The sequence below is a fragment of the Schistocerca americana genome, chromosome 6 (genome assembly GCF_021461395.2).
Source record: "Schistocerca americana isolate TAMUIC-IGC-003095 chromosome 6, iqSchAmer2.1, whole genome shotgun sequence".
Taxonomy (NCBI): Eukaryota; Metazoa; Arthropoda; class Insecta; order Orthoptera; family Acrididae; genus Schistocerca; species Schistocerca americana.
In genome coordinates, this window is record NC_060124.1 from 36,027,032 (window position 1) to 36,315,389 (window position 288,358).

Consider the following 288,358-nt stretch of genomic DNA (forward strand, 5'->3'; position numbering starts at 1 on the left):
CAACGGAGCAGGAAGTGCACCGAAGCGCCAAAGAAACTGGTATAGGCATGCATATTAAAATGCACAGATATGAAACTCGGCAGAATACGGCGCTGCCACCGGCCGCGCTTATATAAGACAACAAGTGTCTGGCGCAATTGTTAGATCGGTTGTTGCTGCTACAAAGGCAAGTTATCAAGATTTAAGTGAGTTTGAACGTGGTGTTATAGTCGGCGCGAGAGCGACGGGACACAGCATCTCCGAGGTAGCAATGAAGTGCGGATTTTCCCGTATGACCGTTTCATGAGTGTACCGTGAATACCAGGAGTCCGGTAAATCATCAAATCTCCGACATCGCTGCAGCATGAAAAAGGTCCTGCAAGAACGGGACCGACGATGACTTAAGAGAATCGTTCAACTTGACAGAAGTGCAACCCTTCCGCAAATTGCTGTAGAATTCTATGTTGGGCCATCAGCCGGCCGCTGTGGCCGAGCAGTTCTAGGCGCTTCAGTCCACAACTGCGCTGTTGCTACGGTCGCAGGTTCGAATCCTGCCTCGGGCATGGATGTGTGTGATGTCCTTAGGTTAGTTAGGTTTAAGAAGTTCTAAGTTAGGGGACTGATGACCTCAGATGTTAAGTCCCACAGTGCTTAGATCCACTTTTGAGCTGGGCCATCAACAAGTATCAGGGTGCGAACCGTTCAACGAAACATCATCGATAAGGGCTTTCGGAGCCAAAGACTCACTCGTGTACGCTTGATGACTGCACACCACAAAGCTTTACGCCTCGCCTGCGCCCTTCTACTGGGCTATCGATAGCTGGTAACATGTTGCCTGATCAGACAAGTCTCGTTTCAAATGGTATCGAGCGGATGGAAGTGCATGGGTATGGAGACACCCTCATGAATACATGGACCCTGCATATCAGCAGGAGACTGTTCAAGCTGGTGGAGGCTATGTAATGTCGTGGGGCGTGTGTAGTTGGAGTGATATGGGACCCCGGATACGTCTAGATACGACTCTGGCAACTGACACGTACATAAGCATCCTGTCTGATTACCTGCATTCCTTCATGTCCATTGTACATTCCGATGGACTTGGGAAATTCCAGCAGTACAGTACGACACGCCACACGTCCAGAATTACTACAGAGTGGCTCGAGGAACACTCTTCAGAGTTTAAACACTTCCACTGGCCACCAAACATAGTTAAGTCCATGCCACGTCGTGTTGCGGCACTTCTGCGTGTTCGCGGGCAGCCTACACGATTTTAGGCAGGTGTACCAATTTCTTTGCCTCTTCAGTGTAGAATGAAAGAATGAAATACTGTCTGCGCTGATTTGTCCGTCGTGCGGCCTGAAGTTTCTATGGTCCTTGGTGGTGCAATAAATATTATCTTTTAAGACAATGCTGTCAAGATATACGGCCATGGAAGTCACATATTTTTAAACTCGCAAACTCACTCATCAAAACCTGTAGGGTGCTTCCGGCTGGTCTAGATTCATGAAATTTGACAAGAAGAAAGATTTTACAGTACGAGTAAGCGTAAAATAAAAAGTTGTTAATTTATAACTATATCACATGAAATAAAATTTTCACTTGTTTTCGGACCGTCCGTCTGTTAAGACAGCTTTTTCTTAGGAAGGGATAGACGTATCACGTTAAAATTTTTGTCACCTACTAAGGTCCATAGTTTGTTGGCAGTGTGGTGTCACCGCCAGACACCACACTTGCTAGGTGGTAGCCTTTAAATCGGCCGCGGTCCGTTAGTATACGTCGGACCCGCGTGTCGCCACTGTCAGTGATTGCAGACCGAGCGCCGCCACACGGCAGGTCTAGAGAGACTTCCTAGCACTCGCCCCAGTTGTACAGCCGACTTTGCTAGTGATGGTTCACTGACAAATTACGCTCTCATTTGCCGAGACGATAGTTAGCATAGCCTTCAGCTACGTCATTTGCTACGACCCAGCAAGACGCCATGTTCAGTTACTACTGATATTGTAAATAATGTACAGACAAGAGATACGTTCAACATTAATGGATTAAAGTTAAGTATTCCACCAGTTACCTCCTTTTTTTCTGAAGTCTAAATTCCTTGTCCTGTTCCAGACCTCACGCCAGCCTGCGTGAGCTAAAACGCGTGCCTTTCGGCTTCCTCTAAAAATCCTGTGGGCTCTCCTGCCAGCCCACAACAGGCAGTATAATACAGTCATGATCATAAATTAAGGATAATGCTGATACATGGTGAAACAACGCTCTGGTAAGCGGTTTGCGGGTTTAAATCACCTCGGGGTATGATTATGCGGTGCATTTGACCTGCGGTCGTCGCACGGTGGCGCTGGCAGCAGTCCACATACGCAGAGGTGTGTTGGAGCATGTCAGAGTACGGTGCTGTAAGTGTGCAGACGTTTGGAGAAGTGCTACTGGTGACTGTGTGTTGAAAATGGCTCAAAGAACACATATTGATGACGTTATGAGGGGTAAAATACTACGGCGATTGGAGACTTGTCAAACACAGCAGGTCGTAGCACGGGCCCTCCGTGTACCACAAAGTGTGATCTCAAGATTATGGCAACGATTCCCGCAGACAGGAAACGTGTCCAGGCGCTACAGTACAGAGTGTACAACAGCATAAGAAGACCGATATCTCACCATCAGTGCCTGTGGGCGGCCACGGAGTACTGCAGGTAGCCTTGCTCGGGACCTTACTGCAGCCACAGGAACAGTTGTCTCCAGACACACAGTCTACGGACAACTGAACAGACATGGTTTATTCGCCCGGAGACCTGCAAGGTGCGTCCCACTGACCCCTGGTCACAAGAGAGCAAGTAAAGCCTGGTGTCAAGAACACAGTACATGGTCATTGGAACAGTGGTCCCAGGTTATGTTCACGGACGAGTCCAGGTATAGTCTAAAAAGTGAGTCTCGCCGGATTTTCATCTGGCGTGAACCAGGAACCAGATACCAAACGCTTAATGTCCTTGAAAGGGACATGTATGGAGATCGTGGTTTGATGGTGTGGGGTGGGATTACGATTGGTGCACGTACACCCCTGCATGTCTTTGACAGAGGAACTGTAACAGGTCAGGTGTATCAGGACGTCGTTATGAATCAGTATGTCCGCCTTTCCAGGGGTGCAGTGGGTCCTACCTCCCTCCTGATGGATGCTAACGCACGGCCCCACCGAGCTGCCATCGTGGAGCAGTACCTTGAAACAGAAGATGTCAGGCGAATGGAGTGGCCTGCCCGTTCTGCAGACCTAAACCCCCTCGAGCACGTCTGGGCTGTTCTCGGTCGACGTATCGCTGCACGTCTTCAAACCCCTACGACACTTCAGGAGCTCCGACAGGCACTGGTGCAAGAATGGGAGGCTATACCCCAGCAGCTGCTCAAACAACTGATCCAGAGTATGCCAACCCGTTGTGCGGCCTGTGTAAGTGCGCATGGTGATCATATCCCATATTGATGTCGGGGTACATGCGCAGGAAACAGCGGCGTTTTGTAGCACGTCTGTTTCGGGACGGCTTTCTCAACTTATCACCAGTACCGTGGACTTGTCGTGTGTGTTCCCTATGTGCCTATGCTATTAGCGCCAGTTTTGTGTAGTGCCACGTTGTGTGGCACCACTTTCTGCAGTTATCCTTAATTTATGAGCATGAGTATAGATGTAAGGTTCTAAGCCAAGGCAGCCAAAAGATACGACCATTTATGCCGCACATTTTGATACTCGCAAACTCACTCATCAAAGGCAACATGGTGCTTCCTATTGACGTAGAATCATGTTTGCCGAGAAACAAGGTTTACACTACAACCGCAGGAAAAATAATCCGAAAAATAGTTAAATTGAAATTATATCATAGGAAAACATTTTTTGTTGTTTGCTGACGGTCTCTCTTTCGTCCACCTGTTAAGACGTCTATTTTTCATGAACTGGTAGACGTATCAAATTGAAATTTATGTGACATACTAAAGCCTGTGGTGCCTTGGCGGTATAATAAACGTTAGGTACTAAATCAATTCAATCAAAATATACGGCCATTTATGTCACTTATTTTGAAACTCGCTAACTCACTCATTAAAACCTATAAACTACTTCCCCTTGGTCTAGAATCATGCATTTTGGCGAGAAGAAAACTTTCATAGTAAAAATAAGGGAAAAATCTAAAATTGTAAATTTGTAATTATATCACACGAAAAAAATATTTCTTTCGTCATTTGTTATTCGCTTTAAACCTGAAAGTAAAACATTCTCGAAAGTTTTGGAATCCCTGGGACCGTAGCAATGTCGATAACAGGCAAAAATCGTCTGGATTCTCGATTCTCGGGATGGATGAACTGTCCATATACGTAATTAAGTTTGTACGGAACCCTTAGTGCGCGATTGCTATTCGCACCTGTCTTGTTTTTTTTTTTTTTCAATTTCTTCAACAATTTAAACCCTTTGCAGTGCTCTGTAACGAATCGCAGTTATATGCCTAGAGCAGTATACATATAGGAAAACAGCACATTTCTAAGGAAGGCAAACAGTTTGCAGCACTGTTGTCACCAACGCTCACTGGCTTTGAAAGCGGCCACATTTACTGAATTAAAGAATTAATACTATTGTGCTACAATTTAAATAGTCCGAAATACGCAAAGGAAAGCATGGAGTCATTTGAAACAGATTACCAGCAATATTGTACGTAGATATCATGATATCGTAGAGAAAAGACATGACATGTTCGTTGAATTTCACACGCCGAAGATAATAATGTTATGTTTCGAAGAAAAAGATACTTAGTAAACATGAAGCTAAAAAGAGAACCGACCTGTAGCGGATCTAGAGGTAAGGCTTTGAGTAAGACATAAGTTATCACGTGACGACAGAAAAATAGTTAATCAGTTTCCCCGTAAGCCCGCCAATTAATACAAATTAATTTCCAAGCGAATCTGAATGCAAGTAGTAGCTGTGATCAGAATGCCATATAACGATTTTTCAAATGTTTATCGTGGCTGCCAATCCATTACGTAAGAAAACAGAGGAAAAAGAAACATGAAAACAGAGGAGAAACTATATATGTAAATGATGTCACCACCACCACCACCACCGTCATCATCATCATCATCATTATCATCTTCGTCATCACCATTATCATAAACGAAATGAAATCTAAAGGAATCACAGTAGTATGCGATGCGATAATAACGACATAACGCGACCTCACTCCAGTCTTCACTGTTGATAATTTTTGTGAATAAAGCTTTTTCAAATAATCTTATTTCACTTACACGTTAGCGATTTCAAAGTAACAGTAAAATACTATCGCAGTACTGGAGTATGGCAGACAAGAAATCGATAGATAAAGTTACAAAAGCACATAAAATTAAGTAGTACAACTGGGTAAGAACAAACTACGATAACCCACCAGATTCAATGATTTCAACAGTTATTTTAAATACTCATTTCAAAACTTAGTTGTTATTGTTGCAGCTCAAAAATGTTTGATTAATTAGCAATGACACAAACTTCAAACTTAAGAAAAATTTGGTTTTATTTTCTAGCAAAGTTATTGCCCTTTACATTAATAAATTTTTTCATTCACAATATGACACTCGGAACATTACATGACTCCTGTTTCGGGCAATAATGACTTGCTAATGTCACTCAGAAAAAAATGAGCAAGTCAATACCGCGTTGGTACCTCTCTGGCACTGTTTGACAGAGTGGTTGGTTGTCCTTCTGAGGAACATCGTGACAAATTCGGTCCAATTGGCGGATTAGATCGTCGAAATCCCGAGATGATTAGAGGGCCCCGCCCATAATGCTCCAACCGTTCCCAACTGGGAAGACACCCGGCGACCTCGCCGGCCAAGATGGAGATTGCAATCTCAAAGACAAGCGGTAGACACTTTTGTCGTGTGCGGACGGGCATGATATTGCAGAAATGTAAGACCAGCGTTAAGGGCAAGTAAACATGGCGTAGAATATCGTCGACGTACCGATGTGCTACAAGGGTGCCACATGTAGCAACCAAAGGGGTCTTGCTATGAAAAGACATGGTACCCCAGGCCATCAAGACATAGCACCCCAGGCCATCAGCCCTGATAGATGGTTGATAGCCCACTGCTGGCTGGGGCCTCTCCACACACGTCTCCTTTGGAATCTCGTTGGCTGGAGTAGAACTGTCTTCAGAGATAATTACCGCTATGAACACGCCCCGATGACCAGCGCAGACCTCTCCGGAGACGCCCTGCAGGGTGGTGGGATACCAACCCAACTATCACCCGCCATACGGCCCGACAACCATGAATGATGGTCTCGGCGCCATTGGTTTCCATAGCAAGACCCCTTTGGTTGCCCACCAAGGTAATGGCTGCCCGAAAATGACGAGAGTTTCTACAAATGACGGGAGTTTCTACAAATGACGAGAGTTTCTACACCTTTGGCCAGCAAGGTCGCCGAGTCTGAACCCAAATGAGAACTTTTGGATCATTGTGGACAGGGCCCTCCAAACAGCTCGTGATTTTGACAGTGTTGTTGTTGTGGTCTTCAGTCCCGACACTGGTTTGATGCGGTTCTCCATGCTACTCTATCCTGTGCAAGCTTCTTCATCTCCCAGTACTTACTACAACCCACAGCCTTCTGAATCTGCTTAGTGTATTCATCTCTTCGTCTCCCTCTACGATTTTTACCCTCCACGCTGCCCTCCAATGCTAAATTTGTGATCCCTTGTTGCCTCAGAACTTGTCCTACCAACCGGTCCCGTCTTCTTGTCAAATTGTGCCTCAAACTCCTCTTCTCCCCAATTCTATTCAATACCTCCTCATTACTTATGTGATCTATCCATAAAATCTTCAGCATTCTTCTGTAGCACCACATTTCGAAAACTTCTATTCTCTTCTCGTCCAAACTATTTATCGTCCATGTTTCACTTCCATACATGGCTACACTCCATACAAATACTTTCAGAAACGACTTCCTGACACTTAAATCTATACTCGATGTTAATAAATTCCTCTTCTTCAGAAACGCTTTTCTTGCCATTGGCAATCCACATTTGATATCCTCCCTACCTCGACCATCATCAGGTATTTCGATCCCCAAATAGCAAGACTCATCTACTACTTTAATTATCTCATTTCATAATATAATTCCTTCAGAATCACCTGATTTAATTAGACTGCATTCCTTTATCCTCGTTTTTCTTTTTTGACGTTCATCTTACAGCCTCCTTTCAAGACACTGTCCACACCGTTCAACTGTTCTTCCAGGTCCTTTGCTGTCTCTGACAGAATTACAATGTCATCAGTGAATCCCAAAGTTTTCATTTCCATGGATTTTAATACCCACTCCGCATTTTTCTTTTGTTTCCTTTACTGCTTGCTCAATAAACGGACTGAATAACATCGGGAAGAGGCTACAATCCTGTCTCACTCCCTTCCCAACCACTGCTTCCCTTTCATGCCCCTCGACTCTTATAACTGCCATCTGGTTTCTGTACAAATTGCAAATAGCCTTCCGCTCCCTGTATTTTACCCCTGCCACCTTTAGAATTTGATAGAGTATTCCAGTCAACATTGTCAAAAGCTTTCTCTAAGTCTATAAATGCTACAAACGTAGGTTTGCCTTTCTTTAATCTTTCTTCTAAGATAAGTCGTAAGGTCAGTACTGCCTCACGTGTGCCAACATTTCTACGGAATCCAAACTGATCTTCCACGAGGTCAGCTTCTACCAGTTTTTCCAATCTTGTGTAAAGTATTCGCGTTAGTATTTTGCAGCTGTGACTTATTAAACTGATAGTTCGGTAATTTTCACATCTGTGAACACCTGCTTTCTTTGGGATTGGAATTATTGTATTTGTGGTGTCACCGCCAGAAACCACACTTGCTAGGTGGTAGCTTTAAATCGACCGCGGTCCATTAGTACATGTCGGACCTGCGTGTCGCCACTGTGTGATCGCAGACCGAGCGCCACCACAAGGCAGGTCTCGAGATACGGACTAGCACTCGCCCCAGTTGTACGGACGACGTAGCTAGCGACTACACTGACGAAGCCTCGCTCCTTTGCCGAGCAGATAGTTAGAATAGCCTTCAGCTAAGTCAATGGCTACGACCTAGCAAGGCGCCATTAGCCTTACATAGCTTGTATCTAAAGAGTCTCACTTGTATCGTCAAGAGCGATGTATACAACAAGGATGGATTAAAGTTAAGTATTCCAGAAGCTACGTACTTTTCTTTATAGCATTCATTAAGTATCCTGTTTCAGACCATCAAGTCCGCCTGCTTGCTTAATGGCCGCCTCCCTTAAATAATGTGCGTAGTGTTGGCAATCTGTAAACACTACAGTATTCTTCTTGAAGTCTGAGGGTATTTCGCCTGTCTCATACATCTTGCTCACCAGATGGTAGAGTTTTGTCAGGACTGGCTCTCCCAAGGCCGTCAGCAGTTCTAATGGAATGTTGTCTACTCCCGGGGCCTTATTTCGACTTAGGTCTGACAAACTCTTCACGCAGTATCTTGTCTCCCATTCCATCTTCACCTACATGCTCTTCCATTTCTATAATATTGTCCTCACGTACATCGCCTTTGTATGGAACCTCTATATACTCCTTCCACCTTTCTGCTTTCCCTTCTTTGCTTAGAACTGGGTTTCCAGCTGAGCTCTTGATATTCATCCCAGTGGCTCTTTTCTCCAGCAATAGTATCGAAGGAAATTGACGGAGATCCGAAATGTGAAATAATTTGGGTGAAGGTCACGGTTAAAGCAGGCCCAGACATGGTAATTGGATGTCTCAATAGGCCCCCTGGCTCAGCAGCTGTTGTGCCTGAGCACCTGAAGGATCATTTGGATAATATTTCGAGTAGATTTCCCCACCATGTTATGGTTCTGTTTGGAGATTTTAATTTGCCAGACATAGACTGAATGACTCAAACGTTCATAACGGGTGGCAGGGACAAAGAATCCAGTGAAATTTTTTTAAGTGCTTTATGTGAAAACTACCTTGAGCAGTTAAACAGAGAACCGACACGTGGCAATAACATATTAGACCTTCTGGTGACAAACAGACCCGAACTATTTGAAACAGTTAACTCAGAACAGGGAATCAGCGATCATAAAGCTGTTACTGCATCGATGATTTCATCTACATCCATACCCCGCAAGCCACCTGACGGTGTGTGGCGGAGGGTACCTTGAGTACCGCTATCGGTTCTCCCTTCTATTCCAGTCTCGTATTGTTCGTGGAAAGAAGGATTGTCGGTATGCCTCTGTGTGGGCTCTAATCTCTCTGATTTTAACCTCATGGTCTCTTCGCGAGATATACGTAGGAGGGAGCAATATACTGCTTGACTCTTCGGTGAAGGTATGTTCTCGAAACTTTGACAAAAGCCCGTACCGAGCCACTGAGCGTCTCTCCTGCAGAGTCTTCCACTGGAGTTTATTTATCATCTCCGTAACGCTTTCGCGATTACTAAATGATCCTGTAACGAAGCGCGTTGCTCTCCGTTGGATCTTCTCTATCTCTTCTATCAACCCTACTTGGTACGGATCCCACACTGCTGAGCAGTATTCAAGCAGTGGGCGAACAAGCGTACTGTAACCTACTTCCTTTGTTTTCGGATTGCATTTCCTTAGGATTCTTCCAATGAATCTCAGTCTGGCATCTGCCTTACCGACGATCAACATTATATGATCATTCCATTTTAAATCACTCCTAATGCGTACTCCCAGATAATTTATGGTATTAACTGCTTCCAGTTGCTGACCTGCTATTTTGTAGTTAAATGATAAGGAAACTATCTTTCTATGTATTCGCAGCACGTTACACTTGTCTACATTGAGATTCAATTGCCATTCCCTGCACCATGCGTCTACTCACTGTAGGTCCTCCTGCATTTCAGTACAATTTTCCATTGTTACAACCTCTCGATATACCACAGCATCATCTGCAAAAAGCCTCAGTGAACTTCCGATGTCATCCACAAGGTCATTTATGTATATTGTGAATAGCAACGGTCCTATGACATTCCCCTGCGGCGCACCTGAAATCACTCTTCCTTCGGAAGACTTCTCTCCATTGAGAATGACATGCTACGTTCTGTTATCTAGGAACTCTTCAATCAAATCACACAAATGGTCTGATAGTCCATATGCTCTTACTTTGTTCATTAAACGACTGTGGGGAACTGTATCGAACGCCTTGCGGAAGTCAAGAAACACGGCATCTACCTGTGAACCCGTGTCTATGGCTCTCTGAGTCTCGTGGACGAATAGCGCGAGCTGTGTTTCACACGACCGTCTTTTTCGAAACCCATGCTGATTCCTACAGAGTAGATTTCTTGTCTCCAGAAAAGTCTTTATACTCGAACACAATACGTGTTCCAAAATTCTACAACTGATCGACGTTGGAGATATACGTCTATAGTTCTGCACATCTGCTCTACGTCCCTTCTTGAAAACGGGGATGACCTGTGCCCTTTTCCAATCCTTTCGAACGCTACACTCTTCTAGAGACCTACGATACACCGCTGCAAGAAGGGTGGCAAGTTCCTTCGCGTGCTCTGTGTAAAATTGAACTGGTATCCCATCAGGTCCAGCGGCCTTTCCCCTTCTGGGCGATTTTAATTGTTTCTCTATCCCTCTGTCGTCTATTTCGATATCTACCATTTTGTCATCCGTGCGACAATCTAGAGAAGGAACTACAGTGAAATCTTCCTGTATGAAACAACTTTGGAAAAAGACATTTAGTATTTCGGCCTTTAGTCTGTCATCCTCTGTTTCAGTACCATTTTGGTCACAGAGTGTCTGGACATTTTGTTTTGACCCACCTACCGCTTTGACATAAGACCAAAATTTATTTGGATTTTCTGCCAAGTCAGTACATAGAACTTTACTTTCGAATTCTTTGAACGCCTCTCGCATAGCCCTCCTCACACTACATTTCGCTTCGCGTAATTTTTGTTTGTCTGCAAGGCTTTGGCTATGTTTATGTTTGCTGTGAAGTTCCCTTTGCTTCCGCAGCAGTTTTCTAACTCGGTTGTTGCACCACGGTGGCTCTTTTCCATCTCTTACGATCTTGCTTGGCACATACTCATCTAACGCATATTGTACGATGGTTTTGAACTTTGTCCACTGATCCTCAACACTATCTGTACTTGAGACAAAACTTTTGTGTTGAGCCGTCAGGTACTCTGTAATCCGCCTTTTGTCACTTTTGCTAAACAGAAAAATCTTCCTACCCTTTTTAATATTCCTATTTACGGCTGAAATCATCGATGCCGTAACCGCTTTATGATCGCTGATTCCCTGTTCTGCGTTAACTTTTTCAAATAGTTCGGGTCTGTTTGTCACCAGAAGGTCTAATATGTTATCGCCACGAGTCGGTTCACTGTTTAACTGCTCAAGGTAGTTTTCAGATAAAGCACTTAAAAAAATTTCACTGGATTCTTTGTCCCTGCCACCCGTTATGAACGTCTGAGTCTCCCAGTCTATATCCGGCAAATTAAAATCTCCACCCAGAACTATAACATGGTGGGGAAATCTACTCGAAATATTTTCCAAATTATCCTTCAGGTGCTCAGGCACAACAGCTGCTGAGCCAGGGGGCTTATAGAGACATCCAATTACCATGTCTGAGCCTGCTTTAACCGTGACCTTAACCCAAATCATTTCACATTTCGGATCTCCGTCAATTTCTTTCGATACTATTGCACTTCTTATCGCTATAAACACGCCTCCGCCTTCACTGTCCAGCCTGTCTCTGCGGTAAACATTCCAATCTGAGTTTAGGATTTCATTACTGTTTACGTCTGGTTTCAACCAGCTTTCTGTCCCTAGTACTATATGGGCGTTGTGACCGTTTATTAATGAGAGCAGTTCTGGGACCTTTCTGTAGACGCTCCTGCTGTTTACTATTAGCACATTAATATTGTTATTCCCTGTTGCATTTTGCCTACTCCTACCTTGCCGCGTCTCAGGAGGCGTCTTGTCGGGCCTAGGGAGTGGATTCTCTAACCTAAAAAACCCCCATGTGCAATCCACACGTACTCCGCTATCCTTGTAGCCGCTTCCGGTGTGTAGTGCACGCCTGACCTATTCAGGGGGACCCTACATTTCTCCACCCGATACCGGAGGTCGAGAAATTTGCACCCCAGATCTCCGCAGAATCGTCTGAGCCTCTGATTTAAGCCTTCGACTCGGCTCCAAACCAGAGGACTGCGATCGGTTCTGGGAACGATACTACAAATAGTTAGCTCTGATTTCACCCCGCGAGCGAGGCTTTCCGCCTTCACCAATTCCGCCAACCGCCTGTACGAACTGAGGATGACCTCTGAACCCAGACGGGAGGAGTCATTGGTGCCGACATGAGCAACAATTTGCAGTCGGGTGCACCCAGTGCTCTCTATCGCCGCCGGTAGGGCCTCCTCCACATCTCGGATGAGACCCCTCGGCAAGCAGACAGAGTGAACACTGGCCTTCTTCCCCGACCTTCCCGCTATTTCCCTAAGGGGCTCGATCACCCGCCTAACGTTGGAGCTCCCAATAACTAATAAACCCCTCCCCCCGTGTGCCTGCTCGGACCTTGCTGAAGGAGCAGCCACATACATGTCCACTCACAGGCAGAGCGGGCGATGCCACACGGCCAGCCTCCACATTGACCCTCCGCCTCGTGCGCCGCGAACGCCGCTGAACCCGCCACTCCCCTTGGGGAGAGGGTGGCCCAACCGCGCCCGGTACCGGCGAAGATGTCTCGACAGCAGGGACAGTGGGTGAAGGAAGTAACACCTGGGGTGTACCTTGGGACGCACCAGACTCCCCACTGCCGCTACACTCCGAGGCAGCAGCCTGAAGACGGCTGACCGCGACCATCAACACGCTCAGCTGTTCGCGAACAGTGGCCAGCTCCTCCTGCGTCCGTACACAGCAGTCACACATCCTATCCATCCTAAGGAATCAATTTACTGAAGAGAGTTAATCAACCTTTAACTAGACTGCTAATTCACTAAAGGCGGCTGTTTATTCACTAAACTGTGGTTGCTAGGCACTTCTTGTAGAAAACAATGAAAATAGCACTACCTGTCTCTGGACTGTATTGAAAACAAACACTAGCACTAATGGCACTATGGTTGACTAAAGGGACTCTCTGAAGGTGTTCAAAACAAACACGAAATCTATGGAACTATTAATAGCACTCGACAATTAAAGCTTCCTAAAAGCAAATACACACGGAAGAAGAAGTGACAAGTAAGAAAAACAAGTTAATACTTAAATTAAGGTAGCTCGCTGCACAGCAGACGTGAAGCAGACGGCAGTTACGACGACACTAAATAGAAATATTAAAAAAGGTAGGAAGATTTTTCTGTTTAGCAAAAGTGACAAAAGGCGGATTACAGAGTACCTGACGGCTCAACACAAAAGTTTTGTCTCAAGTACAGACAGTGTTGAGGATCAGTGGACAAAGTTCAAAACCATCGTACAATATGCGTTAGATGAGTATGTGCCAAGCAAGATCGTAAGAGATGGAAAAGAGCCACCGTGGTGCAACAACCGAGTTAGAAAACTGCTGCGGAAGCAAAGGGAACTTCACAGCAAACATAAACATAGCCAAAGCCTTGCAGACAAACAAAAATTACGCGAAGCGAAATGTAGTGTGAGGAGGGCTATGCGAGAGGCGTTCAAAGAATTCGAAAGTAAAGTTCTATGTACTGACTTGGCAGAAAATCCTAATAAATTTTGGTCTTATGTCAAAGCGGTAGGTGGGTCAAAACAAAATGTCCAGACACTCTGTGACCAAAATGGTACTGAAACAGAGGATGACAGACTAAAGGCCGAAATACTAAATGTCTTTTTCCAAAGTTGTTTCATACAGGAAGATTTCACTGTAGTTCCTTCTCTAGATTGTCGCACGGATGACAAAATGGTAGATATCGAAATAGACGACAGAGGGATAGAGAAACAATTAAAATCGCCCAGAAGGGGAAAGGCCGCTGGACCTGATGGGATACCAGTTCAATTTTACACAGAGTACGCGAAGGAACTTGCCTCCCTTCTTGCAGCGGTGTATCGTAGGTCTCTAGAAGAGTGTAGCGTTCGAAAGGATTGGAAAAGGGCACAGGTCATCCCCGTTTTCAAGAAGGGACGTAGAGCAGATGTGCAGAACTATAGACGTATATCTCCAACGTCGATCAGTTGTAGAATTTTGGAACACGTATTGTGTTCGAGTATAAAGACTTTTCTGGAGACAAGAAATCTACTCTGTAGGAATCAGCATGGGTTTCGAAAAAGACGGTCGTGTGAAACACAGCTCGCGCTATTCGTCCACGAGACTCAGAGAGCCATAGACACGGGTTCACAGGTAGATGCCGTGTTTCTTGACTTCCGCAAGGCGTTCGATACAGTTCCCCACAGTCGTTTAATGAACAAAGTAAGAGCATATGGACTATCAGACCATTTGTGTGATTTGATTGAAGAGTTCCTAGATAACAGAACGCAGCATGTCATTCTCAATGGAGAGAAGTCTTCCGAAGGAAGAGTGATTTCAGGTGCGCCGCAGGGGAATGTCATAGGACCGTTGCTGTTCACAATATACATAAATGACCTTGTGGATGACATCGGAAGTTCACTGAGGCTTTTTGCAGATGATGCTGTGGTGTATCGAGAGGTTGTAACAATGGAAAATTGTACTGAAATGCAGGAGGACCTGCAGCGAATAGACGCATGGTGCAGGGAACGGCAACCGAATCTCAATGTAGACAAGTGTAATGTGCTGCGAATACACAGAAAGATAGATCCTTTATCATTTAGCTACAAAATAGCAGGTCAGCAACTGGAAGCAGTTAATACCATAAATTATCTGGGAGTACGCATTAGGAGTGATTTAAAATGGATTGATCATATAAAGTTGATCGTCGGTAAGGCAGATGCCAGACTGAGATTCATTGGAAGAATCCTAAGGAAATGCAATCCGAAAACAAAGGAAGTAGGTTACAGTACGCTTGTTCGCCCACTGCTTGAATACTGCTCAACAGTGTGGGATACGTACCAGATAGGATTGATAGAAGAGATAGAGAAGATCCAACGGAGAGCAGCGCGCTTCGTTACAGGATCATTTAATAATCGCGAAAGCGTTACGGAGATGATAGATAAACTCCAGTGGAAGACTCTGCAGGAGAGACGCTCAGTAGCTCGGTACGGGCTTTTGATAAAGTCTCGAGAACATACCTTCACCGAAGAGTCAAGCAGTATATTGCTCCCTCCTACGTATATCTCGCGAGGAGACCATGAGGATAAAATTAGAGAGATTAGAGCCCACACAGAAGCATACCGACAATCCTTCCTTCCACTAACAATACGAGACTGGAATGGAAGGGAGAACCGATAGAGGTACTCAGGGTACCCTCCGCCATACACCGTCAGGTGGCTTGCGGAGTATGGATGTAGATGTAGATGTAGATGAAAAGTCTCTTTAATTTTGCTGTAGGCAGTATCTATCTTACCCCTAGTGACATAAGCCTCTACATCCTTACATTTGTCCTCTAGCCATCCCTGCTTAGTCACTTCGCACTTCCAGTCGATCTCGTTTTGACACGTTTGTATTCCTTTTTGCCTGCTTTATTTACTGCATTTTTATATTTCCTCCTTTCATCAATTAAATTCAATATTTCTTCTGTTACCCAAGGACAGTACAACACGCCAATTGGAAGAATTTGGACGATATCGCTGAGGAGGACATCGTACAACTCTGTCAATCAATGTCAGGCAGAATATCTGCTCGTACAGGGGCCAGAGGTGGACCAACGCGTTACTGACCTGCTTAATTTGTGAATATCCGTGTCGTAGGTAAAGCACCCTAGTTTTCTGGAATTATAATCATTTGCTTTTTCTCTGCATGTGTGTGACATCTACCGATATCCGTCACACTCGGACAATTCATTCGTGGTGCGTAGGTTTTTTTTTCCCTTTGAGAGTGTACTTGCTGTGGCTGGATAGTACTCTTCGTTTTCATCCTCTCGGAGAACCATTTAAAATAACCTTTGCAACTTGTGTGCCTCTCGCAACCACAAGAAATTGCTGCACGCGTATTCGCTGCGTCACAGCCACACATTCTTCCATCCTTCGTCACTCGCATTTCCACCGCGTTTATTTACTGCCCACTGCTCTCGTCAGAAAGCTCGTCCGCACTCCAAAGAGTTTCTGTTAATCACTTAGACTGTTTCAGTGACTCCATATAACACAGAGTCTTTGATACTGGCAGTATTAAGTATAGATTATTGTTAACTGTTTCAGAACATATACCATTTATGGCAAACATATTTCTCATTTTTAATTTGCGGCGTTTACTCAGTCCTCAGAGAAAAAGGCATAGACCAAAAGACCCGAAGACTAATCGAACAGACACTAACCAATACAAAATCCAAAGTCAAATTCATGGGCGAAATCTCGGACCCCTTTGAAATCCACACTGGCCTAAGACAAGGAGATGGACTATCCCCGCTATTGTTCAACATCGTCCTGGACAAAGTAATGAGCGAATGGGAAGCTGAAGTCAGGAGACAAAACACCTGGAGACCAGTCACATTAGGAAGGAAAAGACTGGAAATCCCTTACCTAGCATTCGCAGACGACCTAGCGATACTGACCTATGACCCAACATCAGCAAAAACACAGATCGAAATCCTGAAAGAATGCGCCGAGAAAGTCGGCCTACAAATCTCTTTTGAAAAAACGCAAGTCCTAACAAGAGAAGGCGACGACATCACAACTAAGTACGGCAAAATTAAAGGGGTCACACACTTCAGATACCTAGGCGAAATCATCGAACCGACCGGAACAGAGAAACTGGCTTACGAAGACAGACAACAGAAGACACGGAAATCACTAGGCATGGTACGAAACGTCTACAACAAACAATGCATTTCCAGAAACACCAAGATCAGACACTATAACACAGTGATCAAACCCGCCGTACTGTATGCCAGCGAAACACTAGCACTCAACAGGAAAGTCAAAATTGAAGAAATCAAAAAAGAAGAACGCAAAATCATGAGGAAAATTTTAGGAGGAAGACCCACACCAGATGGCTACAGACTACAGAAGAACTCAACAGTAGAAGCATATTCGAACATCGAGAACGATATGAGAAAAAGGCGCCTTAAATTCTACGGACATTTAGATAGACTCCCTGAAACAAGACTCACCAAGAAAATTCTAGAACACATCAAGACACTTAAAGTCTCGACACCCTGGGTGGAAGGAGTCCGAAAAGACCTACAAGCAATTGGCACCACAAACACCACAGACAGAAGCACCTTCCGAAAACACATAGACAATTGGGAAGTAAAGTCATAAGCGCTAAAACAGCGGACCAAACAAGAATGGTCTGAGGAGAGAAAAGAGGCCCTCTCCAAGAGAATGAAGGAGTACTGGAAGGACAAGAAGAACAAGCCTTCAAAGTCATAAGCTTAACGATTTCCTTTTAGGGAAAATTCACCAACAATAATAATAATAATAATAAAGAAGTGAAACCACGACATTCGTGAAAAAGAACAAATATTTCGAAAGGAATGCTGTGTTATAGTGTCAAATAGTGTGTTGTAGTTATGAAAGTGTGTTATGAAAGTCTCATACAGGCATTGAACCGATACCGCTTGTGATATTGTCTGATATACAGACTGGATTTGAGTGTCGAATTCATGTGCTGATGGCTATCAACAACGCTTGTGGTGTTATTTAGTGCTGAGCACAACTGTTGTTCATTAAACCTGGTTGGCTATAGAATACTTCGATAGCAGTCTGACACCATGGAAGAGCGACATATGCAAACTGGCATTGTGTTGCATTATCCAGTCTTCTCTGGAGGGTCAACACGTATTGTAACCTCCCCACCGCAATTTTTTTAAAGAAAATAATAGCAATACTTAATAGAAATGGGAGCCAAGTGAAACCTCCCCACCGCAATTTTTTTAAAGAAAATAATAGCAATACTTAATAGAAATGGGAGCCAAGTGAAACCTCCCCACAAATTTGAAAGAAAAAGAAATGACAATATTTAATTATGAATGCTAATGGACATCGCTCTATGCGTAACCTGCCCACAATGAAATGTACTGACAATGGCAACAAAAATGTGAAATTCGCAATCTGACTCAAATATAAATCCCTGATGAAAAATTAAAGTCCATTCAGTGGTAAGAAAATTCAATTAAACCGAAACATCGGTCTTTGGCCCTGTGTAAAAAAATCAAAATTAAATTCTTACCTCAGAATAAATGGATGTCACATATCTGCTCTTGTTGTTGCGCACCGCTTGGAGGAACTGCATTGCAAATAATAATATTCTCTCTTTTTTTTTGATTCTAGTGAAATTTTTCTTCAAAAAAAAGTGGAATGAAATGGGAAGTGCAACGAAATCTTGAGTTCAATAAAAAATTAAATTTTTGAGAAAATGGTTTTGAAATAAAAAAATTATTATTGGGAGACTTGTTGGAGAATAATTACAATAAATAAAATTTTTCATTATCTAATGATTATATTAACTAACAGTATACCTTATTCCTCATCTTGACCAGTGTTGCCGACCGCCTACATCACACAACCGCACTGGGCTGCTACTACTGACCGACCGCTCTGCATGACGACTACAGACTGAGTACTGCTCTCAACTAGACAGAGCTACAGACTCGCAACGACTGAACTGACAGACTCGCAACGACTGACTGAGAACCGCTCGCAACACTCGCGCGGTCAAGCGCATACTCTCTGGTCACAGATGCTACAATGCCTCGCCATCGCTGCTATGTTACATACGTGTTTCATAACCCTCCACTGGGGGGGCAAAAATTTGGCAGCGATGGTGAGTCATTTGGACTTGCCAAGCGCGGCAAAATTTTTCTGTAATTAACAAAATTCTATAACTTACAGAGTATTTAAATGTTGTGCACACGCACTAAGTACAAAATATATCAGACAAAGACAAGATGTGAGTACAAAACATAGTAGCAAATCAGAAAAGTATATACAAATTATTTGACAGATAAAGTGCACAGGCACTGAAAAAATTCTTTAGCATATTCAGAACAAATAAACAGACTGGCAAGAATAATTAGATGTAGTACATAAAGTATATGTTGTGCACACGCACTAAGTACAAAATATATCAGACAAAGACAAAATGTGAGTACAAAACATAGTAGCAAATCAGAAAAGTATATACAAATTATTTGACAGATAAAGTGCACAGGCACTGAAAAAATTCTTTAGCATATTCAGAACAAATAAACAGACTGGCAAAAAATATTATGTTGACAAGTGTCATAAGTGTACTCGCATTGGAGTTTAGCGAATCGAAAAATGTATAACCTATGAACATAAATGATGTTACCAAAAAATTTTTTCTTTATGTGACAAGAATCAGGATAGGAAAGGGAAGGATTGCATCATGGTTGTAGCACTTTAGATTGCACACAGCTGCTCTGAAAGTCCATATCTTTCCACAGAAGTACAACACCAAGTGACACAACTTGAAGTTCTTTTCCCATCAGAATTTATCAGTGTAGCCAAGACACTGAACTGTCGTAGTAATGTTCCATGTTTTCATTTTGGCAGTACATTAGGTACACCAAACAGTGGGACCATAATAATGTCTTCATCGCTCATGGTGGTGGACAGCATGTCGTGTCAACACCACACTCTTACAAGGCACACCAACGTAGAATTAGTGCAAAACCAAAGATAGTGCTCCATGATCACTAGGATAAACAGGACAAATGGACATAGCAGTAATTCAGGGTAGTCAGCTTATGAGGTGAAGGACATCAAGTCACATAATATTGATAATTACAGACTTAATTAGTAGTTTGTGGCATTCATAGCCCAGTTATTGAACATTTCTGTACCAAGTATGTAGTATTACAGAAAAATGTTCATTGATTGTTTTACATAGAATCAGTAGCCTTCTTTTCCTGGTTACAAAGCATTATGAAATAATCGCATTCCTTTCAGTTACAGAGTATAATTAAGAATCATTAACCTTCTCCTAATTACAGTTAATTAATCATTTGTCATTCCAATAATCATTAGCCTTTTCCTAATTACAGTTAATTAATCATTTGTCATTAATTAATCATTTGTCTAATTACAGTTAATTAATCATTTGTCTAATTCCAGTTAATTAATCATTTGTCGTTAATTAATCATTTGTCTAATTACAGTTAATTAATTAATCATTTGTCATTTCAATATAGTAAGAATTATTAGCCTTAATTAATTACAAAGCATTATTAAACAGTACCATAGTTAATTAATTATGTGTCATTCCAATCTATTAAGAATCACTAGTCTTTTCCTAATTACAAAGCATTATGAAACAGTCACATTCATTTCCAATAACAAAGTATGGCATCGTTAATTAATCATTTGAAATAGTAAGAATTATGAGCCTTCTCCTAATTACAAAGCATTATTAAACTGTCACATTCATTTCAAATTACAAAGTATCAACATTGGAAACAAGAGCTAATCAATGGCATAATTAATCACAATTCTTCAAGTGACAATTATTGGCACTCAGTGGCCAGCAAGTATTGAATAGAATCATCATTCAGTATTATGCAGCTTATTACAAAGTCATTATTAAAAATCAGGTAATTATAGTCATAGCATTAATAATCATGGGCATTACAAGTACTCATTACAATAAACAGTGTTCCTCATTCAGTAGTATTCAGATCATTACAAAGTCATTATTAAAATCAGTTAATTACAGTCAAATCATTAGTAATCACAAGCATTATAAGTAGTATCATTATAATAAACAGTGGCAGTTATTAGCTAGTGACAAAGCATCATTTTGAATATAGTCTCATTAAGAGGTCATGAATCAAGTGACTATTAAACAGTCACATTCATTTCAAATTACAAAGTATCAACATTGGAAACAAGAGCTAATCAATGGCATAATTAATAACAATTCGTGGAGTGACATTAATTATTGGCACTCAGTGGCCAGCAAGTATTGAATAAAATCATCATTCAGTATTATTCAGATTATTACGAAGTCATTATTAAAAATCAGTTAATAATCATGGGCATTACAAGTACTCATTACAATAAACAGTGTTCCTCATTCAGTAGTATTCAGATCATTACAAAGGCATTATTAAAATCAGTTAATTACAGTCAAATCATTAGTAATCACAAGCATTATAAGTGGTAACATTACAATAAACAGTGTTCCTCCTTCAGTAGTATTCAGACCATTACAAAGTCATTATTAAAATCAGTCAATTACAGTCAAATCATTAGTAATCACAAGCATTATAAGTGGTAACATTACAATAAACAGTGTTCCTCCTTCAGTAGTATTCAGACCATTACAAAGTCATTATTAAAATCAGTCAATTACAGGCAAATCATTAGTAATCACAGGCATTATAAGTGGTATCATTACAATAAACAGTGGCAGTTATTAGCTAGTGACAAAGCATTATTTTGAATATAGTCTCATTAAGAGGTCATTACTCAAGTGACATGCTATTCATAGTTGATCAGTATTATTCAGAATTATCATAAACTAGTGACATCATGTGGGACTGGTACTACATTTTTTTGGTAGCAATGCATTGCGTTGGGATCGATAATTAATTGCTGAAACATAACACTATTTGCTTTTGACCTATTGCAGCAAATGAGGATAGGTAACGTCATTCGTCATGAGTCAGCTGTAGCAAGATTATGTAACAAGGCAGTACATGTGATCACATTTATAAACGATAGACACAAATGGGTAAAAATATAAAAATGCAAGTACTAGAACAGGTATAATAAGTAACAGGTTTAGTAAGTATCATGAAAAGCTTCTCCTGGAAAAATTACAAAAACGGATTATTGACCTGAAAGAAGAAACGCACACTATGCTGAAAAGTAGTGAACTTCGAATTAACAGGTAGTGAAATGTGTATAAAATGTGTTCCATAGCTGTCCTTTCCAAAACTTTCAGTCATCCTACTATGTAATGTAACACCTGCTGTCAAAGCAAACTGCAACAAATACTTAAATAACTACATAACATAAATACATAACTTCAACATTATCCTCATCTGTAAAGAAAACTTCATTATCCATATCATCATAACTTCACTATTATCATCATCTGTAAAGAAAAACTTCATTATTCATAATACCATATCCTTCATCATTATTCATCAGTATTCATTATCATCTGCAAAAAATCACTTCATTACTCATTACATAACTATTCCTTATCTCTAGCATATTTCATCACTAAAACTAAGATGTGTAGTTCTCTCTGACAGCCTGCATCAATCACCTTGTATTCTGAAAGAAAAAATTAGTTAAGACTGCTATTCTGTGATGAGTATAGTATATTCTTGTTAATGTTTGTTAATCCTGATCCATTTACTCTTCCTCATAAAGTTATTGCATCTCCTTTCGTTTATTCCGTAGGTGAAATTCCATTTATGTTAAATTTATTTCTTAGAATCATCATTCCTTTCTGAAATTGATGAACAAAGATTAATGTCCTGCATTTAAATCATATACCCACTAGATAATGACTGGTTTATGGTAACATAATTAACCCTACAGCATAACATGACAGAAAACGTAATATGTCAAAAACATTGACAGTGTTCAAAAACAAAGATATACACAGAATAATACAATGCAGCAGCAAAAAAAAAAAATGTGAAACAGTCACGATGTTGAGATGTCATAAGGCAAAAAAATGTCAAAGTCGACTGGTCTGTGTTATATCTTAACTATTTCATACTCCATACAAACAAAACTGGAGTACAGTCATATACACAAAAAAATGGAAAATGTGCACGGTCTGATGTGTAACGACAAGAAAAGCGACCTGCTAACCTTACCTTGCCGGGCACTTGCCAAGAAAAAATACGATAATCATCAGTAATTAGTCACGTGAAATAATTGCATTAGTAAATGGCATCATAGTGTGTTGAATCATACAGTGGTTTCACTCAATAAACGGTTTAATGTTTGATATATGGTGATTGCCTTTCGATTTTCTGGTTCTCAAAGTTTCGACGTGTACAACATTGGGGTGAGGGATGCTGCGAATCCGATATGGACCTGCGTATAGAAGTTCAAATTTACTGCACTTACCTTTTAATTTGCTGGATAAATAGTGTGTACGCACTAATATTTTCTGTCCAACGTGAAAGTCGCGGCGTGTACAAACCTGTTTTTGCTGTCTTCTCCGGCGCTCTGCGGCACGTTTGAGGTTGTTCAGCGCAATGTCAATTATTTCGTGGTGTCGTAGGCGACGACTTTTGGGAAATTCTATTAATTCTTTAATTTTGTTCGGTGGTTCAACGTTTTTCAGTATAACAGTCGGAGATAGCATAGTGGATTCATTTGGAATGGAATTAATTACATCTTGGAATGAGAGTATGTGTGTATCCCAATCAATATGTCTTTTGTGGCAGTATATTCGGCACAGTTTACCAATTTCCTTCATTAATCTTTCACAAGGGTTCGAAGAAGCGTGGTACTTGGATATATAAATCGGAGAAATGTTTCTGGCTCGTAACATGCGTGTCCATACGCTACTACGAAATTGAGATCCATTGTCAGAAATTACTCTCATCACATGCCCTACATGAGATAGAAAATGTTTTACAAATGCTTTCGAAACAGTTTTAGCAGTAGCTTTGCGTAATGGGGTGAAAGTAACAAATTTTGAAGTGAGCTCAACAGCGACAAAGATGTAGCAAAAACCTCTGTTAGTTCTGGGAATCGGACCAAAAATATCTACTGCGGCCATGTGTCTTAACTTAACAGGTATAATGGGATATAATGGAGGAATATGTGAAGTGGTGTCTGATTTAGCTTTCTGGCAAATTTTACAAGACGCTAAAACTCGTCGAATACGTTTCTCCATGTTGGTAAAATAACAGTTCTGTCTCAGTATAAGAAAACATTTTCGTGCTCCGTAATGTGCGTAACTTAAATGAGTGTACCAAATTAATTTGTTGACCAGTTCGTCAGGTATGCATAATAACCAATTGTTGCTGTCAGGATGAGAGCGGCGAAACAAAATGTCATTGCGTACAGTGTAGTGGTTCCTAATCGTAACATTATTCTTATCTAGCCAAAGCTGTTTAATTTCTTTCCACACGTTGTCTTTATTTTGTTCTTGTGCTATGTCCTGTAATGACGATGAAATAAAGTTTTCAAATGCGACTTGCTGAATGTACATGACACTGAAATTTGTTTTGCAGAAGTTGGTTGCTACGTCTTGCTGATTGTTGCCGAGAGAACGCGATAGTGCGTCTGCTATAACATTTTGTGTACCGGGAATGTGAACTATTATAAAATTAAATTCTTGTAAATACAGTTTCCATCTGCTTAATCTGTCGTGAGTAAATTTAGCTGAAAGTAAAAATTGTATCGCTCTGTGATCTGTGTAAACGGTAGTATGTCTGCCATAAAAAAAAAATGCCTAAATCTCGTGAAAGCCCATACAACACATAATGTTTCAAGTTCTGTAACAGAATAATTTCGTTCAGCAGGTGACAAAATGCGACTTGCAAATGCGATGTTTTTAATTATAGTAGAACCATCTTCTTCAATTTCCTGAAAAATGTGTACACCCAAAGCGGTATTGGAACTGTCGGTGGCAATGGAAAAATTTCTAGTAAGATCTGGGTGCGATAAAAGTGGAGCATTCAACAAAGCATGTTTCAAATAACATTCTCGTGAACAAAATTCTGCGTGTCAAAAGTAATGTTTGCGTTACTGTAATATGCAATCTGTGCTGTATCTGGTTAAATTCTATCGTACGTGTTATTATTTACGGGAGAATGTTGTGGCATATCAACTATACGAACTGTTCTTTTATTTCTTATTGACGTGTTACGCTATGGATGACACATATTGTCTGTTTCATTCATCATAATATGTTGTTGCTGATGTTGTTGCTGCTCATAAGATCGACTGTTATTAAATGTACGCTGAAAATTGTGCTCGTTATTTTTACGTCTGTCATGATAGTAATTTCTATACGGCGCATTGCAATACAAATTGAAATGGTGTGTTGTCTGTACGTAGTTATTTCTTTGCTGCCATGCGTCACTATTTGTTGTAACTGGCTTTCTTACTGACATGTTACGCTATGGATGACACCTATTGTCTGTTTCATTCATGATCATTCGTTGTTGCTGATGTTGTTGCTGCTGAAAAGATCGACTGTTATTAAATGTACGCTGAAAATTGTCCTGATCATTTTTACGTCTGTCAAGATAGTAATTTCTATACGGCGTATTGCGATGCGAGTTGAAATAGTGTGTTGTCTGTACGTAGTTATTTCTTTGCTGCCATGCGTTACTATTTGTTGGAGCTGGGACTATACGTGCACGCGGCGAAACATTAAAGTTTGGTTGACCTTGTACACTGCATTGTTGGTTACGTATGCTAAGCGGCTGACTTTCATGCTGTTGTGGTGAAAAACGTCTATTGTTACAAAAAATGCGTTTGCGACTACTCAAAATTTTATACATACTGATGATTACGATTTTATCTGTAATGAAAATTACGACGGTAGTTGTCATTATGGGAGTGCCTACTGAAAATTGTCACATTCGGTAAAAGTTTGTCACATCGGATATTCATTACATGTTTCTTAATACTAGATAGAGCAATAGTCAAAGAGCAGTTTTGATAGATATAAAGGATAGTAGAAGAAAAGGCAGCAGTGCAGAAAACTAAAGATGAAACAGCACTACTCCAGCTCGGGGCCCTATGCTCGCTACGGCACATATTCATTAAAGCGTAATGAATCCCCTGAGGTCATTTACGCACTGCAAATAAATTTTAGCTTTTGCGTTGCAAGCAATAGCGGTAAAATTCCAAAAGTAAATCGCTGTATTCTTGCTAATTCCAGTTTCTGCATAATACGTAATGCTGATAAAAATACAATAGCAAATTGTCGCATCTGGTTCAAAGCTAGCTTCTGCATTACAGGTAATAGCGGTGAATGTACAAAGATAAATTGTCGTATACAGTGCAAAGCGTGTACCTGCACGCTGTCATTATTAAATTCTTTACATTTTCTGGCGGATAAAATTTGCTCGTAATCTACATTCTCGTCATTGAATTTGAAAACACGTTCGGGTTTGTGTGTGAATCTGTTTGTCTGTGTCATTTCGGATTTCAAGTTGCGTAGCTTTTCAGATTTTAATTCGCGTAGTCTCTGTAAATTGCTCACATTATACACGCTGCGTGACTCTGATAAATGCTCGCAACGTGGCGGATTCTGTGACGTATTGGTGACTGAAATAATTGTTAATTCTGTTACTTTAATACTTTCGTCAATCTGGTTATTGTGTCGTTCACTTTTCTCGTCAACTTCCGTATTCGGAGTGTATGAAACTTCCACTGACTCTAAATTAACTTCGTCGCGAATCTGTACTTCGTTTTTAGGACATTCTTCAGTGACTGCATTAATTTCGTGTATCAGTGTTTCGTTTGCTGAACATTGTTCAGTGACTGCAATAATCTCGTCTTTATGTGATTCGGTTGTGCCTACACGTGTGCTACTGAATTCTTGTGCAACAGTGCCAACCTTTTCATTACTGTTATTAGCACAAGTCTTAGTATCATCACGTAGTTGTTCCTTACTGGCCTGACATTGCACGGTAACAGCTGTAATCTGCTCACTAACTTGTTTGTTCTGTTCTTTACGGTCGTCTTGTTTTTTGTTTGTGAGATCGACACTTTTATCAATTGTTTCGCTAAGTTGTTTGTAATGGTTGTCAAAAATTTCATCAAGTTGTTGTCTGAGTTTTTTGTTATCTTGTTTGATATCTTCCCTAAGTTGTCTAAAATTTTCATTTTGTTGTTTGAACATTTTATTTAGTTCTTCACTGAGTTGTAGTAAAAATGCGATAGCTTGAGCCTCAGTAACATTACCCATTTGTTGTGCCAATACTCTAATTTCATTCTTAGTAACATCACCTACTATATTCTCTGTGCTGTTTAGTGGTGGATCTGGAACTTTCTCGCTTACTGTAACCATTTGGTCATTTTGAGATTTACAAAAAGGTTTGTCAGTCAAATGTATACTATCAGTCATTGTTTCGGAATTAAATAAATCTGTCCTACTTTGTGTGATCTGTTCATTTTCATTAGACAAATTTGTCTGCTCGTCACGTGAATTTAGTAAATCGGTTGTGTTAAGCTCGGCAGCGCTCATTACTATAGACCGCTCCGCGTCATCAATTGTCGTCAAGTTAACAGACGAGACAATTGAGTTCATTTGTTCATCATTAAGGTGAAAGTCATCATTAGTGGTTGGAATGCACTGATTGTTAGTGAACGCAGGATTGTCACAATTACTATCGGTCACGCTGTTTAAGTCGGTAATTTCATTCACAATACTTCGCGATACACTATTCACAGTCTTTCGCGGCATTTTTGCAATAGTCACAATTATTCACAAAACAAATAAGCACAATGCAAAAGCAACACACAAATACAACAAAGCAGCAAATTGCCGTTGACCTGTAGAAAGAAAGTCACAATATTATTAAAAGCGTAGCGCCAAATCCTAATTATACTTAAGCAAACAAGAGCAGATATCTGACTGTTGCTCAAAAGACTCTCAACGAAATACGATCCTGGCAGGGTCGCCAAGTGTAACCTCCCCACCGCAATTTTTTTAAAGAAAATAATAGCAATACTTAATAGAAATGGGAGCCAAGTGAAACCTCCCCACCGCAATTTTTTTAAAGAAAATAATAGCAATACTTAATAGAAATGGGAGCCAAGTGAAACCTCCCCACAAATTTGAAAGAAAAAGAAATGACAATATTTAATTATGAATGCTAATGGACATCGCTCTATGCGTAACCTGCCCACAATGAAATGTACTGACAATGGCAACAAAAATGTGAAATTCGCAATCTGACTCAAATATAAATCCCTGATGAAAAATTAAAGTCCATTCAGTGGTAAGAAAATTCAATTAAACCGAAACATCGGTCTTTGGCCCTGTGTAAAAAAATCAAAATTAAATTCTTACCTCAGAATAAATGGATGTCACATATCTGCTCTTGTTGTTGCGCACCGCTTGGAGGAACTGCATTGCAAATAATAATATTCTCTCTTTTTTTTTTGATTCTAGTGAAATTTTTCTTCAAAAAAAAGTGGAATGAAATGGGAAGTGCAACGAAATCTTGAGTTCAATAAAAAATTAAATTTTTGAGAAAATGGTTTTGAAATAAAAAAATTATTATTGGGAGACTTGTTGGAGAATAATTACAATAAATAAAATTTTTCATTATCTAATGATTATATTAACTAACAGTATACCTTATTCCTCATCTTGACCAGTGTTGCCGACCGCCTACATCACACAACCGCACTGGGCTGCTACTACTGACCGACCGCTCTGCATGACGACTACAGACTGAGTACTGCTCTCAACTAGACAGAGCTACAGACTCGCAACGACTGAACTGACAGACTCGCAACGACTGACTGAGAACCGCTCGCAACACTCGCGCGGTCAAGCGCATACTCTCTGGTCACAGATGCTACAATGCCTCGCCATCGCTGCTATGTTACATACGTGTTTCAATATTTATCACGTGCTAGACAGTTCACTTGAACATCTTTGGAAGTTTATCTGGCTGTTTGAAATGTTCTTGTTCCACCTTGTGTGCTTCAAAATCAACCAATATCGGCTTTTGTAGACGAGCTTACTGAAACACCTGTACTTCGTGTACTCTGATTTTTCACATTCCTTACATGGCCTTTCTTTAGGTAATGACTTATTATCGGTGTTGGCTTAATGGGATCAGTATTTGTTGAATGTCCTGGTTCTTAATGTCCTGGTTCTTCATTTTGATCTACCTTACGTTCACCAGGAGATTCATTTCGAGTTTCTGTGACTCGGCCCACGGATACCAGAATATACAGCAAGGATCACTAGTAGCAAGCCGTGCTGCTGACGTCAGAGTGAACCCAACCAGCAGTCAGTAGCTCGCAATTGCCAGAATGTACTGTGATGTAATTGCGTTTACGAGCGAAAACAAGGATGTTTACAGAAATTTGAATTTTTATATATGGGCGATTGGGTTCAGAGTTCTGCCGTAATTATCAGCATATTGAGGGATTTTTTAGAGTAAGTTTTAAAGTGAAAAACAATGATTTGTGGCGCAATCACCTGTTGTACTAACCAAAGCAGGCAGTTCACTAAGTTAAGATGTAAGTTTCATTTGTTTCCTAAAAACAAGGAGACAAAATGAAAATATGACTTGCTATTCTATATTCGTGAAGATGCAAAGCTAGTTCTTTTTGCTGACGATACTAGTAATCACACCCAACAAGCAAGAATAAGCAGAAGAAATTGTAAGTAAGCTCTTTCAGAAAATTATTAAGTGGTTCTCTGCAAATGGACTCTCACTAAATTTGAGAAAACACAGTTTATACAATTCTGTACAGTAAACAGCATAACACCATTGATAAATATAGACTATGAAAAGAAGTCTGTTGCTAAGACAGAATATTAAAAATTCCTGGGTGTGTGCATTGATGAGAAATTGAATTGGAAGAAACACATCGATGATCAACTGAAACGATTAGGTTCAGCTAGTCATGCTATAAGGGTTATTGCAAATTTTGGTGATAAACATATCAGTAAATTAGCCTACTATGCCCATTTCCATTCACTGCTTTCCTACGGCATCATATTTTGGGGCAATTCGTCATTAAGAGAGAAAGTATCCATTGCACAAACGCGTGTAATCAGAATAATAGCTGGAGCCCACCCATGGTCATCTTGCAGACATTTATTTAAGGAACTCGGGATATTCACAGTACCTTGGCAATACACATATTCACTTATGAAATTCGTTATTAATAACCCATCCCAATTAAAAAATAACAGCGAAGTGCATAGCTACAACACTAGAAGAAAGGATGATCTACACTATTCTGGATTAAATCTCACTTTGGCACAGAAAGGGGTGAATTACGCTGCCACAAAAATTTTTGGCCATTTGCCAATAGCATTAAAAGTCCGACAAATAACCAACGAACATTTAAAAGCAAATTAAAAGAATTTCTGAATGACAAATCCTTCTGCTCAATAGAAGAATTTTTAGATGTGAAGGAGTAACTGAAAATAAATTAATTAATTCATTTGTGCAAAGAGAACTTATGTTAAAGTGACACATTCCACATCATTACGAATGTTCAAATGTGTATGAATTCCTAAGGGACAAATCTGCTGAGGTCATCGGTCGCTAGACTTACAAAGCACTTAAACTAACTAACTAAGAACAACACACACTCACACATGCCAGAGGGAAGATTCGAACCTCCGGAGGGAGTGGCCGCGCAATTCGTGACATGGCACCTCTAACCTTGCGGCCACTTCGCGCCGTACATCATTACGAAATGTATTCATGACCTATGGAAAAAGGATTAATGTGCGTATGGACACATTAAATGCTCGTGAACATGCAGATTCGTTTTCAATTGAAAATGCTCGTATCTGCTCAATACATTTCTCTGATTCGAATATGAAAGGGATTTGAAAAGTGAAATGCTGATTAAATGTTGAATATTCTTTAGAAACGCAAGTAGAAGACTGATGCTGTTCCAACTGTAAATCTACCATCCTCCAGTGCTGTTTTTGGCCGTAGTAATAAGCCTAATAATGAAAGAATTCTAAGTGCACGAAAACGAAGTTACGTAAAGAAGATATTTTACAGGTAAACATATAACCAACTATCGAAGAATTTACTGCTAAACAAAGCATTAACCGTGAAAACAAACACTGGTGTAAATGCAACAATGCGTGCTGACACCAGCAATTAGAAATTCTGGAAAAAGAAATAAAAGACCATAGACAAAAGAATGCAGATTTACAGGATCGTCTCTCTCGATTTACATGAAATTAAAACATTTAGAAAACAAAATGATATTGTTCCAATATAGCCAGCCCTCATCTCTCTTAAATTTATTCTTTTCACTTGTCGTGTGAATATCACTGAGATTATATTCATTATCAATTTTTATTATCTGATACTGTTTTACAGTGAAAAATGAAACGCATAAAGTGATGCTTAATCACGCACACAGATCTACTGCAATCCTCTGAACACGAGCAAAGGTTTCGATGTTGAGAGTGGCAATAAGCAATAAAAGTATTTGAACATCTCACCAGTTTAGTAGATTGGCAGATGTTGACAAGTGACTTGTGAACAAAAATCAGTGGCATTTGTTATCAAGGGAGGTCTTATCGTACACAATTTGTGTAAAAGTCTATTGAAAATAAAAACAATAATAATGAACAAAATGTGACGCTGGTTGTAAGCTCTGGGCGGAAGTGCTCTGCTATGAGAAGAAGCGCTGGAAGAAACAAAACCGTAAAGGAATTCGTCATTTGTCAATGTTGGAAGAAGACTACGTCCACGAAGTTTTCAATTGGTTCCCTACCCGATCAATAGCTTGCAGCTCTATGGTCGCATGGTGTCTGAGTTATTATACATCTATATCTATATTCTGCATGACGCCTTATGGTGTTTGGCAGAGAGAATTTCTCTTGCCAATGTGTTTTTCCCCTTCTATGTTCCATTCGACAATGGTGCAAGGGGAAAATGACTACCGGGAAACATCCGAATGAGCTCTGATTCGTCTGCCTTTTCTCGACGTGGTCAGTTCGCACGACGTATCTAGGAGAAACTAATATGATGCTCGTCCCTTTCTGGAACGTACGCTCTCCGTAGTTTTAAAAGTAGACCTCTCCATGATGCACAATGCTTCTGTTGTAGCGTATGCCACTGGAGTTCGTTGATGGTCACCGTAGCTCTCTCGTGCCGATTAAACGACCCCGTGAAGAAACGCGCCGCTCTTTTTTGGATCGTCACTACCCCTTCTCTTAACCCATGGGGGTAAGGGTCTCAAGCTAACGAGCAGTGCTCATCACATTGTCTTACAAGTTACAATTACTTCTTTCACTGATGAGTTATATTTCTTCAAGATTCTCCAATTGACCTCAGTCTAGCATCTGCTTCTCCTACACGTTTTGTATATGTGCTCATTCCACTTCGTCACTCCGTATGGTTACCCCGAGATATTTTACGGTAATTATTGTTTCCAGTGATTTGCCTTCAATACTACATCTCCATCTACTTGACTACTCTGCGATTCACAGTTAAGTGCCTGGCAGAGGGTTCATAGAACCCAAATTCAAGCTATTTCTCTACCGTTGGGTTGGGTTGGGTTGTTTGGGGGAAGAGGCCAAACAGCGAGGTCATCAGTCTCATCGGATAAGGGAAGGATGGGGAAGGAAGTCGGCCGTGCCCTTTCAAAGGAACCATCCCAGCATTTGCCTGGACCGATTTAGGGAAATAACGGAAAACCTAAATCAGGATGGCCGGACGCGGGATTGAACCGTCGTCCTCCTGAGTGCGAGTCCAGTGTGCTACCACTGCGCCACCTCGCTCGCTCTCTACCGTTCAGCTCTCGAATAGCGCGCGGGAAAAACCAACACTTAAATCTTCCTGTGCGAGCTCTGATTTCTACTATTTTGTTACGATGATCCTTCCTCCCTATGGAGGAGGGCTCCAACAAAATAATTTCGCATTCAGAGGAAAAAGTTGGTGACTTAGATTTCGTGAAAAGATCCTGCCGAAGCGAGAAATGCCTCTGTTTTGGTGATTGCCACCCCAACTCGCATATGGTATCCGTGACACCCTCTCCCCTACTTCACGATAATACGAAACGAACTGCCCTTCCTTGAACTCTTTCGATGTTCTCCGTCTGTCCCGATGCGGATCCCACACCGTGCAGCAGTATTCTAGCAGAGGACGGACAAGTAGCCATTGTCTTTAGTGAATTTATAAGTGTTTTTTTTTCAGTAAAACACAGTCTCTAGCTCGCGTTCCCCGCAGCATTATCTAAGTGATAGTTCCAGTTCAAACGCTAAGTATTTAGCTGAACTGGTCACCTTTAGAACTGTCGTGTAAATGAAATTCAGCAGGTTCCCTTTTAGCGCTCATGTGAATGGCCTAACGCTTTTCATTAATTAGTCAATTCACATTTTTAGCACCACATAGATACGTTAGGTTTTGATCATTTGATGACTTCACAAGACGGCATCGTCTGCAAACTTTCTACGAGTGCTGCGCAGGTTATCACCTAAATCGTTTATATAGATCAGGAACAGCTGAGTTCCTGTTAACACTTATTTGGGAAATCCCAGTTATTACTTCTGTATTACTTGATGACTCTCTGTTAGTTACTACGACCCGTGACCTTTCTGACAGGAAAAACGCGAATCCAGTCGCACGACTGAGACAGCGCTCCATAGCCACACAATCTGATCAGAAGTCGCTTGTGGGGAACGGTGATAAAAGCCTTCTGGAAATCCAGAAATACTGAATCAATGTGATAGCACCAGTTACTTCGTCTGAATAAAGAGCTACTTGTGTTTCACAAGAATCATGTTTTATGAATCCGTGCCAGCTATCTGTCAATAAACCGTTTTTTCTAGGAAATTCATAATGTTAGAACACCGTCTATTTTCCAAAATCATACTGCAAGTCAAACTTAGTCATATGGGTCTGTAATCTAGGGAAGTACTTCTGTTCTTCGGTTAGTATGAACTGAGCAACCTTTCCATCCTTAGGTACGGATCTTCCGCCGATTACTAGGTATGGAGCTACTGTAGCAGCAAACTCTGAAATGAACGTAATGAGTATACAGTATCAAGCTGCTCTGCTACGCCGAGGATATCTACTTGTAATTTGCGCATGCTGGCAGCTGTTCTCTGTAATCGAACAGCAGTCGATTTCTTCGCCTGTTGTTGTTGTTGTTGTGGTCTTCAGTCCTAAGGCTAGTTTGATGCAGCTCTCCATGCTACTCTATCCTGTGCAAGCCTCCCCCCCCCTCCCCTCACCCCCACACACACTTCCCTCCAATAATAACCTGGTGATCGCTTGGTGTCTGAAAGTGTGTCCTATCAGCCGGTTCCTTCTTTTGCCGAAGTTGAGCCACAAATTTCTTGTGTCCCCAATTATATTCAGTACCTCCTCAGTATTTACGCGATCGACCTATCTAGTCTTCAACATTCTTCTGTAGCACCACATTTCGAAAATTTCTATTTTCTTTATCTCTAAACTGTTTATCGTCCACGTTTCACTTCCATACATGGATACTCTCCAGACGAATACTACAGACAAATATTTTCAGGAAAGACTTCCTAGCAATTAAATCTATAATCTATGTCGACAAATGTCTCTTCTTCAGAAATACTTTCCTTGCCATAATCAGTCTACATTTTATACCCTCTTCACTTCGGCCATCATCAGTTATTTTTCTGCCTAAACGGCAAAACTCATCTACTACTTTAAGTGTCTCGTTTTCTTTCCTAATTCACTTAGCGTCACCCGATTTAATTAGACTAAATTCCATTATCCTTGTTCTGCTTTTGTTGCTGCTCTTCTTATATCCTCCTTTCGGGACACTATCCCTTCCGTTCAACTGCTCTTCCAAGTTCTTTTCTGTCTCTTACAGAATTACAATGTCATCTGAAAACCTCAAAGTTTTTATTTCTTCTCCATGGACTTTAGCTTCTTCCCAGAATTTCTCTTTGGTTGCCTTTACTGCTAGTTCAATCTACGGATTGAATAACGTCGCGGACAGGCTACAGATTCGTTTCGTTAAGAACAAGTTGTCTATTTCTGTCTGTAGGGGAGTCCTGAAGCTAACCACAAATCAGATCCTTCAATCGATAAGATCGTATTTCACTCTTTGAACATAGCTGCATTTACTATGAACGTATGAATGTGATCCAAGTCCTGTGACGTAATTGAGACTCCTTGTTCCGTTTCCGAGAGTAATGTGGTTCAACTTGGCAACAGCGAGATGTTGTTGCTCCTTATCTCTGCATTCATCAGGAAGACGACAAAGGAAAGACACTCCGTAAACAAGTTAGGCGAGTCATAGCGGCGTGTAATTAATGCAGCGGGCTCGGCCATTAGGTGGGTGCGTGCACGCTTATTGCACGTCTCCCTGGTTGCTGACAAGCTGTCGTCTAATTGAGAGGAGCACGGTTAACAAGCAGAGGAGGTGGCAGACGTATTAGACGGGGAAGCGGTAATCAGGCGTGCTCCTTTGGCAGCAGTCCTGGAAACGTGTTTTGCTTCCTGGAGCAGTAATCGCCTTAGCGAAGGCAGTATTTTTCACGCGTTCCCCAAACGCGGAACCAGTTCTGCCTTTATGACTTATTTATTTCGTGGTCTGAGGAAGGCCTAGCAGCAGCGTGTGATCTTGGAGCAGTCGGATCGCTGTGGGAAGAATACAGTGTTTCGTGACTTCCGAAATTTAGTATAGTGATAAAGAACGACAATATTTATTGCAGTAATAACGTAGCTCCATGTATTACTAATTCAGAGAACTTTTCCAAAGAGTTTAAATTATACTATTATTAAACCCGCTTGCAAGAAAGGTGATGGAAGTGAGGACGGTTATCATACTGTTCATTGTTAACAATATTCTCTATTCTTTTGCTTTCGAGAATAGTTTCCTACATTAGTAATAATTGTATCTTTAATAAATCATAATTTCGTTTTCTCGGTAGAATTTCAACAGATAGTGCCCAACTTACAGTAAGATATATAAGGCATTTGATTATCTAATTCATATCTTTTTTACTGGAAAATAAGGTTGCAGTTAGTAAATAGTTACGTCACACATAGCGGAAAGACTGCAGGAGGATTTTCTGTGAAATTAAAAACCTCGAGATGCAGGACATATTTTTCGACTGCGAATAAGTCATTAACGGGATTCCATCAAATTTTATCTTTGTCCCACTATTCTTTCTAAAATATGCGGATTTGCAGACTCACATTTAAAATGATGTTCTTTATAACAAATGCTCAATGTGTCACTATCAATTGTCAACAACACCTATAGTAGAGAGATACACGTCGTGAACAGCTCTGTACAGCGTATCAGTAGCTATGGTGAGAAACTGAAGTCACACGTTGTCCTTTAGCATCCCTAGCAAGGTCGGACGATCGAGGTAGACTTGCGACTTCAGGTAACCCCACAACAATAGTCACACAGATTGAGATCTGGGGACCTGGGAGGCTAATCATGACGGAAAGTGGCGGCTCAGCACGCGATCCTCACCAGACGATGCAAGAAATCTTTCACTCGTGTAGTGATATGGGTTGGAGCGCCGTCCGCCATAAAAGTCGTATCTTCCAGCGGATGTTTATTAGCCATGTTACGATTGATACGATTCTGTAAAATATCGGCGTACTTCGCACCCATCACACTGACAGTTTGAAGTGCAGCACCGTGCATTTTCTCGAAGAAAAAGGATCCGATCATGGTTGACGCAGTAAATCCACACCACAACGTGACTATCCCGTCACTTAATGAGTTTCCATGACAGTTATAGGATTTTCTTAGTCCAGATTCTGCAGCTGAGTGAGTTGACAGTTCCTCGGAGTGTGAAATGAGCTTGGTCGGTCCAACGCCATCTATTGACTTGTTTTTGCTCTCCCGATTTCAGGCATGTGTGTCAGTTTTTACTTCTCTGTCTGTATCATTCCGTGAATTATGCATTCTCAAACGTTAACGGGCTTTTGGGTCACTCTGTATTAAGATGTAACCCATAGAAACCAGAATTCTTACTCCAGATGACACAAATTCAGTAATTAATACCATTGAGCTTGGAGTAAAAGAAGGATTTCAAATGTCAAATTTTCAGCAAATGATTTAAAAGTTTATTTAAAGGCACAGATTTATTGAATTTGCTTTTCCCTTATCATCTGCGCCCGTCCTGTCCACCTCTTTCCCACCCTCACCTACATTTGACTCACCTAGATCCTTCATCTCCGCTCTATCCAATCAAAAGCCCACAACCGCCTCTGACTCCTTAAACTCCTCTCTAGCTGGATGCGGGGGTTGAACCCCTCTACCACCCTCCACACCTACAAATCCTTAATCTGTCCCATCCTCTGTTATGCCACCCCCCCCCCCCCCCCCCCCAAATTCTATAAGTCCCTCCAGATCCTCGAGCACCATGCACTCCACCTCGCCTTCCGTATGTGCATCCAGTCCCACAAGCGGATTCTCCATGATTTCTTTCCGCCATCTGCTCCTTTTCCTTGAACATATCCGCGTCCTCTACACTTCCCTCCGACTTGATCGCCCTCATCCCCCGATTGCTCCTCTCCTCTCCAACCCCTGCCCTCTGCCACGCCTTCACTGTTGTGTCCCCCCTACCCTCCACCTTTACACCCTTTCATCCCCTTTCTCAAGGTGGCTTCCATCAACTCCCCCTCCCAGATGATGCCCTCTCTCCCTCCATTTATCCCTCCTATCAACTCTGATCCTCACCTCCCCCTCCATCCCTCTGTCCTTTTCCCAGGCTCCCTCTCCCCCTCCTTCCATCCCGTTTTTTCCCCACCTACCCTCTCTGTGACTGCCTTCTCACTCCCGAGTCCTTTTGCTTTCCCCTCCACTGCCTTCCCCACTCCCCACATACGCCCTGCCCCATTTTTCTACGTCCTCTCCCTCCATCGGCTCCCCCCTTTTTTTTCTTTTCCTCAACTCCCTCCCCTTTTCCCCCCTCATCAGTCCGGGTCCTCCTCCCACCTACATCTGCCGCCATGTCACCTCTATAGTGCTGTTTAAAGTGAATGTTCAGTGTTGTGTGTCTCCCCCCCCCCCCCCCCATCAGTGTTGCAAACAGCCACCATATTGTCACTAGTTGTGTTTTTTATCTCGTGCGAACTGAAACCAGACTGTCGCTGTATTTCTTTAATTGTGCCTGTCCACTTACCGTGTGTCTTCATTGGCATTGTCAACGCCAATTTTTTATATTTTAAATTCCACAACATTCATCCATTTTACAGTTTTTTAAAATGTCACCTTTTTATCACATGTTTTTATTGTTTGTTTGTATTCTCATTATGTTTTTCAACTTTTCTGTCAGCTGTAAAGCGGCCTATTACAGTGCTGCCGCCCCCCCCCCCCAAGGGGGGGATGTGAGGGGGGCAATCTAAATGCAATAAGAAAAAAATCGAATCTTCTCACTAAGGAATTAATTTCGTACAAGAATGTACGCTGAAGTAACAGAAGTCATGGGATGCCCCCAAATATCTTGCTGCACCTCCTTTTGCCCGGCGTACTGCAGCAACTTGATGTAGTATGGACTCAGCAACTCGTTGCAAGTCACCTGCAGAACACTGGGCCACACTGCTTCTACAGCCGTCCATAACTGCGAAAGTGTTGCCGGCGCAGCATTTTGTGCACGAACTATCCTCTCGATTATCTCTCATAAAGGTTTGATGAGATTCATGTATGGGGATGTGGGTGGCCAAATCGTTCGCTCGAACTGTCCAGAATGTTCTTCGAACCAGTCGCGAAGAATTGTGACCCAGTGGTGTGGGGCACTGTCATCCATTTTAAATTCCATCATTGTTTGGTAACGTGAAGTCCGTGAATACAAATGGTCTACAAGTAGGCGAACATAACCATTTCCAGTCAACGATGGATTCAGTTGGAGCGGAGGACCGAGTCCTTTCCATATTAACACAGCCCACACCATTATAGAGCCACCATCAACATCTGTAGTGCCTTGTTGACAACTTGGATCCATGGCTTCGCGGGGTCTGCTTTACACTCCGACCGTACCATCGGCTCTAGAAAAACTGAAATCGGGACTCATATGACTAGTGCACGGTTTTCCAGACGTCAAAGATCCAACCGATATGGTCACGAACTCGGGAGAGGTGCTGCAAGCGATATACAGGGCTATTACAAATGATTGAAGCGATTTCATAAATTCACTGTAGCTCCATTCACGACACACTACAGATACGTAGAAAAACCCATAAAAGTTTTGTTCGGCTGAAGCCGCACTTCAGGTTTCTGCCGCCAGAGCGCTCGAGAGCGCAGTGAGACAAAATGGCGACAGGAGCCGAGAAAGCGTATGTCGTGCTTGAAATGCACTCACATCAGTCAGTCGTAACAGTGCAACGACACTTCAGGACGAAGTTCAACAAAGATCCACCAACTGCTAATTCCATTCGGCGATGGTATGCACAGTTTAAAGTTTCTGGATGCCTCTGTAAGGGGAAATCAACGGGTCGGCCTGCAGTGAGCGAAGAAACGGTTGAACGCGTGCGGGCAAGTTTCACGCGTAGCCCGCAGAAGTCGACGAATAAAGGAAGCAGGGAGCTAAACGTACCACAGCCGACGATTTGGAAAATCTTACGGAAAAGGCTAAAGCGGAAGCCTTACCGTTTACAATTGCTACAAGCCCTGACACCCGATGACAGAGTCAAACGCTTTGAATTTTCGGCGCGGTTGCAACAGCTCATGGAAGAGGATGCGTTCAGTGCGGAACTTGTTTTCAGTGATGAAGCAACATTTTTTCTTAATGGTGAAGTGAACAGACACAATGTGCGAATCTGGGAGGTAGAGAATCCTCACGCATTCGTGCAGCAAATTCGCAATTCACCAAAAGTTAACGTGTTTTGTGCAATCTCACGGTTTAAAGTTTACGGCCCCTTTTTGTTCTGCGAAAAAAACGTTACAGGACATGTGTATCTGGAAATGCTGGAAAATTGGCTCATGCCACAACTGGAGACCGACAGCGCCTACTTCATCTTTCAACAGGATGGTGCTCCACCGCACTTCCATCATGATGTTCGGCATTTCTTAAACAGGAGATTGGAAAACCGATGGATCGGTCGTGGTGGAGATCATGATCAGCAATTCATACCATGGCCTCCACGCTCTCCCGACTTAACCCCATGCGATTTCTTTCTGTGGGGTTATGTGAAAGATTCAGTGTTTAAACCTCCTCTACCAAGAAACGTGCTAGAACTGCGATCTCGCATCAACGATGCTTTCGAACTCGTTGATGGGGACATGCTGCGCCGAGTGTAGGAGAAACTTGATTATCGGCTTGATGTCTGCCGAATCACTAAAGGGGCACATATCGAACATTTGTGAATGCCTAAAAAAAACTTTTTTGAGTTTTTGTATGTGTGTGCAAAGCATTGTGAAAATACCTCAAATAATAAAGTTATTGTAGAGCTGTGAAATCGCTTCAATCGTTTGTAATAACCCTGTATTGCTGTTAGCAAAACTCGCGTCAGTCATCTACTGCCATTCCTCTACAAACGCCAAACTTCTCCGAGCTGTCCTAACGGATACCCTCGTCGCACGCGCAACTCTGATTTCTGCGGTTATTTCACTCACTAAGTGTTGCCTGTACAGCGCCAATGCAAACGCTGCTGCTCTCGGGAGTTAAGTGAAGGTCGTCACCCACTGGGTTGTCCGTGGTGTGAGGTAATGTCTGGAACGTGGTACTCTGGGCACACTGTGGATCTCGGAATACTGAATTACCTAACGATTTCCGAAATCGAATGCCCCAGCGTTTACCTCCACCTATCATTCCGCTTTGAAAGTCTACTACTTCCCGTCGTGCGGTCATAAACACGTTGGAAATATTTTCAGATGAACCACCCGAGTACGAATGACAGCTACGCCAATGCACTGGCCTTTCACATCTCAGGTACGCGATACTACCGCCATCTGCATACGTGCTTATCGCTGTCCCATGACTTTTGCCACCTCAGCGTATATTTATATCAGCATCGGCAGAGTCGCTCGGCGAGATTTCAAACTGGAAAAAGACGTGTTTTGTTGGAGAGTGTTAACCAACTCTTTTTGCACTTCATTTCTGAGCCATGCTCGGATAATATCAAATAAAGAGGTTAACATGAGGATGAATTATTAGTGAGATGAGATACGCTGATTGTACAGTAGCTACTTTTGTGGACTGGCAAGACAGCCAATCCACTAGGACGGGAAGCCGATAGGCACGCGTTTAAGCTCACGCAGGCTGGCGTGAGGTCTGGAACAGGACACGGAAATGAGACCAGTAAAAAACGTACGTAGCTTCTGGAATACTTAACTTTAATCCATAATTGGTGAACATCGGTCTGACGGTACATGCATCACAAGATAAATAGCAATTGATAATGGCGCCTTGCTAGGTCGTAGCAAATAACGTAGCTGAAGGCTATGCTAACTATCGTCTCGGCAAACGAGAGCGTAATTTGTCAGTGAACCATCGCTAGGAAAGTCGGCTGTACAACTGGGGCGAGTGCTAGGACGTCTCTCTAGACCTGCCGTGTGGCGGCGCTCGGTCTGCAATCACTGGTAGTGGCGACACGCGGGTCCGACGTATACTACCGGACCGCGGCCGATTTAAAGGCTACCACCTAGCAAGTGTGGTGTCTGGCGGTGACACCACAGCTACAACCAAAATCGAGAAGAAGACAAGGATTAAAAGATACGAAGTAGTGAATAGCTGACACAGGGAGAGAACACAGCGTGGAAACTAATATGGAAAAAGCAAAGATCGTGGGGATGTTTCGTAAAAATATGCCTATACATACATAAGTGAGGTTTGGATTTAATGTCTCGTGTCATACATACTACATATTTAAATGGTACAACCCTTCCCACGATTTTTGACCGTTTAGTTTTAAGGTAAAAAAGCTACTAGTCCAGTGGTTGTTATAGGTGATTTACAGGTAAATTTTGGAAATTTGTGCTAAGTGTGGTGTCACCGCCAGACACTACACTTGCTAGGTGGTAGCCTTTAAATCGGCAGCGGTCCGTTAGTATACGCCGGACTCGCGTGTCGCCACTGTCAGTGATTGCAGACCGAGCGCCGACACACGGCAGGTCTAGAGAGACTTCCTAGCACTCGCCCCAGTTGTACAGCCGACTTTGCTAGCGATGGTTGACTGACAAATTACGCTCTCATTTGCCGAGACGATAGTTAGCATAGCCTTCAGCTACGTCATTTGCTATGACCTAGCAAGGCGCCATTATCATTTGCTATTTATCTTGTGATGCATGTACCGTCAGACCGATGTTCACCAATTATGGATTAAAGTTAAGTATTCCCGCAGCTACGTACGTTCTTTGCTACTATAACTTCCTTTACCTGTTCCAGACCTCACGCCAGCCTGCGTGAGCTTAAACGCGTGCCTTTCGGCTACCCGTCACTGTGGATTGGCTGTCTTGCCAGTCCACAACACTAAGCTCCTATGGGACCAAACTGTTGAGGTCATCGGCCCCTAGGCTTACACAGTACTTAATCTAACTTACGCTATGGACAACACACACACCCATGACCGAGGGATTACTCGAACCTCCGACGGGGGTGATTTACAGGTGACTGTTTCTACGTCTCGTCCCGAGTACCTTACAGCATGCTGCGTGGGGTAGCCGCTCGGTCCTGGCCGCCTTGTCACGGTCCGCGCGGCTCCTCCCGTCGGAGGTTCGAGTCCTACCCCGGGCATGGGTGTGAGTGTTGTCCTTAGCGTAATTTAGTTTAAGTAGTGTGTACGCTTAGGGACCGATGATCTCAGCAGTTTGGTCCCACAGGCTCTTACCACAAATTTCCAATTTCCTTACTGCATGTTTGAGATAGTGCCGCTGTGACTATTTCAAGGACTGCGTACTTCAGTCGGGATTACTTTGTAAGCCTATCTGTCCTCCTATTAAGACCTCTGTTTTCTCAGGAACGGTTAGAGCTATCAAGTTGAAATTTACATAAGATACTAAGGTCTTTAGTCTCTTAGCAGTGTAACAAATTTAAGGTTCTAAGTCGACGCCGCCAGAAGATACAACCATTTATGTGATACATTTTGATATTCGAAAACTCAAAACCTATAGAGTACTTAAGGTTGAACTAGAGTCATGAAGTTTGGCAAGATAGAAGTTTCACAGTGTAAGTAGAGGAAAAAATCTGGACATCGTTAATCTGTAATTCAATCGCACGAATATTATTTTGTCATTTGTTGTCCGCTTGTCTCTCCGTCTTAATTAAGATCCATTTTTTCTCAGGCATGGGTAGAAGTATGAAGTTGAACTTTATGTCATGTGCTCAAATACTACGGTCTACCGTCCCTTGGTTGCATAAAAAGTTAAAAACTATAACCTTATATGTCAGTGCAAACAGCAGATCTGGCCATTAACATCGGTTAAGCATGTGTGGAACACTCACTTCACACGTCCACCCGCACTTTCCGTTTCTCTCTTCTTTTTTTTTTTTGTCCTTTCCTCTTTTTATCTTTTTTCCCCGTCTCAGAGAAGCATTTGCACATGACGTCTTTAGTTATTTGTTGAATATTTTCCGTCTTCTCATACAGTTTTTATCCTCTATAGCTCCTCAACTACCATGGAAGTTACTCCTTGACGTCTTAACAGATGTCCCATTATCCTGTCTCTTTTTCTTGTACGTCTTTTCCATAAATTCCTATCCTCGCCTATTCTGCACAGAACCTCCTCGTTTCTGACCTTATCAGTCCACCTAACTTTCAACATTATTCTGTAGTACCACATCTCAAATGCTTCGATTATCTTGTGTTCCGGTTTATCCACAGTCCATGTTTCACTACCATACAATGTTGTGCTCCAAACGCACATTCTCAGAAATTTCTTCCTCAAATTGGGGCGTATGTTTGATACTAGTAGACTTCTCTTGGCTTGGAACGCCCTCTTTGCCAGTGATAGTCCGCTTTTTATGCCCCCCTCGCTCCGTTCGTCATAGGTTATTTTGCTGCCTAGGTAGCAGAATTCCTTAACTTCGTCTGCTTTGTAATCCCCAATCCTGACATTAAGTTTATCGCTGTTTCTTCGTGTTAGTCTCAATCCATAGTGCGTTCTCATTATACCATTCGTTCAATACAACGGATCCTGCAATTCTTCCTCCCTTTCACTGCGAACAGCAATGAGTTCATAGAATTATTAACACCATAACACATCCTTGTAAGTTATATGTTTCTGCGCCAAAAACTTTCCTCGTACTACGTCAAACTGACACATCGATTACGAATCTTTAGAAGCACATTCTGAGTGCGAACGATATTTCCTTACCTCCAAATGCTTATCATATTTTATGTTTGCAACGGTGAGTATTCAACATTTTATCTAAATTTCATTACATCTGTATTTAAGGTTTTATCTTTGGTTTGTGAGTACCAGCGTAGTTGATATATCTAAACTTTATCTGATGGGAAATGAAGTCAAATAAATTGAAGTGTGAAGCAGCCGATATACGGGGTTAACCCGAACTACGACAGAATTTTGCATTGTTTCTCAGGGATATTTTCTGAGTATTTTGGTACAAAGAAGCGGCGGTAGGTGTTCGCTTGCTGCAGAGTAAATGCATTTTGTTTGATTTCTTGCACCCTATTACACTTATATTTGCATCTTTGTTGCATTGTAAATGGTTGGTTGTTTAGTTAGTTGGGTTGTTGTTTAAAGAGAAATGATTTTGAAAGTAAAACGTTGTCAACCGACCAAAGTAAAAATCCTAAGAGATTTTGGTCGAATGTAAAATCAGTAAATGGGTCAAAATCATTTATTCATTCTCTCAGCGACCACAACGGCACCGAAAGTCAAGATAACAGAGAGAAGGCCGGATACTGAATTCGGTCTTCCGAAGTTCTTTCACCGCGGAAGATCACAACGCTGTCCCTACTTTCCACTGTCGTGCGAACGCTGAAATGACAGATATTGAGATAACCGATCGCGGAATTGGAAAAGCAGCTACAATCGCTTAGTAGTGAAAAGGTGTCAGGACCAGATGAAATACCTGTAAGATTCAATAAAGATTATGCGAAAGAACTTGCTCACCTTCTAGCAGCAATTTATCGTAGATCGCCTGAGTACCTAATGACTAGAAGAAAACGCAAGTCTTTCCCGTTTTTAAGGAAGGCCCTAACGCAGATCCGCTCAATTATAGACCTATATGGTTGACGTCAATCTGTTGTAGAACTGTGGAATATGTTTTATGTCCAAGAACTATGACGTTTTTAGAAAATGAACATCACCTCTATAAAAACCAACACGGATTCCGCAAACAGAGATCCTGCGAAACTCAGCTCGCTTTGTTCCTCCATGAGATCCACAGCGCATTGGACAACGGCGCTCGGTTTGATGCCGTGTTCCTTGACTTCAGTAAGGCACTTGACACCGTCCCGCATTGACGTTTAATGAAAAAAATACGATCTTACGAAGTATCGGAGCAGACTTGCGATTGGATTCAAGACTTCCTAGCAGACAGAACTCATCACGTCGCTCTTAACGGAATAAAATCGACAGATGTAAAGGTAATATCCGTAGTACCACAGGGTAGTGTGCTGCTTATAATACACTCCTGGAAATTGAAATAAGAACACCGTGAATTTATTGTCCCAGGAAGGGGAAACTTTATTGACACATTCCTGGGGTCAGATACATCACATGATCACACTGACAGAACCACAGGCACATAGACACAGGCAACAGAGCATGCACAATGTCGGCACTAGTACAGTGTATATCCACCTTTCGCAGCAATGCAGTCTGCTATTCTCCCATGGAGACGATCGTAGAGATGCTGGATGTAGTCCTGTGGAACGGCTTGCCATGCCATTTCCACCTGGCGCCTCATTGGACCAGCGTTCGTGCTGGACGTGCAGACCGCGTGAGACGACGCTTCATCCAGTCCCAAACATGCTCAATGGGGGACAGATCCGGAGATCTTGCTGGCTAGGGTAGTTGACTTACACCTTCTAGAGCACGTTGGGTGGCACGGGATACACGCGGACGTGCATTGTCCTGCTGGAACAGCAAGTTCCCTTGCCGGTCTACGAATGGTAGAACGATGGGTTCGATGACGGTTTGGATGTACCGTGCACTATTCAGTGTCCCCTCGACGATCACCAGTGGTGTACGGCCAGTGTAGGAGATCGCTCCCCACACCATGATGCCGGGTGTTGGCCCTGTGTGCCTCGGTCGTATGCAGTCCTGATTGTGGCGCTCACCTGCACGGCGCCAAACACGCATACGACCATCATTGGCACCAAGGCAGAAGCGACTCTCATCGCTGAAGACGACACGTCTCCATTCGTCCCTCCATTCACGCCTGTCGCGACACCACTGGAGGCGGGCTGCACGATGTTGGGGCGTGAGCGGAAAACTGCCTAACGGTGTGCGGGACCGTAGCCCAGCTTCATGGAGACGGTTGCGAATGGTCCTCGCCGATACCCCAGGAGCAACAGTGTCCCTAATTTGCTGGGAAGTGGCGGTGCGGTCCCCTACGGCACTGCGTAGGATCCTACGGTCTTGGCGTGCATCCGTGCGTCGCTGCGGTCCGGTCCCAGGTCGACGGGCACGTGCACCTTCCGCCGACCACTGGCGACAACATCGATGTACTGTGGAGACCTCACGCCCCACGTGTTGAGCAATTCGGCGGTACGTCCACCCGGCCTCCCGCATGCCCACTATACGCCCTCGCTCAAAGTCCGTCAACTGCACATACGGTTCACGTCCACGCTGTCGCGGCATGCTACCAGTGTTAAAGACTGCGATGGAGCTCCGTATGCCACGGCAAACTGGCTGACACTGACGGCGGCGGTGCACAAATGCTGCGCAGCTAGCGCCATTCGACGGCCAACACCGCGGTTCCTGGTGTGTCCGCTGTGCCGTGCGTGTGATCATTGCTTGTACAGCCCTCTCGCAGTGTCCGGAGCAAGTATGGTGGGTCTGATACACCGGTGTCAATGTGTTCTTTTTTCCATTTCCAGGAGTGTATATACAAATGATGTAGTAGAAAGCGTCGGATGCTTTTTATGGCTATTCACAGATGATGAAGTTGTCTATACCGAAGTAGCAACGCCAAAAGATGGTAAGAATTTGCAGAACGCCCTGCAGAGAATTGACGATTGGTGCAGGCTCTGGCAGTTGACCCAGAAAGTAAACATATTGCGCATACATAGGAAAAGAAATCCACTACTGTGCAGCTACATTATTGATGACAAACAGCTGGAGACAGCGTCTGCCGTAAAATATCTGTGCGTAGCTATCCAGAGCGACTTTAAGTGGGATGACCGTATAAAACAGTTAGCGGGAAAAGCAGACACCAGACTCAGATTCATCGGAAGATTCTTACGGAAATGTAACTCATCCACGAAAGAAGTGGCCTACAAGGCGCTTGTTCGCCCGATTCTTTTGTTCATCTGTACAGGATCCCTATTAAGTAGAGCTGATCGAGGAGATAGAGAAGATCGAAGGAAAAGCGGCACGTTATGTCACGGGATCGTTTAGCAGGCGAGAGAGCGATGCGGAAATGCTAAACAAACTACGCTGCCAGACATTACAAGAGAGGTGTTATTCACCACGGAGAGAGTTACCATTGAAATTTCGGCATAGCACTTTTCAGGAGGAGTTGGACAACATATTACTTAACCCCCCCCCCCCCCCCCCCACATACATCTCCCGTATTGGCCACGAGGAGAAAATAGGAGAAATTAGACCCAATACACTTACCTACGATCATTCTTCCCACGCACTATTCGCGAGTGGAACAGGGTTGGAGGGATCAGATAGTGGTACCGAAAGTACCCTCCGCTACACACCATTAGGTGGCTTCGGAGTGTGATGTAGATGTAGACTAAACTACTAAGGTCTTCAGTCCCTACTGTAAATGTCACACAACAGTAAAAATGTCGACGTTATGCGATACGTGTCTGTCAGGTAAAAAGGTTATTCCATTCACTTGTGGTAGTTATTTTTGACAGCAGCAACGCCCATTTTACCCCTTGTCCTGAAACTTGCATCCAACACTCCCCGGTTCTTTCTCAGGTTGCACTTCCGGCAGTATTAGCTGTACGTTACAGTGATACAAAACAGTGTGGACAGGTTTGGTGATGAGAGTTGGGCGATATGCATCTCATGAGTACAGGATTTGGAGACAGATATGGAGACACTTTGAGAAATGCTTGCTTTAACATAAATGCAAGCGTGCGGGTTGAACTGTTGTATTTGGCCACGACCGGTGTGGTGTCACCGCCAGACACCACACTTGCTAGGTGGTAGCCTTTAAATCGGCCGCGGTCCGGTAGTATACGTCGGACCCGCGTGTAACCACTATCAGTGATTGCAGACCGAGCGCCGCCACACGGCAGGTCTAGAGAGACGTCCTAGCACTCGCCCCAGTTGTACAGCCGACTTTCCTAGCGATGGTTCACTGACAAATTACGCTCTCATTTGCCGAGACGATAGTTAGCATAGCCGTCAGCTACGTCATTTGCTACGACCTAGCAAGGCGCCATTATCAATTGCTATTTATCTTGTGATGCATGTACCGTCAGACCGATGTTCACCAGTTATGGATTAAAGTTAAGTATTCCAGAAGCTACGTACCTTTTTTTTACTAGACTCAACTCCTTTAACTGTTCCAGACCTCACGTCAGCCTGCGTGAGCTTAAACGCGTGCCTTTCGGCTTCCTCTCATAGTGGCTTGGCTGTCTTGCCAAGTCACAACAACCGGCATCTGCGCAGCGCCCTCATGATGTTGCAGTATTCTATGTACTTGTGAGTGCACTACGTCACAAGTGAATTAGAACTTGGGAAAATTGTCGGTGCTAGCATGGTGGGTGCTTCCGTAAACAAGGCAGCTGAACTAATTGGTGTTTCAGGCTTTATACTGCACACAAGAAAAGCTAAGTCACAATGTCGATGTCGTGTGATCGTGACAGTCATTAAAGAGAATCTGTGACGGGAAAGGAGGCTACGACAGTTGCAAGATTCACTGCAGAACTGAATGTCGTACTCGCGAACCTTGTCAGTACCAAACAACATGGAAGGAGTTCCATAAGCAGAGAACTGCAGGACCAGCAGGAATACGAAAACCACTCATCACTGATAGAATGCCCTTAACGGGAACGCGTGGTGCTGAAGCTGCAAAGCATGGACTGTGGAGCAATGGGAGAATACCATTTGGTCGAATGAGCCTTGTTTTACTTGTTTTACACTGTTTCCAACTTCTGGTAGATTTTACGTGCGAAGAGTGAAACTTGGTGATGGTTCGATGAACTTTTGCGCAGCCATGTGGTGGTTTTCCATGAGCCTCGATGGTAACTCTGCAAGTTCGCATCACTGCCAAGGGTTATGTGGCGATTTTGAGTTGTCATTTCCGTCCCATGGTACACTGTCTATTCTATAATGGTGATGCTGTGTTCCAAGACTATAGCGCAAATGTTTGCACAGCTCGCATAGTCTAGGATGTTTGTTCTCCAGTGATGATGCTGTGTTCTAAGACGACAGGGGCCCTGACACACAGGACATCGTCCAGGACTGGCTTTATGAGAACGATGACGGAATGTTGCGTCTCTTCCAAGGGTGAAACACGGCAGGAATTCGGTGAGTTTTTGGGCAGCCATATCGTGGCACTCCGTGGGCACCATGGTTAGTTTGCAATTTCGCTTTACTGCCAAGGGTTATGTGAACGTTTTAACTGATCAGGTTCATCCAATGGTACAATGTTTGTTCTCCAGTGGTGATATTGTGTTCCAAGGCTACAAAAGACCTGTTCACGCAGCTCGCATCGTCCAAGATTGATTTTGAGAAAACGAAGACCAATTGTCGCATCTCCTCCGTCACCACAGTCACCAGACCATATTCAAATTAAGCTTTTGTGGTCTAGTTTGGGGACAAGGGTGCGTCATCGCTCTCCACCTTCACTATCGTGAACTGAATTTGCCGCTACGCTGCAGTAGCGGTGATACAACACTGCATTGAAAACCATAGACGACCTGTATTTATCCATTTCGGGACGACTGCAAGCTGTTATGGAGATACACCGACCACATTACACTTGTTTGGCCTATACACATACAGTAAGAGCATACGAGAAATGGGATCGTTTCTTGGTTGAATGTATTGCATATTACACGATTCTTCACTGTTGTGGAGATATTCACAGAAAAAAAGTAGCTGGCGCAACAAATCGAATAAAGTTTAATTGCCTGATTAATTTGTAATGAGCCACCATGGCTCCCCTATACCAGAATACTCAGAAAACATTCTTGGGCGATATCAGAAATTTCGTTGATAAGTTCGAGTTCAAACAAGTGCTTGCATTTCGTTACTAATGCTGAGTAATATCATTCGTTAATACTGAAATTCATTACGACACTCAGTTGCGCCTAGTCGAGAGAGGCGTACTGAAAGCACTGTCGAACTGTCACATACTTCCAGAATGAGATTTTCACTCTGCAGCGGAGTGTGCGCTGATATGAAACTTCCTGGCAGATTAAAACTGTGTCCCCGATCGAGACTCGAACTCGGGATCTTTGCCTCTCGCGGGCAAGTGCTCTACCAACTGAGCTACCGAAGCACGACTCACGCCCGGTACTCACAGCTTTACTTCTGCCAGTCTCTCGTCTCCTACCTTCCAAACTTTACAGAAGCTCTCCTGCGAACCATGCAGAACTAGCACTCCTGAAAGAAAGGATACAGCAGAGACATGGCTCAGCCACAGCCTGGGGGATATTTCCAGAATGAGATTTTCACTCTGCACCGGAGTGTGCGCTGATATGAAACATCCTGGCAGATTAAAACTGTGTGCCCGACCGAGACTCGAACTCGGGACCTTTGCCTTTCGCGGGCAAGTGCTATACCAACTGAGCTACCGAAGCACGACTCACGCCCGGTACTCACAGCTTTACTTCTGCCAGTCTCTCGTCTCCTACCTTCCAAACTTTACAGAAGCTCTCCTGCGAACCATGCAGAACTAGCACTCCTGAAAGAAAGGATACAGCAGAGACATGGCTTAGCCACAGCCTGGGGGATATTTCCAGAATGAGATTTTCACTCTGCAGCGGTGTGTGCGCTGATATGAAACTTCCTGGCAGATTAAGACTGTGTGCCCGATCGAGACTCGAACTCGGGATCTTTGCCTCTCGCGGGCAAGTGCTCTACCAACTGAGCTACCGAAGCACGACTCACGCCCGGTACTCACAGCTTTACTTCTGCCAGTACCTCGTCTCCTACCTTCCAAACTTTACAGAAGCTCTCCTGCGAACCTTGCAGAACCAGCACTCCTGAAAGAAAGGATATTGCGGAGACATGGCTTAGCCACAGCCTGGGGGATGTTTCCAGAATGAGATTTTCACTCTGCAGCGGAGTGTGCGCTGATATGAAACTTCCTGGCAGATTAAAACTGTGTGCCCGATCGAGACTCGAACTCGGGATCTTTGCCTCTCGCGGGCAAGTGCTCTACCAACTGAGCTACCGAAGCACGACTCACGCCCGGTACTCAACAGCTTTACTTCTGCCAGTATCTCAGACGAGCTCAGTTGGTAGAGCACTTGCTCGCGAAAGGCAAAGGTCTCGAGTTCGAGTCTCGGTCGGGCACACAGTTTTAATCTGCCAGGAAGTTTCATGTCACATGCTTGTTTTACGCATTCAGTGTCTCACTTTAGTTCTTTTACTATCAGTTTTACTCAAATACAGAAGGTAACCGCATCCCATCTATACCACCGATTTATATGCGACTGTAAAGTCTGCTATTGGACGTCAGCAGCTTCTGTACCGCGGTACGTTATTCACACATATACTCTCTGCCGTACTGATCTAGTAACGATGCCCTCGAGGAAGAAACATTCTGCGCGTCACTTCTCGTGAACGATGCTGTTTTGTTGCGAAGTTCCGGTTCCTACAGTCTCATTTGCTGCGAAACTGCGATGTCACCGAATCTGCCTCGTACGCTGCCGGCTTATCATACGCCCAGACAGCGGAAGTTTGACGGATCGTAGCAGGAAACCAGCATATGCGACTGGAGAGTTGCGTTGACATCGCTAACTGCTGGCAGCGTTTCGATTGGTCGGGCTTGCAGGAAACTGAGGCAGCTTCCTGGGGATGGGCTCTGCAGGCTGCAGCAGCGGCTGGAAAAACGCCAGCTTCCCTGCGAGTGAATATATCGTGGTCGGCAGTATTAACAGCAGCAACACACAGGGAAGGTACGTCGTTTGACAGAACCAGGGCTTATTACTTGTGGCATACCTTAGTATAACATGGCGGAGAAGTGGGAAAACGGAAAGGAAGAAATTCGTAGGGTATTGCGGAAGTTTGTCAAAAATTAACAACATGAAGGAAGATTTGAACATGGCTGCGTGGTCAGCGACCGTTTACAAAGTAAAATTAAAGCAATAGCAGCCCTCGGTCGCAAAAAAGAAGTATTTTGTCCTAGGTTTCGGTACTGGTATGAGTGCCTTCATCAGAAGTAAAACACTCAAACTGGCATGTCACGTATAAAACAAAATACCAAGCGACAAAGCTTTAGTCACAAAATTCATAGCAGTGCCGAAACCTAGGTAAAAAAGACGTGCCGGCCGGAGTGGCCGTGCGGTTCTAGGCGCTACAGTCTGGAGCCGGGCAACCGCTACGGTCGCATGTTCGAATCCTGCCTCGGCCATGGATGTGTGTGATGTCCTTAGGTTAGTTAGGTTTAATTAGTTCTAAGTTCTAGGCGACTGAAGACCTCAGAAGTTAAGTCGCATAGTGCTCAGAGCCATTTGAACCATTTTTTGAACCAAAAAAGACGTCTTTTTTGTGACCGAGGACTGCTATTGCTTTAATTTTCACGTGAAGGAAGTGCGTGGAGAGGTTGGTGGTACTGAAATAAAAAAAAGCAAGACTCTAGGAGATACACAGAGTGAAGCTAGAGCACACGTTTTTTGGGGGTTGATTGTGTCGCATAGCCGGCCGGTGTGGCCGTGCGGTTAAAGGCGCTTCAGTCTGGAACCGCGTGACCGCTGCGGTCGCAGGTTCGACTCCTGCCTTGGGCATGGATGTGTGTGATGTCCTTAGGTTAGTTAGGTTTAATTAGTTCTAAGTTCTAGGCGACTGAAGACCTCAGAAGTTAAGTCGCATAGTGCTCAGAGCCATTTGAAGCCATTTTTTGAACCAAAAAAGACGTCTTTTTTGCGACCGAGGACTGCTATTGCTTTAATTTTCACGTGAAGGAAGTGTGTGGAGAGGTTGGAGGTACTGATATATAAAAAAAAAAAACAAGACTCTAGGATATACACAGAGTGAAGCTAGAGCACACATTTTTTGGGGGTTGATTGTGTCGCATAGCCGGCCAGTGTGGCCGTGCGGTTAAAGGCGCTTCAGTCTGGAACCGCGTGACCGCTGCGGTCGCAGGTTCGACTCCTGCCTTGGGCATGGAAGTGTGTGATGTCCTTAGGTTAGTTAGGTTTAATTAGTTCTAAGTTCTAGACGACTGATGACCTTAGAAGTTAAGTCGCATAGTGCTCAGAGCCATTTGAAGCCATTTTGTGTCGCATATTGAGCAATCTAGAGATTGAGTTGTCGTATCTCTTCACTTTGCAACACACGGTCCTGCGTAACGATTTGGCTATCAGAAATTGTGTGCTTCTGTATTTCCATCTGTCACTGAACAGTACCAATGATGGTCTTTCAACGCTGACGATGCCTTTCTCGTGTGTGGAGAGAGGTATATTGTCGAAATATACGTTTTACAGCGTTCTCCTGAGACCCTGCAGATGGTTGAGGATATTACGGAAGTTTCTTGATTCGCTTCATAAAGAAATATGTGTGTTGCTATCGTATACACTGCAGGATGTGATCTGTAAGATGTCTCGAATTTCATCATCTTGCGGTTGAAGATCTTTTCTTGTCCGCGTTTGCTTCCTCATATGTAATAAGGAAATGAGGTTCTGCCTTGAGCAAACGCAATTTTTCTTGTTTTAGTGCCCAAATATGTTTCGAAGAAGTTTCCCCACCTTCAGTGGGTTCATTTATTCTTTTAGTATTACATTCTGATATTTGCAGCACAATTATAATTCATTATAGCCACCATATTCATCTCGAGAGAATTAGAAACCATACAGATATTTAAGGTAATTCTCATTTATTGGTCAGCCTTAGTTGCACATGTTTCGATCACTCTGGATCTGCGTCAGCAACCCGCCTTGTCTACTCAGAACCACAGTACAGTACTCCAGTAAGTGGTTCTGAATAGAAAAGACAGGTTGCTTATGCAGCTGCTAAGATCTGAATGACCGAAACATGTAATCTAATTAAAACTGTGCATCTGAGACTGAACAAAAATGAGATCTTAAACAGCTGTAATTATTGCCTTCCAGCTTACCATTTTTTATAGACGTCGCGTTTTCATGATTCTACAGGGAGGTGGAGAGGAGCTTCCTACCCCACACTTTTTCATTATGAAACAGTATGTGTTAGGAAGCTTCGATCGGTTATTCTGTAGCAGCATAAAAACGTAACATCTACGAAATATAACATACTCGAAGGCAATAATTATAGCTGGGCTGAAAATATCAGAAAGCCACGTGGATGCCAACATGTTTTCATTTATTTATTTATCGTATGGCAGTACATATACAAATGTTACAAAACTACTACATGTCAACATTTAAGCACAGTTCTCCAACATAAAATAATACAAATGACAACAACTATATATTGAAATCAAGGTCTTTTATGCCAACAGACTTGCCGCAGTGGTAACACCGGTCTCCGTCAGATCACCGAAGTTAAGCGCTGTCGGGCTGGGCTGGCACTTGGATGGGTGACCATCCGGTCTGCCGAGCGCTGTTGGCAAAGGGGGTGCACTCAGCCCTTGCGAGGCAAACTGAGGAGCTACTTGATTGAGAAGTAGCGGCTCCGGTCTCTGACGTACGGCCGAGAGAGCGGTGTGCTGGCCACATGCCCCTCCATATCCGCATCCGGTGACGCCTGTGGGCTGAGGATGACACGGCGGCCGGTCGGTACCTTCGGGCCTTCATGGCCTGTGCGGGAGGAGTTAAGGTCTTCTACGTATTTTATAACATCACTCGTGGCTCTCAGGAAATTTTTGAAAGGATTCTTGTAGGCACGTGCGGGACATATCGATATAACATGAGCAACTGCCTGTCGTCCCGTACCAGCCACACGATGCTGAAGAAGATGTGCCCCATTTGTAGAGAGTGTCTGCGCATCGGCCGTGGCCCGTTTGGATTTGGTTCAAGGTACTGCAAATTTCCCGAAGCTGATCGAATTTAGGGGATTTCTTCTGGAAGCAGGGCAGACTCAGGCATTGTGGAGAACAGTTCTGTTGCCAGTGAATTCATTTTCCATGAGAGTCCTGGCTGTGATGAGAGTGAGATATCTTGATATTAGTCTGTTTCACTCCACAGGAAACACGCCATCCATTATTGTAAGGTCGGTGTTATTTGCAGTCTTCTTGCGTTTAGGCAGTAGCACGCTCTGGCGTCTGATATCAGGAGGTGGAATGTGGCTCAAGGCAGGTAGCCAGTATGTGGAAGTAGATTGTATTGACTCACTAACAATACACATGGCTTCATTAAGTTGTACGTCTTTGTTTTTTACGTGTGAACTATTAAGCCAGACAGGCGCACGATAATCTGCTGTTGAGTATACCAATCTGAGTGTTGATATTCGAAGAGTGTCTGCTGACGATGACGAACGAGGGCCACAGAGTTTATGGAGAATGTTGTTTCTAGTTTTGCACTTAGCAGATGTTCACGTCAAAAGCTCCTTAAAAGAAAGTGTCCCATCTAACGAGATCCCAAGATATTTTGGAGGGATGTTACGATGAAGTTTTTCTCCCTCAAATAGGTGACAAGGTCTCTGTGTGCCAATCTACTGGACAGATGAAAATGTTTATTTGAGTTTGGCTGTAACCCCCACGACGACAATAGTGGCTTAAGATGTTTAGGTCAGAAGTTAGGATTTCTTCAGTTGTTTCACAGGTTTTGTGTTGGGTAGCTATTGCCCAGTCTTCTGCATAGCCAAACGTTCTGGGCTGTGTTGGAGGAATATCAGCTATTAAATTAAACAAGAGAGGTGAGACGTTATTCAATACTATTGGGCGGCTAGTGTCTTTATCTGTAGTTACTGCAAATGTCCTTCCAGCTAACAGTATGTCAATTACTTTTGTTGTCCGTTTGCATGGGAGCAATTGTAATAATTTATAAAGCAGTTCAAATGGTTCAAATGGCCCTGAGCACTATGGGACTCAACTGCTGTGGTCATAAGTCCCCTAGAACTTAGAACTACTTAAACCTAACTAACCTAAGGACATCACACACATCCACGCCCGAGGCAGGATTCGAACCTGCGACCGTAGCGGTCGTGCGGTTCCAGACTGTAGCGCCTTTAACCGCTCGGCAACTCTGGCCGGCTTATAAAGCAGTCCATACCTCCAAATCTGCCATATGCTTCACTTAGATCAACGACAGTAACTGACGTTTTCGGCTTTACTTGGTATCCTGCTCCAATAAATGGTGTTAAAGATAAGACTTGATCAGCACAGGCCGTCCTGGTCGGACTCCAGCTTACTGAATAGGAAGGTTCTGAAAGATTACTGGACTCATGGACTGTGCAGCTGGTCCCAGCAGAGGTTTGAGTCCTCCATCGGGCATGGGTGTGTGTGTTTGTCCTTAGGCTAATTTAGGTTAAGAAGCGTGTAAGCAAAGGGACTGATGGCCTTAGCAGTTAAGTTCCATAAGATGTCACATACCATTTGAACATTTTGATTACTGGACTAATCTGGTTGTGTAGAATTCTGTCAAGGAACTTAAAAATATTGCTCAGTAGTGTGATTGGGAGATAATTCTTAGGCTGGTCTAATGCGCTGCTGAGCTTGAGTATTGCTATGATTTTTGACTGCTTCACTTTTTGTGAGACTGAACCAGATGGCAGAATGTCAGAGAAAAAATCCGCCAGCCATGTTTATACGTAGTTCCCACCACGAAGAAGAAATTCGGGGTAGATCCCATAATTTTCCGGTGCCTTTCCCGGTTTTAGTGTGTTAAGGGCAGCAGAAATTTCATATATAAAGTTCTTGAGAAGTCAGTTTGTTCATTAATGTTCTTTTTCAGTAATGTAAGTTTGCGTCTGATGTATCTTGTATGAGGTTTATCCCTTGGTCCTCTTGACGTGGACAGTAAATGTGATGCAGTCCTATTAGCTGATGTATGAGTGTTGTTCCTTACTTTAATTTTGTTTCCATCCAACTTTCTAAGTAATGACTACGTTTTTCTACTTGATGTTTGAAAAGTGAGTGACTCAACAGTCTCTCTCCACCTAATACGTCTGGCTGTATCGAGCCTATGAGGTAGGTTATCCGCTATTTAAGGATCCCGCGTCCCGCTTTTTAGAAATTCATCATATTGTTTCTCAGTAGTTTCATTCCAGCCCCTAGTAATTCAGAGCCAGGAATTTTTTCTCTCTCATTCATTTGCTGTCCATTTTCAGTACGTGTTTCCTGAACAGCAACAACATCAATGTTATATTTTGATAAAGTCTTCTTTAAGACTCGGTCTTTGGATTTACTTATGTCTTTAATTTTGATGTAACTGCAAAAATGTGGGAATTTAAGGAGATGGGACCTGGATAAACTGAAAGAACAAGAGGTTGTAGAGAGTTTCAGGGAGAGCATAAGGGAACAATTGACAGGAATGGGGGAAAGAAATACAGTAGAAGAAGAATGGGTAGCTCTGAGGGATGAAGTAGTGAAGGCAGCAGACGATCAAGTAGGTAAAAAGACGAGGGCTAATAGAAATCCTTGGGTAACAGAAGAAATATTGAATTTAATTGATGAAAGAAGAAAATATAAAAATGCAGTAAATGAAGAAGGCAAAAAGGAATACAAACGTTTCAAAAATGAGATCGACAGGAAGTGCAAAATGGCTAAGCAGGGATGGCTAGAGGACAAATGTAAGGATGTAGAGGCCTATCTCACTAGTGGTAAGATAGATACTGCCTACAGAAAAATACAAGAGACCTTTGGAGAGATGAGAACCACTTGTATGAATATCAAGAGCTCAGATGGCAACCCAGTTCTAAGCAAAGAAGGGAAGGCAGAAAGGTTGAAGGAGTATATAGAGAGTTTATACAAGTGCGATGTACTTGAGGACAATATTATGGAAATGGAAGAGGATGTAAATGAAGACGAAATGGGAGATAAGATACTGCGTGAAGATTTTGACAGAGCACTGAAAGACCTGAGTCGAAACAAGGCCCCGGGAATAGACAACATTCCATTAGAACTACTGATGGCCTTGGGAGAGCCAGTCATGACAAAACTCTACCATCTGGTAAGCAAGATGTATGAGACAGGCGAAATACCCCCACACTTCAAGAAGAATATAATAATTGCAATCCCAAAGAAAGCAGGTGTTGACAAATGTGAAAATTATCAATCTATCAGTTTAATAAGTCACAGCTGCAAAATACTAACGCGAATTCTTTACAGACGAATGGAAAAACTGGTAGAAGCAGACCTCGGGGAAGATCAGTTTGGATTCCGTAGAAATGTTGGAACACGTGAGGCAATACTAACCTTACGACTTATCTTAAAAGAAAGATTAAGAAAAGGCAAACCTACGTTTCTAGCATTTGTAGACTTAGAGAAAGCTTTTGACAATGTTGACTGGAATACTCTCTTTCAAATTCTGAAGGTGGCAGGGGTAAAATACAGGGAGCGAAAGGCTATTTACAATTTGTACAGAAACCAGTTGGCACTTATAAGAGTCGAGGGGCATGAAAGGGAAGCAGTGGTTGGGAAAGGAGTGAGACAGGGTTGTAGCCTCTCCCCGATCTTATTCAATCTGTATATTGAGCAAGCAGTAAAGGAAACAAAAGAAAAGTTCGGAGTAGGTATTAAAATTCATGGAGAAGAAGTAAAAACTTTGAGTTACGCCGATGACATTGTAATTCTGTCAGAGACAGCAAAGGACTTGGAAGAGCAGTTAAACGGAATGAACAGTGTCTTGAAAGGAGGATATAAGATGAACATCAACAAAAGCAAAACAAGGATAATGGAATGTAGTCAAATTAAATCGGGTGATGCTGAGGGAACTAGATTAGGAAATGAGACACTTAAAGTAGTAAAGGAGTTTTGCTATTTAGGGAGTAAAATAACTGATGATGGTCGAAGTAGAGAGGAAATAAAATGTAGACTGGCAATGGCAAGGAAATCGTTTCTGAAGAAGAGAAATTTGTTAACATCGAGTATAGATTTAAGTGTCAGGAGGTCGTTTCTGAAAGTATTTGTATGGAGTGTAGCCATGTATGGAAGTGAGACATGGACGATAACTAGTTTGGACAAGAAGAGAATAGAAGCTTTTGAAATGTGGTGCTACAGAAGAATGCTGGAGATAAGGTGGGTAGATCACGAAACTAATGAGGAGGTATTGAATAGGATTGGGGAGAAGAGAAGTTTGTAGCACAACTTGACTAGAAGAAGGGATTGGTTCGTAGGACATGTTTTGAGGCATCAAGGGATCACAAATGTAGCATTGGAGGGCAGCGTGGAGGGTAAAAATCGTAGAGGGAGACCAAGAGATGAATACACTAAGCAGATTCAGAAGGATGTAGGTTGCAGTAGGTACTGGGAGATGAAGAAGCTTGCACAGGATAGAGTAGCATGGAGAGCTGCATCAAACCAGTCTCAGGACTGAAGACCACAACAACAACAACAACATGTTTTGATAACAGGTCCAAAGTTTATAACTGGAGGCTCATGAGAAGAACCGTGAGAGCCGAGGTCTTGTGACAAATTCATCTTAGCCACGAGATCTGTGAGGTTCTCTGTTGCCTCTGCACCCTGGCTTTAGATATTTGTCTTGAAGTGTCTGTTCTTTAGCACCACTCAGTGGACACCTATGACTAAGTCACAGACGTGAACAGTCATTGTGCCCCACCCACATGCAATACTAAGAGAGTAAATGAACTCGTTGAAATGGAGAAATATGTTTGGGCACCAAAACAAGAATAATTTTGTTCACTCAAGGCAGAACCACACATCCTTATTACGTGTTTCGAGCATATTTTCTCTCAGCTGCTTTTCAAGGAGTCGAAACGAAGTAGTAATGGTTGTCGCCAAGATCTGGATTGTAAGTGGGATGGTGCACTGGCTCTCAGTCCAAGACTACCAAACATTTAATTTAACGTCGGAGAGAAGGGAACGGAGGACAGTCAGTGTAATGAATAAATCAATTAGCTCTAAGACAGAGAGGTACAAGCGCCACTTAGGCACGGCTTGGCTACCTTTGATTAACGGAAACGACGTTGGGACATGGCTGCCTTTGCGAGTGGAGAGTTCAGCGTTACTGGATGCTCCGTGTGTTACTAGAACCCTGTTGTTAATATATATGTTGCCGGCAAGTAGTCAAATCAAGGCACTATATAGATTGCTTAGGCAACGTAATGTAGAACGCCTAGAAATTTTTGGGAAGGAGATTAATTTGTTATTTTAACACTTTTCCCAGGAAATGTAATATATAAAGTGTCTAGGTACTTTATAAAATACGAAAGAATAAAATTACAATAAAATAATAAGTTCAAATTATATATATATATATATATATATATATATATATATATATATATATATATAATGAAGGTTAATCAAAAGATGAAAATTATCACAACTGTGTTTGCCCGAAAATTGATTTATTCTGAAGCAGATGTGTTTTAATAGTTTTTTAACAATTATTAAATACGTAAAAAGCAATTAAAAACAATTTCAACCATCATTACAAATACATATTAAACAATAATTGAAACTAAACTTCGAATTTTTATATATTTCGAAGCAGCACTTTTATATGCTTTATTTATTGCTGTAAGTAGAACTGAAATAGCATTTGGGATTTGCAAATAACTTTTTAAATAAACAGACCTGAAGTTCTGGCATTTATTTTTGCACTTGCACTTCACAAATCCTTGTCCTATCCCGGTAGACTGCTGAGCTGCAGCTGACCTGAGAGATACTTCTTTAAGCTTATTACGGATATTTTAGAACCCGTGACTGTCAATTGAATGTAATTACATAAAACTGCAACCAGTCACGTTTTTGAATAATTATTTATTATTCCACAGCTATTGTATAGCACATGCTGAATGATGGCAAAATTTCGCTGTTACAGTGGAAATTAATGTTCATTGTGTAAAAGTGTGTGAAGTGATACACCAACAGGCCATCAAAATGGCATTATGCTAGAAATAATGATGTAGCTTCCAGAAACCGTCTGAAGATGAACCTGGAAAGGTTCGAAAACTGTTTCATGGAATAATAAATGATTATTCAAAAGAGTGACTGGTTGCCGTCTTGTGTATTTACAGATACTTCTTTGTCCATCATAACACCTTCAGACTTCACGAGAGCTTTCTTGAGTGCTGTAAACTGCGACCTTGCGTACAACTGCTTTATAACACTCTGACAACTGAACTACAACCAAACCGGACCGAAACTGTTACAACAGTGATTACTATGGATCTTGTAGCTGCCAAGATATTTAAATTATCTTTCTCTCATACACCGCGTTAAACGTAACCGGCAGTTGATTAAATGCCTAGACAAAGTATTAAATAAGATGCAATTCATACCCTGTGTAATGATTTTTAGTTTCTTATATATTGCCCACGCATACCATTAAACGCCGGTTTCACAGTTTGTCTGTAACAACATATCGCATCCCGCCGCGTGAAGAAAAGTGACACAAGTCTAAAAACGGCGATTATTTGTTTATGAAATTACAGTGAAATCCAGACCATTAGGTGCTTACAGGGACTGTTGAAAATGTGTGGCCCGAGCGGGACTCGAACCCGGGATCTCCTGCTTACATGGCAGACACTCTGTCCGACGGAGCCATCGAGGAAACGGAGAACTGTGCGACTGTAGGGACGTATCTCTGACACGCTTCCCGTGAGACCTACATTTCACAAAAAAAAAAAAAAAAAAAAAAAAAAAAAAAAAAAAAAAAAAAAAAAAAAAAAAAAAAAAAAAAAAAAAAAGGGTTCAAATGGCTCTAAGCACTATGGGACTTAACATCTGGGGTCATCAGCCCCCTAGACTTAGAAATACTTAAACCTATCTAACCTAAGGACATCACACACATCCATGCCCAAGACAGGATGCGAACCTGCGACCGCAGCAGCAGCACGGTTCCGGACTGAAGCGCCTACAATCGCTCAGCCACTGCGGCCGGCCCACATTTCCAACTTACTTTCCACACACTACATTTGTAGTGCTCCTGCCCACTATACCCATTACTCGCGGCAGTCAGTCTGCCGATTCCGGTAAGAGTTTGAGCAATGTGAGTGCATCCGCACTGAAGAAGACAACAAACGTCAAATCTCTATCTCAAAATTTGTCAACTTGAGGACATTTGAGTCAGTTTTGATGTAGGTTGCTTCATGTTTCGCCGGGACAAGAGCTCAAAGAGAAAATAACTGAACATTTCTGCAATGCAGTAAGCTGCAGTGTACAATAAAGAAAAAAAACATGAATTTGTGCCATAAAGAAAGCTCATATGGAATCCCTTTTCTCGGCGAAATGTATTCGTATATTATATAACCCCATTAATGATTTTGTATTTTGGTTAATTGCGTTCCATAAATTGTACCTAATTGAAGTTTCTCACTAAATTCTATTAATCTCCATAAACTATAGTTTTGTGTTTTCTATTTTTCTAACTGAACGACTTCAAGTTTTTTCATTTTATTCCAAGTTACGTATACTAATTACGCTTGATGGAGGTTTGAATGTCGTACTATGTTAAAGTAAAAAAAAAAAAAAAAAATGAAAAAATTTGGGAGGAAAAGAGCCAAAATTTTAATACTAGGGGCAATAACAAAAACAAAAAAGATTTTTGAGCGAAGCAAGAAAAGTGATTTAACTCAGAGAAATAATTAATAACTACGTCATAATACTTCACATTCGACGAGAACAGAACTACATGTCCATATTACTGTTGTATAGAGTGTAATGGAATTTACTGCCAAAAATACTTACTCGAAATCTGTAGGAAGTTTATACTATTTCAGTACAAGTTTTATAGAATTCTTTAAGCCGACTTTTCTCAAGGATTGCATTTTTGTGCCGTGTTACTGTTCTTGCCGAGGTGCTATATATAGGCTAGGAAAGAAATACATAATTTCGACACAGCTGAATTATTGCTCCGCTCTGCCTGAGATGTATGAGACGTCACGAGCTTTTCGAGAACATTTCCGTAACATATGATTGCATATGGAGCGACGATCGATAATGATTACTTATAATTTTAACGTGATGTGTTGGCTGATGTCTCCTAGGGTTACTAATTGTTCTCCGGTGTACTTAATACTTTTTAACACCGTGTAGTATCTCGCGTAATGACCACAACGTTGAAATGAGGGAATTTGCGCCCTTACTGAGATGTATCGTCAGTCTTCCCGCGTGTAAAAAAATGGTTCAAATGGCTCTGAGCACTATGGGACTCAACTTCTGAAGTCATTAGTCCCCTAGAACTTAGAACTAGTTAAAAATAACTAACCTAAGAACATCACACGCATCCATGCCCGAGGTAGGATTCGAACCTGCGACCGTAGCGTTCTCGCGGTTCCAGACTGCAGCGCATAGAACCGCACGGCCACTTCGACCGGGTCCCGCGTGTAACTCAAAAATAAAATAGGTGGGTGGTGTTGGGGGGAATGACTTGCAGAGTTGTTGTTGTTGTTGTGGTCTTCAGTCCTGAGACTGGTTTGATGCAGCTCTCCATGCTACTCTATCCTGTGCAAGCTTCTTCATCTCCCAGTACCTACTGCAACCTACATCCTTCTGAATCTGCTTAGTGTATTCATCTCTTGGTCTCCCCCTACGATTTTTACCCTCCACGCTGCCCTCCAATACTAAATTGTTGATCCCTTGATGCCTCAGAACATGTCCTACCAACCGATCCCTTCTTCTGGTCAAGTTGTGCCACAAACTCCTCTTCTCCCCAATCCTATTCAGTACCTCCTCATTAGTTATGTGATCTACCCATCTAATCTTCAGCATTCTTCTGTAGCACCACATTTCGAAAGCTTCTATTCTCTTCTTGTCCAAACTATTTACCGTCCATGTTTCACTTCCATACATGGCTACACTCCATACAAATACTTTCAGAAATGACTTCCTGACACTTAAATCTATACTCGATGTTAACAAATTTCTCTTCTTCAGAAACGTTTGCCTTGCTATAGCCAGTCTACATTTTATATCCTCTCTACTTCGACCATCATCAGTTATTTTGCTCCCCAAATAGCAAAACTCCTTTACTACTTTAAGTGTCTCATTTCCTCATCTAATACCCTTAACATCACCCAACTTAATTCGACTACATTCCATTATCCTTGTTTTGCTTTTGTTGATGTTCATCTTATATCCTTCCTTCAAGACACCATCCATTCCGTTCAACTGCTCTTCCAAGTCCTTTGCTGTCTCTGACAGAATTACAATGTCATCGGCGAACCTCAAAGGTTTTATTTCTCCTCCATGGATTTTAATACCTACTCCAAATTTTTCTTTTGTTTCCTTTACTGCTTGCTCAATATACAGATTGAATAACATCGGGGAGAGGCTACAACCCTGTCTTACTCCCTTCCCAACCACTGCTTCCCTTTCATGTCCCTCGACTCTTATAACTGCCATCTGGTTTCTGTACAAATTGTAAATAGCCTTTCGCTCCCTGTATTTTACCCCAGCCACCTTTAGAATTTGAAAGAGAGTATTCCAGTCAACATTGTCAAAAGCTTTCTCTAAGTCAACAAATGCTAGAAACGTAGGTTTCCCTTCCTTAGTCTTTCTTCTAAGATAAGTCGTACGGTCAGTATTGCCTCACGTGTTCCAGTATTTCTACGGAATCCAAACTGATCTTCCCCGAGATCGGCTTCTACTAGTTTTTCCATTCGTCTGTAAAGAATTCGTGTTAGTATTTTGCAGCTGTGGCTTATTAAACTGATTGTTCGGTAATTCTCACGTCTGTCAACACCTGCTTTCTTTGGGATTGAAATTATTATATTCTTCTTGAAGTCTGAGGAAATTTCGCCTGTTTCATACATCTTGCTCACCAGGCCGTCAGTAGTTCCAATGGAATGTTGTCTACTCCGGGGGCCTTGTTTCGACTCAGGTCTTTCAGTGCTCTGTCAAACTCTTCACGCAGTATCATATCTCCCATTTCACCTTCATCTACACCCTCTTCCATTTCCATAATTTTGTCCTCAAGTACATCGCCCTTGTATAGACCCTCTATATACTCCTTCCACCTTTCTGCTTTCCCTTCTTTGCTTAGAACTGGGTTTCCATCTGAGCTCTTTATGTTCATACAAGTGGTTCTCTTATCTCCAAAGGTATCTTTAATTTTCCTGTAGGCAGTATCTATCTTACCCCTAGTGAGATAAGCCTCTACATCCTTACATTTGTGCTCTAGCCATCCCTGCTTAGCCATTTTGCACTTCCTGTCGATGCAGAGTTCACGTGTAAAAATTCAACCTTCCCGTTGCCCTCAGCGACCACCAATATGGAGACTGCGATTGTTGTACCACGGACTGATAAACTTTCTTGACAGAGCTGAATGCCTACTACGTAATAGCCGTGACATTATGCGGATCAACAGCGTCGGAAGAAGAGGCGATAGCGGCCTTTGAGCCCGTCCCACTGACCCGGTTGTCCCCAATTCCTGGGAAGGCGGGCAACTGCGTCGCCCATTGACGCCCGCGTATCCGCCGGGAAGGCCCGCTCGCGACGCCGCATCCACGTCAAGGGGCCCGGCCTCCGTGAGCGGCAAACAGGGTCGCGTTTCCGAAGTCGTGGACACGTTGCACAATCCCAGAGCCGGCCGCGTCCTGGGATCGTAATACAGCTTTCCCTTTCGTCAGCCAAACGGTAAAACTTGCCGTCGTGGGTAGTGCGTGGTCTGGCAACTACGCAGCTACATTGTAGAAACTATGCACTGACGTGACAGAAGTCATGGGATACCTCCCAACATCGTATCGGACCTCATTTTGCCCGGCGTAGGTCAGCAGCTGTACGTAACGTAGGTTCAACACGTCGTTAGAGGTCCATTGCAGAGATGTTGACATATGCTACCTCTACAGCCGTCCATAACTGCGAAAGTGTCACCAGTAAGCTGCGCAGGGTAGACGTACGGTCTGAGGCGCCTTGTCACGGTTCGCGAGGCTCCCGCCGTCGGAGGTTCGAGTCCTCCCTCGGGCATGGGTGTGTGTGTTGTCCTTAGCGTTAGATACTTTAAGTTAGATTAAGTAATGTGTAAGCCTAGGGACCAATGACCTCAGCAGTTTGGTCCCATAGGAACTTACCACAAAATAAAAAAAAATAAAATAAAAAAAACAAAAAAAATAAGAAAAAAAAATTGTCGCCAGTGCAGGATTTTGTGCGGGAAATAACTTGTCGATCATGTCCCACAAATGTTCGATGGGATTCACGTCGGGGGATCCGCGTTGCCAAATCGATGGCTCGAACTGTCCAGAATGTTTGGCAAACCAATCACAGCCGGCCGCGGTGGTCTCGCGGTTCTAGGCGTTCAGTCCGGAACCGCGAGACTGCTACGGTCGCAGGTTCGAATCCTGCCTCGGGCATGGATGTGTGTGTTGTCCTTAGGTTAGTTAGGTTTAAGTAGTTCTAAGTTCTAGGGGAGTGATGACCACAGATGTTAAGTCCCATAGTCCTCAGAGCCATTTGAACCATTTGAACCAAACCAATTACAAACAATTGGGGCCGGGTAACATGCGAGACTGTCATCCATAAGAATTCCATCGTTGTCTGGGAACATAAACCCGTGATTGGCTACAAATGGTCTCCAGGTAAGTAAGCACTCCGTCTTCGGGACCATCCGACCGCCGTGTCATCCTCAAATAGTGTCGGATGTTCCAAGCGGCTTTTCGCGGATGATGCTGTAGTATACAGAGAAGTTGCAGCAATAGAAAATTGCAGCTAAATGCAGGAAGATCTGCAGCGGATAGGCACTTGGTGCAGGGAGTGGCAACTAACCCTTAACATAGACAAATGTAATGTATTGCGAATACATAGAAAGAAGGATCCTTTATTGTATGATTGTATGATGGCGGAACAAACACTGGTAGCAGTTACTTCTGTAAAATATCTGGGAGTATGCGTGCGGAACGATTTGAAGTGGAATGATCATACAAAATTAATTGTTGGTAAGGCGGGTACCAGGTTGAGATTCATTGGGAGAGTCCTTAGAAAATGTAGTCTATCAACAAAGGAGGTGGCTTACAAAACACTCGTTCGACCTATAATTGAGTATTGCTCATTAGTGTGGGATCCGTACCAGGTCGGGTTGACAGAGGAGATAGAGAAGATCCAAAGAAGAGCGGCGCGTTTCGTGACAGGGTTATTTGTTAAACGTGATAGCGTTACGGAGATGTTTAGTAAACTCAAGTGGCAGACTCTGCAAGAGAGGCGCTCTGCATCGCGGTGTAGCTTGCTGTCCAGGTTTCGAGAGGGTACGTTTCTGGATGAGGTATCGAATATATTGTTTCCCTTCCTTATACCTCCCGAGGAGATCACGAATGTAAAATTAGAGAGGTTCGAGCGCGAACGGAGGCCTTCCGGTAGTCGTTCTTCTCGCAAACCATACGCGCCACACACCGAGGGGTGGCTTGCGGAGTATAAATGTAGATGTAGATGTAGCTCAGGATCCGGATAGGAGAGAGTGTGGTCAGCACACCGCTCTCCCGGTCGGTACGATGGTTTTCTGTGACCGGAGCCTCTATTACCCGGTCGAGTAGCTCCTCAATTGGCATCACAAGGCTGAGTGGACCCCGTAAAACGGCAACAGCGCTCGGTGGCCCGGATGGTCACCCATCCAAGTGCCAGCCACACCTGACAGCGCTCAATTTCGGAGATCTGACGGGAACCGGTGTATGCACTGCGGCAAAAGGCCGGTGCCCTATGGTCTCCAAGTAGCCGAACATTACCATTTTCAGTCAATGGTCGATTCAGTTGAACCAGAGGATACAGTCCATTCCGAGTACACTTGGAAACACAACCCACATCATGGAGTCACCAACAGCTTGCCCAGTGCGGTATTGACAATTGGGGTCCGTGGCTTCGTGGGGTCTGCGCCACACTCGAACCCTATCATCAGCTCTTACCATGAGAAGTCGGGACTTATTTGGCCAGGCCATGCTTTCCTAATTGTCTAGAGTCAAACCAGTATGGTCAGGAGGCGAAGAGAGGCGCTGCAGGCGACGTCGTGCTGTGACCAAAGGCAGCCGCGTCGGCCGTCTACTGCCATAGCCCATTAACGCCAGATTTCTCCGCACTGACCTAATGGATACGTTCGTACGTCCCACATTAATTTCAGCAGTTATTTTAGGTACTGTTGCTTGTCTGTTAGCACTGACAGTGTTGTGGCTTGGCGAGACAGCCAAGCCACTATGAGGTAGCCGAAAGGACACGCTTTTAAGCTCACGCAGGCTGGCGTGAGGTCTGGAACAGTTAAAGGAGTTGAGTCTAGTAAAAAAAGTACGTAGCTTCTGGAATACTTAACTTTAATCCATAATTGGTGAACATCGGTCTGACGGTACATGTATCACAAGATAAATAGCAATTGATAATGGCGCCTTGCTAGGTCGTAGCAAATGATGTAGCTGAAGGCTATGCTAACTATCGTCTCAGCAAATGAGAGCGTAATTTGTCAGTGAGCCATCGCTAGCAAAGTCGGCTGTACAACTGGGGCGAGTGCTAGGAAGTCTCTCTAGACCTGCCGTGTGGCGGCGCTCGGTCTGCAATCACTGACAGTGGCGACACGCGGGTCTGACGTATACTAACGGACCGCGGCCGATTTAAAGGCTACCACCTGGCACAGGGCCGGCCAAACGCTGCACAGTGTGCAGACGTGCGGAAGTGCTGCACATGTGCGCACGTGTGCGACAGCGAGCGACAGCCACATCTGTTATTAGACATGTGTCCTAAATGAACGGCGGCGGCTCCACTTCCCTGTTTATTTGGTACAAGCAAGAGGAAAATTGGTCATTAAACCGATTGTTTCAATGTATACTTACATTTAGGTTTTTTTTTAATGTGTGAAGGGCTACGCTCAGCTGAAGTCGATAAAACATAACATTCATCTAACTGTCGGTTATTATGCAGATTTCAGACGGAACTGATGAAAGATATAGCAATAATGTATCGAAATAACAGGTGATCAGCGAGAGGGCTGCGGTTATCATTCTGTTCAGAGGTCAGTGAGACAGAAATTATGTGGGTGTAACTGAGAGCACCGAGAATTAGTTATAGAAAACCTTGCATTAGTTTAATGTTATTTGAAATCGTGAATAAGGTTCGTTAGAAGTCGCTAAGTGCTCTCTTTCTTAAATACTAGCTCAAAAACATTACGCGTATTTACGTGCCGTCACTGCATTAATAAAAACCCACGTTTGTTAACTGTATTACATGTCTTGCTGGGTTAAACTGTTAACATAAAAGTAAATGTCTCAATGAGTAGACTGTGACAGTATTTTAAATGTTTAATACGCGAAATACCTTCCCATGGTTGTCAGTCAAGCTGGCTCAATAAAAACCCACGGTTGTTAACTGTATTACTTGTTTTACTGGGTTAAACTGTTAACATAAAAGTAGACGTCTCAATGAGTAGACTGCGACAGTATTTTAAATGTTTAATACGCGAAATACCTTCCCATGGTTGGCTTGCAAGCTGTGGAAAGAGCACTATAATGCGCCGGTACAATCCCAGCAAGTGGATAAAGCGACATCTGTGTGTAGAAACATGCACTACATGAACACTGACGGCTGCGGCGTGCTCGCTGTGACCCGGAAGTTGCACACGTGCAGGAGCACCGCACGCGTGCAGAATTTCTGGCCGGCCCTGACCTAGCAAGTGTGGTGTCTGGCGGTGACACCACAGACAACACGCAGATGCCGCTGCTTTCGGTCGTTAAGTAAAGGTCGTCGGCCATTGAGTTGTCTGTGGTGAGAGGTAATGCCTGGAATTTGGTATTCTCGGCACACTCTTGAGACTGTGGATCTGGGAATATTGATTTCTCTAACGATTTCCGAAATGGTATGTCCGATTTCAAAGTCTGTTAATTCACGACGTGCTGCCATAATCACGTCGCAGACCTTTTCACACGAATCCCACAATACAAATGACAGCTCCGCCAGTGCACTGTCCTTGTATATACCTTGTGTACACAAAACGACCAGCATCTGTACATGTGCATATCGTTAACTCGTGACTGTTGTCAGCTCAGCATATTTCAGACGTTGGTTCCAAATACAACTTTGGTCGTCCACACGGCTGACATTAAAATAAAACACCGTGAAGGCGGAAGGCACCAAACGGCAAATTTAAGAGTGCTGCTTGCTTGAATATGCAAACGATTAACATTCCAGCGCAACTGCTCAAAGAAAGAGTACGGCCATACGCATCATGTAAGGGAAAAATGAAATGAGCGTGTGGGAAGTTCGGCCGCCGAGTGTAAGTCTTGTTTCAGTCGACACCACATTGGGCGACTTGAGCGCCGGTGATGAGGATGAAATGGTGATGAGGGCAGCAGAACACCCAGTCCACGACACGAGCGGAGAAAAATCTACAGCCCGGCAGGGAAACGAACCGGGGCCAGCTGCATGGGGGGGGGGGGGGGGGGGGGAGGGGGGGAGGGGGAAGAACGGTACCACTCACGTAAGCGGGCGGACTCATATAAGGAGAGTTAACGCAACGCGACCCTCGTTTAGAAATCGCTTTTGAATAGAGGAAAGTGCCATAAAGTGGACCCCCTGGTTCTTGGCTCTGTATTCTCCTGAACTTTGGTGGAACCGTGTCTAAACAGTAATTTAGGCACCTACTGCCCTATAGCAGATTGCACAAGTCGGCCGCTTCACTTGCTACTTATCAGTTCGCCATTTCATGTTTTGACAATGTAAAAAGTTTTTACATTGTGCTACATATTTCTTTATTTGTCCTAGACATTCGCAGCTAAGCCATTCATAATGTATAGGGAGTCACAAACCTTTTGGTTCAGATTGAAACAGGTGCTAGTGGGTCCACAACCGAATATACTGAGATAGGGAACCAATGGTCGGAAATGCATATTTATTATGTTACCAAATGGTTCAAATGGCTCTGAGCACTATGGGACTTAACTTCTGTGGTCATCAGTCCCCTAGAACTTAGAACTAGTTAAACCTAACTAACCTAAGGACATCACACACATCCATGCCCGAGGCAGGATTCGAACCCGCGACCGTAGCGGTCACGCGGTTCCAGACTGAAGCGCCTAGAACCGCACGGCCACACCGGCCGGCATTATGTTATCGACATACACAGCGTACACTACACAACAACAACGTAGATCATAATAATTGTTCAAAGTGACGACGTCCAGTCCTCCACAAGTGGCAACGGTGCATGAAGTTCTGCTACATTCTCTCGAAGATCTCTGGTGTCTGTTGTACCAAGAGACAGGCAGTTTGCACCCTAGCAAACAAGTCTGCATCCGTTTCTACTGGGGTGTAGTACTTGTTCCACCAGTATTTACCGCACTGTATCTTTCTAAGAGTGTGTTTCGCGGAGAAGTTGACGGGTCCTTATTCGTGGGCGGTCAGTCATACGTCTCGTCGTATCCCCAGAGGAAAAGACAAGAAGTGTGAGATCCAGCGATTACGCTCCTCTTCCAAACCAACGATGAGAGTAGCTGTTGTTTAGATGCTCGCAGGCATCAACATTGAAGTGGTCTGGTGCACGTCGCATTTAAACCACATGCTTTCGCGGATAACAAGGGGCGCAGTGTCCAAGAACTGTGGTAGCATATCTCGCAGAAACACAAGGTAATGTGGACCAGTCAAACGGGGAAACAGACAATAATGTCGTATTAGATGACCTTGGACAGTGCCCGACCATACGTTGACAGAGAACCATTGTTGCAGGCCTTAGATGTGGGTGGCGTGGGGATTGTCCTCACTCCAAACATGGCCGTTGAGACTATTGGAAATACCATCACGGGTGAATGAGGCCACATCCGTTAACAATACAAACTGTACCGAGTTTTGCACTGCAGCTCTGTGGTGGGTAATCCATTTACAGAAGTGACCGCGGGGCTCAGAATCTGTTGGTCCCAGTGCTCACGCACGTTCTTTATGATACGGGTGTAATACTTGTTCCACCAGTATTCACCACACTGTACCCTTCGAAGTGTGTGCTTCGCGGGCTAGTTCACGGATGCTTATTGCTGGGCGTTCGGCCATACGATCCAACACAAGTCTGGTGTTTGGACAAGTCTTTGGCACCAACCCCGGCCGACTCTCTGAGGCGTGAGCGACCCCGTCTCTCGGAAGTTGATATCCACGGAGAAAAACTTATTCCAATTAGGATGACGCCTGTTGGGAAATCGTTCTCCGTACGCGCATGCTGCTTTATGGCCACTACACACTACCGCACCGTAATTTACACTCCTGGAAATGGAAAAAAGAACACATTGACACCGGTGTGTCAGACCCACCATACTTGCTCCGGACACTGCGAGAGGGCTGTACAAGCAATGATCACACGCACGGCACAGCGGACACACCAGGAACCGCGGTGTTGGCCGTCGAATGGCGCTAGCTGCGCAGCATTTGTGCACCGCCGCCGTCAGTGTCAGCCAGTTTGCCGTGGCATACGGAGCTCCATCGCAGTCTTTAACACTGGTAGCATGCCCCGACACCGTGGACGTGAACCGTTTGTGCAGTTGACGGACTTTGAGCGAGGGCGTATAGTGGGCATGCGGGAGGCCGGGTGGACGTACCGCCGAATTGCTCAATACGTGGGGCGTGAGGTCTCCACAGTACATCGATGTTGTCGCCAGTGGTCGGCGGAAGGTGCACGTACCCGTCGACCTGGGACCGGACCGCAGCGACGCACGGATGCACGCCAAGACCGTAGGATCCTACACAGTGCCGTAGGGGACCGCACCGCCACTTCCCAGCAAATTAGGGACACTGTTGCTCCTGGGGTATCGGCGAGGACCATTCGCAACCGTCTCCATGAAGCTGGGCTACGGTCCCGCACACCGTTAGGCCGTCTTCCGCTCACGCCCCAACATCGTGCAGCCCGCCTTCAGTGGTGTCGCGACAGGCGTGAATGGAGGGACGAATGGAGACGTGTCGTCTTCAGCGATGAGAGTCGCTTCTGCCTTGGTGCCAATGATGGTCGTATGCGTGTTTGGCGCCGTGCAGGTGAGCGCCACAATCAGGACTGCATACGACCGAGGCACACAGGGCCAACGCCCGGCATCATGGTGTGGGGAGCGATCTCCTACACTGGCCGTACACCACTGGTGATCGTCGAGGGGACACTGAATAGTGCACGGTACATCCAAACCGTCATCAAACCCATCGTTCTACCATTCCTAGACCGGCAAGGGAACTTGCTGTTCCAACAGGACAATGCACGTCAGTATGTATCCCGTGCCACCCAACGTGCTCTAGAAGGTGTAAGTCAACTACCCCGGCCAGCAAGATCTCCGGATCTGTCCCCCATTGAGCATGTTTGGGACTGGATGAAGCGTCGTCTCTCGCGGTCTGCACGTCCAGCACGAACGCTGGTCCAACTGAGGCGCCAGGTGGAAATGGCATGGCAAGCCGTTCCACAGGACTACATCCAGCATCTCTACGATCGTCTCCATGGGAGAATAGCAGCCTGCATTGCTGCGAAAGGTGGATATACACTGTACTAGTGCCGACATTGTGCATGCTCTGTTGCCTGTGTCTATGTGCCTGTGGTTCTGTCAGTGTGATCATGTGATGTATCTGACCCCAGGAATGTGTCAATAAAGTTTCCCCTTCCTGGGACAATGAATTCACGGTGTTCTTATTTCAATTTCCAGGAGTGTAGATGCATGTCGGCCACCTCTCGTGACGAATAACATTCCATCTCTGACTACGCGTCATGCATTGTACACAGTAACACACCACACCATGGACACATCACAAGCTGTCTAATGCAATGGAGAACTCACACCAGAGATGTGCGTGCGGCACATGTTAATGCGCCGGTGCGATGCATACGGCCGTCTTTTGACGCACGTGCTGTGAGATAAGATGTGTACATTACGTCTGTGGTGGTCAGGGGTGTACGCTGCTCATACCCGCTGTCTGTTTCAGTGTACAACAGACACCCGGGTTCTCTGTGAGAGGGCGGCAGAACTGCATGCGACGTTGCAATACATGCAGTGGGACTGGCGGTCTTCGCTTCGAAGAATTACTGTGAACTACGCTGTTGCTATACAGTGTACGCTGTGTATGTCCCTAACACAGTAAATACGATATTCTGACCATTGCTTCCCATCTCAATATAATCAGTTGTGGACCCACTACCAACTGTTTCAATTAAACCCAAAAGGTTTGAGACACCCTGTAAGTGTTCTTGAATAGTAAGGTTAAAGGTTAACAAAATGTAGGCAGTAATTGCGCAATTCTCAGTTGCTTGATCCAGATCACTTGCTTTTTCGAGTTTAAAGTCTGCCTGTATTAAGACACACCCTTATTCTGTTGGACTTCTACAGCAGATTCGAAGAAGATAATTGGGAAGCTTCATCAAAGAATGTGCAGTGCTTCTAAAGTAACTATAGCTATTGATGCAGTTCAGAAAAAGAAGGTGGGTTGGAACAAGGGCAGTAAACAATTTGATGTCCCAAGAACAACACTTCTGAGGTTGTCCTACATGAAGTACAGTACAGGGCGGACCTAGATTTTTGGGTAAAGGTCTTGAAGAAGAGCTGGCTTAGTGTTGTCTTGTTATGGAAGCTTCTTTTTTTGGCTTTCTCCTCCTAATAACTTGTGAAGAATGGCCTTACACTGAATACGATTCAGAGACGAAAATGCTGGTGAAAAACGGGTTAGTCTTTTTCCTAAACGTCACATGACCAAACTGTCGGAAAGAAAACCTACAAAAACATTCTATAGCAGGGCTGTCAGCAACGGAAACACAGGGAAAATCTATAATCTTCTGGAAGATGATGTATTGTACATACTATAAAACTAGATTATGTTTTCTCTAATTTAATACTTTTTTCAAATTTGTTTCGTGCTGTTTTGCTTATTTCTTTTAGAAGGAGTCGGAGTTTGGCAACTAGCTTTGAAGATCATTAAGTGTACGTTTTTTGAAAATAATTCTTTTTCATAATAACTTTTAATTATTTTTCTAAGAGTAAGATGTAAATGGTGCATAGCTTTGTAGAGCAATATTAGATGCTTTTAAAACATACCGCAATTTTTTATTATTTCCTATTCTTTATAATCAAAACAGAATGGGAGCCCGGTTTTGGCGTTCTACGGATCGGAGCGTGGAATGTCAGATCCCTTAATCGGGCAGGTAGGTTAGAAAATTTAAAAAGGGAAATGGAGAGGTTAAACTTAGATATAGTAGCAATTAGTGAAGTTCGGTGGTAGGAGGAACAAGACTTTTGATCAGGTGAATACAGGGTTATAAATACAAAATCAAATAGGGGTAATGCAGGAGTAGATTTAATAATTAATGCAAGAGTAGGAATGCGGGTAAGCTACTACAAACAACATAGTGAACGCATTATTGTGGCCAAGATAGACACGAAGCCCACGCCTACTACAGTAGTACAAGTCTATATGTCTACTAGCTCTGCAGATGACGAAGAAATTGAAGAAATGTATGATGAGATAAAAGAAATTATTCAGATAGTGAAGGTAGACGAAACTTTAATAGTCATGGGTGACTGAAATTCGATGGTAGGAAAAGGAAGAGAAGGAAACGTAGTAGGTGAATATGGATTGGGGGTAAGGAATGAAAGAGGAAGCCGCCTGGTGGAATTTTGCACAGAGCATAACTTAATCATAGTTAACACTTGGTTCAAGAATCATAAAAGAAGGTTGTATACATGGAAGAAGCCTGGAAATACTAACAGGTTTCAGATAGACTATATAATGGTAAGACAGAGATTTAAGAACCAGGTTTTAAATTGTAAGACATTTCCAGGGGCAGATGTGGACTCTGACCACAATCTATTTGTTATGAACTGCAGATTAAAACAGAAGAAACTGCAAAAAGGTGGGAATCTAAGGAGATGGGTCCTGGATAAACTGACTAAAACAGAGGTTGTACAGAGTTTCAGGGAGAGCATAAGGGAACAATCGACAAGAATGGGGGAAAGAAATACCGTAGAAGAAGAATGAGTAGCTTTGAGGGTTGAAGTAGTGAAGGCAGCAGACGATCAAGTAGGTAAAAAGACGAGGGCTAGTAGAAATCCTTGGGTGACAGAAGAAATATTGAATTTAATTGATGAAAGGAGAAAATTTAAAAATGCAGTAAAAGAAACAAGCAAAAAGGAATACAAACGTCTCAAAAATGAGATCGACAGGAAGTGCAAAATGGCTAAGTAGGGATGGCTAGAGGACAAATGTAAGGATGCAGAGGCTTATCTCACTAGGGGTAAGATAGATACTGCCTACAGGAAAATTAAAGAGACCTTTGGAGAAAAGAGAACCACTTGTATGAATATCAAGAGCTCAGATGGCAACCCAGTTCTAAGCAAAGAAGGGAAAGCAGAAAGGTGGAAGCAGTAAATAGAGGGTCTACACAAGGGCAATGTACTTGAGGGCAATGTTATAGAAATGGAAGAGGATGTAGATGAAGATGAAATGGGAGATATGATACTGCGTGAAGAGTTTGATAGAGCACTGAAAGATGTAAGTCGAAACAAAGCCCCAGGAGTAGACAACATTCCATTAGAACTACTGACAGCCTTGGGAGAGCCAGTCCTGACAAAACTCTACCATCTGGTGATCAAAATGTATGAGACAGGCGAAATACCCTCAGACTTTAAGAAGAATATAATAATTCCAATCCCAAAGAAAGCAGGCGTTGACAGATGTGAAAATTACCGAACTCTCAGTTTAATAAGTCACGCCTGCAAAATACTAACGCGAATTCTTTACAGACGAATGGATAAACTGGTAGAAGCCGACGTCGGGGAAGATCAGTTTGGATTCCGTAGAAATGTTGGAACACGTGAGGCAATACTGACCCTACGACTTATTTTAGAAGCTAGGTTAAGAAAAGGCAAACCTACGTTTCTAGTATTTTTAGACTTAGAGAAAGCTTTTGACAATGTTGACTGGAAAACTCTCTTTCAAATTCTGAAGGTGGCAGGAGTAAAATACAGGGAGCGAAAGGTTATTTACAATTTGTCCAAAAACCAGATGGCAGTTATAAGAGTCGAGGGAAATGAAACGGAAGCAGTGGTTGGGAAGGGAGTGAGACAGGGTTGTACCCTTTCCCCGATGTTGTTCAATCTGCATATTGAGCAAGCAGTAAAGGAAACAAAAGAAAAATTCGGAGTAGGAATTAAAGTCCATGGAGAAAAAATATAAACTTTGAGGTTTGCCGATGACATTGTAATTCTGTCAGAGACAGCATAGGACTTGGAAGAGCAGTTGAACGGAATGGACAGTGTCTTGAAAGGAGGATATAAGATGAACATCAACAAAAGCAAAACGAGGATAATGGAATGTAGTCGAATTAAGTCGGGTGATGCTGAGGGAATTAGGTTCAGAAATGAGACACTTAAAGTAGTAGATGAGTTTTGCTATTTGGGGGGCAAAATAACTGATGATGGTCGGAGTAGAGAGGATATAAAATGTAGACTGGCAATGGCAAGGAAAGCGTTTCTGAAGAAGAGAAATTTGTTAACATCGAGTATAGACGTAAGTGCCAGGAAGTCATTTCTGAAAGTATTTGTATGGAGTGTAGCCATGTATGGAAGTGAAACATGGACGGTAAATAGTTTGGACAAGAAGAGAATAGAAGCTTTCGAAATGTGGTGCTACAGAAGAATGCTGAAGATTAGATGGGTAGATCATATAACTAATGAGGAGGTATTGAATAGGATTGGGGAGAAGAGAAGTTTGTGGCACAACTTGACTAGAAGAAGGGATAGGTTGGTAGGACATGTTCTGAGGCATCGAGGGATCACCAATTTAGTATTGGAGGGAAGCGTAGAGGTTAAAAATGTAGAGGGAGACCAAGAGATGAATATACTAAACAGATTCAGAAGGATGTAGGTTGCAGTAGGTACTGGGAGATGAAGAGGCTTGCACAGGATAGAGTAGCATGGAGAGCTGCATCAAACCAGTATCAGGACTGAAGACCACAACAACAACACCAGAGGGACCAATCTTCTGGAATAGATTGCAGCCAGTTTAATTCATTAATTTAACGATGAAATTCATAGTGTGCATTTTTGGCGTGAATTTAGGAGGCTCAGAATTTCACTACTCTTAGACGTCGAGTGGTATGAAACGACACAGAGACGCTATAATTGGGCCGAATGGCGCGGGGTAGCCGCGAGGTCAAGGGTGCCTCGTAACAATCCGCGCGGCTGCCTCCGACGGAGGTTCGAGTCCTCCCTCGGGCTTGTGCGTGTGTGTAGTCCTCAAAGTAAGGTAGTTTAAGTTAAATTAAATAGTGTGTAAGCTTAGGGACCGATGACCTCCGGAGTTTGGTCCCTTAGGATCTTACCACAAACTTCCAAAACATGGGCCGAATGTTCGCGACTAATCTTGAAATCCGATGTTATCGCGTTCTTTCTCTGTGTAACAGGCATAATGTTTCATATACTCACATTTAAAGAGTGCTGTCATTCATTGTACCAAGTGGATATTATTCTGCGTTTTCTGTAAACATAAACTTTACTGAGAAGAGTACTTCATATAACAGTTAAGTCATATGTGAGGCTTCCGCTTTGCTTCGGTAATGGATTAGGTGCACTGGTATCTGTCACAGTTGCGGTCCCAGTCTTAACAGTGGGAGAGTCTGCATTTGGCCCCCCAGCCAAAATGGTTAAGATATTGAAAATCAACATATTGTTACATCACATAAAAAAACTAAGAAAAGATGAGCTGTATGTAGTACTTCAGAATGACAAACGAAGAATATTGAACCCATTAACAGTGACCGTGAAATATTCGTGCCTAAAATACATAAGTTTACGTCGAAAGTTCAGAAGATTTTCGTCTCTGAAGACATCGTAGAGTTAATTGCAAACGAAAGAAATCACTATTGGGTTCGGAAAAATAAGGGTACCATACACAATTCAGAAGGAACTGGAGTAGCCGAACTACATTGTGTTTTTTTTTTTTTTTTTTTTTTTTTGCCGTACCATTTTAATGACGCGCAATAAGTAGTTGTCTTTAGCAGAGAAATGGAGTGGAGAAAAACTGTTTGGTAGCAATATTTTTGGAGAAGTAATGGCTAGAGGTAGCTATTTCAAATTATTACCAATGCTAAATTTCAGCCATGATGTCGGTTCAACCAAAGACCGTTTGTACAAAATACAGAATGTCATCGACTTATTACGAAAAAAATTTAGTCAGTCATTTCATCCATTCCAAAAGCTGTGCATAGACGAAAGTTTACTGAGAAAAAGCTTGAATAATCAACGGAAAATTAACGTTCTACGAGTCGGGGCGTGAACGTGGTAGGGAAACTAGAAAATATGAAAAGGCAAATGCAAAGGCTCAATCTTGATATAGTAGGGGTCAGTGAAGTGAAGTGGAAAGAAGACAAGGATTTCTGGTCAGAGGATTATAGGGCAATATCAACACCAGCAGAAAATGGTGTAACAGTAGTAGGGTTCGTTATGAATAGGCAGGCAAGGTACGGAGTGCACTTTTGTGAACAGTTCAGTGACAGGGTCATTCTCATCAGACTTGACAGCAAACGAACACCAATAACGATAGTTCAGGTATACATGTTGACATCGCAAGCTAAAGATGAAGAGATAGAGAAAGTGTATGAGGATATTGAAAGAGTAATACAGTATGTAAAGGGGGATGAAAATCAAATAGTCATGGGGGACTGGAATGCAGTTGTAGGGGAAGGAGTAGAAGAAAAGGTTACAGGAGAATGTGGGTTTGGGACATGCAGTGAGAGAGGAGAAAGACTAATTAAGTTCTGTAACAAGTTTCAGCCAGTAATAGCGAATACGCTTTCCAAGAATCACAAGAGGAGGAGGTATACTTGGAAAAGGCCGGGTGATACGGGAAGATTTCAGTTAGATTACATCATGGTTAGACAGAGATCCCGAAACCAGATACTGGATTGTGAGGCGTACCCAGGAGCAGATAAGTTTCAGATCACAATATAGTAGTAATGAAGGGTACGGTTAAGTTTAAGACATTAGTCAGGAAGAATCAATACGCAAAGAAGTGGGATATGGAAGAACTGACGAGATACGCTTGACGTTCTCTATGGCTATAGATACAGCAATAAGGAATAGCTCAGTAGGCAGTACAGTTGAAGAGGAATGGACGACCCTAAAAAGGGCCATCACAGAAGCTGGGAAGGAAAACGTAGGTACAAAGAAGGTAACTGCGAAGAAACCATGGGTAACTGAAGAAATACTTCAGTTGATTGATGACAGGAGGAAGTACAAAAATGTTTCGGGGAAACTCAGGAATACAGAAATATAAGTCGCTATGGAATGAAACAAATAGGAAGTGCAGGGAAGCTAAGACGAAATGGCTCCAGGAAAAATGCGAAGACATTGAAAAAGAAATGATTGTCGGAAGAACAGGCTCAGTATAGAGGAAAGTCAAAACAACCTTTGGTGAAATTAAAAGCAGGGGTGGTAACATTAAGAGTGCAACTGGAATTCCACTATTAAATGCAGAGGAGAGAGAAGATAGGTGGAAAGAATACATTGCAAGCCACTATGATGAGAAAGATTTGTCTGATGTGATAGAAGAAGAAACAGGAGTCGATTTAGAATAGATAGGGGATCCACTGTTAGAATCAGAATTTAAAAGAGCTTTGGAGGACTTAAGATCAAATAAGGCAGAAGGGATCGATAACATTCCATCAGAATTTCTATAATCATTGGGGGAAGTGGCAACAAAACGACTATTGACGTTGGTGTGTAGAATGTCTGGTGACAGACCATCTGACTTTCAGAAAAGCAGCATCTACACAATTCCGAAGATGGCAAGAGCTGACAAGTGCGAGAATTATTGCACAATCAGATTAACAGCTGATGCATCCAAGTTGCTTACGAGTACAAGACTAATATACAGAAGAATCAAAAAGAAGATTTACGATGCACTAGATGATGATCAGTTTGGATTTAGAAAAAGTAAAGGCACGAGAAAGGCAATTCTGACGTTGCAGTTAATAATGGAAACAAGACTAAAGAAAAATCAAGATACGTTCATAGGATCTGTAGACCTGGAAAAAGCGTTCGACAATGTAAAATGGTGCAAGATATTCGAAATTCTGAAAAAAGTAGGGGTAAGCTATAGGGAGAGACGGGTCATATACAATACGTAGAACAGCCAAGAACGAATAATAAGAGTGGGCGACCAAGAACGAAGAGCTCGCATTAAAAAGGGTGTAAGACAAGGAAATAGCATTTCGTCCCTACTGTTCAATCTGCACAGTGAGGAAGCAATGTTGGAAACAAAAGAAAGGTTCGGGAGTGGAATTAAAATCCAAGGTGAAAGGATATCAATGATACGATTCGCTGATGACATTGCTATCCTGAGTGAAAGTGAAGAAGAATTACATGAGCTGCTGAATGGAGTGAACCGTCTAATCAGTACACAGTATGGACTGAGAGTAAATCGAATAAAGACGAAGGTAATGAGAAGTAGTAGAATTGAGGACAGCGTGAAACTTAACATCGGGACTGATAGTGACGAAGTAAATGAAGTTAAGGAATTCTGCTACCTAGGCAGTAAAATAACCGATGACGGACGGAGCAAGGAGGGCATCAAAAGCAGACTCGCTATGGCATTTCTGGCCAAGAGAAGTCTACTAATATCAGATATCGGCCTTAGTTTGAGGAAGAAATTTCTGAGAATGTACGTCTGGAGTGCAGCTTTGTATGGTAGTGAAACATGGACTGTGGGAAAACCGGAACAGAAGAGAATCGAAGCATTTGAGATGTGGTGCTGTAGACGAATGTTGAAAATTACGTGGACTGATAAGGTAAGGAATGAGGAGGTTCTACGCAGAATCGGAGAGGACAGGAATATGTGGAAAACACTGATAAGGAGAAGGGACAGGATGATAGCACATCTGTTAAGACATGAGGGAATGACTTCCGTGGTACTAGAGGGAGCTGTAGAGGGCAAAAACTGTAGAGGAAGACAGAGACTGGAATACATCCAGCAAATAATTGAGGACGTAGGTTGCAAGTGCTACTCTGAGATGAAATAAGGATATTGGAAAGTCGGAAGCAATAGCTGAAGCACTTATGAAGTCCTATTTAGGAAAGAGCCATACCGTTTACGTAGATAATTGGTATTTCAGCCCAGATTTATTTAGAATACTACACAATTATCACACAAATGTGTGCGTAACCGTAAGAAGGAGAAGGAAAGGAATGCCTAAAATTGATGAACAATTAAAAAGAGGTCAGGTAACCTATCGATCACGCAAAATTTAATACTCATAATGTGGATGGATAAGAAAGAAGTCTATGTGCTTTCTACCATGCACTCGGATGAATCTTATACAGTAATCAAGCACGGTGGGAAAAAAGTTATTCAAAAACCTGTATGCGTATTGGATTATAATAATTCAGTGGGTGCAGTTGATAAAGCTGACATGAATATAAGCACTGTGGAATCAACACGCATTTCTTTAAAATGGCATCGCAAATATTTCTTTCACATGTTGGACATTTGTGTGTGGAATGCCTATTGCCTTTATGAAAACAAGAGGAAAGAACCGATATCCATGGCAAAATTTCAGTTGCTGTTAATTAGGGAAATACTGGAAGAGTATCATCTAAGTATTTCGCCAACATCCAACAGGCAATAATCATCCACTGATATTAACAGAAAGACATTTTCCTCCGGTTTACAAATCGGTAGGAAGAAACCGAAATAGAAGGTGTGTTGCTTGAAGTGCAAACGACAGAAGACGAGAATCTGAGTGTGAGTGTAAAAACTGTAATGTGGGTTTCTGTGTTGACCCTTATTTTCAAATTTATCATACTGAATTACATTATTAAGAATCTTCTGGATGATCCTAAATTGCATTTTTATTTATAATACTTGTAAAATCTCCGAATATATTATTATGTAACACTTAAGTAACGCAACCTGCACACCAGCTTACTGGCGTGCAACGTGCGCAGTTCGCGGCACGCTGCACCGATCAGTGGCGCCACTGCAGCAGAGCAGACTGCCGTAACGAAAGAGTTAATTTGACTACTTTCCGTTATCCTCATTGTGCTTTTTTATTGTTCATCTTATATCGTCCTTTCAAGACACTGTTTGTACCGCTGAACTGCTCTTCTAAGTCCTTTGATCTCTCTGACAGAATTCATTATCATCGGCAAATCACAAAGTTTTTATTTCTTCTCCGTGAACTTTAATTCCTACTCCAGATTTTTCTTTGGTTTTCTTTACCACTTGTTCAACGCACAGATTTCATAACATCAGGGACAGGATACAACCCTGTCTACTCCCTTCTCAATGACTGCCTCCTTTTCATGCCCCTCGACTCTTATAATTGCCGTCTGGTTTCTGTAAAAATTGCAAAAATTGTAAATAGCCTTTCGCTTCCTGTGTTTTATCCCTGCCGCCTTTAGAATTTGAAAGAGAGCATTGCAGTCAACATTGTCAAAAGCTTTCTCTAGATCTGAAAATACTATAAATGTAGGTTTGTCTTTCCTTACCTTCTGCGAGAAGTCGTATTGCCTCGAGTGTTCCTACATTTCTCTGGAATCCAAACTGATCTTTCCCGATGTCAGTTTCTACTACTTTTTCAATTCTTATGTAAATAATTCGTGTCAGTATTTTGCAACAGTGACTTCTTAAACTGATAATTCGGTAATTTTCACACCTGTCAGCACCTGCTTTCTTTAGGATTGGAATTATTGCTTTCTTCTTGACGTCTGAGGGTATTCCGCCTGTGTCATACATCTTGCTCACAATATGGAAGAGTTTTGTCATGGCTGGCTCTCTCAAGGCTGTCAGTAGTTCTAACAAAATGTTGTCTACTCCCGGGGCCTTGTTTCGACTTAGGTGTTTAAGTGCTCTCTCAAATTCTTCACACAGATCATCTCTCCCATCTCATCTTCATATACGTCCTCTTCTATTTCTATAGTATCTCCCTCACGTTCATCTCACTTGTATAGACCTTCCAAACACTCCTTCCACCTTTTGTCTTTCCCGTCTTTGCTTACAACTGGTTTAGCATCTGAGTGCTTGATATTCATACCGGTGGTTCTCTTTTCTCCAAAGGTCTCCTTAATTTTCCTGTAGACGGCATCTATCTTTCCCCTTGTGATACATGCATCTAAATCCTTAATTTGTCCTCTAGCCCTTTTTGCTTAGCGATTTAGCACTTCCTGTCTCGTAAATTGCATTCGCTATATACTGTGAGGCTTAACTACGATTGTTTGCACTTAGCCACTGAGGGTCTTTTTGTGTTATATTATAAGCAGTGTCGCAGACTTCATTTTTTCAACAAGTCTCAGTGATGAGTAAACCTTTTTAACTCTTTTATGTGACTTTGTTACTAATTTGTTACCTGACCCTGGGGCGTAGCTGCGTAATAGTGGCAGGGAGAAATTGTCTTAACGGTGTATTGCACCAGAAGCCGCTTCACGAACTCACAAACTTGGCCTACTGTAAAAAACAGTGCCAATTCGGTCTTCGCAGAAGCGACGAGATCTTCACAAAACTGGTGACGTGGATTTACAAAAAACAGGCCATTACATGTAAGGGAAATCGAGGTATGTTCCTTTTCCTTTGTCTTCGTCCTCACAGAATCGGTGTCTTATTGTCAAGTAACGTATGAATCACCTCGCTTAGCTAGGAAACTACTTTCAAAAATACCTTGCAAGTTCATGACTGCTTTGAGTTATTTTGTTCTGTAATTTGGCATGCAGTGTTCTTGCATAAAAGTGGACAGTGAGCATACATTATTACTTCCCATCATAATACATGTACTTCTACACTGAAATAGCTGTGAAGTGATTTAGTTCCCGGTATGGTGATAAGGCGTTTCAGAGAAGTCCCAGAGATGTCTGTTTTACAGTTATTTTCGATCTCTTAGCATTTTAAACCTGTTTTAGGAGTGGTATTAATATTAAATGTCTCTTAAACTGAAATTCTTACTAGTAGACAGTAAAGATTAGAACGATGAAAGGAGCAACCATTTCTGACGCGGACAAGGTTAACGATGTGATTGATGTGAATAACAAGGAGCGATGGATTTGCAGCCAAAGCAACTAATATATAGTCGTAGTCGAAGCAATATATATATATATATATATATATATATATATATATATATATATGTTGTTCAGACTAGATAAACACATAATAAGCATGTAAGTGCTACTTGTTTGAATGACTAGTGACATTTTTCTTAAATTGTAGATTGGCAACCTGTCCGTAAAATCTGCTTACTGGTTTTATACTGATGTTGCTGATTGACTGATGTACCACATCGTTTGATGTCCTGTCCCTTAGCTCTGCGAAACTCAGCATCTCCTTGAGAAGACACAATACATTTGTCCTGCAAATAAGAGTCTGCAAAGGTAGCTGCGATGTATTGGTCGGGAGACAATAGAAAGCCAAACGATGGGAAAGACCTGTGGCGGACTTTTCCCTAAGCGTTTAAATAACACAGCTGACTGGGGTTTACCCAGGGTGAAGAGTACGTTTAAAGTTTCTCCTAGGTGAGTCAAACGGAAAGGCTACTGACGGTCGGAATTTCTCCGACACTTATAAGCAGGAAAAGTGTAGAGAGTTTTGGGTCACGCACTTACAAGAAGAAAGGGGAAATTCTATTCTATTCTAGCCCATATTCGAATGTTTACGTTGTGCAATATTTTAAGCGATTTCCCGACCTGCGCAAGCAAGAGCTACTAGGACACAAAATCTGCATCAGGAAAGAGAAACACGATTAAAATTTTAGTAGTTAACAACGGACGATTCAGACCCTCATAAGGTAACGTTAATATTGTGCAGGACAGGTCGTGTCATACCTAAATACTTGTCGGTTGTTCAATGCTGTACGACAGTGTTCACTGGAGAACGGATTTAACTTTTTCTAAAGTTACTGAGCATATAACTCAGTATGGCTGATTTGTCACACATTTAGGGTGAACTTACAATCGCGAGAATCTGAAAAACCTGTTTGTATTTAAATGAAATTTGCTTATTTTATATCGGCTCAGACAGAGAATGTGTATGTTAAATAAGCACAGATAAGTGTATAATTAGTAATAATTGGTAATTACATCAATTAAGACAAATATGAAACGAGATAAACAACGCTACACTGAGAAATCCGTATGTTTGAGAAATAATTACACGACGTCTCTCCAAAGACGGTCATACCATACCAAGCACATTAAACTCAAAAGCTATTGCCGGCCGCTGTGACCGAGCGGTTCTAGGCACTTCAGTCTGGAACCGCGCGACCGCTACGGTCACAGGTTCGAATCCTGCCTCGGGCATGGATGTGTGCGATGTCCTTAGGTTAGTTAGGTTTGAGTAGTTCAAGTTCTAGGGGACTGATGACCTCAGATGTTAAGTCTCATAGTGCTCAGAGCCATTTGAACCACCAAAAGCTATTACATATCAAATAAACATGATGTAACTTTGTGTGGGTCACCAAACTGAGTAATAGTAAGAAAACTTGAATTTTTATGGAAATTTAGAAATATTTTGAAATTATAATACGTATAAGGAGTAACGGGAGTACGATTCTTTATAGATAGGAAGTAGGGCACAGAGCGATAGGCGTGTTCTTAGTAGAGTGGAGAGGAACTCATGTCACCAACAATAGCTCAAGAACTCATACCGACGCTGAACATTGAGAAATAGAGAAAACATGTGGCTAACTCAGTACGTAATAAGTAGCCGGTAATCTAATAACCATACGGCATTGGAACGTGGTGGTAGGGGAAATAATTTGTGGATGGTGTTATGGGAGCATGTCGGCTTGGTAGTAAAAATGAGAGATGACAAAGAGTAATATTCTGTAGTTAAGTTCAGCTAGTAACAGAGAATACACTATTCAAAATTTACAACTTTAATAAGGCATGGAGACGAAGGAGATGTCAGCTAGTATAGTCACAGGAATTCTGAACACGGATACTGGATTGTAAGACGTACCCAGGAAAAGATACTACAGACGAGTAGAAACACGAGAAAGACATCACTGTTTAGTAATGATGAAGAGTAGGCTGAAGTTTTAGAGAATCTTCCAGAAGAATTAATACGTAAAGAAGTGAAGAGGTCGCCAAAGAAATGGAAGGACTGATTCAGCATAGAGAAAAGTAAAACCAACCTTCGGCGAAATTAAATGCACTGCCGTTAACCTTAGGTTCAAAAATGGTTCAAATGGCTCTGAGAACTATGGGACTTAACATCTATGGTCATCAGTCCCCTAGAACTTAGAACTACTTAAACCTAACTAACCTAAGGACATCACACAACACCCAGTCATCACGAGGCAGAGAAAATCCCTGACCCCGCCGGGAATCGAACCCGGGAACCCGGTAACCTTAGGATTGCAATAGGAATTCTGCTGTTAAACGCAGAGGAGAGAGCAGATAGATGGGAAGAATAGACTGATGGCCTCTCCTTGGGAAAGGACATGTCTGACGACGTGACCGAGAAAGAAATATGAGTCGTTAGGGAACCCTCAAAGTTCAACAGCGCTTTGGAAGACTGGGTATGAAAAAGCCAGAAGGGGAACACGACATCCCTTCTGAATATCTGAAATCATTGGCCGGCCCGTGTAGCCGAGCGGTTCTAGGTGCTTCAGTCTGGAATCGCGCGACCGCTACTGTCGCAGGTTCGAATCCTGCCTCGGGCATGGATGTGTGTGATGTCCTTAGGTTAGTTAGGTTTAAGTAGTTCTAAGTTCTAGGGGACTGATGACCTCAGAAGTTAAGTCCCACAGTGCTCAGAGCCATTTTTTGAAATCATTGGGGGAACTGGTAGCCAAAAGACTATTGAAGTTGGGGAGTAGAATCTATGAGACTGCCGACATGCCATCAGACTTTCGGAAAAATATCATCAACACAATTTCGAAGCTAGCAAGTACAGATAAGGGAAAGAACTGTGCACAATCATCTTAACAGCTGAAGCATCCAAGTTGCTGACAAGAATAATATACAGAAGAAAGGCAAAAAATCAAGATGTTAGATGGTAATCTGATCGGATTTAGGAGAGGTAAGGGCAACAGACAGTGATTCCGACATTGCCGATAATGGAAGTAAGGCAGAAGAAAAATCAAGAGACGTTCGTAGGATTTTTTAAACGGATAGAAGCGTTAGACAATGAAAAATGCCACAAGTTGTTCAAAATTCTGGGGAAAACAGGAGTAAGTTACAGATAAAGACGGGTAATATACAATATGTACAAGACTCAAGAGGGAACAATGAAAATGGAATATAAACATCGAAGTATTCGGATTAAAAAGACGTCTGCGCAGCGAAGAAGCGAGGATAGAAACAGAAGGAAGGTTCAGGAGAGGGCTTAAAATTCGGGATGGAAGGATATCAGTGACAAGATTCGCTAGTGGCTTTGCTACCCTCAGTGAACGTGAAGAATTACAGGATCTGTACAGAAAATGGATGTAAGGTAATCTATGGGAGGAAAAAGTAATTAGAAATACTAGAAGTGAGATTAACGACGAACTTAACATCAAAACTGGTGGTGAAGTAAAGGGATTCTGCTACCTTGGAATCAAAATAACATATGGCGTAAAAAACAAGGACATAAAAACCAGACCAGCGCAGGCAAAGAGGATATTCCTGGGTGAGAGGAGTCTGCTAGTATCACACACCGGCCTTAATTAAAGAAAGAAATTTCTGAGAATGGTCCGTTCGGAGCACAGAATTGTATGGTAGTGAAACATGGACTGTGGGAAAACCGAAAAAGAAGAAATCTGAAGCGGTTTGGAGGTGGTACCATGGAAGGATGTTGAAAATTAGGTGGGCTGATACGGTAAAGAATTAAGAGTTTCTCCGCAGAATCGGTAAAGACAGGAATACATGGAAAACACTGAAAAGAATAAGGGACAGGATAACAGGAGAAGTGTTAAGACGTTAATGAGAAATATCTGTGGTACTAGAGCGTGCTGTAGAGGATAAAAACTGTAGAGATAGACAGAGATTGAAAAACATCCAACAAATAATTAAGGACGTAGGGTGTAAGTGCTACTCTGAGATGAAGAGAGGAACTTACTGTGATTGCACCTAAAACAAACTCAAATGAATCTCGGTAATTCTGGACTTCACAGGAGACTTTATTTCCGTTAATGATTATAGTGACCATTTACTTCATAAAATGAACGTAGTTTTACACGGGAATTTTCTGGAATTTTAGCATGGAAATATTTGTAAACTCTAGGCCTTCAAATCTCAATCACATCGTATTTTAGTTACCTCAATTTGCACTTGACTGGACACACATTCTTACTGTTTTACAAAAAAAAGGGAAGCATAAAGAAAAGTTGTCTTTTAAAATGTTTAAAATCTGTAAACCTTGTTTCAAATTCATCCTCATGCTCACAATTTTCCCGCATATTTCTGGTGAGATACAAAGTCGCCTGAAATTGATGCACCGCGTTGCTCATCGGAACTTGATTCTTTGACTATTTCCTCAACAAATTTTTTTGCCTTAACTTAGCCACCACATCCGTAACGATGGATCTTCTCCTTGCATTCTAAATTTAAATTCTGCAAATGTTTTTATATCATTAATGAAGGATAAATCCTGAAGCCACATGGATAAAAAAACCGTGCTTATGTCTTAACTTTGGACTATCAAGAACTGGCATTACGTTTCTTTCAATTCCCTTGCTTATGAATTTTGGAGCTGGATAGTCAATGTGCCTCTTTGTATAGAAAAAAAGCTGGAATACTCGCTTTCTAATCCACTTACGAAAGTAAAGAACTGTGGTTGGACGAAACGGCGATATTTATTGAATTTAATTTTTTTGGCAGGTGGCAAAACATTTTTCATGCGATTTTCTTTGTCGCGCAATACTTCTGTGCATATGACGATATTTTGCTTCATCATATATCAAATTTATTTGTTTTCCAGTAATGAAACATAAGTATTATTTATTCGAGCCACAGGACCACAATCTGGAGGTACCGAAACTAATTCTGATATAAACAGAATGAAATTTTGCAGATATTCGTAAATACAGTTAAATATATCTTCTCCTGTATTGGTGTTTTTCGTTACCGGGCGATACAGTGTTTAGCTTTCGGGACGACGACGGTTCAAACTCGCGTCCGGCCGTACAGACGTAGGTTTTCCATGATTAAAGCAATTGCCGGGATGGTACTTTTGATAGGGCACTGCCGAATTCCTTCTTCATCCTTCCCTAGCCCGAGCCTATGGTCCGTCTCTAATGACCCCGTTGTCAACGGGACATTCAACAGTAATCTCCTCCCCCTCCTCGCTCCTCTGGTGTTATACAATGGTAAAATTTCGAATAATTCCTAAAAATTTTAGGTTTGTAAATTCGTAATTCGTCAAAAGTGTTGATCTGTTAATGTCACCAGCACGAATAGAAATATAGTTAATGAATTTAGCCGCCAGTGTCCGCACTCTCCACGAGCACTAGAAAAAGCTTCCAAACCTTATTCCCCGATTTGAACTCTTAAATTGTGAGCTAAATCGTCAATTCTTTTGCGACTGCATTTAGAGACAAATACATCGTCAGAAAAGTCTTGAGATTCGCCGTGCAAATAATATCCGCAGATTTAGTTACACATTCCTCAACAAAATCATCTCCAGTAAAAAATTTCGAAAATTTCAAATGTCTGCGAGTCGTGTAACTGAGGCGGAACGTGGGGACCAGCCCAGTATTCATCTAGTGGGATGTGGAAAACCGCCTAAAACCCACATCCAGTCTGGTCGGCATACCGGACGTCGTCGTTAATTAGATTAGATCCGGGGCCGGCGCGCCTACCCGAGTCCAGGAAGCAGCGCAATAGCGCTCTCGGCTACCGTGGCGGGTCAGACGAAACTAATAGTCCACTTGCTTAAAATCGATTAGTCACACGCTCACGGTATAAAGCCAGAATAAGGATAACACTAACTTGCTATTATAATAGAGTAATAAAAGGGTTGCTGTAAAGTGTTTATCAGCTGACGGCCCCATCTTCCAGCAGCGTTGAAGCCGCAAGACTGCTGGCGCGCAAGTCGCGCTACGCGGAAGTTGCCGCTTTGGCGGAGAGTGCGGGCTTTCCGGACCGCGTACGGCGTACGGTGATCGCCGGCGTGGCCCGCCGCACGTACGCAGAGCGTATCTGGCCAGCGTCAGCGCGCGTGCACTGCCGGAGGCTGGCCGGCGTGGGCGCAGGTGTGCGGGAGACAGCAGACCGGTTTAAAGCCCCGTACAGGAAAAGTACGTACAGTTGGCTGCCATTCGCCATTTTCGGCACTACCCACTGCTACTCATACATAATTTTTTTACTCGTTTTACAGGCCAACAAAGGACCATGTCACATTCATAGTCGTTTCAGGAACACATACACTTACACAGTTAACAAACATCCGTGCATGTCAGGTTACCTTCCATTAGGATCGTGGGTTTGCTCAAGGACTGTGATATGACTTTCAAATGATGGAGCACAGCAATCAGTCGTCCTTCTCTTGCAGGTTTTATTCGGCAAATCAAGATTTCGGCTAGAGCGTAGCCATTATCAATGCACCATTTCATTTTAGTCTTGAACGAACTGTGACAGAAGTCCGAACAACAGGGCACCGACATACTAGAGCATCCAATGATACCATGAAATGGGTGCATTGATAATGGCTAGGCACTAGGCGAAATCTAGATTTTCCGAATAATACATGCAAGGAAAGGACGACTGATTGCACTGTTCTATCATTTGAAAATCGATGCATGCTACAAAAATGTATGTATCTGTGTGCGTGAGTGTGTGTGTGTGTGTGTGTCTGTCTGTGTGTGTGTGTGTGTGTGTGTGTGTGTGTGTGTGTGTGTGTGTGCGTGTGGCCGGCCGGAGTGGCCAAGCGGTTCTAGGCGCTACAGTTTGGAACCGAGCGACCGCTACGGTCGCAGGTTCGAATCCTGCCTCGGGCATGGGTGTGTGTGATGTCCTTAGGTTAGTTAGGTTTAAGTAGTTCTAAGTTCTAGGGGACAGATGACCTCTGAATTTAAGCCCCATAGTGCTCAGAGACATTTGTGTGTGTGTGCGCTCCAAATCTCATCCTAAACCACTGTATCTATTTCAACCAAACTTGGCACACATATCACTTATTCTGAGGCAAAAACCACTATGGGGGTAAAAACCACATACATATCATAGTTCGCGAGATATGACGTCATAAACAAGGAGACCCGTGAAAAACTGCCACATCGTACACGACACGTAGTTCAGTGGTAGCCTAGGTGTAAAAGTTGTAACGTCCCCTTAGAAAAATTATAAATGACTATGCTGGTAAACTTCTACGTTATTTGATTTTCAAACAGCTGAGCAAAACTGTACTCAGTCTCTGAGCAAAACTGTTCTCAGACTTTTCTCTCTTTACTTATTCTGATCATCACTAATCTGACACACAATATTTTTTTGGCGCAACGCAATCTGACTTTCAATAATCCGTACAAAAGAATGGCCCTGACTAACAATAACCTATACTTTTCATGAATCACTTACCTCACAAAAATCTTCGTTACTCGAACTACTGTAATACAGCGAGCACCAATACTGCCAGCTAAATAAAAGATTCTAACTACCGAAGGCACTAACTACTGATAGGCATAGTTAGCAAATGAAAGAGTTTGATAGATAACAAGCAATGTATTTACCCTAATAGTGTTCAAAAATCATCATATATATGACATCCATCTTTAGAAATTTCGCCCGCATCTCGTGGTCGTGCGGTAGCATTCTCGCTTCCCACGCCCGGGTTCCCGGGTTCGATTCCCGGCGGGGTCAGGGATTTTCTCTGCCTCGTGATGGCTGGGTGTTGTGTGCTGTCCTTAGGTTAGTTAGGTTTAATTAGTTCTAAGTTCTAGGCGACTGATGACCTCAGCAGTTGAGTCGCATAGTGCTCAGAGCCATTTTTTAGAAATTTCCTTTTTCTGTCGGACACACGTCCAGATCCCCCGCTTACAGTAACCTCTCAAAACTCTGGCATCTCTCTCTTCACATCCACCCCTGCTGGCGGCTCACCTCCAACTGCACAACGCTACGCGCTGTTCACATCCAACTGCCCAACACTACACAAGCGAATATTCCAACAATGAGTCCAACCAGCCACAGACTGAACACAGCGCAGTCAGTGATTTTCATACAGAGCGCTACGTGGCGCTAGCAACATAAAATCCTAAACAGCCTACTTACAAAGTGACTTTGATTTTTGACACAGTGGTAAACAAACATTGATGAAACGATTAAATCTGTTGTCAAACAATAATCAAATAAAATCTTGTCTCATTATAATCTTACTGTTTCACCCTGAAAGGCTTTCACACCGTCGCAAAGTGTCCCGTTTCTAGCACAAAACTGCAAAACGCGCTGCAGACAAAGCTGAAGCCGAACGCCACAGACAAGCTGCCAAATGATCTGAGGGAGGGGCACGTGATTTTACAGACTAAGATGATTTAAGTTTTTGGTAAAACTTAACAACGGAGGTAACGGTGATTGTGGCCTCAGGGAACTTGCGATAGGACAAGTCACTACTTCGCTACCGCATTACAAGTCGATCTGCGTACTTCCCTATAATTTATGGACGCTTTTGTTCTTGTTCATTTTTTGTGTAGAGCTGTATTTATTTCATAGCTTCCACCACCTCCTGGTCGTGAGACAGATTATTCTGCTTTGTTAGTTTACCGATTTTATTTCCTCTCTCCTCGTCTTTCATTATATTTTCCTGTTTTTAAATGTATTCGTTGCATACGCAACACGCCGTTGGACAGATCGCGAGTGATTAGACACTGTGGTGTGTTCTGGGAGAATGAGACGGGTGCGGGATAATGTAAGCGACGCCCATAATACCGAGACAGATGTTTACTCCATCTGTGTAAACAACATCCATTGAGCGAGCTGTAGTGCATGTTTTGTTTGCGATTTAGGACTCGTTAATAGCGGCATTAACCACTGTCATCTTTAGGACGGGACATCAGTTTACGTTTACTGGACTGTAATGCTATGGAATCTTGTCAGACCGACGCAACGCCATCCCGTACTGTACTGTAATAAAAGGTACGAATTACCTCGTGTATCTTTGCACGGCAAGAAATATTGTTTGCAATTATTGCTATATATCATAATTCACCTGCTGCTTCTGAGAACTGTGCATACGTAGGCACATACATAATAAAATTCACTCATAAAGCTAAAAACTAAATGCTAAAGTAGGAAAGTAGGAAACAGAATTCAAACAAAAATTATCGCAGTTATGTGATCGACACTTTACAACAAAGTAATACGATTTTTGAAACACTAATTTCTGAAGTGCTCTAAGGACGTGGAGGAGATGTGGCAGTCCGTCGACGCTGGTGTAGGTTCGTCGCTGTTTCTCTTAAACTGCTACAGTTGTCCTTCGGAGGTCCACGCACGCGTCGAAGGTTCCAGCTGTCGGACGCCAGACGTCACAGTGATTGAGTATGCTAACAACCAGCTGTAAACAGGCGCGCGGCCCGTCGAGAAAACGAGAACAAAACGCAGTCAGCGAGGTCGTCGGAGACATAACATTACGCTTGTATTTGGGAGAGCACTCCTGCAGGTGTCCGCTCTTAGCAACGGCGAGAGGTCTTGACCGAACTGGCGCACGTAGGTGCTATGATATTTCGAGAAACTCCTGTCTTAAATAATCCTCTACATACGTGAATTGTTGGTTTTGGACTACTGAAGTGTGTGGCATCGAAAGCGTGGCAGTCCAGCTCTGGAATGCATTGCAGCAGCGAGTCAACGTGGATGGATTCTACAAGTCCTTGATAACATTCGACAAGTTCGGACGTCTTTGGCACCCGAGTAGTGGCTCAAAATGGTTCAAATGGCTCTGAGCAGTATGGGACTTAACATCTATGGTCATCAGTCCCCTAGAACTTAGAACTACTTAAACCTAACTAACCTAAGGACAGCACACAACACCCAGTCATCACGGGGCAGAGAAAATCGCTGAACCCGCCGGGAATCGAACCCGGCAACCCGGGCGCGGGAAGCGAGAACGCTACCGCATGACCACGAGCTGCGTACACCCGAGTAGTGAAGCAGCTCAAATCACTTAATTAAAGCAAGTCTTCTGGTCCAGAATGTATACCAATTAGGTCCTTTCGGAGTATGCTGATGCATTAGCTCAATACTTAACAATCATATACAACCGTTCGCTCCACGAAAGATCCGTACCCAAAGTTTGGAAAGTTGCACAGGTTACACCAATATTCAAGGAAGGTAGTAGGAGTAATCCACTAAATTACAGGCCCATATCGTTAACGTCGATATGCAGGTGGATTTTAGAACATATATTGTGTTCGAACATTATGAATTACCTCGAAGTAAACGGTCTATTGACACACAGTCAACATGGGTTTAGAAAAAAACATCGTTCCTGTGAAACACAACTAGCTCTTTATTCACATGAAGTGTTGAGTGCTATTGACAAGGGATTTTAGATCGATTCCGTATTCCTGGATTTCCGCAAGCCTTTGACACTGTACCACACAAGCGGCTCGTAGTAAAATTGCGTGCTTATGGAATATCGTCTCACTTATGTGACTGGATTTGCGATTGCCTGTCAGACAGGTCACAGTTCGTAGTAACTGACGGAAAGTCATCGAGTAAAACAGAAATGATTTCAGGCGTTCCCCAAGGTAGTGTTATAGGCCCTTTGCTGTTCCTTATCTATATAAACGATTTGGGAGACAATATGAGCAGCCGTCTTAGGTTGTTTGCAGATGGCGCTGTCGTTTATTGCCTAATAAAGTCATCAGAAGATCCAAACAAACTGCAAAACGATTTAGTAAAAATATCTGAGTGGTGCGAAAAGTGGCAGTTGACCCTAAATAACCAAAAGTGTGAGGTCATCCACATGAGTACTAAAAGGAACTCGTTAAACTTCGGTTGCACGATAAATCAGTCTAATCTAAAAGCCGTAAATTCAACTAAATACCTAGGTATTACAATTACAAACAACTTAAATTGGGAAGAACACATAGAAAATGTTGTGGGGAAGGCTAACCAAAGGCTGCGTTTTATTGGCAGGACACTTACAAGGGAACGTCCCCATCGCACCCCCCTCAGATTTAGTTATAAGTTGGCACAGTGGATAGACCTTGAAAAATCGAACACAGATCAATCGATAAAACAGGAAGAAGTTGTGTGGAACTATGAAAAAAATAAGCAAAATATACAAACTGAGTAATCCATTCGAAACATAGGCAATATCAGGGACACTGGGAGTTCAGCAGCGCCGTCGTCCTGTGGTTAGCGTGAGCAGCTGCGGAATGAGAGGTCCTTGGTTCAAGTCTTCTCTCGAGTGAAAAATTTAATTTTTAATTTTCAGTTTATGTGACAAACTCTTATGTTTTCATCACTTTTTTGGGAGTGATCATCACATCCACAAGAAAACCTAAATAGGGCAAGGTAGAAGAATCTTTTTACCCATTCGCCAAGTGTACAAGTTACGTGGGTGGACAACATATTCCTGTCATGTGACGCACATGCCGTCACCAGTGTCGTATAGAATATATCAGACGTGTTTTCCTGTGGAGGAATCGGTTGACCTATGGTTCAAATGGCTCTGAGCACTATGGGACTTAACATCTATGGTCATCAGTCCCCTAGAACTTAGAACTACTTAAACCTAATTAACCTAAGGACATCACACAACACCCAGTCATCACGAGGCAGAGAAAATCCCTGACCCCGCCGGGAATCGAACCCGGGAACCCGGGCGTGGGAAGCGAGAACGCTACCGCACGACCACGAGCTGCGGACGGTTGACCTATGACCTTGGGATCAAATGTTTTCGGTTCCCATAGGAGAGGCACGTCCTTTCGTCTACTAATCGCACGGTTTTGCCGTGCAATCACAAAACACAGACGCTAAACTTATTACAGTGAACCGAGACGTCAATGAAGGAGCGGACAGATCATAACTTTGCGAAAATAAAGAAGGTAAATATTTCACTCGAGGGAAGGCTTGAACCAAGGACCTCAAGTTTCGTAGCTGCTCACGCTAACCACGGGACCACGGCACTCCTGAGCTCAACTTCTCCTTGACGTTGCCTATCTTGCGCATGGTCTACTCAGTTTGCATATTTTGCTTATTTTTTCTCATAGTTCCACAAAACTTCTTCCTGTTTTCTCGATTGATCTGTGTTCAGTTTCTCAAGGCCTATTCACTGCGCCAACTTATAACTAAATCTGAGGGGGGTGCGATGGGGAGGTTCCCTTGTTAGAAAATGTAACAGACCTACGAAGGAGACTGCCTACACTACGTTTGTCCGTCCTCTTTTAGAATACTGCTGCACGGTGTGGGATCCTTACCAGGTAGAACTGACTGAGTACATCGAAAAAGTTCAAAGAGAGGCAGCATGTTTTGTATTATCGCGAACTATGGAAGAGAGTGTCACAGAAATGATGCAGGATTTGGGCTGGAAATCATTAAAAGAAAGGCGGTTTTCGTTGCAACGGAATCTTTTCATAAAATTCCAGTCACCAACTTTCTCCTCGGAATGCGAAAATACTTTGTTCGCACCGACCTACATAGGGCGGAACGATCACCACGATAAAATAAGGGAAATCAGAGATCGTACGGAAAGATACAGGTGTTCATTCTTTCCGCGCCCTGTAAGAGAGTGGAATAATAGAGAATTGTGAAGGTGGTTCGATGAACCCTCTGCTAGGCACTTAAATGTGATTTGCAGAGTATCCATGTAGTTGTAGATGTAGATACAGCTCAGGGAATTCCTGTAAATTACGCGCTGCTGGGTTGTGGCGCGGAGCTGGCAAACGATAGCGACCCAGATGTTCCCCATCGGATTCGGATCAAGCGAATTTGTTGGTCAAGACATCAACGTGAGATCAGTATCGTCATCCTCAAACCACTCACCACGACTCTGGCCATGCGACGCTGACAGTTATGCTGCTTGAAGGTGCCCTCGCTGTTGGGGATACAAGTATGAATGGATGCGTGTGCCCCGCACTGATGTTCACGTAACCCACAGCTGTCATGTCGCCTTCGATTATGGAACAGGTCCCGTGGGAGCCTACGTCAATATTCCTCATAACCCAATGCTGCACCCTGCTGGCCTGCATCCGTGGTGTGGTACATGTCTCGAGCAGCAGTTCGCCAGATTGACAAAGCTCCTAGATACGACCATCGACCTGGTATAACAAAACGTGATTCATCCGACCAGGCAACACGTTTAGAGTGAACAGATCTCGACGATCACGTGCCCCTGAAGTCGTAATTGGGTCAACATGGGGTACGTATGATGCGGAGGCCCATCTTCAACTGAGAGGGGAATTCAATTATTAATCACAAAGGAGTTATAAAATTTAATTGTAATCAAATAGGAAACTTACAAGAACATCATTTTTCGAGATAGTCTCCTTGTGCTTCAACGGTCTTGGTCCATCGTTGTACAAGCTTCCTGATGCCCTACTAAAAGAAGGTTCTCGGTTGAGCTGCGAGCTAGGAATGCACCGCTTCTTTCACTGCTTCGTCCGAGGCAAATCGACGGCCCCTTAATGTCTGTTTGAATGGACCAAGCAAGTGATAGTCAGAAGGGGCAAGATCGGAACTTGGTTCAAATGGCTCTGAGCACTATGGAACTTAACATCTGAGGTCATCAGTCCCCTAGAACTTAGAACTACACTACTGGCCATTAAAATTGCTACACCACGAAGATGACGTGCTACAGACGCGAAATTTAACCAAGAAAATGCTGTGATATGCAAACGATTAGCTTTTCAGAGCATTCACACAAGGTTGGCGTCAGTGGCGACACCTACAACGTGCTGACATGAGGAAAGTTGCCAACCGATTTCTCATACACAAACAGTAGTTGCCTGGTGAAACGTTGTTGTGATGCCTCGTGTAAGGAGGATAAATGCGTACCATCACGTTTCCGACTTTGATACAGGTCGGATTGCGGCCTATCGCGATTGCGGTTTAACGTATCGCGACATTGCTGCTCGTGTTGGTCGAGATCCAATGACTGTTGGCAGAATATGGAATCGGTGGGTTCAGGAGGGTAATACGGAATGCCGTGCTGGATCCCAACGGCCTCGTATCACTAGCAGTCGAGATGACACGCATTTTATCCACATGGCTGTAACGGATCGTGCAGCCACGTCTCGATCCCAGAGTCAACAGACGGGGACGTTTGCAAGACAATAACCATCTGCACGAACAGTTCGACGACGTTTGCAGCAGCATGGACTATCAGCTCGGTGACCGTGGCTGCGGTTACCCCTGACGCTACATCACAGACAGGAGCGCCTGCGATGGTGTACTCAACGACGGACCTGGGTGTACGAATGGCAAAACGTCATTTTTCGGATGAATCCAGGTTCTGTTTACAGCGTTATGTCGGTCGCGTCCGTGTTTGGCGACATCGCGGTGAACGCACATTGGAAGCGTGTATTCGTCATCGCCATACTGGCGTATCACCCGGCGTGATGGTATGGGGTGCCATTAGTTACACGTCTCGGTCACCTCTTGTTCGCACTGACGGCATTTTGAACAGTGGACGTTACATTTCAGATGTGTTACGACCCGTAGCTCTACTCTTCATTCGATCCCTTCGAAACCCTACATTTCAGCAAGATAATGCACGACCGCATGTTGCAGGCCTTTCTGCATACAGAAAATGTTCGACTGCTGCCCTGGCCAGCACATTCTCCAGATCTTTCACCAATTGAAAACGTCTGGTCATTGGTGGTCGAGCAACTGGCACGTCACAATACGCCAGTCACTACTCTTGATCAACTGTGGTATCGTGTTGAAGCTGTACGGGCAGCTGTACCTGTACACGCCATCCAAGCTCTGTTTGACTCAATACCCAGGCGTATCAACGCCGTTATTGCGGCCAGAGGTGGTCGTTCTGGGTACTGATTTCTCAGGATCGATGGACCCAAATTGCGTGAAAATGTAATCACATGTCAGGTCTAGTATAATGTATTTGTCCAACGAATACCCGTTTATCATCTGCATTTCTTCTTGGTGTAGCAATTTCAATGGTGAGTAGTGCACTTAAACCTAACTAACCTAAGGACATCACACACATCCATGGCCGAGGCAAGATTCGAACCTGCGACCGTAGTGGTCGTGCGGTTCCAGACTGAAGCGGCTAGAACCGATCGGCCACATCGGCCGGCCAAGATCGGGGCTATATGGAAGATGATCCAGTACTTCAAATTTGAGTTTCTGGAGCGTTTCAGCAGTGTGGGCAGCAGTATGCGGACGGTCATTGTGTGCGGTCATAGAAATCTTCGGCGTTTGCTTCGAATTATAGGCTTTAGCTTGGCAGTAAACATCTCACTGTAACGTACACTGTTTATTGTTGTGCACATTTCCCCATGATGTTCCAGTACTTGTCCTTGTGCACCCCAAAAACCCGGCGGGGTCAGGGATTTTCTCTGCCTCGTGATGACTGGGTGTTGTGTGATGTCCTTAGGTTAGTTAGGTTTAAGTAGTTCTAAGTTCTAGGGAACTGATGACCATAGATGTTAAGTCCCATAGTGCTCAGAGCCATTTGAACCATTTTTTTGAACCCAAAAACCCGTAAGCATCAGTTTTCCTGCGGACGGTTGGGTCTTGAGCTTTTTCTTGCACGGCGAATTTGAATGTTTCCATTCCATACTCTGCCCTTTACTCTCAGACTCGTAACGATGGATCCATGTTTTGTCTCCAGTAATGATCCTGTCTAAGAAGTTGTCCACTTCGTTACCTTAGTGATCCAAATGCTTTTTGCAGATGTACAAGCGCATTTGTTTATGCAACTGTGTGATTTGTTTTCGGGCCCACCTTGCACAAACTTTATGAAAACCAAGTCTGTTATGTATGGTTTCGTAGGCAGAAGCGTGACTAATTTAGCAGACGATGAGCCACTTGGTTAATAGTTAATCGTCTGTCTAAGAGAATCATTTCACGTGACGCTCAATGGTTTCTTCTTTGGGCCGGCCGCAGTGCACGAGCGGTCCTAGGTGCTTCAGTCTGAAAGCGCGCGACCGCTATGGTCACAGGTTCGAATCCTGCCTCGGGCATGGATGTATGTGATGTCCTTAGGTTAGTTAGGTATAAGTAGTTGTAAGTTATAGGGGACTGATGACCTCCGATGTTAAGTCCCATAGTGCTCAGAGCCATTGGTTTCTTCTTTTGTGGCGGTAAACGGTCGTCCGGCTCCTTCATCGTGCGTAAGACTTGTGTAACCATTTCGGAATTTTTCAATCCATTCGTAGACACTCCGTTGTGGCAAAACACAGCTTCTGTACTCTACCGAAAGTCTTCGATGAATTTCAGGCCCTGATACGAATTCCGACCAAAAAACGGATCACTGAAAGTTGCTCTTCTTTGGTGCAAATAGACAGCGGAGCAGCCACGATTAACAGCAACTGCAGCGCCAACGAAACTAACCTAGGAGCTTGAAAATTGCAGAGATAGAACAACAAATAAACAAAGCATGCGTCATCAACGTAAAACGACAGTACTACCAAAATAAACAAAAATATAACTAAATTGCGGATGATAATTGACTTGCCTTCGTATGTGCGGTGAACAGAGGGCTCCGAAACACTCGTGTCTGCATCAACAGCTGTGTCGTCAGACCTGTCACAGGTCGCGGCCTATCCTGTCATGCTTTACAGAATGCGGAAGCCTCTGACAAAATTCTGTGATTAGCGTTAGACCTGACAAAATTCTGTGATTAGAGTTAGACATCCAGCATCTTGTCGCCTAGTCGTGGTTTCACAATCCTTCAAGGACTTTCCATAGATATTACGACAGTAGCACGCAGACAGCCTACTAGGTTCCACGTTTCTTAGATAATGACTCCTAGGAGCCGGGCCATAACAATTTGCTGTTTGTCACAGTCACTTATGTCAGCGTATTTTCCAATTTTAGAACAGTTTCGTCGCCAAATACCTATTCATCTCTGCTCTGCTGAAGGTAACGGCTGGAAAAACAGTAAGATTTTCATAAAGTTTATGAGGGACTAACTAGATAATGTGAACTCTAAATACAAAGAAATTTTAGGAAAATGAAAATGTTTTAGGGATGAAGGATTTGGTATAGAATAATCAGAATAGCTTTGATATAAACTTTATTATATAAACAGTTACGTCGGTCAGTAATTTAAAATTTTTCCTGCCAGTCTAAGTTTGAAGTCTATAGACTTATTAACTACTTTTCTTAGATGTCTAAAACTTTTTGCACACATTTATGACATTGTTCACTAAAAAGTAGACTACAATCAAATGATTTAAATCAATAGTTTTATACTATAAATACACAAATTAGACAATCAAAACTAAGGTAATTTTTTTATAATTAATAAGGCTATATTTTTCCTCCTGGTGGTAGTAAGTTGGTGTCTGTAGTCTACATTTCTCCAAATGGTAGCCTGAAATATCACAAAAAATTTCAGACCTCTAGCTCAAATAGTTTTTTTTTTGCATAAAATAAACATCTCAGAAAATTTGATTCTTGGGAAATTCAGTTTTAAGGTACATTTCATCTGTTACTCACCTCTGTTGTTCTTATAACCCTCCAGCTGCATAATATTCTTGGTTTGTGTATGCCTCATCTTCTCGCTCCCTTTTCTTGCTCCTCTTTGCTATTCTGGCCTCTTTAGTTGCCTTCGGCCAGTATCAAGCAATCAATTGCCACCAGTGCTTATCTCATATTGACACCAGGAGCTAGTGCCAACAACTCTAAAACGTCACATCTGCTAACTGCCCCGTCATTAAAGCAAATAACTGCATCTAATACACCTAATCGCATGGTATTGAAACCAACAAACACAGTTTTAGGCAGGTGTTCCCATATCACATGGTTGAAACATTCATTAACATTTTGTGTCTTTGTATGTAAGCACCGTGACAATAGTTTAGTGTCACTTACGTCCCTATATATGGGCTTCATTGCTTCCAATACCTCAAATGGCAGGGAGTGATGACGTGCGTAAGTCTCACCCTTCGCTATTGCTTTTTTGTATCCACACCATGTGTATGCACCATTGTCGCAGAGAGCATGCTGTGGATGGTCATCGGTAGAAGGTGTATGGAAAAAGGTAGCCCATACTGCTTTTTTCATGGCCTCAGTACTGTCTCGATTCCTTCTTATGGCTAAACCATAATAGTGCTGCAGTTTGTCCACCTCTTCCTTAGTTAGACGACCCCGACCAACCAATTGGTTTGCCATCACTGAGCTTTTTCCCCTTCATATCTTTTATTACCTTACGTAAACGTGTGCCCATCCTCTTTTGGACATGACCAACACACTCTAACTTTTCAATTTTTACAGTTCTTCCATAACGCATATTTTCAGACACATTTGCAAAAGCGTTTGGAGTCTCCGTCTCCAAGGTAATTCACATACCGTACACCATAATTCTCTTCTGACCTTTGAAATATTGTGAGAACTCCCTCTGATTCCATTCCACCACTGTACCCAGAAAAATTCTGAACGCAAACATGATCCTGGTTATTTCCATTGCAATCATGGCAGTACTTTGTCATACATTCTATGTCAATCACCTTTCCGTTTTCTAGGGATGTTACGGTGACAACATATCCTATCAAAGGCTGCAGCTATATCAGTGTCATCTTTATTGCATAACATAGTTTCTTCTACTGCGTTCTTCATTGACACAGCACTCACTTGACCACGGCTTTCAGGAAGTAACTGGGTGTACTTCTCAAATCTTGTAGGTGGGGGCAAATTCATGATAGCACATAATGTTTGAGCTGCCTTTCTACCCTTCTCAATACACCTCATTCCATATGCAAGTCTGATATTTGTGTTATAAACTCTTCCTTTGCACAATCCAGAAGCATACCCCAAAGAAATCACAAAACTCTTGTAATTTACTAGCCACACCTTTCCTGGCTTCAAAATCTTCGACGATTTTAATACCATCTTTTCCACAAAGCGCACACACAGTAGCATTCTCTGGAAGCGAACATAAAGTACTCAATTCAGCAGTTATGGAAACACATTCTGTTAGTGCTTTGATCGTATTTTATAGAAATGTCACTCTGGGTACTCAAATATTTTAGCTTCTGTCTTGAAGCACTTGGCGGAGTCGACATAACATCCATTTGATTTGTGGATGTAATTACACAGTCTCTACTTTCCAACGAAGTAAACAGATTACCATACGTTTTCCCGTTCCAAAACACTTTTTTGGAGGCATAACTACTTCCGAGAATGACACAGCACTAAAAACTCAACAATGTACAGAAGACAAACAACTCTCAAAAACCACAGATATACAAAGGAAAACAAAGGAGCATCGGAAAGCGTGTATGCTAACAGGGCTGCCAACTCAAAGAGCGATTACACAGTGTATATTTTCGAAGTGGCAAAATAATAATGACGTCATTTGACACCCGACCGCAGCGGAAACACGGACGTGGCCGCATACTGACATATATTTAAATTCGTTTTTAAAGTTGTTCCCGATGTCCGAATCGATTCATTTAACTACCATTTTGTTCACAAAACTCTAAATATTGATTTAAGACGGGACAAAATTGAATTTTTGAACCAGATTCACTAGCAAGTGACCTTAAATACTCTCTTAAAGCCACCAGCCAGCATTCAATCCCGTGGTGGGCGCTGGTCATAATTTCTTGCTTCATCAGTGTAGTATCTGCACGAAGGCCATTTTCGGTAGTAGTTGGAACAATTTGCGACATGACGTGGTCCATACCTACAAGAGAGTAATAGAAATCGACAACAGAATCAGAACCCTACGCTCGAATGCTACTGGAGATTTAAATTATTGCCAAAGTCCTCAGATGGTCTGAATCGCACTCTCTTTTTTGTCATGAACTTCAAAGAGGCAATATGAGTCCAAGGTGGGATGAAGAGTAATTTTTCGGCATGAAATCTCGTTCCTTATCCAAGAAACAAGATCAAAAATGTCGTGGTTTGATACGGAAGCTGTAAATTGCTTTTTATGGTGGCTGGAGTGTTATCAGTGTTTTGGTTGGTTTCATGCGACCCGCCACGAATTCATTTCAGCGTAGCGCTTACACTCACCGCCTTTTGTTGGAAATATTTCAATATCTGTCTTCCCTTAAAATTTTTACTCTCTGTGGCTTTCTCTCCTACCATAGTACCATGATGTCATTTTCTAATGTCATAACACATGTCCTATCATCCTGTACCTTCTTGTTGTCAATGTTTTCCTCATATTCCCGTCCACGTCGATTCCGCAGAGAAGCTCTCATTTGTTGTCTTCACTTACTTTTCAATATCCTACACTAAGTCCACACTTCAAACGCTTCGATTCTCTTCTTTTACGACTTCACATGATTCACTTCCAAACAATGCTGTGTACCAGACGTACACACTCAGAAAGTTCCGTCTCAGGTTTAGATTTACGTTTTATAGTAGTAGAATTATTTAACCTAGAAATGCCCTCTCTACTTACACTAATATCTTTATTTACTTGTAAGTAAGAGATTTTGAAGCTGACTCCAATGTATGTTTAACGTTTTTTAACACACTGTAATTTTTTTGGTAGTATTCAAAAACTACGCATCTATCTTCCGATATCATCTGTGGAACATTAAATTCTGTACCTGACCTATGATATAAGGCTTAACAGTGCAGGGAATAGGTAGATAGCTCCCAAGAAGGAAAGCGCGCATCTCTAAGTCCTCACACCCAACATTACAAGGTCGTGACGATAATCAAGCTATTCGTCCAAACAGGGGGACCCGGTGATTAGCCGTTGTGATTGCTTTGCCTACGACAATTTCCAGGGGCCTTTCTTAAACGCAAAATCATGTTAGTGATGTATCCGTTACATGTTAGAACTAGAAAATGGTCGGAAATGCCTTCTTATTTCAAACTGTTCGTACTGTGGATGTACACGTACTCGTCAATAATAATTTCGACTGTGACAGAGATGTGTACGACTTATGTTACCCTGGCCCACCTAGAACAGCACTGGATTACGACTCTTCATTTTGTATAATCTCTATCGTATACCACAGTAATTAGAATTAATCTTAATGTGATGGCATCACAGATGAATAAAAAAGTGTAAACATTCATTCTCTTTTTTGTTTACATAATCCTTTTCATTTTTAATGATGAGTTTATCAAGCGATAACATAGATATTTATTTTCTCCCAGTATATTCAGAACCCATAATTGAACTAGAAACTTTTATTTTAAAGTTTTCAAGGACTAAAACTTAAACTTCCTATTTTTATTGATGTAAGTATATAATCTTCGGAACAATGTAATTTTTAGTTGTAAATTCTAAACTCCTGAATATTTCCTTTTGTGGACTGGCAAGACAGCCAATCCACGAGGACGGGAGGCCGAAGGGCACGCGTTTAAGCTCACGCAGGATGGCGTGAGGTCTGGAAAATGACAAGGTCTTTATAGTAGCAGAAATAGTACGTAGCTTCTGGAATACTTAACTTTAATCCATAATTGGTGAACATCGGACTGACGGTACATGCATCACAAGATAAATAGCAGTTGATAATGGCGCCTTGCTAGGTCGTAGCAAATGACGTAGCTGAAGGCTATGCTAACTATCGTCTCGGCAAATGAGAGCGTAATTTGTCAGTGAACCATCGCTAGCAAAGTCGGCTGTACAACTGGGGCGAGTGCTAGGAATTCTCTCTAGACCTGCCGTGTGGCGGCGCTCGGTCTGCAATCACTGACAGTGGCGGCACGCGGGTCCGACGTATACTAACGGACCGCGGCCGATTTAAAGGCTACCACCTAGCAAGTGTGGTGTCTGGCGGTGACACCACATTTCCTACAGTGCAATCACTATAATTATCCTCAAACGTAAAATTTCATGTGTAGCTACATTCTCTCAATCGACATTTTTCCCAGAATATAATTAATAAATCCACACATGATTCTAACAAAAAAAAAAAAGAGAAACATTTTGGTCTTCTTTCTACAGCATCAAGTAAATTTTGATGGTTCAGATCCTGATTATAGGAACAATTTTATACTCTACAATTTGTAGTGAAGTATCTTTTTGTGTGATTCGTAGATTTTCAGTAATTGCAAAAAATGTCCAAAAATTCCCAAGTTTTTATGATACCTTGGTTTTGGAACGCGCGAAAAATTGATATATGTTGCGAATAAAGCGTTTAAAACGATTTTTAGTTCTTTTCTCTACTTTGTTTCCAACCATGGTTCGCATGTTCCATAAATTAAGAAAGGGTGTGAGGTAGAAGCAATATTGGCCTTGTAGAAGCATCTGTTCTAACATTCACTGCAAGTTCAGGGCCCCCACGAAGAAATTCCGAAGTCCATTGACTTAACGAATGTGTTATCTCGTTTTGTAAAAGCGAGCACTTCTGTCAACAACAACGATAAAGCATCATTTTACGTAAGTAGGAACCATTACGATAAAAAGTCGTGCATTCTTAGAAATATATTTTCGCCGATAGAGACCATTATCATAAAACGAAATTAAAACATTTAAGAGAGTTTGCATGGTAACATAATTAATAATTATGCTGTCCAAGGCGGCCCTCCAGCCATATGCCCCATCTATTCTACAACAGTGATACCTGCCGTATGTGTAACGTGTTCCTTTGGTCGACTTGCTGTGGTCTACCTTACAGACACTCACCTGGCGAAACAAAGAAGCCAAGTGAGACTTTTGATCACAGGTCCAGGTGATTCGCTCTGTGAGTCAAAGCACGTCATTCTCACGTGTTTTCATTCGTTGGCGGTATCTCCACCTACGTCTGAAACCGCATGTATGTGGTAAGTGGAACGTCATCATCTACTCACATTCCATTGTTGGAAGTCAAAGATTTCAGGATTTTCTAGGAAACTGTCCAACTTAGTATCCAGGAAGTTTCTCGTTCCTTAGCTTTTGCTAACGTATGCGAACTGTTCGTTGGAACGGAATTATTAGTAGTATATGTAAAAATGTAGAATAGGAAATGTGCTTTACCAATCCTAGTCAGATGAGAGCTCTAGTTCAACTCGGAAGAAAAAATATATAGCCTACTGTATTCTTCAAATGTACGGACAGTTAAACCGTGCCGGTTGAGTAATAACAACACTGGAAAGGTGACAAAGAGGAGGCGGCTAGATAGAGAAATTGACAGGCCATGAATAGATAGCAGTGGAACATTTTACCAGATTCCAAAGAGGCAGCGTGGTTGAAGTTGAAGCATGATCATCCATTCGTACAACCATCAGCAGATGTGGTACCACAACTCACGAGTAATGAAAGTAACGAATTACACTGAAGAGCCAAAAAAATTGTGATCACCTACTTAACAGCTTGTTTGTCCGTCTATGGAACGAAATACGCCACTGATTCTGCGTATCAGGGATCCGACAGTTTATTAGTAGTAAGAATGAAGGCTTTCACGGCAGGTGTTGTCATCACTTAACACTTCCGGGCTGAGATGCCGTGGACCATACATAAAACTCTCCCCTGACGTTTCGCCTTCGACTGCGGAAGGCATCCTCCGAGTTCGCCGCTTGTCCCCGGAGGACGCAGGGGAGAATTTCATGTATGGATCACGGCATCTCAGCCCGGAAGTGTTAAGTGATGAGTTTATTAGTAGTTTTGTGGAGGTATGTGGCATTAGATGTCTACACACAAGTCATGTAATTCGCGTACGCGGTGATGGCGTTCGATAGCGACCTAAATGGGTTCAATAGGACTTACATCAGGCGAATTTGGTTGCCGAGGCATCAACGTGAGTTCACTATAATGCTCCACAAATCACTGAAGCACGGGTCTGCGAGGGGCCAGGGCAAGCAGTGTATTTAACAATAAATTCTTCTAGCATCTTCATATGGAAATGATGCTGTAAGCCCCCCCTTTTGTAACTCCGACTTTTGCTGTTGCACATGGATTAAGAAGAAACGCGAACTGACTGTAATTGACCCTGCGAGTGGATTAGAAACGAGTTTGGCACCTGCAATAATTTAATTTGATAAAAATTAATTTTATAAAGGGAAGTTTCATTAACGTAGTGAGAAATGAAAGGGTTGCTCTACCGATCTACAGAACGAAAGTTCTGTCCAAAATAACAATCTGATTTATTATGTCTAAACTCAAAATAATAAACAAAACACATGAAACATTTTAAAAAATTGTTCAAATGGCTCTGAGCACTATGGGGCTTAACTTCTAAGGTCATCAGTACCCTAGAACTTAGAACTACTTAAACCTAACTAAGCTAAGGACATCACACACATCCATGCCCGTGGCAGGATTCGAACCTGCAACCGTTGCGGTCTTGCTGTTCCAGACTGTAGCATGAAATATTTACAATACGTCAAATTGGATACTCAAATAAATGCTGTGAAAGCGAAGTTGTCCATAAACTAGCTTGTGACATTTATGACCAAGTGGTATGTGGAGCCAATTCCTTGCAACTCAAATCTTAAGAGAAACATCCAGCCAGCCCAACATTAATTGCTGCTACAGTAGTGAGAACTCAGACAATGAACACCCAAGACAGAACCACGTTAGAAAAGACGGGAACAGGCGCGCTCTGCTGAGCTCTGATTGTCAGGAACAAAATTCCCTAATTTGCCGTTGCTGCGGACATACATTACCAAGCTGTCTTCTTAACTGCAAGGACACGATCTGGCGTACCGGAGGCGATGGCTGGTTGCTTCGACGTCCCGTCGTGCTGATGATAATGTCGCGAGTATAGCCCGAAACAAATTATCCTGGTCTGGTTGTTCCAGACTAAAGACTTCATAGCAATACAAATGCGCCTCTGAGGGAGACGAAGAAGACTCGCCACACAATCACTGATGGTACAGTGATTGATTTTAACAAGCGAAGTCACACAGTAACTCCGATACAGTCAACTTTAGCCAGAACTGCTCAAGACGGACAACATAGGCCGCGTGTACGCAGAACGCTCAATTACCAACTTGAAGTCGAAACTTCAGCAACTTCGTCAAACAGTTACAAGTAAATGAAAGTAAATTAGACAGCCAACGGAAGGCAGGTTGTCCAGAGCAGCGAGAGCTCAGTCTTGTAACTTACTCCGACCGAAAGGAGAGACTCGGCTCAACCAGGAGCACCCGTACAAGCTGAACACAGAACATTACCGCCCCCACGAGAGTGGCCATGGTTAGACGTGCCAATCAGCAACTCGAAAACCGGCGGAAAATTCCACTCTATTGCCGAAGCACTACTATTCCACCAATGGAGGTACTTGGCGCCGATTTCTGCGCCGATTTTGCTACGTCACGGAGCTATACCCTGAGCAAGCCAATCACAGTCATGATTTTGCAGCAAACGCGGGAATTTGCCCGCCAAGACTGCCTGGGGGCACAAGTCATTCCCGCGCCTCGCTCGTAACCCGTCAAAAAGCGTTTTCACCAAGTTTCTACAAAGTAATGGAATCTCTAACCTCAGCCGCTCCTTCAGGCCCATGTGGACGTGTCGCCCCTGCTCTTATGACAATGTCGGCGTCTGGACAGCATCCACTCGGCTCCCTCACACCTGTCGGCATAACCCTTTCAAGATCAGCAGAACCCACCTGACACCGGACCACCCGGATGACGATAGATGCTGCGTGGCAAGTCCGTGTGTCAAGGAATAGCGACTTTTCACTGTATGCACTTAGAGAGGAAAATATTCATATCTTCTGAGTTCTCAATACTAGCCTTGTAATGACCATACTCGGCTATATTTCCCCAAATCGAATTACTCAGAGTAAGATATAAATATGAGAGGGGGCAAGTCACTGTGTGCATCGTAAAGGCATGCCAACTCTCAAATGGTTCAAATGGCTCTGAGCACTATGGGACTTAACAGCTGAGGTCATCAGTCCCCTAGAACTTAGAACTACTTAAACCTAACTAACCTAAGGACATCACACCCATCCATGCCCGAGGCAGGATTCGAACCTGCGACCGTAGCGGTCGCGCGGTTCCAGACTGCAGCGCCTAGAAACTCTCGGTCACATCGGCCGGACCACGCCGCCTCTCAACACGAACAGTTATACTGCGGAAAGATGACATCGTCATCGGGGAAGACATCAAGCATGAAGGGATGCAGGTGGTTCGCAGCTGTCAGCGTGTCTTCGGTTGATACTACACGTCCCATGCAAGCGCAGGACAATCTTTCCTATAGCATAACACTGCTCCCACCAGCTTGCGTCCGCGGCGCGCTTGCGTGTTTCGAGTTGCCGTTCACCTCGATGATGGCGTTTGTAGAGACGACCAGCGACCTAGTGTAGCAGAAATGTCGTTCATCTGAAGAGCCGACACGTTTCCATTGATCGACTGTAGAATCCCAATGATCCTGTGACCACTGCAATCGTAATTGACGATGTCGCTGGGTCAACAGTGAACACGAAGGGGCTGACAGCTGCGGAGTTCGATATTCTTCACTGTATGATGAACGGTGTGCTCAGAAAAGTTGCGTGTGCACGAGCATTGCACTCTTTCAGCAGAGATGCCACAGATCATCAACTATCCTACTTTACAGAGCAGACAAGTTTACGAATCTCATGTTCTGTGAAGAGTCGTGGACGTCGAACCATTTATCGCCTAATGGTAGTTTCAGTCTCCTACCTCATTCCATTGATTTTCACGACAGTAGCACGTGAACATTCGATCAGCTTCTCTGTTTCCAAGATACTTGTTCACAGGCATTGCGTGCCCTTTGTCACATTAGCTTATCTCGATGGATTTCCCCATTTGCAGCCCGTATCTTCGCTAGGGTGATTCCCCATCCGTTTCTGCCTCGCTTACATACTTTTGCTACCGCTTCAGAAGCCCACAATGAATCCAGGTGGCATCCTACATCGCGATGGGCAGTGGTCATTATGTTCGGCTTATCAGTGAAGATAATCATCGATTTAGTTTCTTTCCCTATCTTTGGGCTTCGGCTCTCCTTGATTACTTTAAGCGACGTGACACCTAAACTGTAGGTCGATGTGGTTGGCGGCAGACCATTCCGATAGCTGAAGTCAAGCTGACTGCTCTTTCTAGTCCCTAATTATAAACTGTCTAGACAACAAACCTGTTAATAAACGAAAGTGTGAATATTTTCTTGATCAATCTGAACTGGTCTTTTTGCAAATAGTTCAGAAGGAATCGCCTTATGATGTGATTTCTTTCACCGCCAATTTCACCTTACAGGGGGATCGCTTTTGGGTGATGCTGGCCCCTCGAAACGGGCTTCGTTTTAACGGAAATCGCTGTCTTGGCGCTAATTGGTAGCTTATTATTGCCAATAGGTACTGAGCCGCAAAAATCGGAGGAACAAACCTGTATACCTGAGGAGCACCATTACATTATCATCATCACCTGGAAAACAAACAAAAAATTAAAACTTGAATTTCAAGTACTAAATAAATAATTTTTCTTATATTAATTTTTAGCTTCGTTCGCTTCTTATACTTGTTTCTACTTGGTTATTAAAAACAAGCGTAACATCGGTACATCTTCTGGGAGTGGCTTCACACGCCTTGAACAATTTAATGTATGACGCGTGAAACCTATTTACGAGTATATGGAAGTGATGTAATTGGAACAGGAAAGTTTGTTATTACCAACGCCGCCTCTGATTACAGAAGGAAAAATAACCATAGCGAGTGTAGCACGGGAGTTTGGATAAGGAAACCTGTCGGCTGACAGAGCGCAGAGAAATTACGTGTCATTTACGATAGCTGTAACATCCACTTTCACTTAAGTCATTTATGAAGCGGAGTGCATGTAGACTATTGCGCAATCATACAGCTTTCGTTCAGTGCTTTGTGCAGTATTTGTGTATTCTTCATCATTAAGTTTTGCTTCGACTAAAGTAACATCAGGCCTACCAGTTACATTTTCCATGTAATGAACACCGCCACTAGATATTATCGTTGAAACTGTCACATAGTACGTTGACGCATCTCGATTTTTTAGCCTCCGAAAAAGTTTCATCTGAATGACGTGAACTATCTGTGACTAATGCTGTTGCTGTTTTGAGCAGGTCACAGTAAATATTCTGCCTTCAATAATCTTACCGAATATTGTAGTATCTCTGTTTTTCGTTTCAGCCTCCATAGTTAACAAAATTCTTATCGATATACAAGGAGATTCAGCTGCCCCTACTGCTGGGTTTTATGCAACCCACAGCACCTTCAAATACCACATGCAAGATTTTCACATTCTCGTGCTTGCTACTTGCAAACTACTAGTCCTACAATTGAAATGAACAGGACCTTTTCGTAGGAAATTTAATGTAGTTAAATTTTGTACTGCGATACATTTTCGCCAAAGGCTACAGTTTTCGAATTATTCGAGAATAACATAAAAAAGTGATCGTCAAACACGTTTTTCTTGAATAACTCGAATACCATGGCCTCCAGCGAAAACATATCCCAGTACAAATTCTAACTACATTAAATTTCCTTCGAAAGGATCTTGTTCATTCTTTTGTAGGACTAATAGTTTGGACACAACGAGCGAGAGAATACGTAAATCTTGTGCATGGTATTTGAAAGTGTTGCAGGCTGTATAAAACCCAGTGGTAGGGGCAGCTGAATTACTCTGTGTAATATTCAGCAGAGTTTATCACCTACCCTAAAGTGGGATAATGATCTGCAAAACTCTCTACACATTATTTTTTATCCCTCTTTTAGATGATGGAGACGATTCTAGAGAAGTTATTTATCGTTCGTCATTCACACCAGGAAAACGCTTTTTGTAATGAGTTCCACCCATTATCTGATATCCGCCATTGCAAGTGGAGTAATTATTGCCAAAGGAATTTGGTGTCCTTGCAAATAAGATGCCTAGAGAAATGTTACGAAGTGCATACTCGGAACATTACTAAGCTCAGAGGACAATAAACGAGCCAAAAGGTAACTTAAAACTTAGTTGTGTGTTATCTGCACATTATTAATGAACAAAATTATTTCCAACTAGCAGCCTGCACAGTACACGATTAAGCAACATTATGTGGTACAAAACCAGGAAAAAAGTCGAAAGAAATCAGCAAAAGGAAAGACAAAGAATGTTCTTAACATAAAATATTTTTTTCAAAGGGGTAGTTAATATCGAGACACGTAAATAGAATTATTGAATGAGGGTTTTGTGTATCTACTAGATCAGCACCTGCACCTTCACTCGCATAGGCTGTATGGTCTGCACAGATTTCTTTTGTTTTCTTTAATCGAATACTTTGTAAGCTTTACGCGCTAGTTTAGGCTACAGAAGTATGATCTTTTCCAAATTCACTTGTGACTAAAACGCGATTATGATACCTAGAGCCCAAACGTTTTGTTAATTATGCCTTTTGCGTTCTTGTGGCGATATTTCCATAGAAACGTTCATCCCCAGACACATATTTCTTTGTATATAACCGAGAAGTGAAATACCAGTTTTCATAGATTTAGCTTTAAAATTGTATTAATGTAACGAAATATTTTCATAAAAATTTTCATACATTGTTTCACCCTCTTAGGGTTTTTTTTTTTAATTTCCAGCTGAGAAGTCAAAAACCAATTTCCATAGATGTAGCCTTAAAATGCTTTAGTAGTTCTTTAATATATTTTCAAAATCCACTTTAGCCGCTATTTTTCCCCATTAGTGGCTGAAATTCAGAGAATGCTGAAACAGGTATTTTTTTATTTCTGACTGAGAAACCATATACCAATTTTCGTAGTTGTAGTTTCAAAATTGGTTAGTAACGACATAATTTTGAAAAGCCTTTCATCCCCTATTTTACCCTCTTATGACTGAAATTTTGAAATATCCGTTCTTATACGATGCCTGCAGTATAAGATCTACATCCTCTCCAAATTTTCAGTACCTATCCTTAGCGAAGCTGGGCGATTATGAGTCAATGAATCAGTGTGGCCCTATTTCACCCACTTAAGGGGTTGTATGTCCAGAAACAGTGAAACACGTATATTTTCACTTCTAAATGACAAGCCAAATACCAATTTTCATAGATAAAATGCTTTCACATTGAAATGTTTTCGTGAAAAACTTCACGCACTATTTCAACTCCTTAAAGGTTGAATTTGCAAGAACCACTGAAACACGTGTTATTTTATTTGTAACCGAGAAGTCAAATACCAGTTTTCACTGCTGTAGCTTTATGAATCATTAGTTCCTTGATTATAATTTTTTTTAAAATGGCACCTACTATTTCACTCCTCCCCAACGGTTAAACTTCCAAAAACACTGAAACACCTATTTCTTTATTTCTGCCCGAGAAACCAAATACCAATTTTCGTAGGTCTATCTTGTTCTTAATTCTAGCTTCAAAACTGCCTTAATAGCTACATATCCCTAATTTTACCCCCTAACGGCTGGAATTTCGAAAAATGCGTTCTTAAATGACGCCTACAGTACAAAATCAGTACTCTCTCCTAATTTCAAGTTTCTAACCTAAGAGGTTTGGGTTGGGCGTAATGAGTCTGTGTGTGAGTGAGTCAGTCAGTCGAGTCATTGCCTTTTATTTATCAAGATCAGTAAAACTGAAAGCATTATCTGAAGCAGACATTGGAACGTCGAACGTGGAATGCAGCTGCCTATTCTTCGCGAATGTGTTTCCCGAAGAGAAAGTAAGACGTGTTTTGTTTGCCGAGTATTTTCCTCCTGTAGATAACATGTGATTTTTTTGCGTCAAGTTCCTGCAGATGTATGTGACATTATCAGTGACGCTGAAAAACACATTTGCCAGAGTGAGCGATAAAGAGAGACCATTCGCGCCGCTTTGTCATTCCTCACACAGCCTGGTACTGTTGACAACGAAGGGCACGTCGGAGTGGCGGCTGCACTGAGAGAGCCAAGTTGCTGCACACCGAGATACAGCGATGGAAATTAATTTCGTACGTACCATATTACCAAAGGTAGCATCGTGATCTTGACATGATATCACAACCACAGAATTATACAACATAATGGTAGTCCCAGCGCTTCTGAATCGCACTGATGTACAGGGCTATTACAAATGATTGAAGCGATTTCATAAATTCACTGTAGCTCCATTCATTGACGTATGGTCACGACACACTACAGATACGTAGAAAAACTCATAGAGTTTTGTTCGGCTGAAGACGCACTTCAGGTTTCTGACGCCAGAGCGCTCGAGAGCGCAGTGAGACAAAATGGCGACAGGAGCCGAGAAAGCGTATGTCGTGCTTGAAATGCACTCACATCAGTCAGTCGTAACAGCGCAACGACACTTCAGGACGAAGTTCCACAAAGATCCACCAACTGCTAACTCCATTCGGCGATGGTGTGCGCAGTTTAAAGCTTCTGGATGCCTCTGTAAGGGGAAATCAACGGGTCGGCCTGCAGTGAGCGAAGAAACGGTTGAACGCGTGCGGGCAAGTTTCACGCGTAGCCCGCGGAATTCGACGAATAAAGCAAGCAGGGAGCTAAACGTACCACAGCCGACGGTTTGGAAAATCTTACGGAAAAGGCTAAAGCAGAAGCCTTACCGTTTACAACTGCTACAAGCCCTGACACCCGATGACAAAGTCAAACGCTTTGAATTTTCGGCGCGGTTTCAACAGCTCATGGAAGAGGATGCGTTCAGTGCGAAACTTGTTTTCAGTGATGAAGCAACATTTTTTCTTAATGGTGAAGTGAACAGACACAATGTGCGAATCCTCACGCATTCGTGCAGCAAATTCGCAATTCACCAAAAGTTTACGTGTTTTGTGCAATCTCACGGTTTAAAGTTTACGGCCCCTTTTTGTTCTGCGAAAAAAACGTTACAGGACACGTGTATCTGGACATGCTAGAAAATTGGCTCATGCCACAACTGGAGACCGACAGCGCCGACTTCATCTTTCAACAGGATGGTGCTCCACCACACTTCCATCGTGATGTTCGGCATTTCTTAAACAGGAGATTGGAAAACCGATGGATCGGTCGTGGTGGAGATCACGATCGGCAATTCGTGTCATGGCCTCCACGCTCTTCCGACTTAACCCTGTGCGATTTCTTTCTGTGGGGTTATGTGAAAGATTCAGTGTTTAAACCTCCTATACCAAGAAACGTGGCAGAACTGCGGGCTCGCATCAACGATGCTTTCGAACTCATTGATGGGGACATGCTGCGCCGAGTGTGGGGGAACTTGATTATCGGCTTGATGTCTGCCGAATCACTAAAGGGGCACATATCGAACATTTGTGAATACCTAAAAAAACTTTTTGAGTTTTTGTAAGTGTGTGCAAAGCATTGTGAAAATATCTCAAATAATAAAGTTATTGTAGAGCTGTGAAATCGCTTCAATCATTTGTAATAACCCTGTATAGATCCCAAAGGCCAACAACAGGAGCTATATTCAAGCCACAGAAATGAACTTCAGAAAAAACAATAATACTGATAAAAACAATATGGTTGTGTCCTCAGATAGGCAACGAGGGACTAATAAATCAAGATAATGAATACCGATCAATAGGCAAAAGTTGTTTAGAAAACCAGTGCAAGGAAACATGTACACAGGTACTCGATGATAATGAAAATGCTGCAAAAGTTCATAAAAATCTGAAAGAGTAGCACATTTAGGTGGCACGGAACTACCTTAAAAGGAAAAAATAAAGACCATCTTGGAACATTCGAAATCTAGCGTAACAGCAGGATATTACAAAACGCAATAGATGTCAACGTATCAAAAGACGAGGTTTTATGAGACAGACAATCGGATACCCAGCGTGCTGTGAATTCGAAAGCTGTCTTTGGCTTTACGCGAGTTTTAAGTCGCTTTGGAGGTGCAAACACTCTACGAGCACTGTTTTTTATCTGATAGGGAAGAAACAATCTTTGGCTGCATAGGAAAGGCAAATCTGAACGCAGTACTTTTGAGACCGTACCCTTCTCACAAGGGAACCTCCCCATCACACCCATCATATTTAGTGGTAAAGGGCCCACTGGATAACCCGTCAAATATTGAAAAGAGATTAAGCATGAAAACATGAAGATGGTGTATCAAACTGTCAAAAAAGAAACAAAGTAGAAACAGTGAGTGGTCTAACCTTAGGATATGCAATATTGAGCGAACGAAAATATAGACGCTATCGTGGTGGTGTGGTCACGGTGTTGGACTACAAAGCGGAAGATCCGTGTTCAAACCTTGCTTTTTCTCTTTACAGATTTATGAACTGATCGTCCGGTCATTGACGTGTCTGTTCTTCTGCTCTAGTCTTGTCATTTGTCATACTGCACGTTGGACATAAGAAATGAGTCATGTGATAAGGCTATATTACCGTTGCAAGTAAATGTGACGAATAAGTGAGAGCAGACGAGATGTCTCATAGACCCCTCACAGAAAAGAAAACAACAAATAAACGGGTGTGCACTACGTTGCAATGAAGGAATTTAAGAGTCGAAACTTAATGCAAGATGTATAACATGTAGTACTTGTGGAAGTCGCTTCGTTACACGTCGCTGTTGCAAACGGACGTTGCACCATCATGAATACACAAATCTGAATACAGTGAACAGACACGTCATTGACTGGAGACACAGTTCATAATTTTGTGAAAAAAAAATTGTGCACTGGGGTGTTTGAACCCGGATCTTTCATTTTGCAATCCCCAGCGTGACCACATAACCACGACACCACGGTTGTCCAGTGTAACTCCATGTTGCACATGTTGATCTTGGGTCTTTCTGTGTTTCTATTTTGTTTCTTTTTTGCACCGTTAGCCGGCCGGAGTGCCCGAGCGGTTCTAGACGCTACAGTCTGGAACCGCGTGACAGCTACGGTCGTAGGTTCGAATCCTGCCTCGGGCATGGATGTGTGTGCTGTCCTTAGGCTGGTTAGGTTTAAGTAGTTCTAAGTTCTAGGCGACTGATGACCTCAGAAGTTAAGTCCCATAGTGCTCAGAACCATTTTTTCTTGCATCGTTCGGTACGCATTCTTCATGTTTTAATGCTTGATCTGTCTTCAGTTTTGACGTGCTACCCACTTTGCCATGTTACCACTAAATCTGGGAGGGGTTGTAAGCAAATCTGTAACAGAGTGGTTGAGGTTTGAGATAGAGTACCCATGTGGACGTAGATTCATAACGCACTCGTGGCCACTGACCGATGGGGTATGTCACATGGAGTAGACGCTGCCCGTAACTTTCATGGTTCTGTTTGTTATTATCCGACACTTTTGTCTAATGTTTTACGTCCCTGGACACTTCTGCGCAGTAATGTACAGGAATTTATTGTGAGAACGTTGCCTGTAGATGCGCTTTGGTGTAATACTCTGTTTACATGATTTTCAGCTCTGAAGATATGCTTTCTTTGTGACGAAGTTTAAATCTGTTGCTCCGAGCAAGAGACTTTCTTCTATGTTGAAGAATCGAGATCGGTCTTTTGTTGACTCATCCGCGAATATAGGTCATATATGTTACTACCTCACTCATTTAACATTACTGATGCGATTAGAAATTATGTGGCGTTCCTTTTGTTCTATTTTTGATGATCTGTGGTAATGTATTCCACGTGGTTGCATGGAGAAGATATATAACTTTATTAGAGAATTGTCGTGCACGTTTCTTGAATAGTAATCAGGATTTGTTACTAATTCTCTTCAATTATTTGTCATCACGATGCCTTTTCATTGTCACCTCCCACGTGCTCACTTACGCTTTATCTGAAGCGCGACTGATGCGAGCACACTCCTCTGAATATGATCTGCGTTCAGTGGAATCGTTAATCAGATGACCTGTCATCGACAGACATTACATTTAGTTGTTTGCACGCTTATTACAGCAAATATAAAGTAGCTCTGGGCTGCCTAGAACTTCTAGCAAGTCCTGATCGTGAATGACTGTTCTGATTAAATCTTTTTGCGAATAGGTTCAGAATGTATCAAATGGCTCTGAGAACTATGGGACTTAACATCTGAGGTCATCAGTACCCTAGAACTTAGAACTACTTAAACCTAACCAACCTAAGGACATCACACACATCTATGTCCGAGGCAGGATTCGAACATGCGACCGTAGCGGTCGCGCGGTTCCAGACTGAAGCGCCTAGAACCGCTCGGCCACACCGGCCGGCTTGTGAATGGGTGTTAGACTACATAACACGGAGTCGTCACCTTCACTGCATATATTTTGTCTATAAGAGAGGATGCGATATAATTTCCGCTTGTGTTGACAGGTTTGGACGTACTGAAAGTAATTTTACAGTACTTAAACATATGTCCAAATCCCCTACATTTACCATTCCGCTACGAAAGTTCTTCCTATTTCCAAATTTCCCATTAATAGAAGTAAAATCGCGTTATTATTCATTTACGGGTGAAAATTTTATACACGAACGGGAATATTTTCTTGGCATAGTGGTTATGTACTCGGATCAGATTTAGAAAGGAGTAGAAGGCTTTTGAATTTACGAGAAGGGGTAGAATAAAACGTTAGAAGGTAACTTTACACAAAGTGTTGGCCGCCACGGCCGATATTGGCACTTTTTTAACTAGGCAACATTATTGGATGTGACAGTGAAGTGAGTAGGATCATATAAAAGCACTGCATGGCCGTAACTGTACGCTACATATACAAATGATGTAATGGATGACGAAAGAAGCTCTGAAATCCCGTTCACATACGGTGTTATCGTGTATAGGGAAGTTGCATCACCAGGAAAATGGAGTGAAATAGAGGAAGACCTGTAGAGGAATGGTCCTTGATACTGTGAGTGGCAGTCGAGGCTCAACATAAACAAATGTACTTCGCATAAACAGACGGAAATACGCAACACTTTCTATTAACTTTGTGTGTGTATGTTTGTGCGTATGAGGGGAGGGAAGGGAGTGGGGGTTATATGTCCTCTGGCGCCTTCCCCTCTGCTAACTTCTTCACTCAGAGTGCTACTTGTACACGAGCAAGGCTATCAGTTACACTCTACAGTCACATTAATGTGACCAGCTGTCAAAGCCCTATAGCAGTGCCAGCCACTGCATGACGATGTCCTCCTACAGATTCTCGATTTTGTTTAAATCCAGGGAATTTGGTAGTCAAGGGAGTGCGGTAAAATCATCCTGGGCTCTCCGAAGCATGCACACACACACACACACACACTGTGAGCTGTGTGACACGTTGCGTTGTCCTGCTGGTAGATGCAGTCGTGCCGAGGGAAAACAAATCGCATGTAGGGGTCGACGTGGTCTCCGAGGATAGATGCATACTTGTATTGATCCATCGTGCCTTTCAGAACGACGAAATCACCCAGAGAATGGCACGAACGCATTCCCCAGATCGTAATGTTGATGCAGGGTGTTTGCTTTCACACTTTTCACGTTGCACACTCCAACGGCCGTCTGTCCGATGGAGCATAAAACGTGATTCATCTGAAAAGGCCACCTGTCTGTAGACGTCCAGTTGCGATACTGGCTGGCAAACTGCAGCCTTCGTCGCCAATGAACAGTAGTGAGCATGGGCGGAGGCCCATATGAAGCCATGTTCTCTGAACGGTCGGTGAGAAGACATTGTTTGCAGTGTCTTCGTTCATCGGGGCGGTCAGTTGCTCAACGGTTGCGCGTCTATTCGCCCGTACATGTCTCTGCAGTCGTCGTTCGCCCATGTCATCTGTGGCTCGTGGTGCATCACAGTTGCCTCGACGCTGGTTTCTAAAAGCACCACGAATGCATTCCCCATATCGTAATGCTGATGCGGTAAGTAAACCGTTTACAAACTTACCGGTTTCCGAAACTCTTCCACCCTTGACCGATGATATGCCATTTTTGACGTCAGATAAATCGTTCCGTTTCTGCATTACGACAACGACTGCACCGTTTTTCCCCGACGCGCCTTATACAGGGTGAGTCACCTAACATCACCGCTGGATATATTTCGTAAACCACATCAAATACTGACGAATCTATTCCACAGACCGAACGTGAGGAGAGGGGCTAGTGTAATTGGTTAATACAAACCATAAAAAAATGCACGGAAGTATGTTTTTTAACACAAACCTACGTTTTTTTTAAAATGGAACCCCGTTAGTTTTGTTAGCACATCTGAACATATAAATAAATACGTAATCAGTGCCGTTTGTTGCATTGTAAAATGTTACTTACATCCGGAGATATTGTGATCTAAATTTGACGCTTGAGTACCACTCCTCCGCTGTTCGATCGTTTGTATCGGAGAGCACCGAATTACGTAGGGATCCAAAGGGAACGGTGATGGACCTTAGGTACAGAAGAGACTGGAACAGCACATTACGTCCGCATGCTAATACCTTTTTATTGGTCTTTTTCACTGACGCACATGTACATTACCATGAGGGGTGAGGTACACGTACACCACTGGTTTCCGTTTTCAATTACGGAGTGGAATAGAGTGTGTCCCGACATGTCAGGCCAATAGATCTTCAATGTGGTGGCCATCATTTGCTGCACACAATTGCAATCTCTGGCGTAATGAATGTCGTACACGCCGCTGTACATCTGGTGTAATGTCGCCGCAGGCTGCCACAATACGTTGTTTCATATCCTCTGGGGTTGTAGGCACATCACGGTACACATTCTCCTTTAACGTATCCCACAGAAAGAAGTCCAGAGGTGTAAGATCAGGAGAACGGGCTGGCCAATTTATGCGTCCTCCACGTCCTATGAAACGCCCGTCGAACATCCTGTCAAGGGTCAGCCTAGCGTTAATTGCGGAATGTGCAGGTGCACCATCATGCTGATACCACATACGTCGACACGTTTCCAGTGGGACATTTTCGAGCAACGTTGGCAGATCATTCTGTAGAAACGCGATGTATGTTGCAGCTGTTTGTCACAACACGCAAGTGAACGTCGGAGGTTTCAAGCGTCAACTTTAGGTTACAATATCTCCGGATGTAATTAACATTTTACAATGCAACAAGCGGCACTGATTACGTATTTGTTTATATATTCAGATGTGCTAAGAAAACTAAGGTGGTTCCATTTTAAAAAAAACGTAGGTTTGTGTTAAAAAACATACTTCCGTGAATTTTTGTATAGTTTGTATTAAACAATTCCACTAGCCCCTCTCCTCACGTTCGGTCTGTGGAATCGGTTCGTCAGTATTCAATGTGGTTTACGAAATATATCCAGCGGTAACGTTAGGCGACTCACCCTGTATATGCTCCACTGCCAGTGCTGCCCCTTGTCCTCTGTGAGTGATTATCGCACACTGAGGTTGAACTCATGCCGTGGTCGCATTAATGTGACTGGACCATATATTTGTTGCATATGTATTCCCCTAAAACTTTTATCCTGCGCACCCCACTCGTGTACAGTGTAACTCAAATGGTTCAAATGGCTCTGAGCACTATGGGACTCAACATTTTAGGTCATAAGTCCCCTAGAACTTAGAACTACTTAAACCTAACTAACCTAAGGACATCACACACACCCACGCCCGAGGCAGGATTCGAACCTGCAACCGTAGCAGTCGCGCGGTTCCGGACTGCGCGCCTAGAACCGCGAGACCACCGCGGCCGGCACAGTCTAACTCAATCCTTGATGTCTTAACACATATCCTAACATTCTGTCCATTTTTCTCGTTAAATGCCAGCTGATGTGGCCGAGAGGGTTCTAGGCGCATCAGTCTGGAACCGCGCGACCGCTACGGTCGCAGGTTCGAATCCTGCCTCGGGCATGGATGTGTGTGATGTCCATAGCTTAGTTAGGTTTAAGTAGTTCTAAGTTCTAGGGCACTGATGACCTCAGATGTTAAGTCCCATAGTGCTCAGAGCCATTTGAACCATTTTCTTGTTAATGTTCTCCACATCTCCTCCGTGATACTGCGAAGGATCTTCTTAGTTCTTATCCGTCCACCTAATTTCCAATACACCCATAGCAAACATCTCCAGCACTTCGATTCTCATCATTTTCCGTTTGTCCGCAGTTTATAATTCACTGAAGAGACAAAGAAATTGGTGCAACTTCCTAACATCGTGTAGGGCCTCCGCGAGCACACACAAGTGCCGCAGCGCGACGTGGCACGGACTCGACTAATGTCTGAAGTAGTGCTGGAGGGAACTGACTCCATGGATCCTGCACGGCTGTCCATAAATCCGTAAAAGTGCGAGGAGTGGAGATCTCTTCTGAATAGCACGTTGCAAGGCATGCCAGATACATTCAGTAATGTTCATGTGCGGGGAGTTTGGTGGTCAGCGGAAGTCTTCAAACTCAGAAGGATGTTGCTGAAGCCACTCTGAGGCAATTCTGGACGTGTGGTGTGTCGCATTGTCCTGCGGAATTGCCCAAGTCCGTCGGAATGCTCAATGGACACCGATGGATGCACTTGATCAAACAGTATACTTACGTACGTGTCACCTGCCAGAGTCATATCTAGACGTATCAGGGGTCCCAAATCACTCGAGCTGCACAGACTCGTCCAACCAGGCAACATGTTCCCAGTCATTAACAGTGAAATGTCGGTGTTGACGAGCCCAGGTGAGGCGTATAGCTTTGTGTCATGCAGACATCAAGGGTACACGAGTGGGTGGGCCTTCGGCTCCGAAAGCCCTTATTGATTATGTTTCGTTGAATGGTTCGCATACTCACACTTGTTGATGGCCAAACATTGAAATCTACAGCAATTTGCGGAAGTGTAGCACTTCTGTCACGCTGAACGATTCTCTTCAGTCGTCGTTGGTCCCGTTCTTGCAGGATCTTTTTCCGGTCGCAGCGATGTCGGAGATTTGATATTTTAGAATATAATAATTACAATCCCAAAGAAAGCAGGTGTTGACAGATGTGAAAATTACCGAACTATCAGTTTAATAAGTCACAGTTGCAAAATACTAACGCGAATTACTTACAGAGGAATGGAGAAACTGGTAGAAGCCGACCTCGGGGAAGATCAGTTTGGATTCCGTAGAAATGTTGGAACACGTGAGGCAATACTGACCTTACGACTTATCTTAGAAGAAAGATTAAGGAAAGGCAAACCTACGTTTCTAGCATTTGTAGACTTAGAGAAAGCTTTTGACAGTGTTGACTGGAATACTCTCTTTCAAATTCTAAAGGTGGCAGGGGTAAAATACAGGGAGCGAAAGGCTATTTACAATTTGTACAGAAACCAGATGGCAGTTATAAGAGTCGAGGGGCATGAAAGGGAAGCAGTGGTTGGGAAGGGAGTGAGACAGGGTTGTAGCCTCTCCCCAATGTTATTCATTGAGCAAGCAGTAAAGGAAACAAAAGAAAAGTTCGGAGTAGGTATTAAAATCCAGGGAGAAGAAATAAAAACTTTAAGGTTCGCCGATGACATTGTAATTCTGTCAGAGTCAGCACAGGACTTGGAAGAGCAGTTGAACGGAATGTCTTGAAAAGAGGGTATAAGATGAACATCAACAAAAGCAATACGAGGATAATGGAATGTAGTCGAATTATGGCGGTTGATGCTGAGGGAATTAGATTAGGAAATGAGACACTTAAAGCAGTAAAGGAGTTTTGCTATTTGAGGAGCAAAATAACTGATGATGGTCGAAGTAGAGAGGATATAAAATGTAGACTGGCAATGGCAAGGAAAGCGTTTCTGAAGAAGAGAAATTTGTTAACATCGAGTATAGATTTAAGTGTCAGGAAGTCGTTTCTGAAAGTATTTGTATGGAGTGTAGCCATGTATGGAAGTGAAACATGGACAATAAATAGTTTGAACAAGAAGAGAATAGAAGCTTTCGAAATGTGGTGCTACAGAAGAATTTTGAAGATTAGGTGGATAGATCCCGTAACTAATGAGGAGGTATTGAATAGGATTGGGGAGAAGAGAAGTTTGTGGCACAACTTGACTAGAAGAAGGGATCGGTTGGTAAGACATGTCCTGAGGCATCAAGGGATCACAAATTTAGCATTGGAGGGCAGCGTGGAGGGTAAAAATCGTAGAGGGAGACCAAGAGATGAATACACTAAGCAGATTCAGAAGGATGTAGGTTGCAGTACGAACTGGGAGATGAAGGAGCTTGCACAGGATAGAGTAGCATGGAGAGCTGCATCAAACCGGTCTCAGAACTGAAGACCACAACAACAACAAACCGTATTCCTGATATTCACGGTACACTCGTGAAATGGTCGTACGGGGAAATCTCTACTTCATCGCTATGTCGGAGATGCTGCGCCCATCGCTTGTACGCCGACTGTAACGCCACGTTCAAACTCATCTTGATAACCTACCATTGTAGCAGCGGTATATGCGCCAGACACTTGCTGTCTTATATTGGTGTTGCCGTCCTATTGCCATATTATACCTGTTAATATATCTCTCCTCCCCCCATGAACCATGGACCTTGCCGTTGGTGGGGAGGCTTGCGTGCCTCAGCGATACAGATAGCCGTACCGTAGGTGCAACCACAACGGAGGGGTATCTGTTGAGAGGCCAGACAAACGTGTGGTTTCTGAAGAGGGGCAGCAGCCTTTTCAGTAGTTGCAAGGGCAACAGTCTGGATGATTGACTGATCTGGCCTTGTAACAATAACCAAAACGGCCTTGCTGTGCTGGTACTGCGAACGGCTGAAAGCAAGGGGAAACTACAGCCGTAATTTTTCCCGAGGGCATGCAGCTTTACTGTATGATTACATGATGATGGCGTCCTCTTGGGTAAAATATTCCGGAGGTAAAATAGTCCCCCATTCGGATCTCCGGGCGGGGACTACTCAAGAGGATGTCGTTATCAGGAGAAAGAAAACTGGCGTTCTACGGATCGGAGCGTGGAATGTCAGATCCCTTAATCGGGCAGGTAGGTTAGAAAATTTAAAAAGGGAAATGGATAGGTTGAAGTTAGATATAGTGGGAATTAGTGAAGTTCGGTGGCAGGAGGAACAAGACTTCTGGTCAGGTGACTACAGGGTTATAAACACAAAATCAAATAGGGGTAATGCAGGAGTAGGTTTAATAATGAATAGGAAAATAGGAATGCGGGTAAGCTACTACAAACAGCATAGTGAACGCATTATTGTGGCCAAGATAGATACGAAGCCCACGCCTACTACAGTAGTACAAGTTTATATGCCAACCAGCTCTGCAGATGACGAAGAAATTGAAGAAATGTATGATGAAATAAAAGAAATTATTCAGATTGTGAAGGGAGACGAAAATTTAATAGTCATGGGTGACTGGAATTCGAGTGTAGGAAAAGGGAGAGAAGGAAAAATAGTAGGTGAATATGGATTGGGGGACAGAAATGAAAGAGGAAGCCGCCTCGTCGAATTTTGCACAGAGCACAACATAATCATAACTAACACTTGGTTTAAGAATCATGAAAGAAGGTTGTATACATGGAAGAACCCTGGAGATACTAAAAGGTATCAGATAGATTATATAATGGTAAGACAGAGATTTAGGAACCAGGTTTTAAATTGTAAGACATTTCCAGGGGCAGATGTGGACTCTGACCACAATCTATTGGTTATGACCTGTAGATTAAAACTGAAGAAACTGCAAAAAGGTGGGAATTTAAGGAGATGGGACCTGGATAAACTAAAAGAACCAGAGGTTGTACAGAGATTCAGGGAGAGCATAAGGGAGCAATTGACAGGAATGGGGGAAATAAATACAGTAGAAGAAGAATGGGTAGCTTTGAGGGATGAAGTAGTGAAGGCAGCAGAGGATCAAGTAGGTAAAAAGACTAGGGCTAGTAGAAATCCTTGGGTAACAGAAGAAATATTGAATTTAATTGATGAGAGGAGAAAATATAAAAATGCAGTAAGTGAAACAGGCAAAAAGGAATACAAACGTCTCAAAAATGAGATCGTCAGGAAGTGCAAAATGGCTAAGCAGGGATGGCTAGAGGACAAATGTAAGGATGTAGAGGCCTATCTCACTAGGGGTAAGATAGATACCGCCTACAGGAAAATTAAAGAGACCTTTGGAGATAAGAGAACGACTTGTATGAATATCAAGAGCTCAGATGGAAACCCAGTTCTAAGCAAAGAAGGGAAAGCAGAAAGGTGGAAGGAGTATATAGAAGGTCTATACAAGGGCGATGTACTTGAGGACAATATGATGGAAATGGAAGAGGATGTAGATGAAGATGAAATGGGAGATATGATACTGCGTGAAGAGTTTGACAGAGCACTGAAAGACCTGAGTCGAAACAAGGCCCCCGGAGTAGACAATATTCCATTGGAACTACTGACGGCCGTGGGAGAGCCAGTCCTGACAAAACTCTACCATCTGGTGAGCAAGATGTATGAAACAGGCGAAATACCCTCAGACTTCAAGAAGAATATAATAATTCCAATCCCAAAGAAAGCAGGTGTTGACAGATGTGAAAATTACCGAACTATCAGCTTAATAAGTCACAGCTGCAAAATACTAACACGAATTCTTTACAGACGAATGGAAAAACTAGTAGAAGCCAACCTCGGGGAAGATCAGTTTGGATTCCGTAGAAACACTGGAACACGTGAGGCAATACTGACCTTACGACTTATCTTAGAAGAAAGATTAAGGAAAGGCAAACCTACGTTTCTAGCATTTGTAGACTTAGAGAAAGCTTTTGACAATGTTGACTGGAATACTCTCTTTCAAATTCTAAAGGTGGCAGGGGTAAAATACAGGGAGCGAAAAGCTATTTACAATTTGTACAGAAACCAGATGGCAGTTATAAGAGTCGAGGGACATGAAAGGGAAGCAGTGGTTGGGAAGGGAGTAAGACAGGGTTGTAGCCTCTCCCCGATGTTGTTCAATCTGTATATTGAGCAAGCAGTAAAGGAAACAAAAGAGAAATTCGGAGTAGGTATTAAAATTCATGGAGAAGAAATAAAAACTTTGAGGTTCGCCGATGACATTGTAATTCTGTCAGAGACAGCAAAGGACTTGGAAGAGCAGTTGAATGGAATGGACAGTGTCTTGAAAGGAGGATATAAGATGAACATCAACAAAAGCAAAACAAGGATAATGGAATGTAGTCTAATTAAGTCGGGTGATGCTGAGGGAATTAGATTAGGAAATGAGGCACTTAAAGTAGTAAAGGAGTTTTGCTATTTGGGGAGCAAAATAACTGATGATGGTCGAAGTAGAGAGGATATAAAATGTAGGCTGGCAATGGCAAGGAAAGCGTTTCTGAAGAAGAGAAATTTGTTAACATCCAGTATTGATTTAAGTGTCAGGAAGTCATTTCTGAAAGTATTCGTATGGAGTGTAGCCATGTATGGAAGTGAAACATGGACGATAAATAGTTTGGACAAGAAGAGAGTAGAAGCTTTTGAAATGTGGTGCTACAGAAGAATGCTGAAGATTAGATGGGTAGATCACATAACTAATGAGGAAGTATTGAATAGGATTGGGGAGAAGGGAAGTTTGTGGCACAACTTGACCAGAAGAAGGGATCGGTTGGTAGGACATGTTCTGAGGCATCAAGGGATCACCAATTTAGTATTGGAGGGCAGCGTGGAGGGTAAAAATCGTAGAGGGAGACCAAGAGATGAATACACTAAGCAGATTCAGAAGGATGTAGGTTGCAGTAGGTACTGGGAGATGAAAAAGCTTGCACAGGATAGAGTAGCATGGAGAGCTGCATCAAACCAGTCTCAGGACTGAAGACCACAACAACAACAATATATCTCTGTACCTCAATACGCACGCCTGTACCAGTTTCTTTGGCGCTTCAGTGTAATTACGCTATTGACGATAAATTACTGTGAACAGCGATAAGAGTATCTAGAACAGTCCACCAAGAGCGATATAAAGAGGAATAACGAAATAACTCCAGTCGTAGGAAGACAATAACCCCGGCTGAGGGACAGCTCCTGGCAGATGAAAACTCGAACCCAGAACATTGTACGTCGGCAGATGCCCTACCGACTGATTTATCTAAGTGCGATTCACGAATCACACCCCCCCCCCCCCCTCATTTTCCTCTCGGCCCACCCCTCTCTCCTTCCTTCATAGCTTTCCTTTCGCCTGTACCTTTCTCTTAATTTCCAAACTTCAAAGAAGTTCTCCTGCACGCTTTGTGCAGCAAGCACTCCTTCCAGAGGCCTACTATTTGTGAGTGCATAAGTGTTTTATTAGAACTGGATGTTTGCTGAGACATAACAAATTCTCAGGACCTCACAGTACAGCTGATGTCAAAGAGCGAGTGAGACAAACCATTGTGAACAGTCCTGCAAAATCGATCCGCTCTTCAAGAGCTGGGTGTACTGCATGTGACTGTCTGGCGTGTGTGTTGCATCTCTAACCACACAAGTTGAAATAGTACAAGATCTCAAAGATCCTGATAGGCTTTCTCGTAAGGTGTTTTAAGTGAAAATGTTACACTGCTTAGATGAAGATGCTAATTTCGTTGGAAAGATTATGTTTAGTGATGAACCACTTTTTAAGGACTGGTGAAGTTAATGAACACAACTTTAGGTTTTGGAGCAACGTAAATCCACGATAATCAAGTGGTTCAAATGGCTCTGAGCAGTATGGGACTTAACATCTGAGGTCATCAGTCCCCTAGAATCTATAATTACTTAAACCTAACTAACCTAAGGACATCAAACACGTCCATGCCCGAGGCAGGATTCGAAGCTGCCACCGTAGCAGTCGCTCGATGCCGGACTGAAGAGGCTAGAACTGCTCGGTCACAGCGGCCGGCTCCGCGATAATCCCTGGAACATGACCATGATAGCCTAAAATTGAATGTATTTTGTGCACTGAGCAAAAGCAAAGGTTATGGAGCTTTTTCTTCCCAAGAGAAAACCATCAACCGAATAGTGTCTTTAGGAATGCTGGAAAACTTTTTAACCCTCCAGTTTGACTGCGATGGGCAGGAAAGCAGCATATTGTTTATCAGTTTATGCAAGATGAAGCACTGCCACACTTTCTCTCTAACGTCTGGGATTTCCTGAATGTCCGCTTTCCGGGTAAGAGGATGGATCGAGGCGCGCCAATTACATGGCTCTCCACATTAACCAGACCTGACACTCCTTGACTTCTTCTTTTGGGGAATCTTCAAGGATACCGTGTATGTTCCAGCCTTACTGGCTTCTCTGCTATTGCTAGAATCTAATTCGCAACTGAGCAGATCACGCTTAACATGCTGCAGCGACTTTGGCAACAAATCGACTTCAAGCAGGATGTGTGCCGCATAATCAACTGAAATCAAATTGAAACTGTTTAGGTACGAAGTAAAATCCTTGATATATTTTCTATAAAATGACACCAAAGCCATGTCTGTAAGTTAAATGAATAAACAAATACGAGTTTTCAAATTTGTAAAGTCCTTTTTACCTAGTAGTTAATAACTGAAGCTCCATGAGGCTATTCGCAGATTTACATCTACATTTATACTCCGCAAGCCACCCAACGGTGTGTGGCGGAGGGCACTTTACGTTCCGCTGTCATTACCTCCCTTTTCTGTTCCAGTCGCGTATGGTTCGCGGGAAGAACGACTGTCTGAAAGCCTCCGTACGCGCTCGAATCTCTCTAATTATACATTCGTGATCTCCTCGGGAGGTATAAGCAGGGGGAAGCAATACATTCGATACCTCATCCAGAAACGCATCCTCTCGAAACCTGGCGAGCAAGCTACACCGCGATGCAGAGCGCCTCTCTTGCAGAGTCTGCCACTTGAGTTTGCTAAACATCTCCGTAACGCTATCACGGTTACCAGATAACCCTGTGACGAAACGCGCCGCTCTTCTTTGGATCTTCTCTATCTCCTCCGTCAACCCGATCTGGTACGGATCCCACACTGATGTGTTCGGAGAAGTGGCAGTGCAAATCGTAGCGGAATACAGGAAAACCTTCAGAGGATACACGACTGGTGTACGAATTGGCAGTTGACCCTCAATGGAAATCTTTCTACATTAGTGTGTGGAAATAGGCGGACAGACACGTTGTAGAGGGTGATGTAAAGTGGAAAGCACATAAAACTGCAGTGAATGCAGATGCCAAATTGGGGTTTATTAGGAGAACACTCGGAAGCGTAGTCCACTGCGAGATACTTGAATAATGCTCGTCAGTTTGTAACTAATACCACAAAAGATAGGCAAAATAAATAGCGAAGATCCAAAGAAGGCAAAGAAGTGCAAAAGCGTCACGGAAATGCTCAGCCAGTTCCAGCGCCAGATGTTACAAGAGAGGGGGGTGTACATCACATTGTGGTTTATTGTTAAAATTTCACAAGCGTACTTTCCTAGAAGGTTCCTCCTATCTACACTCATATCTTGCGAAAAGACCATGAAGGGAAAGTCAGATGCATTAGAGCTCACACGGATGCTTTTTGTTTCAAATGGTTCAATGGCTCTGAGCACTATGCGACTTAACATCTGAGGTGATCAGTCCCCTAGAGCTTAGAACTACTTAAACCTAACAAACCTACGGACATCACACACATCCATGCCCGAGGCAGGATCCGAACCTGTGACCGTAGCGGTCGCGCGGTTCCAGACTGAAGCGCTTAGAACTGCTCGGCCATAGCGGTCGCCCAACCTTTGTTTCCGCAGACCATTCGCGACTGGGACGGGAAAGAGGGAACATGACAGTGGTATGCTAATCGAAAGTATTTGGACCGTCAAAAAACAGAATTTTGCTCATATCACAATCAATACATATTATAAAAATGGGCGTATGTATGTTAGTGAGTGTATATACGTTCCACATCTGCTCCTAAACCACTAGAGCGATTTCGACCGAACTTGGAACATATATAACTTACTGCAGGCAACAATCACTGTGGTGGATATTGTGGTGTCACCGCCAGAGACCACACTTGCTAGGTGGTAGCCTTTAAATCGGCCGCGGTCCATTAGTATACGTCGGACCCGCGTGTCGCCACTGTCGGTGATTGCAGACCGAGCGCCGCCACACGGCAGGTCTAGAGAGACTTCCTAGCACTCGCCCCAGTTGTACAGCCGACTTTGCTAGCGACGCTACACTGACAAATACGCTCTCATTTGCCGAGACTATAGTTAGCATAGCCTTCAGCTACGTCATTTGCTACGACCTAGCAAGGCGCCATTACCAGTTTATATTGAGATTGTTATTAACGTATCAACAAGAGCGATGTACACCTATTATGGATTAAAGTTAAGTATTCCAAGATCTTCGTACTTTATTTGCAATTCTCAAGACAGTGTCGTGTTCCAGACCTCACGCCAGTCTGCGTGAGCTTAAACGCGTGCCTTTCGGCTACCTCCGAGTGGCTTGGCTGTCTTGCCAAGTCACTACAGATATAAACCACACAACTACCAAAGGGGTCGCGAGAGGGCGAAAAAGAAGATTAGCCAGCGACACTTAAATCCCAGGCTTTATTCGCTCAGCATATGGGGTATGAGAGCTCTTAGCGACTTGCAACAAGATTTATATATAATTTCAGATCGTTACGAAATTTTTTCTCGCTGACAACTCTTAGAACATGATGAAACGAAAAATGTTTACCGCTAGCTACTTTTCCGCTGTTCATCCAGTAAAAGTACCACATGGAGCACGAAGCTATAACTTATTACTTCTTTGCTGCTCACTGTATTCATGACATATTTTGCAGACTATATGCACACACACGACGAAATGTAACTCCAAAATTATACCATTGCACCGCACGTAGTTCGGGACATATTACATCATAAACAAAGAGATGCGTGAAAAATTGTCGAATCATGCATGGCGTTTTAATTTATTACTTCCTTGCTATTAACGTCCTTCGCAACACATTCTGCAGACAGTTTCCACATATGCCACTGAATGTACCAACAAAATTATATTACTATACAACACATTGTTCGTGAGATATGAGGACATGAAGATTAAGCACAAGGCTAGACGCTGCGTGGTATAAGCGTGAGGCCCAGCTGCAGCTAAATACCTGGGCAAAGCAGCGTGTTCTGCTAGTTTTCTTTCTTATTTTTTTATTTCGGAGACTTTTCTAGTACTTTAGATGCGTTTCAGACCAAAGTCTTAATGTTGTATCTGTATAATAAATTACAGAATCAGGGGTTCAGCCGGCCGCGGTGGCCGAGCGGTTCTAGGCACTTCAGTCTGGAGCCGCGCGACTGCTACGGTCGCAGGTTCGAATCCTGCTTCGGGCATGGATGTGTGTGATGTGCTTAGGTTATTTAGGTTTAAGTAGTTCTAAGTTCTAGGGGACTGATGACCTCAGATGTTAAGTCCCATAGTACTCAGAGCCATTTGAACCGTTCAGGGGTTCAAGTAACCCCTGAGTTTGTGTAACTTGCACCCAGGCATAATTTTTCATGTAATAAACAGATTCAAACTGAATCAACTGCAAGTAGGACCTGGGATCTGGAAATAAGACACACTAATTTTAGTTTGAAGAATGTACATGTCATATGATACTAAATTTGTAAATGCACTGAAAATAAATAATAAATTGTGCGTGGTTGAATGAAACACATTAGCACTCATCTACACGCTTGCAACCAGCCATAATAAGAAATTATAGTGCACAAGAACGTTTATTCACGTTACCACTGAAAACAAACCCCCTTAAATTAAAGTGAGTCGATTAATTTTTTAAAAAAATATTAAACCACTTGTAGAACGATGCGTCCTTTTCACGTCCTTTTTCAGGCTTTTCTTCCAGTGTCTTTGCAGTCAACAATGGCAACTTCGTCGCTTAAAGTGCAAATAATGCATTATTCCAAGCAACAAGAGCAAAAGTGTATTCTTGTGAGGAACCTTTTACCATTTCTTCATCTTCTTCGTTTTCGACATCTGGCAGGTTATTAAGAGCGGAATGGACATGACACCAGAAGTTTCGAATAAAGTGGAAAAAATTCATTTGTTGCCGTTTAAATTTCATCTTCAGAAAAAATGTAGCTCACTTTCCTCGGAATTCGTAATACAGCAAACATCATCAAATATTAATTTTACTCTGTCAGATGGTTATCGATCTAGCTAAAACTATTGATATTTTGTTAAGGAAATGTAGATTTCACTTTACGTTGCTTGTGATTAAAGTGTGCAGAACGGCATAAATAGAAGTTCCGCGGCAGCAACAGTCTTTGCTTTTACCACAAAACAATATAATCTGAGTTGTCAGAAGACAGGAATAGCAGAAACACTGTGAAACGCATTGGACGCTAGCTGGTGAGTATATGTCGGGGAAATGGTTAATTAGATGTATACGTGCATTACAGCAGATCCTGGATTGATTTCGAACGTTTTTTGTTTGTTTTGAATCCAAGTAGGTGTTGATGTATACTGAAGATGTACCTAGGTGGCTGGTAAAACGAGAATTGCCCCAGAGAAAGGGATCAGACATGCTGTTTCACACGGTTTCCATCTCTGAGAAGCTTCAAACATTTGATTGCCACAACATCGACGGTTACAGATTTTCATTCGTTTGTTACTAGCAGGTGCCACATATAGAACAAATTTACAGCACCTGATATATCCTTTGCTTTCCTCTCGTCTCGTCTTTAGCCTCATGAGTCCCCGTGTTTCGATTACACGGATCAATAACGTTCACAGAGTTCGAAGTCTGCGCAGAGAAGTGTTCGGTGTAGGCTAGGAAGAAGTTAAGGTTCCCTCTGGATCAGATAAAGTGGTCACGACGTGGACGGTGTGTACCAAAGGGAGAAATAAGCTCGCGACGACCAGCACCGCTGCCACTACGCCGTATTTCCGCACGCCGAGCGACTTGGCTCGTATCGCAACTGCAGTGACCGCGCGCCTTGGTCGCTCGACTTCTCACGGTAATTTCACTCATTGTCAGCCGGGCATTTTCTGCGCTCCTGCGTATGCTTTCGAGGCTGTTTGTTTGTCGGCGACATCCCAACATACTTCCAAACACTGCAAACTCCGAGCCATTCTAAGAACAACGGAGAAAGAGAGCGTATGCATCAAGCAACAGGTATTAAAGTGACAGAACGTGTTGCCACGTGTCAGGGTCATCTGTGGAACAGTAGCTGCAAGGTCATCTTAGCTCTGTTTTTCAGCACTTACTCATCAAAAAGTGGTCTTCTCGTAAGTAGAACTGTCAGTATTTTATTCATTTATGGTGTATTCCGTCTGCACTTGGAGCGACATTTTTTTTTTCGGTCATCAGTCTTCTGACTGGTTTGATGCTGCCCACCACGAATTCCTCTCATTTGCCAACCTCTTCATCCCAGAGTAGCACTTACAACCTACGTCCTCAATTATTTGTTGGATGTGTTCCAATCTCTGTCTTCCACTACAGTTCTTGCCCTCTACAGCTCCCTCTAGTACCATGGAAATATTTCCTGTCCCTTCTCCTCCTCAGTGTTTTCCACGTATTCCCTTCCTCCCCCATTCCATGCAGAACCTCTTCATTCCTTACCTTATCAGTCTACCAAATTTTCAACATTCGTCTGCAGCGCCACTTCTCAAATGATTCGATTCTCTTCTGTTACGGTTTTATCACAATCCATGTTTCACTACCACATAGTGCCATGCTCCAAATGTACATTCTCAGAAATTTCTTTGTCAGATTAAGGCCTATGTTTGATACTAGTAGACTTCTCTTGCCCAGCAATGCCCTTTTTGCCTGTGCTAGTCAGCTTTCGATGTCCTCCTTGCTCCGTCCGTCATTGGTTCAAATGTTCAAATGTGTGTGAAATCTTATGAGACTTAGCTGCTAAGGTCATCAGTCCCTAAGCTGACACACTACTTAACCTAAATTATCCTTAGGACAAACACACACATCCATGCCCGAGGGAGGACTCGAACCTCCGCCGGAACCAGCCGCACACAGTCCATGACTGCAGCGTCATTGGTTATTTTGCTGCTTAGGTAGCAAAATTCCTTAACTTCATCTACTTCTGACCATCAGTCCTGATGTTAAGTTTCTCGGTATTTTCATTTTTGCTGTTTCTCAATACTTTCATCTACCTTCGATTCACTCTTAGTCCATATGCTGCACTCGTTATACTGTTCATTCCGTTCAGCAGATCATTTAATTCTTCTTCACTTTCAATCAGGATAGCGATGTCATCAGCGAATCCTATCGTTGATGTTCTTTCACCTTGAATTTTACTTCGCTTCCTGAACCTTTTTTTTATTTCTATCAGTGCTTCTTCGATATACAGATTGAACATCAGGGACTGCCTTCCTGTCTTATACCCTTTTTAATCCGAGCACTTCGTTCTTGATCGTCCACTTTTATGATTCCTTCTTGGCTCTTGTACATACTGCACATTACCCGCCTCTCCCTATAAGTTTCCCCTATTTTTCCGTGCCATTTTACATCGTCTAACGTTTTTTCTAGGTCTACAAATCCTATGAACATCTCTTGATTTTTCTTTAGTCTTGCTTCCATAATTAACCGCAACGTCAGAATTGCTTCTCTGGTGCCTTCACCTTTCCTAAAACCGAACTGATCGTCATCTAACACCTCCTCAATTTTCTTATTCATTCTTCTGCATATTATTCTTGTCAGCAACTTGGACGCATGAGCTGTTCAACTGATTGTGCGCTAATTCTCACACTTGTTAGCTCGTGCAGTCTTCGGAATTGTGTGGATGATATTTTTCCGAAAGTCTGAAGGTATATTCCCAGACTCAAACATTCTACGCATCAAAGTAAATAGTTGTTTTGTTGCCACTTCCCCCAATGATTTTAGAAATTCCGATGGAATGTTATCTATCCCTTCTGCCTTATTTGATCTCCAAAGCCCTTTTAAATTCTGATTCTAATATTGGATCCCCCATCCCTTCTAAATCGACTTCTTTTTCTTCTTTTATCCCTCATAGAGGCCTTCAATGTATTTTTTCGACCTATCGGCTCTCTCCTCTGCACTCTCAATGTTACCACCCTTGCTCTTAATTTCACCGAAGATTATTTTGACTTTCCTGTATGCTGAGTCAGTCCTTCCTAAAATCATTTCTTTTTCGATTTATTAATATTTTTCATGGAGCCATTTCGTCTTAGGTTCCGTGCATTTACTATTTGTTTCATTTCTGAGTGACATGTATTTCTGTATTCCTGAATTTTCCTGAACATTTTTGTGATTTCTTCTCTCATCGACCAGCTGAAGTATTTCTTCTGTTACCGACGGTTTCTTCACAGTTACCTTCTTTGTAGCTATGTTTTTCTTTCAGACTTCTAATATTGCCCTTTTTAGAGATGTCCGTTCCTCTCCAACTGTACTGCCTACTGAGGTATTCCTTATTGCAGTGTCTATAGCCTTAGAGAACTTCAAGCGTATGTCGTCATTCCTTCGTACTTCCGTATCCCACTTCTTTTGATATTGCTCCTTCCTGAGTAATGTCTACTCTTCATCAATACTAAATTGTGAACTGAGTCTATATCTGCTCCTGTGTACGCCTTACAATCCAGTATCTGATTTCGGGATCTCTGTCTGCCCATGATGTCATTTAACTGAAATATTCTCGCATTACCCGATCTTTTCCAATTACGCCTCCTCCTCTTTTGATTCTCGAACAGAGTATTCGCTATTGCTAACTGTACAACATAGACCTATTCTACATCTACATGGATTCTCTGCAAATCACATTTAAGTGCCTGCCACAGGGTTCATCGAATCACCTTCACAATTCTCTATTATTCCAAACTCGTATAGCGCCCGGAAAATATATTAAAATCTGAAGTACACAGTATTAATGTTACTGAATAATATTCACTTAATATTTTGTTGTGAAGCAGCCTTCGGGTTTCTACACTGTCGCCAGACAACGTAAGATTGAACAGACAGTTCATGCATTAGCGAGAGCTTCTAGCTGTGCAAGGAGTGTGATTTTCAAGGATATTTCACATCTGCAGCTTATACATCTACACCAATAACACGAAGTTAGAATGCTTCAGTTTGACACGTGTACGGAACCAAGATATGTTATGTAACTACGTACTCAGCGTTTTAAAGATGCGAGTAAAAATCCCAATATTTAGGTCAGTCAAAAATTGGGCTTACGGATATGAGCACAAATCCGTACGTACAACTAATGTTTAGCTCAGATAAACGTTGGGCTTACGGATTTATGCTCAAATCGTCAGAGTCCAAAACGTTCATTTCAATACATCGTTCCACAATATTTCTTGTTTGCGCCCATATCAAACTGAAGCATTCTAATTTTTTGTTTTTCGTTGAGAGGCATAATCTTTGTATGTCAAATAGATTCGGAAACAGCACTGTTGTGCAGCTAGAAGCTCACGCTAACATGTGGACTCTCTGTTCCGTCTTAAGTTTTCTCACGATTGCCTAGAAAGGCGAAAGCCTCTTCACAACAAAATATAAGATTAATATTATTCTGGAACATTAATATTGTGTATTTCAGATTTAACGCATTCGTTTGACCTGATCAGATTTTTCAGGACCTCTCTTACACTGGACCAGGAATTGAAACATACAGTCTTTATACATCTTAGTAAGGTAAGAAATGACAATAATATTACTATGATACTCGTGTATGGTAATAAATGATATTGATCGAATAAAAGTGATATGAAGCAACATTTGAAAATGTCTAATGAAAATTTCATTGACAGTACTGCCTAAGAACTAACAGTGTTAATACAGCGGTACAACTTCTGCTGCTGCTAATAATAACAATAGTAATAATTAGATACAAAATAGTTTTTGGTAACCATTCCTCACTTGTGCCAACGAGTCCATCTTACAGTCGGAGATGCAGTTGCACCCAACTTTTATTTGTTGGCTATATTCCAGGCTGTCTTACTCTACAGTTTGTAACAGAGGTGCCAAATCTTTTAGCTTCCCTGGGCCACATAATAAATTTACCAATAACATACAACCGCCAACGGAAAATAGGATAAAATTTGACACTTTATATCTGAATCTTCATTGAAAATTTTATATGCAAGAAATTGAAAATCATAGAATTAATTTGACATTTGATTTGAATTAGGGAGACTAAAGTATCAGTATCAGGTTCGATCGAAGCGACTGCATTTCATATGGTGGTCTTAAGATGTTGATCTGAGATTTTGCTTCTATTTTTATATGCCCATGATAAAATTTTTCTTTTAGTTGGATGTCAGACTTCTCCAGAGTTCCCTCAACTACCATGGGAGATATTCTCGATGTTTTAACACATGTTCAGTCACCATCACCATAACAATCCCCTAATTTTCAGCATCCTCCTCTGGCACCACATATCAAACATCTCGATTCTCTTCTTTCCCAGTTTCCCCACTCTCCATAATTCATGTCCATATATTGCTATGCTTCAGACGTATACTCTCAGAAATTTCTTCCTCAAATAAAGCCCGATGTTTGAAACTACTGTATTTAATTTGACCAGGAATGCCCTTTTCGCCATGGTTTGTCTGTTTTTCATATCGCCCTTGTTTCGTCCGTCATGTGTTATTTTGCTTCCCAGGTAGCAGAATTCCATCACTTAGTCTTGTTTGAGATCACTAGTTGTGATATTTATTGTTAACCTCATTTCAGTTGTTTGTCTTTCTTCGGTTTACTCTCAATGTATAGTGAGCGCTAATTTGACTGTTCATTCCATTCAACAGGTCCTGTAATTTTTACTGTCTTGCACTGAGGATAAAAATATCGTCTTTAAATCTTATCACCGATATCCTTTCACCATGAATTTTCCTCCTGCTCCTGAACCTTCCTTTTGTTTTCTTAATTGCTTTTTAGAGGTCTGAGTAGATCAATAGGGACGAAAGGCTACATCCTCGCCTTATACTTTTTCTAATTCGGGCATTTCCTTCTTGGTCCTTAATTATTATTGTCCTCCTCGCACATCTTGCACATATGGTATGTTACACGTCTTTCCTTGTAGCACAGCCCTATTTTTCTGAGACTCTCGGAGATATTCGATCATTTGACATTCTTGAACGCTTTTTCTAGGTCGACAAATCCTATGAAGGCCCTTAATTTTTCTTAAGTCTTGCTTCCATTATCAAGCGCAACGGAGAACTACCTCTCTGATGAATTTACCGTTCTTAAAGCCAAACTGACGATCAGAGAAGAGATCTTCAATTTCCTTTTCCAGTGTATTATTCTCTAACCGTATTTATGGTTCTACAAGAGTGATGTTTCGTAACATAGCAGTTCTCAGAGAGAGAATATTAGGTAGACCGCGCTGGCTTGAGGCCTTGGGGAATGAGGAAGAACGGCGCGCAATTTTTTTTTTACAGGTGCGGGTGTGCTCGACTGTTGCCCTGGCTAGCACATTCTATCAGCCATAGTAAACATCTGGTCATTGGCTGCGGAGAGAGCACACATTCAAGACTCGCCAGCCGGTATGATTGATGACCTCTGGCATAGAGCATGGGATGACGTACTCGTATCTATCATCCAAGCTCAGTTCTACACGATGTTGAGCTGGATTACAGCCATTTTGCTGGCAGAGGTGGTCGCTCCGTTTAGTAAATTACGCACTCCCTATACCACCAAAACCCAACGGCCTTGCCGCAGTGGTAACATTGGTTCCTGTCAGCTCACCGAAGTTTAGCGCTGTCGGGCTGTTAATTATGATACATCCTGCGTATTTAACCTCTGATCCCTCAGACCATATGGGACAGTGGTGTTACACTGGCAGCCCCATTTTGTGAGCCTTTAACTAAAATGACTACGGATCTTTAACGGGCGTCTCATATACAGGTGAAAATTATTAAATCCGACAAACAGTGAGAGGCGCACGGGACACAGAAACAAATATTTTTCTCTAACGTCGTATTTTCCTCTGAGGACTTTTTCAAACCGGTAGAGGAAGATTTCTCTGGATGAAAATTAATCAGACTATCAAACTTTGCGGGGGAGGGGTTGCATGGGACTATGAAAACATTTTTTCTTTTGTGTTTCCTACGAGGATTATAAGCAACACAAAAAATTCTAACTCGTTATTACGAAGAGGCAACAACATTAACCTAATACAATCACTTCAAATACAATAGAGTGTCAAAAATGCCCCCATTGACTAAACTGACGTTACACGGGTAGGTTATATTCTAACACTGTCAAAGGCTGCGGGAATGTCCCTAATTCCTACTGCTGCTACTACTTATCTGAGCAACCAGATCCTTTTCTGATTCAACAAGGGTTTTGTACAGAAGGCTGCAGATCTCCCGTTACACATAAACATCCAGAGGAGTCAGATCAGGGAATCGAGTAGGTCTTGGTACAGTACCACCTCTGCCAATCCTGTTTTCTGGAAACCATCGTACAGGACGAATGAAATACGAGGGCAGTTCAATAAGTAATGCAACACATTTTTTTTCTCGGCCAATTTTGGTTGAAAAAACCGGAAATTTCTTGTGGAATTTTTAAAACATTCCCGCTTCGTCTCATATAGTTTCATTGACTTCCGACAGGTGGCAGCGCTGTACGGAGCTGTTAAAATGGCGTCTGCAACGGATGTGCGTTGCAAACAACGGGCAGTGATCGAGTTTCTTTTGGCGGAAAACCAGGGCATCTCAGATATTCATAGGCGCTTGCAGAATGTCTACGGTGAACTGGCAGTGGACAAAAGCACGGTGAGTCGTTGGGCAAAGCGTGTGTCATCATCGCCGCAAGGTCAAGCAAGACTGTCTGATCTCCCGCGTGCGGGCCGGCCGTGCACAGCTGTGACTCCTGCAATGGCGGAGCGTGCGAACACACTCGTTCGAGATGATCGACGGATCACCATCAAACAACTCAGTGCTCAACTTGACATCTCTGTTGGTAGTGTTGTCACAATTGTTCACCAGTTGGGATATTCAAAGGTTTGTTCCCGCTGGGTCCCTCGTTGTCTAACCGAACACCATAAAGAGCAAAGGAGAACCATCTGTGCAGAATTGCTTGCTCGTCATGTGGCTGAGGGTGACAATTTCTTGTCAAAGATTGTTACAGGCGATGAAACATGGGTTCATCATTTCGAACCTGAAACAAAACGGCAATCAATGGAGTGGCGCCACACCCACTCCCTTACCAAGAAAAAGTTTAAAGCCATACCCTCAGCCGGTAAAGTCATGGTTACAGTCTTCTGGGACGCTGAAGGGGTTATTCTGTTCGATGTCCTTCCCCATGGTCAAACGATCAACTCTGAAGTGTATTGTGCTACTCTTCAGAAATTGAAGAAACGACTTCAGCGTGTTTGTAGGCACAAAAATCTGAACGAACTTCTCCTTCTTCATGACAACGCAAGACCTCACACAAGTCTTCGCACCCGAGAGGAGCTCACAAAACTTCAGTGGACTGTTCTTCCTCATGCACCCTACAGCCCCGATCTCGCACCGTCGGATTTCCATATGTTTGGCCCAATGAAGGACGCAATCCGTGGGAGGCACTACGCGGATGATGAAGAAGTTATTGATGCAGTACGACGTTGGCTCCGACATCGACCAGTGGAATGGTACCGTGCAGGCATACAGGCCCTCATTTCAAGGTGGCGTAAGGCCGTAGCATTGAATGGAGATTACGTTGAAAAATAGTGTTGTGTAGCTAAAAGTTTGGGGAATAACCTGGTGTATTTCAATGTTGAATAAAACAACCCCTGTTTCAGAAAAAAAATGTGTTGCATTACTTATTGAACTGCCCTCGTATGTCGGCACCCCGTCATGCTGAACTACGTGCGCCGTCTCGTACGGAGTGGTACGTCATCCGGCCTAAGTAGGGGATATGACCCAATTAAACACATTCACGTAGATGCGCAATTCAAGAAGGCGAGTAAATGGTGATGATGTTTGATGTGTGCAGCGCTCACTACGCAGTCATCAGCGCCCGTACAAAGTGTCAATTTTTACACAGTTCAACGCCAATGTCACGGATGATGATGCAATGATAAGGACAACATACAAACTCAGTCTCCCGGCAGAGAAAACTCCCAACCCGACCGGGAATCGAACCCGGGACCCCGTGATCCAGAGGCAGCAACGCTAGCCACTTTTTTTTTTTTTTTTCTATATTGTTTGTTGAATTTGTTCGGGGCGGACGTCCGATGGCACCCGTTCAGGTTCTTTGTTGATCCGTTCTCTCAGGTTTTTTTTTTTTTTATTCCAGAGGGTAGCTAACCCTTTGACCGAACATGCTGAGCTACTGTGCCGGCATCCACTAGACCACGAGCTGCGGACCGAGCGAGTAAATGTGACCTGTGGATTAACCTCACTCAAAACATAGGAATTGTGGTTGTTGAAAATCTCATCACTCCCGAAGATTGCTTCATCCGTAAACAGCACACAGGATGGAAATGTAAGGACGCATTTCACACTGTTCTAAATATCACTACGAAAACTGTGCTCTGAGTGGGTAATCATCTGGTTCCAGATTGTGTGCACGGAGTAGGTGAAATTGAAGACTCACGAAGGACTTTTCTCACATACATCTGATTCTTTCCCATGTTATGAGCAAGTGTACGGCTGCTGAGAGCGATTACGCCCTAAACCGGATTAAAAAATGCTCACAGGTAATTTCGACATCAAACAAAAATGTTTGTTTTGGTGTCCCGTGCAATCCACCCAGAGTTCGTCGTTCCAAATATTTTTCAAGCTGTTCTATTCATATTGAACCTCAAAGACAGTCTCAATTACGACTTACGGTACATGCTCGAAACATTGTATACAGGGTGGTCCATTGATCGTTACCGGGCCAAATATCTCACGAAATAAGCGTCAAACGAAAAAACTACAAAGAACGAAACTTGTCTAGCTTGAAGGGGGAAACCAGATGGCGCTATGGTTGGCCCGCTAGATGGCACTGCCATAGGTCAAACAGATATCAACTGCGTTTTTTTAAAAATAGGAACTCCCATTTTTATTACATATTCGTGTAGTACGTAAAGAAATATGAATGTTTTAGTTGGACCACTTTTTTCGCTTTGAGATAGATGGCGCTGTAATAGTCACAAACATATGGCTCACAATTTTAGACCAACAGTTGGTAACAGATACGTTTCTTAAATTAAAATACAGAACATAGGTACGTTTGAACATTTTATTTCGGTTGTTCCAATGTGATACATGTACCTTTGTGAACTTATTATTTCTGAGATCACATGCTGTTACAGAGTGATTACCTGTAAATGCCACATTAATGCAATGCAATGCAATGCAGTGCAATGGAATGCAATGCTCGTTCCATGACCATGGAGACTTCTCCTTAATTTGGTCCCATGGAACAATAAATAAATAAATAAAATAAATAAATGCTCAAAATGATGTCCGTCAACCTCAATGCATTTTGCAATACGTGTAACGACATTCCTCTCAACAGCGAGTAGTTCGCCTTCCGTAATGTTCGCACATGCGTTGACTATGCGCTGACGCATGTTGTCAGGCGTTGTCGGTGGATCACGATAGCAAATATTCCCCACAGAAAGAAATCCGGGGACGTCAGATCCGGTGAACGTGCGGGCCATGGTATGGTGCTTCGACGACCAATCCACCTGTCATGAAATATGCTATTCAATACCGATTCAACCGCATGCGAGCTATGTGCCGGACATGCATCATGTTGGAAGTACATCGCCATTCTGTCATGCAGTGAAACATCTTGTCCATTTTCCCACGGGTAATGTACCACGAAGCAAATACCGTCCGCACTGGCGGAATGTTACGCGATACCACGTACTTATACGTTTGTGACTATTAGAGCGCCATCTATCACAAAGCGAAAAAAGTGGCCCAACTATAACATTCATATTTCTTTACGTACTACACGAGTATGTAATAAAAAATGGGGGTTCCTATTTAAAAAAAACGCAGTTGATATCCGTTTGACCTACGGCAGCGTCAGTTAGCAGGTTAACCAAAGCGCCATCTGGTTTCCCCCTTCAAGCTAGACGAGTTTCTTTCTTTGTAGTTTTTTCGTTTGACGCTTATTTCGTGAGATATTTGGCCTGGTCACTGTCAATGGACCACCCTGTATACTGGTGGTCCACGTGGCACAGAACATAAAGAAATTCGCCAGAGGAAGTATCCGCCGCTACCTTCAATGGGGAGCACTGTTGTCGTTCGCGAAGTCTGACCTTGTGCAAGGACAACCGCCGCCGGCTTACGTAATGCTGAGAGGGCCATCTGAGACGGCGTCCTCGCCTTCCTCCGCACACACCGCTGCCGCAGCTGTCTGTGCTCGCGTTGCAGGCCAAATTATGACGCAACTTCTCAAAAACAGTTTGACAGTGTTGCCCTGGTTCTCACTTCCAGAAGGAAGACACTGGGGTGACAAGGGTCGTGGGGTAGCGATATGCACCTATACAGATTGCGGTATCAGGCATACAGCGTATGAAAGGGCAGCGCTTTGGTGGAGCTGTCATTTCGACTCAAATGATTCATGTGAAAAGTTTTCCGACGTGAATACTGCCGCACGGTGGGAGTTAACAGACTCTGAACGTTGGATGGTAGTTGGGGCTAGATGCATGGGACATTCCATTTCGGCAAGAAAATGACTAATATATACATAACCAACACGGATTCAGAAAATATCGTTCTTGTGCAACACAGTTAGCTCTTGATTCCCATAAAGTAATGAGTGTTGTCGAAAAAGGATCTCAGAAGGATTCCATATTGCTAGATTTCCAGAAACCTTTTGATACCGCTCCTCACAAGCGACTATTAATCAAATTGCGTGCATATGGAGTGTCGTCTCAGTTGTGTGACTAGATTCGTGATTTCCTCTCAGAGAGGTCACAGTTCGTAGTGACAGACGGTAAATCATCGAGTAGAACAGAAGTGATATCTGGCGTTCCGCAAGGTAGTGTCATAGGCCCTCTGCTGTTCCTGATTTATATAAATGATCTCGGTGATAATCTGAGCAGCCCCCTTAGATTGTTTGCAGATGACGCTGTAATTCACTGTCTAGTATAATCATCAGACGATCAATTCCAGTTACAAAATGATCTAGAGAGAGTTTCTGTATGATGCGAGAAGTGGAAATTAGCACTAAACAAAGAAAAGTGCGAGGTCATCCGCATGGGTGCTAAAAGAAATTCGATAAATTTCGGGTATACGAAAAATCGCACAAATCTAAGGGCTGTCAGTTCGACTAAATACCTAGGTATTACAATTACGAGCAACTTAAATTGGAAAGACCACATAGATAATATTGTGGGGAAGGCGAAACAAAGACTGCGCTTCGCTGACAGAACACTTAAAAGATGCGACAAATCCACTAAAGAGACAGCCTACATTACACTTGTCCGTCCTCTGCTGCAATATTGCTGCGCGGTATGGGGTCGTTACCAGGTGGTATTGACGGAGGACATCGAAAAAGTGCAAAGAAGGGCAGCCCGTTTCGTGTTATCGCGCAATGGGGGTGAGAGTGTCGCTGATATGATACTCGAGTTGAGGTGGCAGTCACTGAAACAAGGGCGATTTTCTCTGCGGCGACATCTATTTACGACATTTCAATCACCAACTTTCTCTTCCGAATGTGTAAATATTTTGTTGACACCCACCTACGTGGGGGGAAATGATTATCATAATAAAATAAGAGAAATCAGAGCTCGAATGCAAAGATTTAGGTGTTCCTTTTTCCCACTCGCCATTCGAGAGTGGAATGGAAGAGAAGTAATATGAAAATGGTTCGATGAACCCTCTGCCAGGCGCTTAAGTGTGAAATGCATAGTAACCATGTAGATGTAGATGTAGGAGTTAGGGAATTCAATATTCCGATATCCACAGTGTCATGCGTGTGCCGGGAATACCAAATTTCAGGCCTTACCTTGAAACACGTATGTATTCAGTAGCAGCGATGGCGAGGCATGACAGAATTTCTGACCAGAGAGTTATTTATCGTTGCTAGTCTGCGCTTGACCGCGCGAGAGTTCTGTTTCTAGTTGCACTCAGTCAGTGCTAGTAGCGCGCGCGAGACAGTAGTCGTGTGTGAGGAGTCGGCGGGCGTCGACATGGGTCTCTGGTCACGATTGAGGACGCGGTATATTGTTATCAAAGGTAATGAAGCAGCATTGCGCTCAGCCAATATCTGTTAATTGTAATTAATTTGTTCAAGAAATGCCCCAATAATAATTTTGTTTTCAAAGCAATCGTTTTTAAGAAAAGAATCATTCCAATTGAAACAATATTTCCTATGCTTTTCCTCCCAGAATCAATTTATCAGATTAATTATTGCACAGGGCCTAAGGTCAGCGATGCTGCCCTTCAGTTTATCAGATTAATTATTCAAAAAATGGCTCTGAGCACTATGGGACTCAACTGCTGTGGTCATCAGTCCCCTAGAACTTAGAACTACCTAAACCTAACTAACCTAAGGACATCACACACATCCATGCCCGAGGCAGGATTCGAACCTGCGACCGTAGCAGTCGCACGGTCCCGGACTGCGCGCCTAGAGATTAATTATTACACAGGGCCTAAGGTCAGCGATGCTGCCCGATTATTGTGGGTTTAATGATTAAATTTCATTTCTCAATTTTTGTGTCGAGTTTACATTTGGGTCATTATTATTCTATAATTTTTGTGGGGACCAAACATTTGGCTCGTTTTCATTATCATAGACTTTTCTTTTATTTTTGCTGGGAAGTCATACTTTGGGTCTATGCCCATTAACATTTAATTATTGTCATTTTTTTTTTTTTCAAAATTTTCACGGGGAGGTTACAACCTCTCACCGTGGGCATCGCAATGGCCGACATCCTTCACTTAACTACCGAGAGCAGCGGCGTTTCCGTAGAGTTATCACTGCTAATAGGCATGCAACACTGCATAAAATACTCGTAGAATCCAAATGTGGACGCACGGCGAACGTATCCGTCAGGACAGTGCCTCGAAATTTGGCGTTTATGGGCTATGGCAGCAGACGACCGACGCGCGTGCGTTTGCTAACGGCACATTGCCTGTAGCGCCTCTCCATGGTGACCGTATAGGTTGTAACCTAGACGACTGGTCGGATAAGTCCCAATGCCAGTTAGTAAGAGCTGATGGCAGGGTTCGGGTGTCACGCAGATCCCACAAAGATATGTACCCAAGTGTCATCAACGCACTGTCGAAGCTGGTGGTGGTTCCATAATAGTGTGGGCTGTGTTTACATTGGATGGACTGGGTCCTCTTGTCCAACTGATCCAATCATTGACTGGAATTGGTTACGTTCGGCTGCTTGGAGACCATTTGTAGCCATTCATGGACTTCACGTTGCCAAACGACGGAACTTTATGGATGACAATGTGCCCTGTCCTGGGGGCACAACTGCTCGCTACTGGTTCGAAGAACATTCTGGACAGTTGGATTGAATGATATGGCCACCCAGTTCTGCCCACAAGAATCGCGTCGAAAATTTATAGGTTATAGTCGAGAAGTCAGTTCGTGCACAAAATGCTTTACCGGCAGCACTTTCGCAATTATGGGTAGCTTTACAGCCAGTGTGGCTCAGAATTTCTGCAAGGAACTTCCCAGGATTTCGTGATTCCACGCCATATCGAGTGCTGTACTACGGGAAAAAATATGTCTGACACGATATGAGGAGGTATCCCAAGTCTTTAGTCACCTCTTCATAGCATTGCAGTGACGAGGTGCATATTCTTTGACGGAGAAGTAAATAGCGCATACTTGACTGAGAAAGATGTCGTTACGTAACTGTCAAGTTTTATGAGCCAAAAAAAACCGTTTATCGGAATAGACAAAGTCTGCATAAAATAAATTATTTAAAATATTTTTTTTCCAAAATTTTCGTTTAGGGCTTATATCTTACTTCCAGTTTTGAATAATGTCATTGATCTAGATATTAGAAGGATTAGATGACATTGGACCCTTTTCACTTCTTGACTTGTTAAAATTTTTTCATTACACTTGCGTGTATTACGGTCTTCAAATACTCGTGTAAGGTTCTGTGGCTTCTGTTAATGTGGTGGGATGTCCATTAAACATTTTCTGCATATGTTATCAAATGCGTATACAGATTTTATAAAAGCAATTCGGCTTTCCTTATTGAGTTCCGTCTTTCCTCATTCATTTATTGTAGAATACGTACAGACATTATCTGTAGTGGATCATATTGCCTGTGGAGTTTTCACAACCTTTATGGAACAAAGGCATTGCTTCCGCTTTTTTCCATTCCTTACGCCTTCGAGAGCAGTGGTTTATTAACAGTATCAAAATCCGACATTCAGTTGTGCCGCTACATTTTAATAATATTGCGTTTATCTGATCTGTTCTAGCTGATATTCTGTTTTTTCTTTTATTTCAAATACCTTTGTAGTTGTTTAAACACGAGTGAAACTAATCAAGGTACTCGCCTTCTTTTGATTGTCTTCGTATTATTTCTGCTGGTGCCACAGGTCTTTGAACTGCCTGATATAACTGATCTTTAGCATGGCATACATACTTTCTGTATAACTGTTCATTTTTGTGGTCTTGCATCTGAAGACTGGTTTGATGCGGATGCCCACGGAAGGTCCATTCTGTGCCAGTCTTTTTGTAGCTACATAATTAGTGCACTCTACAACCATTTGAACCTACTTACCGAAATCAAGTCTTGATCTCCCTCTACAATTTTTAGCCCCCACACATCCCTCAGTTATCTGACTGACGATTCCTTGATGTCGCAGGATGTCCTGTCAACCAATCGAAGAGTGTAACAAATTTCTTTTCTTCTATTATTTATCAGATCCACTCATCCAGTCTTCAACAGTCTCTTGTAGCATCATATTTCAAAATCTTCAGTTCTCTTCTTATCTAAGTTGTTTATCGACCACTTTTCCTTTTCCATACACGGCTATACCATAGAAAAACAAACAAAGAATTTACTAAAAGGAGAAATTTTACATGTACACACGTTTGGTACGCTGTTTGCATGGTTTCAGTCCCAAATTCAAATAAAAACATAAAATAACTAGTCACTAATTTTTAAATGTTTGATTTACTGTGTCGTTGGTTTTCCAGGAGTAGTACACTTATACTAAACACCAGAACCGCTGCCTGATGATCGAGTAAAACATCAGAAACGGGAGGTAAATTTTAGATTTAGTGACTGGGTACGTTGTTTCGTTTAAATTCAAAGAGAGCTTTCTGTTAATATTTAATCGGGAAAATTCTGCCTGTCGCAGATGTAACAGTTTCTCCAGGCGCATTACGAATTTGATCCATAATGGCCGTCCGCTGTGTCCGAACGGTTCTAGTCGCTTAAGTCCGGAACCGCGCTGCTCCTACGGTCGCAGGTTCGAATCCTGCCTCGGGCATGGATGTGTGTGATGTCATTACGTTAGTTAGGTTTAAGTGGTTCTAAGTCTAGGGGACTGATGACCTCAGATGTGATCAAAAGTATCCGGACACCTAGCTGAAAATGACATACATGTTCGTGGCGCCCTCCATCGGTAATGCTGGAATTCAATATGGTGTTAGCCCATCTTTAGCCTTAATGATAGCTTCCACTCTCGAAGGCATACGTTCAAACAGGTGCTAGAAGACTTCTTGGGGAATGGCATCCCATTACTATTCACGAAGTGCTGCCCTGAGGAGAGGTATCGATGTAGGTCGGTGAGGCGTGATACGAAGTCGCCGTTCCAAAACATCCCATATCTGTTCTATAGGATTCAGGTCAGGACGCTGTGCAGGCCAGTCCATAACAGGGATGTTATTGACGCATAACCACTCCGCCACAGGCCGTGCATTATGAACAGGTGCTAGATCGTTTTGAAAGAGGCAATCGCCATCTCCGAATTGCTCTTCAACAGCTGGAAGCAAGAAGGTGCTTAAAACATCAATGTAGGTCTGTGCTGCGATAGTGCCACGCAAAACAACAAGGGGTGCAAGCCCCCTCCAAGAAACAAATGACCACACTATAACACCACCGCCTCCGAATTTTACTGTTGGCACTACACACGCTGGTACATGACGTTCGCCGGGCATTCGTCATACCCACACCCTGCCATCGGATCGCCGCAGTGTGTACCGTGATTCGTCACCCCACACAACGTTTTTCCACTGTTCAATCGTCCAATGTTTACGCCCCTTACAGCAAGCGAGGAGTCGTTCGGCATTTACCGGCGTGACGTGTGGCTTATGAGCAGTCGCTCGACCATGAAATCCAAGTTTTCTCACCTCCCGCCTAACTGTCATAGTACTTGCAGTGGATCCTGATGCAGTTTGGAATCACTGTGTGATGGTCTGGGTACATGTCTGCCTACTACTCATTACAACCCTTTTCCGCCGGCCGCGGTGGCCGAGCGGTTGTAGGCGCTTCAGTGTGGAACCGCGCGACTGCTACGGTCGCAGGTTCGAATCCTGCCTCGGGCATGGGTGTGTGTGGTGTCCTTAGGTTAGTTAGGTTTAAGTAGTTCTAAGTTCTAGGGGACTGATGACCTCAGATGTTAAGTCCCATAGTGCTCAGAGCCATTTGAACCAACCATTTCAACTGTCGGCGGTCTCTGGCAGTCGAACATTCAGCTTAACAGCCCATGTTGCTGACAAGGGAACCTCCCCATCGCACCCCCCTCAGATTTAATTACAAGTTGGGACAATGTATAGGCCTTGAAAAACTGAACACAGATCAATCGAGAAAACAGGAAGAAGTTGTGTGGAACTATGAAAAAAATAAGCAAAATATACAAACTGAGTAGTCCATGCGCAAGGTATGCAACATAAAGGATTGCCTGACCTCAGGAGCGCCGTGGTCCCGTGGTTAGCGTGAGCAGCTGCGAAACGTAAGGTCTTTGGTTCAAACCTCCCTAGAGTGAAAATTTTAATTTTTTATTTTCAGACTATTATCAAAGTTAAGGCACTCAAACATAATCAACTTCGCTCTCCAAAATTCCAGGACATGTTCAGATTTGCTTGGACACGTGCAGGATTTGACGGTCTACACACGGAAAAATTTGAAAACGTTAAAAACATATGTTTTGACAGAGCACAGGGAAAACTGTGCGACTGTGAAACTATTGCATTCATTTGTTGCAGTTCATGTGACAAACTCTTATGTTTTCATCACTTTTTTGGGAGTGATTATCACATTCATAAGAAAACCTAAATCGGCAAGGTAGAAGAATCTTTTTACCCACTCGCCAAGTGTACAAGTTAGATGGGTCTACAACATATTCCTGTCAGGTGACGCACATGCCGTCACCAGTGTCGTATAGAATATATCAGACGTGTTGTCCTGTGGAGGAATCGGTTGACCTATGACCTTGCGAGCAAATGTTTTCGGTCTGCATTGTTGAGGCACGTCTTTTCGTCTACTAATCGCACGGTTTTGCGGTGCGGTGGCAAAACACAGACACTAAACTTATTACAGTGAACAGAGACGTCAATGAACGAACGGACGGATCATAACTTTGCGAGAATAAAGAAAGTAAAATTTTCACTCTATGGAAGACTTTAACCAAGGACATCTCATTCCGGAGCTGCTCACGCTAGCCTCGGGACCACGGCGCTCCTGACCTCATAATATTCTTAATGTTGCTTAAGTTGCGCATGGACTACTCAGTTCGTATATTTTGCTTATTTTTTCGTAGTTCCACACAACTTCTTCCTGTTTTCTCGATTGATCTGTGTCCAGTTTTTCAAGGCCTATCCACTGTGCCAACTTATAACAAAATCTGAGAAGGGTGCGATGGGGAGGTTCCCTTGTGAGTTGAGTAATATACAGGAGAATGGAAAAGAAAGTTGAGGGCCTGTGAGATGACGGTCAGTTTGGCTTTAGGAAAGGTAAAGGCACCACAGAGACAGTTCTGAAGTTGTGCTTGATAATAGAGGCGACGGTTAAAGGCGCTGCAGTCTGGAACCGCAAGACCGCTACGGTCGCAGGTTCGAATCCTGCCTCGGGCATGGATGTTTGTGATGTCCTTAGGTTAGTTAGGTTTAACTAGTTCTAAGTTCTAGGGGACTAATGACCTCAGCAGTTGAGTCCCATAGTGCTCAGAGCCATTTTTGAATAGAGGCGAGACTGAAGAAAGGAATCAAGACACCTTCATAAGATTCGTTGCCCTGAAAAAAAGAGTCGGACGATGTAGAATGGTCCAAAATGTTCGACATTCTGAGGAAAATAGGAGTGGGCTAGAGGGAAAGTCGAATAATGTACATTTGCAAGAACCGAGAGGAAAAGGTGAGACCGTACCATTTCCCAGGCGTCGCCATCGCTACTGCGGCAGGCCGGCGGCAACCCCTCGCCGCGGACGACGGCGTCACTGGCTCGGCCGGCTGCGCCGGTGTCCTTGTGGCTGCGGCCGCGATGCCCTGCGGGTCGCACGTGCCGGCTACGGCGCCGGCATTCGCAGCCAGGCCGCTCCAATTGGCGACGCAGCGGCTGCGGAGGCGCGCCGGGCGTCGGGTTTCCTGGCGCTCCGCCCCGCTGCGGGCCACGCCCCTGCCGTGACGTCACGGCGGCGGCACGTGCGCGACCTGCCCCAAACCGACCCGCGGCCCGGGCCCACGGCTCCTTAAAGCCGACCGCCCTTCCAGCCTTACAGACCGCGTAACGCTCGCGGTGTCCCACCACCTTCCGGTCAGGCGCAGTGAAAGAGTACATGACCCCTGAAACATAGCTTTACTAAAAGATATTACATTACATAAGTTGTGACTTGGCAAGACAGCCAAGCCACTCGGAGTGAAGCCGAAAGGCACGCGTTTAAGCTCACGCAGGCTGGCGTGAGGTCTGGAACAGTTGAAGGATTTGAGTCTAGCAAATAAAGTACGTAGCTGTTGGAATACTTAACTTTAATCCATAACTGGTGAACATCGGTCTGACGGTACATGCATCACAAGATAAATAGCAGTTGATAATGGCGCCTTGCTAGGTCGTAGCAAATGACGTAGCTGAAGGCTATGCTAACTACACTCCTGGAAATTGAAATAAGAACACCGTGAATTCATTGTCCCAGGAAGGGGAAACTTTATTGACACATTCCTAGGGTCAGATACATCACATGATCACACTGACAGAACCACAGGCACATAGACACAGGCAACAGAGCATGCACAATGTCGGCACTAGTACAGTGTATATCCACCTTTCGCAGCAATGCAGGCTGCTATTCTCCCATGGAGACGATCGTAGAGATGCTGGATGTAGTCCTGTGGAACGGCTTGCCATGCCATTTCCACCTGGCGCCTCAGTTGGACCAGCGTTCGTGCTGGACGTGCAGACCGCGTGAGACGACGCTTCATCCAGTCCCAAACATGCTCAATGGGGGACAGATCCGGAGATCTTGCTGGCCAGGGTAGTTGACTTACACCTTCTAGAGCACGTTGGGTGGCACGGGATACATGCGGACGTGCATTGTCCTGTTGGAACAGCAAGTTCCCTTGCCGGTCTACGAATGGTAGAACGATGGGTTCGATGACGGTTTGGATGTACCGTGCACTATTCAGTGTCCCCTCGACGATCACCAGTGGTGTACGGCCAGTGTAGGAGATCGCTCCCCACACCATGATGCCGGGTGTTGGCCCTGTGTGCCTCGGTCGTATGCAGTCCTGATTGTGGCGCTCACCTGCACGGCGCCAAACACGCATACGACCATCATTGGCACCAAGGCAGATGCGACTCTCATCGCTGAAGACGACACGTCTCCATTCGTCCCTCCATTCACGCCTGTCGCGACACCACAGGAGGCGGGCTGCACGATGTTGGGGCGTGAGCGGAAGACGGCCTAACGGTGTGCGGGACCGTAGCCCAGCTTCATGGAGACGGTTGCGAATGGTCCTCGCCGATACCCCAGGAGCAACAGTGTGCCTAATTTGCTGGGAAGTGGCGGTGCGGTCCCCTACGGCACTGCGTAGGATCCTACGGTCTTGGCGTGCATCCGTGCGTCGCTGCGGTCCGGTCCCAGGTCGACGGGCACCTGCACCTTCCGCCGACCACTGGCGACAACATCGATGTACTGTGGAGACCTCACGCCCCACGTGTTGAGCAATTCGGCGGTACGTCCACCCGGCCTCCCGCATGCCCACTATACGCCCTCGCTCAAAGTCCGTGAACTGCACATACGGTTCACGTCCACGCTGTCGCGGCATGCTACCAGTGTTAAAGACCGCGATGGAGCTCCGTATGCCACGGCAAACTGGCTGACACTGACGGCGGCGGTGCACAAATGCTGCGCAGCTAGCGCCATTCGACGGCCAACACCGCGGTTCCTGGTGTGTCCGCTGTGCCGTGCGTGTGATCATTGCTTGTACAGCCCTCTCGCAGTGTCCGGAGCAAGTATGGTGGGTCTGACACACCGGTGTCAATGTGTTCTTTTTTCCATTTCCAGGAGTGTATCTTCTCGGCAAATGAGAGCGTATTTTGTCAGTGAACCATCGCTAGCAAAGTCGGCTGTACAACTGGGGCGAGTGCTAGGACGTCTCTCTAGACCTGCCGTGTGGCGGCGCTCGGTCTGCAATCACTGATAGTGGCGACACGCGGGTCCGACGTAAACTAACGGACCGCGGCCGATTTAAAGGCTACCACCTAGCAAGTGTGGTGTGTGGCGATGACACCACAACATACTTCATTTGTGTGCCCATAGTGTCCGTAGTTGGTTTACAATTCTAGAGGGTATTTTTGTTCTGTCGTTGCAACAACAAAAATGCGTATTTTTTTCACCAGATGCGTTTCGCTTTATTGAGGTAAAGTGGTCTTTAATTAAATTATTTACATACATTTGCTTTTAGACTGAAAAACAGTTCATTCACAATATGTTGATTTGTACTTACGGTGATTTTCGCTTGATTTCCACTTACAGCGTGAAATGCCGTCTTCTAGCACATCGTTGATGTTTTTCTGCATTAGACATTGATAATTTTGGTCTAATTTTCAGTTGTTCTGTAGACTACGCATTTAATATATTTTTCACAGCACACTTTTACGCACAGCACTGTTTTTTGATTGTTTTTGTATTTCCAAGTATGTGCTGTGTTCTGTCGCGTCGCCACCATGACCTTTTCACTAGTTTGTCTTTGAGCTACAAGTTTTCTTTATGAGACTACTGTATGTGTGTAACTCTATTTAATTATGTTCTGTGCATTTATATACTGTGCAAGTGTAGGGAAGGAATAGTGATGGAGGTCTTTTTTTTTGGGGGGGGGGGGGGGGAGGGAGCCATGATGAGTGGGCATATGGGTATAATAGTGTGATCAAGTGTGTGTTAGAGGAGAAGGTGAAGAGCAAGAAGTGAAATGAAACTGTGTGGGGGATGGGGAGGGGGGGAGGGGGTTGTGGGAGAGTGGGAGGGGGTGAAGGATAGAAAAGGCTTCCTTTTTCATGTAATTTCATCAGTTATTTTATATAGAGTCTGGTTCCTAATATTTATTTGCTCATTGAGCAACTCTCTATTTTGTGTTCATGCTTTGTGTATGTGGAAATTTTCTTGGAAAGGATGGAGGTGTCTGTCTTCACTGATTTTTATGACATTCATACCTTTTTCAATGTTAATTGGTTTATGGTGTTCTTTTTTTAGATGATCTACAAGTGCTGAATGGTTTGTACCGCATTTAAATGCTCTGATGTCTTCTTTGTATCTCGTATCTTGAAGAAGATATGAACATCATAAGAATCAGTAAAGACAGCTTCTTCCCTTTCTAAGAAAATTTCCACATATACGAAACCACACACACAAAAAAAAAGACCAAATAAATATTAGAAGCCAGACTCAACATAAAATAATTCATGAAATTCATGAAAAAGAAAAAAGAAAACAGAATATTCCAGCCTTCACCCCCTCCCACAACACCCCACTCCCCTCACAATTTCGTTTCACTTTTTGCTCCTCATCTTGTCCTCTAACTCGCTCCACATCACACTACTAAACACTTGCGTCCACTCGTCATGGTGTGTCCCCCCCCCCCCCTATAAAAAAAACCCTCCATCACTATTCCTTCCCTACTCATGCACAGTATGTAAATACACACATACAAGAACCTCACAAAAAAAGTTGTAGGTCAAAGACAGAATCCTGCCTCGGCCATGGATGTGTGTGATGTCCTTACGTTAGTTAGGTTTAAGTAATTCTAAGTCTAGGGGACTGATAACCTCAGATGTTAAGTCCCAACAAAAACAGTCGTGTGCGTAAAAAAGTGCTGTGATAAATTTAAGTAAAGCGTAGTGCTGAGAACAACTGAATATTAGACAAAAACTATCAGTGTCTAATGCAGAAAAACATAAACGATATGTTAGAAGACGGTATTTCCCAATGTAAGTGGAAATCAAGCAAAAATCACCGTAAGTGCAAACCAACATATTTTTAAAGAACTGTTTTTCGACATAAAAGCAAATCAAAATATAAATAACTTAGTTACAGACCACAGATGATCCTTTACCCCAATAACGAGAAACGCGTCTGGTGAAAAAACTCCATTTCCTACTCATTGTAATATCTGCATTGATTTCGTTCTTCGTAAACGATAATGTGAAGTTAACAAAATAAACAATATCGTGGATGATGTGTACACGATTATAATTGTCTTTGCAGATTATACCATTGTTATTCACAAGAATGATGTTGACCTCCAATGAACACTTCAGGTGACGTCCATTAATTACGTGAGCTCAGAATGGGGCGGGGGGGGGGGGGGGGGGAGGGGAGCGGGAGTGGGGTCTGGCAAAATATCTTGTGTACCCAGATGCGTTTCGCCTAAATTACAAGGCATCTTCATTGGGTGTCCTGAAATAGCACACAATTTTTTCGTTTGCACATACAGATTATCGTTTGCTCTTTAGTTTATGGATTTAAATAGTTCGTTGAGATATTTACAATAAAATAGAAAGGAGCTTAAGGATCAGCGTCTAATTAAGTATTTCTCAGCCAAACACCTTTCCCTCTGGTGGCAAACTGTTTGAAAGTTTCCACTTTCCTTTCTATCACTGTTTTCAACGTATAGCGTTTCATCTGCCATTTTTGTGCGTATAGTATCATTTGTTTCTCGAAGTGTTGCCAACTTTCTCAGGTTTTGCTTTCAACTGTTTTTTCAGTGCCGATGTGTACTGATTTAATTTCTCTGTGGATGTGCATGTGTGTGTAAGTGTGTGTGTAGTTTTAGTTAATTTAATTTTCTTATTTTTATGTTTTATTTATTTATTCATTTTCTTCATACATTAATATTCTTGGGAGAAAAATTGGGTTAATAAAGAGAATGTACATTATTGTAATGGATAAAGTTTGTAAGTTTGTTTTATGAAATTAATCCCGAGTAGAGACAACATTAAAGTGCCCACCAATATTCATAGCCTATCTAAACCGAATGCTTACACGTATAAATGCCCGGATTCCCCACTATGAAACAGGGACCGCACAAGTGTCAGATTTCATTCGCGTAGTTTAGGGACAAATCACTGCGTGTCACTCAGTGAGTCAGACTTGATATTCAGCAACGCATATAAAGCAGATAATACTGTGATCAAAATGAGTTTGTATCACAACTTCTACAATGCCTATGTCAAACAGCGTGCCTAAAAGTCGAAACAAACGTGTCAGCAGGAAATTAATCGTTCGTGGAAGAAAGCTAAGCTAATGTTCATCAACAAAATTCTCTTAGTGATCACATAAATCAAGAGACTGAAATGTCACCTAGCTGATCGTACAGTTCAAATAAAGGTGCAAACAATGTTGTCTTTCATCTGCAAAGGAGGTAAAGAAAGGTTCAATGACATTTCGATGTGTATAGGCTGTTTGAAAATTCCGGTTAGCAACTTCAAACTTGTAGAGGGGAGTGAGTACATAATATTTTGAATAGGCACCATTGTCCGGAAACGTTCAGTTAGCTTGAGTGGTAGCATACGTGGACGGGCTACACATCCGAACTGAAACCGTCGTAGAACGGAAACGGTACGTTTACGGACGTGAGTTCCTGCTCAAAATATTATGTACTCACTCCCCTCTACAGTACCTAGAAGTTTCTAAGGAGAATTTATAAACCTCCTGCATAGTATATCAGTAAAACAGAGGCTGAAAATACCACTTGAGCCGTAATGTTGTTTTTATTTAAACCACGACCGGTTTCATGTAAGAGCCCGAAACCGGTCGTGTTTTAAATAAAAAGACTATTACAACTGAAGCGGTATTTTAAACCTCTGCTATAATGCTCAGTTGCGGAAGCCCCTCCGGCAGGATTGTTAGATATGTCAACAAAAGGTCAATTTTACAGGGATACTTCAAAATGGTTAATACTATTTTCATGGAGACTTTTTGTCTGACGGTCTGTCTCTGTCCATCTGTCCGCATACTACTCAGTATTGGCACGTTTAAAATAAAGTGTTGTTGATCACGTGATTAAACATGCTTAGCACACTTTCTAAATCAACATACTACATGTTTCTGTGAAATAAGAGGTGACAATGTTAACTATGTTTAAGATGCTCTACAAGGAGTTTAATTAAATTAACTGTCTTGAAAGCTACAAAATGGAAAATATTATTCAGAGAATATCCACTATTATAACGGATTGAAATTTTATTAATTAATTCGAGTCAGCCTAATAATTATTTTGTGCTGTGAAGCAAAAACATGAACATACCAAATAAATATATTTAAACATTATAGGTAAATCTCATGTGGGAGGTGGGAGTACCACCACATCAAAAGAAATCTCACCAAGTGGGGGGAGAGGTCCAATTGTTAAAAGAAGCAAACCTCCCTTTACTAGCTGAACGAAGTACACCGGTGTATATGGACAAAAGTAACTTCCCCATAATGGTTCAAATGGTTCAAATGGCTCTGAGCACTATGGGACTCAACTTCTGAGGTCATTAGTCCCCTAGAACTCAGAACTAGTTAAACCAAACTAACCTAAGGACATCACAAACAGCCATGCCCGAGGCAGGATTCGAACCTGCAACCGTAGCGGTCTTGCGGTTCCAGACTGCAGCGCCTTTAACCGCACGGCCACTTCGGCCGGCCCATAATGTGTCACTGCCAAGTAACATAGCTCGATGAAACTTTGACCATATGTAGAGCTACACTATGTGATCAAAAGCATCCGGACACCTGGCTGAAAAGGACTTACAAGTTCGTGGCGCCCTCCATCGGTAATACTGGAATTCATTATGGTGTTGGCCCACCTTTAAGCCTTGACGACACCTTCCACTCTCGCAGGCATACGTTCAGTCAGGTAGTGGAAGGTTTCTTGGGGAATGGCAGATCATTCTTCACGGAGTGCGGCACTGAGGAGAGGTATCGATGTCGGCCGGAGAGGCCTGGCACGAAGTCGGCGTTCCAAAACATCCCAGAGGAGTTCTGTAGGATTCAGTAAGGACTCTGTGCAGGCCAGTCCATTACAGGGATGTTATTGTCGTGTAACCACTACGCCACAAGCCGTGTATTATGAACAGGCCTTCGATTGTGTTGAAAGATGCAGTCGCCATCCGCGAATTGCTCTTCAACAGTGGAAAGCAAGAACGTGCTTAAAACATCAACGTAAGCCTGTTCTGTGATAGTGCCACGCAAAACAACAAGGGGTGCAAGCCCCCCTCCATGAAAAACATGCCGAGCAGTACTAGGCGCTCTAGTCCGGAACCGCGCTGCTGCTACGGTCGCAGGTTCGAATCCTGCCTCGGGCATGGATGTGTGTGATGTGTTTAGGTTAGTTACATTTAAGTAGTTCTAAGTCTAGGGGACTGATGAACTCAGATGTTAAGTCTCATAGTGCTTAGAGCCTTTTGAACCATTTTGAAAAACACGACCACACCATAACACCGGCCGCGCGGGGTACCCCAGCGGTCTAGGGCGCCTCGTCACGTTTCGCGCGGCGTGTGTGTGTTGTCCTTAGCGTAAGTTAGTTTAAGTTAGATTAAGTAGTGTGTAAGTTTAGGGACCGATTACCTCAGCAGTTTGGTCCCATAAGACCTCACCACAAATTTCCAAATTTATCATAACACCACCGCCTCCGAATTTTACTGTTGGCACTACAAACCCTAGCAGATGACGTTCACCGGGCATTCTCCATACCCACACCTTGCCGTTGGATCGCCACATTGTGTACCGCGATTCATCACCCTACAAAATGTTTTTCCACTGTTCAATCGCCCAGAGTTTGCGCTTCTTACAGCAAGCGAGGCGTCGTTTGGCATTTACCGCCGTGATGTGTGGCTTATGAGCAGCCGCTCCACCATGAAATCCAAGTTTTCTCACCTCGTGCCTAACCGTGGTAGTACCTGCAGTGGATCCTGTCGCAGTTTGAGATTTCTGTCTCCATAGACGTCTGCCTGTTACAGATTACGACCCTCTTCAACTGTCGGCGGTCTCTGTCAGTCAACAGACAAGGTCGGCCTGTACGCTTTTGTGCTGTACGTGTCCCTTCACGTTTCCACTTCACTATCACATCGGAAAGTACAGACATATGACACAAGTGACACCCAATCACCTGGCTACGTCCGAAGTCCGTGAGTTCCGCGGAGTGCCTCATTCTGCTCTCTCACGATGTCTAATAACTACTGAGGTCGCTGATATGGAGTACCCGGCAGTAGGTGGCAGCAGAATGAAGCTAATATGAAAATCGTATGTTTTTTTGGGTGTCCAGATACTTTTGATCCCATAGTCTATTACTTAATTACCATTTGGGTTCACTGCTTCTACAAATTCGTACATGATGTGATCTTGCTTTCTGCTGTCGGAATTTCATTTTACGACTGCAATGTCGGTATAAAGCCATTTTAAAGCATAGGATTTTGACATGCAGGTTTACTTTAGGCAGAATAAAAGTAAATGTCATAATCTCATGCTTGAAAATGGCGTAATGGCGAAATTACAATCGTAAAATAAAATTCTAGCAGCTGAAAACAAGATGACACCATTAAATAAAATAAAAAGAATTGCTACACTATAGTATAGAAGGTAACTGAAAGAATTGGGTATGCTAGTCCATTCGCCGAATATCCTCTAAGTCCAACAGCTCTGATACAGTCGCGCACATCCATTCAGTTTCGAAGAGAACAAGAGAAGTGCGATCACTGTCAAAAAATCAGCTTAACAGCTCATGCATCCAAGTTGCTGAGAAGAGTAATATACAGGAGAACGGAAAAGAAAGTTGAGGACCTGTGAGATGACGGTCAGTTTGGCTTTAGGAAAGGTAAAGGCACCACAGAGACAGTTCTGGAGTTGTGCTTGATAATAGAGGAAAGACTAAAGAAAAGAATCAAGACACCTTCATAAGATTAGTTGCACTGGAAAAAGAGTTGGACTATGTACAATGGTGTGAAATTCTGAGAGAAATAGGAGTGGGCTATAGGACGATTAATGTACAACATGTGCGAGAACCCAGAGGAAAAGCTAAGACTGGATCCCCAACAACGACGTGTTCAGATTAAAAAGGGGCAAGGCAGGTTTTGCATTCTTTCGCTCCTGCTGTTCAATCTATACGTCAAAGAAGCACTGACGAAAATAAAACCTAAGTTCAACAGTGGTATTTAAACTTAAGATGAAAGATTATCAGTGATAGACTGAGGACATTGTTATCCTGAGTGAAGGTGATGAAGAATTTCAGGACCTGTTGAATGAAATTAACCGTCTAATGAATACAGAACTGGATTGAGAGTAAACCGAAGAAAGATAAAAGGAATAAGAAGTAACAGAAATAAGAATAGCTGGAAACTTAACATCAAAACTGGTGATCACGAAATAGACGAAGTTACGAATTATATTACCTCTGAAGCAAAATAACCCATGATGGGAGGTGTTAGGGCATAACAAGCTGATTAGCACAGGCAAAGAAGGACATTTCTACTAAGAAGGGCTGCTAGTATCAAACATAGGCCTTAATTTGAGGAAGAAATTTCTGTGGGTGTGTATTTGGAGCAGAGCATTGTGCGGTAGTTTACCATGGACAGTGAGAAAACAAGAACAGAAGAGAATTGAAGCATTTGAATGGTGGTGCTACAGAAGAATGTTGATAATTAGGTGGACCAGTAAGGAATGAGGACGTTCCCCGCAGAACCGGTGAAGAAAGGAACATGTGGGAAACACTGACAAGATGAAGGGACAGAACGATAACACGTGTGTTAAGACTTCAAGGAATAAGCTCCACGGTACTACAGGCAGCTGCAGACGAAAACAGAGATTGGAATGCATAAAACAAATCATTCAGGACGTACGGTGCAAGAGCTACAGTTGGCACGGCAGAGGGATTAGTGGCCGGCCGCATTACACACACCCTGCTTGGTCGCCTGCTCTTTTTGTGGAGATTTGCGGAAGAATCTTCTTGCCCTACGAAGAATTGCGATGACGCATAACAGCAACACTGAATGCGGTAGCTCCAAAGATGTCAATAAAAAGTCTCGAACAGTTTTGGTTATCTTCTTTGCCGGTTAGTTGCTTAGTTACGTCTTCCTGTTCCGTAAATCATTTGTGCGATTTTTCTTGTGGGCATTATGCGGTGCTAGTCTGATCAGAAAACATGTATATCTATCACTTTTAACGTTAATGATTATATTGTTTGTCAGTTACGCTCACGTAAGTACACATAAATATGATTTTTTTGTAGGTTACCAGTTTTTAAATAAAATTTTTTCGTGAAATAGTAGTAGTGCAGGAGGAATGACTTAAGGTTAGACTTAAAACTCAGTTCGTTATCTGTCAAACTTTTTTTATGTTGTTGAGCAAGAGATAAAAAATTTTTACTGTTTGCGTACTAAACTTCCTTCTGAGCCACAGACAGTTTTAATAATGAGTGGTAAACTCAATTTTTTCTTGTAGTGTTGTTGGTATGCATATTGCTGTTCTTCTCAAACTGTAATGCATTATTTACGAGGAATTTCATTAGCTGACACATATATTGTGAAGGTGCAGCTAAAATTGAAGAGGTACTACCAGATGAGTGTGGGTTGTTGTTGTTGTGGTCTTCAGTCCAGAGATTGGTTTGATGCAGTTCTCCATGCTACTCTATCCTGTGTAAGCTTCTTCATTTCGAAGTAACTGTTGCTTTCTACATCCTTCTGAATCTGCTTATCATCTCTTGGTCTCTCCCTACGATTTTTACCCTCCACGCTGCCCTCCAATACTAAATTGGTGATCCCTTGATGCCTCAGAGCATGTGCTATCAACCGATCCCTTCTTCTAGACAAGTTCTGCCACAAATTCCTCCTCTCCCCAATTTTATTCAGTACCTCTTCATTTGCTACTTGATCTACCCATCTAACATTCAGCATTCTTCTGTAGCTCCACATTTCGAACGCTTCTATTCTCGTCGTGTCTAAACTATTTATCGTCCACGTTTCACATCCATACATGGCTACGCTCCATACAAATACTTTGAGAAAAGACTTCCTGACACTTAAATCTGTACTCGACGTTAAGAAATTTCTCGTCTTCAGAAACGCTTTCCTTGCCATTGTCAGTCTACATTTTGTATCATCCCTACTTCGACCATCATCAGTTATTTTGCTCCCCAAATAGCAAAATTCACCTACTACTTTCAGTATCTCATTTCCTAATATAATGCCCTCAGCATCGCCTGATCTAATGCGACTACATTCCATTACCCTCGTTTTGCTTTTATTGACTTTCATCTTATATTATCCTTTCAAGGCACTGTCCACTCCATTCAACTGCTCTTCCAGGCCCTTTGCTGTCTCTGACGGAATAACAACGTCATCGGCAAACCTCAAATATTTTATTTCTTCTCTATGGATTTTAATTCCTACTCCAAATTTTTCTTTTGTTTCCTTTACTGCTTGCTCAATATACAGATTGAATAACGTCAGGGGTATGCTATGACCCTGCCTCACTCCCTTCCCAACCACTGCTTCCCTTTCATGCCCCTGAACTCTTATAGCTGCCATTTGGTTTCTATACAAATTGTAAATAGCCTTTCGCTCCCTATATTTTATCCCTGCCACCTCCAGAATTTGAAAGAGAGTATTCCAGCCAACATTGTCAAAAGCTTTCTCTAAGTCTACAAATGCTGGAAACGTAGGTTTTCCTTTACTGAATCTATCTTCTAAGATAAGTCGTAGGGTCAGTAGCGCCTCACGTCTTCCAACATTTATACGGAATCCAAACTGATCTTCCCCGAGGTCGGCTTCTATCAGTTTTTCCATTCGTCTGTAAAGAATTCGTGTCAGTATTTTGCAGCTGTGACATATTAAACTGATAGTTTGGTAATTTTCACACCTGCAAACACCTGCTTTCTTTGCGATTGGAATTATTATATTCCCCTCGAAATCTGAGAGTATTTCGCCTGTCTCATACATCTTGCTTATCAGATGGTAGAGTTTTGTCAGGGCTCCTTCCACCTTTGTGCTTTCCTTTCTTCGCTTAGAACTGGTTTTCCATCCGAGCTCTTCATATTCATATAAGTGGTTCTCTTTTCTCCAAAGGTAGGGAGTATCTATCTTACCCCTAGTGATATATTCCTCTACAACCTCACATTTGTCCTCTAGCAATCCCTGCTTAGCCATTTTGCATTTCCTGTCGATTTCTTTTTTGAGACGTCTGTATACCTTTATGCCTGCCTCATTTACTGCATTTTTATATTTTTTTTCATCAGTTAAATTCAATATCTCTTCTGTTACCCAAAGATTTCTACTAGCCCTCGCCTTTTTACCTAATTGATCCTTTGCTGCCTTCACTATCTCATCTCTAAAAGTTACCCATTCTTCTTCTACTGTATTTCTTTCCCTTGTTCTTGTCAGTCGTTCCCTAATGCTCTCTCTGATACTGTCTACAATTTCAGGTTCTTTCAGTTAATCCAGGTCCCATCTCCTTAAATTCCCACCTTATTGCAGTTTCTTCAGTTTTAATCTACAGGTCATAACCAATAATTTGTTGTCAGAATCCCCATCTGCCCCTGGAAATGTCTTACAATTTAAAACCTGGTTCCTATATCTCTGCAGTATCATTATATAATCTATCTGAAACCTTCCAGTGTCTCCAGGCCTCTTCCACGTATACAACATTATTTCATGATCCTTAAACCAATTGTTAGCGACGATTAAATTATGCTCTGTGCAAAATTCTACCAGGCGGCTTCCTCTTTCATTCCTTAACCCCGTTCCATATTCACCAACTACTTTTCCTTCTATTGCTTTTCCTACAATCGAATTACAGTCCCCCATGACTATTAAATTTTCGTCCACCATCACTATCTGAATAATTTCTTTTATCGCATCATGCATTTCTTCAATCTCTTCATCATCTGTGGACTAGTTGGCATATAAACTTGTACTACTGTGGCAGGCGTGAGCTTCGTGTCTATCTTGTCTACACTAATGCGTTCACTATGCTGTTCGTAGTAGCTTACCCGCGCTCCTATTTTTTTTATTCGTTATTAAACCTACTCCTACTTTACCCCTATTTGATTTTATATTTATAACCCTGTATTCACCTGACCAGAAGTGTTGTTCCTTCTTCGACCGAACTTCACTAATTCCCACTATATCTAACTTTAACCTATTCATTTCCCTTTTTAAATTTTCTAACTTACGTTTTCGTTTAAGGAACCTCACATTTCACGCTCCGATCCGTAGAACACCAGTTTTGTTTCTCCTGATAACGACGTCTCCCTGAGTAGTCTGAGTAGTCCCCGCCCAACGATCCGAATGGGGGACTATTTTACCTCCGGAATTTTTTTCCCAAGAGGACGCCATCATCATTTAACCATACAGTAAAGCTTCATGTCCTCGCTTCATGTTTCGCCTTGCTCTCAGCCGTTCGCAATACCAGCACAGCAAGGCCGTTTTGTTTAGTGTTACAAGGCCAGATCAGTCAACTATCCAGACTACTGAAAAGGCTGCTGCCCCTCTTCAGGAACCACACGTTTGTCTGGCCTCTCAACAGACACCCCTCCGTTGCGGTTACACCTACGGTATGGCTATCTATATCGCTGAGGCACGCAAGCCTCCCCACCAACGGTAAGGTCCATGGTTCATGAGGTTCATGTGGGTGTACACCACGTATTATTCATACTGCTCGCTCTTCTGCAATCAGTATGTTCTTTCACAGTTATGAGTTAACCTAGAAAATTTTCCCATTAGTCATTACGGACTGGAAAAGCGCAAAATATCTTACAAGATTTGTGCGTTTGTTTGCTAGTCTACCAGTTATACTAAGAGCAGGTCTGGGCAGCTCTGTTCAAGTTTTCATAAAAATGGGGCATTCTACCCTATTTACTGACTCGTGTTCGTGATCTACCTCAATTGATAATATGATTCTACTTTTAATTTTACGAAGAGTCCATTTTCAGAGGCCCACTTAATAATTCTTTGAAAAACATCATTAGATATTTCTTCCGTTGCTTTCTTTGGCTCAAATGGCTCTGAGCACTATGGGACTCAACTGCTGTGGTCATCAGTCCCCTAGAACTTAGAACTACTTAAACCTAACTAACCTAAGGACATCACACACATCCATGCCCGAGCCGGCCGAAGTGGCCGTGCGGTTAAAGGCGCTGCAGTCTGGAACCGCAAGACCGCTACGGTCGCAGGTTCGAATCCTGCCTCGGGCATGGATGTTTGTGATGTCCTTAGGTTAGTTCGGTTTAACTAGTTCTAAGTTCTAGGGGACTAATGACCTCAGCAGTTGAGTCCCATAGTGCTCAGAGCCATTTGAACCATCCATGCCCGAGGCAGGATTCGAACCTGCGACCGTAGCAGTCGCACGGTTCCGAACTGCGCGCCTAGAACCGCGAGACCACCGCGGCCGGCTTTGCTTTCTTTCTGAAGCGATTTTTTATACTCGTAACGGTAACCGATTCTGCTTTATGAATGTTTAAGTGAAAGGTCATCTGCTTTTGGTTAGCGTGAAAGGCACATTGAACATTTGTGAAAGGTAAGGGGCAGTCAACTGAAAACCGAACAGCTACCACAACGGGGCCATGGAAAGGTTCCAGTCAATCGTAATCACCACACGTGTTAAGACATTTATCCAACTGTGAGACTAAGCGATCAGTTCCGTTTCGTTGATTGCGGTCGGCCGCTGATGGACCCACAACCACAGTTACTCTTGCGCTTTCTCGTCCCACTGAAACCAACGTCAACGCGTCTCTTTCTTCTGGTCGTCAAAGATGTGAAAATCAAACAGTAAAAGATCCAGGCTGTAAGGAGGGCGTTGCAATGTTTCCCAAACACATACCTGAAGCGTATCCTTCGACCGAGTGTCAATGTGGGGGCGAGGCTTATCGTGCAACAGGATGATTTCGTCCGACAGAATTTCCTACAGCCAGTTGTGGAAACATCGCACAGCTCCCTTGAAAAAGAAACATAAAGCTGTTCACACAAGTTCCGGTAAGGTCATGATGACCTTTTCCGTCGACTGCAGGGGTCCTCTGTTCGTCGACTTCCTCAACCGTGGAACTGCAATCAATGCGCAGCGCTCCACTTTGCGGAAACTACGACGCCCTATAAAGTGAAAAGGCCCAGGAAAGCTACTACAGTTTCTATCTGCCAACAATATCCTTATCCCTGAACAATTTGGATTTCGTGCTGGGCATAGCACAACACAACAAGCCATTCGTCTGGTGGAGCACATCTGCACAGAGAAGCGCCAGGGCAATAGCACAGCTGCCATTTTCCTGGACATTGAAAAAGCGTTCGACCGGGTTTGGCATGGCGGCCTGCTATACAAGCTGTCGAAGATGAATTGCCCACTTCACCTGCTTAAAATAGTCCACTCGTTCCTGGTGGAAAGGACATTTTACTCTACAGTAGATCGAGCAGACAGCGAACTAAAACAAATAGAAGCAGGTGTCCCACAGGGATCTGTGCTTGGCCCCCTCCTATACTTACTATACACCAACGATCTGCCGAAGGAGCCGGGCGGTAACATTGCCCTATATGCAGATGACACTGCATTATACCACAGTGGCAGAAACATCAACTATCTGGCCTACCGCCTACAACGACACCTAGACAAAGTGACAAAGTGGTGCAATCTGTGGAAAATAAAGATAAACGCAGACAAATGCCAGACTATCTTATTCAGCCACAAAATCAAACGCCCCATAGTGAACATCACGCACAACAACCAGGTACTACCATGGAAAGAAGTAGTCACCTACCTCGGGCTAAAACTGGATAAGAATCTGACATTTACGCATCACATTAAAGAGGCCAGAAACAAGGGCTCTGCCCGGCTCTTTCAGCTATACCCACTCCTCAAAGGCAGGGGACTCACAGTACCTGCCAAACTCAAAATTTGGAAAACGATAATCCTCCCAGCCATGCTCTACGGTTCAGAAGCGTGGAGTATGGCAGCAGACACCAATCTTAAGCAGTTGGAAATCATCCAAAACAAAGCCTTCCGAATCGTTGCAGACGCTCCGTGGTTCTCGAGCAATGAAGAGATCAGAGCAATGTTAGGACAGCCCTCATTCTACCATCTCATAAAACAAAAATCATTAAAATTCTACGAATCATCCAACGCATCACCACACCAACTCATCAACTCTCTGGGAAGGGACGAAAACCCTGACCAGAGAGCACCAATCACTACAATCCATCGCCAATTCAGGCGTTAGTCATATGAACCCATACGCAAACATACACTTACATCATCATCGCCGCCGCCTCCAGTAACATCATCATCGCCGCCGCCTCCACTAACATCATCTACCCAGGGGAAAAACGACCCCTAACCATTACCGTATAACCCCCGAATCCGCACCAACAAGGACCAATTCGAAAGACAGAGCGTTTTCAAGGACGCTGGTTCTTCATACACAACATGGGTATAGACCCAGCCATTTCACTTTCGGCGGGTGCCACTGATGGAATCATCCTGTTGCACTGCCAAAGGGTGAAAGCTACGCTCGCACTGTGAGAGAGGGTTCATCGAACCACCTTCACAATAATTCGCTATTATTCCAATTTCAAGCAGCGCACGGAAAAAGCGGACACCTATATCTTTCCGTGCGAGCTCTGATTTCCCTTATTTTATTATGATGATCGTTCTCCCTATGTAGGTCGGTGTCAAAAAATATTTTCGCACTGGGAGAAGAAAGTTGGTGGTTGAAATATTGTGAGAAGATTCTGCCGCAACGAAAGACGCCTTTGTCTTCATGATGTCCATCCTAAATCCTGCATCATGTCAGTGACACTCTCTCCCCTATATCGCGATAATTCAAAACGCGCTGCTCTTCTTTGAACTTTCTCGATATACTTCGCTAGTGCTGTCTGATAAGGATCCCAGACCGCACAGCAATACTCCAAAAGAGGCCGGGAAAGCGTAATGTAGGCAGTCTCTTTAGTAGACCTGTTACATTTCCTAAGTGTTCTGCCAACAAGAGCAGTCTTTGGTTTGCCTTCCACACACCACTTTCTATGTGTTCTTTCCAATTTAAGTTGTTCGTAGTTATAATTCTCAGGTACGTATTTAATTGAATTCGCGGCATTTAGACTTGACTGATTTGTCCTGTAACCGAAGTTTAACGAATGCCTTTTGGTACTCACGTGGATGACCTCAGATTTTTCATTACTTTCAATTGGAAATTTTCCCACTATACGGACATCTTTTCTAAATCGTTTTGCAATCTGTTTTGGTCTTCTGATGACTTTACTAGACGATAAACGACAGCATCATCTGCAAACAACATAAGACGGCTGTTCAGATTGTTTCCTGTGTCATTGAAACTTCTCCTTTGAACGTAAAGAATGACAGTGCTGGTAAAACTCTTACATTATTTGATTTTCAAACAGTTGAGCAAAACTCAATGTACTCAGACAGTTTTCTCTTTACTTATTCTGATCAACACTAAACTGACATACAACAGTTTTAGCGCAACGCAATCTGACTTTCAATAATCCTTACAAAAGAATGGCCCTGACTAACAATAACCTATACATTTCATGAATCACTTACCTCACAAAAATCTTCGTTACTCGAACTACTGCAATTCAGCGGGCGCCAATACTGCCAGCTAAATAAGGCACTAACTACTGATAGGCATAGTTAGCAAATGGAAGATTATATATATATATATATATATATATATATATATAATTTTGTGACATTGAATTAAAGAAATTTCCTTTTTCTGACGGACACGTCCAGATCTTCCGTTCTCAAAATTCTGGCACATCTCTCCCCTCACCGACCACTGCTGGCGGCTCACCTCGAACTGCCCAATGCTACGTGCTGTTCACATCCAACTGCCCAACACTACACAAGCGAATATTCCAACAATGAGTCCAACCAGCCACAGACTGCCCACAGCGCAGCGCAGTCAGCGATTTTCATAAACCTAAACAGCCTACTTACACCATTTATATACATAAGGAACAGCAGAGGGTCTATGACACTACATTGGGGACGCCAGAAATCGCCTCATTTTTGCTCGATGACTTTCCATCATTTAGTACGACCTGTGAGCGCTTTGACAGGAAATCACGAATTCATCCACATAACTGAGATGGTATTCCATGAGTATGCAATTTCAATACATGCCACTTGTGTGGTACAGTGTGAAAAGCCTTTTGGAAATCTAGAAGTATGGAATCAATTTGCAATTCCCTGTCAATAGCAATCAACACTTCGCCTGGGTAAAGAACTAGTTGTGTTTCACAGGAACGATGCTTTCTAAATCCGTGTTGGCTGTGTGCCTATAGACCATTCTCTTCGAGAATGTTCGAACACAATATATGTTCCAAAATGCTGCTGCATACCGACGTTAATGATATGGGCCTTTAATTTAGTGGATTACTCCTAATACTTTCCTTGAATATTCGTGTAACCTAAACAACTTTCCAGTCTCTGGACAAGCGATTTGATTGGGATGCAATGTAACATCCCCCGTACAGCTGGGATCTTTCAGCGAGTGATTTTCACATCTTTGGTGACCTGAGGGAAGGTATGCGCGGACGTCGTTTTCAGTTGAGCGAGGAAGTACAATAGTCAGCGGGCGACCGCGTTTTACGAAACACGAATTGATCGTCCCGCCTCCCAGTGGTGTAAATGTATTAAATCATGCCGTGATTACTTTTGAATGGAACCATTCCATTGTCCGGTTGTGGTGGGTGTTCGCTTTCCATTGGACTGCCCTTTATAGATCCTAAACATAGTCGTAAATTGTACCTCAAGGTTTTATGTGTACACTTGTAAAATCGCAGAGCTCCTTTGAAAATAAAAGCATTGTTGTGATACGCTTAAGTTACAATTTATACCAAGTTTTTACCTTCATTCGTGTGAGGGCCATAGACACGGGTTCCCGGTTCCCAGGTAGATGCCGTGTTTCTTGACTTCCTCAAGGCGTTTGATACAGTTCCTCACAGTCGTTTAATGAACAAAGTAAGAGCATATGGACTATCAGACCAATTGTGTGATTGGATTGAAGAGTTCCTAGATAACAGGACGCAGCATGTCATTCTCACTGGAGAGAAGTCTTCCGAAGTAAGAATGATTTCAGGTGTGACGCAGGGGAGTGTCGTACGACAGTTGCTATTCACAATATACATAAATGACCTTGTGGATGACATCGGAAGTTCACTGAGGCTTTTTGCGGATGATGCTGTAGTATATCGAGAGGTTCTAACAGTGGAAAATTTTACTAAAATGCTGGAGGATCTGCAACGAATAGACGCATGGTGCAGGGAATGGCAATCGAATCTCAATGTAGACAAGTGTAATGTGCTGCGAATACACAGAAAGAAAGATCCTTTATCATTTATCTACAATATAGCAGGTCAGCAAATGGAGGCAGTTAATTCCATAAATTATCTGGGAGTCGCATTAGGAATGGTTTGAAATAGAATGATCATATAAAGTTGATCGTCGGTAAGGCAGATGCCAGACTGAGATTCGTTGGAAAAATCCTAAGGAATGCAAACCGAAAAGAAAGGAAGTAGGTTACAGTACACTTGTTCGCCCACTGCTTGAATATTGCTCACCAGTGTGGGATCCGTACCAGTTAGGGTTGATAGAAGAGATAGAGAAGATCCAACGGAGAGCAGCGCGCTTCGTTACAGGATCATTTAGTAGTTTCGAAAGCGTTACGGAGATGATAGATAAACTCCAGTGGAAGACTCTACAGGAGAGACGGTCAGTAGCTCGGTAGGGGCTTTTGTTGAAGTTTAGAGAAGATACCTTCAACAAGGAGTCAAGCAGTATATTGCTCCCTCCTACGTATATCTCGCGAAGAGACCATGAGGATAAAATCAGAGAGGTTAGAGCTCACACAGAGGCATAACGACAATCTGTCTTTCCACGAACAATATGAGACTGGAATAGAAGGGAGAATCGATAGAGGTACTCAAAGAACCCTCCGCCACACACCGTCAGGTGGCTTGCGGAGTATGGATGTAGATGTAGATGTAGGAGATATAGTCTTCTGAAGTAGTATGAATCTTTCTGAAACACCCCGTATGTCGATGCCGCCGTAAGGCCTCAAGCGTCAGTTGGAAGCACCAGAGGTAGCGCAGTACCGAAAGAGTCACAAAGTTTCCTCCTGCACGGGAAACTGAATCGTTGGCAGAAAGTTGCTCCGTGTAACTAGCATCTAGAACGTTCGCATAGCTCTGTTTAGAGTGATTTGCATGCAGCGTTGAAGTTGAGTTGAGTTATGGGTGAGCAGTGTGTGGGTAAACTGCCGCACGTAACTGCATTACACGTGCGAGTCTAGGCCGACCAGCAGAACGAGTTTGCAGCGCCCCTGGGTGTCCGCCAACTTACGTATGCGACAGCGTAATACCTCGCTCTGACTCACATTTCTCAGCCTCGTTCGCTATGGCGCTGAACGACGTTGATTGTCGTTTAATCATTTCCGCACTCTAGCGAAACAGGGAGGTCTTTAAACACGGAACAAAAAAAAAATAAAATGTGTATATCTCTCAGATTCTTTATGTATGTGCATTAGAGATGTTTACAAAAACAGGACTAAAACAGAATTGATACGATATGTCCCACGTTCTCCACAGTCGGAGTGAGAACTGTTTCTTTTTCATGCGGCGATGCCTACTTTTTCGCCTTAACTTCTATTAATAATCGTTCAGAATATGTGCAAAAGTTTCAGGTACAGTTCGAAAGTCCCTCGCACCTTTCGCGTTGTATGCTATTCCTTCTTTGATACGACAATCTTTTCATAAATAGTGCACTTTCTGAGATTACTTCTAGTTAATACGAAATTACAAGGTCCTTTCAAAAAATAATGATCATGAGTTTTTTTAGTCTTAATTTCTCACGCAGAATTTGATCTTGTTTTATTGCGTTAATGTGTAACAAGCACGCCGTACTAATTTCTTTGTTTGCACCCTTGTTTCCACCTGTGAGAGGCGGGTGAGCTGAGACATATTCATTATTGCCTACCGCTGCAGTGAATGTATCACGTGATGAATAAGAAGCGGCTTCAAGTTACTCTCTGTTGAAGAGACTTGGCTACATTATTTTGAGCCCGAGAGCAAAAAGCAAAGCTCAGCGAGAAAATCTCCATTGTCACCCCCCCCCCCCCCACATAAAAAAAGTGGTTGCTTCTGTTGGGAAAGTTAGTCATCTCATTTTTTGATATTCGTGGAATAGTTTATTAGTGTGGTGTACCTGATCAATAACTGGACAATGCTGCAGGAAACCCTGAAAACTTTGAAATTCCATATCAGACGCAAAAGAGCACGTCTGTTAAACAGATTAAATGCTGCTCCACGATAATCCACGAAATTATTGAAAATCCTATTACTGTAACCTATTTTTTGCGAAGATAAATGTGAAACGCATCCCTCCCAGGAGTACCCCTTTCTCCCTCCCCTCCACGTCACCCTCCCTCCCCTCATAGCCCAGATTCAGCGCCGTGTGACTTGTTTCTGTTCAAAACATGGTTTTCGGCATGTCTTTGATGACAGGCAGAAATGATCGAACGGGTGTCTCGTATTCAGAGGAGACCATCAAAATTACGAGGATGAGTAAAGGTATGTTGTAAAAGTAATTATGATCATTTTTTATTGAACATCCCTCTTATCAGCGTTTTCAAGACAGTAGGCAGGAAGGAAGGACAGAAGATTCGGTGTAACATCCCGTCGACATCGAGGTCATTAGAGACGGAGCTCAAGCTTGGATTGGGTCAATGGGGAAGGAAATCGGCCGTGTCCTTTCAAAGGAACCATCCTGGCATCTCCCTGGAGCGATTTAGGGAAATCACGGGAAACATACATGTGCATGGCCGGAGGCGGGATTGAACCGTCGTCCTCCCGACTGCGAGACCAGGTGCTAACCACTGCGCCACTTCGCTCGGTCAAGACATTATGATTTGAATAGCGATTTCATGTTAGTACCTTGTCAGTTGGGATGACGATGCAATGATAGGATATCTTTCTGTTATCTTGGCGAAGAGTACTGTCTTGCTGGGGTGCAACACAGCAGTTAGTACACATTTTCTTCGTGACAAGGCAGATATCTTAGCGAATTTAAATCGATAACAGTTTTTAAAGATTAATAACGACAACAACGGATGCACGACAGCAAATCAGGCAATGTTGGTATGGTCAATGGACATATTCTGAACAACAATCTTCAAATGGTTCAAATGGCTCTGAGCACTATGCGACTTAACTTCTGAGGTCATCAGTCGCCTAGAACTTAGAACTAATTAAACCTAACTAACCTAAGGACATCACACACATCCATGCCCGAGGCAGGATTCGAACCTGCGACCGCAGCGGTCACGCGGTTCCAGACTGAAGCGCCTTTAACCGCACGGCCACATCGGCCGGCAATAATCTTCCATTCCGTCACTAACAATTGCATTTCCGTCGAAGACAGTGAGCCATATCATCTCAACACATTTACAAACGATACCGATCAATTTCACAATATTATTGAATGCGGGAACGGATAACACCAAATTGAACTTCGGAGTTTTTGGCCTAATTCATCGCAGAAGAGCGCGCTTTATTTCCTTTCTTCAGGTACCGTAGAGTATGAAGACAGAAGTAATGTCCCTTTCTGCAGCATCAGATAGGCAATTACAATATAGACGAAACAGAAGCATTCGGACCACATGCATTTCCTGCTGTATTCTTCGAAGCACACGCGCTTTTATCCATGTTCAGGGTTTATAATTTGTTCATTTTCGTCGACACATTCATTTAAGAGTTTTCAATGATCTTAGTTTACAATACTTAAACTGGGCATTGCTTTTCAAGTTTTTCAAAATTTTAATTGTAGACGGTGATATTTCGAACATTTTTGAGCAATCAATCTATGACTGGAAATGTGAAATAGAGTTTCTGCAGCACTGTGAGAATGACGATTCTTTTCCTGTTCTCTTTATAAACTTACTACCCATTTGGAAGGATAAATGAAATACCAGAGTAGTTCGGAGAATTTGATTGACGATTAGGGTCAAATAAAAAAAAAATCAAATCTATATCCCCATAGCCTGAAAACCCAAAAAGCTTTACAATAAATGTTCAAAACGGAGACCACCAACGGAGATCATGTCACGTCGAATCACCGCACTCTTCGCAAGAGTACATCTGGTACCACGATCATTTCATCCCCTTCCTTTTCCATCCACGGACAGCAAGAGGAAACAATGATTGTCGGTAAAGCTCTGTATAACATCTAGTTTAACTCATTGTCTCGCCGTGAAATTTTGCTACACCCGTGCAAGTGGACTCTGTTTGGAGGGTACGCTTTCGAAATTTCAACGGTAAACTTCTCCGTTATGCACAACGCTCTCTCTTGTAGCGCTGCCACTGGAGTTCGTTGAGCATTGTCGTAACAATCTCGCGTCGAGTGAACGACTCCAAGGCGAAACATTCTCTTCTTACGTTAGTTGGATCTTCGCTACCTCTTCTGCTAGTCCTTCTTGGTAAGTGTCCCATCTCATCTCCCTTTTTTCCTTTTTTTAATAGCAAACGCAGTAAATATGCACCTATTAAGTGCATCTGCTGCTGCTACTGGTGATGACTATGCACTGACCCTTACGTAAGTAATAGGAGAGAGTTAGGATGGGTGAGGTCTGAGTAGTGTGTAGGCCGAGAAACTGGGCATCCCCTTCTGATAACTCTCTCCATGAAGATATCCTACCAAAGTACCCTGTCGTACCATCTCGCCGGTACCACGTGCCGTAAGGGAACGTATTCCAGAAATTCCTGCAAGACGTTGTCCAGCAAATTCCAATAGCATGCAGCACTCAAATAGTATGGTAAAATATGGTATACGCTAAGGTTATCACCACCAACTTAGGCTAAAAATTGTACTGAGGATCTCCCTTCGTAGCTTCTCATACGGCTAGGTCAGGGATATCATCAGCTGACACTTCACCGTAGGTGACTTTAAAACTACTATCCCTTGTAAAAAAAATTACTTCTCAATAAACATTACGACTTCCGGATACTTTGGGACTGAAGTACACTGATGAAGGAAGCATAGTGAGCCGTATTTTACCATCATCATCAACAGCTCCGCCTTGTGACAAATACGGGTATGGTAGGCTTACTCCCGCACATCTCCTTATTTTGCACTTCTCTCTTCGGTTTCACTTTTCTAACCGGCACTGTTCGTTAGAGTATATCTTCTCCTTCCTTTCCCCTCTTTTCCTTTAGCATCCGACCAAATCCCTCCCTGAGTAAGCTGTCTATTCAGGATACAGCTTAGACAATTTATCTTCATTCCCTCTACTTTCTTCCATACCCAAATATTCATTGCCTTTAACCCTCGTCTCCCGTCTTTTCGTAATGCCTATATCCTCGCTCCGTATAGAGCAATGCTCCATATATAACGTTTGGTCAATCTTTTCCTCGGGTTGTTATTCAGTGGCTTGTACAACAATCTACTCTTTCTGTTGTTTTTGGCTGTCGCTTTCCTAGGTGTTATGGCACGTCGCAGCCGATTTCCTTCAATCTACCTGTGTCGTCACAATGCAAAATATCCGTGCTTTCCTCTGTTGTTGTTGTTGTGGTCTTCAGTCCTGAGACTGGTTTGATGCAGCTCTCCATGCTACTCTGTCATGTGCAAGCTTCTTCGTCTCCCAGTACCTACTGCAACCTACATCCTTCTGAATCTGCTTAGTGTATTCATCTCTTGGTCTCCCTCTACGATTTTTACCCTCCACGCTGCCCTCCAATGCTAAATTTGTGATCCCTTGATGCCTCAAAACATGTCCTACCAACCGATCCCTTCTTCTAGTCAAGTTGTGCCACAAACTTCTCTTCTCCCCAATCCTATTCAGTACCTCCTCATTAGTTACGTGATCTACCCACCTTATCTTCAGCATTCTTCGGTAGCACCACATTTCGAAAGCTTCTATTCTCTTCTTGTCCAAACTAGTTATCGTCCATGTTTCACTTTCATACATGGCTACACTCCATACAAATACTTTCAGAAACGACTTCCTGACACTTAAATCTATACTCGATGTTAACAAATTTCTCTTCTTCAGAAACGATTTCCTTGCCATTGCCAGTCTACATTTTATATCCTCTCTACTTCGACCATCATCAGTTATTTTACTCTCTAAATAGCAAAACTCCTTTACTACTTTAAGTGTCTCATTTCCTAATCTAATTCCCTCAGCATCACCAGATTTAATTTGACTACATTCCATTATCCTCGTTTTGCTTTTGTTGATGTTCATCTTATATCCTCCTTTCAAGACACTGTTCATTCCGTTCAACTGCTCTTCCAAGTCCTTTGCTGTCTCTGATAGAATTACAATGTCATCGGCGAACCTCAAAGTTTTTACTTCTTCTCCATGAATTTTAAGACCTACCCCGAATTTTTCTTTTTTTTTCCTTTACTGCTTCCTCAATATACAGATTGAATAACATCGGGGAGAGGCTACAACCCTGTCTCACTCCTTTCCCAACCACTGCTTCCCTTTCATGCCCCTCGACTCTTATAACTGCCATCTGGTTTCTGTACAAATTGTATATAGCCTTCCGCTCCCTGTATTTTACCCCTGCCACCTTCAGAATTTGAAAGAGAGTATTCCAGTTAACATTGTCAAAAGCTTTCTCTAAGTCTACAAATGCTAGAAACGTAGGTTTGCCTTTTCTTTATCTTTCTTCTAAGAGAAGTCGTAAGGTTAGTATTGCCTCACGTGTTCCAACATTTCTACGGAATCCAAACTGATCTTCCCCGAGGTCCGCTTCTACCAGTTTTTCCATTCGCCTGTAAAGAATTCGCGTTAGTATTTTGCAACTGTGACTTATTAAAGTGATAGTTCGGTAATTTTCACATCTGTCAACACCTGCTTTCTTTGGGATTGGTATTATTATATTCTTCTTGAAGTCTGAGGGTATTTCGCCTGTATCATACATCTTGCTCACCAGATGGTAGAGTTTTGTCATGACTGGCTCTCCCAAGGCCATCAGTAGTTCTAATGGAATGTTGTCTACTCCCGGGGCCTTGTTTCGACTCAGGTCTTTCAGTGCTCTGTCAAACTCTTCACGCAGTATCTTATCTCCCATTTCGTCTTCATCTACATCCTCTTCCATTTCCATAATATTGTCCTTTCCTTATCCTTATCTATTTATTTCCTTCCATCTCATCTACCAATTTTACCCTACTAATTCTTGCTCTTCCTCTCATCCCTCAGTTTCTTTCCCATATTTGATTCTTTCAGAACTGCTTCCACACTTCTCTGTTAGTTAAACTAAACTAAACTCCGCCCGAAAAGGCCATGAAGGTCCAACAGTACCGACCGGCCGCCGTATCATCCTCGGCCCACAGACGTCACTAGATGTGGATATGGAGGGGCATGTGGTCAGCACACCGCTCTCCCGGCCGTATGTCAAGTTCCGAGACCGGAGCCGCTACTTCTCAGTCAAGTAGCTCCTCAATTGGCCTCACAAGGGCTGAGTGCACCCCGCTTGCCAACAGCGCTCGGCAGACCGGATGGTCACCCATCCGAGTGCTAGATGAGCCCGACAGCGCTTAACTTCGCTGATCTGAAGGGAACCGGTGTTAGTACTGCGGCAAGGCCGTTGGCCTCTGTCAGTTGTCATTCGGTAAGAATGTAATGAGAAAACTGCTGATCATAATAAGGGTGATATATCTTGAATTTCATATATTCCCTACTTTGAAAAATGGAAATGAAGTCCCATGCTTCTTTACAGAGCGTAGGGGAACGATAGGGAAGACCCGCGCCGCTTTACTAGGCAAGGTCCTAGTGGAGGTGCTTTGCCATTGCCTTCCTCCGACTGTGATGGGGATGAATTATGATGATGAAGACGACACAACAACAGCCAGTCATCTCGAGGCAGGAAAAATCCCTGACGCCGCCGGGAATCGAGCCCGGGACCCCGTACTCGGGAAGCGAGATCGCTACCGCGAGACCACGAGCAGCGGACATTCCCTACTTTACATACATGTAAAATAGTTGTATTACCTGTGTTATTATCAGTATATAGTGTATAACAGGTATATGTGCTACCTTAGTATGTAGGCTTACGCACATCAGTGTGCTCATTGTTTTTTCTATGCATCGAACAGTCTTGCCGTAAACATGACAAAAACTTTACGACCTGATGTTTCTTGCAGGGCCATAACTACGCTCTAAGTGGAGTACGCATGTCAGTATAGACTACCGTTTTGCACCCGCAGGTCCACACTCCAACAGCTCTTTTGCTGCTTAGGGGAAAATTAGCATTAATGCCTTGCTCTTGCCGCATTTGCCTGGAGATACCACCCAACCTCAAAGCATGTTACTTGTAATAGCCATAATTATTAGTTTGCAAATGATGTAAATATTGACGTAATGTTGTTCAATACACCCTGAATGTGCATATTGTAATATTGACTCAATAAGAAAATCTGGTTAGATGTTAGAGAGAGTATATACATCCTAGTCTCGCCACATGAAAATGTGTCACCTTTTAGGCGATCCGTCATAATATTTTCACATATTTGAATTTTACAACCTGTTGTAGTAGTTGTCCGTCTATTGCGATTTTGGCATTTACCAGTTACCGCCCAGTACCATGCTTTTCGTTCCTTTTAATTTTGTTTTCTTTTTGAATTCTTCACATTCGTGATCTACGTCCTCCGCCATTTTATTTTCCTGGATTCTGTCAGCTCCTACACGTCGTCAACAAGCCGTATAAAGTCCATATTTTGCCTCCTGCACACGCTCCTCTCATTGTAAAATAATACTCTCCTATGGTCTGTCCTAGGTACGTATTAGTGTAGGTGAAACGGCCATATCCCTCTTCCTGCTCCCATTCATCTTCCTATTCGAATTTGATGCTTCCTGCTGAATACGCTTCCATCGGCCGAACGCCCGTACGATTATGAGTATCGTACGTTTTTTTATTAAGCGTAGACCTTATCAGTCTCTAATAAAGTTCACAAACTTGGTAGCTCATCGAGAAGGTGTAACAATCAATGGCTATAGAACGTATACGGTTGAAATGGCTCTGAGCACTATGGGATTTAGCCGGCCGCGTGTGGCCGTGCGGTTCTAGGCACTTCAGTCCGGAACCGCGTGACTGCTACGGTCGCAGTTTCGAATCCTGCCTCGGGCATGGATGTGTGTGATCTCCTTAGGTTAGTTAGGTTTAAGTAGTTCTAAGTTCTAGGGGACTGATGACCTCAGATGTTGAGTCCCATAGTGCTCAGAGCCATTTGAACTATGGGACTTAACATCTGAGGTCATCAGTCCCCTAGGACTTAGAACTACTTAAACCTAACTAATCTAAGGACATCACACACATCCATGCCCGAGGCAGGATTCGAACCTACGACCGTAGCGGTTGCGCGGTTCCAGACTGTAGCGCCTAGAACCGCTCGTCCACACCGTCCGGCTTTGGAAGGTATAAAGAGACTTAAATGTGGCGATACATTAAGTCTCTAAAGGTCGGCTGAGGCACGAGCGCCAAGGCGCAAGAAAGGAACAGATAGCAGCGGGGTTTACATGTATGCGCCTCTGCGCTCTGACCTTGACCTTGACGTATCTCAGTCCGCAGAAGGCTGGCGGCAGAAGGGGCGGTGGGACTGAGGCGTTTTGGGACGGGCCGTTAGGGACGCGGAAGCTGCGGGTGCCCGGGGCCCCCGCTATATTCTCATTGGTACCAGATAACATCTGCGGACGCGAATAGTTTACCGCGGCGTTGCCAAGCGCGCATATTACCGTCTACTCCGAGTGCCCCGCTTCTAGCGGCCGGCGCTAAGCGTACAAGAGGAAGGCAATAATACAAAATTTTTACTGTCATCATCATCATCAACATTACGCGTCGTCCACTGGTGGAGTGCTGGATGAAGGCTGCAAAGAGGGACGCAACTTCATCAGCATGAAGAGAAATTACAGTGGGTTCAACCTTGGTCCACTGTTCTTCTTGCATTATGTTAACGATCTGCCATTTAATTTGAATCAGGAGGCAGAATTAGTCCTGTTTCGTGATGATAAAGGTGTTGTTGTGATGCTGAGCAAAGAAGCATCAACACAGAAAACAGTAAATGATGTTTCCAGAAATAGATTTTCACTCTGCAGCGGGAGGCAAAGGTCCGGAGTTAGAGTCTCGGTCCGGCACACAATTTTAATCTGCCAGGAAGTTTAATAAATGATGTATCCTATTAAGCGAATGTGTTGTTGTTGTGGTCTTCAGTACAGAGACTGGTTTGATGCAGCTCTCCATGCTACCCTATCCTGTGCAAGCTTCTTCATCTAAAAATGGTTCAAATGGCTCTGAGCACTATGGGACTCAACTGCTGAGGTTATTAGTCCCCTAGAACTTAGAACTAGTTAAACCTAACCAACCTAAGGACATCACAAACATCCACTCCCGAGGCAGGATTCGAACCTGCGACCGTAGCGGTCTTGCGGTTCCAGGCTGCAGCGCCTTTAACCGCACGGCCACTTCAGCCGGCGCTTCTTCATCTCCCAGTACTTACTGCAACCTACATCCTTCTGAATCTGTTTAGTGTACTCATCTCTTGGTCTCCCTCTACGATTTTTACCCTCCACGTTGCCCTCCAATACTAAACTGGTGATCCCTTGATGCCTCAGAATGTGCCCTTCTAGTCAAGATGATCCACAAATTTCTCTCCTCTCCAATTCTATTCAATACCTCCTCATTAGTTATGTGATCTACCCATCTAATCTTGAGCATTCTTCTGTAGCACCACATTTCGAAAGCTTCTATTCTCTTCTTGTCTAAACTATTTATCGTCCACGTTTCACTTCCATACATGGCTACACTTTGTACAAATACTTTCAGAAACGACTTCCTGACACTTAAATCAATACTCGATGTTAACAAATTTCTCTTCTTCAGAAACGCTTTCCTTCCCATTGCCAGTCTTCATTTTATATCCTCTCTACTTCGACCATCATCAGTTATTTTGCTCCCCAAATAGCAAAACTCCTTTACTACTTTAAGTGTCTCATTTCCTAATCTAATTCCCGCAGCATCACCCGATTTAATTCGACTACGGTCCATTATCCTCGTTTTGCTTTTGTTGATGTTCATCTTCTACCCTCCTTTTAAGACACTGTCCATTCCGTTAAACTGCTCTTCCAGGTCCTTTGCTGTCTCTGACAGAATTACAATGTCATCGGCGAACCTCAAAGTTTTTATTTCTTCTTCGTGGATTTTAATTCCTACGCCGAATTTTCCTTTTGTTTCCTTTACTGCTTGCTAGCTAATGTACCGTAATGAATAATAAACACGTTAAAAATTAGTTCTTATGTCCTCATACAGATGGAAATTTAGACTGGAAAAACCAGATGTTTGTGCTAAATTTTTGTTTAGCATTTGACGATGCCACTTTGACTCCAGTATACTAGGACTTTTTTTTCTTTTTTTTTTTCTTTTTTTTTGTACAGCACGTATGCCTCGACATATTTAAAGCGCACGGTTTTCAAATGATGTCACTAATACTGTTCATCATGGCTTATTTTATTGTTTTTAGCTGTAGACAGTCCACTAATTGTATTTGTGTGTTTCCCTATTTTGCTGAAAATCTGAAGATGGTCATTGCTAGGGTGACCAGATGAAATTGTTTAAAAAGGAGGAGAAACAGCTTCAAAAAGGAGGACAAAGGGAGAAAAAAGAGGACACACCAAACGGGTCAACAGCAGACGAGGATACTACCCGTCACCTTTGGACAAGTCACGTGACTGCGGGAATTACCGGTAAAACTAGTGGTTAATTGTTACTCATGGTCAGGTGGTGGTTAACTGAGCAATATAAAAAAAAAATTAAAAACATTGATTGTGGTGACAGTGTGGCGTCAATTGTTGTGTTATGTCAACAACACGGAATTGTTTACAAAGCGGAAAACGTAAGATCATTCACCTCCCTTCATTCGACGCACGGCTACCAACATCTACAATTCAAGCAGCAGCTGACGACACGTAAACTGAACTTTAACCTTCCGAATAAAAATAAATTGAATGACTACGAAACAATGAAATTAAACCATGACAGTTAATCTGTCAAGTTATTTCTTACCTTTATTGGCCACTGAGACGTACGTTCCAGCTCCACGTATCTTACATTCCACTTCAAATTCATTTCTCCCTTTCTTAAAGCCGGATATTTGCAGGAAAGGACATCAAAAAAATGTACACTTTCGTTTAGGTATAGCCAAATATTTTACGTAACTCACTCGGTTAAAAATTACATTCACAAATCACACGTGCACTACAGGAAGCCAAACCATTACAAAGCGAAGATACGAAACAAAAATTTTAAATAATCAATATTTCCATTCGCTTATAGGTAGATCAACGATAACATCGACGATCCTGGTGCCTTCGTGCGTGTTTATCACGAAGGCTGTGCCAATAGTTAAAAGTATTTAAGAGCAAATAGAACGGGACGAATTGTAAATTTAACTGTGTTACGCTCAACTTTGCGAAAAAGCCGGGCACTGTAAAAATCCACCCGGACCCCGGACAAATAGCTAAAAAGGACATGTCCGAATTAATCAGGACGATTGGTCACCCTAGTCATTGCTGACCGAAACTGGTAGTCTAAGGACCTATAAGTTTCTGACCATAGACGTGAAATAAAATAAATTTGTTCTACATTGTCAGGTCACTGTTGCATTCGCGACCATGTCGCAGCTTTTGAGACTCCTCACTCGAGAAAAAAGTATTCATTGCACAAAATAAAGTAATTAGCATTATAGAATTACTAGCTGACAAACCCAGCATTGCCCGGGTACTAATTTTGCCAATTTTCTGTTACAAACGAAAAAAAGAACTGTTTTTGTAGTGAAGCATCGAAAAAATTTCATTTCCGTTTATTCGTGAAAACACCTTTGAAATTATAAAACACTTGTACAAGGAAATATGCGTAATGTACAATTGTATAAGTGCAGTATCCAAATCAAACATGATACCGGACAGTTTCCGTACGCTGGGCGCAGCTGCTTCGAGTGTCGACAACGAGTTTTTGTAAAAGTCTCTTTGGCAACGCCTCTTCGTAGCTCTATAGACGGCTACTGTTTTCGTCTACAGCCATTTGCTGTTTGCAGTTGATAGCTATCAAAAGCGCCGCCAGGTCCCAGGAATTTCCTTAAGTTCACTCGACTGGGGGAGTTGTGTTAGCAGTAAAGAACAAATGTATTAAAACTTCAGGCACGATACGGCATTTTTTCACGTTTCTTAGTGTTTATGAGGTCATACTGTGTGTCGTACAATGATATGTTTGTATAGAAACATTCAGCAGCATATTTGGATTCCTTCAGCGGGAAATGTTGGGAATAGATTCAGTAGCGAATAAGTAATAAACTCGAACGTCATGCAGTTTTTCATGCATCTCAGTGTTTATGACTTCATATCTCCTGATCTACGTGTCATGCAGTGATATAAATTTGTAGGTACATTCAGTGGTATACGTGAATACTGTGTGCAAAATGTGTTCAAGAGAAGTTAGTAGAAAAGAAGTAATAAATTTGAACGTAATGCACAATGCGACAGTTTTTCATGCATCTCAGTGTTCATTAGGTCATGTCTTCTGAACTACGCGTAGCACCATGATATATTTCTGTAGCTGCACTTAGCGGCATTTGCGGATAGAGCGAGCGAAATTTATTGCGAATACAGTTGGTAGCACAGAAATAATGCAGTTAAACGGCATGTATTATGAGGCAGTTCTTCACGCATCGCATTGTTTACGATGTCATATATTCTGAACCACGTTAGGTAGGTGGTTCTTAGCCCCACAGCGATTGTTGAGTACACACACACACACACACACACACACACACACTTAGACACATCCATTTTAATAATATACAGGGTGATTCAAAAAGAATACCACAACTTTAGGAATTTAAAACTCTGCAACGACAAAAGGCAGAGCTAAGCACTATCTGTCGGCGAATTAAGGGAGCTATAAAGTTTCATTTAGTTGTACATTTGTTCGCCATTTCAGCCAATAAAGTTTTTGGTCCCTTTTTCTTCGAAGGTGCTACTGTAACTGGACTACAGTATCTGGAGATGTTAGAGAATTGGCTGTTCCCTCAGCTCGAACAAGAAGCACAACAATTCATATTTCAGCAGGATGGAGCGCCACCACATTGGCACTTATCTGTCCGTAACTACCTGAACGTCAACTACCCGAGGCGATGGATCGGCCGCCAGGCAGCCCGTGACGCAGCACGTCATCACTTGCCTCCAAGAAGCCCTGATCTTACCCCCTGCGATTTTTTCTTATGGGGGTATGTTAAGGATATGGTGTTTCGGCCACCTCTCCCAGCCACCATTGATGATTTGAAACGGGAAATAACAGCAGCTATCCAAACTGTTACGCCTGATATGCTACAGAGAGTGTGGAACGAGTTGGAGTATCGGGTTGATATTGCTCGTGTGTCTGGAGGGGGCCATATTGAACATCTCTGAACTTGTTTTTGAGTGAAAAAAAACCTTTTTAAATACTCTTTGTAATGATGTTTAACAGAAGGTTATATTATGTTTCTTTCATTAAATACACATTTTTAAAGTTGTGGTATTCTTTTTGAATCACCCTGTATATGGACGTATTGGGTGTAGACGGCCGGCCGTAGTGGCCGAGCGGTTCTAGGCGCTTCAGTCCGGAACCGCGCAACTGCTACGGTCGAAGGTTCGAATCCTGGCTCTGGTATGGATGTGTGTGATGTTTAAGTAGTTCTACGTTCTAGGGGACTGTTGACCTCAGATGTTAAGTCTCATAGTGCTCAGAGCCATTTGAACCATTTTTTTGGGTCCAGATGTGTACTGTACTTCTTGCATGTGCCTGTTTTGGCAGTTGAGAATATTAAATATAACATCAAAGTGCATACATTCACTTATGAAATTTGGTATCAGCAATGCATCTGTGTCATAGGTTAACAGAGATATTCACAACACTAGAAGGAAAAATGACCCCCATTGCCCCTTAATGAATCGAACTTTGGCACAGAAAGGGATGAAATATGTAGCTATAAAACTTTTTGACAGTCTACTCATGGAAATAAAATGTCTGAAGAAAGCAGAAGTATTTTCAAATACAGATCAAATGGGTTTCTCCTTAACAGCTCCTTCTGTACCATAGAGAAATACGCGAATGCAAATAGTTAATCATTTATAAAGGAAAAACCCTGGGAGTAGCCCACATCTAACTAGAAAAATTTTCTCACTTTTAATTTCTTTAGACATTTATTAAACGTTTATTCTGTCGAAAATTTCAGCCTCATAACGTTTATCGACAATGTGATCAATTGAGAACATTACTAACTCTAGACTTTTCCATGCACTGCGTTGTTCGTCTATACGCATCCACGTTGTTTCTGCGTGTTTCGCAAAGATTCTCCCCCTCTCACCTTATATCGACCTTCGTCTTTTTCTACTTCCTCCTCCTCCTCCTCCTTCTTCTTCTTCAGTTGAAGTAGTAGACTACTCACCTGTCGACAGTGGACTCGCATTCGGGAGGACGACGGTTCAATCCCGCGTCCGGCCATCCTGATTTAGGTTTTCCGTGATTTCCCTAAATCGCTCCAGGTAAATGCCGGGATGGTTCATTTCAAAGGGCACGGCCGACTTCCTTCCCCATCCTTCCCTAATCCGATGAGACCGATGACCTCGCTGTCTGGTCTCCTTCCCCACAACAACCAACCAACCAACTCACCTGCCCCGTTCCTAGTCTGGCCATCTTTACCACGAGTTCCGGGATTGTTTTCAGTGGGTCTTTACACGTCAGTGCATGCTTATTAGTCCTTTTGCATCCTATCGATAGGTTCTAGCAATTTTGCTCTCTTCTGATTTACTAATTCGTTATCCTAATAAATTACAACTCAGCTCTGACGTCTTCATTTTTTATCTGGTCCCTCAGACTCTAACCCTTGGTGTATTTTGAAATATTATCGTAGTGGCCCGTATACGCGTTTCGTCTTGCTGTCGTTAACGTTCAGGACTCTGAGCTGCATGTCGAAACAGGTGTAACGATTCCTTTCTAAAATACACTCCTGGAAATGGAAAAAAGAACACATTGACACCGGTGTGTCAGACCCACCATACTTGCTCCGGACACTGCGAGAGGGCTGTACAAGCAATGATCACACGCACGGCACAGCGGACACACCAGGAACCGCGGTGTTGGCCGTCGAATGGCGCTAGCTGCGCAGCATTTGTGCACCGCCGCCGTCAGTGTCAGCCAGTTTGCCGTGGCATACGGAGCTCCACCGCAGTCTTTAACACTGTCAGCATGCCGCGACAGCGTTGACGTGAACCGTATGTGCAGTTGACGGACTTTGAGCGAGGGCGTATAGTGGGCATGCGGGAGGCCGGGTGGACGTACCCCCGAATTGCTCAACACGTGGGGCGTGAGGTCTCCACAGTACATCGATGTTGTCGCCAGTGGTCGGCGGAAGGTGCACGTGCCCGTCGACCTGGGACCGGACCGCAGCGACGCACGGATGCACGCCAAGACCGTAGGATCCTACGCAGTGCCGTAGGGGACCGCACCACCACTTCCCAGCAAATTAGGGACACTGTTGCTCCTGGAGTATCGGCGAGGACCATTCGCAACCGTCTCTATGGAGCTGGGCTACGGTCCCGCACACCGTTAGGCCGTCTTCCGCTCACGCCCCAACATCGTGCAGCCCGCCTCCAGTGGTGTCGCGACAGGCGTGAATGGAGGGACGAATGGAGACGTGTCGTCTTCAGCGATGAGAGTCGCTTCTGCCTTGGTGCCAATGATGGTCGTATGCGTGTTTGGCGCCGTGCAGGTGAGCGCCACAATCAGGACTGCATACGACCGAGGCACACAGGGCCAACACCCGGCATCATGGTGTGGGGAGCGATCTCCTACACTGGCCGTACACCACTGGTAATCGTCGAGGGGACACTGAATAGTGCACGGTACATACAAACCGTCATCGAACCCATCGTTCTACCATTCCTAGACCGGCAAGGGAACTTGCTGTTCCAACAGGACAATGCACGTCCGCATGTATCCCGTGCCACCCAACGTGCTCTAGAAGGTGTAAGTCAACTACCCTGGCCAGCAAGATCTCCGGATCTGTCCCCCATTGAGCATGTTTGGTACTGGATGAAGCGTCGTCTCACGCGGTCTGCACGTCCAGCACGAACGCTGGTCCAACTGAGGCGCCAGGTGGAAATGGCATGGCAAGCCGTTCCACAGGACTACATCCAGCATATCTACGATCGTCTTCATGGGAGAATAGTAGCCTGCATTGCTGCGAAAGGTGGATATACACTGTACTAGTGCCGACATTGTGCATGCTCTGTTGCCTGTGTCTATGTGCCTGTGGTTCTGTCAGTGTGATCATGTGATGTATCTGACTCCAGGAATGTGTCAATAAAGTTTCCCCTTCCTGGGACAATGAATTCACGGTGTTCTTATTTCAATTTCCAGGAGTGTATTTTTTTTTTTCTTTCCTCTCTCCGTGTGTTGCATAGTTTTCTGTGTACTGTACCACAAACCATCTGATACTTATTCAACTTAATTTGTATGGCATTTTCAGCCTAATAGTTTAAGTTGCGACTTAAGAAAACGCGAAACTTATGCTAAAACGTCATCATTTACAAGTACATAGATGATCTTTTCCTTTAGAAACCATTGTTTTAGTCTTCTGCAAGAAATTGTAAAATTTCAATCCTCGCATACCTGGTCTTGACAACGCATTGGCCTTTCTATAGCTATTTGGTCGTCAGTGAACATAACGGTATTTGTCCAATTGTCTGTACTTAGTTTACAGCCTTGATTGACCTTGCCTTTCCATTGTGTAACAATATTGTCTGTATAGATACTGAAAAGCGTGAATGAGCTACACACATGTCCCACTATGTTACCTGTTACGGTTCAGTCTTCTCTATACACATGTTTATTGTGATTTTTGTTTTTAAATAAAAACTTTTAATGACTTTTCAAAAAATAGCTCTGAGCACTATGGGACTTAACTTCTGAGGCCATCAGTCCCCTAGAACTTAGAGCCACTTAAACCTAACTAACCTAAGGACATCACAAACATCCATGCCCAAGGCAGGATTCGAAATTGCGACCGTAGCGGTCGCGCGGCTCCAGACTGTAGCGCCTAGAACCGCTCGGCCACTCCGGCCGGCAATGGCTTTTATTAAGTGTTTTGAGTACCCTAATAACCTGTTAAATGTGTTGATTGACGCGGTCAAAAGTTTTGTCGTAGTCTGTAAAACCACCATGTGTTTCCGCAATAATATTCCTCCTTTATTCTATGGTTTGTGTTATCAGAGTATTGTTGCCGCCACAAGGCATTCCCTTTTTAAACTCCCGCTGATTTTCTAATTCGACAGGTTCCCTAATCTTTTTCATGATGGTCGTTGATTAGTTGCGTGTATTTCAGATTCTTTTAGAATCCAGGAATTCCGTGATTCATCTATCGTGTTTTCCACTTCCTAAATGTCGCACGCACGTTCATCTCAAGTAACTTGCGCTTGTCATTTCATCTTCCACTTTAGATTTTTTCCTGATACATTTTTTTTGTTTTTCTGTCTTCTTCTAGTAATTTCCAGCATACCCATTGTTCTTTTTCGAAACCCTTATTCATTAAACGTCCTTGCCACACTGCCAACACAGTTAATACGCACTGACTGCGAACCTTCGACTTGAGACACACTGGAAACTTGGTCTTGAGTCCACTTTTTAACTTGTTTAACTACCTGCAAATTATCCATGGTGCTGCAACCAATTCTGAAGCCATGTTGTTCCCTCGCTGAACTAAAATCTAATGTTATATATACAGGGTGTTACAAAAAGGTACGGCCAAACTTTCAGGAAACATTCCTCACACACAAATAGAGAAAAGATGTTATGTGGACATGTGTCCGGAAACGCTTAATTTCCATGTTAGAGCTCATTTTAGTTTCGTCAGTATGTACTGTACTTCCTTGATTCACCGCCAGTTGGCCCAATTGAAGGAAGGTACTGTTGACTTCGGTGCTTGTGTTGACATGCGACTCATTGCTCTACAGAATTAGCATCAAGCACATCAGTACGTAGCATCAACAGGTTAGTGTTCATGACGAACGTGGTTTTGCAGTCAGTGCAATGTTTACAAATGCGAAGTTGGCAGATGCCCATTTGATGTATGGATTAGCTCAGGGCAATAGCCGTGGCGCGGTACGTTTGTACCGAGACAGATTTCCAGAACGAAGGTGTCCCTTAGGGAGCACGGAACATTCTAGCCTATGACTCGCGACTGGGGAAGACCTAGAACGACGAGGACACCTGCAATGGACGAGGCAATTCTTCGTGCAGTTGACGATAACCCTAGTGTCAGCGTCAGAGTTGCTGCTGTACAAGATAACGTTGACCACGTCACTGTATGGAGAGTGCTACGGGAGAACCAGTTGTTTCCGTACCATGTACAGCGTGTGCAGGCACTATCAGCAGCTGATTGGGCTCCACGGGTACACTTCTGCGAATGGTTCATCCAACAATGTGTCAATCCTCATTTCAGTGCAAATGTTCTCTTTACGGATGAGGCTTCATTCCAACGTGATCAAATTGAAAATTTTCGCAATCAACATGTGTGGGCTGACGAGAATCCGCACGCAATTGTGCAATCAAGTCATCATCACAGATTTTCTGTGAACGTTTGGGCAGGCATTGTTGGTGATGTCTTGATTGGGCCCCATGTTCTTCCACCTACGCTCAATGGAGCACGTTATCATGATTTCGTACGGGATACTTTATCTGTGCTGCTAGAACATGTGCCTTTACAAGTACGACACAACATGTGGTTCATGCACGATGGAGCTCCTGCACATTTCAGTCGAAGTGTTCGTACGCTTCTCAACAACAGATTCGGTGACCGATGGATTGGTAGAGGCGGACCAATTCCATGGCCTCCACGCTCTCCTGACCGCAACCCTCTTGACTTTCATTTATGGGGGCATTTGAAAGCTCTTGTCTACGCAACGCTGGTACCAAATCTAGAGACTCTTGGTGCTCGTATTGTGGACGGCTGTGATACAACACGCCATTCTCCAGGGCTGCATCAGCGCATCAGGGATTCCATGCGACGGAGGGTGGATGCATGTATCCTCGCTAACGGAGGACATTTTGAACATTTCCTGTAACGAAGTGTTTGAAGTGACGCTGGTACGTTCTGTTGCTGTGTGTTTCCATTCCATGTTTAGTGTGATTTGAAGACAAGTAATAAAATGAGCTCTAACGTGGAAAGTAATCGTTTCCGGACACATGTCCACATAACATATTTTCTTCCTTTGTGTGTGAGGAATGTTTCCTGAAAGTTTGGCCGTACCTTTTTCTAACACCCTGTATACCACATTTGGGTTTTACAGCCATGTGTATAGATACACCAGTATCCAGATATATATATATATATATGACTGACCTTAATTCTAGTGAGTAGCTTGTTTATTATGGAGGGAATTATGGAAGATTATTGTTTTTATGTACTGCTTGTTTCCACTCTAGTGAAGGAGAAACAGTATTTTGTACCACTTAGCCTCAAGATTTAACAAATTCCGCTAAAGCAGTATCATCTCCCAGAGTCTTCCATTTCTCCATACAGTAAGCGGCTGTCTGTAGACGCTTCATCCGCTAGACCTTCCGGAATGGTGCTATTTGCACAATCAGCTTTCGGTGTTTTCTACGGAAATGAGAAATAATACCTACCGGAAGTTGAGCCATACCACCTGAGAAGATGTCAACACGCACCTGCCACTACATGCCAACAACATACGTGCCGATCCCACACTGCTCCCGAACGTCCAACTACTATCGTGATACAACAGATATCTCCTGAGCGGGCGAACGCTCACGCTACTGTTAATCCCAGCCACTGGACATGTGTAGAATTTGATATCTGAGCGTCAGTTATCTAAAGCGAGTAGTAAAAAGGAACAGTTACAGATGACTGCAGCAACTTTGGGATTATTATTGTTATTTTTGATTCCACACTGCAATCCAGCTCTTGCTGCGGTTTCTGAAGTCATCGTGAGATGTCGAGTGCAGTAATGCACTTGGTCTCAAACATTGGTCGATTATTTTTGCCGTTTTATCGGGACGTTGTTGCAAACGTTTCTCAGTTTCTAAAGCCTTCTTACTGTTTTGCTATTCATTAAACCGTTAATATACAGGCTCCCAGGTAGATGCTATTTTTCTTGACTTCCGGAAGGCGTTCGATACAGTTCCGCACTGTCGCCTGATAAACAAAGTAAGAGCCTACGGAATATCAGACCAGCTGTGTGGCTGGATTGAAGAGTTTTTAGCAAACAGAACACAGCATGTTGTTATCAATGGAGAGACGTCTACAAACGTTAAAGTAACCTCTGGCGTGCCACAGGGGAGTGTTATGGGACCATTGCTTTTCACAATATATATAAATGACCTAGTAGATAGTGTCGGAAGTCCCATGCGGCTTTTCGCGGATGATTCTGTAGTATACAGAGAAGTTGCAACATTAGAAAATTGTAGCGAAATGCAGGAAGATCTGCAGCGGATAGGCACTTGGTGCAGGGAGTGGCAACTGACCCTTAACATAGACAAATGTAATGTATTGCCAATACATAGAAAGAAGGATCCTTTATTGTATGATTATATGATAGCGGAACAAACAGTGGTAGCAGTTACTTCTGTAAAATATCTGGGAGTATGCGTGCGGAACGATTTGAAGTGGAATGATGATATAAAATTAATTGTTGGTAAGACGGGTACCAGGTTGAGATTCATTGCGAGAGTCCTTAGAAAATGTAGTCCATCATCAAAGGAGGTGACTTACAAAACACTCGTTCGACCTATACTTGAGTATTGCTCATCAGTGTGGGATCCGTACCAGATCGTGTTGACGGAGGAGATAGAGAAGATCGAAAGAAGAGCGGCGCGTTTCGTCACAGGGTTATTTGGTAACCGTGATAGCGTTACGGAGATGTTTAACAAACTCATGCTTCCCCCTACTTATACCTCCCGAGGAGATCACGAATGTAAAATTAGAGAGATTAGAGCGCGCACGGAGGCTTTCAGTCAGTCGTTCTTCCCGCGAACCATACGCGACTGGAACAGGAAAGGGAGGTAATGACAGTGGCACGTAAAGTGCCCTCCGTCACACACCGTTGGGTGGCTTGCGGAGTATAAATGTAGATGTAGATGTAGAAGAGTATACATAACACACGGTCTAATTTCTTACAGCAGGAGGCTGGTTATTCCGTCGCACTATTGTCGACGCACTGAACCTTTAGGTGGAACATATGATACTAACACGTAATAGGAATATCCAATGGGTACATAAACATTAAACTGATTCATTGATAACACATATTTGTCGATTGTTAGGTAAACAAGTCAAACTCTGAACATGCTGTGTACAGGCGAATACTGCAATATGCTCACGTGTTTACGTACGTAGGGACTTTAGAAAGGAAGAGACACACACGTCATCTGAAGCAAAGAGCTCTTCGCAACGAGAGTGGCGCATTGTCAGAAGAGATTACGTGTTCTGGGTTTCCCTTAGACACATTTCTAGTGCAGTACGGATAACAGATGCCTCACAGAGTGAACGTGAAATGATGCGACAACAAGAGACATACTGAAGTTATAGTGTGCGGATTTTGGGCAAATCGTCTAAATTGCCCACTGATTTATCGTGAAATTTTGGCCGTGCAAGACCAAATGCAATGTCGCGTTCAGCTGCAACGAAACCGTGCCAAAATTTTGATTAAGGCCGCACAGAGGTGGATAATGCTGATCGGGAAGGAAGGCCATTGGTATCGACCAAAGAGCACAACGTCCAGGCAGTCGAAAAAAGAGGAAGGAAGACCAGAGTTTAACGTCCCGTCGACAGCGAGGTCATTAGTGGTGGGGCATACAATCTCGAATTACGATAGATTGAGGGAATGTAATCGGCCGCACCCTTGTTTGAAGGAACCATTCCAGCACTTGCCTGAAGCGATTTACGTAAACTACGGAGTTAAATCTGGATGGCTGAATGGTGAGTTGAAACTTCGTCCTCCCGAATACGAGTCCAGTGTTCGAACAGCTACGTCAGCTCCCAGGCGATAGAACAGCTTCGGAGGGAAAGAGATTTTCCAACGATGAAGACGATCACCCAACGGCTCTAGACCTTCCTGAGCGAAACATCGGATTTTTATCTTTGAGGAACTTAAGGATTGGTAGGACGTTCCGACCGTTGTGTACGGAGACTTGGTGACTATTTTGAAAAGTAGTGTGATGTACGAAATCTCTTCAGAAATGTTCGCAGCTTTATCCATATAAGTTTTCTACGCTTACCTTTTACTTATTGCTCTCCTCCACAACTGATACACCAACGCCGTTTCTAAAGTCTTGGTACGTATCTTGCTGGATCGCGCGAAGCGCCGTCTGCGAATTTTCTTTTATCTCGTCTATCGTTGCAAATCTTCGTCCTTTCGACGGGGGTTTCAAATTTTGAAGTAAAAAAACTCCGCAGGGGCCAGGTGTGGAGAATACGGAGGATGCCGTGCGGTTCTAAGCGCTTCAGTTTGGAACCGCGTGACCGCTACGGTCGCAGGTTAGAATCCCGCCTCGGGCATGGCTGTGTGTGATGTCCTTAGGTTAGTTAGGTTTAAGTAGTTCTAAGTTCTAGGGGACTGATGACCTCAGTAGTTAAGTCCCATAGTGCTCAGAGCCAATACGCAGGATGAGGCAGCACACTGATTTTTTTTCTTCTTATTCTTCCTTTTTTTTCAATAGTATTGCACAAACAGGGATGAATGTGCGGGTGCGTGATCGTCATGCAAGAGCCATGAACTGTCTCGCCACATTTCAGACCGTTTCCTTCTCACATGTTCTCGTAAGCGTCGCAACACGTCCCGATAGTACGATCGATTAACAATTTGTCCCTCTGGCGCGAATTCATGGTGTACTTACTAATCCTCCAAGGTCAAAGAAAGCTATCAGCATGGCTTTGATCTTACCTGACGAGCTTGTATTGGTCTTGGAAAACCTTTCGCGACCCATTGTGAAAATCTGAACCTTGACCTGAAGATCATAACCTTAGACCCACGTCTCATTGGCTCTAAGCACTATGGGACTTAACATCTACGGTCATTAGTCCCCTAGAACTTAGAACTACTTAAATCTAAGTACCCTAAGGACATCACATGACACCCAGTCATCACGAGGCAGAGAAAATCCCTGACGCCGCCGGGAATCGAACCCGGGAACCCGGGCGCGGGAAGCCCACGTCTCATTCCAAGATATGATTCTCTTAAGGAACATCTCGTTCTCATTTCTGCAGTCCAAAAGCTCTACATTGATTACGAGGCGAAGGTCTTTCTGGTCTTGACTCATGAACGGTGGGACCAACTTGGCAGCAAAACGGTGCATTCCAAGCTGCTGTGTTAGGATATCATGACAAGATCCAACTGTAATGGTACGGTCTTCTGCAATCTCTCGGACAGTCAGTCTTCGATTGGCGCGCACAATTTCGTTGACTTTCCTCACACGAGCGTCGTCGGTAGGCGTCGAAGGGCGTCCTGAACGAGGGTCATCTTTAACTTCCGTCCGGCCATTTTTAAACCGTGTGAACCGTTCGTAACAGTGAGTACGGCTTAAACACTCATCACCGTAGGCTTCTTGCATCATTTAGGGTGTCCCTATAAAGGTTTTTGAGTTTGACGCAAAATTTAATACAGAGGCGTTGCTTCTCTAACTCTGCCATCTCGAAATTCGCAACCTGTGCGACATAACGTTCTACTAAATACAGCACTGAACAATAACTAACAGACATGCAACAATGAAGCTTCCGGCAGTTACACATTAAACATGTTGTGACTTGGCAAGACAGCCAAGCCACTAGGAGGTAGCCGAAAGGCACGCGTTTAAGCTCACGCAGACGGGCGTGAGGTCTGGAACAGTTAAAGGAATTGAGTCTAGTAAAAAAAAGTACGGAGCTTCTGGAATACTTAACTTTAATCCATAATTGGTGAACATCGGTCTGACGGTACGTGCATCACAAGATAAATAGCAAATGATAATGGCGCCTTGCTAGGTCGTAGCAAATGACGTAGCTGAAGGCTATGCTAACTATCGTCTCGGCAAATGAGAGCGTAATTTGTCAGTGAACCATCGCTAGGAAAGTCGGCTGTACAACTGGGGCGAGTGCTAGGAAGTCTCTCTAGACCTGCCGTGTGGCGGCGCTCAGTCTGCAATCACTGACAGTGGCGACACGCGGGTTCGACGTATACTAAAGGACCGCGGCCGATTTAAAGGCTACCACCTAGCAAGTGTGGTGTCTGGCGGTGACACCACAAAACACAGGCGTGTGCCTATGCCAACCGCATTTCGCTCCAACATACCACTGGCTCGAAATTACGTATGTTCCGGAATTTTTTGAACAGATTTCCTATATGCGTCACTTTGAAGTGTAACGCATCAGTCAATAAAATTTACTTGGCCTGTCGTAATAACGTGTAACTTAATTTTTCAAGTTCCCTCGTATGTCGACGCAGCATGCCTGTAATGGGTTACGCAGCGTCAATTTGCTTCTCGCTATCCACCAAGTTCGGACCGCAACGCCCTTTGTTGAATTGTCTTGGCCACAAGAATACTTTCTACCTTCTCCATCATTATATGACGGCTGTCTGGTGAGTGTGAGATTCCATTGTACCACGATTTACTTGTCACGTTTAATTAATGTTGGAGATGAGAGGGGGATTAATTGTTCTTTGTGGTCGAGTGCGGTATGTTGAAGATCGTATTTCACTTTCTATGTCTTCCTTCTACATACCTTTCTCACGACTGATGGAACTGCATGTTTTTTTTCTGAAGTAAGGGACATCTGTATTGTTCTTTTTCATGGTACCACATACGATTGCTACATTACTTTAAAGTCAGTAATTTCTTCCAGCTCAGTAAGCCTGAACTAACAGCATTTTATATTTTTGTACAGTCGTCACGTTTACCTATCAGAGCAGGATGCACTGAACATTTATAATCGGCGAATCGCTCTGACTTGTATGACACGTGGAAAATTCAAACCATGCATTCCTACAATGTCCTTGGAACGCATACCACATAAATGTACTTGCAAATGATCTCTTGGCTCTCGGTCATTAGCTTCCAAGCAGCCTCCAAACCTCGTGAGCATCCAACGATATAGCAACCTAAACACCTGCGCTGTGCCAATCTTATGGTCTTGGTAATTAGAATACCAGGCGAAGACTACAGCACAATCAGCTGACTACATTTCTGCGTGCTACTCAGAAGGATATGGATTGCTCAGCCTGTAAAATTTTGATACGTCACTTGGTAACTCCTGTATGTATGTGGCTGAATACTGGTGCATCTATACATATGGCTGTAAAACCCAAATCTGGTTTTTGCATAATGTCCGCATGTTATTTCTAGATTAGGTGTTCCAGCCTTTTAGCGTACTTGGGCCACGTTGGAAGAGGGCGAGTATTTTTAGGCGGCACATAATAAACTTAGCACCGACAATAACAGCTGGAAAAAGGGGTCGGAGGTATACAGTTGAAACACGTAAGTAATTTAGAATTTATTAATTAATGATTCTCTAGTCTAAAACAGCAAGTTGGAATTAATTTACGTTTTATTTGTGAGACTCAATTAATAACATTATCTAAAGGTTCTTTATCACAACTGTAGCGAGATAACACAGGATTTCCTTGTATTTCCATAAATCAATTTCATTAAACGTCTCTAAAACTGTAGTTCCGCAGTTTCAGCTGAAGTAGCCATAAGCACGTGCGACGGGTTGGCCGGTTATAAGAACAGGACACTGGAGGTACGAGTATATGACGGGTAGCAGTGTTAAGAAGGGGATGGACAAAATCATAGAACTAATGTAACATTTGACTATATATATATATATATATATATATATATATATATATATATATATATATATATATATATATGTGCATATGACGAATGTCTACGCAGCAAGGGATATTTGTCCCTGGGGAGACATGATTTGTGAACGTCCGACAAAGGTACATGAATGATCAAATTTTTCTTTTAGTTGGATACGAGACTGCAACTCTGTGTATTCCATCCGAAAATCTTCTGGCAACGTGTCTATATTGTCTGTAAAATTTTGATTATTTTATCGAAAATCCTGTGTCAGTGTTTCAATTTCTTTTTTTGACCGCAGCAATTTGCTACATTCTGTACTATTTTGCGGGTCTTACTGTGCGTAACAGGCCTACGAAGCGTCACTGAAATTACGGACAGCGACTGACTTCCATTTGTGACCTCTCATCTTCAGTCACAGCTTGATCAAACATGGTGGTAACAGCGTTGCGTTGTCTACTGTTAGTTCACATTGGTTGACAGTACTTCAAACGGTGACTTCTGACATGTATTGACAAGTAGCGACCAGAGACACGGTCCACGCTGTTGCGACCGGACGGTACAGTATAACCACGTTATAAAGAACTTTCTCTGCTGTGGATGGGCAGTGAGGGGAATGGGCCTGATGACCACTGCGGGGCGGCGAAGGGAAAGGGAAGCAGCTCGATCCGCCACGTACAGTAAGGTAATAACACGTTTTGATTTGTACCGACCATCTGCTGTGATAGAAATTGCGCACGAAAGGTATGAGATTTCGTAGAAGCCTATTACGGGGACGTTCGTGTTCAAATGGATTCTTATTTGTAGCAGATGGATATGATACCAAATTAAACCTGTTATGACAGAATTACGGTACTGTTAGATAGCAAACAACGACAGTAATTACAAGCACATGAAGGTACTAACTTTCATCAACTTATAGTGCTCAGAACTACGGTGAAAGAGGGTCTTTATCACAACTGTACTGGAACAACATGGAATTTCTTTGTCATTTAATAAATTAATTTCACTTCGCAGTTGTAACTGAGACAGCCGTAAGATATTAGATCAGCGCTTCTGACGTATTGGCCGGTTACAAGAACGAGACCCCGCTGGTTCAAGTAGATCACAGGCGGCAGTGTTAAGAACGGGAGGGATCAGTGAGAGAACATCCAATCTATCATGTATCATCGGAATTTTATGGATTATTTTTCTCCTAATCGTTTTATTGCAGAATGGTTGGGTCAAGGTAGCTCAGTGACTTCGCTCGTGGCCTACTCTTTGGATGTCACCTGAGTAACAAATCTATCAGGGACATTTCAGCCGTTCTAAAGGTGTCCAGAACTGGCGTTGACGTTATTGTGCAGTGGAAACGCGAAATAATAGCACAACTAAAGCAAGACCAGGCATCCGCAGCTCGTGGTTGTGCGGTAGCGTACTCGCTTCCCACGCCCGGGTTCTCGGGTTCGATTCCTGGCGGGGTCAGGGATTTTCTCTGCCTCGTGATGACTGGGTGTTGTGTGATGTCCTTAGGTTAATTAGGTTTAAGTACTTCTAAGTTCTAGGGGACTGATGACCGTAGCTGTTAAGTCCCATAGTGCTCAGAGCCATTTGAACCAGGCAGATGTCTTGTACCGACAGACAGCGAGGACTGAGCATTGTGGTAGGTGGCTGTAAAGCACCAGTCCAGCTTGCATAATGACTGTTAGTAAAGAGTTAAAAATAATGGGGTACAATGGAAATGCAGTGTGGCTAGGGCCTCCCGTCGGGTAGACCGTTCGCCTGGTGCAAGTGTTTCGAGTTGACGCCCCTTTGGCGACTTGCGTGTCGATGGGGGTAAAACGATGATGAGAGGGACAACACAACACCCAGTCCCTAAGAGGAGAAAATCTCCGACCCAGCCGGGAATCGAAACCAGGCCGTCAGGCATGACATTCCGTCGCGCTGACCACACACCTACCGGGGGCGGACGTGAGCTGTAATGATCAAGCGGCTCCTCAAATGGCTATTTAGGTGGTGTAAAGAGCCACGCTACAGGGCAGTGGATGACGAAACAGGTGATTTGGAGCGATGAATCACGCTATATCGTATCTCAGTTCAGTGGAAGGGTCTGGGTTTGGCGATTACCTGGACAGCCGTCATGTGTAGTGCCAACAGTTCAAAGTAAAGTATGTAGGAGTTGGTGTTCCGGTATTGGGATGTTTTTCGTGGTTGAGGTGTGATCACTTATTTCGCTTAAAAGTGTTAAATGCAGAAGCATGTGAATGCATTTTGCAGCATTGTGTACTGCGTACAAATAGAGGAACAGATCTGAAATCTGACAATGCATGCCGGCCGGGGTGGCCGAGTGGTTCTAGGCGCTACAGTCTGGAACCGCGCGACCGCTACGGTCGCAGGTTCGAATCCTGCCTCCGGCATTGGTGTGTGTGATGTCCTTAGGTTAGTTAGGTTTAAGTATTTCTAGGTTCTAGGGGACTGATGACCTCCGAAGTTAAGTCCCATAGCACTCAGATCCATTTTTCTGACAATGCATCTCTCCGTGAAGCAGCAGTTGTGAAGCAATGGTTTGCGGACAATAACATTCCTGAAATGCGCTGCCCTATCCATAGCACAGACATAATCACAGCGGACCGCCTTTGAGATGAGTTAGAACGTGGACTTCGCTCTATTCTCCAGCGGCCTACATCACTAACTTCTCCGGTTCCGGCTCTTGAGGGAGAATGGGTGAAAAATGGTTCAAATGGCTCTGAGCACTATTGCGACTTAACTTCTGAGGTCATCAGTCGCGTAGAACTTAGAACTAATTAAACCTAGCTATCCTAAGGACATGACACACATCCATGCCCGAGGCAGGATTCGAACCTGCGACCCGTAGCGGTCGCTCGGCTCCAGACTGTAGCGCCCAGAACCGCACGGCCACTCCGGCCGGCCACAATGGGTGATTTGGTGCGATGAATCACGCTACATCCTATGGCAGTTCAGTAGAAGGGTCTGGAAAATGGTAAAAGCTCAGGAGAAGACTCAGTCGATCTAGAGCTGTTTAACTTACCTAGTACCACTGGGGAAATATGACCCCATACGCACATCGGAAATATTTATCTCCCTTGTTTCCAAAACTACACTACTGGCCTACACAGACACCTCACTGAAAGCGGCTCACTGAAAGCGTCCCCAGTACAGTTCAAGCCGAAATTCAGGACCAATTACTTGTATTTATGAGACCAGTTATACCTTCTGCTTGGGCTCTGCGGGAGCAGTACGTAGGCTAAAGGCTGTTGATAGTTCCCCACCTGTCGGTGTACCTAGTGGAAGGTAGTACCGAATGCCGTACCGTATGCTGCACTACGGAGCGGAAGTACAGGGTTATTACAAATGATTGAAGCGATTTCACAGCTCTACAATAACTTTATTATTTGAGATATTTTCACAATGCTTTGCACACACATACAAAAACACAAAAAGTTTTTTCAGGCATTCACAAATGTTCGGTATGTGCCCCTTTAGTGATTCGGCAGACATCAAGCCGATAATCAAGTTCCTCCCACACTCGGCGCAGCATGTCCCCATCAATGAGTTCGACAGCATCGTTGATGCGAGCTCGCAGTTCTGGCACCTTTCTTGGTAGAGGAGGTTTAAACACTGAATCTTTCACATAACCCCACAGAAAGAAATCGCATGGGGTTAAGTCGGGAGAGCGTGGAGGCCATGACATGAACTGCTGACCATGATCTCCACCACGACCGATCCATCGGTTTTCCAATCTCCTGTTTAAGAAATGCCGAACATCACGATGGAAGTGTGGTGGAGCACCATCCTGCTGACAGATGAAGTCGGCGCTGTTGGTCTCCAGTTGTGACATGAGCCAATTTTCCAGCATCTCTAGATACACGTGTCCTGTAACGTTTTTGTCGCAGAAGAAAAAGGAGCCGTAAACTTTAAACCGTGAGATTGCACAAAACACATTAACTTTTGGTGAATTGCGAATCTGCTGCACGAATGCGTGAGGATTCTCTACCGCCCAGATTCGCACATTGTGTCTGTTCACTTCACCATGAAGAAAAAATGTTGCTTCATCACTGAAAACAAGTTTCGCACTGAACGCATCCCTTTCCATGAGCTGTTGCAACCGCGCCGAAAATTCAAAGCGTTTGACTTTGTCATCGGGTGTCAGGGCTTGTAGCAATTGTAAACGGTAAGGCTTCTGCTTTAGCCTTTTTCGTAAGATTTTCCAAACCGTCGGCTGTGGTACGTTTAGCTCCCTGCTTGCTTTATTCATCGACTTCCGCGAGCTACGCGTGAAACTTGCCCGCACGCGTTCAACCGTTTCTTCGCTCACTGCGAGCCGACCCGTTGATTTCCCCTTACAGAGGCATCCAGAAGCTTTAAACTGCGCATACCATCGCCGAATGGAGTTAGCAGTTGGTGGATCTTTGTTGAACTTCGTGCTGAAGTGTCGTTGCACTGACTGACTGATGTGAGTGCATTTCAAGCACGACATACGCTTTCTCAGCTCCTGTCGCCATTTTGTCTCACTGCGCTCTCGAGCGCTCTGGCGTCAGAAACCTGAAGTGCGGCTTCAGCCGAACAAAACTTTATGAGTTTTTCTACGTATCTGTAGTGTGTCGTGACCATATATCAATGAATGGAGCTACAGTGAGTTTATGAAATCGCTTCAATCATTTGTAATAGCCCTGTACTTGGCATTTAGATAGGGGTGGACGCGCTACGTGCCTTGTAGCTGACTGCGACGCTCGGACGACCCGAATCGTGCACAGCTCAAGGTTTTGCAGCGAAAGGCGGGCAGCGAACGCTCCGTACGCACATTCCTCTCCGTTTGTCGAACCCCGCCGGCTGGTGCCGTGTTGACGGTTCAACAGCCGTCCGCCGTCTACCGCGCCGTTCTTCCAGGGGGCGGCGGCGCATGTTGGCGGTGGAGGCATCCAAGTCCAGCAGCACCACCTAGCGACCATGCCGGCCTCTCTTATACCAGTCCGCTTGTTTAACGTTCCAAACAGCACAACCTATGGTCTCAAACATGAGAGCCTCTTACAATCCAAATGCCAGGGAATGACTGAAGGGAAATCGTCTATAAGTATTAAACAAAATAAAAAAAAGTGGTAAAAGCTCAGGAGAAGACTCAGTCGATCTAGAGCTGTTTAACCTTCCTAGTACCACTGAGGTCAATATGACCCCATACGCACATCGGAAATATTTATCTCCCTTGTTTCCACAACTATTATTTTGAAAACATATGCCTTGCTCCCTCTTGCAAGGTGAACACGGCAAGTGCTACAACCCGATTTCCCAGAAACTTCGCTCAGTGGAAGAGGGGTTAAAGTAAGCGAACATGCGTCTCGCTTTATCCGTAGATACTCGTCCGTTTCCATGAGAACGACGGTCAAAGTTTTCGAGGTGCTGTATGTGCCTTTCAGTGAGTAAGTAGTTCAGCCGACGCCGTGGCACAGTCGGCAACGGCGCAGCTTCACAGTCTTGCGCCACGAGTTCGAAATCCGATTATTATTTTTATTTTCGTTTTTCGTTTATCAATCCATAGTCTCAGAAGATTACTACACAAATGTTTCGACTGTATGCTGAAATAACGTCATCATTCGTCTGCTTATTGTATGTCTGTTGAATGAATTAAAAATTAAACAAGAGAGAAAATTATCTAAAATTGTTTTAGGCGGCATATTTCGGTGAAGTGATCCGTTACGCGTGGTTTGGCGGTAAAATGTTGCCAACGAGTGAAATCATCAGCAATGTTAACACTTCTTTCCCGAATGTGATTCATGCGAAGTAATGTCGTTGTGGCTTGCCTTCTCGCAATGCTCGTGGTATTGGAATTTCTATGATTCGAATGTTTCAACGATCGGTATCATCCTATGGAATGCACCGAATCTCCCCGAAGAATAAACATATGAATAAAATGTAAGAATTTATATAAGAATTGATATCAGAGTGAATTATAAGTGTTGTGGATTGGCAAGACAGCCAACCCACTATGAGAGGAAGCCGAAAGGCACGCGTTTTAGCTCACGCAGGCTGGCGTGAGGTCTGGAACAGGACAATGAAATGAGACTAACAAAAAACGTACGTAGCTGCTGGAATACTTAACTTTAATCCATAATTGGTGAACATCGCTCTTGACGGTACATGATTTACAGCATCAACAGTAACTGGTAATGGCGCCTTGCTAGGTCGTAGCAAATGACGTAGCTGAAGGCTATGCTAACTATCGTCTCGGCAAATGAGAGCGTATTTTGTCAGTGAACCATCGCTAGCAAAGTCGGCTGTACAACTGGGGCGAGTGCTAGGAAGTCTCTCTAGACCTGCCGTGTGGCGGCGCTCGGTCTGCAATCACTGATAGTGGCGACACGCGGGTCCGACGTATACTAACGGACCGCGACCGATTTAAAGGCTACCACCTAGCAAGTGTGGTGTCTGGCGGTGACACCAAAATAAGAATGTGAAAAATTAAACGATTCTTATCCCTAAAAATACCATACACACATATATTATGTAATAAATCTATTACAAAAAAAATGTCTCTGAGCACTATGGGGCTTAACATCTACGGTCATCAGTCCCCTAGAACTTAGAACTACTTAAACCTAACTAACCTAAGGACATCACACAACACCCAGTCATCACGAGGCAGAAATCTATTACATTTATTGTGAAACCCGACATCGATTTTACAATTAATATAACGCTCTTGTACCTGCTAACTTTATAAGAAACATTCGTATAGATATGCGGACATCGACAGATGAAAAATAAATAAATAAATAAAACAATAATCGATTTCGAGCACTGGGATCAAAAACGACAAGCGGAAACACTACCCATTGTTGCTGAAATAATTGCGTGCTAAAATGTACATACAGTACCCCGAAAACACCGACTGTCGTTCTCACGGATATGGTAGAGTATCTACGGATACTCCGTGACGTGTACTCGCTTATTTTGACACCTCTTCCACTGAGCGAAGTTTCTGAGAAATCGGGTTATTGCCCTTGTCGTATTCTCATCGTGATTCAATTGTATCCAATAATGTTTCGTTCACTTTTAATTTACAAAAAATTACAATTTATTGATCGTTTTTTGCATTCAGTACTACTGGGCTCAATTTTATCCAGTCTATATTTCTTTTTCTTTCTTGAATTTAATAATTGTGAAAATAGAATGAAGACCGTTGTATCAAGTAATTGTAATGCATATTTTTATGTCAGTTTATTAAAGTACTGCCAGTACATCCCGTGTAAATTACTTTGGGGTCTACGTGTTCTCAGGTAGTCGGCGAAACAAAAATATACTGGTGGAAAGAAGGTTAAATGTGCTCGAAAGCCATTTACAGACAAATTCTGAAACTTCCTAAATGTTATCTGGCCAGGAGATACTACACCTATGATCTGAAATAACTGATTTGTCATTCGTCTCTTCAAACAATGATTTCTGAAAAATTGTGATAGTAACTTAGTAACAAGCTTGTTGAACTTGTCATATAAAACTTCTGGCACTGTCATAAAAAATATATTGTACAGGCCGTATAAACCCATTATGGATGAGGAGCAAAATGGCTTTCGAGAAGCAAGATCATGCTGTAATGCCAACTTTTCCTTTACATAACTAAAAGAGCAGAGATAATTTAATCTTGAAATTCTTATTGCCTCTGTCGACTTCGAAATTACTTTTGACTAATTCAACAGAGATTGTTACAGATTCTGACAAATGATCACGTTCCCCAGCTACTTATCGACAACATACGAGGGTTGGAACTTTAAAACTGGCAACTATTTATTTACAGCTCATACAGAATAGTTATGTGTTTAAAAGTTTTACTGACCTTCAAAGTAGTCATCAGCATTGTGTATAACTCGTTGCCAGCGATGTGGAAGTCGTAGGACACTCTTAGCAGTGCCAGTTGTGTTGACAGTTCGAGCGGCGCGGTCTACTGCCCGACGAATTTGCAACAGTTCTGAAGCGAATGCCGTGAAGCGTTTCCCTCATTTTAGAAATCGAATAGAACTCACGAGGGCTTAAGTCAGGGGAGTGCAGGAGGTGGCATAGCACTTAGCAGCCCCATCAGTCAAACAAATCAGTAACAGTTTGCACTGTAAGCGCTTGAGCATTGTTCTGCAAAATGATGGTCAGGTCCTGCAGAAGGTGTCATCACTTCTGTCTCTAAGCTGGTCGTAGGTTGTGGTCCAAAAGTATATTTCAATTTTATCAGGATTTAGTATTATCTCACATATTGTATGTCAAGAAGGAGGGAAAATCAAATCATTTGGAACATTAGGTATAATTCCCGCCGTATTATCAATTGGATTAATAGGATTTATTGTATAAGCACACCATATATTTACAGTACGAATGGATGTTGATATACGGGCATACTTCACATAACAATAATTATTGCTGTACCTACAGGTACTAAGGTATTCAGATGAGAACTTACATTATCCGGAACTAAATTCTAGTTTAACCTGCCGTTTCTATGAGCGCTAAGACTTATTTTCTTTTTCAGCATGGGTGGATTAAGAGGTCTAGTATTAGTATACTCATCTGTTGATATTTTACTCCATCAAACTTACCTGTTCGTCTAAAATTGTGAGCCATATGTTTGTGACTATTACAGCGCCATCTATCACAAAGCGAAAAAAGTGGTCCAACTACAACATTCATATTTATTTACGTACTACACGAATATGTCATAAAAATGGGGGTTCCTATTTAAAAAAAAACGCAGTTGCTATCCATTTGACCTATGGCAGCGCCATCTAGCGGGCCAACCATAGCGACATCTGGTTTCTCCCTTCAAGCTAGACAAGTTTCGTTCTTTGTAGTTTTTTCGTTTGACGCTTATTTCGTGAGATATTTGGCCCGGTCACTATCAATGGACCACCCCAGGTCTCGGAATGCTGTTGACCGATTTTTACGCGGGTCTCTGATGAACGTTCGGACCGACATAGGTTGTATATTTTTGTAATACATAACATATTCAAATATATATAGGGGGAAACGTTGTTATCAAATATCTAGAAAAGATCTTGCGGAGTTATTGCAATTTTTATACGATTCCCTACGAATATTCATACGGAATGGACATAAATAGTGGGGAGAAAAACATCGACCGAGAGAGGAAGGGAGGAGGCTATTTACAGAGAGATGGTGGGAGGAGGACATGTACGGAGGTACTGAGCATTCAGTCGGAAATGGACAGTTTAGAAATCGAATAGAACTCACGAGGGCTTAAGTCAGCGGAGTACAGGAGGTGGCATAGCACTTAGTCCACAAGGAGAGGAGGGTAGGGGGTTATTCACAAAGAGTTTGGGCTGGGGGGGGGGGGGGGGGCTGGAAGATTTACGGAGCGAGAGAGGGGTAGAGGGGGGAGGCAACGAATTTAGGATGCATATGCGCTTCCCATACATATATAGCAACTTGAAGAATTGTCGGGTTCGTTAGTTCTGGATATACACTGAAGCGCCAAAGAAACTAGTGTAGGCATGTGTATTCAAATACAGAGTTTCGTAAACAGGCAGAATACGGCGCTGCGATCGGCAACGTCTACTTAAGACAAAAAATGTCTGGCACAGTTCTTAGATCGGTTACTGCTGCTATAACGGCAGGTTATCAGGATTTAATTGAGTTTGAACGTGGTATTATAGTCCACGCTACAGCAATGGGACACAGCATCTCCGAGCTACTGACGAAATGGGGATTTTCCCGTACGACCATTTCACGAGAGTAACGTATCAGGAATCCGGCAAAACATCAAATCTCCGACATCGCTGCGGCTGGAAAAATATCCTGCAAGAACGGGACCAACAACTACTGAAGACAATCGTTCAGTGTGAGAAGTGCCTCCCGCCGGAGGTTCGAGTTCCCCCTCGGGCATGGGTGTGTGTGTGTGTGTGTTTTGTTCTTCGCATAAGTTAGCTTAAGTTGGTTCAAATGGCTCTGAGCACTACGGGACTCAACATCTTAGGTCATAGGTCCCCTAGAACTTAGAACTACTTAAACCTAACTAACCTAAGGACATCACACACACCCATGCCCGAGGCAGGATTCGAACCTGCGACTGTAGCAGCCTCGCGGTTCCGGACTGCAGCGCCAGAACCGCACGGCCACCGCGGCCGGCTTAGTTTAAGTAATGAGTAAGTCTAGGGACCGATGACCTCAGCAGTTTGGTCCCTTAGGAATTCACACACATTTGTGTCAGAAGTGCAACGCTTCCGCAAACTGCTGCATATTTCAGTGCTGGGCTATCAACAAGTGTCGGCGTGCGAACCATTCAACGAAACATCATCGATGCAGGCTTTCGGAGACGAAGGCCCACTCTTGTACCCTTGATGACTGCACGACACAAAGCTTTACTCCTCGCCTGGGCCCCTCAACACCGACATTGGACAGTTGTTGACTGGAAACATGTTGCCTTGTCAGACGAGTCTGATTTCAATTTGTATCGAGTGGATGGACATGTACGGGTACGGAGACAACCTCATGAAACCATGGACCCTGAATATCAGTAGGGGACTGTTCATGCTGGTGGGGGCTCTTAATGGTGTGGAGCGTGTGCAGTTGGAGTGATATGGGACCCATGATACATCTGGATGTAACTCTGACAGGTGACACGTACGTAAGCATCCTGTCTCATAACCTCTATCTATTAATGTTCATCTTGCATTCCGACGAACTTGGGCAATTACAGCAGGACAATGTGATGCCCCACACTCCACAGTTGATACAGAGTGGCTCCAGGAACACTCTTCTGAGTCTAAACACTTCCGCTGGTCACCAAACTCCCCAGACGTAAACGTTACTGACCATATGGGACGCCTTGCAACGTGCTGTTCAGAAGAGACGTCCACCCCGTCATACTCCTATGGATTTACTGACAGCCGTGTAGGATTCATGGTGTCAATTCCCTCCAACACTACTTCAGTGATTAGGTGAGTCTATCACGTCGTGTTGTGGCACTTCTGCGTCTTTGCGGGGGTCCTACACGATATTAGGCAGTTGTACCACTTTCTCTGGCTCTTCAGTGTACGAGTATTTGGGGTGACCTATCTTAACTGCCTCACCCTTATAGCAGACTCTTGGAGATAGGTTGTTATAAACATTTCTGTCCCTCTTACCATCAGGATAACATCGTCTTATTCAATACTAAACCTGTATAAGCTGGCGGTTTACATGTTGAAACGTCCCCTTACTTAGAACAATTATACATGACTGTGTTTAAACTGACACACAATATTTTTAGCGCAACGCAGTCTGACTTTCAATAATCCCTACAAAAGAATGGCCCTGACTAACATTAACCTACACGTTTCACAAATCGCTTACCTCACAAAAATCTTGGCTACTCGAACTACTGCAATACAACGAGCGCCACTACTGCCAGCTAAATAAAAGATTCAAACTACGGAAGGCACTAACTACTGATAGGGATAGTTAGCAAATGAAAGATTTTTAATAGAGAACAAACAATGTATTTACCTTAATAGTGTTGCAAAATCATAATATATATAGCAGTTCATGACATCCAGTCTTACAAATTTCAAAACTCCGCCATTTCTTTCCCCATATCCGCCACTGCTGGCGGCTCACCTCCAACTGCGCAACGCTACGCGCTGTTCACATCCAGATGCCCAACACTACAATGGCAGACAACAATGCAAACTAGCCACAGACTGCACACAGCACAGCCAGTGATTTTCATACAGAGCGCTACGTAACGTTGCCAATAAGAAAACATAAACAGCCTACTTACAATGTTTTGAAACAGAAAACTAGAAGATTGGAAAAAGAACTTCACAACAAATTTGAGGCTCTCAGTAAACACGCGATGTGGTTTTAAGTATTCGGATAAACAGAAAAGGCAGGTCGGTAAAATTTATCCCAAAAATGGAATGTTAGGAAATGAACTGAGGCTAAATCGGTAATTTGTTGTTTCCGTTATCTGTATTTCCTTCTGTCTACACTGCGGCGAAAATGAGGTAGATCGCGAGGAAGAGCCCAGCCATCGCGTGATGAATCACTGTACCACTTGTGTGGAACGACGCAAGGATACCTGTGGAAGATTGATATTCGAACCACGTTTCTGCCGACTATCAGGTGCGCATGTTAAATTGAAGAGAGTCCGACTGATACTACGGCAGGAATGCAACAGCTGACTCAGTGGGTTTGCTATGACAATGACGCAAAACATTGTCATACGATCACTTTCGCTGACACACCAGGAATTTCTTTGGCTACTTGTCAATAGTGAATAAGAGCGATATCATACTGCTGGATTCGGAGGAACACCATTGTAAAGCGCTCTAATCTGCAAAATTAAATTTTAGATCTTCATAGAGTTTTATGTAACTTTTTCTTACGCGTTTTACCTTTAAGCTTATTTTTCGGCTGAGGAGTCAGTCTTTATGAAAACATAAAAAACACAAAGTCTGCTGGTTTCTCTTCGCCGACATAGTTTTAAGTGCCACTTCTTACACCTCTTTCGGACATATCATGACATTATTATTCTATGTAGAAGATATTGAGATCTGCTATACGAATACTAAGCTTTTGAATATGCAGATTAATTTCTGGAATCGGATACTGTAAATAAAAAATATATTTGTAGCTGACGACTAAATTATATTCTGAAATTTCTTCTTTCGTTTTCCATGTCGTCCTACGAACTAAATGTTTTCGGTGCCCCTTCAAAAAATGGTTCAGATGGCTCCGAGCACTATGGGACTTAACATCTGAGGTCATCAGTCCCCTAGAACTTAGAACTACTTAAACCTAACTAACCTAAGGACATCACACACATCCATGCCCGAGGCAGGATTCGAACCTGCGACCGCAGCAGTTGCGCGGTTCTGGACTGAAGCGCTTAGAACCGCTCGGCCACAGCGGCCGGCTCACAGGGAAGGAGGAGAGGGGGTTAGAGAGAGGCATCTATTTTCATGGAAGGGTGAAGGTTGTAGAAAAGAACCCCACATGTTTGCGAAATACAGGGTGTAAAATGCAAACTTCAATAGCAAGAAAACTGTTTGCAAAAAAAAAAGAGAAATACTTTAATAAATAATGTAAATTTAAGCGTTAGGGAATCTTTTCTTGAAGGTTGCTCTGTACCGAAGTGAAACGTGGACGATAAACAGTTCAGACAAGAAGGGAATGGTTCAAATGGCTCTGAGCACTATGGGACTTAACATCTATGGTCATCAGTCCCCTAGAACTTAGAACTACTTAAACCTAACTAACCTAACGACAGCACACAACACCCAGCCATCACGAGGTAGAGAAAATCCCTGACCCCGCCGGGAATCGAACCCGGGAACCCGAGCGTGGGAAGCGAGAACGCTACCGCACGACCACGAGATGCGGGCCAAGAAGGGAATAGGAGCTTTTGAAATGTAGGGCAACAGAAGAATGGCAATGGCGCCACTTGCTCACAAGAAGCGACTGTTTGATAAGATTCATCTTAAGGTATCGAGGGAATCGCCAAATTGTTAAGTGAAGGAAGTTTCCGGTGGGCAGGGGGATGTAAAAATTGCAAAGGGAAACCAAGACTTGAATATAGTAATAGGTAAGGGATGTAGGCTGCCGTTGTTGAGATAAAGAAGCTTGCGCAGTACTAGCTTGGAGAGCTGCATCAAACATGACAACAACCACCCTTAAAATGGCACTGAACACGTCTCAATTGCAGTTAGGCTATTTACTACCGCCCACTGTGGCCGAGCGGTTCTAGGCGCTTCAGTCCGTAACCGCGCTGCTGCTACTGTCAACAGGTTCGAATCCTGCCTCGGGCATGAATGTGTGTGATGTCCTTAGATTAGTTAGCTTTAAGTAGTTCTAAATCTAGGGCACTGATGACCTCAGACGTTAAGTCCCATAATGCTTAGAGCCATTTGAATTTTTTTTTGCTTTTTACTCAGGAAATTTATAATTACGTTAAAATGTGTCTTTACTTTATGTTAGCGATTTTTATCGGGTGTTTATAATGAAAGCGCAGCCACTGGCGGTGATTCAGTGTGCGCTGTAATGAGCATATGGCAGTGAAACTTGCTAAATATGATAACACGTAAATGCGGAACCGACTCACAATGTAAAACAAATTAGTTCCAATTGAGGACACCAAATGCAAATCTGGCGCTACTCACTGTTTGTATGACGGTACGACATCCACGATGTTATTTGACGAGCCGTAACGCGAGTAAACAGTATTGCTATCCAGAAGAGAGACTGTGCGCTGTTACTGGAACTGTTTTATGTGAGATGCAGCAGTTACAGTGCTGCACTGAAAGTATGCCTGACTGAAAGCCGGAAGACTTAGGGGAGGAGTGACGTCACTGAATGCTTTGAAGGGGGTAGGACGTCAAACGGGCCGACTTGGAGCTGGAGAGGCATCTCAGGACATTCTAATTTCCACTGTCTATACTTTTACAAATAAATTCATAAAACTTCGTTGGCATCACCAGGAAGGATTCAGGATTCACACTCAAAAGTGGAAATCCGAAAACATACAAAATAATTTTTTTTACGTGTGAAATTTCATCATTTTTTTCACTTACTAATGGCTGCATTTGTTGCTATAGGTACACTTTTCTTCATAACTTGGAGAGATTCTTCGATGAATTTTGTACAGTATGCATACCATACTTACAGGTGTATGAAACTCTAGAATTTATTTAATTTATGTAAAAACGAATGAGCTGTTACATTTTAAACTTCATGTTTAGAAAAAACACACATTTTATAGTTAATTACCTCAAGTTTTACCACAGCTTTTAATATATTTGGAAAATTCTAGAGTTTCATACACTTTTAAGTATGGTTTTTATGCTGTGCAAAATTCATCGAAGCATCTCTCTTACTTATGAAGCAAAGTGTACCTATAGCAACAAATGCTGCCATTAGTAAGTGAGAAAAATGATGAAATTTCACATGTAAAAAAATTATATTGTTATGTTTTCGAACTTCCACTACTAAGAGTGTGAATTCTGAATCCTTTCTGGTCATGCTGACAAAGTTTTACGAATTTATTTGTAAAAGTATAGAGAGTGGAAATTAAAATGTCCTGTGGTGCCTCTCCTGCTCCAAGTCGGCCCGTTTGACGTCCTACCCCCCTTAAAGAAGATGACAGTGAAGTACGAAAACACGGCTGGGCTTGCTTGGTTCGGTACCCGGCGCAGGAAGGCGTCGTAATACCTGTGGAAGTCAGTGACCTGGTTGATGTTGCCGTGACTGACCATGCAGCACGTGCCTCGGGTAGCGCTAATGTTCGTGCAGTGTCACAAGAATTGGCTATTTCGTTATCAACAGTATGGAAAGTTTCGCGGTCTATATTGCACTGGTACCCGTAAAAGATCCAGACGGTGTAGCAACTGAAACCTCATGATCCGTAGCAAAGTTCAGAATTTGCTGTTCAGTTTCTGGCATGGATCGAAGTTGATGAGATGTTGTCGGACAGTGTTCTATGAAGTGACGAGTTACATTTTGGACTACAGTGTGTAGTGAATACGCAAAGTTTGGGGTACTGTTAAACAGCGCGTTGTGCGCGAACAACCATTGCACTCTCCATATATGACTGTGTGGTGTGGATTCACAAGCACCTTTCCCGGGTTCCCGGGTTCGATTCCCGGCGGGGTCAGGGATTTTCTCTGCCTCGTGATGGCTGGGTGTTGTGTGCTGTCCTTAGGTTAGTTAGGTTTAAGTAGTTCTAAGTTCTAGGGGACTGATGACCATAGATGTTAAGTCCCATAGTGCTCAGAGCCACAAGCACCTTTATTCTCGATCTGATCTTCTGTGAAGATAATACACCCAGAGACCCTGTCAGATTTATTTATTTAATCGTATGGCTAGGGCGCCCCGTTCGCCGGATGCCGGTCTTCCAATTTGACGCCACTTCGGCGACCTGCAGTCGTTGAGGATGAGGGGATGATGATGAGGACAGCACAACACCCAGTCCCTGGGCGGAGAAAATTCCCTGGCCTAGCCGGGAATCGAACCCGGGCCCAGAGGATTGACGCTGACCATTCAGCTACCGGGGGCGGGCCTGGCAGATGTACTGTGACGTTGTCGAGACCTCCACGTACAGCATGTGATTCCTGCTCTGGAATACCGCAGCTGTGTCGAAACCACTGTTTTCATGCAAAATGCAGCAACACTTCATGTCGCTCGTGCAGTGAAAGATCTGCTTCATGCAACCTTCCACTAACGTGTTATCTTCGGAAGTTTTCCAGATGCATGGCCTCCAAGATCACCTGATCTAAATCCACGCTACTTTCGGCTCTGGCTATACCTAAAAGAACGCGTTTACCTTGGACACGTTCGGTCTCTAACAGATATGAAGGCCAGTATACAGGAACACGTTCCTCAGATTCCAACGTAACTGCTGCGAGCAACTGTTGATCACGTCAGTGCTCATACTGAACGAATAGTGTAACCTGCAATTAACAATAAAATGTCCGTCACGACAGCTGAGTGGTGCCGGCACGGTAGCTCAGCGTGTTCGGTCAGAGGGTTAGCTGCCCTCTGTAATAAAAAAAAATTGAATTAACCGATCAAAGACGAACTTAAACGGGTGTTTTACGACGTCCGCCCCGATCACATAAAACGAAAAAAAGTGGTTAGCGTGACGGATTGTCGTCCTGCGGGCCCGGGTTCGATTCCCGGCTGGGTCGCGTATTTTCTGCGCTCAGGGATTGGATGTTGTGCTGTCTTCATCATCATTTTATCCCCATACGGCGCGCAGGTCGCTCAATATGGCGTCGAATGTAATAAGACCTGCACCAAAGCGGCCGGACCTGCTCCGCAAGGGGCCTCCCGACCAATGACGCCAAACTCTCATTTCCATTTCCAATAATAAAATCGACACTATGCCTTTTTCGTTCGGAATTTTCTGACGATGTCTCGTTCCTACTCCTTTAGATATGGAAACATTTCTATACATCTTTCTTGCAGTCACTGTGCCAGATTTGCACTTCGTGGCTAAAATTTGAACTTTTTTTTTCAGCCTAAATAGGCTCCCCATTAACGTATTATGTACCAAGTTTCGCTGCCATACGATAATTATAGCCTACGCTGCATCTCTGTGAGTAGCTCCAAAAATGGTTCAAATGGCTCTGAGCACTATGGGACTTAACATCTGTCGTCATCAGTCCCCTAGAACTTAGAACTACTTAAACCTAACTAACCTAAGGACATCACACACATCCATGCCCGAGGCAGGATTCGAACCTGCGACCGTAGCGGTCGCTCGGTTCCAGACTGTAGCGCCTAGAACCGCACGGCCACTCCGGCCGGCGAGTAGCTCCACTCCAATTGTAACCACCAGGTATAGGCATTTACTACAACTTCTCTACTCGTCAAAAAAATGTTCAAATGTATGTGAAATCTTATGCGACTTAACTGCTAAGGTCATCAGTCCCTAAGCTTACACACTACTTAACCTAAATTATCCCAAGCACAAACACACACACCCATGCCCGAGGGAGGACTCGAACCTCTGCCGAAACCAGCCGCACGGTCCATGACTGCAGCGCCTTAGACCGCTCGGCTCTTTACTCGGCCACTCAGGGAAAGAGCAAAGATACGCTGTTCAAACACTTGGTATAGTAGTCTACGCTACACAGAATTTGCTCTCGAGAAAGAAGGTAATTGGGCACATTTTGATGAGTATTTCGGAACAGAAATCTGGGACTACTGCAATCTGTCGCTATGCTCATCACAGCGAGTTTCGGAGTGGCAGTTTACAGATGAAGGCTCCGGCAACAGACTGATAAGCCGCAATCATTGTTTGTTGTGGAGGAATGTTCAGGCGTGAATCAATATGTTACGCCTTTCTTCCAGTAAAGTGGAAGTGGGTACTGTTTAAATAGATAACTGTTTTATCAACACTCCGTCTCCGTTGTTACACGTATGTTTATGACGCTGTTTTTCTGGAGCTTCGTTCCTGAAGAAACTGATCACAAAACGACTACAACAGAACATGTAAGAAGCGAGCTCTCATGAAATTTCGCAGAAAAGTTTTCTTTTTATTTCTTAGAGTCGTTAGCGTACCGAATATCCTTAGGACTACCAGCCGATATTTATTTATTCAAATGAAAGTCAGCTTCCTTGCAGCTGGATACTTTATTTTATTGGTACCTTAATACATAACCTTTTCAATGTTTTAGCTGTTTTTGTCTCTGCATCTAACAGTCTTTCCGCAAACATTTCGTAATTTAATATCTGATGATTTCAGCACAGTCATAACTTCGCTTCAAAGTGGACTACGCATATCAGTACAGACTACCCGTTATACATCCACGTATCCATATTTCAATACTTGACCTGCTTCCCATTGTAAAATAAACATTAATGACTTGTTTGTTCCATGCGTACTTGGAAGAACTAACCAACTTAAAACATATTACTCGATATAGCTACAATTATTAGCCTGCAACTGAATTAAATACTGATGTAACGTTGTTCGGCACAATGTCCTCTGTTATCATAGAAATATTTCCCCTTGTAACCCCAATAAGCTGTACATATTCCGCTTCAAAAGCTGAGTGGTCAGCATGGAAAAACATTATGCGGGAGACCCGAGTTCGATTCTCGCCTGTGTCGGAGATATTCTCCGCTCAGACGTTGGGTGTTGTGTCGTCTTCACCACCACTTCATCCTTATCGAACGCAGATCGCTGGTGTGGAGTCGACAAAAAAATCTAAAAAGACTTAGACCAGGCAAACGGTCTACCCGACAAAGCTCCAGCCAAATGCACATAAAAAGATCGATTAAAGGACAATACTCTCTCATCTGCAGCCACTGTATATGAGATGAAATCCAAATTCAAAACAAATAAAATACAGCTTCAAGGAAATTAACTTTCATTGAATACAGAAACGCATTCGTCTGGTACATGGGGTATAGTGGAGGTTTTTAATGTAGCTCAAATGATGACTATATTGCTGAATTTACGTTGTCTCGTAACAGACAATTAGACAGGCAGGTTCCTAGGAGATAAAAGCTAACGATTTCATTGCAACAATGTACGTTAGCACAGACAGTACTTACAAAGTTATATTTCTGCAAACAGAAATTGCTGTGTCTTAGTATGTTCTTCACTTATTCTTCATGTTAGTACATGTGAAATTTCAATGAAGTTATCAAAACACAACGGAATGGAAATACTCGCGGCAAAGGTATAGATAATGTATCACAGTGGCTTTTGAAAGCGGAATACCGAAGAACGGGTACACAGAAACGCATGTACCATGTGCACGTGCTGGCCTTGCTAAACGTGAATACTTTTCCAAATAGGTTAATTCCCTTGTAAATATGTTCATGGGAACCAAAGATTGGTTAGAGTTTCTTATCAGAACGAAAGGTAACTCACACACATTTATAAACTATACGCTGCCACAAGTGTCAGATACTGAACTGCAGAAGTTTTGGTATATATTGCAATTACTGTAGTATTAGGCAACAGCAAGAATCAGGTACCCACTCAGAGTCGTAAGATCATGAAAATATAGTGATGGTACATTCATTAGAGTTCATATTACCTTAAGACAAGGTGAGATATCATTCTGATATACGAGTGTTTTGGTTTCATGACAAACCAACGAAGTTAGATGCCTGATCGACGTGACAAAAGCACTTCCATGTGACGTACTGGCGAAGTCGTACCATTAGTTTTGTAGCTTTATAAATGTCAGTCATTATCTTGAATAAATGTTCGATTAACCTTCTTCAGTGGCCAACAAATTTACTGCATGCATTTAACTGATTAGAATGAACAGTGCCAGATGAAAAACATGACAGCATTTTTTAATATCACCGATTGAGGCTGCTGAGTGAACCAAACGCAGGCTTAAAACCGAGATGGGTCCTTTTCTTTGGAGTAGTCGTTCGAGCTTTATTCTTCTTACTAATAGATGTACAGCATTCACTTATAAAATTCGCTAACTACGCCTGCTCTTAAAAACAGGCAGCTTTTTCCGTGACTTTCCACATACCTGTTGCTCTTCCAGAAATCGCTTCTGCGAATATTCTTATCAGACGTGTAGAGTGTTGTGTTTACAGACCTACACCAAGAATACGCGTAAGAAAACAAGGAACGAACGCCGGATAAACAAGATAATGCATATGACGTTTTATGACCAGTTTGACGTAGCCAACTTTCGCGGAAAACAAGGTAATCTGAGTGTACCTCAAGCTTTTGACAGCACCAACTGTCATTAAAATCTTTGTAAGGTGATACCTGCGAGGAAAATGTGTATGAGACATGCAGTTAGTGGCGTTTCATTCTACCATAGCAGCCGGCCGGAGTGGCCGTGCGGTTCTAGGCGCTACAGTCTCGAGCCGAGCGACCGCTACGGTCGCAGGTTCGAATCGTGCCTCGGGTATGGATGTGTGTGATGTCCTTAGGTTAGTTAGGTTTAAGTAGTTCTAAGTTCTAGGCGACTGATGACCTCAGAAGTTAAGTCGCATAGTGCTCAGAGCCATTTGAACCATTTTTTGAACCATAGAAGTGGGAAAGGACGGAGAGGGTAGATGGGGAGGCGAGTTTTCGCTAGTTTCCTCTTAGAATCTAGGGATTGTTGTTGTGGTCTTTAGTCCAAAGACTCGTTTGATGCAGATCTCCATGCTACTCTATCTGTGCAAGCCTCTTCATTTCCGAATAAATACCGCAACCTGCTTTCGATATTAATCTCTTGGTATCCTTCTACGATTTTTAGTTGCATACTTCCCACCATTACTAAATTGGTGATCCCTTGATGTGTCAGAATGTTCCCTGTCAACCGATCCCTTATTCTAGTCAAGTTGTGCCGCAAATATCTCATTAATTACGTGATTTACCGATGTAATATTCAGCATTTTTCTGTAGCCCCACATTCCATAAACTTTTTTCTCTTCTTGTCTCAACTGTTTATCGTCCATGTTTCACTTCCATACGTGGCTACACTCCATACAAATACTTTCGGGAAAGACTTCCTGACGCTTAAATGTGTATTCGATATGAACAAACTTCTCTTCTTCAGAAACGCTTTTCCGGCCATTGTCAAATCACAAGGGGAAAGATAGATACTGCCTACAGGAAAATCAGACACCTTTGGAGAAAAGAGAACTTGCCTAATGAATATCAAGAGCTCAGGGAAAGAAGGGAAAGCTGAAAGGTGGAAGGATTGTACTGAATGTCTATACATGCGAGTTGTACATAGTTGAGAGCAGTTATAAGTTATGGAAGAGATGTAGATGAAGATGAGGCGGGAGATACGATACTGCGAGAAGATTTTTCAGAACACTGAAAGATCTAAGTCGAAACAAGGCCCCTGGATTAGATGATAGCCTTGGGAGGGCCAGACATGGGAAAACTCCTGGATCTGCTGTGTTAGATGTGTGAGAAACGGCGAAGAACCCTCAGACTTCAAGAAGAATGTGGTAACTCCAGTTCCAAAGAAAGAAGTTGCTGACAGGTGTCAAAAAGACCGAGCTAGCAGTTTAATAAGTCACGGTTGCAAAATACTAACACGATTTCTTTAACGAAGGATGGAAGCCTACCTCTGGGAAGATCAGTTTGGATTCCGGAGAAATGTAAAAACACGCCAGTCAATACTGCCCCTACGATTTATCTTAGGAGATAGGTCAAGGAGAGGCAAAACTGCATTTGTAACATTTGTAGACTTAGAAAAAGCTTTTGACAACGTTGACTGGAATACTCTTTTTGAAATTCAGAAACTAGCAGGTGTAAAATTCAGGGATCAGAAGGCTAGTTACAACTTTTACAGAAACCGGATGGCAGTAATAAGAGTCGAAGGCCATGAAAGGGAAGCAGTTGTTGAGAAGGGAGTGAGACAGGGTTGAAGTCTTTCGTCGTTATTCAGTCTGTACATTAAGCAAGCACTAAAGGAAACCAAAGAAAAATTTGGAGTAAGAATTAAGTTTCTGGGAAAAGAAATAAAAACTTTGAGACTTGTCTATGACATTCTAAATCTCTCAGAGACACCAAAGGACTTGGAAGAGAAGTCTGTGAAAAAGCAAGTTTGGTCCCCACCATCCTACTTTGTCTTTTATACTCCTAATTACAACAGCTAGGATCTATACTAGTTCTTCTTCTTTTCTTGCTGTTATTCTTTCCAAACCATTTGATGATTTAGTCCGTTATTTGAGAACATTACATAAATTTACAAACTAATGTAAATTAATTTCCCCCGTAAAACCTCACATTAAGATTATGCAATTCACTGTCCCGGACGTTTTGGATTAATTAGTTTTGCTGGAAATGATGCTCTTCGAAAGTTATTGCATTTCAAAGTTTTCGGTCTGGTATGAATTATTAAAAATTTAGTGAGCTAGTAAATAGATTCAGAACAGTATATTATCTCTAAACTGTAAAACAATTTTTGCTCATTTCGAAGATATGTTTATTTCAGTTCAAACCAGATTAATTAACGAGTATAATTACTTAAGGATTTAAACCAGCCCAAATTTTCAGCTCATAGTATGAACAAACTAAAAATTTCTGGAATATGTTAACATACTACTAGTGGGCTAAATTTTCTGAATCCCATGACACCAATAACAAATATGTAATTGCCCTAATTAAGAATTGCATACTTTTTAATATTAAAATTTAATAATAAATAAGGATGTTATACCTGTTGTTGTTGTGGTCTTCAATTCGAAGACTGGTCTGATATAGCTTTCCCATACTACTCTACCCAGCGCGAGCCTCATCATCTCCGAATAACAACTGCAACCTATATCTTTCTGAAACTGCGTACTGTATTCCTCTCTTGGCCTCCCTCTACGATTTTTACCCCCCCACTTCCCTCAAATACTAAATTGGTGATCTCTTGACGTCTTAGAATGTGTCCTATCAGCCGATCCCTTCGTCTAGTCAAGTTGTGCCATAAGGTTCATATCTCCCCAATTCCGTTCAGTTCTTGCTCATTAGTTATGTGGTCGACCCATGTAATCTTCAGCATTCTTCTGTAGCACCACATTTCGAAAGCTTCCACTCTCTTTTTGACCTAATCTGTTTATCGTCCATCTTTCACTTCCATACTTAGCTACAATCCACACAAATACCTTCAGAAAATACTTCCACTTAAATCTACTGTATATTCGGTGTTAACAAATTTCTCTTCTTCAGAAATGCTTTTCTTGTCATTGCCAGTCTACATTTTATATCTTCTCTACTTTGGCCATTATCTGTTATTTTGCTGCTTAAATAGCAAAACTCATCTACTACTTCAAGAGTCGCGTTTCCTAATCTGATTCTCTTGGCATCACCTGATTTAATTCGACTACATTCCACTATTCTTATTTTGCTTTTGTTGATATTCATCTTGAATCCTCCTTTCAAAACACTGTCCATTCCGTTAAATTGCTCTTCGAAGACCTTTTCTGTTGTTCTATTGCTGACAGAATTACAATGTCATCGGCAAACCACAAAATTTTTACTTCTTCTCCCTGGACTTTAATTCCTACTACAAATTTTTCTTTTGATTCCTTTACTTCTTGTTCAATGTACAGATTGAGTAGCATTTGGGGATATGCTACAGCCCTGTCTCACTCCCTTCTCAACCATAGCTTCCCTTTCATGCCCTCCGATTCTTATTACTGCCGTCTGGTTTCTGCACAAGTTGTAAATAGCCTTTCACTACCTGTATTTTATACCTGCTACTTCCAGAATTTCAAAGATATTATTCCCGTCAACACTGTCAAAAGCTTTCTCTAAGTCTAGAAATGTTACAAATACAGGTTTGCCTTTCCTTAACCTGCCTTATAAGATAAGTAGTTGGGTCAGTATTGACTCGCGTGTTTCTAAATTTCTCCGGAATCCAAACTGATCTTCAGCGAGATCGGCTTCCACTAGTTTTTCAATTCTTCTGCAAAGAATTCTCGTTAATATAATATTTCGCTTTGTAATTGTAATTTCCACATTCTTCTTGAAGTCTACGTTTTGCACACCAGACTGAACAGTTTTGTCATGGCTGGCTTTCCCAAGGCTATCAGCAGTTCTGACAAAATGTCGTGTAGTCTTTGTGCCTTGTCTAGACTTAGATTTTTCAGAGCTTTGTCAAATGCCTCAAAGAATGAAAGAATTACTGTTGGCTATTCCCAGAGGAGATTTCTATGATTTTTTTGATTTATGTGGGAAGCGTAGAAAGAGTTAAACATAATTTTGCGAAACACACTCCCTCGGTGCAGCCTGTAACCATAGAGGGCGCGTCCCCAGGTGGCGGATAGGGGAATGCATCCCAGATATGGGTGGTAGGGGGGAAATGAAATACCTTCCGCAGATCTGCAGCCGAATGTTGGCTCACCAAGGACTAGGCCCACAGCTTAAAACTGTGGATCGGCGACTGACCCTCGCGACAGGCCTGCCGATGCACCTCCGTCACATCATCATGGCTCAATGTCGAAATATCAAGGAATGGAAAAGGCTAGGGCTTCCCCCGCAGGTGACGCGCGTCATCCAGGCCCGAATGGTGTGGGTAATGAGCAAGGGTTACCGACTTTTTCAGAGCGAGGTCAACTAAACAAGCGAGCTCTAGCCACAAAATTTTCCTCTCTTAATGTGGGCTCTATGACATGAAGAGCACGTGAAGTAGCGGCGTCATTAAAAAGGCGTAAAATTCACATCTGAAAACTGCAGGAGACCAGGTAGAGTGGAGCAGAATCACGAGATATTGGTGATGGGTATAAAATCATCTATAATGGCAGCCCAAAATCGGTCAAAGGAGTTGGGATGATTGTTGGCTTGAAATTTCTCGACTTTGTAGCAAAAGTAGAGCGATTTGACGAACTTTTGATGAAAGCTGTCTTGGCTACGCACGAGAGGAACATCCATATATTCTCGTGTTAGGCTCCGCAAACAGGCTGCACGCAAAATATAAAATATGACTTTTGGATGTTGCTTAACGAAAAGATCTTAGAACCGCCACCAGAAGATACTCTCATCGTATCTGGTGATCTCAATGCTCATGTTGGTTCAAATGCAGATGGATACCGATGCCATGGTAGTAAAGGGGCTTGACATAGAAATAGGTAGGGAGAGAATATTGAACTCTGCAGAAACACACGGACTGGTCATCACGAACATCTGCTTCAAGAAGAGGATGTCACACCTTTGGATTCACTACATTGGTAACAATATGAGCCAGATAGATTTCATTCTTGTTCGGCGACACGACCTAAATTTCGCTTTGGATGTAAAAGCTATTCCATACGAAACAGTTGCTACACAACACCGCCCGCTAGATGTCAAATTGCGCATCAAACCTGCAAATAAAAGGAAGAGAGAATGCAATGGCCCAGGGCGTACTAAATGGTGGCGACTCAAAGAAGCAGAAAGATACATTACTCTTACCCCTATTACTGATCTAGGAACAACATCGGGTGTCCTAAAAGACCGTGTGATAACACGGCACCACAAAACGTCGACGTAAAATCGATCATCAAACATGACTCTGGACTGAGTAGGTGAAGAAGGCTGTGCACTTTAAAAAGCAGCTATACCAAAAGTTCCTCGCCTCTAAGACAGATGAAAACTGGAAGGATTACCGTGAAGCTAGAAATGCAGCATAGAAGGGAGTTGCGGCACCAAATCAGCTCACTTCAGCGAAGCCTGCGATAAACTAGAAACACATACTGCAGGACGAGAAATTTATCGACTGGCGAAGCAGCGCCATAAACAAACTGTAGACATTGAAAATTTCTGTGGAATCAGTGATGAAGAAGGCAAACATATCACCAGCAGAAAGAAAGTAGCAGAGCGATGGAGGAAATACTCTGAGGAAGTTTCTAATGAGGAGTTTCCACCAGCTCCAATTCCAGTGTTAACTCCAGTAGAGGAACCCATTGCACCAGTCACCAAGGATGAGATTGTCGAAGCATTACGGACAATGAAAAATGGAAAGGCAATGGGGCCAGATGATCTTCCTGTAGACTTGTGGAAATCAAAACACAGGGATTCAGCTGAATGGTTGACGGATTACTTTAATAATATCATTGAGGAGGGAAAGATTCCAGCTGACTGGACATGTGCCACAACAGTTCCAGTTTTGAAGCAGAAAGGAAGTCCAGCTGAATGTAACAAAAAAAAAAAAAAATGGTTCAAATGGCTCTGAGCACTATGGGACTTAACATCTGAGGTCAGTCCCCTAGAACTTAGAACTACTTAAACCTAACTAACCAAAGGACACCACACACATCCATGCCCGAGGCAGGATTCGAACCTGCGACCGTAACTGTCGCGCGGTTCCAGACTGAAGCGCCTTTAACCGCGTGGCCACACTGGCCGGCTGAATGTAACAACTACCCCCCAATACGCCTTCTGTCACACACGTTGTCACACCCTGTGTAACAAAACTTCCACACAGAGAAAGCACTAGAAGAAATAACCATATTACAAATGACTGCGCTATGCAAGGACACAATATCAAACACATTAAAGGAGCTATACAAGAGGACGACACGAACTGACACACACACACACACACACACACACACACACACACACATACATACATACGCAGATAGCGGGAGAGGGAAAGTAAAGTTCGAACTTGGTGTAATACTGATATGAAAACAAGCGCACAGCAACAAGAACTAACCGTACACCGGCAAAATAAAGATCGTGTTATGTGAAGCGCAAAACTGTGGAGTTTCTCAAAAATATATATGCCGTTTCTGTAAACACAACAAACGAGCATGCAGATAAAGAGGGATACTTCGAAAACAACTAATTAATCGCAAGAAAACATAGTCGCGAAATATTTTCACCCATCAAAATTACGATTATAGATATTTGTTTAGTCGCCAACTGAACTCACAATGACATTTAGTTGCAGATGACAAGCTACCTTTATACACTCCTGGAAATTGAAATAAGAACACCGTGAATTCATTGTCCCAGGAAGGGGAAACTTTATTGACACATTCCGGGGTCAGATAGATCACATGATCACACTGACAGAACCACAGGCACATAGACACAGGCAACAGAGCATGCACAATGTCGGCACTAGTACAGTGTATATCCACCTTTCGCAGCAATGCAGGCTGCTATTCTCCCATGGAGACGATCGTAGAGATGCTGGATGTAGTCCTGTGGAACGGCTTGCCATGCCATTTCCACCTGGCGCCTCTGTTGGACCAGCGTTCGTGCTGGACGTGCAGACCACGTGAGACGACGCTTCATCCAATCCCAAACATGCTCAATGGGGGACAGATCCGGAGATTTTGCTGGCCAGGGTAGTTGACTTACACCTTCTAGAGCACGTTGGGTGGCACGGGATACATGCGGACGTGCATTGTCTTGTTGGAACAGCAAGTTCCCTTGCCGGTCTAGGAATGGTAGAACGATGGGTTCGATGACGGTTTGGATGTACCGTGCACTATTCAGTGTCCCCTCGACGATCACCAGTGGTGTACGGCCAGTGTAGGAGATCGCTCCCCACACCATGACGCCGGGTGTTGGCCCTGTGTGCCTCGGTCGTATGCAGTCCTGATTGTGGCGCTCACCTGCACGGCGCCAAACACGCATACGACCATCATTGGCACCAAGGCAGAAGCGACTCTCATCGCTGAAGACGACACGTCTCCATTCGTCCCTCCATTCACGCCTGTCGCGACACCACTGGAGGCGGGCTGCACGATGTTGGGGCGTGAGCGGAAGGCGGCCTAACGGTGTGCGGGACCGTAGCCCAGCTTCATGGAGACGGTTGCGAATGGTCCTCGCCGATACCCCAGGAGCAACAGTGTCCCTAATTTGCTGGGAAGTGGCGGTGCGGTCCCCTACGGCACTGCGTAGGATCCTACGGTCTTGGCGTGCATCCGTGCGTCGCTGCGGTCCGGTCCCAGGTCGACGGGCACGTGCACCTTCCGCCGACCACTGGCGACAACATCGATGTACTGTGGAGACCTCACGCCCCACGTGTTGAGCAATTCGGCGGTACGTCCACCCGGCCTCCCGTATGCCCACTATACGCCCTCGCTCAAAGTCCGTCAACTGCACATACGGTTCACGTCCACGCTGTCGCGGCATGCTACCAGTGTTAAAGACTGTGATGGAGCACCGTATGCCACGGCAAACTGGCTGACACTGACGGCGGCGGTGCACAAATGCTGCGCAGCTAGCGCCATTTGACGGCCAACACCGCGGTTCCTGGTGTGTCCGCTGTGCCGTGCGTGTGATCATTGCTTGTACAGCCCTCTCGCAGTGTCCGGAGCAAGTATGGTGGGTCTGACACACCGGTGTCAATGTGTTCTTTTTTCCATTTCCAGGAGTGTATAATAATGAAAACAGCATGCTACGCAACCCCACAATTTAGAAAAGAAGGTAACAATCGCTGCTTACATATACTATTTTTAGGCCTAAATTAGTTACAACAATAACGTTGTCGCCTCCCGGAATTGGAAGCTTCTCGGTCTCTTTGTGGTGAAACACAGCCTAAGATTAGCAGTCCTGTTAATTAATGTGTAAAAGTGGGAGGGGGGAGGGGGGGGGAGAGGATGAACAGTGTCTCGGTTCAATCCTAGGCTGTTAAAGGTCGATACTACTGGTCAGTGTGGTTTTGGAAGGTTTGCTAGATTTATCTAGTTTACATCTGGGGAAAACGTTCCTCAAAAAACCCAAAAATGTAGATTTCAAAATATTGGCTTGGTGCATACGGTCATAGCGTTTGTCCGTGTCTTCAATAAACACGACAGATGCATATAACAGAGGGTTACGCCATCGATGCTATATTTTCCGTCACTGTATACAACAGTCTGCCAATGCCGGGGTACCTTTTCATTCCCACAACGTGGTTTTGAGGCAAAGAACTCGTCGAACCATGATCGGAGAGCATTTTTATTCGGAAAGGAAGTTCCTTGAAGGTTGTTCTATAGAGAGCGGAAAAGATCAGGTGAATAAGGCAGATCCGGAATGATTTCCCTTTCCAGCTCCTGTATAGTGTGTTTCGTCGGTCTATCAGAATGCGGGTGAGCGTTACGGTGGAGTAACATCACTTCACGCAGTCTTCTTGATCGTTGTTCTTGGATTGCATCTGCAAGACGTCTCAGTTGTTGACTATATATGTCACCAGTGATGGTTAAACCACACCGCCGCACCGAGCGAGGTGGGGCAGTGGTTAGCACACTGGACTCGCATTCGGGAGGACGACTGTTCAATCCCGCGTCCGGCCATCCTGATTTAGGTTTTCCGTGATTTCCCTAAATCGCTCCTGACAAATGCCGGGATGGTTCCTTCGAAAGCGCACGGCCGCCTCCCTTCCTCGTCCTTCCCTAATCCGATGAGACCGATGACCTCGCTGTCTGGTCTCCTTCCCCAGACGTGTCAACACGGTGTAACGTATTACTATGTTTACGACGTTTCTCATCGAGCCATATACGTTATCTCGCATTTCTAGCTGCTTCTGTCACCCAAATAATGATAAAAATTCAGAAATTCAGGGTCGCCACCAGCCCAAGTTCTTTCTAACCATATGGAAAAAAACGGAGCTGGAAAATCATTAGTTTAATTACTATAATAATTTAATTACAAGTACGCAAATTTCTTTAAGCAGCTAAATAGATAGCACTCTATGCCGTGCATGAAGCAACTTGATTAATTCTGGATTGGAAATCGGAGTAAGGGGTTAAGATCGACACCAAAGAATTTATCTTTCACGGAGATTATTTATTGTAACTAAGTATTTGGTTGCACATCCTAACTACACATAACTGGTGCTTGACTCGAAATATTTAAGTAAGAATTACGTGAGAATGAAACAGAGCACAATCTAACTACAGCAAGAAGAAACACAGAAGACGGGGGTGTGAGACAATTATGCTATCATCTCCTTTGAATTAATGCCATAAAAATATCTAAGTAAGATTTGCATTACGATTCTACGCATGCTCTATTCTGGACAGAGGTTTAACCAATACACAAGCCTGTGCGATAATTATTTAACATACTAACTGCGTCTGCCGCTTGCAAACGGCCGAACTAGAGCACGTGGTGCATTCTGACTCAAACTGTTGTGCTGCTTTGTAGAAAGCGCACGAAAGAACAGATATTCTTGCAGGAACTGTAGCTCATTAAACAAGCAAACTGGTAAAATAAAGCCTATTATGGTGCCGTGGTGAACCAGAAGGGTCATTGATTACCAAACACGTGGCACAAAATCGACACACAAAGACAAAAGCAATTTCCACAAAATACACGATTAAAAATCATTAAAAAAATAACTCGTTTCAGACGCTTCACATAAGCTAAAGTTCTTAAGTATTTCACCAGTTAAACATAACAAAGTCCTAACTCAACCTGATTCCCCTTAAGAGCTACGATCCGTACTCACCAAGCGTTCACCGAATAGTGCCCCTTTCTCTTTAAAGATTACCTAGCTCCCCGTGCAGCGGAAGCTACCAGAGGGGTAGCCCACCGTCACCAACCTCACACACAAAAACAGCCTTCGACTTAGATGGGTAAACCTCTCTGTTCAGGTATTGGAAACCTAAGTTGGTCATCCTGTGCTCTCCTTTAAACGAGAAGCAACATCGTCTGCTCCCAGCAGACTATGACGAATTCAGCGATTCCCACGAAACAAAACCGAAACCCACATTAAAACACACATATAAAAATCAATAGGCCTTATTTGAGTGCTCAGTCCTTCTGGAAGAGTTCATGAATTGAGCTAAAATCAGGTAGTAAAATGAATAGGTTGTACACAATTCGACAAGCGTCTTATGAAACGACTTCACAGAGACGTTTCAACGGACTGTTGCAGACAAGCTATTAACAATGGGACTACGGGCACGCACAGTCCTAGCCTCTGCTACAACTTTCCACAGCATCGACGTGCACGGTTCGACTGGTGCCTCAAAGGATTACTTGGAACATGGAACTGCGGCCCATGGTCTTCACCATGAAAGCAGTTTCTGTTTTTGCACGCAAGTGATGGTACGACGTAGACCTGGCGAGCACGGTCGTATAGTGTGAATTCGTCTCATAAGGGGAGGCCGCCAATTGTGAAATTCAGATTCGATTCATACTGCGCATAATAAAAGCTCATGGCCAGAGGTGTAATGAGGCAAAGCACCAAGATGCACTTCTCAGCCGTTGTCGAGAAAATCGACAGTTAAAAGAAACCGTTGCGGTGAAATACTCTCTACGCTTGACAATTTTCTACAGCGTTGTGGCGCAGCGGTAAGCGCTCGGGTTCGTAATCCGAAGGTCGACGGATCGTATCTCGCGCCATGCGATTTTTTTTAATTATTAGTTTTTGTAATTCAAATATATATATATATATATATATATATATATATATATATATATATATATATATATACAAACTATTAATGAATTGCTTATGCATGTTGGTGAAGGCGGATCGCTCTCCAATTGTACCGCCTCCATTTTTCCGTTTTTTTTTAACAGGGTGTAGCAAAGCTCTAACGTCCGCACTGATTTTCGACGACGTTATAAGTTGCGCTAGGGACCGCATCTAACTTCTTTCGAAGTTAGCAGGCAACTACGCTGTTATGCGGTGGCTCGTTTCGGCCCCTTCAACATCTGTCATTCAAGTGTAACGAGCGAGTAACGGAGTTTTTATTTAATACCTGCCACAGCAAATTTGTGTTCGTGGGGTCTCTATTCTAATTCGAACGTTTGACTTACGCTATACGTATTCGTTTCGGAATATATATATATATATTTGAATTACAAAAAACAAATACTAAAAAAAAAAAAATCTTGCATGGCACGAGACTCGATCCCGCCACCATTCGGATTACGAACCCGAGCGCTTACCGATGCGCCACTACGCTGTAGAAAACTATTAAGCGTGGAGAGTATTTCACCGCAACGGTTTCTTTTAACTGTCGATTTTCTCGACAACGGCTGAGAAGTGCATCTTGGTGCTTTGCCTGATTACACCTCTGGCCATGAGCTTTTATTATGCGCAGTATGAATCGAATCTGAATTTCACAATTGGCGGCCTCCCCTTGTAAGACGCACTGGCCCCACCCAGGTCTTATGGTCTGGAGTGCGATAAGCTACAACTCTCGTTGACCTTTCGTGTGTCTTGAGGGGATGCTAAACAACACTTGGTATGGGCAGAATGTTGTTAGGCCCGTTCTTTTGTCGTTCTTTCAGAAGGAAGATTATATGCTATTCCGACAGGGTAAGACTCTCCTACACGCTGCCTGTGGAACTCAACGCGCCCTGCAAGAAGTGCAGCAACTTCCCTGGCCAGCATGATCTTTGGACCTCTCTCCAACGGAGCCTGTGTGGGATATGATGAGACGAGGAGTGACTCGTCAAGCAACAACTCTTACACAACTACATGAACAGTAGGTATGGCACAGTGTATCCCAGGGTAGTATTCTCTATCTGTACGCTCGAGTGGATGCCAGAGTCAGCCTATGGATTGCCGGCCACTTACACTACTGGCCATTAAAATTGCTACACCACGAAGATGACGTGCTACAGACGCGAAATTTAACCGACAGGAAGAAGATGCTGTGATATGCAAATGATTAGCTTTTCAGAGCATTCACACTAGGTTGGCGCCGGTGGCGACACCAACAACCTGCTGACATGAGGAAAGTTTCCAACCGATCTCTCATACACAAACGGCAGTTGACCGGCGTTTCCTGGTGAAAAGTCGTTGTGATGCCTCGTGTAAGGAGGAGAAATGCGTACCATCACGTTTCCGACTTTGATAAAGGTCGGATTGTAGCCTATCGCGATTGCGGTTTATTGGATCGCGACATTGCCGCTCGCGTTGGTCGAGATCCAATGGCTGTTAGCAGAATATGGAATCGGTGGGTTCAGGACGGTAATACGGAACGCCGTGCTGGATCCCAACGGCTTTGTATCACTAGCAGTCGACATGACAGGCACCTTATCCGCGTGGTTGTAACGGATCGTGCAGCCACGTCTCGATCCTTGAGTCAACAGATGGGGATATTTGCAAGAAAACAACCATCTGCACGAACAGTTCGACGACGTTTACAGCAGCATGGACAATCAGTTCGGAGACCATGGCTGCAGTTACCCTTGACACTGCAGCACAGACGGGAGCGCCTGCGATGGTGTACTCAACGACGAACCTGGGTGCACGAATGGCAAAACGTCATTTATTCGGATGAATCCAGGTTCTGTTTACAGCATCATAATGGTCGCATCCGTGATTGGCGACATCGCGGTGAACGCACATTGGAAGCGTGTATTCGTCATCGCCGTACTGGCGTATCACCCGGCGTAATTGTATGGGGTGCCATTGGTTACACGTCTCGGTCACCTCTTGTTCGCATTGACGGCGCTTTGAACAGTGGACGTTACGTTTCAGATATGTTACGACCCGTGGCTCTACGCCTCATTCGATGCCTGCGAAACCCTACATTTCAGCAGGATAATGCACGACCGCATGTTGCAGGTCCTGTACGGGCCTTTCTGGATACAGAAAATGTTCGACTGCTGCCCTGGCCAGCACATTCTCCAGATCTCTCACCAATTGAAACCGTCTGGTCAATGGTGGACGAGCAACTGGCTCGTTACAATACGCCAGTCACTACTCTTGATAATCTGTGGTATCGTGTTGAAGCTGAATGGGCAGCTGTACCTGTACACGCCATCCAAGCTCTGTTTGACTCAATGCCCAGGCTTATCAAGGCCGCTATTACAGCCAGAGGTGGTTGTTCTGGGTACTGATTTCTCGGGATCTATGCACCCAAATTGCTTGAAAATGTTATCACGTCAGTTCTAGTATAATATATTTGTCCAATGAATACCCGTTTATCGTCTGCATTTCTTCTTGGTGTAGCAATTTTATTGGCCAGTAGTGTAATAATATGTGTCCATACCTGGTACCTTAGAACCGTTTGTGCTACAGGTCTGTAAATGTCATCATTTCATGTACTCTATATGCACTGTTGCAGCAATAAACCTTGAGTGAACTAGGGCCGCGCAGGATTAGCCGAGCGGTCTAGGCCGCTGCAGTCATGGACTGTGCGGCTGGTCCCGGCGGAGGTTCGAGTCCTCCCTCGGGCATGGGTGTGTGGGTTTGTCCTTAGGATAATATAGGTCAAGTAATGTGTAAGCTTAGGGACTGATGAACTTAGCAGTTAAGTCCCATAAGATTTCACACACATTTGACATTTTTTAACAGCGAACTGGAAACTTGTAAAAGGGTGTGCTAAATTTTTTTCTTGCAGAGTATATACGCAAATACTGCTTAAGGTATTTAAGTCTTGATCTCCCTTTACAGTTTGTACTCCCTCCCTCACCCCTAATCCACTTCGACGCATAACATGATTATCATAATCATCATCACCATAATCATGATCATCATATCTAGCTTTGGTTTAGGAATCATTGCCTATTCCAGTTTGAGGTAGAGTGCAACTGATTTTTTCACCTCGTCTTAGGACAGAAAAATCTTTCTGTTGAGGTGTAATTTGTATATTTAGGTATTCTTTGATCTGACATCCTTTGAACACGTCCACCCATAATAAAATTAGCTATTCCTTCATGTGTCAGTGTGTGTCATTATGTCATAAAGCTTTCTTCGTGACATCTTGATTAGTTATCTAATTTGTAAATTTAATCTTCAGCATTACTCTGTAGGACTTCATTTTAAACATTTCTGTCCATATCTGTATTGTTTATTGTTCACATTTCGCTCCTATATTTGTTTATACTTCAGAAAGGTACTTTCAGAAAACTGTTGTATCACATATCGATACCACCCCGTGACATATCAAGGTTGATAACAGAATGGCAAGTTTCCATTTGATGCCAACAGCAGTCGTGGGTCTGATGGACATAATGGTGAGCCAGAATGAGATTTTCACTCTGCAGCGGAGTGTGCGCTGATATGAAACTTCCTGGCAGATTAAAACTGTGTGCCAGACGGAGACTCGAACTCGGGACCTTTGCCTTTCGCGGGCAAGTGCTCTACCATCTGAGCTACCGAAGCACGACTCACGCCCGGTACTCACAGCTTCACTTTTGCTAGTATCTCGTCTCCTACCTTCCAAACTTTACAGAAGCTCTCCTGCGAACCTGCAGAACTAGCACTCCCGAAAGAAAGGATATAGCGGAGACACGGCTTAGCCACAGCCTGGGGGTTGTTTCCAGAATGAGATTTTCACTCTGCAGTGGAGTGTGCGCTGATATGAAACTTCCTGGCAGATTAAAACTGTGTGCCCGACCGAGACTCGAACTCGGGACCTTTGCCTTTCACGGGCAAGTGCTCTACCATCTGAGCTACCGAAGCACGACTCACGCCCGGTACTCACAGCTTCACTTCTGCCAGTATCTCGTCTCCTACCTTCCAAAACTTTACAGAAGCTCTCCTGCGAACCTGTAGAACTAGCACTCCTGAAAGAAAGGATATAGCGGAGACATGGCTTAGCCACAGCCTGGGGGATGTTTCCAGAATGAGATTTTCACTCTGCAGCGGAGTGTGCGCTGATATGAAACTTCCTGGCAGATTAAAACTGTGTGCCCGACCGAGACTCGAACTCGGGACCTTTGCCTTTCGCGGGCAAGTGCTCTACCATCTGAGCTACCGAAGCACGACTCACGCCCGGTACTCACAGCTTCACTTCTGCCAGTATCTCGTCTCCTACCTTCCAAACTTTACAGAAGCTCTCCTGCGAACCTGCAGAACTAGCACTCCTGAAAGAAAGGATATAGCGGAGACACGGCTTAGCCACAGCCTGGGGGATGTCTCCAGAATGAGATTTTCACTCTGCAGCGGAGTGTGCGCTGATATGAAACTTCCTGGCAGATTAAAACTGTGTGCCCGACCGAGACTCGAACTCGTGACCTTTGCCTTTCGCGGGCAAGTGCTCTACCATCTGAACTACCGAAGCACTACTCACGCCCGGTACTCACAGCTTCACTTCTGCCCGTATCTCGTCTCCTACCTTCCAAACTTTACAGAAGCTCTCCTGCGAACCTGCAGAACTAGCACTCCTGAAAGAAAGGATATAGCGGAGACACGGCTTAGCCACAGCCTGGGGGATGTTTCCAGAATGAGATTTTCACTCTGCAGCGGAGTGTGCGCTGATATGAAACTTCCTGGCAGATTAAAACTGTGTGCCCGACCGAGACTCGAACTCGGGACCTTTGCCTTTCGCGGGCAAGTGCTCTACCATCTGAACTACCGAAGCACGACTCACGCCCGGTACTCACAGCTTCACTTCTGCCAGTATCTCGTCTCCTACCTTCCAAACTTTACAGAAGCTCTCCTGCGAACTTGCAGAACTAGCACTCCTGAAAGAAAGGATATAGCGGAGACACGGCTTAGCCACAGCCTGGGGGATGTTTCCAGAATGAGATTTTCACTCTGCAGCGGAGTGTGCGCTGATATGAAACTTCCTGGCAGATTAAAACTGTGTGCCCGACCGAGACTCGAACTCGGGACCTTTGCCTTTCGCGGGCAAGTGCTCTACCATCTGAGCTACCGAAGCACGACTCACGCCCGGTACTCACAGCTTCATTTCTGCCAGTATCTCGTCTCCTACCTTCCAAACTTTACAGAAGCTCTCCTGCGAACCTGCAGAACTAGCACTCCCGAAAGAAAGGATATAGCGGAGACACGGCTTAGCCACAGCCTGGGGGATGTTTCCAGAATGAGATTTTCACTCTGCAGCGGAGTGTGCGCTGATATGAAACTTCCTGGCAGATTAAAACTGTGTGCCCGACCGAGACTCGAACTCGGGACCTTTGCCTTTCGCGGGCAAGTGCTCTACCATCTGAGCTACCGAAGCACGACTCACGCCCGGTACTCACAGCTTCACTTCTGCCAGTATCTCGTCTCCTACCTTCCAAACTTTACAGAAGCTCTCCTGCGAACCTGCAGAACTAGCACTCCTGAAAGAAAGGATATAGCGGAGACACGGCTTAGCCACAGCCTGGGGGATGTTTCCAGAATGAGATTTTCACCTTGCAGCGGAGTGTGCGCTGATATGAAACTTCCTGGCAGATTAAAACTGTGTGCCCGACCGAGACTCGAACTCGGGACCTTTGCCTTTCGCGGGCAAGTGCTCTACCATCTGAGCTACCGAAGCACGACTCACGCCCGGTACTCACAGCTTCACTTCTGCCAGTATCTCGTCTCCTACCTTCCAAACTTTACAGAAGCTCTCCTGCGAACCTGCAGAACTAGCACTCCTGAAAGAAAGGATATAGCGGAGACATGGCTTAGCCACAGCCTGGGGGATGTTTCCAGAATGAGATTTTCACTCTGCAGCGGAAGTGAAGCTGTGAGTACCGGGCGTGAGTCGTGCTTCGGTAGCTCAGATGGTAGAGCACTTGCCCGCGAAAGGCAAAGGTCCCGAGTTCGAGTCTCGGTCGGGCACACAGTTTTAATCTGCCAGGAAGTTTCATAATGGTGAGCGTCCGTGAATCACACATCCCGAGGCTCTGTACCATGAGCAGCCTCTGCAGCTGCGTTATAGAACAGCTGTCGACAGCTACTTGTCTGATTGCACCTGGAGCCATTTTACCACATGATGCAACACAGACGCTCTCAAGTTGAGCTCCAACACCATAGTTTTTGCTTAGTACAGTTAGACTCTTCCTTGTTGACTTTGTAATAGCTGGACTCTGGTTCTTACTGCATTATTCGCAATCAGTCTTTGTAATCCTGGAGAAATCTTCTGTTTGTGTGTTATGTTATTCGCTAATCATTTCTGCTGCTGTCCAGCTTTCCTACTATGACAGTTGCCGTACCACTGTATAGTCCACCTCGCTTACGATTGTGTATGATGTACTCAGCAAACAGTTCGCATCATTCAGAGCGATAGATGAAATATGTTTACAGTCATGAATACGCCCAACCATCAGCTGTATAAGGAAATGGCAACAATGAAAATGTATGCTGGAATGGACTCGTAACTAGGTTTCCCTCTTAATACGAGCGTTCACCTTAACCACTTTGGTTCTGTAATATCTTCGCCTAAATTTTATTCATAATAATATTCACGACATCATAGTATGTGGAATGTGACTGAACTTTGATTCTGTTCTAGTAATAGTAATAAAAAGGACGTCATCGTTAATGAAATTATAAGCAAATTGTCAACGACATAGTTTAATATTTTGTAAAAAATTATATCTCAGAGAATACCCATGTAAAAAGATAGTGAAAATCTCAATCTTTCGTTATCTATGATTTCTGTAGAAAAATCCTTCTTCTTGTTCGAACTGTTGTACTCATAGGATGAGACTGATGTCTCGTAACACAGGGGTCTGTAGAAAACTGTATTATGTTGCTACCCGATATTTGAAAATAGAGTTTATGTGTTGTTTAAGTGAACCTTCTCTGTTTGGAGTTTTATTTCATTGTAATTCTCGTCCTATATAAACGTTAAGTTTTCTGCTCAGCTACAAAAGAGCACAGCCATTATCGCTATTGTTCGACAGCGCAGTTTATTAGTAAATGGTGAATCTTAAGTCTTGCAACATACTTTCGAATGTTAATGCATACAGTGAAGGTGTGAAAAGACATAATATTTGTATTATTTATTAGGAGTAAACCACAGCCTGAACCAGAATCAATAAATGATTGCCTTATGTTAGCCGTTATCTTAGTGAAATATTGCAGCGGCAGTTTTAATTTGATTTTCTATACAAATATTGTTGGTCATAATTGCGATAATAACTGTGTATTGGTGGCCGAAGACCAATTATGACGTAATAAATTCCAGTTAGACTGTGAATATAATGAACTATGAATGCAAACAGCATCTTAGGTGATATAAATTCTTATCTGCTGATGTATGAAGCCTGGTTATTTCGTAACAACTTTTATGAAATATTTTGACGGGAAAATACGTTAGTGTTGTGTACGTGTGGTATTGTGTGAAAAAACTGTTAATTTTGCTTAAAGAAAAGTGTTGCCACCTCGAATAACAGTAGCTTCAAATTCAATAATCGATCTGCAGCTAGCAAAGGGTATTTTTAAACAACAGCACTGAAATTACTACAAATTATTACTCTTGTTTAGTTCAGATTACTTATCATACATTTAGCTTGTTTGCTGGTTATATATGATTACTTTTGTCTATGAACATAATGAAATTTATACTGCTTGACAGACAACATTGCTACACTGATTGCACTGATTAAATAAAACCTCGTGTTACATTAATAATAAGCAACTAGTTTTATTGTAATCTTGCTGAAATTACAACACACGCAATTGCACCACACGCCACACTACCCATTCACGGCTCATGATCAGATCAAAACTTCCATATGTTGTCGTTCCTGCGTCACAACCTGTACTCGTACACTCATTATATAATTACTGTGCAGGAGAGAACATTTTAATCGAAACTCTCTGCTTGGTATCAGCTTGTGCTGTTAATAAGAATGATGCAATGTTGCATGTCTGATAGAACATTACATCATCCTTCTTAATAACACTAGCACTGCAGTGTCATGTTTAAATTTACATCCTGCCTTTTGCTTCAATGTATTTTATTCACTTCTAATTGCCAGAAGTCTAATATCGTAATATGCAATTTTTGTGATGTCTCGATTTGCGGCTGAAATTTCGATGTTGTAATAGCTACCCATGTCTCAGATGTTGAAAATAAAGGAGAAGAGTCCTCATAAACTTGCATCGTTACTGAAAGAATTCAGCTGGTGGGAAACGGTCAAAATAAAACAATTGTATGATGACTCTCCGTTATAATTTACCCAAGTGAAAGAACACACACAACAGGACTACTTTAAATAGCAGTATGTTCGCAGATTTATTTAACATCTGACTTAGGTGGTATCAATGTAGAAAACCATCCACGACTTCAACGTCAGTCCCAAGACAAGTAGAGAATTTTTTTCCTTGTCCTAATACACACGAGGAAAGTTAACTGGCGTCACCGTGGACGAAAGTCGAACAGGTTTTGCTGCCCAACAAGTACGTAATAATTCGTCTGGTAATTTGTCTGATAGGGCATATCGCAGGACGGCGAGTGGAAAGTAGGCCATCTCCAAAGTAGGAACACAGACGATAAGGCGAGTCGTGGGTAGCGATATCTGCCGTGGCTCGTGTTTGGTTTCGCAGATACGAGCGGGCATTCCTTTGTTTTTCTTCAGTTTGTTTACATCTTTCCCGAGACGATTATCTCCGATATCAGCGACGTTAAATGTAGGCTGCGCCGCACACCACGCGAGCGCTCCGCCGCCTGATAGCGGTGGGGAAGGTCACTCTAGGCTTGGGAGGTGTGTGTGTGTGTGTGTGTGTGTGTGTGTGGACTCCTTCCTTCCATGCAGGTTCACGGGGTGACAATGTATCATAGAGTTGGCGAGCAATGAAAGATCTGTAACTGCTGATTAACGCCATGTCAAAGCTCACATTGAATCCATGATGTTCAACAAGACATCTCACCAGCCAGCATTGATCTTGCAATGCACACCGAAGCGCCAAAGAAACTGTATAGGCATGCGTATTCAAATGCAGAGAAACGCAAACAGGCAGAATACGGCGCCGTGGTCGGCAACGAATATACAGGGTGATTCAAAAAGAATATCACAACTTTAAAAATGTGTATTTAATGAAAGAAACATAATATAACCTTCTGTTATACATCATTACAAAGAGTATTTAAAAAGGTTTTTTTTCACTCAAAAACAAGTTCAGAGATGTTCAATATAGCCCCCTCCAGACACACGAGCAATATCAACCCGATACTCCAACTCGTTCCACACTCTCTGTAGCATATCAGGCGTAACAGTTTGGATAGCTGCTGTTATTTCTCGTTTCAAATCATCAATGGTGGCTGGGAGAGGTGGCCGAAACACCATATCCTTAACATACCCCCACAAGAAAAAATCGCAGGGGGTAAGATCAGGGCTTCTTGGAGGCCAGTGATGAAGTGCTCTGTCACGGGCTGCCTGGCGGCCGATCCATCGCCTCGGGTAGTTGACGTTCAGGTAGTTACGGACAGATAAGTGCCAATATGGTGGCACTCCATCCTGCTGAAATATGAATTGTTGTGCTTCTTGTTCGAGCTGAGGGAACAGCCAATTCTCTAACATCTCCAGATACAGTAGCACCTTCGAAGAAAAAGGGAACAAAAACTTTATTGGCTGAAATGGCACAGAAAACGTTCACCTTAGGCGAGTCACGTTCATACTGAGTTGTTTCCCGCGGATTCTCAGTGCCCCATATACAGACATTGTGACGGTTGACTTTCCCGTTAGTGTGGAAAGTTGCTTCATCACTAAACACTCGTTCTCGGCTGTCCAGAACTTTTCCCTTTGCACAAACACCCATTCTCTGTAAACTGTTTATACCAACATTTAATACACCACCTATCAGGAGGTTTAACACCATACTTCGTTTGAAATGCACGCTGAACAACTGTCGTCGATTCACTTCTGCCGTACTCAATAACACAAGAAGCTTTCTGTTGAGCGGTCGCCATCTTAGCATCAACTGACGCTGACGCCTAGTCAATAGCGCCTCAAGCGAACAAATGTACAACTAAATGAAACTTTATAGCTCCCTTAATTCGCCGACAGATAGTGCTTAGCTCTGCCTTTTGTCGTTGGAGAGTTTTAAATTCCTAAAGTTGTGGTATTCCTTTTTGAATCACCCTGTATAAGACAACAAGTGTCTGGCGCCGTTGTTAGATCGGATACTGCTGCTACAATGGCAGTCTGTCAAGATTTAAGCGAGCTTCAACGTGGTGTTATAGTCGGCGCATGAGCGATGGGACACAGCATCTGCGAGGTAGCGATGAAGTGGGGATTTTACAGCACGACCATTTCACGAGTGCGCCGTGAATATCAGGAATCCGGTCAAACATCAAATCTCCGACATCGCAGAGGCCGGAGAAAGATCCTGCAAGAACGGGACCAACGACGACTGAAGAGAATAGTTCAGCATGGCAGAAGTGCAACCCGTCCGCAAATTGCTGCAGATTTCAATGCTGGGCCATCAACAAGTGTCAGCGTGCGGACCATTCAACGGAACATCACCGATATGAACTTTCGGGGCCGAGGGCCTACCCGTGTACCCTTGATAACTGCGCGACACAAAGCTTTATGCCTCGCCTGGGCCCGTCAACACCGACATTGGACTGTTCATGACTGGAAACATGTTGCCTTGTCGGACGAGTCTCCTTTCAAATTGTATCGAGTGGGTGGACGTGTACGGGTATGGAGACAACCTCATGAAACCATGGACCCTGAATGTCAGCAGGGGACTGTTCAAGCTGGTGGGGCCTCTATAATGGCGTGGGGCGTGTGCAGTTGGAGTGACATGGGGACCCCTGATACGCCTAGATACGACTCTAATACGTGACACGTACATAAGCATCCTGTCTGATCACCTGCATTCATTCACGTCCATTGTGTATTATGACGGACTTGGGCAATTCCAGCAGGACATTGCGACACCCCACACGGTCAGAATTGCTACAGAGTGGCTCCAGAAACACTCTTCTGAGTTTTAAACATTTCCGCTGTGCACCAAACTCCCCATACATGAACATTATTGGGCGTATCTGGGATGCCTTGCAATGTGCTGTTCAGAAGAGATCTCCACTCCATCGTACTCTTACGGATTTATGGACAGCCCTGCTGGATTCATGGTGTCAGCTCCCTCCAGCACTACTTCAGACATCAGTCGAGTCCATGCCACGTCGTATTGCTGCACTCCTTCATGGTCGCGGGGGCCCTACACGATATTAGGCAGGTGTTGATCTTCAGCCTAAAAGTCTGATAACCTTGTCGTTTCTAGCATCTCTTGCTCTTTATGATCAAAATGCACTGGTGTCCGAAAGTAACTTTTTCATGATATGCCACCGCCAAGTGACATTTTTTGTTCCCACAAAAACAGTTACAAGAATGACTAGCTTACAATGAAATAATATAAATAAGGTGACAGTAACAGAATTCAGAGAATGAGGAATAAAATTCAAATTTAGCGATATCCCCCATTCGGGAGACATCTTCACTGTCACCTTCAACTGGTGGCAGTTCAGCATACACACTTTCTTCTTCTCCAGCCTGAGATTTCTCTTCAATTCCCAGGCCCAACTTAATCATTCAGTAAATCTATGATGTATGCTCCTAAGTCTCCTCCAGGGTAAATCATGTGGACAGGAGAACAATCCCGAAGAGCAACATCGCAAAGTCCTTCACTGCCTGGTCATTTTTGTCAGTTTCAGCCTTCTAAGAGCATCCTTAAGGACTTCAAGATCTTCCTTTATAACAGACACCAGACGTTTGCCGTCATATTCTTGTATCTGCCGTACTACTCATTTATTTCTCATGTGTGATTTGTGGGGGAGGTTAGGGTCGGGAATGTGCCGGAGAAGTAGTGGGGCCTCTCCCCGCCACTGTTTTTACTTCGTGGCCCAATCTATCCCTTCTCCATGAGAACACGTGTCCCTGACGTAACCCATTCTGTTGAAGACCATGTTACCATATTTCTTATTGTGGTTCGGATGCTTAAATATTTTCTTAGAATTCAATTTCCATATACATATTGTATTGAATATGTTCATCACTTCCAATATTTTTAAAAAATTAACTTGTACATTTAGCCGGCCGCGGTGGTCTAGCGGCTCTAGGCGCTCAGTCCAGAACCGCGCGACTGCTACGGTCGCAGGTTCGAATCCTGCCTCGGGCATGGATGTGTGTGATGTCCTTAGGTTAGTTAGGTTTAAGTAGTTCTAAGTTCTAGGGGACTGATGACCACAGATGTTAAGTCCCATAGTGCTCAGAGCCATTTGAACCATTTGAACTTGTACATTTGCCCATTAGCCAAATCATTGAGTTATTTTTTTCTTGAGGTTTTTTCTTCTGATCTGAAGAAAATGTTAATCGGTACATTGTTTGCGGAAATTCCTGCTGCTCGAGAAATTTTCTCCCCATTTCACCTCCAGTTCATAATCCATCTCTACACGTATATCGATGAGGCACTGTATCAACGATCCTGCATTTACTGCAGAGGTTAGTGTCACTTAAACCGATGGCAAAGAGACACCCTTTAGTGCTGATGTTATTGACTATCTTGAACCACACTGTTCTCACGTCAGACGAAAGAACACCACTACCGATGTTTTTCGAGACTACATTCTATGCTAATCCAGCAGACTTAGTTTCTATGTTACTTTTTCTTTCGTATTTTCTTCTCTCTGCTAAAATCGCCTTTGCTGTTACGTTTTTGGGTTTTGAAAGATTTTTACTGAATTAGTTTCGTACAAGATAAAACTGGCTAATACGTTTTAGTTTAAAACTTATTTTTTGTATATTGATCAGTGGTTCTACACTTTCCGGCCTGACAAGGTTCTATAGTTTTGCTGCAATGCATTCTGGTGGTGGTGGTTAGTGTTTAACGTCCCGTCGACAACGGGGTCATTAGAGACGGAGCGCAAGCTCGAGTTAGGGAAGGAGTGGGAAGGAAATCGGCCGTGCCCTTTCAAAGGAACCATCCCTGCATTTTCCTGAAACGATTTAGGGAAATCACGGAAAACCTAAATCAGGATGGCTGGAGACGGGATTGAACCGTCGTCCTCCCGAATGCGAGTCCAGTGTGCCACCTCGCTCGGTAACGCATTCTGGACTGTTACACATTATGCTCAGTGTTCGTCTGACAACGGCTTTAGACTTGATGTCGGTTAGTCCCATTCCCCACTGCTTGTATCCAATACTGCTGTCTTCACAGGCACTCGAAACAACTCCCCTCCCCATAAGAACTTCGCTAAGGTGGACATGATCGTCTTCGCCACCAATTATGGGATGAGGAGAACCTGTGCCATGTAGTAGACCTTGGATAAAAAATACATGTTGATGAACTGTGTTCTCTTGAACTGGTCTTTGCTACGTTGACAATTTTCAGTCAAAGGTCCCTTGATTTTGCTTGCCACCTCCCGCCAATTAACTGCTATCGTTTCTAAAAGGGAAGTTGTCAGTGTTATTCCAAGAGCCTTGTGTTCATTAACATTGTTCGCCCACTCGATGCGTAAGTTAGCAAGTCCGTTTTTATTCAGAAATTTACTTTTGTTTTTATTTATCCTAGTAGCTGAAGTGGAACAATAGTTTGCAAGTGCCATCTCTAGTTGTAGCAAATTTGCTTGGTCTCTGATGGTTACGCCTACATCGTCCGTGTAGGCACCTAACACGCTCTTTGTTCCCTGTTAATCTGTGCTGTAGCTGTCTCGGAAAAGTTTCCAGCGATATAACGATTGATAAGAGACTTCCTTTAGTAACACCCCTTTTTATTCGTCAGTTGGCAGTTAACGAAGATTTGTGCAGTAACACCCATTCCCATGTTCTTGATGATGTCCATGGTTTTTGGCAGGAAGTTCATTGAGCGCGTTGTCTCTATCTGGTATTCGTGATTAATTTGACCAAACGCCTTATGGAAGTCTATGAAAAGCAGTTCACATGTTATGTTACTTGTCTGTGTTAGTACGATGATTTCGCGGTACAAAGCCGCAGTTTGTAAAATCGTCCTTCAGAAAGCGCTGGTCTGCTGTTGGCCTATGATGTGAGCGGTGCATGGTATAAACCGCTTATTAATTACTCGAGCTATAATTTTATATTTAGAATTTAAAAGCGAGGTCGGCCGTAGGTTATTTATTTATTTATTTATTCTGCAGCCTCCGTTCTTCGAGATCAACACGATTTTGCATTGTTTGAACTCTGCAGGCATTGGCTTTCCCCGTAAGACTTCATTGATAATTTCGGTGAACTTGTCTACCATTAGTGTACAAAATCGTTTATAGAATTCATTGGGCAGCCCGTCACGTCCTAGAGACTTCCTGGCGGAAGAGATGCGCATTATTTCCGATTCTCCTTCCTTGGTGATGTCCGAGGAAATGTTATCGTCGTCGTTTCTCGATATTCTTGGACGATGTGTACCAAAGAGCTCATCATATTCTTCTTCGTTTGAGGCCCCCGATACATACGTTCATACTATTCCCTTCTGGGCCGTGATTATGGTACCATCATCGATTTGAAGTTCATCTATGAAAATTATTTTTTTCTTCTTGTCATGTCTGACAAGATGATGCATCGCCGCGGCCTCATCTTCAATGACTGACTTTGCTTTGGATTTAATTCTGAAGCCCCTCATTTCCTTACGTTTAAACTTATTAACTCTGATTTTATTTGCTTGATGTCTTTTAATCTTGTAGAAATTGTATCTGTCTGATCGTGGAGGTCCATTAGGCCACTACAGTAGAATTCTACGGTCTGTTTCCTTTCCCTGGCTGTACCTATATTAAAAGATATTAAAACTTTCCTTATCTTCGGTTTCTTCCGCCGGGTCCACCATTCTAGGACACTTGAAAAGTTGTTCGGTGAATGGAGACAAATTTCCCAAGCTCTGGTTACGTCACCCAGGTCTTCTTCTGATAACAACGATATATTTAGATGCCAGTGACTTCTTTCTCTTCGATTAGGTTGTAGTGTTAAATGCTCGCAGGTTAACAACACACTTTGGTCGGAAAAACCAACGGGAACAGTTTGTGCTCTCAACACTTTGTCTCCTAAATCTTCCGATACGTAAATTCTGTCAACCCTACAACAAGAATTTGCAACAATATGAGTGAAGTTCACCAATGGGTATTTTATCTGCGACGCATCTTTAAGTTTTAAATCGACAACAAGACCTCTCAAGTCAGCTGAGTAAAAGAAGTTGGGAATTTGATCTTACGACTCAATACAAATTAAAATCTCCCACAATTATAAGTTCCAGGGTTTTTCTCCTCTGTATATAATTTACACTTTTTTTAAAAAAAAGATTGTTGCTCTTGCAGTTCTATTAGTGCTGCCCGAAGCCGCATATAAATTGACAATAGTAACTCTTGCTGTAGTTATTCCAGTACCTCACCCTGATTCTAATATATCAACGTTACTCTAACTACAATGTCGGTGCCAAAACTCGTTTCAGTGGATATGTTGCAAAAACCAACATAACTGGAAAAATTTAGTTCTGGTTACACCACTTCCTGTAGAAGAGCAATGTCTGTCGCTGACTCGTATAGAAACTGTTTCAGAACAGCTATTTTTACATCCGACTGTACCCTGTCAATATTTAACGTGGTAATCGTGTATGACTGTAACATTGGAGAGTGCCTCTTTTTCCATTCTGTCATTTCATGTCATTCCGTGCCGGATCCTTCCAGAGAACCTGATGGGAGATTACTGTCCCGGTTTGCATTTGATGTTTTCTCTTTAGTTCAAAAATGGTTCAAATGGCTCTGAGCACTATGGGACTTAACTTCTAAGGTCATCAGTCCCCTAGAACTTAGAACTACTTAAACCTAACTAACCTAAGGACATCTCAACACATCCATGCCCGAGGCAGGATTTGAACCTGCGACCGTAGCGGTCGCGCGGTTCCAGACTAAAGCGCCTAGAACCGCTCGGCCACTCCGGCCGGCTTTTCTCTTTAGTTTTCTTACGGTTTGCATCGACACTGGCCTCCATCGAATGTCCGCTCCGCCCGCTGCCCGAGTAATTTTCCACTGAGGGCGGCGTCGGTGAATCTGATGGTCAGTCGTGTGCTGTGGGCGGCGCATACGCAGTTTGGAAACATTCTTTCCATGTCCGGTCACTTTTGCGATCACTTTCGTTTGCTGTTTGTTTGTTATTGCTGTAGAACTCCGCTTGTTCGTTGTGGGATTCGGGCGGTGACAATCACTCGCTACCTTGCCGTGTTTGCTTTCAGCTGCATCCGCGGGTGAGTCTGTTTGCATTGACTGGCGTGCCGGCACTGCAGCGCAGGATTGTGGCGCCAACTGGACTGGCGCATTGTCAGCTACTGGCGCGTCCATGATTACAGAATGCGGCTATGACTTCACCACGACTTGTTCGGTTGACGGTGGCGTACTCGACTTGCCTCCTGACATACTTGACTCAGAGTTTGAATATGCGCTAACAATATAGTCTGAAATTTTAATTTCCAATGTTGTTTTCTGAATGTCACCTACAGCTTTCAGTGTCAGGTTGATTGCCTCTTTATGTGTGCTACTGCTGAGGGGATTAGATTAGGAAATGAGACACTTAAAGTAGTAAAGGAGTGTTGCTATTTAGGGAGTAAAATAACTGATGATGGTCGAAGTAGAGAGGATATAAAATGTAGACTGGCAATGGCAAGGAAATCGTTTCTGAAGAAGAGAAATTTGTTAACATCGAGTATAGATTTAAGTGTCAGGAAGTCGTTTCTGAAAGTATTTGTATGGAGTGTAGCCATGTATGGAAGTGAAACATGGACGATAACCAGTTTGGACAAGAAGAGAATAGAAGCTTTCGAAATGTGCTGCTACAGAAGAATGCTGAAGATAAGGTGGGTAGATCACGTAACTAATGAGGAGGTATTGAATATGATTGGGGAGAAGAGAAGTTTGTGGCACAACTTGACTAGAAGAAGGGATCGGTTGGTAGGACATGTTTTGAGGCATCAAGGGATCACAAATTTAGCATTGGAGGGCAGCGTGGAGGGTAAAAATCGTAGAGGGAGACCAAGAGGTGAATACACTAAGCAGATTCAGAAGGATGTAGGTTGCAGTAGGTACTGGGAGATGAAGAAGCTTGCACAGGATAGAGTAGCATGGAGAGCTGCATCAAACCAGTCTCAGGACTGAAGACCACAACAACAACAACAACAACAACTGCCGTCACAAGTTCGACGTCTCTTGTTAGTGACTATACTTCTTTCCGCAGCCGGATTGTCTACAGTCTAAGTATAGGCGGAAATGCTTCAAGAGTATTTTGTGGTCACTCCTCCACATTTCCCGTAATGCTGGAACCTTCACCAACCGTCATTTGATTTTCGGTCACAGCATCAGCCAGTGTTAATCCTTTACAGTATTCTAAATTGTTCTGAAATAGAAATATCTTTTTTGGACAGTTTTGCCGGAGATGTCCACTTTCGTTAGATATGTGACGACTCAAAGTCTGTCCATTGTAAACAACGTGCGCCTTGTAACCACAAACCAAACTACGAGGTGGGATATTTTGTTTGACATGTTACCGACAGAACGAACACCACTAAAGCATTGCAGTCCATATTGGCTTGGCCATCGTTTATTATGATTTTGCTTGATGTCCCCATACTTAGATAATAAGTCTTCTGAGTAGCAGTTTTCTGCTTCAGGGGGCAAATTAAATTCTCTGACTTGTATCAGCACTTGAAATGGTAACTGCACTCACTGAACTGTCGCGATGGCGGAATTCAGCTTTCCCTTCAGATTTCTGTAAAATTCGTTCCAGCACCGATCGGGAAAGCAGCCTCACAAAAAAGGAGTATTGCTCCAAAACGTAATAAGCAGTGAGAATCTGATTATAAGTAATGCCAATAACATCAACGGTCCAATCATGAATTTCCAGCGAACTTGGCTGACAATTATGGGTTGTTTTGTCAAATGCAGATCTTAGAATGAGCTTCCTGGGAAATATGGTAGCCATGTCAATAGTTAATAGCCTGCGAAAACAAGGAAACTAAAAGACTTTATCACCAAAAGTACAATTTTACACTGGACTGTAACGCACAGAATGAATATAAATTCACGACATCCAAACAGAACACCACCGCATATGGAGCACCACAGCACATCCTCTCAGGATGACCGCAAAAGCCGCTATTCTGGTCCCAGACAAACGAAACTTTTATTTCAATTGCTTGTCGAAAGGCTGTGAACGACAATGGACACCGCATAAAGTTGAACTGTCTGTTACATATTTTTAAATTATTTTTGAGAGCGAACGAAACCACGATCTCCGTTTACGTTGATAAGGAGAGATACCCAAAGTAACATAGGTCAATGAAACCTAGACAGTAGACAGAAAGAACTACTACAGTATAGTGCAGATAGTAGCTAAAATAAATATGCAATGAGACGAAAAGAAATGATACTTTTATTCAATGATACTCCTGAAGTCACCACAGTTTACGATGGTCCCCTGGACTTAACAAAAGGCAGGACACGAATGTGTGATTACCAGAGGCGACAGAGCATGGTCCGAAACGTGCTCTCATGCTGGCCACAAAGTTGATGAGTTCTTGTGGTAAGGCGTTCCATTCCTCCACCAGCACGGCTCGATGGTCGTTCGGTGCATGTGGACGAGCTGCAATACAGCTCCCCAACGCATCCCACACGTGCTCGACGGGATTTGAATTGGGCTGACGGGCAGGGGAAGGAGTACAACGTCACAACAAATTTGACTGGTGAGTTTATCCTGTTCAAAGATTTGGATATCAGTACACCAATGCAACATTATACTTCCCCCACATCATGAGACCTATACTACCAAAATGATCATGATCAGCGTAACCTCATATGGCGAGAGGAGTGAACACATGCTGCACCTAGGAAGACCGTCGAAGAAGAGCGTTTTGGTGGACCAGTTGTTACGGTGTGGGGAGGCATAATGTTGCGGGGGTGTATCTGGCCTCCAAATCTTTGAACACGATGAACTCACTGGTGGAAGCTATTGTGACGCTGTACTCCCTCCCCATTCGTCCCTGGTTTCCTTTTTTGTGGAGGAAAATGTGCAACTGCATCGAACCGCACATATGGAGCAGCTCTCGGCGGATGGACTGGCCTGTCCATTTCGCTGACCAAAATGCCATTGAGGAAGTCTGGGATGTATTGGGGAAACGTACAGTAGCACATCCATAGATACCAACGACCATCCAGAGTTGTCAACCGATATGGTGATGGACTGGAACGTACTACCACAAGAGCACCTTATCAACTTTGTGGCCAGCAACATGGGAGCACGTTGCAGACCATGCTCTGCCGTGTGTGCTGATCACACTCCCTCTGGTGGACATTGTTACCCCTTTTTATAATGTCCAGGAGGCCATCATAAATCGCGATGACTTCATTGTTTTTCAATTAGCTATTTCTGTTCGTATCATTGCGTATTTCTTTCACTTACCTTCTGTACTGCACTGGAGTAGCTTTTTTTGTGAATGGTCTAATTTTCATCGAACTGTGTTACCTGACGATGACACATCAGTCGAAAGTTACTTTCGTCCTTATGTTTTACTCACGAGTGTACATTGAATAAGGATGCTTGGATATTAAAGCTCTAAATTCATAATGTCTGATGGACTTCTTTGAGTTGATGAAGCCGACAGTAAGGAAAGCGAATAGCATGAGATTCTTCAAATGGTTCAAATGGCTCTGAGCACTATGGGACTTAACTGCTGTGGTCATCAGTCCCCTAGAACTTAGAACTACTGAAACCTAACTAACCTAAGGACATCACACACATCCATGCCCGAGGCAGGATTTGAACCTGCGACCGTAGCAGTCGCGCGGTTCCGGACTGAACGCCTAGAACCGCTAGACCACCGCGGCCGGCTGCATGAGATTCTTTCTCCTTACTCTATTCCTTATTTTGTTCTTCTTTTCCTTCTTGTCCTCATCTTTCTTCTCCTGCACCATTTCATCCTACTCTCCCTTCGCCTCGTTTTTCTTCCTTCTCCTGCCTTCGCTCGTTCGTCAAGCAGTAAACCAAATTGACCGTTTAGTACTGGTCTCTTCATCCACAGAAGCAGTCGCACATGGGGACTAAAGCCTGTTGTAGTTTCAAGTGTTCCAGATAACGCTCTACAACTGTCGTGCTAGTGGCACTATGAGCTCTTAGCATCCTTGCCAGTAGCTCACACTCCCAACCATACCAAGGAGAAAACCAGTTAAACACGGATCATGAATACCCTGAGTGTATAAAGTGGAGAATGAAAATTTGATTTTTGAACTTTTGAAGCAGAGCTTTAAACCTAAAATAGAGATTGCTGACAGGGACACAAAGGGAGGTTCCAAACCGAAAGCTCCACCATCTTCAGTACTTCCGGTATCCTTTTCTGAGAGCGAAATAATTCTTATGAGCTTCAAAGATAGCCTTGTTTATAAGCTGACCACCCACGTTAACCATAAGAAACGATATTGTCCGCATTAAAGTAGTAATCATCACCGTTTTTATCCAGTGCGGTTGAATAAAATATGTGTTGGATATTACCAGAAGAGAGACGTCGTATGCTTATGGTCAAGATACGATGCGTACCACGGCGGTAATTTAGTGTAAGCTTCTTTGTTTCATCCTCTGCGTCAACTGCGTGCTGACAGAGTCGCTATTTCTCTGGAGTTTCACTTACTCCACTTTATTTACTCCACCTGGACCACGTTTATCATTAATGTAGTACTTGTCATAAATCAATAATATGTCATATACCATACAAGTACCAAAGATTGGCAATGCGCTGTTCAAATGTGTGTGAAATCTTATGGGACTTAACTGCTAAGTTCATCAGTCCCTAAGCTTACACTCTGCTTAACCTAAATTATCCTAAGGACAAACACACACACCCATGCCCGAGGGAAGACTCGAACCTCCGCCGGGACCAGCCGCACAGTCCACGACTGCAGCGCCTTAGACCGCTCGGCTAATCCCGCAATGCGTTGTTATTTAAAGTGGAAAAATAACTTCAATTTACTTACAGGCTCCATTCGTTGACGCTGTAAAACTGTTGATCTATGGCTGAATGTTGACCAGTGAAGAAGTAGAGACATGTTAGATGTAATGTGAACCGTGCCAGGTAAGTACCAATGATGAGGCCATGTTCTTTGATTTTCGAAAGCCATTCTGCACTGTCGTCTAATGAACAAAATACGAGCTTACTGAGTAACTGGACTCTCTCACAGATAGAACTCAACTCACTGTTCTTGACGGGGAGAAATCGAAACATGTAAACGTGATTTGGTGAGTACCCCAAGGGAGTGATATCTGCTCACAGGTCATGCAATTCGCGTAAATTGTCGGCTGGTGGTTTGTAAGTACGGGGCTGGCGTACGACAGCGTCCCAGACGTGTTCCATCTGGCGCATGTCCCGCGTATTTGTTGGCCAACGAAACATCAACGAGAATCATGCTCATCATACCACTTGTGGTGTCACCGCCAGACACCACACTTGTTAGGTGGTAGCCTTTAGATCGGCCGCGGTCCGTTAGTATACGTCGGACCCGCGTGTCGCCACTGTCAGTGATTGCAGACAGAGCGCCGCCACACGGCAGGTCTGGAGAGACTTCCTAGCACTCGCCCCAGTTGTACAGCCGACTTTGCTAGCGATGGTTCACTGACAAATTACGCTCTCATTTGCCGAGACGATAGTTAGCATAGCCTTCAGCTACGTCATTTGCTACGGCCTAGCAAGGCGCCATTATCAATTGCTATTTACCTTGTGATGCGTGTACCGTCAGACCAATGTTCACCAATTATGGATTAAAGTTAAGTATTCCAACAGATACGTACTATTTTTGCTAGTCTCATATCCCTGACCTGTTCCAGACCTCACGCCAGCCTGCGTGCGCTTAAACGCGTGCCTTTCGGCTTCCTCATAGTGGCTTGGCTGTCTTGCCAAGCCACAACACCACTGCAGCACAGTTATGGCCTTGTAGCATGGATAGCTAGCTTGCTTGAAGATGCCATAGTCATCGGTGAACGCATAAAGCATAAAGGGATACAGGTGATCTACAATAATGTCACGTCGTGCTGTCTTATATTGCTACCACAAGTCCCAAGGAGGCAAAGGTGAATGTTCCTCATATCATAATAATCCCTCCACTGACGTGCGTCTGTGGCACGATGCATATTTCGGGCAGCCGTTCGCCTTGATGATTGCATATCCGGAGGCGACCATCGACTTGGTATGACAAGGAACGTCAATCATACGACTAGGCGACACGTTTCCTTTGTTCCGCGTTTCTTTCTCGATAATCGTGCGTTCACTGCAATCATCACTGACGACGCCGTTGGGTCAACACGAGAACACTGTGGATCGACTGCTGTGGAGCCTCATGTTGCTGACCGGTGTGCTCCGATATACAGGGTGTCCCACTCGAACGAGGCCCCACAAACACGTGTAGCAATTCCGCTGAAATTGCACCGTGTAATTTGTGTCGTTTGACGTGGCAACACTCCATTCTGCAACATCATTTGATGCATCAGTGTGTTTCCGTGCGTTGCTGTGGCTGGGGGTCAGTGTTGAATGTTTAGTGACAATGTATCGCTATCTGTCTGAGAGCGCGTGTTTCTTGTGAAACAGTATTAGATTACTGATTCCATTAAGACATTTCTGCGATTATTATTATTTTTTTGGTTAGGTACCTCAGACTTCAAGAAGCATATAATAATTCCAATCCCAAAGAAAGCAGGTGTTGACAGATGTAAAAATTACCGAACTATCAGTTTAATTTGTCACAGCTGCAAAATACTAACACGAATTCTTTACAGACGAATGGAAAAACTAGTAGAAGCCGACCTCGGGGAGGATCCGTTTGGATTCCGTAGAAACACTGGAACACGTGAGGCAATACTGACCTTACGACTTATCTTAGAAGAAAGATTAAGGAAAGGCAAACCTACGTTTCTAGCATTTGTAGACTTAGAGAAAGCTTTTGACAATGTTGACTGGAATACTCTCTTTCAAATTCTAAAGGTGGCAGGGGTAAAATACAGGGAGAGAAAGGCTATTTACAATTTGTACAGAAACCAGATGGCAGTTATAAGAGTCGAGGGACATGAAAGGGAAGCAGTGGTTGGGAAGGGAGTAAGACAGGGTTGTAGCCTCTCCCCGATGTTGTTCAATCTGTGCATTGAGCAAGCAGTAAAGGAAACAAAAGAAAAATTCGGAGTAGGTATTAAAATTCATGGAGAAGAAATAAAAACTTTGAGGTTCGCCGATGACATTTTAATTCTGTCAGAGACAGCAAAGGACTTGGAAGAGCAGTTGAATGGAATGGACAGTGTCTTGAAAGGAGGATATAAGATGAACATCAACAAAAGCAAAACAAGGATAATGGAATGTAGTCTAATTAAGTCGGGTGATGCTGAGGGAATTAGATTAGGAAATGAGACACTTAAAGTAGTAAAGGAGTTTTGCTATTTGGGGAGCAAAATAACTGATGATGGTCGAAGTAGAGAGGATATAAAACGTAGACTGGCAATGGCAAGGAAAGCGTTTCTGAAGAAGAGAAATTTGTTAACATCGAGTATAGATTTAAGTGTCAGGAAGTCATTTCTGAAAGTATTTGTATGGAGTGTAGCCATGTATGGAAGTGAAACATGGACGATAAATAGTTTGGACAAGAAGAGAATAGAAGCTTTCGAAATGTAGTGCTACTGAAGAATGCTGAAGATTAGATGGGTAGATCACATAACTAATGAGGAAGTATTGAATAGGATTGGGGAGAAAAGAAGTTTGTGGCACAACTTGACCAGAAGAAGGGATCGGTTGGTAGGACATGTTCTGAGGCATCAAGGGATCACCAATTTAGTATTGGAGGGCAGCGTGGAGGGTAAAAATCGTAGAGGGAGACCAAGAGATGAATACACTAAGCAGATTCAGAAGGATGTAGGTTGCAGTAGGTACTGGGAGATGAAAAAGCTTGCAGAGGATAGAGTAGCGTGGAGAGCTGCATCAAACCAGTCTCAGGACTGAAGACCACAACAACAACAAGGTACTATAGGGCCAAACTGATGAGGCAATCGGTTCCTAGGCTTACACATTACTTACTGTAACTTTAACTAATAACTTTAACTAACCTACGCTAAGGACAGCACACACACCCATGACCGAGGGAGGACTCGAACCTCCGACGGGGGAAGCCGCGCGAGCCTTGACAGGGCGCCTCACACCTCTCGGCTACCCCGCGCGGCAGCGAATGTTTGTTGAACGGTTTGGTGACCAGCATATACCGCATAAGTGATGCATACAAAAGTTAGGCAACAAGATGGAGTGCAGTGGAACGGTCTTGGATCTTCAAGGGACGATCGCCATTATAGGAAGAAAAAGTGACGCGTGAAACAACGATTATTGGCAAAGTCCGTTCGACGGTTATCTCAGGAATGTGAAATGTCACGGAGCGCACGTCACAGAGTATCGAAGACAGCAGGCATGTATCCATACAGGTTTACAGTTGTTCGGAACTGAGTAACAATGACGGAGACAAACGTATTACACTTAGCCATCGGTTTCAGCGGTTTATTGCTCACAGGCCAAGAATATTGCAGTATACATGGGTTCAGTGACGAGGCGGTGTAATACCTACGCCTATATTTCATTCTGAATAATATTCACAACAGCATTGTGCGTGAAATGTAAATGAACATTAATCGTATTCTCGTGGCATTAATAAAAAGGACTTCATCGTTAATAAAATAATAAACAATAATTGTCAAAGATATAATTTAATATTTAGTAAAAAATTATATCTCAGACAACACCCATGGTAAACGATAATGGAAATCTCAATCTTTTCTTACCTAAGATTCTTCTAGAAAAATTCTTCTTCTTGTTCGATCTGTTGTACCGGTGGATGTGACTGATGTCTCTTGACACAAAGATCTGTAAAACCTGTACTATGTTGCTAATTTAATATTTGAAAAATAGAGTTCATGTGTCATTGAAATGAATGCTCTTTGTTTAGAGTTTTATTTCACTGTAATTCTCGTCCTATGCAAGTGTTAAGTTTTCTGATTAGCTACAAAAAGCGCTGCCATTAGCGCTATTGTTCGACAGCGTGGTTTACTGGTAAATGCTGAATAATAAGCGATTAACATTGAGAAATATTTTCAAATGTTAGTGCATGTAGTGCACATACAAAAAGATTTAATATATATTATTTGTTAATAGTAAAACAGGGCCTGAAGCAGAATCGATAAGTGATTGTCTTATGTTAGCCGCCATCTTAGTGAAATATTGCAGCGGCGGTTTTAAATTGATTTTCTACACAGACATAAATGGTTTTGGTCATAATTGCGACAATAATTGTGTTTTGGTGGCCCAGAACCCACTCTGAGGTAATAAATTCCAGTTAGACTGTAAATATAGTGAACTATGAATGCAAACAGTATCTTACGTGATATAAATTCTTATCTGCTGATGTATGAAGCCTGGTTATTTCGTAACAACTTTTATGAAATATTTTGACAGGAAAAAATACATTAGTGTTGTGTGCGTGTGGTACTGTGTGACAAGACTGTTAATTTTGCTGGAAGAAAAGTGTTGCCACCCCGAATAACTGTAGCGTTAAATTCGGTCAACGATCTGCAACTAGTAAAGAGACTACAATAGCATTGAAAATTACTAAAAATCGTCACTATAGTTTAGTTCAGATTATTTATCATACATTTAGCTTGTTTGCTGGTTATAAATGATTATTTTTGTATCTGAACTTAGTTCCATTTACACTACTTGACAGACAACATTGCTACACGTTCGCAGGTGGAGATTTCTTTAACAAAATAACCGCCATTCGCCGGGAAAAGCAGTGATTAAATAAAACTTAATGTTGCGTTAATAAAAAGCAACTAGTTTTATTGTAATCTTGCTGAAGTTGTACGACACGCAATCAAACAATACCACGCCACAGCGTGGTTTCACCTTTCTGGCTATGTATACTGTTAGAATACACGTTTATTATGAAATGGAAATCCACATGCATCGGTCGAGAAATCCTGCATTCACAAAAGACTGGCGAGTTCTGCACAATATCACAACGTCGCATCATCGGTCCAATATTTTTCGAGTCTACTGTGACAAGTGCAGTTTACAGCGAAATGTTTCGGGAATTTGAGAACCAGTTGGACGATGAAGAACTTACCCTCAGCTGGTACCAACAGGATACCGCCACATGCCACACGTCTCTTTTGAACGTGGCTGAGGTCGAATCATTTTTCCCCGACAGAGTGATTTCAAATGGACTGTGGCGCCCCAGGTCACCTGATTTCACACCACTTGACATTTTCCTCTGGGGCGTCCTAAAAGGCAAGGTCTACAGGACCTACCCATGAACAAGGTATGACGTGTTCACCGAGCGGTTCTAGGTGCTTCAGTCCGGAACCGCGCTGCTGCTACGGTCGCAGGTTCGAATCCTGGCTCTGGCATGGATGTGTGTGATGTCCTTAGGTTGGTTAGGTTTAAGTAGTTCTAAGTTCTAGGGGACTGATGATCTCAGATGTTAAGTCCCATAGTGCTCAGAGCCATTTTGACATGTTCATTTCATTTCATTTCCTGATTTTTATGCAAAGCCTTTAAGTGCAATTTGAGCAAACGTTTGTTTGTGGGTTCGCTGTCGAATGGGGTCTCCTGTACTTGTGCCTGCACCAGCACTGGACTCAGTGGTCAGACCTGCCAGAGATAGTAAACTATCCCACTTTACAGAATGTGCAAGCCTTCATGTTCTAAGGCGCAGACACCCAACACCTTCTCGGCTGGTCGTGGTTTCATCGTTCTTCAACGATTTCCCTCAGACGCTGAGGGCAGCAGCGAGCGAACAGCCGATCAGATTTGTCGTTTCCGAGATGCTCGTTCCTTAATTACAGACCGTAAGAATTTGCCCATCGTCAGAGTTAGTTACGTCAGTGGATTCTCCCATTTACGGCCCGTATTGTCATTAGAATTCAGCTCTGCTCCGCGTTTATGCTTTCGTTACCACATTCACGTGCCCGCAATGGAGTGGTCATAATGTTTTGTTCCTACATATGTTCCTGTGGATAACATCAGAATCTCCGTGAAGCTTATCGCAGACGATGCTGCAGTCTACAAGAATTTTGTAAAAATGAAAAGCGTAATGTATGTGACGTGCAGAGGACTGATGTTTGGAGGAACGGCCGGTAGTCAGCTGTCCTTGAACGTAAATAAATGTAACGTATTTTGCATGAATAGGCGAAGAGGCACTTAGTGCTCGATTACGCAAATGGATTAAAACCACTGGAAATCGTAAATACTGTAAGATATATGGGTGTATCCGGAGCGACCTACACACACAAAATAATCTGTAGGAGAAACAGATACTATCTTGATATTCTTTGGAAAAACATTGAGAAAGTACTCGTATATTTCATTCGCGAAAGAAATTGCCTGCAAAACAAATGTAACGTCGCTTCTTGGGTGGCGCTCATCAGTCTGGAATCCTTACTCGGATGGACTAACAAAAGAGACAGAGAAAATCCAAGTTACGTCATAGGATCATTTATAAGCGTGAGAGCGTTACGGAGATGCTCAAAATACTCTAGTGACAGACGTTACCAGGGAAGCGTGCGTATCACGAATTGTTTTACTGAGCGAGATGGCGTAGTGCTTAGCACACTGAACTCATATTCGAGAGACCATCTTGATTCAGGTTTTCCGCTATTTCCTTAAATCGCTTCAGGCAAATGCCTGGATGGTTCCTTCGAAAGGGCACGGCCAACTTCCTTCCCCATCCTTCCCTTTTCCGATGGAACTGACGACCTTGTTGTTTGATCCCCTCCTCCAAATTAAGCAACGAAACAACGAAGGGTTTTACTACTGAAATTCCGTAAGCGAAATTTCCAAGAAGAATCGGGCAACTTATTACAAGGGGCCTTCTGTAAGTAATGTAACACATCTTTTTCTATTCCAATTTCGGTTGAAAAAATGCAGGATTTGTTGTGGGAAATAGTGGATGGCTGAAATGGTTCAAATGGCTCTGAGCACTATGGGAATTAACATCTCAGGTCATCAGTCCCCTAGAACTTAGAACTCCTTAAACCTAACTAACCTAAGGACAGCACACACATCCATGCCCGAGGCAGGATTCGAACCTGCGACCATAGTGGAAATAGTGGAATGTTTCCATTTCAGCCTCTACAGTCTCATGAAGTTCTGACAAGTGCCGACGCTATGCGTAGCCTTCAAAGTGGCATCTGTAATAGTGGTGCGTCCCGACCAGAGAGCTGTCACAGTGTTTCTTTTGGTGGAAAACCAGAGCATCACATATATTCATAGACCTTTGCAGAGTGTCTACAGAGACCTGGAAGTCCACAAAAGCACGGTGTGTCGTTGGACGAAGGGTTTGACACCATCTGTCCGGTCTTCCTCGTACCGGGCGGCCAGACATAGCTGTGACTCCCGCAAAGTCGGAACGTGCGGACACTCTCATTAGCTGATCGAAGAATCACAGTCAGACACCTCGCTTCTCAACTGGACGTCTCCGGTGGTAGTGCTGACAAACTCGCTTACCAGTTGGGATTCTCAAACCAGAGTGCTCGTTGGGTTCCTCGGCACAGATGACCTTGAAGAGCAACGAAGGGCTGTTCGTGCAGAATCGCTTGAGCGTTATGGGATTGATCATGACGATTTTTTGTCGAGCATCGCCACAGGCATGAAACATGGACTCATCACTTCGAACCGGAAACAAAAAATTGTTCAAATGGCTCTGAGCACTATGGTACTTAACATCTGAGGTCACCAGCCCCTTAGAACTTAGAACTACTTAAACCTAACTAACCTAAGGACATCATACACATCCATGTCCTAGGCAGGATTCGAACCTGCGACCGTAGTGGTCGCGCGGTTCCAGGCTGAAGCGCCTAGAACCGGAAACAAAACTGCAATCCATAGAGTGGCGGCACACTACCTGTCCTCCAAAGAAAAAGTTCGAAGTCGCACACTCAACCGGTAAAGTAATGGGGAGGTCTTCTGCGACTCTGAAGGGATATTCTGTCGATGTACTCCCTAGCCGGCCGGTGTGGCCGTGCGGTTAAAGGCGCTTCAGTCTGGAACCGCGTGACCGCTCCGGTCGCAGGTTCGAATCCTGCCTCGGGCATGGATGTGTGTGATGTCCTTAGGTTAGTTAGGTTTAAGTAGTTCTAAGTTCTAGGGGACTGATGACCACAGCAGTTAAGTCCCATAGTGCTCAGAGCCATTTGAACCATTTTTTTTATGTACTCCCTCATGCTCCAACTGTCAACCCTAAAGTGTATTGTACTTCACTGAAGAAACTAAAGAAACGACTTAGCGCTTCCGTCGCAACAAAAATGGAAACAAGCTCCTACTGCTCCTCACATAAGTCTGAGCAACCGAGAGAAGCTCACAATATTCCATTGCACTGTTCTTCCTCATCCACCCTATTGCCTGGATCTCGGAACTTCCGTCTGTTTGGCCCAATGAAGGATCCATTCGGCGGGGAACAGTTCGTGGGTGATGGCGAGATTATTGATGTAGGAAGACGCTGGCTCCGACATCGACCAGTGGAGTGGTACCATGCGGGCATTACAGTCCCTCTGGCAATAAGCTGTCGCACTGAATGGAGCTTACGTGGAAAAATAGGATTTTATAGCCAACAGAGGGGGGAATAATAAGGTGTGTTGGAATCCTGAATAAAACCAACGTGCTTTCAGAAAAAAAAAAGTGTTGCGTTACTTGTTGAACGCCCCTCGCATTTCCAAATACACTCCTGGAAATTGAAATAAGAACACTGTGAATTCATTGTCCCAGGAAGGGGAAACTTTATTGACATATTCCTGGGGTCAGATACATTACATGATAACACTGACAGAACCACAGGCACATAGACACAGGCAACAGAGCATGCACAATGTCGGCACTAGTACAGTGTATATCCACCTTTCCCAGCAATGCACGCTGCTATTCTCCCATGGAGACGATCGTAGAGATGCTGGATGTAGTCCTGTGGAACGGCTTGCCATGCCATTTCCACCTGGCGCCTCAGTTGGAACAGCGTTCGTGCTGGACGTGCAGACCGCGTGAGACGACGCTTCATCCAGTCCCAAACATGCTCAATGGGGGGCAGATCCGGAGATCTTGCTGGCCAGGGTAGTTGGCTTACACCTTCTAGAGCACGTTGGGTGGCACGGGATACATGCGGACGTGCATTGTCCTGTTGGAACAGCAAGTTCCCTTGCCGGTCTAGGAATGGTAGAACGATGGGTTCGATGACGGTTTGGATGTACCGTGCACTATTCAGTGTCCCCTCGACGATCACCAGTGGTGTACGGCCAGTGTAGGAGATCGCTCCCCACACCATGATGCAGGGTGTTGGCCCTGTGTGCCTCGGTCGTATGCAGTCCTGATTGTGGCGCTCACCTGCACGGCGCCAAACACGCATACGACCATCATTGGCACCAAGGCAGAAGCGACTCTCATCGCTGAAGACGACACGTCTCCATTCGTCCCTCCATTCACGCCTGTCGCGACACCACTGGAGGCGGGCTGCACGATGTTGGGGCGTGAGCGGAAGACGGCCTAACGGTGTGCGGGACCGTAGCCCAGCTTCATGGAGACGGTTGCGAATGGTCCTCGCCGATACCCCAGGAGCAACAGTGTCCCTAATTTGCTGGGAAGTGGCGGTGCGGTCCCCTACGGCACTGCGTAGGATCCTACGGTCTTGGCGTGCATCCGTGCGTCGCTGCGGTCCGGTCCCAGGTCGACGGGCACGTGCACCTTCCGCCGACAACTGGCGACAACATCGATGTACTGTGGAGACCTCACGCCCCACGTGTTGAGCAATTCGGCGGTACGTCCACCCGGCCTCCCGCATGCCCACTATATGCCCTCGCTCAAAGTCCGTCAACTGCACATACGGTTCACGTCCACGCTGTCGCGGCGTGCTACCAGTCTTAAAGACTGCGATGGAGCTCCGTATGCCACGGCAAACTGGCTGACACTGACGGCGGCGGTGCACAAATGCTGCGCAGCTAGCGCCATTCGACGGCCAACACCGCGGTTCCTGGTGTGTTCGCTGTGCCGTGCGTGTGATCATTGCTTGTACAGCCCTCTCGCAGTGTCCGGAGCAAGTGTGGTGGGTCTGACACACCGGTGTCAATGTGTTCTTTTTTCCATTTCCAGGAGTGTATGTCTCGCGAAATGACCAACAGGAGAAAATCATAAAAATCAGAGCTCATAGACACGTTTATTGACAGTCGTTTTCCCATACACTTTTCCCGAATGGAACAAAGGGCAAAAAATAGTAATACCAAAAGTACCCCCTACCTCACACCACAAGGTGGCTTCCGGAATATAGAAGTGATTGTAGATAATACGGTGAGCAACTGTCTGGCTTCAACGAGCATTACTGTCTGAAAACGGAGCTTCGCCCTTGAAACTAGTACTAACGAAAATTAAAAAAAGAGGTATAGTATAGCTGTGAAAGTGGTTATTTACAGAAAAAAAATTATTGCAATAAAATACTCTCTAACAAAATTGAGAAGATTATAAATAAAATTTTTTATTGAAATATTTAATTTTAGTTACTCTACATTCCAACAAATACAGTATGATTAAATTTTACAGCTTGACATAGTGTAAAATAAATGACATGAAGATGATTAAATTGTGCTGAGCTACATACTCTTCTTCTTTATCCTGGTCTTAACCCACACATTCGTGGGTCGACATGGTAATCTGGGTTTGGCAATGTTAATTTTAGAGGGTGGCCTGATGCCATTTCTATAGCCACCCCTTCCCCTCTGGTGCGGAATGTGTGTACGCCATCTGCCTCTCTCTAGTGTTATCCCATCCGAAAGTGTAGCAACATTTTCGAATGTTTGCGAATCGTGTAACTGAGGTGGACGTAGGTACCAACCCGGTCTTCGCCTAGACAGATGGGAGAAACCGCCTAAAAACCACATCCGGGATGGTCGAAACACCGACTGTCGTTGACGGATTCGATCTGTGGATTGCATGCGTCCCCGAATCCCGGTAGCAGCTTGCTAACGCGAGCTGCTAACCGGGCAGGTCTGTAGTCAGTTACATTTAAAGGTGACAGTCAGTCCACGTTTCACATAATTTCGTGGGTTTATCACGTTTTGTAGAGCAGTTTTTCCCTGCCTGTGTTTTCTCATATTATTTCCGTACCGTGGAGAAGGTCATGCTGGGCACCGAAACTGAGTGTGTTTCATTTTCATTTTTATTACATTTCGTATTCAGCACACCAAGTACCTGTAACCACCTTTCCTAAACATGGATGATAGCTGGACTGAGTAAGTGTGGGTGTAATTGCATACGCATGCAACTCGGTAAATTGAGGTGGGTTTTCTTGGTTCAGCCTTGCAGCATACGGCTGTGAACAGCAGTTTAATTTTCAAAACTGGCTTGAGTGCCACTCGGTTGCGTAGTTAATAGTTTAGACTTTCTCAATGGGCGGCCTCGCCGTAGTTTCTTTCAGGCCCACGTGCAAATGAAGCGTCTGGTGCCACTAAAAAATTAGTCTTGTTGTTTGGTTAATTCGTCCCCTCTTAGCCTTCTTACTCCCTGGGGACGGAGGTGAGGCATGTTCGATTTAAATGGGGCCTGACTTATTCCTCATCCGACCACGTTGCACTTCATGCGTCGTGGTCCTGACTGAGTTTCGTGTTTCTTTCCGCTTTGACAACTCAACTTTTGCTAGAAACTGGTGATCTTAAGTTTTTCAGCAAATGAGTGACTCGTTGCTTCCCTGAGCGAATATGCTCCTCGCTTAATAATGGTGATTAATACAGTTTTTCCCTCCAGAACTATAGTGTTAGGATTTTAAACGTTTCATGTTTGACGTAGTTGAGGAGCGCCCTCCACTTTGTGAATAAGTGCCCCTCGAGCACCAATTTAGCTCGCCAAACTTTTCCCCAGTATGCATACCAGCGGGTCTTCCCTCTCCTTTCAGCATTAGCCTCAAATAGCCTGTAAGAAAAAGTCACTAGGAACCATTCAGTAAAGTTCAATCGCTGCTTGGGCGGTCTGAAGTCCGGTAGTTACATTTCTGTTGCGCGTTTCCTAGGGCTAAATTCAACTAATATTTCTGGGACTTCAGACGACTTGGCATTCAGAGTAAACCACATAACGTTAAGTACTGTTTTGTGCAGTAGGAATTTCGCGGCAACGGAAAGCCCATGTTATATGGCGAAAAATCGTCCAACCGAAGAAGCAGTTACCAATATTTAAAGGTTTGGGTTAATCGATAAACACTGGGCATCTTCATCATGTTTACATATTTTGTACTAGGTTTACATACTTTGTATTACAGTTACTACGGAAATACAGTTATAAGTGTTATAAAAATAAGAGGGAAACTGGAATACTTCTCTTCCTACTTCCTTGCACATTTCAGAATAAAGACAAGAGACGTTAGTAAAAACAGGGTTACACCCATAGAGTAAATATCTCTGGAGTGAGCATTGCCTTCTGCGCATGTTGTCAACATTAAACCAGGATTGTCACGTGCTTTCTGCTGCGTTTGAAGTTTATAATATCAAGAGTTTTTGTTGTGTTTCACCGTTTGTTGATAGTGTAATAGCGAGGGTGAATTACTGGTGTTGCTACGGATGCAAAGAAATATATGTGAAAGGAGGGATACTAACTTTTCATGGGTACATACCATGTAGCTCTAATTATAGTTATCATATTAGTAAGAGACACTGTATATGTTTAAAAATTTCGAGCTGCCTTATAATTAAGGCTTGTTTCTGTAGACCTATTTCTCTACGATTTTATGACTATAAAACAGGTATTACGGCTTGTACAAAAGCTTACAAACAGTCGCTTCCTCTCGTAAATTTGCTAGTGGAACAGGAAAGGGAAAGGTTAGTTGTTTCAGTAAATACTGTCCTCCATGCATTTATCAGTGACTTGTCGATTATGTATATAGATTACTCAGTCTACTATTTATTTAATAAACTGCGAGCAAGTACTTAAAATGCGTTAAGTAAATACCTCAAAGTGCCACCAGTAAGAAAAATTGTGCTTTAGGTCGCAAAAACGAGAAAATAAATACGCAGAAATACAAGAAAAAAGGACGAATTAGCAGGGATATAATCGCTAATGTGTGGCAAATTCGGTGTTTTTCGAACACTTGCAAAAGTACTAGCGTACTGTCAAGTCTTTTTGTAGGACTATCACTGCAAAAATGTACGTCAGGCTCTGTAATACTAAAAAGTGCCGTATCATACCGAAAACTACCAAAAATCGAGTGCATCTGAACTATGACACCTATCGCAAAGAAGCAGAATGTAATATCACTTGCCCTTAAAAGTTACGTAGCTGGTTTATTCCCGGTATCAAATGGATACTGTTAAAATGTCTGCGCAACATATATAAATAATACACGACACGTTCAAAAAGAATCCGTCTGTACTAGGGATGTAGTGACATTCTAAACATACAGGGCGCTATACGGACAAACACACGACGTCCCGAGATCACGTGACCAGGCCGGCAATGTATGTTGACAACACAAAATCTGTTCTGCGCATGTGAATGCTCACTCCAGAGATATTTACTCTATGGTTACACCAGACTACCACAGTGCGATATCTTCCAAAGATTGCGGCGCCACACAAAAGTCGCCAATGCACATCGATACTACATACGTCAGAGATGTCTCATAGCGATTCACAACGGCGAATGGGACAGACTGAAGACGACACCCATCTCTGTCAGCATAACAGCGCCCTCGTACAGAGGTCAATATAGAGCCGAGCAAGGAAGCGCTCTGCCCCAGCTGAAGCAGCAACATCACTGAAACGTAGGACTTAGGGAAGGCAGGAAAGGGTGTGCACGGGGCCTAATCAGTTACCGTTGGTTGCACGTTAAACACGTACACTTTACTTCAGGAAATAATTTTTTAAAATAATCATTTTTTAAAAAAATTGACTGTAACACAAGCTACACTGACGGCTAAAGGCCTTATTACGAAAGAATTCAAAATTATTTGTAGGCTGAAGGCCACAAACAATACTTCAGAACAATTAGCGGCTGAAGGCCTGAATTACAAGTGAGGAAGACAAATACACGTTGAAAATAGCAAAATAATTTTAAAAACAGTCATTAAAAACTGACTGTAACACAAGCTACACTGACGGCTGAAGGCCTTATTATTAAAGAATTCAAAATTATTTGTAGGCTGAAGGCCCAAACAATACTTCAGAACAATTAGCGGCTGAAGGCCTGAATTACAAGTGAGGAAGACAAATACACGTTGAAAATACCAAAATAATTTTAAAAACAGTCATTAAAAATTGACTGTAACACAAGCTACACTGATGGCTGAAGGCCTTATTACGAAAGAATTCAAAATTATTTGTAGGCTGAAGGCCGCAAGCAATACTTCAGAACAATTAGCGGCTGAAGGCCTGAATTACAAGTGAGGAAAGCAATTAAACGTTGAAAATACCAAAATAATTTTTAAAAATCATTAAAAAATTGACTATAGTACAAGCCACTCTGACGGCTGAAGGCCTTATTAAGAAAGAATTCAAATTATTTGTCGGCTGAATCCCACATGCAATAGAAATAATTTAAACACAATCAGACAAAATATGGAAGGAAATGATCCACAGACAGCGCTCCAAGGATCGACCTGAGAAAAAGTCCATACTGCTGCGTAAGTGGTGAGACAGGCAGCCAAGACCTATGCTCACATAACAGGATCGCAAATCTAACAAGGGACAGCTTAAACGCCGACCAGCACACTCGAAAATCCACCTAAGATGCAATAACCAATACCACGATAGAATGTTAACATCGTCAAATGACAAGCATTTAATTACACAAGTTGGCTCCACCAAATTTCTTGTACGCAGACAGGGTTAAGACCAAACTGCCTACTCAAAATCAGACTACACGCACATGGAACCGCAAAAGACAATTCCACAAACAACTCAGACAATGCTAAAACGGTCACTATACAACAACAAGACGAATTGCACTTAAACATGAACCCAAAGAACACAGAGACGGTCAGAAGACCAGATACACCTCGTCCAGTGAGACGACCGACCGAATGACCAACCATCGATCGTTGCCAATCAAGTCAGGCAAGGGAAACGTCGGAGTATAAAACCGTCAATTGACAGCTTGATGGCATTAGGTCACTTCGACGGACGGACACACACACACACACAAGTGAAAGTTGCATATAGCGATCCATTCAACTTAAAGTCGCTGAATCCGGACCTCGACGGGATCGTGCACGCTCGCGACCACATCCTTCCATCGGGCAGTGCATATATCGCCAGCTCCCTCGGCGAGTACTAGCGCTGTCGGACCGCACTGCTGCTCCGTTCCCACCGAACGACACGGAAATCCTAGAGATCGTTCCAAAGATAACACCACAGCACTCGCTATCGATAAACGCCGCTGCTGCCACTCACGGACAGACTAAGGGAGCGAACGTAGCGGCACCAGTGAACGGACTAAGAAAACGAGAGGTCACAATCCGAATACACGACGCCAACCTGTCAAAGGCACAAACACGAGCCGGAGCACGGTTCAATCACTGATTAGGATTAATGAGTTATTCAAGACTCAGATGGATACGTTATTTTGTAAATGTTGAACATTGTACTTCAAGAGGGTTTCTTAATTAGTGTATCAAGTTATGCTTTCTGTGGTGTCACCGCCAGACCCCACACTTGCTAGGTGGTAGCCTTTAAATCGGCCGCGGTCCATTAGTATACGCCGGGCCCGCGTGTCGCCACTGTCAGTGATTGCAGACCGAGCGCCACCACACAGCAGGTCTAGAGAGACTTACTAGCACTCGCCCAGTTGTACAGCCGACTTTGCTAGCGATGGTTCACTGACAAATTACGCTGTCATTTGCCGAGACGATAGTTAGCATAGCCTTCAGCTACGTCATTTGCTACGACCTAGAAAGGCGCCATTACCAGTTACTATTGATACTGTAATAATGTACCGTCAATAGCGATGTTCTTCATTAATGGATTAAAGTTAAGTATTCCACCAGCTACGTCCGATTTTTCTAAATTCTAATTTCCTTGTCCTGTTCCAGACCTCACGCCAGCCTGCGTGAGCTAAAATGCGTGCCTTTCGGGTTCCTCTCATTGTGTCTAGGCTGTCTTGTCTAGACACAACACTTTCACAATCAATAACAGTTATAAATTATCAATGTGGGACCCACGAAAAACGTATCCTTTAGAATAGTGCGGCGAAATTTGGCATTAATGGGTTCAAATGGCTCTGAGCACTATGGGACTTAACTACTGTAGTCATCAGTCCCCTAGAACTTAGAACTACTTAAACCTAACTAACCTAAGGACATCACACACATCCATGCCCGAGGCAGGATTCGAACCTGGCATTAATGGGGTATGGCAGCAGACGATCGACGCGAATGTTTTTGCTAACAGCATGGCGTCGCCTGCAGCGTCTCTCTTGTGTTTTTGGCCACATTGGTTGGACCCTAGAGGACTGGAAAACCATGGCCTGGTTAGATGAGTCCCAGTTTCTGTTGGTAAGAGCTAATGGCTCTGGCTCTGAGCACTATGGGACTCAACTGCTGTGGTCATCAGTCCCCTAGAACTTAGAACTACTTAAACCTAACTAACCTAAGGACATCACACACTCCCATGCCCGAGGCAGGATTCGAACCTGCGACCGTAGCAGCAGCGCGGCTCCGGACTGGAGCGCCTAGAACCGCACGACCACAGCGGCCGGCTTAGAGCTAATGATAGGGTTCGATTGTGCAGCACGCCGCACGAATCTATGGACCCATATTGCCAGCAAGAACAATTTGCAAGCTGATGGTGGCTCCATAATGTTGTGGGCTGGGTCTCTGGTGCAACTGAACCGATCATTGACCTTTAGCCATTCATGGGCTTCATGTTCCCATATAACTATGGAATATTTATGGAGGGCCGCAACTGTTCGCGATTGGTTTTAAGAACATTCTGGATAACTGGAGCGAATGAGTTATCCAGTTCACTTGACATGAATCCTATCGAACATTTGTGGGACATAAACGAGAGGTCGGTTCGTACACAAAATACTACACTGGCATCACTTTCGCAATTATGGAAACACGGCTCAGTATTTCTGCTGGGGATTTCCAATGGCTTGTTGAGCCCATGCCACGTCGAGCTGCTGCACTACGCCGGGCGAAAGGTCGTCCAATACCATATTAGGTGTTATCCCATGACTGTTGTCACCTCAGTGAAATACTTGTAGATCCAATGGGCCATCTCTCAGAGCGATCAAGGAAACCAACAGATATGGCCGGCCGATCGTAGTTTCGTCTGATCATAATACTCAGCGTACTCCACGTCACAAGATAAGACGCAAATGTTGAGGTATACCAGAGTACAGCAAAGAATGTAGAGGGCAAGCTTGCAAGACGAAGAGGTGAGCTGGAGCCGAGCAGTAGCCAATCTCCGGATTTACGGCCGTTGCACCAGCGCAATGAGCAGCCACGCTGTGTTTGTCAGACAGTTTCCTACGCCCTTTTACGAAAATCATTAACCTTTGGGCCCAAGTACCGCTAGGCCATTCAGGTACAACGCTGCGTAGTCATCCCGTTCAGACGAGGCCGATGCGGAAGGAGAAAGCGTCGTCGAGAATTTCCGGCGTAAACAAGCGCACATCAGCCAAAGTCCTGGCACCCAATTAACTTTTCTGTGATACCGACTGCACAGTGTTTACGTCCAAGTCAAAGCAAAGATTTGACTACAGAGGATTTTACACTGCAAAAAAAAAATAAAAAAAAAAAAAAAAAAAAAATTATTGTTCAAATGGCTCTGAGCACTATGGGACTCAACTGCTGAGATCATTAGTCCCCTAGAACTTAGAACTACTGAAATCTAACTAACCTAAGGACATCACAAACATCCATGCCCGAGGCAGGATTCGAACCTGCGACCATAGCGGTCTTGCGGTCCCAGACTGCAGCGCCTTTAACCGCACGGCCACTTCGGCCGGCACACTGCAAAAGAGTTGTGGTTTCTGGGAGAAACTCTCTTCATTCCCGTCTGAGTTCTACTTAACAAGTAACTTTAACACTTATGTCGGACGGAGAGACAAGACAATGTAGAAATAATGTTAGGCGTTCCGCAGGGAATTTAATTGGAACCATAACTGTCCATGTTGTATAAGGTATTAGGATATAGGTACAGTTACTGTGATCATTGATACCTTATTACATACGCAATTCAGTGTGTAAGGTGTGCTTTGTTTGCCTCTGACAGTCTTTCCGCAAACACGTCACTTAATTTACCACCCGACGTTTCTTTGCGCGGTCGTAACTGCACAACGAAGTGGGCTACGCCTGTCAGTACACACTATCCGTTTGCTTCCACGCATCCACAGTTCAGTACATTACTTGCTCCTCAGCGGAACATAAACTTCAACGGCTTGCTTATGCTACGCACACAAACTAATATAAAAACGCACTGCTCGCAATAGCTATAATTATTAGTCTGAAAATGAGGTAAATACTGATGTAATGTTGTTCAGTACACTGTCCTCAGTCATCAATAGAAGTATCTGCACTTATACCCCAATTCCCTGTATTTAAAGACCTGGTAGACAGTGTTAATACTAATCTCATATTTTTTTAACATCATGCAGTTATCTCAAAAATGGTTCAAATGGCTCTGAGCACTATGAGACTTAACTTCTGAGGTCATCAGTCGCCTAGAACTTAGAACTAATTAAACCTAACTAACCTAAGGACATCACACACAACCATTCCCGAGGCAGGATTCGAACCTGCGGCCGTAGCGGTCACGCGGTTCCAGACTGAAGCGCCTTTAACCGCACGGCCACACCGGCCGGCATGCAGTTATCTATAGCGAAGTGCGATCTGAAACAATTACAGAAGTGACCAATAAGATCTTGACAAGATTCCAAAGGTGCAAAGACTGGTAACTCATTTTAAATGTTGAGAAATATAAAATTGGTTCAAATGGTTCAAGTGGCTGTGAGCACTATGGGACTTAACATTTGAGGTCATCAGTCCCCTAGAACTTAGAACTACTTAAACCTAACAAACCTAAGGACATCACACACATCCATGCCCGAGGCAGGATTCGAACCTGCGGCCGTAGCGGTCACGCGGTTCCAGACTGAAGCGCCTTTAACCGCACGGCCACACCGGCCGTCATGCAGTTATCTATAGCGAAGTGCGATCTGAAACAATTACAGAAGTGACCAATAAGATCTTGACAAGATTCCAAAGGTGCAAAGACTGGTAACTCATTTTAAATGTTGAGAAATATAAAATTGGTTCAAATGGTTCAAGTGGCTGTGAGCACTATGGGACTTAACATCTGAGGTCATCAGTCCCCTAGAACTTAGAACTACTTAAACCTAACAAACCTAAGGACATCACACACATCCATGCCCGAGGCAGGATTCGAAACTGCGAGCGTAGCAGCAGCGCGGTTCCGGACTGAAGCGCCTAGAACCGCTCGGCCACAACGGCCAGCAAATATAAAATTATGCCCTTCACAAAGCGTAGTAATAATGTCAACTAATGCAAATGTCAGTGTGTTATAATTTATGAAGATCTGAAATGGAATGTTCGCATACACTCAATTGTAACTTAAGTGGTTCAAATGGCTCTGAGCACTATGGGACTTAACTGCTGAGGTCATCAGTCCCCTAGAACTTAGAACTATTTAAACCTAACTAACCTAATGACATCACACACATCCATGCCCGAGGCGGGATTCGAACCTGCAACAGACTGAAGCGCCTAGAACCGCTTGGCCACTCTGGCCGGCTAACTTAAGTGGGTGGCACGCTTCGAATCATTGGTAGAATAACGGGGAAATCATTGTCAACAAAACCAATGGTAAAACTCTCGTAAAACCAATCCTAGAAGGTATTTCCAATTCTTCTGGAGTGACAGTAATGTATTATTGTCTAAATGATAACACTTCCGTTACTGACTTTTCCTGAATTTCCTCTTGGACACTACCGCGATTTTGACTATACACCCAAAATTGTAGTTATATCCAAATGGAAAAACAAGAACAGTCAGATGATGAAAGTTACCTTGTCGACTATGCTGGGATATTGCTACAGGTGTTGGTTCCACAATATATAGTAATAACAGAGGCTATTGAATGTGTACAAAAAAGGACAACTCGAATGGTCAAAGTTTTATTTACCAACGGAAGAGCGACAGGGAGATGAAGAAAACCCTAAGATGTCACCCTTGAAGGTAAGACGTCAACTACACACCAACATTCAATAACCAATATTATTTGAGGAATCTGCCAGGATCTACAGCAGCAATTTTTACGAAGACGCTATCTTTTACTCAGGTGTCCTTACCAACCGTATGTGGTATCACTGTAGAGCGGGAAGCACTGGTAACTTCGGAACTGGACAGTAGTGAGCTGCAAACCACTAAATAATAAAAAAAGACCTCAACTTACGCATGTAGTTCCCCATTATTATTACTACAGTCTCACAAAATACCAGAAAATATGCTAAGGACAGCCGTGAAAAATAAATGTGGAAAAATAGCTGTGCCATGAATCTCAACATTCAAAAATATTGCGTTCAAAAGCACCGAAGTATTTTCTCCTATGTCTCTCTCTTGTGTTTTTTTTTATTGTTATTTCAGCCCAGCAGTACAATCTTTTCCATTTAAAATAGAAAGACTAAACAAATACGACCAAAAGGTGAAAATGTTAAAGACATTTTGAAAATCAATAAAATGATTCATTTTGTTGACATTCGCATAATATTAAAATCGTTCATTTTTCTTTGTTGATTATGATAAAATCAAAGGACTAAAATACAAAGAAAAAGACAAAAATATATTTTTAAAACACGTCGCAGACGGACGTTCTTTAAAAAATAAAGAGCATTGACCCACACTCAGATTCTGGAATAGACAAAATAAGATGCCACGAATGCTCCGTGTTCTACCTTTCACTTTCTGAAGGATCTGGACTGGGAAGAAAGGGTTTACGGAGGAGAAAATGTTTTATAGTGCTGAAGAGTGTGGGTGTAAATATAGGGATGTCGCTGGATGGAGTCTACAAAGATGAAGGTAGGTATTGGTGTGGATATTGGGAAGACAGAAACTAAGAAGGAGCCATGCGGGTGAGCAGATGCGTGGTAACCAAGAGGAGAAGGGATGGGGAAAGATAGAGGAAAGAGGGTAGGGGGAGTCCTGATGAGAAGCAGGATAGGTGGGGAATGTCGTAGCTGATAGGATGGATAAATATCGCAGTGGATTGCGGAGAAAGTTGTTTGAAGTTGTTTCGGCATAGGGCATGGCGCGAACTTTTGTGTATGGCCGGTGGGATGCAGGTAGGAATAGGCGCGGGAGCATACCAGAATTGCTGATTAAAGGGGAAACAAAAGGGTTAGTGAAATCTATTTTGTGCAGGATATGCCGAGGTGTTCAGTGTGGATGAGGGAGGGTAGGGTTTGATCGACGTTGGAAGGTAAACGGCTGCGAAAAGCAAGACGGATTGCATGGCGCTCAAGGATTTGGAGGCAGTGTGCCTCACTGTTCAGATGGTTAAAAGACAGTCCCGATGTGCATTCCACGCTGAGAAAACGTGTGCCCCTCCGGCCACGTTTGTTTGTTCCAGTCATCTAACACACCAGGCGTTATCTCTCACTGCAGAGTCCTCGTGTAAAGGGTGTTTACTCATCATGAGTCTGTCTTATTTCTGTGGCTGGGCGTCTTTCCTGATGCGCAACGCCATCTCAATTTACAGAGAGGAATATCGTGCACGCCATCTGATTGTCTGTAGTGTGTACTTTCGCGTGTTTACTTTTGCTGGTTGTTTACTTGCTTTCGAGGAGGAGGCGCGGATCCATGCATCATTAGTTTGCATGTAGTAGCCGACAACAATATTACTGCAAATGGGAGTGTGGGCGCTTTTGTCGGCTTATCCTGAGTTTACATCGTGATATTTCACGAGGACGCGCAGGACCACTTGATAGTATAAGCATAATTGTACTGGAAGCATTGAGAGAGCGATGCCTTTTCCTCAGTCATCATTGCACTTGTTTACTTTAATGTCACCGCATGTTACCAACAACAGTCATGGGAGGGCAAATGCAGTAATATCGCGACTGTGTAGGACTTTTAGGTGATTACCTATACATCACAGAATTTCCAGTCGGCAGGAAAAAAGCAAATACGAAAATGATTCGAAGAAAGAAGAGCGTCTTGATGCTCATCAAAACTCTGGAATATACAGGGTGATCCATGAGGAATAATCAACATTCACGGATATGACGGGAACGATAGTTTGAAGTAGAAAACGTGTTGTACACATATGCCCTATTCCGAATGGTTTGTGAGATAGAAAGCAATGAATTTAGTTATTTACTTGTATTTTCTATATGATTCAATACTCTGTTATGTTTGCACATGTTCAACAGTTGGTAAACATTGCAACATCTACATCTACATCTACATCTACATTTATACTCCGCAAGCCACCCAACGGTGTGTGGCGGAGGGCACTTTACGTGCCACTGTCATTACCTCCCTTTCCTGTTCCAGTCGCGTGTGGTTCGCGGGAAGAACGACTGTCTGAAAGCCTCCGTGCGCGCTCGAATCTCTCTAATTTTACATTCGTGATCTCCTCGGGAGGTATAAGTAGGGGGAAGCAATATATTCGATACCTCATCCAGAAACGCACCCTCTCGAAACCTGGCGAGCAAGCTACACCGCGATGCAGAGCGCCTCTCTTGCAGAGTCTGCCACTTGAGTTTGTTAAACATCTCCGTAACGCTATCACGGTTACCAAATAACCCTGTGACGAAACGCGCCGCTCTCCTTTGGATCTTCTCTATCTCCTCCGTCAACCCGATCTGGTTCGGATCCCACACTAATGAGCAATACTCAAGTATAGGTCGAACGAGTGTTTTGTAAGCCACCTCCTTTGTTGATGGACTACATTTTCTAAGGACTCTCCCAATGAATCTCAACCTGGTACCCGCCTTACCAACAATTAATTTTATATGATCATTCCACTTCAAATCGTTCCGCAAGCATACTCCCAGATATTTTACAGAAGTAACTGCTACCAGTGTTTGTTCCGCTATCATATAATCATACAATAAAGGATCCTTCTTTCTATGTATTCGCAATACATTACATGTGTCTATGTTAAGGGTCAGTTGCCACTCCCTGCACCAAGTGCCTATCCGCTGCAGATCTTCCTGCATTTCGTTACAATTTTCTAATGCTGCAACTTCTCTGTATATTACAGCATCATCCGCGAAAAGCCGCATGGGACTTCCGACACTATCTACTAGGTCATTTACATATATTGTGAAAAGCAATGGTCCCATAACACTCCCCTGTGGCACGCCAGAGGTTACTTTAACGTCTGTAGACGTCTCTCCATTGATAACAACATGCTGTGTTCTGTTTGCTAAAAACTCTTCAATCCAGCCACACAACTGGTCTGATATTCCGTAGGCTCTTACTTTGTTTATCAGGCGACAGTGCGGAACTGTATCGAACGCCTTCCGGAAGTCAAGAAAAATAGCATCTACCTGGGAGCCTGTATCTAATATTTTCTGGGTCTCATGAACAAATAAAGCGAGTTGGGTCTCACACGATCGCTGTTTCCGGAATCCATGTTGATTCGTACATAGGAGATTCTGGGTTTCCAAAAACGACATGATACTCGAGCAAAAAACATGTTCTAATATTCTACAACAGATCGACGTCAGAGATATAGGTCTATAGTTTTGCGCATCTGCTCGACGACCCTTCTTGAAGACTGGGACTACCTGTGCTCTTTTCCAATCATTTGGAACCTTCCGCTCCTCTAGAGACTTGCGGTACACGGCTGTTAGAAGGGGGGCAAGTTCTTTCGCGTACTCTGTGTAGAATCGAATTGGTATCCCGTCAGGTCCAGTGGACTTTCCTCTGTAAAACATGCGTTTTACAAAGTGTCAAAAATAGTTCAAATGGGTCTGAGCACTATGAGACTTAGCTTCTGAGGTCATCAGTCGCCTAGAACTAAGACTACTTAAACCTAACTAACCTAAGGACATCACACACATTCATGCCCGAGGCAGGATTCGAACCTGCGACCGCAGCGGTCGCGCGGTTACAGACTGTAGCGCCTAGAAACGCTCCGCCACTCCGGCCGGCTTCAAAGTATCACTTGAAAAGTACCTCTTTTTAACACATTAACATCTAAGCACTATCGCACACGTCACAATACATTACGTCCTCGAGATGTTCAACAAACGAATTTCCAAAAACTGCAAGTAATTCTGTCCTATTGTTCGCTCGTCTAAAAAAACTGTACCTGTCGACATGTTACCTGATCGCCGCCGCATCAAACATTGATCGGAAATCGAACTTGGAAACTGGTTTCTAGTGAACAATAAATGTGTATTCTATATGGGAAACCTTTCGGAATGAGGCATAGGTCCCTATTGAATTTTTTGCTCCAAATGAGCGTTATTCCCGTATCTCTGAATCAATACAATGGAAAAACAGCAGAAGTTGTAAATTTCACTTCGATTTACTTGAAGGGTCCCGATACGAAACTAATCGTCAAGTAACTGAAAGTGAAATTTGCAACTTTGGATGTTTTTCCGCCGTATTGATTAACAGAAGTTACTGGTCTGCAGTTACTCCAGCATGCTGGATGTTCTATATATCCATGAATACCGAACACTCCTCCTGGGATGTATTGACAACAATCTCGATGTGCAGCAAGAATACTGGTATGCTTAAGCTATGAGGTATCATATTTTCTACAGGACGCACACAAATTCCACCGAATAAATTTCTGAGGTTGTTCAGAGATATTTTCTGAGTATTCTGCAATAAGGGACCCGTGGTCTGTACCTGCCTCTACGTCTACACAGATACTCCGCAAGTGCGTGGCGAATCGTACCCCGTACCACTGCTTGTCATGTCATTTCCTGTTCCACTCGCAAACAGAGCGAGTGAGAAACGACTGTCTGTATGGCTCCGCATGAGCCCTCGCTTCTCGTATCTTATATTCGTGGTCCATACGCACAATGTATGGCGGCGGCAGTAAAATCGTTCGTCAGTCAGCTTCAAATGCTGGTTCCCTAAATGTTCTCTAGTCTTTCTCGAAAAGGACGTTGCCTTCCCTCCAAGGGATTCCCATTTTAGTTCGCGAAGCTTCTCCGTGTTGTTCGAAGTTACCAGTAACAAACCTAGCAGGTCACCTCTGAATTGCTTCTATGCCTTCTTTCGATCCGACCTGTACGGATCCCAAACAATCGAGTAGTACTCAAGAATAGGTCGCACAAGCGTCCTATTCGCAGTCTCCTTTACAGGCGAACCACACTTTCCTAAAATTCTCCCAATAAACCGAAGTCGACCATTCGCCTTTCCTACCACAGTTCCCACGTGCTAGTTCTGTCTAATATCGCTGTGCAACATCAAGCCCAGATATTTAAACGAGTTGACTGTGTCTAGCCGTATACTACTAGTACTGTATCCGAACATTACAGGTTTTATATTTCTACTCACCCGCATTAACTTACATTTTTCCACATTTATGGCTAGCTGCCATTCACCACACAAACTAGAAATTTTGTCGAAGCCGTTTTGTATCTCCCTACAGTCACTTATCTTCGACACCGTATCGTACACCACGGCATTTTCAGCAAACAACTTCAGATTGCTGCCTGCCCTGTCAGCCAAGTCATTTATGCGTTTAGAGTACAACAGCGGTCCTATCACACTTCCATGGGCCAGTCGTGACGATAGCCTTATCTCTGATGAACACTCGCCGTCGACGACAACATACTAGGTTCTATTATTTAAGAAGTCCTCGAGTGACTCATATCTGTGAAGTTATTCCATATGCTCGTACATTTGTTAAGAGCCTGCGATGGCCACCGTGCCAATGCTTTACGGAAATCTGGTATCTGTCTGTTGCCCTTCATTCATAGCTCTCATTATATCACGTGAGAAATGGGGAAGCTGAGTTTCGCACGAGCGATGCCATCACTGGTAGTTCGTTACATAGGAATTTCATTTCGTTTGATTTCTTATCCCATTTGTCTTCGTAATTGTATTGCACTGAAAACATCTGCACAATAACGCAGATGTCGACGGTATTGACTATGTGACGTTTGGAAACAAACTTGTTCTATCTGCTAACGGGAGTTTCTGCCGACAGCAGAAACGTCCACTTTACTTTTCACCCTCAAGTAGAGCTTCGCTCTGCCTCGGGTTTGTTTTTACAGTAGTATTAGGTGTACGTTTAATAGTGATACACCGCTGCGTGGATAAAGTTTGCTGATGAAGAGTTTGCCGATATGCACCTCTTATGTGGGTTCACTAAATGCAGTGGAAGGCTGACAACTGCGCTATGTTGAGCTGTTCCCGCACTATCACATTACAGTGTACGTTGCATTACTGTGTGTTTACTGTTGTACGGTTTTGTTAATGGTGTGCATCCGGGTGTTTAGCCGACATGCAGTTTCCATTTTACGCACAATATCTGTCTTCTTCATGTGCTGCGAGATGTAAGTTCTTCATGTGTATGGTCATATTGTTCTTTGTTGCTTTATAGCTTCTGAGGCTATTTTTGTTCCATCGCTACAGCTACGAGAAAATGCGTGCTTTCCTCACCAAACGGGTTTCGTTTTATTGAAGTAAAGCATCATCAGTGGTCCATAATTAAAATATTTACAGTTTAATTTGTTTTCTAGAGCGAAAAATAGTTCGTTAATAAATTTTTGCCAATTACTTACGGTAATTTATACTTGGTTTTTCGCCATCAGGAAATGCCGTCTGGTAGCTTGCATGTGTTTGGTTCCTATCTTCGTTAGTCACTGATAATTGTGATCTAATTTTACGCTGCATTGAAGAAACATGCATTTTTGACGTTTAACACAGCAGAGTTTCGTATAATACTGTTCATTATTTATTTGTATGCTTCTAAGAAAGTGTCGCGAATTGTAACGTTACCAAGGTTGCCACAAGTTTTTTTTTGACTGTATTTTTTCTCTCTCTGTAGTTCGTTATTTTATTTAATTACGTTACTGTCTACTTACGTACTGTGTAAGGGAAATGAAGGAGTAGTGATGGCGTGTATATTATGTCTGGTACGTAGGTGGATGAGTGGGAGAGGGGAAGGAGAAGCAAATGAGTGGACAAAGTGCAGTGGAGTGTGATTGAGAGTGAGTTGGAACGCCGTTATTTTTTACGTGATTTTTCAAGTATTTTATATATTGTCTGGTTTCCAATATTTATTGCGCCATTGAGCAACTGTTTATTTTGTGTTAGTGCTTTTTGTATATGAATATTTTCTTGGAAAGGGAGGAGGTGTCTCTCTTTACTCGTTCTTACCATGTTCATATCTTTTTCAGTAGTGCTTGTAAATATCTTCAATTACGGATCACTGATAATGCTTTACTTCAATAAAAGTTGTAACGACAGAACAAAACTGCTTTCAGAATCTGCGAGATGTGCTGTTACGTGTACTAATCAGTTCGCAGCACCTGAGGAAGAAGATCGGTCGTCGAAATATTGGCATTAAATTGAAACAACCCGACTCAACACTCGGATGCACTCCATTAATCACTCGAGCAGGCTAAACCTGAGAAACCACGTACGTTTTGGTGACTCCATGTCACACTGTTGTTGTTGTTGTGGTCTTCAGCCCTGAGACTCGCGTGATGCAGCTCTCCATGCTACTCTATCCTGTGCAAGCTTCTTCATCTCCCAGTACCTACTGCAGCCTACGTCCTTCTGAATCTGCTTAGTGTATTCATCTCTTGGTCTCCCTCTACGATTTTTACCCTGCACGCTGCCCTACAGTACTAAACTGGTGATTCCTTGATGCCTCAGAACATGTCCTACCAACCGATCCCTTCTTCAAGTCAAGTTGTGACACAAACTCCTCTTCTACCCAATTCTATTCAATTCCTCCTCATTAGTTACGTGATCTACACACCTTATCTTCAGCATTCTTCTGTAGCGCCACATTTCGATAGCTTCTATTCTCTTCTTGTCCAAACTATTTATTGTCCATGTTTCACTTCCATACATGGCTACACTCCATAGAAATACTTTCAGAAACGGCTTCCTGACACTTAAATCAATACTCGATGTTAACAAATTTCTCTTCTTCAGAAACGCTTTCCTTGCCATTGCCAGTCTACATTTGATATCCTCTCTACTTCGACCATCATCAGTTATTTTGCTCCCCAAATAGCAGAACTCCTTTACTACTTTAAGTGTCTCATTTCCTAATCTAATCCCCTCAGCATCACTCGACTTAATTCTACTGCATTCCATTATCCTCGTTTTGCTTTTGTTGATGTTCATCTTATATCCTCCTTTCAAGACACTGTCCATTCCATTCAACTGCTCTTCCAAGTCCTTTGCTGTCTCTGACAGAATTACAATGTCATTGGCGAACCTCAAAGTTTTTATTCCTTTTCCATGGATTTTAATACCTGCCATGGATTTTAATACCTACCTAATAACTTCTTTTACTTCCTTTATTGCTTGCTCAATATACAGATTGAATAACATCGGGGATAGGCTACAATCCTGTCTCATTCCCTTCCCAACCACTGCTTCCCTTTCATACCCCTCGACTCTTATAGTTGCCATCTGCTTTCTGTTACACTGCTATGAAGGTAATTTCAAGGAAAAAAAAAGTAATTGGGGTGACAAACCGAATAAAGCATAATTCCTTTATTACTTTGGAACGTAGATCTACTGCTAAATACCACGGGTTCTTTACAACCAAAATACTCAGATAACATCCATAGCCGCGCGGTGTGGCCAGCGGTTAGAGGCACCAAGTCACGAACTGCGCGGCCCCTCCCGCCGCAGGTTCGATTCCTTCCTCGGGCATGGGTGTGAGCGTGTTGACCCTAGTTTAAGAACAGTTTGGTCCCTTAGGAATTCACACACATCCATAAACAGCCTGCAAAATGTTATCGCTTGACTTCAGGTTCCTCCTGTAAAGCTATCTGTGGCGTTTGCCAGACACAATCTGCGCAAATTATCAGTAGAATGAGACATGACTATAAAGTTGGAGAGGTTGTGATCCCGTCACTTTGATAAAAGTAGTCGTTTGACAAGCCACGTGGTCGTGACGCGGCGAGACGTTGCCCTGGGCGGTGAATGGAGGGAAGTTGCGTGAAGCGCCAGGAGGGCGCGGAATCTCATCGTATTTGATCGCGGACAGATGATCCGGCCAGAGGGACGGGCACGAAGACGTGCCTGCTCTTGGCTCTCTCAGGTCACCGAGTGAGAGGTCTCCAGCGATTGTTTCGATCCAGCAGGGTCAACAGCCACACTTAAGATCGAGTATATAGCTGTGTTCCTCATCACCACTCAGATGAGCCATAGAGTATCTTATCACTCACCGTTTCCTTTTTTCATCAGTCTTCCTAATGATTTGATATGGCCCATTATGATTTCTTCTGTAATGCCAATCTCTTCACCTCAAAGTTTTAATTAGAAACATCGTCCTCAAATAAAGGGAACTTTTCACAATGTCGACTGGAATGCTATGATATTCTGGACTGGTGACCTCGGAGGTTGGGTCCCGTGGTGCTCAGAGCCATTTGAACTATGATATTCTGAAGAGGGAAGGGAAAGAAAAGTACAGCGAACGAAAATTCGCAACTTGTACAGAAACTTGATTGCATTTGTAAGAGGCCAAGGATATGAACGTGAAGCAGTAGTTGAGGAGGGAGTGAGACAGAGCTGTAACTTACTACCAATGTGGTTCAATCCTTAATTTGCAAGTAGTAACGGAAATTAAAGAGAAAGTCTGTTACAGACAGCAAAGGACTTGGAAGATTAGTTGAACGCAATGAACAATGACTTGAAAGCAAGTTGTAATTTGGACATAAACGAAAGTAACACAAAGATAATAGAATGTAATTTCAGTAAATCAGCCGGTACTGAGGAAATTAGATTAGGAAATGAAACATTAGAAGTATTGATTTTTCATATTTGGGCAGTATAATAAATGACGACCGTCGAAGCAGAGGTGATATAAAAGGCAGATTGGCAATAGCGGGGAAAGCATTCAGAAAATCAGAAATTTTTTAACATAAAATAAAATTTTAACTGAACTGTAACCTTGTATGGAAGTGAAACGTGGACGATAAACAATTCAGACAAGAAGGGAATAGAAGCTTTTGAAATCTTGTGCCACAGAAGAATGCTGAAGGTTACATAGGTAGATGCAACGAAGAAGTACTGAATCGAATTGGAGAGAAAGGAAATTTACAATATAACATGATTAAAAGAAAGGCTCGATTCAAAGGACACATCTTAAGGTATCAACGAATCGTGTAACTGGCAGGAAATTTACAATATAACATGATTAAAAGAAAGGCTCGATTCAAAGGACACATCTTAAGGTATCAACGAATCGTGTAACTGGCGATGGATGCAAGTGTATGTGGCAAAACTTGAAGACGAAGACCAAGGCTTCACTACCATGACCAGATTCAAATGGATGTACGTTATAGTAGTTATGTAGAAATGAACAGGATTGCACAGCACATATTAGCCTGAAGAGCTGCAGCAAATCAGTCTTCGGACTGAAGACCACAGCAACAACATGTTGGCGTGCAGTTGGTTCAAATGGCTCTGAGTACTATGGGACTTAACATCTATGGTCATCAGTCCCCTAGAACTTAGAACTACTTAAACCTAACTAACCTAATGACAGCACACAACACCCAGTCATCACGAGGCAGAGAAAATCCCTGACCCCGCCGGGAATCGAACCCGGGAACCCGGGAGTGGGAAGCGGGAACGCTACCGCACGACCACGAGCTGCGGACTGGCGTGCAGTACTTCCTTCCTCTGTCGGTACAGCCCCCAGTCCGGTCTGCCCTTTGTTGCCAGTGTGAGGAATGGCACAGTGACGGGAGATGTCTGTCTTTATCACTCACTCTGGCAAACGCGTTTTTCAGCGTCACTGATAGTGCCACATACATCTGCAGGAACTTTGGTCGAAGAAATCACACGTTATCTCCATGAGGAAAGTACACGAAAACCAAAACAAGTCTTACTTTCCCTTGGGGAAATCCCTTCACGAAGAGTAGACAGCTGCGCTCCTCGTTTTACGTCAGTTTCAAAAGCTTTCGCAGTTTTACTGACAGATACGTACAGCAATGAAACACAATTCTCTAACTCAATAATTCTCCTTATCGCCGTTGAATATTCGGTGAGGGTATTGAAAGGAATGTTTTTGTTACGAAGTGTTGAAAACAGTATCAGTGACTGTAGGCTTTCCCGGCGTAAACTATTGATGAAAGTTTCTCGGGTCCCCAGACGGGTGGTAGCGTTGATATCTCGCTACGTTTCGGGAAGTGTCATACTTACCTATCTTCTGACTTCGCCAGAAGATGGGTAAGGTATGACACTTCCCGAAACGTCGCGAGATATCAACGCTACCACCCGGCTGGGGACCCGAGAAACCTTCATCAGTAACAGTATCAGTCACAGATTCGCCACATCATTGGCACGAACATTTTCCAGAGAAAATAACATCCGTAAAAATCTGTGCCGAGGATAGAGTAACATGGAGAGATGCATCAAACCAGTCTTTTGACTGAAGATCTAAAGAAAAACAACAGTTCAATCTCTTCCTTTCCCTACAATTTTTGCTCAGATACTTACTGCGTCCTTTCATCCTCTCCCTTCTTTTCGTCACTGTTTTCAACATACTTCGTTCTTCACCGATTCTACGGAGAACCGCCTCGCTTCTTATCAGTCCACCTCAATGCTGAGGAAAAAAAAAATTGTCCTCATCCAAATATCGTCACGATAGTCCACTATCTCCCACGAGTGCATCTTCCATGCCGTACACAAGAGAAGGTAGGGTACAGGAAAACAACCATCGGACGCTGAAGTATGAGAATACGTCGTCTAGACTCACGAAATTCTGTTGATGTTGGGAGACACTGAGGTCGATGCACGAGTGGTTCGAATGACATTCCTTTATCGGGACGGTACTGTTGAGGCTGGCGTTACGGAACAAGTATGGGAAGAGATGTTTGATGCTGTGGACCTCGCAATATGCCTGGCATCGTCATTCTCATATCTAAAATCTAAGGATCTGCTGTCTGAGTATGCATCACGCCACTACAGACTGCATATTTAGGAAGTTGTGCTCTACTCCTTTCTGCCGATGGAAAGGTTTCAAATCAACATGTTTCTTCAACGCGTCATCCTTGGAATCAGTAGCACATCAAGCAAACGACATGAACACTGAACCAGCCTACACACCAGTAAGGACATCTCTATGATTCAAATGATCGTAAACGTATACTAAAGCGATTACGAACTAAAATAATGAAAAATGTTCCTAATATTAAAAAATGTGTTTTGTTTTATTTTTTGTAATAATACCTGCTGAGACAGAAAGCATTTAATATCTACGTTACGAAAAACCGCTTCTTTTACAATGGAAAAGGTGGTCAGAGGTTTTCTAAGGTTATATACAGGAATAGTTCCTATGTTATATTCCACGAAACACAACTATTGTCAGTGTCTGAGTAAGGTCTTAATCTGGACCATGTCTCTTACTTACGTAAGCAATTTTTCCTGTTATGTTTCTTTTTTTCTTTTCTTTCCGCAGACACGTGTTGATGGTCGTTGCAAGACTGAAGATGGCTGCAAAATAAAAATTTAGTACAGAGCTGAGTGAGTGTATATCTTGAAATTCAGAAAATCAAGAAGTCTCGGTGGGTCCTGTAACGATTGAAGGGTGATGCCCTGTAATCTTTACTGCATCCATCGATACACACATACGTTTTCTCGATTGAAATTACCGATACTGCTTAGTGTACATTCGCGCGTATCTCGGTTTTTCTGGGGGAGCTCGTTCTGTCCATATTATTTCCAGTTATTAGCACTCCTCTGACCTATTTTAGGATTATTTGAGCATTTTACATATACTCAGAAGGCATAATTACTGTAACTTCGAAAACGCTATTGATCCAGAGATTCTTAGCTGCAGTAAAACAGAATTGTTTAGAATAAAATTATAAATATCAATTCAAACCATACTCTACAGTAATGTGCGAGTTTTTAATTTTTAATGTACCAAAAAATTACTATCAATGTAACATGTTTTATAGATATATTTTATACGTTGTCGTCTTTGGAAATATGTTGGAGCCGTGTATGGTACAGAGAGTTATTCTGAGTTTCCAGCTGTCACGGACTGTATTGGCAATGTACGGCACTTGCAAAATAACAGTTCATGCCATTACTCTATCTGTTTGAAGATTTTGTGAAGTAATATGCAAAGATTCGTGAGCTTTATGGGTATGGTGACAAAGTTCGTTATAAAAAGTGGGGAATTTTTTTAAAAAAAAAGTATTTCAATCATTTCGTAGGAAGCCTAGATCTCATTTTTGAAACACTTCAACACAATTTAGCTGCCCCGCTACAGTGACACCGAAAGAAGTAACTTTGCTTTCTCCCACCTCGACTACAGTATTATTTACTCCATTGCAGTAAACGTGTTCGTCACACGCAAGCAATGTAAGTTGTCGTTCTTTAGACGACATTTCTAATGATTACCCAGCAGTAGTCGGGGGTTTGGAATATGAAGGTGCAAACGCAGAAGATGAGGGATGAGTTCAAAAAATGGTCAAATGTGTGTGAAATCTTATGGGACTTAACTGCTAAGGTCATCAGTCCCTAAGCTTACACACTACTTAACCTAAATTATCCTAAGGACAAACACACACACCCATGCCCGAGGGAGGACTCGAACCTCCGCCGGGACCAGCCGCACAGTCCATGACTGCAGCGCCTCAGACCGCTCGGCTAATCCCGCGCGGCTGAGGATGAGTTGCTTGTGGCCAATCGGGGACAGACCCGCCAGTCAAGCAGAACAGGCCTCTCTGCAAAGCACTGGTTCTCAGAGAAACTAACCACGAATGGGTACAGTACGAGTTCTGAAACTAAGAAGCAAAGCATGATAAATGGAACGTCGCTGAAATAAACATATAGTGTGATAAACGCAGAATTGCAATTAGCAATGGAAGTCGCCTCATGCAAGAATAATGTGTAAAAATTATGTAGATTATCAGATATAAGTGGATAGATTAATCAATGGGAATGAGACAGCTGTCAAGCAACAAAGTGCCGGATATTTGCGGCAACGAGCGAAGATCACATAATGTAACGCTTTAATTGTGGTTTATTTAGGATCTTGCTATGGACGTCGACTGGACATTCTCTGACTTGTTTCGAGATGCATTTGAATTATGAACATCCTTTGCCCCACGCTTGCTGGAACCGGCTACAACTCTTTAACTGCCGGCGACAGTTAATCAACCCTCCATGAGGCGAGCTTGAGACTTTCTAGTGGTGATCGTCCGTGCAGTTTAATCAAATTATAATGCACTTACAATGTTCCTATGAGTGGAGTTCCTGCAAGTGTTGGGTATTCGTGGACGTGGGAACTTGAATAAAAGTGTTAACACTTGTACATTTGTGATCACATAATCAATGAGAAAATAAGAATGGTTTCCTGTATGTGCACATCCTTCAAATGGCGCATCTTGTTATATTTTGCAGTTAATAGTTGTTGCCACGCTAAAGATCTTACCTCAATGGCAAATGACGTGAAAACATTATGTACACAACCGTCATCCTTGACATTATCGGTACTGGAATGTTTCACGAGAGTGGAGGAGACTATGGACGCGCTGCACATCGTATTTTGGCAGTCTTTAGACAACATGTGTTTCAAACTACTTCAAAATTATTCAGCCTTTGTAGGTATATATGCATTGTACACATAGTATACATTGTACTACACATTAATCAATCTCAGCTTTCTGCATTTTTGGCCGAATTACTGTAGCACTTGAAGATTACTACGATTATCACGTAAGCACGTTTTTCAGGTACTTTCATATCTAGTGAAATGTTAACAGATACATTATCTCTGTCTGCGACCCACACAGTACCAGAGGGTGCCAGTAAGTAACATATCCGAATCGGTTCGAGTGCAAAGTGCCCATTGTTCTCCTTTTGTAAACAAAGTAGCCACTTGGCCTAGCCTCCTTATATTTACATCAGTCTAACTTATGACCCTAATGGAAACAAACCACTCATTTGTACTCTTACCTTATTTTAATGTGAATCTAATTTATCACCAGGTTCCACCATGAATTTCTCTTCTGCGTTAACCTCTTCATCTCGGAATAGCGCTTTCACCCTATGTCCTTAATTTTTTTTGAATGTCTTCTCATAGAGTTTTACCCTCTACAGTTCGCTTTAGTACCATGGAAGTTATTACCTGCAGTCTTAAACACATCCTGTCTGAAATGGACAAATTACTCCCCGAGGAATTTCTAGGAAAACATTCACGTCGAATGACTTGACCCCAAGTTGTTCAACAGCAGTCACCGTTTAGTTTCAAACGCAAGTATATACTTATTATAATCATTCAGAAAAGAAAGATTTAATCGAACAATTAATCATTTAAAAGATGGTTACCTTAAATCATCAATTACTGTATAATATGCTTTCCCAGTCTCAAGAATATGTAATGTGACTCTAGTTAATAAAATAAAAATCAAAGGTTACAGATTAGCTAACGCTCAGAATGAGCTGTACATAAATAGTTTTCCTTTTTTTTAAAAAAAATCAAATTTATTCATCGCCGGGAATCAGCCCGTTAAGCACAACTAGTTGAATAAAAAATTACACCCTTTAAGAAAATTAACCAGATCAAAATTACAAAATAATTTATGTTTTTCAATAACATTACCTTAGAGAAATTAGAGACAGAACAATATACAATTAAGGGAAGACTAGGCCCGTAAAACTATCAGTCAGCACAGTACTAGACACACTAACAGAAGCGAGAACATCAAACAGTACAACAAGCAACTTCTTGGAACATGAAAAACAAGTAAGTTTCAGTTACTACATGAAATATTAAAGGCTCAAGGCCACTTTCCAACCACAGTGACAAACCACATACCTTTGCCAGTTATTTGCTTGGACGAGTTGCAATAGGCACTGCATGCAGATGGAGTCCCTGTGGAATGGTTACACACAACAAGGAGTGTCTTCATTACTAGATGGGCACTCTGTTAGTAAAAGGGTGAATGGCCTTTCAGACCATAATGCACAAATTTTAACCCTGAAAGGCTTTTGTACTCAAATAAATGTCAAATATAAT

General features: G+C 43.3%; 1 non-coding gene across 1 annotated transcript; it reads left to right on the top strand.

Moving 5' to 3' along the window:
* Positions 1 to 201,995: 201,995 nt before the first annotated feature.
* On the top strand, positions 201,996 to 202,079 carry Trnas-gga. The gene is given in 2 exon segments: positions 201,996 to 202,035; positions 202,045 to 202,079. It is a non-coding gene; the product is annotated as a tRNA-Ser (tRNA).
* The last annotated feature ends 86,279 nt before the right edge of the window (positions 202,080 to 288,358 follow it).